General features: G+C 40.1%; 4 protein-coding genes and 1 pseudogene across 6 annotated transcripts; 4 read left to right on the top strand and 1 right to left on the bottom strand.

Annotated features, from left to right (window-relative positions):
- The first annotated feature begins 23793 nt into the window (after positions 1–23793).
- Positions 23794–83912, top strand: DCBLD1 (discoidin, CUB and LCCL domain containing 1). Of its 2 annotated transcripts, none has more exons than XM_032408000.1 (15): positions 23794–23947; positions 47335–47547; positions 62296–62430; positions 64055–64106; positions 67980–68052; positions 69992–70125; positions 74815–74855; positions 76025–76234; positions 77032–77156; positions 77430–77577; positions 77666–77773; positions 79650–79734; positions 79966–80015; positions 80906–81025; positions 83008–83912. In XM_032408000.1, exons 1-15 carry the CDS (start codon positions 23869–23871, stop codon positions 83271–83273), a joined length of 1839 nt encoding a protein of 612 aa, XP_032263891.1. In that variant the 5' UTR covers positions 23794–23868; the 3' UTR covers positions 83274–83912. The 2 variants fall into 2 exon arrangements, with proteins under 2 accessions (XP_032263891.1, XP_032263892.1); XM_032408001.1 differs by lacking the exon at positions 83008–83912 and adding an exon at positions 81180–81764.
- A 13780-nt stretch (positions 83913–97692) lies between these two features.
- GOPC (golgi associated PDZ and coiled-coil motif containing) lies at positions 97693–139096 on the bottom strand. Of its 2 annotated transcripts, XM_032407997.1 has the most exons (9): positions 138583–139096; positions 117023–117187; positions 115461–115484; positions 112148–112323; positions 110926–111091; positions 108293–108388; positions 106675–106839; positions 104026–104206; positions 97693–100761 (listed from the first exon to the last, which is right to left on the bottom strand). In XM_032407997.1, exons 1-9 carry the CDS (start codon positions 138868–138870, stop codon positions 100631–100633), a joined length of 1392 nt encoding a protein of 463 aa, XP_032263888.1. In that variant the 5' UTR covers positions 138871–139096; the 3' UTR covers positions 97693–100630. The 2 variants fall into 2 exon arrangements, with proteins under 2 accessions (XP_032263888.1, XP_032263890.1); XM_032407999.1 differs by lacking the exon at positions 115461–115484.
- A 9248-nt stretch (positions 139097–148344) lies between these two features.
- Positions 148345–166601, top strand: LOC116634309 (nephrocan-like). Its single transcript, XM_032407424.1, has 3 exons — positions 148345–148533; positions 157258–158159; positions 166160–166601. The coding sequence occupies exons 1-3, from the start codon at positions 148345–148347 to the stop codon at positions 166599–166601; spliced, it is 1533 nt and encodes a 510-aa protein (XP_032263315.1).
- Positions 166602–177621: 11020 nt separating this feature from the next.
- On the top strand, positions 177622–205444 carry NUS1 (NUS1 dehydrodolichyl diphosphate synthase subunit). The gene is made up of 5 exons (XM_032407996.1): positions 177622–178384; positions 191067–191192; positions 192110–192259; positions 197903–198002; positions 202068–205444. The coding sequence occupies exons 1-5, from the start codon at positions 177970–177972 to the stop codon at positions 202156–202158; spliced, it is 882 nt and encodes a 293-aa protein (XP_032263887.1). The 5' UTR covers positions 177622–177969; the 3' UTR covers positions 202159–205444.
- A 3452-nt stretch (positions 205445–208896) lies between these two features.
- Positions 208897–209027, top strand: LOC116634840 (annotated as a pseudogene).
- Positions 209028–259989: the final 50962 nt, after the last annotated feature.

Genomic DNA, 259989 nt, shown 5'->3' with positions numbered 1-259989 from the left:
AAGGCATTTTAAAAAATATCCAGTTTTAGTCCTCTCAGAGATTCACCACCTCAGAGACTGTGGATGAGGGGAATATTGAGGGAAGAAATCATTGAGGAGAATGGAAAAAGGCAGTAACGGGACATGACAAATACTGCATAGAAGTCTGCCGCCCACCCCGAAGGTCCATTGTAATAAATTAAATGGTTGGCTCCCCTCTAGTAAGCATTCAGGAGCACATCCTGTGTGCCCCGCACGCACTGGCTTCCTGCCTTACGAAGCCCAAGTCTAGCGAAGTGACGTAGAGAAAGGTGATTTAATGATACTGAGAAAAATAGGAACAGGCGCAAAAAAGGCAACCGAAACACCTTGTTACTAACACTTAAAATTAAACCTTTGTTGGGGCGCCTGGGTGGCTCAGTCGGTGGTTAAGCGTCTGCCTTTGGCTCAGGTCATGATCTCAGGGTCCTGGGATCGAGTCCCGCGTCCGGCTCCCTGCTCAGCGGGGAGCCTGCTTCTCTCTCCGCCTGACGCTCCCCGGGCTCGTGTGTGTTCTCTCTCTGTCAAATAAATGAATCAGATCTTTATAAACAAACGAACAAACCTTTGATAATTGCCCAAGCTTTGGAGTACTGGAGAAACAATCACATTTTAAATATAAGGCAAAAGATAGTGGTATGAATCACAAAATAACACCTTATGACTGGCCGCAAGAAAACAAAGATGAAGGAAGAGCAAATTCATGCAAGCAGAAAGGAGCAGGTCCTTCGGGAGGAAGATTCATGAGAACATCACATCCCTGTCCATCATCAGGCCTCAGGAGCTGCTCCTCCAGGTCCGGGGCACCCTGGAGCCCCCACTCCCCCACAGAGCTTGGGGTGAAGAGCTCTCCCAGGGACAATCTACTCATTTGAATTTCTGATGAATGGCAGCTCTGAGGAGCTCATCAACATACTCAGACTGCAGAGCACCCCCCTCAAAGGACAAAAGCACTGTGTGGCCTGAAAGGGGAGGTTTCCCTACTTCCCTAGGACTCAGCACTTGCTCATACCTGGGCTGACAACAGTAGGAAAGGTAGAATGTACATGAACAACAGCCACAAGAATCCTGCCTCAGGAGCCCAACCACATCACTCGAGACCCACACTTCTTTCCTCCTTACAACTCAACTCAGCAAACATGTGGTCAAACCCATTTTACAGGTGAGGAAAGAGAGGCTTGACCAGTTAGGTGATGGAGCCAGGAGTCAAACCCAGATGAATCTGATGCTAAATCTCCATACAGACAAAAGCTGTATCTGAAGCAGATGGCTTCTTTACTCTTTTAAATCATTTACAAGTTAATTGATTCCATAGTTTATAGGCTTGAAAGGAGTTAATCTTGGACACTTTTACATATAAATTGGTTTTTCATATATTTCCATACCACTCACCTTCCTTTTTGCTGATGGTCCCCTGCAGTAGAAGCCTGCAACAAGGACCTATTTACTTCTTTAAAAAAAAAAACAAAAAAGGGCGCCTGGGTGGCTCAGTCGTTAAGCGTCTGCCTTCGGCTCAGGTCATGATCCCAGGGTCCTGGGATCGAGCCCCACATCAGGCTCCCTGCTCGGCGGGAAGCCTGCTTCTCCCTCTCCCTCTCCCCCTGCTTGTGTTCCTGCTCTCGCTATCTCTCTGTCAAATAAATAAATAAAATCTTTAAAACAAAAAAACAAAAAACACATACACACACAAAAACAGCTTTATTGAGGAACGCCTGGGTGGTTCAGTTGGTTGAGCATCCCACTCTTGATTTTGGCTCAGGTCATGGTCTCGGGGTTGTGGGGTTGAGCCCTGCGTCGGGCTCTGCACCAGCAGGGAGTCTGCTTGGATTCTCTCTCTCCCTCTGCCTCTGCCCCTCCCCCTGCACTCTCTCTCTCTCTAAATTAAATAAATAAATCTTAAAAAAAAAAGCTTTGTTGAAATATGATTCACCTACCATACAATTCACCCATTTAAAGTGTGCTATTGAATGGCTTTTAGTATATTTACAGAGTTGTGCAATCATTACCACTATCCAATCTAAGAACATTTTCATCATCCAACAAAGAAACTCCTATCTTTTATCCCTGCATTCTCCCTCCCTCGAACCCCTTTGGCAACCACTAATCTGCTTTCTGTCTCTGCGGATTTGCCTGTTCTGAATATTTCATATAAATGGAATTATACATGTGGCTTTTTGTGACTGTTTTTTTTCACTTAGAATACTATCTTCAAGGTTCATCCATTTTGTAGCATGTGTCAGCAGTTCATTCCTTTTTATTGCTGAATAATATTCCATTGTATGAATATACCACATTCACTTATCCACTCAATAGTTGACAGAGTTGGGATTGCTTCCACTTTGGGGCGATTGTAAATAATGCTACTCAAGACATTGGTTCCATTGACTTTTAATTCATCAGACTCTCCTTTTACCCTAAAGGGGTTACTGTGAACTCCCATAAGTCTGTGACAGATTACTAGAAACAAAGAAGGCTAAAATCCCAAGGCAAGACAGCAATTTGTGTGTCATACTTAGGGTGATCCATTCTTCCTGGTCTCCCTGGAACTTCCCCAGTTTAAGGCTGAATGTCCTATGTCCTGGGAAAACTATTGGTTCCAGGCAAACCAGGACAGCTCGTCTTCCTAGACTGGGACTTAGTTCACAAGGCAATTCTAGAAAAGTCTGTTTCCTGAGATGAGTTTTATGGTTTCTGGTGAAAGTATAGTTATATTTTTTAAAACCGGCTTATGCAGTAACTATCACTTTACATAGTTTCACTTTAGTGGGAAACAATTATTCTTTTAATTCCTACATAATGAACAATGTCTGAAAATTTCACATACACTAATTTTAAGGGTAAAGCATATATATATAAAATGCAGGAGATATATGTAAGTGGATATATATATGTATATATTTGCATATGACATTTTTTAAGACTATTTTTGGAGCCATTTTAGGTTCAGAGCAAAATTAAGAGGAAGGTACAGATTTTTCCCATATGCCATCTACCCCCACACGTGCATAGCTCCTCTGTTATCACCATCCCCCACTAGAGTGGTACATTTGTTACAACTGATAAGCCCTGCTTATTTTTTAGATGGACTACTAGTTAATTATTAAAAGACCTCCCTAAAAGCCGAAAAGCCTCATGTCCACATGGTGGCAGTGTGACACCCATAAACCCAAATAGGATTGAAGTCGAAACTATGTTAATAAAACCTCATCTTTGCTTTGCACTATGTGGTTTTATAGGAAAATGAATAAGGCCAACCAACGACTTGTGAGATCCATGGCTTTGTTTTATTCTGGCAAATAGCCTCATACAGTTAACCACTGATGTCTCCAAACCATAAGTTTAAGACAAAAAAATACAAATTCAGTCAAACAGTTCAAAAGCATTCAAGTGTTCTTTAGTATTTTTTTATTGCAGCTGATAGAATCATAGAATTAGCAGCCTCAGAAATCCCAAAATTCAATGTTTTCTGCCTTTTTTCCACCCCCTCCCACACACAAAACATTGAATAGGTCACATTTTCAGATACTAGACATACTACACGTGGCATTTCATGGAATGTAACTTTACCCCTTTTCTTCCTCTTAAACAAGGATTTTAAAATTCATGTGAACGACAGGAATATTATAAGGATAATATCAAATCTTTTATTTTTTAAGTTAGTCATTCACAAATTTCAATACTTGATATTTAGAAATAAATTACTTTAAAAAAAAAAGAAAGAAATTACTTTAACATGCTCTACACCCAATCTGGACACAAGTACGTTACCATTCTTGAACTGAGAAAACATGATTTTAGTACAACCTTCCACTGAAGAATGTTCTCAACAGTTACTTATCCGGGAAATAGGCCCCAAAACAATTACCTTTACTTTGCATTGGCTTCAGTAGCATAAACCCAGCGTTTACAGTCCTGATATTTATAACTTATATGTATTTCTGCATTCACATTAAAAAAGGAATATAAAAGGGCACCTGGATGGCTCAGTCAGTCATGCAGCCAACTCTTGATTTGGGCTCAAGTCACAACTTCAGGGTCATGAGATAAAGCGCCACATCCAGCTCAGTGCTCAGCAGAGAGTCTGCTTGAGATTCTCTCTCCCTCTGTCCCTCCTCTCTCCTCAAATAAAGAAATCTTACTTTAAAAAAAAAAAAAAAAAAGGAACATAGGAGAAAATGTATCCTTTTTCCTACAAATAGCAAGAGCCTTGAAATTTGGAAACTGTTCTAAAATTATTTGTTCACATCATTAAAGGTAAGGGTAAAGAGAAGTGTGGGCTAGTTTCTTTTGCATGAAAGAAAAAGACACTTTCTTTTTCATAAAAATACTGAAATTGCTGAGAAAAAGTTTTCCTGTAACAGTTTCTAACTGGCACACCAGGCCAGCATTCACCTTCTGTTAATAAGGAGGCTTTATAGACTTGAAAACTGAGTAAACATAACTTAGCAAAGGAGGAAAAAAGAAAATGCAGTCGAAATATGAATCTAGTGACATATATTCAACTCTCTCTTCCTTTTTGATGTCAGGTCACAATGTCAATGGAATATAAAGCAGGCTGTTCTCTAATTCTCTGATTCATGGCTGGAATCTGTCACTTTCTAGGAGTCTTTGGCCCTAATCTTAGTTGTTTGTCTTCTGTTTGTCCATGTTGACTCAGCCATTTATCACGGTGTTGCTGAAGTTCAGACATGTAGACGGTGAGAATCTAATCGAAGAGAGAATAAGATAGCATATGTTTAAATACTTATCCTGTCGAAGAACTTTTGTTTTGAGATTCCAAATGCCCACTTCTACGACTTTTCTAAACACAACCACCAAATAATTGTAATCAGATTGAACACCGTCACTTTTGTTTGTTTCTAATATGGTTTTAATATTAACAGGTGCCCTCCAGGACTGCAATCCACTTGGTTGCGGAGGATCTTTGAGGCGTAACAGGTATAGCTAGGACTGTGAAAGCTGCTTTGCTGAAAAAAATAAATGTCTTGTCCATGCTAAATGATACATTGTCTACACCATATTGCCTGGCACATGTGAGGTGATGGGTTGCTCTTCAGTTGACTCAATTACTCTCTCTTCTACAAGAGGCCAGGGACTTCCTTCTTACAGAGTTTCTCAATAGATCCTGAAGTTTATAGAATAACTTCCTGTTTGATAGACTAGGCAGGACAAGCACACTTCTGATATGAATGATGCTTTTGAGAGCCGTGTCTTTGAAGTTTCTAACAGGGATGGTGGTTCCCCTTTTTAACAGATTTCAAAGGCCCGTTAAGATCATTTGCCTGCTCTCCGCTGTTCTGGAATGCAAAGCCAGCCTTCTGAACTCAGCAAGGTTTGTCCCCAGGATCTCCCCCTTCCGTCACCTGCTCGGACCTCTAAGAGTCTGTGCTGCATTCAGAGAGACCCTGGAGGTCAAACTAGAATGGCCTGAACGTGTCAGTCATGATAGCTGTCACTTAACTGAATGCTTGACTAACAAGGTTAGCCTCCTAATCCTCCCGATGCAGCAAAGCAGACGTTATCCACCGGGGCAGCGGAAGAAGTTGAGGCTGGGACACTCAGGGACCGACCCAGTGCAGAGCGAGCATTGAACCCAGGCCGAACTCTCCTGCAGCACACGGCCGTCCTGGGGCTCCTCGCACAAGGGATGACGGTGGCTCGTCTGGGCAACACTTGCATCTCTACCCCAAGAGGCAGAGCGGCAGGACGACACAGATCCTGCCTCACAAGGCAGACAGAGGGACACCTGCAGCCCCGGCCCTAGAACTACGGAGACAGAACATTTACTCTCCATGAAAATAAACTCACTGGAGTTTTTGCTGTTGTTGTAAGGTATCTGGGTTTCGCTTACTTACCTTTTTATGGTGGTGAAAAAAAAAGCACATAACATAAAATTTACCATCTTAACTGCTTCTAAGGGAACAGTTCAGTGGTATGATCTGTTGTGCAACAGATCTCTAGAATTTTTTCATCTTGCAGGACTGAAACTCCATACCCATTAAACAACAACTCCCCCTTTCCTCTCTGCGCCGACCCCTGGCAACCACCGTTCCACTTCCTGCTTCTAAGAGTTGGACTACTTTAGACACCTCATACAGTGGAATCATGCCGTATTTGTCTTTTTGTAGCTGGCTTACTTCACTTAGCATAATGTCCTCAGGGTCCATCTATGTTGTAACATATGATAGGATTTCCTTCTTTTTAAAGGCTGAATAATATTCCGTTGTACTCTACCACATTTTCTTTTTTTTTAATTGAGATATAATTGACATATAACATGGTATATAATTGACATATAACAAAGTATACAACATATTGATTTGATACATTTGTACATTGTGGTGTGATTTCATGTTAGCTAGTACCTCTGTCATGTCACATTTTCTTTATTGAGTCATCTGTCCATGGACATTTAGGCTGCTTCCACCTCTTGGCCATTGTGAATAATGCTGCCGCGAACATGGGTGGGCAAATATCTCTTCCAGATCCTGTTTTCAATTCCTTTGGATACAGACTCAGCAGCGGGATTGCTGGATCATATGGTCATTCTCTTTTTTATTTTCTGAAGAAACTCCATACTGCTTTTTATAGTGACTGCATCATTTCGCATTTCTTTTTTTTTTTTTTTTAAAGATTTTATTTTTTTTATTTGACAGAGAGAGAGAGAGAGACAGCGAGAGAGGGAACACAAGCAGGCAGAGTGGGAGAGGGAGAAGCAGGCTCCTGGCCGAGCAGGGAGCCCGATGCGGGGCTCGATCCCAGGACCCTGGGATCAAAACCTGAGCCGAAGGCAGACGCTTAACGACTGAGCCACCCAGGCGCCCCTCATTTCGCATTTCTATCAACAGGACACAGGGCTCTAATTTCTCCCCATGCTCACCCAAACTTGTTATTTTCTGGGTTTTTTTTTTTATAGTAGCCACATTATTCTTTATTATTGCTATCCCTGACTCTTATCCTTCCTTAACCCTGCCCTATTTCAAGGCTCTTTCTACTTTATTCGTTTCTATGTTGCTTGAATTTTTATAAATCTATTGCTTTTATGATTTTTAAGGCAGTAAAGATACTTTTTAAAAAAATCTGTTGCAAAGAGTTTGGCCAAAACCAACACTGAAGAGGAGTTTGATAGTTTTAAGTATAAATATGTTACCAAGTACAGAGAGAAATGATGACGTTGAATTGTGGATTTTTCTGAACAGTCTGGAACTGAGACTAAGAGATGAGATGGTGATCCAGATACCCCTCCCGCCGTTACCTATCTTACCCATAGCCAATCAAGTGAGGCTAACATTGTCAGGAACCTACAGTCATCTGAGGCACGCATTAGAATGCCAAGTGAAAATTAGAATGGTTTCCTTTGTTAAACAAATACATTCATTAATTGAAAGTAAATAAAAATAAATATTATAACAAAAAAGTGAAATTGTAGAACGTGAGAGGTAGCCTCCTGGAGAGATAGAGTTCTCACAGAATGAGAGCCATTCTTGGAGAAGCAAGTGTGGTCAATGGACTAGTGCCAGTCACATGTTCCGGCAGCTTGTACCTGAGCCCCACCCACCTCAGCTCCTCACTGATCCCGACACCAGGGTGATTTGGCCATAGGATGAGCCCCAAGTCTGTTGTATACATTATTTAAAAATAAGACAGGATAAAAGTTGAGTAATTTACTTTTTAGAATTCTAAAATGGCCCCGTGTCAAACCAACTTAGGTCAAATTATCATGTCCCTGCCACCAACAGGCTATGTGAGTTTGACCAAGTCACGTTAACCTCTGGATAGTACCTCCTCTTCCAAAAATGGGAAGACTAGAATAGATAACTGGGCTACCACTCCACCCTCTCTCACTACCCACTCGTGGTTTCTCACCCCACATCCCAGCACCCCCTCTGCCCATCCTTCCCTACTCCCAGACCTCCCCCCACCCTACACTTGAATCAACTAGAAAGAATAGTTAGATACAGATTTATCTTGACTCATGAAAACTGACTGATTACCTTGGAACTGAATGCCGTTAGCACTTAACAGCGTTTGTGAAAACTAAGAAAAGGGCTCCATACCTCTGAAAATGTTTTTACCTCATTGTGTTATATTAAAAGTGACTAATACCTTGGAGCTGTATTACACTTTGGAATTGCAGAGGCTCTCATGTGTAGTATCTCACTAAATATTCCTGATAAGCTTGAGAGGTAAGTTTCATTATATCTCTATTATAGATGAGGAATCCAGCACTGAAAAATAGAGCAATCTGATCAAGAACTCATAATAACTGGCAGATCCAGACCTGCTTAATCAAGACCCTCCAGAGTGGGGTATATACATTTTTACCTCTAATTTTAATTTCTGAGGCAATTCTCTTCAGGCCTATATAAATCCTTTTTTTTTTTTTTTACTTCTCTTTTTTTCTCTTTCTTTTCTGTTCTTTCTTTCTTTCTTTTTTTTTTTGGAAACATTACCCAAAAAAATCCACTCTAAGAATTTTAACTAGAATGTTGGTGTTTAGCATCTTGGAGATGCCATTGATATTTTATGGGTTTTTTTTTTTTTTTTTCTGTTTTTTTAATTCTCTCACAATGTCATCTCCAGAGAAGATGTTCAAAAAAGCATTTTTTGAGAAGATGGTAGATAGAAATATGGATAGATGGATGGATGGTTGGATGCACTAGCCAAAAAACAAATGAGTGAATGAATTAATGAATGAACTTAGAACCATTTGTCTTTTCAGTTGTTGATGAGAAAATATTATAACCTTGTTAGAACCATTTACCCATTTATTTAATGGGCACTTTTAATCCACTTATTTTGTATTTTCTCACTTCAATTAAGCATTGATAATTGGAAATATAAAATTGAAAATTACTGTCCTACTTACACTCGCCCATTCCCACTTGATATGCCAAGAATTTTGGTTACAAAGCAACAGATATCAATTATCTACCTCTTTAATCTACTGGAAAGTATAATATGACAAACTGTTAAGCTTTTGTATCTATCCAGGACCAAAAGAACTAACTGTCCCAAAAGCATTTCTTATTTTGACAATGGCAACTATTGCTTTCATCCAAGTTTAAATAACTAGAACCTATACCAGCTGACTTTTTTCCTACACATTAAAGAAGTCAAAAAATAACTATCCTAGAATTATTAAAAGTAAAAACATATAGGTAGTGCAAAAGTACGTTTTAACTGGGCGTATAACAATTTCTGCACAAAGCTGGACTGAGCCAGTGAAAGATTGTGGGGACTGAGGAAAAGAGGCCTAACCAGCTCTTCTTGTACAAAAGAATGGGATCTAAAATGAGTCAAATCTAACACCATACTGTGATTTCTCAAAGTCTTGATCATAATTTTATATATGTTAAACCTAATTTTATCTACATTTAGAAATTTTTATCTATGTGATGGTCAATATAGCCATGATGTAATAATTATACTTAAATAACATTCCTGTGGCAAAATCAAGGCTTAGTTTTGGAAGTTCTGAAGAAAGACACATGAAAATGTAACAATGGCTATCTGGTGAAGAAAAGAAATTAAGAAGACAAGACATTCTGTGCTATGCTTCTGAAATGTTTTATCTTTTCACAATAATTGCATCTTTCATTTTCAGCAGAAAAAATAATCTAAAATTTTGTTTACGTTTGGCTTCTGGAGTTTATGTGCTAAATCATTCCCAGAAGATTGCTAGTCTATATTATAAAGATGTCTACTCATATTCATATGAATTCCTTCTCATTCAGTGTGCATGAAGGCATAACCATCTTAATGAATACAAGATTACAGAGATCAGAACACAGACACTAGAAGATGTGTATTATCACCATAGTGGAAACATTTTTACCAGCCAAAGTTTTCACAAGGTCACGGTTTCCTCAAACTGGAACTGAAGAAATTAAAAGTCCTTACTATTCTAAGTTGGAAAACAATTCTGCAAACCTAGCTATCTATGTAATACAAATTTATTACAGATTACTATTTAACTGTGTGTCTCTGATCAAAATCTACAATTACATACTACACAACACACATATTTCAAATTCACAACATTCTGTAAGCAACAGAGCATTCAAAATAACGGCTTGAACTGGAGACACTTCTTTGTTTAAAGCACTTACCTGTTTAACTAGTTTCAGAAAAGACCTTGGAACCCATAATAATAACTTGGGTTTATTGCTCAGATAACTGCAGAGGGGAATAAGGTGCACATTTTTAAAGAGTACAAGAACTAGATTTTATAAATCTACTAATTATTTTAAAATAGTAATATCAAATCATAACTCATTTATCAAACACTGGAGAATTAGGTGTGGCACATTACCGATTTTTCAAATAGCTAAGGTTAACCATTTCTAATGTCTTTTTTATTTTTAGCCACAATCTTTGAAAATTGCATCAGATATTTTCTCACCTAACTGAACAGAATATATGGAGCAGAAATCACCTTTGGTCCCGAGGGTCCGGGATATCAGTTATTGCACTGTATGAGACATTTCACGATTACTAAGGTTTTTTTGTTTGTTTGTTTTTTAAGATTTTATTTATTTGATAGAGTGAGAGAGCACAAGCAGGGGGAGTGGCAGAGGGAGAGGGAGAAGTGGGCTCCCAGGAGCCTGATGTGGGGCTCGATCCCAGCACCCTGGGATCATGACCTGAGCCGAAGGCAGACGCCTAACCGGCTGAGCCACCCAGGCGCCCCCTAAAGTTTTTATATGCGGTTTGGCTCCCTTGCTACCTCGTCTGAGGTCTGTTTTTCCCAGCATGCCTGCAGCCCCCCCTTTTCATTTTTTTCTAATATACCACACCCTAGGAACTTAGTAATAAGTCAAAGTAACCAGTGAAACCTGATAAGCAAGCTTGCTTAATCTGTACACTTAATTTTACACACAAACCTGAGTCCGAAGGCTCTGATAGGAAACTCTGATGAGGACTTCATTCCCCTCTGGTGGTATACCTTTACGCCTCAACTCAGTACACTGCTCTTTGCCAAGTCCAGGCTATACCTTGATCTAGGTGGGTGAGATGGTAGGAAAACTGGTTGCCAAATAATAAAAATAACACAGTTCAGGTTATTTGTGTGCCTGTAACAGCTGCAGTCACCGAGAGTGATCTCAATAAATACCCCTCTCCCCCATGCAGCTATAAACAATTTGCGTAATAAAAGAAAAATGGAACCATTGCCAACCGACGTTGGTTGGCAGTGTGAGACCCAACTGGGTCTACTGACTAAACTATGGTATTAGGAAGATTTTCCCACTCCATCTTCGACAGCCCTGAACCTAAGCAGACCTGTGGGATAAGGGCTCCCTCCAAAGAAAAAAAGGAAAGAGCTGAGTTGTGCATTCCTAGTGTGTCTTTCTTTCTTTCTTTCTTTTTTTTTTTAAGATTTTATTTATTTATTTGACAGAGAGAGACACAGTGAGAGAGGGAACACAAGCAGGGGGAGTGCCAGAGGGAGAAGCAGGCTCTCCGCTGAGCAGGGATTCCAACGCCGGGCTCGATCCCAGGACCCTGGGATCATGACCCAAGCCAAAGGCAGCCGCTTAACCAACTGAACCACCCCTAGTGTGTCTTTCTTAATTTGCCATTCTGCTGAGCTGATGTTTACAGCTTCAATGTCATGTACCACCAGCTGTCCATTACTTCATCTTGTCCTCCTTTAGATCACAGGTGTGGAGGACTGAACTAATCCTACTCATCCCGAGGCAGAGTCTCATCAGTGTCAAGAGTCCATAAAAAAAAGCCCCTTATTGCTTATTTATTTATACACTACCCCTGTTTTCTTTCCCACCACAGGCAACAACACTAATATAGTTTATGTTTTCTTGAGTTTGTATGCAACCGTGTGAAAAGTGTTGTTGTTGGAGTATATATTTTGAAAAACTTTATATAAATGTACCTAATCATGATCCCATTCTGTGACTTACTATTCTTACTTACCATGTTTTTAAGGCCTGTCTGTGTTATTATATGTACATCAAGTTCATTGCTTCTAAATGTTACATGGTGCTCCAAGATGTGCAACCATGACATTTCACTCCCTATTCAAAGTGATAGACTTCCTGATTCTTCTACAACTTCATGCTTGTCGCATTATGGTCCTGATCTCATCATTGAGCTGTGGGTACATAATCTGCGCACTGCCAAATTACCTAGAGGGGCTGCATCAATCTACATTCCCTCCGGCCATTCAAGAGAGCTCCTATTACCCAAAATCCCCACCACATTCTATATTATCTTTCTATTTTTGCCATTCTTATGGGTGTAAGCTGGTATCTCATTGATTTAAAATTCACATTTCACTCTGATTACTGACAAGTTTGGACAGCTCTTTATATACGTGTTAGGCACTTAGGTTTCTGTAAGTAGTATGTCATATCCTTTGCCCATTTTCTGTACGTTCCCTGGAATTTCCTGAATGATTTGTAGATACAAATGTATTCCAAATGTTGGTTCTTTGTCTGTTGAGGAGTTGCAAATATCTTCCTTTAGTGTTTCATCTACCTCTAAATTTTGTTCAGTATGTCCTTTGCAAAATAGAAATTCTTCATTTTTTCAATCAATTTCTTAAATTATCTTGCTTTATGGTTGTACTTTTGTTCTCTCTGACATCTAAATGAGCCCATACTTTTTCTTATGACAGTTTAGGGTAAGCCACTCACAGGTACTGTTTCCCACACAACCAGGTTGAGAAGATTCATATGACTTATTTTATCTATATAAAAATAGCACCTTTTTCCTTCCAATTGAAGTTGTTTTGTTTTAGCATTGGGATGGTATGGGCAGACAGATTTATTAATGACAGACTATAAATTGAACAAAAACATTCCTCTAATCCTACAGTGAATATAAACCAAGTTACTCTGGGCAGTAGGTTAACAAATGGGAAGAGAGGAAGTGGGCTGTCTACACCTGTCCAAAAACTCACAAATCAAGCCCCCTCACCCTTAAATCAAGCCTAAGCCCTTGGGCACCTGGGTGGCACAGTCGGTTAAGTGTCTGCCTTCAGCTCAGGTCATGATCCCAGAGTCCTGGGATCGAGTACTCCCATCAGGCTTTCTGCTCAGCAGGGAGTCTGCTTCTCTCTCTCCCCTTGCTCCTCCCCCCTGCTCATGCCCTCTCTCTCTCTCTCTGTCAACTATATAATTAAAAACCTTTTAAAAAAATTAAGCCTAAGCCCAAATCTTGAGGGTGAGGGTCCAAACTGATGTAGTCTATAGATTGACATGGAGTCCCCAAGGTCTTTTACTGTGGCCCTGCCTTATTGTGGGACTTTCGGCACAGGATAAGGTATATCCTTAATAGTTTTTGTTGTTGTTGTTTTATTTAACTTTTTATTTTGAGAGAATTGTGGATTCACATACAGTTATAAGGAATAATACAGAGAGATCTGGTATATTTTTTCCCCAGTATTCCCTAATGGTAACAACTTGCACAAACAACTATAATATACTATCACAAGCAAGATATTGACATTGACTCTATGTATGTATTTCAATGTGTTCTCCACATCTCTAATTTTGTCATTTCAAGAATGTTGTAGTGGGCGCCTGGGTGGCTCAGGTGGTTAAGCGACTGCCTTCGGCTCAGGTCATGGTCCCGGAGTCCTGGGATCGAGTCCCACATCGGGCTCCCGGCTCCGCGGGGAGCCTGCTTCTCCCTCTGACCCTCTCCCCTCTCATGCTGTTTCTCTCTCTCTCTCAAATAAATAAATAAATAAAATCTTAAAAAAAAAAAAGAATGTTATAGTAATGAAATCATACAACATGTGACCTTTTAGGCTTGCATTTTTTTCACCTAGAATAATTTGCAGCGAATCTGGAGATTAATCCAAGTTGGTCCTGTGTTTGTTCCCTTTTTTCGCTGAGCAGTATTTCATGGTATGGAAGCTGCACTGTTTGTTAAACCATTTGCTCACTGCAAGACATCTGGGTTGTTTCTAGTTTTTGACTATTAGGAATAAAGCTAGTATCAACACTTGCATGTGGGTTTTTCTATGGTCGTAAGTCTTCATTTCTGTGGGAAATGTGATCGGTAAGTTGTATAGTGGTATATTTAGTACATTAAGAAACTTGCAAAAAGGGGCCCCTGGGTGGCTCAGTAGATTAAGCATTTGTTCTGCCTTCGGCTCAGGTCATGATCCCAGGGTGCTGGGATCGAGTCCTGAGTTGGGCTCTCTGCTCTGTGGGGAGCGTGCTTCTCCCTCTGCCTGCCATTCCCTCTGCTTGTGCTCTCCCCGCCCCCGCCCCCCAACAAATAAATAAATAATATCTTAAAAAAAAAAAGAAAGAAAGAAACTTGCAGATGATTTTCCAGACTGGCTGTACCATTTCATAATCCCATCAGGAATGTATGAGTGATTCAGCCTTCCATGTCCTCACCAGTATTTGGTGTTGTCACCATTTTTACTGAGCTGTTCTGATAGGTGTGTATGGATAACTCATAGTCTAAACTTGCATTTCCCTCATAGCTAATGATGTTGAGTATCTTCTCATGTGCTTATTGATCATTCAAATATCCTCTTTGGGGAATGTGTCTTCATGTCTTTCCCATTTTCTAACTGGAGTGTTTAGGTTTTATACTGTTAAATATTACGAGTTCTTTATTCATTCTAGATACTAACCTTTGTCAGATATGTGGTTTGCTAGAGTTGCTTCTACTCTGTAACATGCCTCTTCATTCTCTTAGCTAGTTTTTTTTTCCCCCTCCAGGACAAAAGGTTTTAATTTTAAAGTAGTTCGACTTATCAATTTTTCCTTTTCGAGATTGTGCTTTTGGCACCAAGTATAAGAACTTTCTACCTAACCCTGGATTCCAAAGGTTTTCTCTTATATTTTTTCCTAAGATTTCATGGATTTTATGTTTGACACTTAAGACCATGATCCATTCTGAGTTAATTTTTGTATACACTGTAAAACTTGGATTGAAGCTTTTTTTTATTTTTTGGCCTGTGGGTGTTCAGTTGCCCCAGCACGTCATTTGTTGGACTCTCTGCTTATTTAGATCCTCTGATTTTTTTCACCAGTGTTTTGTAGTTTCCAGCGTTCAAGTCTTATACATGATTTAAGAGATTTACCCCATGTATTTCATTTTTGAGGGACTGTAAATGGTATTGTATTTTTAATTTTGACACCCACATTCACTGCTAGAATATAGAAACAATTGATTTTTGTAGGTTTATATTATATTCAGTAATCTTGCTTAGCTTACTTATATGTTCTAAAAGTTTTGGTAGATTCCTTGGGACTTTCTTACATAGACAGTCATGTCATCTGCAAACAAGAATCGTTTTATATCTTCCTTTCTGATCTGTATGCCCTTTATTTTCCTTTTCTTATTTTTTGCCTGATTAAATGGGCTAAAATTCTCAGCATTATGTTGAATAAAGACAGAAGAGCAGGGAGAACAGACATTCTTATTTTGTTCCCAATGTCAGTGGGAAAGCACCAGGGTTTCACATTAACTATGATGTTAGCTGTAGGTTTTTGGGTAGATGTTCTTTATGAAGTTGAGGAACATTCTATTTCTATTTTCCAGAGTTATTTTTATGAATGACTGCTGAATTTTTAAAAATTAATTAATTTATTTATTTTGAGAGAGAGAGCAGAGTGGGAGGGGCAGAGGGAGAGAGAGAATCTTAACCAGACCCCATGCCCATAGTGGAGCCCTATGTGGGGCTCGACCTCATGACCCTGAGATCATGACCTGAGCCGAATCAAGAGTCAGATGCCTAACCGACTGAGCCACCCAGGAGCCTCCTTTTTGAAGCTTTTTTATTTATTTTTTGAGAGAGAGCCGGGGGAGGGGGAGGGGCAGAAGGAGAGAGAGAATCTTTTATTTTTATTTTTTAGAGAGAAAGCGGTGGGGGGGGCGGGTTGTGGCTGGGTGGGGAGAGGCAGAGGGAGAGAGAGAATCTTAAGCAGGCTTCCTGCTGAGCGCGGAGCCCAAAGAGGGGCTCAATCTTATGACCCTGAGATCATGACCTGAGCTGAAACCAAGAGTCAGACACTTAACTAAGCCACCAGATGCCCCGTGACTGCTGAATTTTGTCAAGTGTCTCCCCTTCATCAGTAAATGAATGGTATGTAATTCAAAGTCTTACTATTAAAGAGGAAGAGAGGTGAGTGTGTTCCAGTCTTCAGGCTATACCTCAGAAATAAAGCCAACTGGGTTTACCTTCAAGTAGGGACAGAAAATACTGGCCAGAGAAAGTTCATGTTGTTGTTTTTCAAGAGCCCCTCTGCTATGGACCGACAAATACAGACAGGGTAGAAAGGGTAGAAACAGTTTAGCTAATATTTTAACCAAAGTCTGCCAAACCTGTATCCTTCAAGATTTCCTTTGGCAAGTTTGAGAAGTCAGCAGAGTGGCTAAGGGCAGGGAAGGGGTGAGGAGGGCCAGACGAGGCAGCCTGGTCTCTGACTGCCTGGTTCTCCATGGCACTTCTGCTAACAAAGTGGCAAGTCTTTTAGATTACTTTTAACCTGCCTCTCAATCTCCTTCTATGCTCTCTGTTCAAATAAAAATTCCACTAACTAAGAGAATTGTCTAAATAAAGACTTCAGAATCAAACCCATAAAAGGCTCTCTGTTTACTAAGAAATTTCTGTGCTCAGGAAAGATTACTCAACTTCTTATTTTCAAGATTTTTATCTCTCTTTTTTTCCAACCTATGATTGTCTCCTTGTGGTCTGGAATCATGATTTTTTTTTTTTAAGTCATATGACATAAACATTCAGATTTTTAGGGAAAAGGGAAAACATCCTCTTTGAAAAGGCAAAGCCTGTCTCTTAAGCTGAAATTCAATCCTTCACCTATTTAACTAAATGAAGACCTTTTCTTGAGATGAGGCTTGTGAAGGTAGAGATAAAATGCTTTAGAAAAGAAAAGTGGGTACTAGCTTTTAATAAGAGTAGTCCCATTTCCTACTCATCATCAGGGCTTTTTATTTTAGACTTCGCCGAGTTTCTGCCTTCAAGATGTTTATCGGGATACGAATTGGTAAATTTGTTGGATTTTACAAACCGCTGGGTGGAGACAGGGCTGAAGGGTTCTTAGGGTAGGCTAGCCACCTGGGCCAAGGTCTTTCTGCTGTAAGGCTTATCCTGTGGCCTAAGAGAAACACATCTCCTGCTGAAATGGACTGGTGACTGCAATGGTCTTTGTTTTCTTCCAACTATAAAGTCAGATCACATGGAGGAATGTAGGGGAAGGAAAGAAGATAAAAATCAGGACCTAATCTCTTAGCAGAAGTTGAGATAAATGTCCCAGGCTTTTGAATGGAGAGCCCTCATTTGTCCCAAGCTTCCTGATTTCCCTCCTGGTCCTCACCGTGAGGTGTTTGTGGATGCTCTACTCTCACCCCATCCACGGCAGATGCCTGTTCTTTGAAACCCTCAGCCCTCGGGTCTGAGTACATGAGAGTCACGTGGGCAGGCCAAAGGATGGGGCCAAGTCTCCTTGAAAGTTTTTGTTCTACATTTTCAGCTTCCAAGAATACTTTCCAGAGATCCCAAGGGATCACCGCCACTTCCCCAACAGCTCACATTAGCATCAAGACAGCATCCTGGATGTCCAAGCAGGAAGTATCACAGACTGTCTAGTCTAGCCCACTCCTTGTAGAGATGAGTAAAGTAAAGCCACGGCGGGCAGGCGGGGGGCAACTTGTACCAGGTTACAAAATTTGTGGAGTGAGGACTAGACCCAGTTCTCCTTGATCCTTGGTCAAGGTCTTCCCCCTGTCCCAATATCACAAGAGCATAAACCTTGAGGGCAGGGGCGGGCTGCACTGGGGGCTGCTCAGTTCTCCTTTCCCTTCCTCTCAGCTTCCCCAGCTCTGACCAATTGGTGTTAAGCTCTCATTGGTCATAGCCTAAAGGTCTAAAGGTCAGTTTCAGCCTCAGTATTAGGACACCCTGCAGCCCTGTACCCCAGGGCTCCCTCCACCCATAATGGCACCCTCTGATTCCTGCTGTCCTCTCCCTGTTAATTCCTTGCTCTCCAAGCAATCTCTCCAGCTCTTTCCCCTGGGTTCTAGGCTCAGATGGAGGGTCCAGTGGGGAAAGGGGAAGGCACTGGAGCCTGTTAGCTGAGCCTGAAACTCAGCTGCCAGGTCTGATTTCAACACTCAGCTCAATAGTTTGTGGCTGTTATGAGTGAGCAGAGGGCCCTCCGCGTTTACCTTGGGGGTTCTGAATGACAGCTAATATAGACATACATAACTCCCGGAGGATATTCCCAGAGTACAAGGACACTGGATGGAAGAGAGCCTCCAAGTTCCCCTCCGTCCCCTCCTCACCCAGGCAAATGGCCCAAGGCTCTGGGCTTCTGCTGGGAACTGTGATGACAGCAAAGCCTGGAACTCTCCTCCAGTACCCACACTTGACTGTCCCCTCCACCTCTATCTCACACCAAGTTAGAGAGCGTGGAAATGAGCAACTGGTCAGTGACGGGCTCTTTAAAGCCTGGGAGCTGAAGTTTCCCCACCATACCTCTTCTCTCTCCACTGAATGTGTTTGGTAAAAACAAATAAAAACTATGCAGTTACCCACCTTGTGCCCCACGCCACACACAACACAGAGAACAAAAATGGAATTTCAAGTACATTTGGGAAATGAGGTTCAATAAATACATTTCTTTGCTTCACAGCTTAGTGGGCTTTGTAGATCTCCCAGTGGAATAAACATGTTTCCTGGGGACACAACTAGGAAACAGCTGTCCTAGAGTGGTCTTAAGAACCGATTAAAGTCAAGTATACAAATGTTCTTCAAGAACTATTTTTTAAAACTATGCACATGTATTGCAGGCAACTGGAACTTGAAAATAGGGTTGCCCCTTGAAAGTTGCACTAGATCAATAAATAATGAATTGGAAACAGAATGAGGGAACATGGCGAAGGTCTGATTATAACATTAACATATCTAAAGGAGAAATGGAAATTGGACAAAGGCTAATTTAGGAAGCCAGTGTGACTGTGCTCCACTAACAATCTCTGCCACTGAAAGAGGGTGTCGCCTGCTTAGTCCAGCTGTTTGGAGCTGGTGCTGGAAATACCCACCTGGGGGTGACAAAGTCTCTCTCCTTGACCAAACTCAAGTCAGGCTTCTCTGAGCTCCTTTTCCAACAAGGTCCTTTTCCCAAGGTCATCCTTGGGCTCTTGTCTGCCTACTAAGTCAGTTTAGAGAGAACCCTCCACCATATTGGATCACCGTTGATACCAGCTCAAGTTTCTCATCCTCCATCTTTGATGTACAAGTCTTGACCTGTCTTCAGCAAGAACCCTGTTAAGTGGGTTTAGCAAGAATCCCCTTATCCTCAATGTCTCCTCTTAATAATTTTCCATCTGTTTGTTGGCTGGAAATCCCCGATATCTTTGCTGTATTCAGAATGGAGCCCAGTGTCTCTTTCCTATTGCCATAGTCTTGATCCCTGTTGCAATATTCCCAAATAAAGTCTTCCTTACTGTTTGAATAAGTGTCAAAATATCTTCTTCTTCTTCTTCTTCTCTCTTTTTTTTTTTTTTTTACTTTAATAGAGGTGAGGGATGGGAAGGATCCAGTACTCCTACTTGTTGCCTTCAAACATTAGGAACCACTAAAATAATCAGCCTTGTTTTTCTTTCATGTTTGCCTAACTACCTCTGGTGGTTTCTACCTTCCAAAGTTGTTTTCAGGCTGAAGAAAATGCCCATCACCATTTTATAGTTTTCGGTATTAATAAATGGGCATTGATGCTGGTTTATATATTTCTGTGATTAAGTTAACCATGGAGTGGTACCCCCAAGTTCAAGTACATTGACAAAAATCGAGTTTCTGGGGCTGCAAAAGAGAGGACCAGGAGGTGAGATCTGGCCACAGTGAGCTACGGCATTTAAGAATCCATTCTAGAGCTTAGATGACACAGCTACCTAATGAACACCAGCAACTAGAATTCAATAGGGAGTTAAAGAGAGGAGATAATGTGGGTGATACCAACTATTTGGGCTGTTGCACTCAGAATTTAATCCTCCTTCTCTCTCACTGCCTACACCCTAAGATTCCATTATATCTCGTGTTTCTAACCTCTATCTCTCAGATCTACCAATGGCTTTATCCTGACTTGGAGATTTTATTAAAATGCAGATTCTGTTCAGAGGTCCAAACAGGGGCGGGGACAGGAGTCTGTAGTTCTAGAAAGTTCACAGGTGTTTTGATGCTGCTGGTCCAGTGATCCCCCACCCCTTTGAGCATAGGAGGAAGGTGCCATCATCTCTAGCCTTGGAGTATTGCCACAAACTCCTAATTGGTCTTTCTGCCTCTTTCCAATCCATTCCCCACCCCACAGCCAGTGTGGTCTTCCAAAAATCAAATCTGAACAAGTTCTTCCACTTTTCCTTGCTTCCCATGGCCCTGGGCACGCTCAGATCCTGCTCCTGCCTCCCACTGCATCTTCAAGCTCCCACTTCTATCTCACGCTCACTGTCCCAGCCCTGGTGAATTAGGCTCAATTCCTATGAGCACCCTGTGATCTGTATTTCTGAACTTTCTCGGAAATTCTTCTCATTTTACAAACATTATTTTCCTTCTAATTCCCATCTTCATCCCTCCCAACCCTTCCAGGCTTTTGAAATCCAGTTATATACCCTTCCTTCTGCTGTGATTCTATAATACTCTGGACTTTCATCATTGTTCTTATGAACCTATATAATTGAAGTTTCTATCCTTAGATTATGAATGAAGGAGAGAGAGAAGTACCTGTACTTCTTTTCGCTGTATCTCCATCACATTGTTTTGCATATAGAAATGTTTAAAATAAATTTATTGAGTTGAATTTATTGAATTGAACTGGAAAAGGGAGAGCATTCAGAAAGTAGAAGCCTACCTGTGTTTAAAATTTATATCCCATTGGGTCTCCTTCATAGTCACATCAAGGTTACTATATGTTAAGGATAAAATTGATTAGGTTATCAAACTGAAACCACAGTCTAAAGCTTTCTAACTACTTTAGAATAAAACTAGGCTTGCAGTTCTGTTTAAGTTCTGTCTTACCTGAGCAATACAGAATACATATTATATACATAAAACAAGGCAGCTCTGACCAGCTGTTCTCTACTTTTACAGAAGAGCTAGCAAATATAAACAAAAATTGCAGTAAGATACGCAAAATAAGGAAAGACTGGATGGTAAGTTGGGAGTCAAGTTAAATGTGAAGTTGCTCTGTGAGAGACCCTTCCAGAGAGTTTTCACATGATAAACAGTTCTTTAATCTTTAATCTTAGTATGTGAGATGCTGTAAATGGGTCTTAACAATTATAATTTTTAACAGAATCTCCAAACTTTACATTATGTTCTGAGATCCCATGATGTATCATTTAAAAAATCATAATAGAATCTTCTTGAGAGTAAAACAATGGATCAGTCAGTTAAGCGTCTGCCTTCGGCTCGGGTCATGATCCCAAGGTCCTAGGATGGAGTCCCACATCGGGCTCCCTGCTCAGTGGGGAGTCTGCTTCTCCCTCTCCCCCTGCTCCTGCTCTCTGCCTCTCTCTCTCTCACTATCTCTGTCTCTCTCTCCAATAAATAAATAAAATCTTAAAAAAAAAAAAGTAAAACAGATACACACGCTTAACATAAAAGTCTATCTGGTTGAAGTATATCAATGCAATGAGGTTGATTTGTTTCATTATATACAAAATTATAATTAGCAATTTGTTGTATTTTCATAGTTTTTTTCACTATGCTTTGCTTTTATTTTTTCAAGGAAGGATGGCATAATGAAAGCACTAGGATCTAGCTTGCCTTCTTGTTTTCTCATTGTTACCAGATCCTGAAACTCGCCTCTAATGTGGCTCAGGATTCTGGTGTAGAACGGATTACTTCATTCCCATGAAGGTATTACCTGAGATGGAAAAGGTCACCACTGGGAGCCCACCTGGCTCACCAGGTGAATTCCTCGCTAGTAAACAATACTCCCATTGTCCTTCTCCTTCGTTGCTCACAGAGCCCCACCTGATGGCCAGCAGCAGCTGCCCAAACTCACCTTCTTCGAAGGAATGAAGAGAAAGAAGAAACAGAGAAAGCTGGAGTTAGGGAGTAATTGAATGTATCAAAGTATCTTTCATGTTTTCTGTGTGAGAATATTCAATATTTTCATGGGTGTGAATTTACTTTTAACACAAATATGATAAACCTATTTATCGAGTACCTTGGACAGGCTAGAACTTTAAATACATATTTTATTTTGTCTCTGTGACAACCAGGACGATTAGGTATTATACTCCCCAACAAAACTGAGGCCCTGGAGAGAATCAATCTTAGTCAGTGGCTGATCCGGGATTCAGCCTTGGATCAGCCTCATTTCTAAAGCCCAAGCTCTTTCCTCTAAGCTCTGCTGCCTTTGAGAAAGCAAAACGCCAAAGACAAACTCATAGTTAAAAAGTAAAGACAGAGGAAAAAATGAATGCAGGTATGAACAGTCTATCCGGGTGTCCAAAGAGCACGTGACCGGCGAGTATTGGACCTCTGCCGGACTGGGGTCCTCGCCTCCGAGCTCCCCTCCGCATCTGCTGGTGTAACAGCACGCTCTGTGGCTGCGCGTTACCTAGGAAAACTGCCGAGCGCCCAGTGGAGGAAGCGCGGGAGAACGGCAAGCTGACTGAAGATTATGTTAGAGTCTTTAAAATCTGTCCACGTTCATTTCCACGACCACTTCCCCGCTCAACTACTCGGTAATAACCTTGTAACTCTCTACTCTTCCAGCTTGCCCTCCCCCCAGCCCTTCTCCACACCCCCAGGGAATCAGATCCTACGTCCCAATCTTCCGTGGCTGCTCGCTGGTCCGAGGATCAAGTTCAGCATCCTTTACGTGGCGTTCCAGGCCCTCCACGTTCCGGCCCCTGCTGTGCGCACCGGCCTCCACCTCTTGCCATGTAACAACCTGTGCAGCATGCTCCAGACACTCTGGCCTTATCCTCCCTCAGCTCCTTAGCACACCGGGGCTGTTTTCCTGTCCCCCCACCTTCCGCTTTCCCAAGTCCCACTCACTCTCCCAGTCTCGGCTTAGAAGCCACTTTTTAAGTGAGGCCTTTCCTGGCTGATTCCTCCCCCGCGGTCTCCTCCCCCGCCATCTAATTAGATCTTTCGGAATGTGCTCCACTAATACTCTTCATGTCAGCTATTGCAATATGTATTATATACTTGGCTGATTATTTTTAACGTCTGCAAGTGTCACAAGGGCTTAGCACTGTGCCTGGCTGCCACACTGCTGGACCTTAATAACTTTTGAATGAATGAATGGAGGGACTTGAACTGGATTTTAATTGTCACCATCATCAACCTATCAGACAATATTTCGAGTCCCCCATTGCTGCTATCACTGGCATGCCCGCCCCCGTGGGGTTGGCAAAGCCCTGGTAGAAAGCAGCTTTTCCCACCCACCCACCGCGCGCTCAGGAACGCGGGGGAGGACCTGGGCACAGCGGAGCTCCCGGCAGGTCTCAAGGCCAGGTGTCCTCCTGGCTCCCAGGTTCACGTGCATTGGGGGAGGAGCGGCGGAAGAAAAGGAGAGACTGAAACAGGGAGCGCCGGGTACCCAGAGGGGACCGCGGGCGGCGTCTGGTGCGCCTCCGGCCTCGGGGCCAGCCGCCGCCGGGGATCTCGACTTCCTCCTTTGGGGGCCGGCGCGCGGGGCTGGGCGGGGCGGGCGACGCCCCCGCCGGGCTGGGCTCCCGGCCGCCCCAATGGGATTCGGTGCGGGGCGGCGGCTGCGCCCAGTCCCGGCGGCGCGCTCGGCCGCGGAGGAGGCGGCCCGGCAGGGGCAGCGGAGGCGCTGCGCTCGCCGAGGGGAGGCCGAGCGTGCCAAGCTGGCGCCCGGCGGGGCCATGGTGGCCGGCGCCCGCGGCCTCCTGGCCCTTCTGCTTGTGGTCTCCGCCCCGCTCCGGCTGCAGGCGGGCGAGCTGGGTGAGTGGAGGGCGAGTGGAGGGCGGGCGGCGGGGCGGGCAGGGCTGGGCCTGGAGGGACCCGGCGCGGGAGGAAATGGGGTCGCCGCCTGCACCCCCCGGACTCCTGCTCTTTCTGGCCGACGGCGGCTCGAGTATAAAATAAGTTAGAGAATTCCGATCGGTCCCCCACCCAACTCCTTCCTTCTCCGCTCGACAAGAGAAGCAACTTGACACCTCCCCACGTTCCCTCTGCTTTCCCCGCAGCCGGGCTCACTCTGCTTCCAGACTTCCTGAGTCCGCCGGCCCCGTGAAAAGTGACATGGCCCAGGGGTCGCGCGCTGACGACCCCAGCCGCCTTAGGGGAGAGTCGTGTGTGCGGGGACGCTGCTTTCAAGCCTTCTTAGACAGGGCTGCTCAGCAGTTGGGCGGCTGGGCCCTCCCGGTCCCCTGTCCTCCCTGCGCGGCTGCGACCCTAGCGTGTGCATTTGCCGCTTGCAGGAATGGGCGGGGCGGGGGGGGCGGTGGCGGGGAGGTTCCCCCGAGGTTGGGGAGGAGGGCCGCCCTGCGGCTCCTCACCTGTGTGCTGCTTGCGCCCCAAGTTGGAGTCATGTGGCTCGGCTCTTTCCTGGGTGTTTGAAGGAGTCGACTCCCGACTAGACTGGTCTTTTCTGTGGACCTGGTTTCAGGTTGGACGTGATTAGTCCACAACCGAGTTTACCTCTGCATAGCCACCTGATTAAAGTAATAAACCGTTTTACCAGCCCAGCAAATCCTTGTTAATTAGTTCTTTACTGATAGGGCAGCTTTCTGCGATTTTTCAGTTCTTGTTTTTTTTTTCTTTCCTCAATTCTGCCCCTGTACAACTGAGGATATTTAATGGCACTAACTATCCAGAGTATTTTACAACTCCCCGACCCCGGCCCCGTGTTTTCTAATGAAACAGGAATCACAGAGAAACCAAATGCTGGCATTTTCTTCACTGAACCACGTATCCATTCCCAGTCTGAAACATGGATACTCAAGATGTTAGTAGCGGTTCCTAGGTTTGCTTACATATCACTTTGTTTGTTTGTTTGTTTTTAAAGCTGAAGTTTAGACAAAATATGTCTTGGCACTAACAGAATGCTACCCATATTGTAAAGTTTTAATAAATAATGTATGTTTTTATTAAGTATGTAGGATTTTGATCATCGGTGTTTTAAACATTTAAAAAATGTTTCTGTCACTATTAGATGGAACGTCTATGAATGAATCCGATAATGTGTTCCTGTCCTAATCTGGCCACAACTGTCATCCATTTTTCCAAATGAAGTTTCAGATGTTGGACGATCATCTAGGCTGTTGACTGGGTGATTTGTCGAGCAGTTCTTCCGGAACAAGTGTGATTTCTTAGATTCTTACTGAGCTTCAAATTTGAGACTTGATAGCAGCTGACTGGCAGAAGAAGATGTCATTTGAGTTTCCATGAAACGTCCTATGTGTTTAGGATGGTAAAAGAACCAATGAAGGCATACGTATTCAATCACACAAAGAAGCAAAACTTAGATTTGGGTCATTTTACTGAAAAAAAAATCTTCTAGGATCTCTGGTCTGATACATCTTGAGTGAAACCATAATCAGTGATTTTTTTTTGAGTATTTCTCACATCTGTGATTTTCTACATTAGCCCTTGGTCACTTATTTTGCGAGTTTCCATAAATTTAAACAGGCACCCCCATTTTAGGTCTTGAGATAGGCTACTGGCTACATGGTCGAATGGTGGTCATAAGTGATATGAGCAATCTTGATGCTTAGAAGAGGGCAGCTCTAGCAGAACAAGTCTGTTTTTGGTGAGAAGTTGACACCATTTATTACATTTTACCTTCATCATTCTTGGAGTCAGCTTAGTCTGGTGCTTCTTGGGTCCCAACCTGCCTAGTCACCACTATCTCCAGAAGCTTTATAAAGCCCCAGCCTCATGTTATGAATCAGAATTGCAAATGGGTGGGGCCTGGGAATAGGCACTTAAAAAAAAAATTCCTCCAGGTAATTCTGATTCTAATCAGCTTTGAGATGGTGGAAACATTTTATAATGTTAGGATTATAAAATGCTACCATCTGTGTCATAGACAATTTAATATTACACTTCTATTCACTGGATTATGTTTCAGGAAACAAATGCGATAATTTAAATATTTATAAGCCGAGTCCATGAAATTATTCCAGTTTTTTATGTCAGAGTCTGGGGGAAGCTATACTGGTTCCTTTGTAGTCTTCTGTTTGCCTGAAGGTGCTTTTGCTCAATTTATTTTTTTTAAAAGTGGCCGCCTCTTCTAGTATTTATAGCCTGCTAGGCCCCAGACCCCAGTACTTGATGAGCAGAATTTGGTCTGATTTCTGCTCCTTCTTATATGTCCTGCTCCTCTGGACCAACTTAACTAAATTTAGATATTTACACAGATTGTTTCACATGGTTTTTGATCCTACGTAACATCACATATAAATTGATCTTTAGTATTAGTTCAAATAAATTCATAGGCTTGGATTTAGGTCTTCTTACCTTGATTATAAGTTTTGAGAACAAAATATCCTAATTCGTGTGATGAATTTGTGCTAACTAAAAATCCCTGATTCTCTCCTCACCAAAATATTCAGAGATGTATATTAAGATTTCCTCCTTGTGACTTAAGTATTAGTGAAGAATAAAAATAAGCGATTGGTCTCTAAGGAAATTTAAGCATAGAATTGGATACTTTAAAATTGCTTTGAAAATTCTGCCCAACTCTCATTTGTTACTATCGGAAGGTCTGTTTTTTTTTTTTTTTTTTAATTTTTTTTTTTTTTTTTTTTTTTTTGGGGGGGGGAGAATAAGGAACAGGGAGCATGAGAGGGAGGAGGGTCAGAGGGAGAAGCAGACTCCCCGCTGAGCAGGGAGCCGGATGTGGGACTCGATCCCGGGACTCCAGGATCATGACCTGAGCCGAAGGCAGTCGCTTAACCAACTGAGCCACCCAGGCGCCCTGGAAGGTCTGTTCTTAAGTCATCACTCCTGCATATTTTGGTTAGGCATGGGACAGCGGATGTCCGATGTTCTGGGTGAGTGGCTTCTTAAAAAGTAAACACAAGCTTATTCTGGGACCTTCTGTGTCAGTGTATCAAGCCCAGGACTCCCAGCTCAGCAAGGAGTCTGCTTCTCCCTCTCCCTCTGCCTCCCCCCCCCCGCCCCCGTTTGTGTGCTCTCTGTCTCTCTCTCAAATGAATAAATAAAATCTTGAAAAAAAAACAAAACAAAACAGAAACTAAGAAATAAAGAGTCTACTGAAGTTCTTTATGAAGGTTCATCTGGTGCTTCCATTAGTTAATTGTGTTTAGCAAGCCCAGCTCTCTTGGCATGCTTATTTCTATATGTCTATATATATTTCAAATAAAACAGCAGAAAGAAGGGAACGTGCCAGCAGACCAAAATGTACCATATCTTTTGGCTCTAGTAGATATAACACTCAGAAACATTAAGTTGCACCATATAGTCCAGGAAAGAAAGAAGTTACATTAAAGGATTCATTAAACAAAACCAAAGGATACATTAGGATTTGAACTCTGAATAGTATCCTAAACTGTATCTATTAACTTTTTACTTTATAAGTTGAACTCTTTAACCTTGTGGTACTGAAACAGACTTGAAAAATCACAAAGAAAACATAACTTGGAAATAACTTAGTCATCTGACATTTATAAGGAATTATGGCTTTATTTTTAAGATGCATGGGGAGGTGAAATTAATTGCAGCATTTAACAAAGGTTTTAGTCCTGTTAAGGCAGAAAAATAAAACAAAAAAACTTGTTCAGGGAAATATTTCCTGTGGAGTTTTGGACTTACTGGTATGTGTGTCCTAAAGCATAAAGTCCCTATACATACTAGAGTAACCAGTTGTTTTGTATTTTTTAAGGAGATAATACACACCTATCTGGAATTGCACTTAGCACATAGTAAAAGCTCAATAAACGCCAGCCATCTTCCTTTTCATTACTGTTTATTGCTACTTATTTGACAAGTGTGAGGGCTCCTTTATTCTGCCTTCCACACTGCCTCTAGGACCTCATTTTCTACCATGCTCCCCATACTCCCAGCCATACTGGCTTTCTTACTCTTTCTCAGAGATACCACATACTCTTTTCTACCTCAGACCCTTGTGTGTGCTGTTCCCTCTGCCTGGAATAGGCTTGTTCCAAATATCTACATGACTCCCTCCCCCTTCAATCTTTGTTCAGATGTTACCTTCTCAGGGAGAATGGCCCTAACCACCCGTAACCTTCCTGCTCTCCCCCAGGACTCCATATTCCCCTTCCCTGCTTTCAGTTTTCTCTGGAGCACTACCATCCTCCACCAGAGTGTATCATTCACACTTTTATTAAATTTGTCTGTCTTCCCTCTACAAGAATGTAAGGCCCACGAGGAGCTTTGTGCTTTGAATAGTGGCCAGCACATGATGGGTGCTCAGTAGGGGATGTGTGCTCAGTGAGAATGGGGGGAGAAGGCGGTGGAGACACAGTTCCTGCCCTGTTGTTAAAGACTCAGAGCTGACTCGAGCTGAGAATCAAAACCAGAACAAGACAAAGTAATAAAATAATATGTCTAGTCCGACTGTTATTTATACACAGAAAGTCTGAAAATATGGATTTAAACTAGAGCGATTCATTCTGGTATATTTGAAGTTTGGTTTGGAGGATAAACACAAAAATATTGCCAGACTTTCAGATTTTATTTTTCATTAGACTGTGGTGTAATTTTGCCTTTTTGCAACTGAAGAGTCATGTTGATGTCATTTTCCAGATGTTTGTGCTCTGCTTTGTGTATATATATAAAAAAATAGTTGTTTGCCTTGAGGGTGGGGGAGTGGGAGAGACTTAATTGATGGGGGAAAAAATCCACATGGCGATTTCTAGCCCAATGTAGAAATAAGTTCTCACTGTGAGCCCTAATATGCTGAATGCAGACCAACTGTCAAACTTGCCTTTCAGTGGCAGCGAAGAAGAGAGGTTTTTGTTTTGTTTTGTTTTGATTTGGTTCTTGTTTTTGTTTTTTGCGGGGGAAAGGGAGGAAAATGGTGGAGAGTAGAGATGAAATGAAGCCTTTTATAGTCTCCACAAGCACCTGGTACAGTGCCTGGTAGAGAAAGGGCTCCAGATAACTATTTCCTGGGTCCGCGCATGAATGGTGTGGCTGAGGTTTGAGAGAATGAGGTGAAAGCTGATATTCACCAAGTTGTTTTAAACAGAATTGCATACATGACTATCATGGTGACTTAGGAAACATTCTCCATGTATTCAAGAAAATAGCTAAATTCACTCTGAAAAGTTTGGGAATCTCTGAGACTCCTTTGCAGGCAACACGAGGAAAGCTACCGTGGGGTTAAGTGCTGGCAGCCTGGAGAATACTGCAACGAGTGGTATACTGGTTGGGATCAGGCAAGTCAGTGGTCCCCCAGGATCTCCAGCTGCTTATAGATTGAGGGTGTCAGGGGCCTGTTTTACCCCGAAAATCACTGGGGACAGTGTTTAGACATTGGTGACATGAACACTGTATTAAGCCATATTGTCATCTACGCCCTGACTGTTTACTGCCATTTCAGTTTGATCTATTAGTCCAGTTTTAATGAACTCTCTTTCTGGGGACTTTAATGCTGTATGAAATTATACCCAATACTTACAGAAATGTCTTCTGTCTTCTATGTGGTAATTGTAGCTTAGGTGGTTTTTTTTTTTTTTTTTTTTGTAGGAAAAGCTGCAAAGAATAACATTGAAACAAAGTAATACCTAAGTGATTCTGTTTTACCCATTTCTCCCCTAATTTTTATAAAGCTACACTGGAGCTTTTTTTTTTTTTAACTAAATTTCTCTTAGGATAGGCCTTTCTTTTCTGACTGCTTTTACCAATATATTTCCTGTTGCTTACAAGGCAGAACAGTTGTGGAACAAAGCAGGATATTGATAAATAATGTTGTACCAACATATCATAATCCAGCAAGGAAGATGTTACACAGAGAACCACTAAGGACAAGCTTTTGGTGTGCACACACAGACACACAAATACAAATATATATCCCCACAACTAATGTACATACACACACACTCCTATACACTAATTCACTTTTACTAAATATTAAGTAGACAGAATTACATATATAAAATATGTGTAAGGTGTAAAGAACAAGGATAAAACTAATACCTGGATACTCTACTACCTAGTCTTTACATGCTTTTATATTCTGCTTTTTTTCAACTTAACATTTTATTAAAATATTTCACCATCTAATTGGGAAAAAATTCTAAGTTTATATTTATTTTTAGTATTAGCCTTCAGGTTTTAAGCTGTAAACTCATTTTCAAGTCATTTATTGCTACTGAGAAATATCTAATGGAAAAATAGAATTTTTGCCTTGGCCAATCAGCTATGGGTCTTGTCAAGATTTTTGTCTTTTGTGTGTTTCAAATAACCCTTCCTTGCTTTTGGAGTCAGAAGTAAGTTGCTTGTCCATACCGTGTTTGAAAAAAGTATTACTTTAAATGTACTAAGTGTCAGAAAGGTAAGATATATTTCTTGGTCCTTCTTGGATGAGATTCTTAATTCATACTTAACAGAGGTCGACCTTATCAATGATTAGACTACTTGGAGTTTATCTTTATTGATAACCACATTTGTTTTATATGGTTTTATAGTTATCATTTTCCAACTCAAATCACAACCACTGTTGTAGCCTTTTAATTCAGTGTCCAACATACTTACATTTTACCGGGAGGGAAAAGAATAATCTCTCTTTCATCACAAAATTAAAATCTTTGGAAATTAGAACTAATCTGGCTCTATTTCATGATTAAGTGTGTTGAGTGGATGTGCCTAAAAGTTGTATATGAATATATATATATATATATATATTTTTTTTTTTTTTTTTTAAGAGAGAGAGAGGGAGGAGGGGAGGGGCAGAGGGAGAGAATCTCTAGCAGGCTCCCTGCCCAGCATGGAGTCTGACTCAGAGCTCAATCTCACAATCCTGAAATCATGACCTGAGCTGAAATCAAGAGTTGCACACTCAAATGACTGAGCCACCCAGGTGCCCCTAAATGATTGTTTATAGAGCACTCTATTCTTGAAAAAAGGAGAAAAACCTAAAACTTTATTTCACTATTATTTCTGACAAAGAACAAGACCAATGGATATTCAAAGTTAAGAAGTCCAGTAAATTTGAATTACCAGTGCATAAAACTTCCTACAGGGAATATAGGTAAACATCTCTGTGGGTCTCACTGAATTTTTTTTTTTTTTTAAAGATTTTATTTATTTATTCATGAGAGACAGAGAGAGAGAGACAGAGGCAGAGGGAGAAGCAGGCTCCCCGCGGAGCAGGGAGCCCGATGTGGGACTCGATCCCAGCACCCTGGGATCACGACCTGAGCCGAAGGCAGACGCTTAACCAACTGAGCCACCCAGGCGTCCCGGGTCTCACTGAATTTTTAAAATGGCTCAGGGGATTTAATTCAACCTTTTTATGAGTTTTCACAAAAGCAAGTTTACCTCATATTGAAATGTAGTTTATTAAAGTCTAAAGGAGGAAACTTTTGAGACTTGCTAGTCCATAGGACCACTGAAACATGAAATCTGTTTATTGAATTGCTGCCATTCTGAGGAGGTTAGAACAGAAGCTCCTTATTTTGAGAATTACATGGACCATGATTTGCCTTTTTTCCCCCTCAAGAAGTCCCTGCTTTGCCAACAGACTAAAAGTGAAGAGAGTCTACAGATCGAGAAATGGCCCTGTACCCGCCGTTGCTACTAGCTCTGAAGGGTCTGAAAATCTTTGAGACCCTCTTGCTTTGTGGGTATGAAATTCTTTTTTCTTTCTGTTTTCCATCTTCTTTCTTCTTTTCCCTTTTTCATCCTTTTTGCTACAGTTGCTGTGCTATATGACTGAGATCTTAACAGAAACACTGTTTCCCCCCCTGAGGTATTTAAAATCTATTAAATATTTCATTTGTGTCTCTAAATATTCTCTTACATTACTACCATGCCATGAGCACACCTGAAAATATTAATAGTGCTGTCTTAATATCATCTAATACTCAAGTCATATTCAAATTTCCCCAGTTGAACTAAACATATCTTTCTACTGCCGCTTTGTACAAAGAAAGATCCAAACAAGGTCCACACATTACAGTTTGTTATTCTGTCTCTTAAGTCACCTGTAAGGTAAGCCCTGCCGACATGGGTTTTATTTTCTGGGGAGGAAATCAGTTATAGTGTGACACAGCTCACTCTTAAATTCGACCAACTGGCTTCTGCGTTCCGTATCTTTTTCCTTGGTGCGCTATCCACTCTATTTCTCTATAAACTTGAATTTAGACCTACAGACTTGATTAGAGTCGGGCTAAATGTTTTTTGTAAAAGTATCACAAAGGCGTCATGTGCTGCTAATTGTATCTCAAGATGCATATATTATTGTTGTTATTATTGGCCCACTATTCACCGTGCTAAAAGTGCTCAGTGGCTTCAAGAAGTGACAACTCTATCCCTCCATTTCGAAGTTGCCTTTTCCCCTTATGACCTGAAAATAACCTATGGAGTAGTAGTCGCTTACTCAGTAAAGCTGCTCTTCCCCATCAACATTTCATTTAGTGGTTTAAGCATCCATTGACCGTTGCTTGTCCGCTCAGATTTTTTTATGTAAATAAAAATTGAAAACCCTACCTTCATATGTATTTTGATTTAGCAAGTGTTTTTTTGCATCTAATTTAATCCCAACAGTTCTGAGCGCTCTAGAAAGAACTGAGGTTCAGAAAGACTGAATCATTTACCCCAGGCACACTCATTTTGCATGTCCAGAGTGGGCTACAGGTGCATGCACATCTTAGAATCCTAGATGCTTTAGGATGGTCTCCTGCCCTTCATCTTGGGACGCTTGTGTCCAGGGGAGATCAAGTTAAAGAAAAGAAGCCTTGGAGAAACACAATTTCAGGAGGTTGTTTATGCAATAAATCTTTAAATTAATAGTCTTTGGTTTCTCTTAGAGATGCTCACATTTGCCACAGAAATATTAAAGACGTTTTCAAATCCCAATTAGTAGCTAACCGTGTGCTTTTATTGCATTGTGATACATTCAGTGATGCAGGATGTGCCATGCGCAAAGGCAGTGTAATTTGGGGGACTATGTAATGTGATAGGAGTTTTATAAGGTTTATTTTTTTCCTCCATCAGCTCTTCTGTTTCATCCTTCAGTAGACGCATGATAAGATGCCATCTCTTTCCTAACTGAGATTTGCTGTTTTCTGGTCGGTAAACATTGATTTTGCTTTTTCCTTATATATGGTGCATACATGTATGTTCCCAGAAACTTTCTCATCCTATTTCTTTGTATAATTTCCACCGTATGCTCAAATAATTCCTAAATTGACACTTTTTTCCAAATGTGAGAAATGTCTCCCTATCTTAAAGGTAGGTCCTAAAATTTATTATTGCCTGTCCTAGACTTATAAATGAAATCTAGAGTGAAAATCAGTGTCAAAGAATTGAGAATATAGACTTTATTCTAGTTTTAGGAATAGATATTAAAATAAAACTATATAAAACCGGTATCTCAAGGATTTTTTTTTTTTTTTTTAATTTTTAAAAAATTCTTTATTTAAGGGGCACCTGGGTGGCTCAGTCGGTTAAGCGGCTGCCTTCAGCTCAGGTCATGATCCTAGAGTCCTGGGATCAAGCCCACGTCAGGCTCCCTGCTCAGCAGAGAGCCTGCTTCTCCCTCTGCTCCTCACCTCGCGCACTCTCTCGCTCGCTCTCTTGCTTGCTCACTCTCTTGCACTCTCTCAAATAAATAAATAAAATCTTTAAAAAAAATTCTTCATTAGAGTTCAATTTAGTTAACATGTGGTGCATTGTTAGTCACCAGGGTAGAATTTAGTGATTCATCAGTTGCATCTAACATGCAGTTCTCATTACATCGAGTGCCCTCCTTAATGCCCATCACGCAATTACCCAATTACCCCATCCTCCCACCTACCTCCCCTCCAGCAAACCTGTTTGTTGCCTAGAGTTCAGTGTCTCTTATGGTTTGCCTCCTTCTCTATTTTCATCTTATTTTATTTTCCCCTCCCTTCCCCTATGTTCATCTGTTTTGTTTCTTAAATTCCACATATGAGTGAAATCATATGGTTTTTATCTTTCTCTGACTGACCTTTTGTTCAGCATAATACCCTCTAGGTCCATCCACATTGTTGCAAATGGCAAGATTTCATTCTTTTTGATGGCTGAGTAATATTCCATTACATATATATTTTATGTATATATATATATATTATACACACACACACTACATCTTCTTTATCCATTCATCTGTCAGTGGACATCTGGGCTCTTTCAATATTTTGGCTATTGTGGACATTGCTGCTATAAACATTGGGGTGTATGTGCCCCTTCAAATCACTATGTTTGTATCCTTTGGATAAATACCTACAGTGTAATTGCTGGGTTGTAGAGTAGCTCTATTTTTAACTTTTTGAGGAACCTCCATACCGTTTTCCAGAATGGCTGCACCAGTTTGCATTCCCACCAACAGTGTAGGAGGGTTCCCCTTTCTCCGCATCCTCACCAACATCTGTTGTTTCCTGAATTGTTAATTTCAGCCATTCTGACTGGTATATGGTGGTATACCAACTTTGGTTTTGATTTGAATTTCCCTGGTGGCAAGTGATGTTGAGCATTTTTTTCATGTGTCTGTTGTCCATTTGTATGTCTTCTTTGGAGAAATGTCTGTTCATCTGCCCATTTCTTGACTGGATTATTTGTTCTTCGGGTGTTGAGTTTCATAAGTTCTTTATAGATTTTGGATACTAGCCCTTTATCTGATAAGACATCAGATAAATGCAAATATCTTCTCCCATTCTGTAGGTTGTCTTTTAGTTTTGTTGATTGTTTCCTTTGCTGTGCAAAAGCTTTTTATCTTGATGACGTCCCAATAGTTCATTTTTGCTTCTGTTTCTCTTGCCAAGGATTTTTCATTTTTAAAAAAAGATTCACTGCAAGATCCCAATTAATAGGGATTCACTAATAAGGGCTATTTAAGTGTCTTGCTGCTCAGAGTATACCTTACAGGGATCAGCAGAATAGTCATTACCAAGAACTTTGTTGGACATGCAGAATTTCCAGGCCCTGCATATTACTGAGATCTCCAGATGACTGGTGTGCCCACAGAAGGTTGAGAAGCAGCATTTTGATCCACTGAAGTCTTCATTTACAGAGCACATTCTTGAGCCACATCGGTGCTAAGCATAGTGAGCAAACTTTGTTGGAGGTGAAACAGTCACCTCTCATTAGGCTGCCCCTTAATAGTGCGGTAAAAAGTGCCTGCTTAAATAATTAAAAAGAGAGGATGATGGAATTTCTTGTAAGTTTTACAAGACTCCCTGAATTAAACATGACTATTTTCCTCTTGTTAATTTTGAGACAAAAAAATTAGGGCTATAAAAAAATGAACGTGGGTTTTAGTACTGGTCATGCTGCTCAGCAGTAGCATGAGCTTGGGCAAGTCTTAGTGCTGTCTGCCTCAGTTTACTCACCTCCTCATTGGGTGACGTTAGCAACCACAGCCTTAAAGCGCTATGATTGAGGTCCATGGTCTCTGGAGTTCAGACGAGTTTCAGATGCCATCTCAGCCACCTGGGCTGAGTTACCCGGCTTCTCAGAGCCTCATCTCTTCACACATAGAACAGGGGTAATAACAGGAGGACGTGGGATGAAAAAAGGTTGTGGTGGGCTCCGACTGTGCTGTATCGGAAATGGCCTATCTTATGAGCTATGGGGTATATTCTTGGATGTTTGAGATACTACTCTTTATATATGTCTATCTGGATGTATGTGTATATATGAAATGCTTCAGAATTTTAAAAAGGAAGTTAATATTGCCTGTCAAATATGGTCGTCTTAAGAAAATTAAATAAGATAACAAAGTCCCTTAAAATACTCTGTATCTGTCACCTTTTACAATAAATGCTTAGTAAATGCTAAGTGTTAGCATTTTCACAATTTTATGATTTTTTTCCTATTCCAGTAACATTTAGTTATTGTTGTTTTTTTTAAGATTTTATTTATTCATTTGAGACACAGAGTTACAGAGAGAGAGAGAGAGCATGAGCAGGGGGAGAGGCAGAGGGAGAGGGAGAAGCAGGCTCCCCGCTGAGCCAGGAGCCAGACGTGGGGCTCGATCCCAGGACCCTGGGATCATGACCTGAGCCGAAGGCAGACGCCTAACCATCTGAGCCACCCAGGCGCCCCAGTAACATTTGGTTCTTACTGAGTTTTTGAAAAATATATCTGGAAAAGTGAAAAGGTGTGTATGTGTGTGTGTGTGAGAGAGAGGGAGAGAGAGAGAGAGAGAGAGAAACGTTGATAGTTTTAACTTCTAAAACTCAGGTTAACTTTATCTATACTTGGTAATATTGGATTTTTGTTTTCATTCCGGAGGGAGGAGTCAATGTCCAGTTACACTTTATCTGAATATTGGCGATATGTATATTTAACATGGAGCCAAGGTTAGAAAGTATAGCACGTTGTAGAGACAGGAAAGATTTCTCGCATTTATCTTCACCTCCAGCAACTGCAGCTTGGACATTATATCAACATCCTGACATTATTAATAAAGGTCAGTGGCTGCTTTTCTCTGACTTCCTTATCCTGAGCATCTATTCGACAGAGATAAAATAGTTGTCTTAGAAGTGTTTTGCTGCACAAACAAATTTTTCCCCCTTTTAATCTGTGAAATTAAGAACCTTCTCTGAAACAATGCATCTGATTTGTTACCAATTTTCCCAAAGCACTTGTAACTTACCAACAGTGGGAAGAGATATTTGAATATCAGATTCACATAGTATAATTTCAGTATTGTTCTTAGAACTCTCAAGGCCAATGTCCACTTCTCTGCATCTGAGCCTTAATCCCAGAAGCCCCATCATGGGATCTCTGTGTGTCCCACTTTTGAGAGCCTCGCCCAGGAGTTGGCCCGCCCGTGTGCCCCACAGAACGCTGTACATAGGAGATGCCCACTGAGGAAGGGGTTCCCTGGGAATATGGCCACCTGTGTCTCCTGAGAGAGCACCCATGAAGCAAGGGCTTCAAGATGTCCTATGGTTGAAGAAAAAGGTGAGATTCTGCAAGCTTATTTATCTTGCAAATCTTTTTTGGAGATGGGGGCTTGACTTCCTTTTAAGTCTCCCAAACACTCAAAAGCACACAGTGCCTACTTTGGGAGATGCTGACCTAGCCGGTAGTGGGCCCTAGATACATACTGGGGGCTGGGGGCATTCTAATTAGAGTTTCTGGCAATTTAGACTTTTCAGCACCTGGGCGCCTGGGTGGCTCAGTTGGTTAAGCAACTGCCTTCGGCTCAGGTCATGATCCTGGAGTCCTGGGATCGAGTCCCTCAGCGGGGGGTCTGCTTCTCCCACTGACCCTCTTCCGTCTCTTGCTCTCTGTCTCTCATTCTCTCTCTCACAAATAAATAATAAAATCTTAAAAAAAAAAAAAATAGACTTTTCAGCACCTGACAGAGCCTCATTCGTCTTTACCATGCCCAGCTGTGGTTGGGCTTTTTAAAGATGAGGAAAACTGATACACACAAAATGGGTAATTTCTTATGATCATAGAGCCAATGAGTGAGGGAATTTGGACAAAGTCAGCAAATCCAAAACAATATTCTTGATACTTTAATATGTATAGTAGTTTTAAGTAAAAATAAGGCAGTTAAAATATTTTGAATTCTTACGAGATGCTAGTCTCTATGCTCAATACTTTCCTAGCATTATCTCACTTAATACTAATGATAACCCTGTGAGTTGAGCACTACCATCGTCGCTATGTTACGGATGATGAGCTGTAGCTTGGAGAGGTAAAGGGACTCACCTAAGGCCGCACGGCCAGTACTGGGCAGGAGCCCAGTGTCATAACCATTGTGCTCTATCACCTCCCAAGTATATGGAAATGATTTATGAAATTAGAAAAGCAATAGGTGCGCAAACCCTCTTCCCCACCACCATACCTCTGCCAGTGATCTTTAACTTTTCCTTAGGAATCACAGGACTGGAGAGTGACCAAGAACCAAGAACCGTGGTTTTACTTATAGCACATTAAAGGGTAGCATTAAATTAGGCTTTAAGATTTTTTTTTTCCGTTAGGTGTAAATGATGCTTCTTATGTGAACATTATAATTTTTGATGTCTTTTTTTTTTTTTTAAGATTTTCATTTATTTATTTGAGAGAGAGAGAGCACAAGCGGGGAGGAGGGGGCAGAGGGAGAGGGAGAAGCAGACTCTCCGCTGAGTGGAGAGCCCGACGTGGGATCGATTCCAGGACCCTGGGATCATGACCTGAGCTGAAGGCAGACGCCTAACCGACTGAGCCACCCAGGTGCCCAATTTGTCTTTGCACCCTGATGGAAACAATCTCACATTTGTAAGGAGTCTTAGATAGGACCCCTTGAAATGACTTGTTTCATTTTCATGCATTCAAATGGATTTAAGTGATTCTTTTAGCTTATAGGAAACACTGTGTTGAGAGTTTACATGGAGAGACTTTTGATAATAAGTACCTTGTGTTTCCTTTTATTTTACTGCCAAATATCTTTCATCTGCTGAGGCAAAAGTGTCTTCTTCATTGGATTGTTAGTCATATCGTTAGCATCTATTTTAAACATGGTGACAATAAGGTTTAAAGAGATTCTACAACAGTTTTGCAGAACTTGGTCACGTGCTTCGAGTCTATAGCTGTAATTTCTATCAGCATAATATCTGTTTTCCTTTCGAGAACAGTAAAGATTTTGAATAATTGAAGTTTCATCATCGTAACTTATGTCTTACTAGTTTTATTCCCACATAACCATGTAGACCCTGCTGTCCTGGTTCTTCCATTCCTTTTCAGGCAACACACAGCGTAAAAAAGTTAAGCACAGTGGGAGAAAAGCAAAGTTTATGAGAGAGTATGACTGACAGTGAAATTAGTAATACCTTGGGAAATCAGTTCACATTGCCATCAGACAAAGAACTCTGTAATAATTGCAGGCTCTTCTTTGTGGTTGAAAAGATTGTAGTCATCAAGAGCTCACTTGATCTTAGACATGGGAAGAAATTTTCTCACACCCACACGTGGATGATCGTATATGTGTTGAGACCTGTTGTAACTTGAATATTAGAAGAGGAAGGATCCAACGGTAATGAAATCATGTTTCTAGAAATGGTTTCACTCTTCTGATATTTCAGAGCACTCTTTCTCAAATTGCAGGTTGTGACCCATCAGTAGGCAGTAAAATCAATTGAGTTGACACAACCAGCATGCTTTCAATTAAAAAAATGAGATGGGATAGGAAATCTCACAGTGTGTTACATACAATAGAAAGAATTGTAACATTAGACTTTTTTTCTGTTTCTGCATGTGTATGCATGTGTACTTACTTAGACTGTAATGGAAAACCTATGTTCTAACTATGGGTCATAATTTAAAAAAAAGTTTGAAGTCTGTTGTTTTACTGTATGGATTAGTTCATAACTGAAGGAATTTTTGCACTATTTATTTCATGTCATCCAAACAATTTTCCACAAGTGCAATTCAGTTGAAAGTGTTCTTTTGAAGCCTAAGTCGTGCTTTGTAGTATTACAGAACTCAGTTCATACCGGGTGTATCTTAATTTCACTTTTCTGTTAGTGGAACATGATTTCTTATCAAACGGGAAATAGTCTTTTAAGGAAGTTATTGTTTTCCTTTCGGAGTGGGTGGAATTAGAGTAGACTAAATAAACAGTTGATGTGTGTAGTCAAGCATCTAGGATTTGTTTTAAGCTTCTTTAGAAAATACCTTGTATATCCATACTTCCAGAACAGCTGACATTAAAAGCGTAGAGACGTATGCTTTCAGGCATTTGGAGAACAGATATTGAGCCCATACTCTGTTTTGGACCTGTCACTTTACCCTCAGGGATTCCTTGTTAACATACCCCTCTCCTCTTGCCTGTGAGCTTCTTTAAGTGGGAACTACGTTATACTAACTTCCCAGCTATTTGTTGAGTGAGTTTTTAATGACAAGTTTCTGTGTATTAGTTTAAAGGGACTTCTTCCAGTTTCTACTTTAAGGCTAATGCTGAAAGTAGCCTATGTTACAGAGAATATTAGGTAAATTTGGTATTTTTAATTATATTATTTTTCTGATTTATACATAATGTTTTCATATTGCAGAGACTTTAGAAAATAAATGTATAAAGAAAATGAAAATCACTTGTAATCCTACATCATAGTGCTTCAAACATTTTCCCTTTATATCTATGTGTACACAATATTCTGTTTTTAAATTAAATAGAATTCTAAAACATGATTTTAACTTTTCCTTAATATCACATTGCTTGGAGATACCATAGTTTGATCAGCCTTTTCTAATTTAGATTGTTGCCAGATGTTCAGAGTTAAAATATTTAAATTTTGTGTAGAGATCACTTGGGGAGCTATAAAATACTGAGTACTTACAGCTTTTTCCAAAATCTAACCTTCATCCAGTTTTGTTTTTGTCAGTTGTTTTGAGAAGGGGTTTGGTCAATCTCACAAACCAGCTCTGGCTCCAAGCAAACCCCAGGATTTAGGCCCATCATGGAGTGACCACCCTTCACATATTCTGCAGAGGAGAGGACCTTTCAGCCTAAGGAGAGAGGAAATGACGCATAGTTTAGTCATCATGTGCTTTGGCACTTTGGCAATTAAATTACAGTTCAAAGGAAGAAAAAGATAAACATTGCACCGTAGCCACTTTTGAAGAGTAGACAAGTTCCCGGTAGCAAAGCTTCCTCCCCCCTTATTTCCACAGCCTCCCCTTTGACGTTAGTAGGTGGCAGTTGAATCTAGTGGTCTCGCCGCATGCCCCGGTATCACTGTGGCTCACTGCCCATCAGGGCTCCCAACACCATGTGGACCTTAATCCTCCAAACCAAGGTTGTATTTTTTTGCCCTAAAGACTGACCTTCATTTCTTTTCATTTTAGTTTTTCTTAAAAACCTGTATACCCTCGGGGCATCCTGTGGCTCAGTGGGTTAAGCCTTCGGCTCAGGTCATGATCCCGGGGTCCTGGGATCGAGCCCCACATCGGGCTCCCTGCTCAGTGGGGAGCCTGCTTCTCCCTCTGCCTCTGCTGCTCCCCCTATTTGTGCTCTCTCTCTCCCTCTCTTGCTCTGTCAAATAAATAAATAAAATCTTTTAAAAAATAAATAAATAAAATAAAAATGTAAAAAAATAAAAATGAAAGAACCTGTACACCCTCATCATTGTAGCTACAGCAACCATCAACTTCTCCCTGTCTCTTTTTTCTTATCCTGCTTCCTCCCTTTTTTTACTCTCCTATCTTAAGGCAAATCCCAGACCTCATGTCATCATGTCATTTCAGCTCAGATATGTCAGCAGGCCTCCCTAAAAGAAGACATTTCCTACATAACCTCAATACCATTATCACACCTAATAAAATGAATAATACTTTCCTGACAGCAATACCCCACTTACCTTCTTTAAATGGTTTTGTAAGGTTGGTTTTTCAAATCAGGATCCAAACAAAATTCACTTGGTTGCTGTTTATTTAATTTTCCTTTAATCTGAAATAAATACTTTCTTTTATGCCTCTTTATACAATTCCTTGTTGAAGAAACTCACTCAGTTGCACCTAGAATGTCCCAGCCCGGATGCGGCTAATGGCTTTCTTGTGGTGTCAATAAACTTGTGCGTTTCCTATAACCTGGAAGTTAGACTTAAAGACTTGATGAGATTTGGAGTCAGTTATTGATTCACGTTTTGCTTTTTGGCGAAAAAAGTTCATAGGTGTTGGTGCACAGAGCACATTTTATCCTCCCTGGAGACACATAGTAACTGATTACCTTACTTTTTGTCATGCTAGGATCCATCGTAAGTTCGCTGGTAACACAGCTGGTACTTCCATTTTAAAGTTCTTCTCAACCTTCTACCCAATGGTTTCCCATCTGTTTATGACCATTGCAGGAGTCAGTTACCTCTCATTAGGGAACTGTTCATTTTAATAGGACAATATCATGAAAGCATCCAAAGGGAGGTCTGATAGGGCAGCAGTTCAGATGTTTGTTTTTTTTTTTTAAGATTAAACACAAATATTTGTTACAAAATCAAATAAAGAAGAGAGGCAAAAATGTTTTTAAAATCCTAGAGCCATGCGGCGCCTGGGTGACTCAGTCATGCGTCTGCCTTTGGTTCAGGTCATGATCCCGGCGTCCTGGGATCGAGTCCCACGTTGGGCTGCGTGCTCGGTGGGAAGCCTGCTTCTCCCTCTCCCACTCCCCCTGCTTGTGTTCCCTCTCACTGTGTCTCTCTCTGTCAAATAAATAAATAAAATCTTAAAAAAAATTAAAAAAAAAAATCCTAGAGCCATTGGTAAATATCCCCACCATCAGTGAAGTAGCCTTAAGGAAAGCTGATATACATTGTACTTTCTCGTCTGTAAACTGGAGCATGTATAGGAGCCCCCCTCAGACATAATACCCCATGCTCCTCAGACAAATATGAGAAATGTGGGTAATGAATTTGGTATAGAGAGATTTTTAGAATAAACGTGGCCCCCTTTATTGGTTTTCATTCCATGCACACCTTTTCAATGCAAATGTGGATAATATTTAAGCATAGTTTAACTAGTTTATACAGAATAACAAATCCAAATAGTAAAGTATAAAATAGAAAATGAAAGCCTCCTCATTTTCATCCTCTGTCAGCCAAACTTAACCAGACTGACACATTTTTTTAATTAAACTTTCTCTGAGATAACTGTCCATTATATACAGTTGCAAGAAATAATAGAAATGTTGTGTCCCTTTAACTTGGTTATCCTCAATTATAACATCTTGCCAATCACAACCAGGAAATTGACATTGATACGCAAGAAATGGAACAGGAAATGATAGATTTTTAAATAACTTGTCGTCTTCCTTGTCAGTGATTCTTTACTGGAGTTAGGTGATGAGAGTAAGCTACCTGAGTGTTGGGATGAGGTCATGGGAATATTGCTTCCCTACTGTCGATCATTTGCATGCATCTGCCTTATACAATCCATGGTACGGTGGGCATTTTCTTTCCCTCCCAGTTCTCCATTCTCCCCTTTGACATATTTCTAGGCCTTTTTTTTCTCCAGCTTTATTGAGATATAATTGACATATGATGTATTAGTTTAAGTCTACAATGTGTTGATCTGATACATATTGCAAAATTATTGCCACCGTAATGTTAGCTAACCTCTCCATCACCTCACATAATCCCCATTTCTTTTTTGTGGTGAGAACATTTAAGTTACTCTTAGCAACTTTCAAGTATCTATTACAGTATTATTATTATATCTAGTTTTTGGAGTTCATCAAGACTGTGGAAGGACAATAGGGTGAAAATTCCTGATGTAGTTAATACCATGGAACAAATGTATTCTATTAGCGCTTGCCACAGAAAACTCCATGAAGAGTCTCCTTCCATGGGCAGGGGTGAAATTACAAACTTCTGATGACAGCTTGCTTTTTAATACATTAGGACCCAGCAGTTCCTTTCAGGTTTTTTTTTTGGCAGAACAAAGACTCCTGGAGTATCATTCTGATAACTAATGGAAAAGAGAACTTTTTCCAAGGAGGCAGAGATCCCCCAGGCAAAGTAATGATGGGAGTGTTGAAGACAGACCCGCTCCCCTTCTGCTGGTATCGCCAGGTGGAATTAGTTTCCTCTTGGGCTTTAAAGTAAAAGTGATTGGAAAGAAGTACAATTACAGGGTTGAATGAACATGATACCCTGGGATTTTCCTTTGTCATGACATGTCACTTAAGTAAAATCGAGAATACAATGATCATATGAAAGTTGATTCACATATAATTACCCCTCATTTTATATTTAGCTGCGCTTTCCAGAAAGAGTTCACTTTTTCTTCTCCTATTAAAGCAGAGAATTTCATAGTAATAAGAAAAGAGGTGTTTAAATGTTTGAGCAGGTGGTATCTTGGTGGCTTAGAGAGGGTTATGTGTATATTTATTTGCATGATTGTTTGTATGCTGGTTACCCTAGCGTTGCCCTGTCAGCATGCTCACAATCATTGCCTCCCAAGGTGGGGCACGTCATAGAAATGAGCGGCTTGGATGTGGTGGGGAGCTAGGGCATTTTTCTCCTTTAAAGGGGCAGCCGCTGTCTCACTAGCCCGATGAGAATGCCTGCTGGTATCGTTGCCATGTCTTTCAGTCTTCAAGAGAAACTGTGAATTGGATTTTTTAATGAAAGCCTTTATAAGCAGGCAAATAATCCAAATTTTAAATCAAAGCCCTGTGCACTATGTCCTTCTGCACCATATGCTTCACTCTAGTATATTTTTCATTTAATTTTCAACAATTTTGTACTCACTGCCAGACATGTCACGAAGTACAGCTGTCACCTCAACCTTAACCAAACTCACAGCGTTTGCCCCCAGACCTGCTGCTCTCTGAGCTTCTCATTCTATCTATATTAGCCTTAGTGTTCCAGTCATTTCTGGACTCAGAATCTCAGTGGGTTTTTTGTTTCTTCTCTTCCCCACTAAACCAAAACCCAAGTCTGTTGATTTTGTTTTTTTTAGATTTTATTTAAATTCAAGTTAGTTAACATTAGTTAACTAATTAGCATTAGTTTCAGGGGTACAATTTCGTGATTTATCAGTTGCATCTAACACCCAGTGCTCATTACATCAAGTGCCCTCCTTAATGCTCATCAGCCAATTACCCAATTACCCCATCCTCCCACCCACCTCCCCTCCAGCAACCCTCAGTTTGTTTCCTAGAGTTAAGAATCTCTTATGGTTTGTCTCTCTCTCTGATTTTACCTCATTTTATTTTTCCTTCCCTTGCCCTATGTTCGTCTGTTTTGTTTCTTAAATTACTCATATGAATGAAATTATATGGTATTTGTCTTTCTCTGACTGACTTATTTTGCTTAGCATAATACCCTCTAGTTCCATCCATGTCACTGAAAATGGCAAGATTTCATTCTTTTTGATAACTGAGAAATATTCCATTGTATATACATCTTTATCCATTCGTCCTTCAGTAGACATCTGGGCTCTTTCCATAGTTTGGCTATTGTGGACATTGCTGCTATAAACATTGGGGTGCGTGTACCCCTTTGAATCACTATGTTTGTATCCTTTGGAAAAATACCTAGAAGTGCAATTGCTGGGTTGTAGGGTAGTTCTGGGGTTTTTTGGTTTGTTTTTGTTTTAAGATTTACTTATTTATCCAAGAGAGAGAGGAGGAGAGAGAGAATACAAGTTGGGGGATGGGCAGAGGGAGAGAGAGAATCCCAAGAAGGCTCCATGCCTATTGTGGAGCACAACTCTGGGCTCAATCCCAGGACCCCAAGATCATGACCTGAGCCGAAATGAAGAGTCAGATGCTTAACTGACTGAGCCACCCAGGCACCCCAGGGTAGCTCTATTTTTAACTTTTTGAGGAACCTCCATATGGTTTTCCAGAGTGGCTGCACCAGCTTGCATTCCCACCAACAGTGTAAGGGGGTTCCCCTTCTCCGCATCCTCACCAACACCTGTCGTTTCCCGAGCCGTTGATTTTTTTTTATTGTGAATTTCTGTTTTTCTTTCCCTTCCCTTTCTAGCTGTCCCATTCCTAGCCCTTGTACTGCTCTTCTGACCTGGATTCTCCCCACATTCTAGATCCTATAGCATTGGCCAACCAGGTTGATCATCCTTTTTTAAATACTTCTTTCATTATCTCCCTTCTCAAAAACTTCTATGGGTCTCTGTAGTCTTCCATATAAATTCCACAGCTTCTCCCTAGATGTGCAGGTGTCACAGTAATTTTATCTGAGTGTCCGTCTACGTTTCTGCTGGTATTCTTGGTAAAGTTAACTCTCATCCGCCATCCATCTGTCTGGCTGGAGCTGCTGGGAATCTTGTGGCAGTTTCTGGAATATGGGTGGATTCCTCTCCTTGGACTTACCTGATGAGATGGGGTAGCTTCTGGAGTTCTCTGCCCTGCCCCCTGCCAATTTTTTGTTTTGTTTTGTTTGTTTGTTTGTTTACTACTATCATTTGGGCTGCAAGCCTCAGGGTCAGAAAAGAGTGGGACAAAGGAAAGCCCCAGGCCAATCCTCCTCTAGCTCAGGAAGAGGCTGGAGGAGGAAGGAAGCAGCCTTGGGCTTTAGATTCCCACTATGCCTAAATTGGGGCTTCTCTGTGGGAGACTTTGGGATGCAGAGGCCTTGTTTTATTACTCAGAGAATTCCTTCTTCAACCAATTTCTGCTTTCTCTCCCTCCAGTTAAGGGCAGAAATTCTTGCTTTTATGTGAAGCCTTACCAGCCACAGGAATTTTGTGATTTGAATGCAGCGTATGCTCGTTTACCTTGCAACCCACCCAGTTGTGCACGCCATTAGATATTTGAGTGACTCAGTCACTTTAATCTACTGGAGCAATGTGTTGGTCAATTGATGAACTTCCCTATTCGGAAAAGTCTTAAGGAAATTTCTTACTTTAGTGAAGTAGTGATAATTCACTGGAATAGATTCTCTCCTGCCTTCCTCAGCCCTTTAAGCTCCTGATATGGCACATGGCACCCAGTATTAGAGTTAGATGAACATGTGACTCTCTCCCATTTTGCTCTGAGTTCTGTGAAGCCACCACTGCTGCCTTTTTGTGTCTCCAGCAGTACCAGGTCTGGTATGTGCCAAGCACTCAGTGCACTAGACCCTCAGCATTCTCTAATGACACATCCTGGGTCTATCAGGAACCTTCCAGTCAGTGACTGTCATTAACTGCGACATGAATGTCGAACCGCTGGAAACCTCCAGCTATGACAGGCTGTCACTCTCCTCTCAGCCCACGTCTCAGACTCCACCAGCCGCACGCTCTCCTGTTTAACAATACAGTGACCCTCTTGGAAGTAAGTACGATTATTTTCTCCACCACAAATTATTGCATGGCATCAGCTTGCTAATAGATGAAACAACAAATGGCAAATCTGTGACTGCCAAGGGCCTACTGTGCAAGTTTCCATGGGTAGATAAATAGATGATTAGAAAAAGTGGTATGATTAAATGAAGTATTTGCTGAGGGCTTTCCATTCTAATATATGAAACACTTTGGTCCAAAATATTCAGTAGATTAAACTGGGAAACAAGATGAAATAACCTGAAATAATACAAAATTTAATCTTCTTCTTCTTCTTCTTCTTCCTCCTCCTCCTCCTCCTCCTCCTCCTTCTTCTTCCTCTTCTTAGCTTTTCCCTCTACAAAGAAGGAATAACATACACGACTTGGAGATTGTACTAGATTCTCTCAATCCTCAGTAAGAATTAATGTCACTTTTTTCATTCTCTTTTTCTTTACCAGGTGATGGCTGTGGGCACATAGTGACCTATCAGGACAGTGGCACAATGACATCTAAGAATTATCCAGGGACCTACCCCAATCACACGGTTTGTGAAAAGACCATCAGAGTACCAAAAGGGAAGAAGCTGATTCTGAGGTTAGGCGATCTGGATATTGAATCCCAGACCTGTGCTTCTGACTACCTTCTCTTCACCAGCAATTCCGATCAGTATGGTAAGAAAAGAGGTCTAGGTTTCTGTGAGCATGAAGTAATTTGAAGCTTGGGAGGGAGGGCAAGTGGTGTGTTGGTGAGTATTATAGCCTGGGAAGATTAGAAGAGAAGCTTGCTTTTTGTAAACTCCTAGGGTAGCTCACGTGGATATACTTACTTCCTAAGCTGCAACAAAGACATCTAAGGAGATTTAGCATTAGCCTTGTGTGTGTCCCAGGAGCTTTGTTTGAGTGTGTATCTTGCTGGGAAGAGAACTGGAGATGTATGGCACTTGGCTAAAACATCTACAAGTCATTCATTCATGTGACAGATATTTATTGAACAGCGATCGTGTATTCAGGAACTCTGTGGGATACAGCGTGAAAAAACAAAGTTCCTCCTTCATGGAGCTTGCTTTGGTGGGGAGGGGAGATGGAAAATCAAATGCATCTATCATATGAGGGGTAGTGAGAAAGAAGAATGAGAATAACAAAAACAAGGCAGCCTAAGGTTGTACAGAGCCTGTTTTTGAGTCGGTTTCTCCTACAAATGGGATGGTCAGGAAGACTTCTCCAATACGGGAACATTTGAGCAGAGACCCGAATGACTCGAGGGAATGGACTGTGTACATGTGTCTGAGGTCAGAGTTTTCTGGGTCAGGGAACAGCAGATGCAGAGGACAATTTCCAAAATAATCTTTTGAAATCAAGCTTTTTTTGTGCTTTGGGGTGTGCAGTTAGCACACTGGAGTCTGAAATCACCAGAACAGTGACCCTGTGATCCCAAGTCCAAGGAAACAGCTTAGGTTTAGACAATTCAAAAATAAAGACGAAATCTTATATACAGGTTCTTCTGAGGTTAGAGGTTTACGGAAATTCTCTATGCATACGGCTCCCAAAACGATACGGGTTTTGTCTGCCTACTAGCTCTGCAGGCAATTTCTCAAACACACACAACTTTCAATGTTGTCTTTACCTTTGCATGCAGACGTGTTTCCTCTCTCCTGCTGCCTCCTCCCAGCGTGGAGGCCCCAACTAGCCTGGAGACCATTCAGAGGTCTATGCTTATCTAGCCCGCATAGAAAAAAAAACCTAGGATTTTTTTTATCCCTGGGAATATTATGTCTATTTTAATGATTGCTGAATTACTCTGACAGAATAAAGATAGTTGATTTCATATAATTGGTTGCAACTTTTTACTGCAGTTTGATTCAGATGGGAAAAATGAGGGGCACCTGGGTGGCTCAGTTGGTTAAGCATCTCACTTCGGCTCAGGTCATGATCTCAGGGGTCCTGGGATCAGTCCCGAGTGGGCCTCTGTGCTCAGCGGGGAGCCTGCTTCTCCCTCTCCCTCTGCCCCTCCTCCCACTCATGCTCTCTCTTTCTCAAATAAATAAATAAAATCTTTATAAAAAAACAAACAAATGGGAAAAATGAGAATTCAAGGGATGCTGAAAGCCCCTGGGAATGCTTACTGGTGATCACGTGTGTATTAATTTGTGGAAGCACTCTTCAGGGAATCCCTCATCAGCCAGGAAATGTCATTCACATTCAGAGGGGAGGATTGAGTTCAGAGCCCTCCTGTAAGATGTGAGGCAAACGCTGGGGGGCCAGCCACGGCTTTCCCACACTGGTGTCTCCTGGGGACCGTCTACTTTCCTGGAAGAGGAGCAGTTACTTCCATCTGCTGACAGAGCAGCAGAGAGTAGCCCTCTCTGTTGCTTGCCGCCTCTCTCAAATCAGAGGTGAGGTGAGAAGAACTAGAAAGGGGAGCGGATCAGCGCAAAGCAGGATTGGAGAATGGATGTTGCTTTCCCACACCGTGAGTTTACTTCATCAGCTCCGATGTATATTCACGAATATCTGGGAAAGAGGAAACACATAGGGTTAACGACATATTAGGAGCTAGGTTCTGAGGTGATTGTGGTCAGCTTCTAGATTTCTCGAATTTTCAAGGCTTAGACCCATCAAGTGAATAATGAATTGCAATTCACCAGTAGCAGTAAAGCCAACTCAATTATTTTTCTCTTTATATTTTTTCTATATACCAGTTAGGTTTATCTTTTAAAAACCAGAATTTGTGCTCATTGTAGAAATAAACATATTCAGGGTCTGTTGTAATGCCAGGCACATGCTTGACCCTTACATAGATTTCCTGGAATCCTTATATCCACCTTGGAGGTAAATGTTATTAACTCCTTTCTACAAATAGGGAAACTAAAGCACAGTGAGTTGGGGTTTTTTGTTTTTGTTTTTGAGTAACATGCCAAAGATCACACAGCTAGTTGAGGGGTGAAAGGAGGATTTGTGTCCATGTCTTTGTGGTTCAAATACCTCTGATTCCAGATGTCTGCTCCTCTGTCCCAGTCCCACAACTCAAAGAAAACCACAACACATTCTTAGCCCAATATTATATCATACAGCAATTTTGTCTAAAATGCAGGTAGAGGTAATATTTTTGGCTAGGGATGTTCTTAAGATAAAATATTCAGTGATGCTCAGAATGTTTCTTTTGTGGCTACCTTAAAGATTTCCTGATCAGTCACGCTAAGACAAACCCAGCAGACAGGGGTAAGGGAAATTAGCAATAAAGGAAATATCTGGAAAGAAAATTAGGATATTTTAGTCCTGTAAGAATATTTTTAAAAAATTAAATGCTTAGGGTGAGATAGAGAAAGTGTATACATGCGTATGCTGTGTATGTTGCATATACATGTTTGTGTCTTTTGTAGTTTTGAAGCGCATTCTGAGAGGAGCCACTATTCGTAAGCATGTGCTTATAATATTCAATCCAGTGATTTGAATGTAGTAGATCTACTCAGTGAATAAATGATTTTTTAATAAAGTGAATCAACAAGTTCAATGACGTGGAACCAGTTAACTAAAACATGTTACAATTACTTGGCATATTAAACACATGTTTGTTTAAAAGACTATTAATATGGGAAGCTGCTTATGATATAGTGTTAGGTAAAATATGAATATATGCTAATGTTATAACAATAAGAAAAAAACCTTCCAATAAAATAAGACAACATAACTTTAGCAGAATCTTGAAGTGAGACTTTAGAAGTTTTAACTACTGGTATTGTTATATCTTCTCTCTACTTTCTATTTTTTCTTTCACAAACATAAGTTAATATGTTGTTAATACAGGGACGCCTGGGTGGCTCAGTCAGTTAAGCATCTGCCTTCCACTGGGGTCATGATCCCAGGGTCCTGGGATCCAGCCCCACATCCAGCTCCCCGCTCAGCAGGGAGTCTGCTTCTCCCTCTGCCCTTACCCCTCGCTCGTGCTCGCTCTCTCTCTCTCTCCCCCCTCTCTCACAAAAATAAAGAAATAAAAAAAAATCTAAAAAAAAAATGTTAATACAGAACAAATAGATTTCCTTGGACCCAAAACACGAACTAGACCAATATTTTAACTTAGTTAAAATAGTCCGGTGGTCAGTTTGAACCTCCCTAAGGAGCACAGGCATCTGCAAAGGAGGAGGAAGGAGTGCTTTGTCATCCTGCGCCCCAGCTCAGGGTGGGCGTTCCTGTGGGGCTGTCGCCCAGTTCCCCGGGAGAGTGGGAGGCCACTCGGCGTGCCTCCAGAGGGAGAGCCCTCGTGTTAGTGCAGGGTCCCAGGGAGCCACGGCACTTGGCTGGGCTGCCGGGGGTGGCCGAAAGTGCCCGCTGAAGGGCGGCAGTGGGGACCGTATGTTGTGGAATACCGCTTTGAAATTCCCATATATGATGGCTCTGACCATTACAAGTGTGGCTGAAATAGCCGAATCGTTTTAGTTTATCCAGCTCGATTTTTTTCATTAACCAATTAATTATTAAAACCCGTGCCAAGAGATTTTACGACTCAACACTATCAGAATTTTGAAAAAGGAGTTAATGTTTTGAAAAAGAGTAATGTTTTCTGGCATTAGTGTTTGCAAGCTCTGCCAAGAGTGGAAGTACTTGGAATGTGATTGCATTAACAACTGTGAATGTGCTGGAGCTGTGCACTTTTTAATCATTGTGCAGTTCATGTGTAGTGGTTCGTCCCCCATGCCAATTTTGTTTTAAATGTTTGGTTCGTGTACTTTGGGCGCTGTTATAATCCACACTCATGATAGTAAAATGCACTGTAAACAAGTGTAAGCCACACCAGTTTTCCCAGTAAGCAGGCAAAATATACACTTGATCTCATTGCTTTTAAAAGGCCTGATACAGACAAGGTGGGATTATTATTCTTCTGTTTGTCAGGTATTATAATTATAGTTGATATTTCAGATTCAACATCAGTTAGAAGGATTACATATGTATTTCCTACTGAGTGAGGACTCTTCCTTTCAAAATACCCTTGAAACAGCCAGGAAGCAGCAAAGTTGACAAAGTAAAGAATATCAACCTTACTTTGGAAAATGTGTTTTTTTTTTTAGAACAAAATAAATTTTGGGGCGCCTGGGTGGCTCAGTCCGTTAAGCGTCTGCCTTCCACTTGGGTCATGATCCAGGGTCCTGGGATCGAGTACCACATCAGGCTCCCTGCTCAGCGGGGAGTCTGCTTCTCTCTCTCCCTCTGCCCCTCCACCCTGCTCATGCTCTCACTCTCTCTCAAATAAATAAATAAAATCTTAAAAAAAAAAAGAACAAATAAGTTTTTAAAGATGTTCTTAAACACAAATTTTACTTTTAAACTTACAAAACATTTTGGATCTAAACACATATACCGACTTTCAAGATCGTGTGCTAATATCCTGGCTAAAAAAAAAAGTCTTTAAGAAGTATCATAGTTTGCTTAGTAGAGGTTGTTTTTACTATAACTGAGGGAATTCTGGGTTTTTGTTTGTTTAGGAGACCAAAGAAGCTGATACTACCTTCCAAAGAAACATTAATGTCCCTTTTATCTTCTAGGATTCAGGCTAGGGTCACAAGCATTTCGTTGTCATGACTCCTCTCTCTTACTTTGTCTCTTACATAGTTTTGAAGAGTTCCAACCATTTATTTGTAGAACGTCTGCTGCTTTGGTTCGATGCTTTTGGTTCGATGTTCCCTCGTGATTAAATTCAGATTATGCATTTTTTTGGAAAATAGAACATTATCCCTTTTTAAAGTGATCTTTGAAAGGCTTGTTTGCAAAAATGTCCAGCATTAGAAATTGTGAGGTCCTGTGTCCCCTGAGGAATGTGAACTAAGTCTGCATTGTTTTCTTTGCTTCTCTTTTCACGGCTTTCCTCAGGTGGACTCTTTTTAGCATTCAAAACTGCATTCATTTAAGTCACTTCAAGTGTCTTCCCCAAACAGTTCTGCCTTGTTCAAAGAGGTCAGTGTAATATGAGACTGTGAAAAAATGTAAATTTAAGGTGGCACCTTCTTTACAAAGGAAGTTCACCTTAATATTTGGACGCATAAGGCCATAGAGACTTGACTGAGGTAGCCGATGCTATCCTAGGATTGAACAGGTTCACTTTTAAGCCTGAATTTGAAGATTAAAGCAAAGAATCTATTTAAGTAATGTATCGTAAGATTTAAAATTGTTGTATAGTACAGTTCGGATTGCTGCTTTGGTACTGATTCTTGATTTCTGGCCTTTTATAGTCATGATATAAAGTAATAACAGGTTAATTATATAAACATTAAAATAACATTAAAATAACATTAAAATATCTTGAACTTTGGGAAAAAGTCAATGCTAATTCAGAACTTTGGGAAAAAGTCAATGCTAATTCAGACACTGTGTCATGCCAAAATACCTACATTTAAAATATAAAACATCTAACTTTTATTTATGACACTGAAGAGGGAGGGCTGTGAATTCATACTGAAGGTCATTATTCTCAACTTTAAAACTCTTTATGACTCGTTCTATGGTTAAGTTCCATTTCCAGTCATGCTGACCAGAAAGGGCCTGCTCTCAGGGACTCTAGAGGAATTGTCATTTCTGTTTTCCTGATATTTCAAGAAGATTGACTGGGTCCCAGTTGCCTTTGAAAGTTGGACTTCCTTTGATGTGTGGAGTTCAGGGTTGTTCCTGGACCCCCTGAAGGACTTGCTGGAAAAATCTGGATGGGAACCAGATACTGGCTTCTCAGACTCCCTCCCCCCACCCCACCCCGGGTCACTGTGGATCAATGAAAACAGGCTGGTCTTCAGCATGCATTGAGATTAACACTGTCATTTCTGCCAAGATTTTTCACTTGTGCTTAAGAGTGCAGCAGAGTCTGGAATTAGACTTTTTACCTTCAAATTCCTGCTGTACTGCTCGTTTATTAATTGCTTAACCTTGAGCAAATTGGGTCATGTTTCCATACCTCCGTTCCCCCATCTTTAAAATGGCCAAAATAGGGCACCTGGGTGGCTCAGTGAGTTAAGCGTCTGCCTTCGGCTCAGGTCATGATCCCAGGGTCATGGGATCAAGCCCCACATCGGGCTCCCTGCTCAGCGGGGAGTCTGCTTGTCCCTCTCCCTCTGCCCCTCCCCTCTGCTCATGCTTTCTCTCTCTGTCAAATAAATAAATAAATAATCTTTAAAAAAATAAATAAAATGGGCAAAATACTACTATCTACCATATTTGGGTGATGGAAGCACATATGTATAACTTAAAAGAATGATGCCTGGCACAAAATAAGCACTCAGCAAATGTTAGCCGTCATCCCCCTCACTCCTCTCCCCCTCCCTTTCCTCCCCCCTCCTCAGTGGCCTCGCACACAGTTTATTCTTTGTCTAAGAGGTCTAAGAGCAGAGAACATCTTGGCCCCCTCTCAGTACCCTGAGCACTTGCCTTCCATCAAGCAGAGGCTGAGCTGTGGCAGCCCACCCTGCCCTCCTGGTGAGTGCCCAAATCATTCCAAGCATGTGGCAGGGGTTCCCTGGGCCAGAAATAGCTCCCTATACCGATTTTCTCCATCCAGCCTCACGAGATGAGCAGAAAACACATAGTCTCCAAGCCCACGGGTCATTTTGTTCGGTTTGGCTTTTTTATTTCACTGCCAGCCCATGTCTTTGTATCTATTTCTTATGGAAAGAGCCTCTTGATGTTTCCCTCTCTCCTTTCACCAGTCTCTGTTCATGCCAGGCTGGCCAAGCTTATCTTGTTGAATATAATTATAATTTCTTTCTTTCCTTATTTCAAAAATTATTAATTGTACCCTCTTATCTATAGAAACTTGTCAGCGTGGCACTCAAGGCTCACTCACTCTTCTCCCCATCCCCATTTCCAGCCTCATCCCTGAGTCTCCCCATGTCTGTGCCTTTTCCTGAACACATCGTACATAGAGCTTCATGCAATGGTATTTTTATTGACAGTATTCCTCCCATAGGTCTCTTTTCCTTCCCCTGCATTTCCTGCCCCTTCTAACACAGACACAGACACATACACACACACACACACACACACACACACACACACACACACACCCCAGATCCATTGCTACTTACCCCAGAGCCCCAGAGCCCCTTCTTTGATGTCCAGCAGCTCCGGTTATTCCCTTTCTGGGGCTTATGTTGATTTTCTAAGCCTTCACTACTGGAGCACCAATCTCAGTTTGAGATCATTATGTTAGCTTCTCTACCAGATATAGGGTTCCCTGAGCAAGGAATTGCATTTCATTCATTTTTCAGTATCCCTGGATGCTTAGCATACTGTTGCATTTGCAGATGCTCATTGAATATTTAATGAATCTGATTGCATGTAGCTTGATTTTGGCAAACATATATTTAAAAATCTGTCTTTTGGGGGCATGTGGGTGGCTCAGTTAAGCATCTGACTCTTGATTTCCCTCAGGTCATGATCTCAGGGTCATGAGATGAAGCCTCATGTGGGGCTCCGCGCTGGGCGTGGAGCCTGCTTAAGATTCTCTCTCCCCCTCTCCCTCTGCCCACCCCACCCCCACGTTCACACATGTGCTCTCTCTCTCGTAAAAAAAAAATCTGGATTTTCACAAAAGATAAAGTATCTTTATTCACACTGTGGGAAGATTCATAAGAGTCCTTGATCTATAAATCTCTCCTCTGCATCTAAAAAAAGACTTGATTTACATAAAATTTTAGGACTCTACTTATTCTATAGAAAAGACCATGAAGTGCTGTAGAAGGCTCTTACACTTGAGCATTCAACTATATGCTGTTCACGGGGCTTAGTTCTTTAGGCTAACTAACCCGTTTAACTGTCCTGATAGCCCTGAGGTCAGGGCCTGTTGTTAACATCCATACCTAAGAACACTGAAGCTCAAAGAGGTCAAGTAACTTGCTTATCACTTTCCTAGATCTGGGATGTGAGTGTGGGCATTTGATTCCAGAGACTCCACTCTTAAACCCTGTCACGTCCCAGAAACCATCTGACGCAGTGGCTTGTGTATAAGAAAACCTGAGCTGTAGTTTTGTCTGTAATTTGCTGGAAGAGACTTCTCCAGGCCTCCCCACCAGGGTATCCTGGGAATAAGATGGAGTTCTGAGAAATCACTCACATGAAGAGTACAAGTAAAAATTTAAGGTCTCAAAGAAATGCTTCTTAGTCAAAATGCTTCAGGAGGCATTGTGGTCAGGGATAGAAACCAGCTTGCCACGGGAACCTAATGGTAAATTGGTTGAATTGGTTGTGGTCTGCTACGTGATTTGAGATATAGAAAAACCAGGAAGTTCAAGAATTGTTCTCTTCCATTTCCTCTACTTCCACCCCCACTCCCAGTATTTTTTTAACCATTGTCAGTGATCTAGAAGTACAGCAATGTGAAGCCAGCCGTTAATATTTATATTACACTAGGAACAAGAGAAATGGGAAAACTAGGAAATGATACTAAGCGTTTTGATTGCAACAAGATTTCTGTGATAATTTTTAGAAAGATACATATCTGGCATACTGCATTAACATCTAATCATTATGCCTTGTCTGTTGATTTTTTAAAAAATCCTAAATAGGGAAAAAACACGAGATTGGTAGCGTCTATCTTATAAGTGGTTTATATCTCCCAGACATATTATGAAGAATGCAAAATTCTCACAACTTTTAAAAATAATAATAAAAAACGGCCTTTAAAGAAATTCCTAGCTCGTGCAAAGTTGTTTTGGGCCTCAGAAATACGTTCATTCTCCTCCAATTGGGTCTACTTGGGTGGACACTCTCGAGAAGGACTGCTTTTTGTTTGTTTTTGTTTTATTTTGTTTTGTCTTTTATGCCATGATAGAAGTCAGAAAGCATTTTAAACTCATATCGGCCGGACTCTTCCCACACAAGATACCTCATTGACATAACCATAAGCCTCAAGGAGAAAAAGCTATGGGCCTCCTCCTCCTCCTTTCTCCCAGACTCTTCCCTGGAGACACTGTGATTTAGTTTCAGTAACTGCCATCTTTTGTTGGGAGAGAAGTAATGGCCTAGGTGGGTTGTGAGCTCTAGTGTTAAGACATTTCTTGACCTGAGTCCCGGAGCCCCAAGGAAAGCCACACCTTTGTCTTGGAATCTGCCTGTTCATTTATCATCTGTCACTGATTTTTGTCTGGGAATGAGAGGCCAAAACTCTCCAGGGATACCACTTACATTCTTACGTGACTATGGTTTTAATAGCATCGTCCAGGAATATCCTTTTTTTATGCTAATCCCCCTCCTTTTCAAAGAAAATGGCCCTGGAAATTCTGTATGACCCTATGGCAATTGGCAAGCAAGGACAAACCGTGCCATTTGACTGCATTGAAAAAACAAATGGAAAACGGAGGCGTGTAAAGGCGTTTGCAGCTTCAGCATTTCTAGAGATTGCTTTATCAGCACGCTCGGAGCACAAATCTGGGCCACGCCAACGACCACTTTCCGGGCAGCCGGTTGGGTGCCATGTGGCTGGGACACTTAGGGTCACTTAGGCTCATCAGCAGGTTCTTATCCCTCATGAGAAATTACATGTATGCTGCAGAGGGTGTTCATAAGGTTAATGAAAGTTGTTAGGAGGTTGTCTTGTTGTTTTTAATTTGATTTATGACAGATCTCTCAAGAGTCAGGTCTCTGTTTTTCACCACTGAGAGTATGTGTCGGGTTGGGGAGGGGTCTCTGGGTTTGTGTTGGTTTTCGCTTTTGAATGGCATGCATCCCGTTTTTTAAACACATCCCTCTCACAGACAAAACAATAACTTAGTTTCATCCGTTTCAAGATGAAAAGCGCAGAGCCGCCCGACATGGCTTGGAGCAGTTATTAACCAAACGATTATTTGCCTTGAAATGTGGTGTCTCCGACGGGCCACAGAGAATGTCCTAGTGGCGTAAATCGCAGTACGGAATGGACTGTCAGATTGCCAGAAGAGCAAGAGGATTCTGGGCTTGGCTCGGGGCAGACAGTTTATTCTTCCTTGGAGGACAGTTTTCTTTTATTCACACATGGAAAGATAAAAGGTTTCCCTCACAGCTGCTCATGGAACAGTAGCTCCAAACAAGGGATGTGTTGAGAGGAACGGGCCTAGTGTGCTCCGTGAAGGCAGCTCCTACGGCTCCTGGCCTTTTCTTCCTTTGTCCAGGGAATCAGTGCATTGTCTGCTAGGTCTTGGTCTCACGTGTGGTGCCAAATGCCACAACGCTGTTCCATTTGGTATCGCCGATAGCGCTTCCCACAGTGCAGGGCTACCAATTTTATTTCACAAAAGGTAGAGGTATTTATTTTTCCTGATTTGTCTGCCTGCTTGATGAACTGCCTTTCTGCGGTGCCCCAGCCTGATGGGAACCGGGGACGGCAGAGTAAGATGGAACCCGCCTCCTGACAAGGATCGAGGGGAGTTAGCAAGTCCCAGTGCTGCAGAACACGCAGCACGGCCAGTTGGGAAGCAAATACCCATCCAGAACTGGGAGTCCTATGTTTAGGTCTGCTCCAGTTCTTAAGACCCTGTCCAGAAAGACTGGGGCCCGGGACAGACACCGCAACCGCGATCAAAGTTAGAAGTCGCCAAGCTCTCAATTGGGTTTCCTTTGGAATTGTCTTTGGGGATGTGTAAACATAAGTGTAACCCCTTTTTAAAAGCCGCGATGGAGAATACTAACAGAGAAGTACATTGTATGGCCAGGCGTGGGTGGAGGAAGGCTTTGTCATAAGAAAAGCTATAATCCTCAATAGAATTTGGCTGAAAACTGAAAACGTTGCTTGGGACAGACTGGTCGGTTCCTTCAATGCCTTCCCATTCATTATTTTTCCCTCTCACTGCCAGGCATGTTTTTCCATTTTCATCTCTTTTCCCTTTTAACTCAAGGAATGCAGTTCTGAACTTCCATTCAGTGAGAAGGACTCTATCTATCTGTCAGGCCTTCAGACAGGAAATAATTGGATGTTTTGCCACGGGCGATAGGACAGGCAGCATTGGACTTCAAGCCTCCCTGCTAGCCTAACGCTGTCTCCTGCTATTCTGATGGTCGTGCCGTGATGAACCTAACAGAGGAGCTGCTGATGCTGCGTTGAGATGGAGAGGGTACAGCCTACCCCATCCGGGGCTTCGTTACATTTTTGCAGTACTTCAGGAAGAATGCGAGAGAGATTGGTGCCTGGGGGGGTAAAGGTGATTAAAGGAGTGTGTGTGTTTACATCTTATCTTTGAACTTCTTCCAGGAATATTTACATTCCTATCATGACTTTGGGAGGATACAACCAAATTAGAGTTTTACTCTATTTATGTGTTTTTTGGGGGTAGGAAATTATATGTATTGCATGACAACTTAGCGAGATGACATACACTCTTATCTCTTTGTGTAAGATATATGCAGTGTTGCAACCTTTCCTTTCAACTGTTCCATAAAAATCTAAAAAAAAAAAAATTCCAATTATTCAGCCATGAGAAAGAAGGACATCCTGCCATTTACAACAACAGGAATGGACCTTGAGGGCATTATGCTAAGTGAGATAAGTCAGACAGAGAAAGATAAGTACTGTATGATATCACTTATATGTGGAATCTAAAACAGCCAAGCTCATAAAAACAGAGAGTAAAAGGGCGTGGCTACCAGGGGACGGGGTGGGGTGCAGTGGATGGGTCGATGTTATTTAAGGGTACAAGCTTGCAATGAGTAGTAAATATGCACTAATCTAATTCACAGTATAGTGAATATAGACGACAATATTGAAGTTGACCCTTGAGCAATGCAGGTTTGAATTATGCAGGCTACTTACACATGAATTGTTTTTACAATACAGTACCGTAAATGTGTTTTCTCTACCCTATGATTTTCTTAAATACTTTCTTTTCTCTAGCTTACTTTATTATAAGAATATAGTATATAATACATATAACGTACAAAATATGTGTTAATTGACTGCTTCTGTTACTGGTAAGGCTTCTGGTCAACAGCAGGCTATTAGTTGTTAAGTTTTTGGAGAGTCAAGAGGGGCACCTGGGTGGCTCAGTTGGTTGAGCGTCTGACTCTTGATTTCAGCTCAGGTCATGATCTTGAGGTCCTGGGACCCCCCCTCCGCTGCCCCCCCCTCTGCCCCTCCCCCCACCCCCCTGCATGGGCCTGTGCTCTCTCTGAAATAAATAAAATCTTTAAAAAAAAAAAGATTTTGGAGAGTCAAAAGTTATCTGTGGATTTTCAGCTACACGAGGGTTGGCACCCCTAGCCACCACATTGTTCAAGGGTCAACTATATAATCACCAAACTTACTAAGAGACTAGAACCTAATTATTCCTACCATGAAAAGAAATAATTATGTAACATGATGGAGGTGCTAATTACGATGACAGTCATATTAAAGTATATCGATGTATCAAATGAATATATAGTACACCTTAAATTTACAGTGTTATATATCAAATATATTTGACCTAAAAAAATCCAAACAGATTCTCACTGATCAAAAATTTAGACTTGCTTACCCTACTGTTTTTGTTAGGACTCATTGGAATGCTATAGAAACTGAAGGAGAAATTAGTATCTTTAGCACCGTTTGGAGAGGAGTATATACATTATTATTTCCTCTTGGAAAAGATAAATGTGGTTAGAAAAATATTCTGATTTACCAATAGCAACAAGTTACTAGTTATTTCATTTTTGTTCTTAGATTTGCAAAGCAAGTGTCTTCACTTATCTGTGCAGAGAACAAAGGAATGTCAAACATACGCAAAACAAACTAAGTTGCAAAAGTCAAGTATAGTAGCCTGACTCACTTTAATTTTGAAAAAATGCTTATCATTCTACTTTACTGTGCAAAAATGGGTTTAGTATAAACTGCTTCTCTACCATGCTGTGACCACTGTCAAAGTTCACAAATATCCAGACATTTATTACACTAATGATTTTCTTTCCTTTCTTGTTTTTCCACATTTCTCTTCTTCATGATATTTTAAAATGCCAGGATTAAATCTTTCATGCATCTTTATAATCAGGTTTGGCTTTTCAAAACTGTTGCAAATAGAAGAACATTTAACTTCATTTCAGTTCTAACAATATTTGGAAGGCCACTACATACCAAGTATTGTATGAGCTGCCGGGGATAAAGTGATGGATAGAAAAGTTTCTAACCCCATGGAACATAGTCTAAAAGGAAAACAGACATTATTTATTTGTTTCTTTTAATGTATTCATTCATTTATTTATTTAACTACTTACTACTAACTACTAAGTACTTCTACAGTTCTCATTATATGCTAGGTACTATTCTAAGCAGTTTGCTAGCATTTCATGTAAGTAATTATATATGATGAGTATCTCTAAAGAGGTAAGTCATCGTTTTTAATTTGGATTTCACCATAATTTAATAATAGGGAACAACAGAGATTTGAGGCATGAAGGTAAACACACAACATTTCTCTTTTGTTCAATTACATCTTCCAAATGTGAGACCTGGACAGGACAAAAGAGAAATCCGGTCCCGTATAGCAGGAGAGGAGTGCTTCGTTGGGTTCATGATCCTCTCCCAGAACTTTTTCTTTCCTTCCTCCTTCCTTAACCTGTTGTCGACACTGTTGGCACTGTTGACTGTTGCCTGATGTTGCTGTTGACTCTTTCCATACTGGTGTATTTGGGGAGAAGTTAATGAAGAATACCTGTCTTCGAACTTTGCTTGCTAAGCCCTATTTTCTTAGAATTTTTCAAGATGACAGTTTACAAAGTAAACTTTAACCTGAGTAGTCTGAGGAATGTCTGTTTTTCCTTTTTAGTTCCAAATCTAATTTTGTTCTTTGAAAGTTCATGGATATTGCTTTTCAAGTAACTTATTCTAGAAATGATGTATTATACTCTTAATTGCATAATTTATACTACAGTATTTCAAAAGCCTTTAGAAATTCTGCTTTTTTATAAAGTTCATTTTGCAAATCAAAATAAATTATATGGGTTAACCAGAAGGCACTGTAAGAGAAAGATAAATGTGTAAACTGCATGAGAATAAGATTGTTACCATGCGTTGGACAGTCTTTTAATTCTGGAAACCTCCTTGAAAAAAGAAAATTTGTGAGTTTCTTCTAGGAAATTTAGGAGGCCCCTAGAATATCACCTTTGTGATAACATTTTCTTGACTACCTAATGTATCTGACCTTTGTTAGTCTTCTTTTATAAAAATTGAAACCTGTCTCGGGTTGTTCACAATTAATTAATTCCAGCCTATTGCTTATCTAGACTTAGCCACCCCCCCCCCCTTGGCTTGTCAGTATCATCAAGTCCACATTTAGGCACTAATTATCAGTTCCGGTAATAAGCAAAGTTTCAGTTGGGTAACAATTGCAATCTTGTATATGTGTTGTCTGCTAAATTTGACCGTTAAGGAAAAAAAATACCGTATTAGCAATTCTTTGTGCTGGTCTAAATTTTGAATGTGCCAAAAGTATGCTTTGTTTTTAGGACCATATTGTGGAAGTATGCCTGTTCCCAAGGAACTCCTACTGACCACGAACGAGGTCACTGTGCGCTTTGCGAGTGGATCCCACATTTCGGGGCGGGGATTTTTGCTGACCTATGCGAGCAGTGACCATCCAGGTATAGCAGAAGAATCCACCCAAATCTGTAAACTTGTGTCTGTCTAAGAATTCCTCTTGCTACTTGTATCACCATCTTTGGATAGAATTGTGACCTCAGGTAGAGAATATGTGAAGGAAGAGAGGAATGCAAAGTCTTTGTAAGCAGTTAGATCTGAACTCAGAATACTTTTATCGAGCATGTTAGATTGATCAGCTGACCTATGTGGGAGAGGGTTGATCTCATTTTCCTAGAAATGTTGCATGATGCATCTTTGGGGCTATTTTAAGGTCTGGTTATTCCCTGGAGCCCTCCCCCAACCTTTTTCACCTTAGGGGACAAGTCTTTTAACCAGTGGCACCTCCACCCTCCACCCCCCACGTCCACTCACATACACCAGTGCACCAGCACGAGGGAAGCCTGGGAGTCTGAGTCACATGTGAAGTCACTGTCACCGTGTGCTTAACCCTGGAGCTGACACTTGAGCAGGAGAGAAGGGGAGTATAGAAACCGATGAGGGAGGAAAGCACGGCCTCCTGTCTAGGCCTCTTGGGCTGCAGAGTGATTACTGTACATGCACTCCATGTCTGCCCAGGGTCACAGAAGTGCCCAGAGCTTCTGCTCTCAGTGCCCCCTGGCAGAAATGCTCCAGGAGGGGGAGGGGGGTGCGCCATTCATTTCCCTCTCATCCAATCAAATCTGGCCAATCCCAACAGACCACAGCAGGACCAGTGTTCACCATATGTTGCTCCCTAAGAACTATTGAAAATATTAAGGGAAGAAAGAATTATTGCAGCAAGTGTGGAATATTTTGGAAACTATCCTAGGTTGATCTAAATGCATTAAAATCCACAACATCTTAGCGTCCCCGTTGCTGAGTGTTCATTCAGTTCTGTATTCCAAAGAACATTCTCTTTTTAAAGTCCTTGGTCCTGACTGATCAAAGTGGAAAGGTTGTATTCTCAGTAAGCACATGGTTCCATGGGCACTCAGATGCCGCTAGCTAAATTGCCAAATGAAAATGTTCCCAAACCTTCTCTATGAACCACGTCAGGCTTTTGAAATTGTTTTCCTCTTGCCAAGGGAGGTTATTATACACATGATCTTTGTAGGCATGTAGTGGACAGTAATGAACCAGTGTTGGTTTTTCTGTTTGAAATAGTTCCTGTTAGCGTTCACTGGACAATTGCTGAAAAACCATGGTTGGTGGTAGAAAAGAGAAATGGAGGAAATTGGTTAAATCCTGAAGACAGTGTTCTCAGTTTTGATTTATTTTTAAGGAGAAAAATTCAGATAATAACTAGATAGTGAATAAATGCTTTTTAAAAATCCTTTTTTAGGGGCATTGGGTGGCCTAGTTAGTTAAGCGTATGCCCTCTGCTCAGATCATGATCTCAGGGTCCTGAGATTGAGCCCCGCATCGGGTTCCCTATTCAGCGGGGAGTCTGCCTCTCCCTCTCCCTCCCCCTCTCCCCCCGGCTTGTCGCTCTTGCTCACTGTCTCTCTCTCAAATAAATAAAATCTTTAAAAAAATTTTTAAAAGTCCTTATTTAAAATTATTTAAAATTATTATTGTTATTTTTTTTTTTAGTATGAGTATCCTTCCATTCGGTCTCCTAATTGCAATTATCTTTATTTATGACAGATTTAATAACGTGCTTGGAACGTGCTAACCATTATTTGAAAACAGAATACAGGTAAATACGGTGTCCAAGCTGTGCTGCAGGCATAAGTTGCTGGACATTATGCTTTCTTTCACATTAAACCAGACAAAGTACCTTATTTGTATTTAATTTTTTTAAAAATCATTTATGTTGTAAGTAATGAAGAATACTTGAAATGCTTTCTTATATAGCAGAGATCAGCAAACTTTTTGTCCAGGGCCAGATAGTAAATATTTTCGACTTTGCAGGCAATGCAGTCCCTTTTGCATCTGTTCATAGTTTCTGTTGGCTGCTGTGATGCAAAAGCAGTCATGGACAATATGTAAACAAACATGTGTGGCAGTGTTCCAATAAAACTTTATTTAAAAACCAAACAGCAGCCTGGGTTTGGCCCATGAGCTACAATGTGCTGACCCCTGAGTTCTACTGTCGTACCAGTGAGCTGTCGTGGAGTCTAGACTGTGTTTTTTCACCTGGCCAGCATTTGGAAGTGACTTTTGTAATTCCTTCACTTTCAGAGGGAGTTCATTTTGTCTTTCTCGCAAAAGAGAAACTTACTGAGAATAGGAGATGAAATTTTTGATTCCAGCTTTACTGCAACTGGAAAAATTACTGAATCTCTTTGATGTACATTTCCTCATCTATAAAGTAAGAGCAGTCTGGAGCAGGACTTCTCACCCTTGGCACTGTTGTTATTTTGGGTTAGATGATGCTTTGTTGTGAAGAGCTGTTCTGTGCGTTGTTGGATACTTACCGGTGTCCCTGTCCTCTACCCTCTGGGTGCCAGTTGTGATAACCACAAATATCTCCAGATGTTGCCAGATGTCTTCCAGAGCAGGCAAAATTCACTCCCTGTTGAGAACCACTGGTCTAGAGAGAACTGTCAGTAACACCGCTAACCACAGCTGTAACTCCTTAGAGTGCTTTCTTCTTGCCAGTCATAGCTCCCTGGACTTTGCATATAAATATTCATGTGAATGTTCTAGCAGGCCTGCAAGGTAGGCTCTGTCATACCCTGAAAACAGAGGCACAGAGCAGTTAAGTAGCTTGCCCAGGACTACACACTTCATGAGTATGCCCAGACAGTCGGGCACAAGAGTCCATGGTCCTGACCATCTTGGATATTCTAATAAATGAGATTATTTTACATGCAGAATTGATTTTAGTGCTAACTAATATTAAGTCTAGTAGGGAAACAAAAAAGAAAATGACCAATAATTTAAATAGACAATAAAAATTAAAATGACCAATAATTACATTTGCCCTGTAAAGTTGCCATTCATGCATCATGGACAAATGCCAACCTTCTCTGAGATCTTTCCAGCCATACCTGTAGAGTCCCAGCGGTGATAGGGCCTCTGGGCGTCAGCGGTCATTTCCTGTCCTCCTACAGAAAAGATTATACTCAGGCCTGCAGGGTGATGTTACAGTGCCAGATCATCTAGGCTACAGCCCAGCCGTTAGTGTTTGGGTAAGATGAGGTGTGGTGACTAGTACAGGTCCACATTCCCTCATCTATGATTGTGAAATGTCGAAAGCTTTAAAAGTCAAAGGGTTTTGGGGCGCCTGGGTGGCGCAGTCGGTTAAGCATCCGACTCTTGGTTTCGGCTCAGGTCATCATCTCAGGGCTGTGAGATCAAGCTCGGCCCCAGTTTTATGCTCAGCGTGGAGTCGGCTTGAGATTCTCCCTCTCCTCTGTCCTTCCCGCTCATGTTCTCTCTCTCTCTCTCTCTCTCAAATAAATAAATAAATCTTAAAAAAAAAAAAAAAAAGCCAAAAGGTTTTTATGACTCATTTGCTGGCAATACCTGATTAGTGTAAACTTAAATTCATCTGACGGTAAAATTGAACTAAATTGAGTCTATTTAGTCTTTGTGCATTGGCCTTAATATGACTAGTCATGTATTTGATACAGAGATATTAATGTTTTTGATTAATATATGCAGCCATCAGATGAATAAGGTCTGAGAATCTAATGTGTACCATGACTATAGCAGATAACACTGTATTATATAACTGAAATTTGCTGAGAGTAGAACTTAAATGTTTTTGCCAGAGATATATGTGTTATATATGTGTGTGTGTGTGTGTGTGTGTATATTTAAATATATACATTTATATATTAATATATGTGAGGCGATGGATATGTTAATTTACTAGTTGGGTAACATATACCAAATCATCATGATATACATTTGAAATATCTTACAATTTGTCAATTATACCACAGTAAAGCTGAAAAATATATATACCTTTTTTTTTCTGATTGCAGAATTTATAACTAAAGTAGACCGTCACTAGCCATGTGTGGCTATTAAAGACTTGAACTGTGACTAGTCCAAATTCAGGTGTGCTATGAGTATAAAGTAAACTGCAGATTTTGAAGACTTGGTACAAAAGAAAAAAGACTAGAAATATCTTGTTGACAATTTTTTTTTGTTCATTACACGTAGAAATGATAAAATTTGAATATATTGGGTTAACTAGAATATATTATTGTTAGTTTTGCCTTTTTTTCTTTACCTTTTTTTTTTTTTTTTTTAAAGATTTTATTTATTTATCTGACAGAGAGAGACACAGAAAGAGCAGGAACACAAGCAGGGGGAGTGGGAGAGGGAGAAGCAGGCTTCCCGCCGAGCAGGGAGCCCGATGTGGGACTCGATCCCAGGACTCTGGGATCATGACCTGAGCTGAAGGCAGACGCTTAACGACTGAGCCACCCAGGCGCCCTTTCTTTACCTTTTTAATATGGCTACTAGAATATTTAAATTTACATATGTGGTTTCCATTAAGTTACTATTGGGGAGTGAGTGCTAGTAGGCTGAATCAAGATATTACAGAGTCAAATGGCACAGAAAGTGAAAGTTTCTCAAAATGCTATTCTTGGAGAGAATCCAGAGATAGTCTTCCTTGTCTTCTTTATATTCATGAAAAACATAAGTTGTTATTTTATATATTTTAAGCGTATCTTTTTATAAAAACAAGATCATGCTATGTATAGTGTTTAGAAACTTTCTTTTTAAAAAATATATCTCGGAGGGGCACCTGGCTGCTCAGTTGAAAGGGCATGCAGCTCTTGATCTCCAGGTTGTGAGTTCAAGCCCCACGTTGGGTGTAGAGATTACTAAAAATAAATAAATAAATAAATAAATAAATAAATAAATAAATAAATAAACAAACAAACAAACTTTTAAAAAGTAAGTAAAATAAATAAAAATAAAAAATATATCTTGGACACCTCTGAATCAATAATTAACCACAGCTGTGGTTAGCGGTGTTACTGACAGTTCTCTCTAGACCAGTGGTTCTCAACAGGGAGTGAATTTTGCCTGCTCTGGAAGACATCTGGCAACATCTGGAGATATTTGTGGTTATCACAACTGGCACCCAGAGGGTAGAGGACAGGGACACCGGTAAGTATCCAACAACGCACAGGAACTCAACTTAGGGAAGCTCATTGTTTAATAGAGTTTATAATGAATCCTTATATAAAGCAAATAATTATTGTGTAAAACTTGCCTTCAGGTTTACATTTTAGATTAATCTGTGTTTTCATAAGTCAGGTTTCTGATTTGTCATTAAAACAAATTATGCCTGGGGTGCCTGGGTGGCTCAGTCAGTTAAGCAGCTGACACTTGATTTCGGCTCAGGTCATGATCTCAGGGTCCTGGGATCAAGCCCACATCAGGCTCTGCGCTCAGTGGGGAGTCTGCTTGAGAATTCTCTCTCTCTCTCTCTCTCTCAAATAAATAAATCAATCTTTCTAAGAAATTAAAAAAATAAATAAAACAACATACTCCCTCCTGCATGTTCTATGGAGGAGAGAAAATGCATTTAAGTGTAATTTATACTTTTTAGTTTAAGTGTAATTTAATAAAATATCAATTCTTTATTTTCTTTTTCCAGCAAATTCTGCCCAGCTGGTTGTCGAGACATAGCAGGAGACATTTCTGGGAATCTGGTGGATGGATACAGAGATGTAAGTAATTGAGGGTAATTTTAGGGCAGGGAGGAAATTAAAAAGTGTTTGTTGCTCTGCCTAAACTCATCATAAAGTCAAATAAGATCTAAAACCCCGGAGGTAAATGCACAATTCTCTCTTTTCTGAGAATAAATGAAATAATAAGTATAAAAACCAAGGTTATTCGTGCATGCATTCCTATTTTTAGCATTTCCACTTAAGCATGGTGTAAGTGAAATGGTAAATAAAACCCTTTTCAACACCTACGGATATAATTCCATTTGTTTTTTATAAGAGGTCATCTGTTTTTTGGGTTTTTTTTTTTTTGTAATTTATTTCTGTATTTTAATGCTTCTGTTGGTTCATGTAATAGCCAAGGACATGACCATTCACATCAGAGAGTAACAACACCGTGTCTGGGACCAGGGAAGCCAGCTGCCCTGCACTTACGTGACAGTTCTTCCTGCCTTTCACCCCCAGTTTCTTCTGCAGAATGAGACTCTCTGGTTGTATACATTGTTCCCAGAGAAAAATACATCACAAGAAGTCATTTGTCTAAAATATATGTCCTGTCTCCAGATACACAGTCCTTCATTTCTTACTATTTGCAGATCTCAATCCCAGAAATTTGGTATCTGATCTTTGAATATTAACATTGCTACTTAAAATAGTTGAGTTTCTAGCACATGAGAATTGGCTTGAGTTATTACAAATGTGAAAATCTGTATAGTGATGAAACTTTTCTAAGAGTTATTGACATGTGTCTTTGTGCATCCAAGAAAACAAACATGTTCCAGGAGACTGATAATCTCATCTCCAGCAAGGGGAAAACAAACTTGGCTTTAATTTTTGCTTTTAATACATCCTGATTGTGGAAGCAGCATATTTTGCAATTTTGCTCTTTGTTTCCTTTTTCATGTATTGTCTTTATTTACAAGATTGACGTAGGATATTCATTTGGCCTATAAATTGTTTGAATCTTAAAATGATTTATAATACCTCAATTTGAGATATACTTGGCACAGGCTATTTCTAAATGACTTCAAGAAATTAACTAAGGGAAATAAACAGTTGAAGTATAGTTTTTCCCCCAGCAATAGAAAGTCTCTTTGTTATTTTTCCATCCCACGCAAGGAACTTAAAAATTATATGTAATAGGAGAGAGCATCATTTTTTTTCTTACTTTAGTTGTTTATCTTGCTTCCTCTTGATAGAGCTCTGTGTTTTAGTACAACAGGTAAATAAATGGCTTCCTCCATGGTAGATCTGAGTACGTGATCCGTAGGTGCTAGCAAACAGGTTTCCTATTTACCTTTGGCTGGTTTCATATCATTTGCTTTCAGAATGACTTTATCTGGGAGTCTGCTTCTCCCTCTCTCTCTGCTACTCTCTCTGTCAAATAAATAAATACAAAATCTTAAAAAAAAGATAGCGGCCATGTTATTTGCTGATGAGTTTGTGGGTCAGCACTTTGCGCTGGTCAGTTCTTAATCTCCCTTGCCTAAAAGAGCTCCTGCAGTCATGTGGTGCATCAGGTGGGGCCAGAGGGTTGGAGGTGGCCACGATGACATGTGTGGCCGTTGGTTGGGCCGTGTCATCTGCAGCAGAACCGAGCAAGTTACGTGTTCCAGTGCAGTCATTGGGAGGTACCTACACAGGGGCATGACCGTCGGGAGGCGTTATCACTGGGGGGCCGCCACGACTGTAAATTACCTACTTCCCTCTCTAGCGGATGGGTGCCCAAGTTGGCATAAATGTGGTGACTCTGAAGTCATTTTGAGATAGTTATACAATAATTTTTTCTCCTCTAAAACTTTCTATTTAAATGAATTAGGGCGTAGCAATGTCATGGGTCAAACAGGGATCCTGACCACATGTTATAACAAGATGGAAACCTCCCACCCTATTTTAAATGTGTTCTGGAGTAACCGTGAGTGATGACGTTGCTGTATTTCAGACCTCGTTACTGTGCAAAGCCGCCATCCATGCAGGAATAATTGCAGACGAGTTGGGCGGTCAGATCAGCGTGCTTCAGCACAAAGGGCTAAGCCGCTATGAAGGCATCCTGGCCAATGGTGTGCTCTCAAGAGAGTAAGTACTTTGTCTTTTGTTCTGAGTGGCAGGTAACCCGAAAGGCATAATTCACCAGCTCACAATTTTGAAGGGACAGTGGGCATAGGATCCCAAGGGTTTGTCAGCTGGGAGGAATGTGTGTGAGTGCTCAAAGCAGCATTTACGGTGTCTTTGTGGAAGATCAATGCAGCAATAAAGAAGCTTACTGGTTATGCTGACAAGTGAATTAAAAGGGCACACATCGGAAGTTCTAGGGCAAAGGAATGTTTCTACTCTCAGGTGCTTTAGTAGGAGAAAATAAAGGCTGTCTGTTTTCAGTTTTTCTGGTTTTAGTAAATAATTGGTTATCTGCAATATTACCAAAGGTACTGAAGAAGACAGGGAACCAAAATAAGCCTCCACAGAACTACCAAGCTCCCCGGGAGATCCCTAGAGACAAGCTCTTAGTGATGAGTAATAGTTGGGAAGTGAAAAAAAAAAGAGGGCTTTTGTTAACATATACCTCTCTGTTTGCTGGTATCCTCTGCTCTTTCAGCTTCATGAGAAAAAAGTATGTCAATTGTTCAATTGTTTTAAACATTTCAACCTGAGCTTTTAATGCTTTTAGGTTTCCTCAGCTTCTGGAGTGGAAAATAAGAGCTGTTAGAACTAAATATAATCTCGCCTCATGGTCCAGGTGTCCACCCATAGAAACAGGCAGCTTGGAATGGGCCAGAGGGAGGCTTTCCTTGGGTGGAGGCCTTGTGAGAGAACGGTGATCCTCAAGCCACTGTGTTTATCTCCTGCTCCCTCCCTGCCTACCCCAGAAATGTCTTCCTGCTATCGTGACCCTGTGTTTTTTGGACAGGTTGTCACCATATAGTCTTGGTCCCCAGAATATGGCACAAGACAGAGACTACAGGCATTTCAATTTCAGGATCCAAAAGTAGGAAAAAGGAGGTCAGGGCCTGTATCCTCTGCCACTTCCCTGTCTGTGTGCAGATCACCGACCACCCCCCCTCCAGCCCCCCCACCCCGCCATTTTGCCGTGGTCCCTGCTTATGTGCAGAAAGAACACGGTCATGTTTCCCTGCTCTGTTCTCCCAGGCAGTGTGGACCATCTCATATGGTGAAAAAAAAAAACCACATAAGGGGGTTGATAGGTTCCCTAGTTAGCATAAATGTAGTGACTCTGATGTCATTTTGAGAAAGTTATACAGTAGTTTTTTTCCTTCCCCTTCTGCTTTTTATCTAAATGTATTACAGCTTAGTTTAGCAATACTGTAGTTCAAATGGGGATTCTGACTCCAAGTTGTAATATTGTTTTTTAGGAAAATGTATCTTAAGTTCCAAAGAACCGATTGATGAATTCATAGGTAAACTTAGGGACCAATACCCATTTCTGGATTGAGGTGTGGCTTAAGCTCACAGGAGAGGGGATTTCGAAGCAGTGGCTGAAGTTAGGGGTAGAAACTGGTTAGGTCACCTTCATGAAGAAGGCAAGCCTTGGGTTTGGTGGAAGGCAGGAACCAGGCATATGGGGACATGGGAGCAGAGTCAAGGCTCAGAGAGGGACATGAAAGGAGTCGTGGCAGTCAGCACACCAGGCTCATGTCCAGGGCCCTGGCTGGTGGGTGGCTGAGGGAAAAGGCAGAGCTCCCACCGGCAATTTGAGTCGGGGGCTGCGGGTGGGGTAACTGGAGAGGGTATTCCAGTCCAAGGCTTTCACAAGCCACCCAGTGATGCTGTATGTAATCTGCAGAAGGCAGTCATCCACTAAGGATTGGGTGCCGGCTGCACTCTGATGGACAGGCTCACCGCTCTGTCTTGGTGTTCTCTGCTTGCTATAGAGAGGACTCCCCTCTGCTTTCCCCCTGGAGAGGACTTTTAGCTTGGAGAGGCCCCAAAGTGTTCTTTTCCTATTGTGTGACCAAAGACAAATCAGTCCCAAATTTAAGATCTAAATGCCTAGTAGCAGAGTACCTTTAGAAAGTAAAATCCTTACTCAAATAAATAAAATTTATATATTTGTGTATTATAAATTCATTTTATATACACATGCATGTATTTTATACATACATGTATGCATGTACATATAGGTACTATATATAAAGAAATGTATGCATGCATTATATATGCATATATACACACATATGTATGTACATATATTTTTTCACTTATGTATTTGCCTCAAGGTTTGTGGAACATAAATATTATCTCCTGATTTATAATAAAAGTGATTGCTTATACACAGTAAGCTGTGTCGGCTTGACCTTGACTTTTGAGGATCTGTTTCTGTTTACATTTTTTATGGTCTAATATATCGACACCAGGGCACTACTTCAGAAAGATGCCATCCTGTGGCCTAGATTTGTTGGGAGCCACATCTCCAGATAGGAACAGAGAATTGGCCTCTGGTTTTAAATCTGTTTTTTGGAATCTCTTGCTTATGTTTGTATACATTTCAGTGCTTCTTTTGTAGAAAAAAAGGACCGTAAAAAGTTGAACTTGTACTATGAGGATTTTATTTTACTTTTGAAAAAAAAATTATTTAAACTACTTGAAGAGAAGTAGACACGTTCTCAATTACTTCTGGGCTTGAGACAGATGAAGTCTCTTTATATAAGTCAATATTAAACGTTCATGCAGAGTCCAGAAATCTCAACCACGAATGAATCAGGAAGAGTTTTGCTCCACATTCCATGTAGTTATTTGAACAAACTGTTCGATTTTTGTTTTGGTAAGAAGAGAAAGTCCAGGTTTATATCAAGGTCCCTTCTTCCTTCTAGCTCTGATTTTGCTCTGGCTTTTTGTCCTGAGCAGAGAAGAGTGAACTACATGCGGACACATGTCTTCCACTCCTCCTGACTCCCAAGTCTTCAGGGGGCAGTTGTTTTTCTCTGTGCCCGTGTGCTGCTGGGGAAGCAGTGTGCATGCGGTCATTGAACTTGTGTTCCCACGCATGATTGTTTGGTGTTCAGGAAAAAGCTCTGCCACTGAGGAAGAAGGAGTCCCTAAAGTAAATATCTAGGGTTCTTCTGGGATTCATCCGGGTCGGGTCACTTCCTTGATTTGAGGAGACCAGAATGGAATCAGGAAGAGAGGCTGACCTCAGACCAAGGGTGAAGGCTCACACCACCAGCAGCGAAAGCTTTGCTTTTTCAGTTGACATCAGCCTCTTCTTGATGGCTTCTCGAGCCCCCGGGGAAGGCCGGCAATTCCAGGCATCTGATTGAATGCATTCACCCTGACGTGTGACTGCCTCAGAACCCCAGCCTCCTGGAGGGTTTTCGTTTTTAGGAGAGGAGGCTCATTTACCCATAGAATTCTCCAAGTGGTTGTATTTAGTTTAATAGAGTGCAATGGAAAAATGTATTGCAGCTGATCACGGGTGAAGAGCCAGGCAGAGAGCCGTTGGGAGTAGAGCCTCCCCTGGCGGTGTCTTCCCAGGGATAACGCCACAGTTACCCTTCTTCCCCTAACTTCTCTTTTTCAACAACAACAAAATAAATATTTTAGTGTCTCATGGCAGCGGCAGCGAGTTGAGGCCCTCCGAGTTGCCACAATATCAGGTGCTTTATTTGGGCAAAATTTCAAGTGTAATACTTAGTGCAGGAATGTTAGGAAAAAAATGGAAAAAGCAGTCAAATAGAGGCTCTAAGTAAATTAATAGAACTTGGAATGTGAACCACGTGCACCTTTCTTTAGAAGTTAGGAGAGCTGGATCTTCACCCCGGCTTTGGCACGAACTGTGAATTGAGGCAAGCGGGTCCGCATCTACATGTGAGAAATGATGGCTGCCTGCATTGTATTCAGTGCAGCGGGTATAACAGAACCTTCATGTGGGATGGCAGGGCTGTGGAGTCTCCGCTCGAGAGTGGACAAAGAATATGAACGAAAAGGTCCATTCCGGGGACTTGGACCACCTGGTACTTCTAAACAATGGTCCCAGAGCTTTGCTGGGAAGGTTCTTAGACTCTTGTCCAGACTCTTTCTGGGTTTTCTGTGGATTTCACCATTCAGTACTCTCTCTGTCCATGGTTGCTGGTTGTAATTCAGAGTTAAAACATTTAAATAACAAGCAGTCCTCTCAGATTGTAAAGTAACTGCACACAACAGTGGCATCTACCTCTTGGTGCATTTCTCGAGTATCAGTATACTGAGTACTATGCATGCAGGATTCATCTTGAGAACTTCACATTTTCTACGTAGTTTCACACTGTTGAGTTGGTGAGGGGCTTACAAAAAGGTAAATACAGTCTTGGGCCTTCGGGATCTCTTCTCCACGGAAGGAGACAGCTGCAGAGTGAGGTCGATATGATGTTTGCCTCTGGGTGCACCACAAGCTGTAGAAATCCTAGAGTCCACAGGCCCCGGGGTTAATGCCAGCTCAGCAGTAGGACTGTCCCGCAGCGGCGAGGCCCAGCTCAGGCCGGTCAGTGAGATGCTATGAGTTTTCTCCCGCTGCACCTTGTCATCCAGAGGGAGGGTGGTTCACGGATGTAGGGATGAGTGTGACTGGGTGGCGTTAGTAACGTTGCTTCCCTTCAGTGGTCCTGAGTTTCTCTATAAAAGGCCAGTGATGAAGATGGTAAGAGCCTTGCTGGGGTGCGGTGAGGACCCCGTGAGGTGCGGGAAGGCTCCATGACGCCTGGGCTGTGGTGCTGTGTCCGTCGTTGTGATCCAGGTAAGCAGCTCACCTCCTCCTGTTTGTGTTTATCATTGCAGCGGTTCCCTGTCCGACAAGCGATTTCTCTTTACCTCCAACGGTAAGGATCCAGCTTTCCTTAAGAATTTGATATTTTAGGGGGCGCCTGGGTGGCTCAGTTGTTGGGCATCTGCCTTCGGCTCAGGTCATGATCCCGGGGTCCTGGAATCGAGCCCCGCATCGGGCTCCCTGCTCTGCGGTCCCCCTCTCCCACTCCCCCTGCTTGTGTTCCCTCTCTCGCTGTGTCTCTCTGTCGAATAAATAAAAAACATCTTTAAAAAAAAAGAATTTGATATTTTAACGTCTTCAGTGGTGGTTTATTCTCCCATCCCCCTCCCGCGCTGTAGTTTAAGGGTTTTGTTTTCCTCCCCCGCAGGTCACACAGCACCAAGTGCGCTGTAACTTAAAAATACCGAGACAGGAACTCAATTAGCACGAAGTACAGAATACTTTTCTCTGTAATCGAAGCTCTTTCAAACTTTTGCCAAAAAAACGATGAAAATGCAGAATGCCATTTATGTTAAGATAAAATTCCTTTCTGTTAGATTTTAACAGGAAAAGCTTTTAAATATTAGTTTGATTTGTGGTTATCTTGAATAAAGTGCCCGAACACGAGTGTGTGAAATAAGGGCTTCTTAGCCCCTCCCTCATGGAATATATTCTGTGTAAATATTCTCTCAGCATAAAGTAAAATATTTCCAGACAACAATATGAATATGTCTTCTTTGTCCAGGAGAGGAGTGTGGCCTTTATTTGCCAACCTCCACATTGTCTTGGACATGACAATGATGACGTTGAGTACAATTTACTGATCTTCAGAGCACCCGGATGTCCGTCCTCTTCAAGGACACAGACAATAGAGTCCTCTCTGATCAAGTGAGAAGAACCTTCAGCATTTGAAACACATTTAAGACACGTCGTACTTTGCTGAAATGAGGGTGAATTTAGAAGTCTAGGAAGGAAAATCTACAGTAGGAACAGAGAGACGTCATTTATAGGGGATGCGACTTCAGTGAGGTCCATTAAAAAGAAAAGCAGCAGTTGTAAGGGACCACAGTACAAATGAGTCAGATGAAAAGTCTGGGCCATTAAAAAACTAATAAACAGTTGATTTGATATCAGAATGGAAGTAAATCAACTGAATAATTCTAGTTGAAATGGAGTACTTTTTTTTGCTTTCATTTTCTGTTTATATCTAAAATACTTTCTTGGCCTTTTTTTTTTTTTTAGGTTGCAGCAGATCATTGAGTTTGGAACCTGACACACAGATCAGAGCTTCTTGGCAGTGGGTCAGTGAGATGGGAGAACAAGTTCACTGGTCTCCTGGCCAAGCCCAAGTTCAGGGCCAAGACCTGTCATGGGCTTCGGGGGACAGTGGCAAGAACCGTAAACAGCGCGAGTGGCTGGAGACCGATTTGGGAGAGAAAAAGAAAATAACGGGTACAGTTTCACAAATGCAAACTGACGGGCAGTTGAAATTATGTTTCTGAGCTACATAGGCGCCTCTTTCTCTACCTCAAAGTATTCTGTGTCTTTTCTAAAAGTAACAAGGCTTCGCATTGTCTTGATGGGAAGAACCTGTGTGCAGATTCTAAGTGTGGCTATAAGGAGTAGATGAAACCTTTTTTTTTTTTTTAAAGATTTTATTTATTCATTTGACAGAGAGAGAGAGCACAAGCAGGGGTAACAGCAGAGGGAGAGGGAGAAGCCGACTCCCCGCTGAGCGGGGAGCCCAGTGTGTGGCTTGATCCCAGGACCCTGGGATCATGACCTGGGCCGAAGGCAGATGCTTAATGGACTGAGCCACCTGGGCGCCCCTAGAAGAAACCTTTTTTTTTTTTTTTTTAAGATTTTATTTATTTATTTGACAGAGAGAGACACAGCGAGAGAGGGAATACAAGCAGGGGGAGTGGAAGAGGGAGAAGCAGGCCTCCCGCCGAGCAGGGAGCCCGATGCGGGGCTCGATCCCAGGACCCTGGGATCATGACCTGAGCCGAAGGCAGACGCTTAACGACTGAGCCACCCAGGCGCCCCCTAGAAGAAACCTTTTTATGGCATGTTGTCAGTGTGGAAACACTCAGCTGTGGTCAGGTTTCAAAATGCAAATAAGAAAAATTGGCCTGCAAAATGATTTAAGATTTCAAGTGAGGAAAAAAAAAAAAGAAAGAAAAGAAACCTGGTATTGTAATACATGCTACATTGTAAAATCTAACCTATCAATAATATTTTCTTACAAGGAATTATGACCACAGGATCCACACAGTCGAATTTCAACTTTTATGTTAAGAGTTTCGTGATGAAGTTCAAAAACAGCAACTCCAAGTGGAGGACCTATAAAGGAATTGCGAGTAATAAAGAAAAGGTAAGAGAAACTTGAGAGGAAAGAACTGAGTGGGAGAGTGGGTCTCCAGAAGTTTTATCAGGGTGTTTCCAGAGACCAGATCTGCAGCACCACCCTAGTCAGGGCACGCAGTCTTTGTTGGCAAAGCCTTGCGTCTGCACTACCAAGCGTGCCGCAGAACCAGCTCAGACCTAGGTTCCTGGCTCTGGTGTCCTACAGCCAGGTAGGACTGGGGTGGGAAGACGGATGCGCTAACCACTAGCCTCTTCAGGTCAAAGTTATTTGACTCTACAGGTGTTTCAGGGCAACTCTAATTTTCGGGATCCAGTGAGGAATAATTTCATCCCTCCCATCGTGGCCAGATACGTGCGGGTTGTCCCCCAGACATGGCACCAGAGGATAGCCTTGAAAGTGGAGCTCTTTGGCTGCCAGGTCACACAAGGCAAGTCAGCGAGTTCCTCGGTTCGGATCGTGCCCTTTGACAGGTAGTTGTTACTAATGTGGTTCTTCCAACCTCTTCTCTGCCTCAGGTAATGAGTCGTTGGTGTTGCGTAAAACAAGTCCAAATACTGTCGGTTCCACTGAAAGAGAAGATGAGACGATCACAAAATCCGTCCCCTCTCCGGAAATGCCCACAGGTAGAGCAGTTCCTTTTTTGTGGTTTCCTCAGGAGCATAACTGGACTCCGTGTGATTATTACAGTAGCTTCAACAAAAACTTTTTTCTCTGTCGTATGAATGTCCGGAGTCCGATGGCTCTGTGTGTAAAATGATGTATCTCCACAGCTCTTTGGTGTAATATTGTAAGTAGAGAAAGTAGTATTTGCCCTTCAAACACCAGGTAAAGATTTTATGGAAAAATAATAGCACCTCCATACAATGGAATACTCTGCAGCCATGAAAAATAAATGTGTTTAGTAATAGAGGAAGCTAGAGACAGAGACAAACTTAAGAAAATACACAAAGGACGGGGTAGTCCATATAGCACTCTATCATGTGTGCAAAAAAGGGGATAAAGAGGGGCGCCTGGGTGGCTCAGTCGTTGAGCGTCTGCCTTCAGCTCAGGTCATGATCCCAGGGTCCTGGGATCGAGTCCCGCATCGGGCTCCCTGCTCAGCAGGGAGTCTGTTTCTCCCTCTCCCTCTGACCCTCTGCCCGCTTGTGCTCACTCTCTCTCTCTCTCAAATAAATAAATTTTTTTTTAAAAAAAGGCACTAAAGAATGAATATATAGAGATAATCATTCCAATATCTCTGGAAGAATGTCAAGAAACATAATTTGGCTTCCCATAGAGGAGGAACAGAGGTAGGAGGGAGACTTTTGTATACTTTTTGAAGTTTGAACGTGTAAATATATAATCTATTCAAGTAATAAACATTAAAAGTCATTTATTTTTTCAGAATATAAGATATAAATATGAAAATAAAAATAAGCCATAAATTAGCATCCACAGATAATCACCATACTCCACTGTATCCGATCAACTATATTTATCTATAACTTTGAGAAAAGATGGTAGCATACCACATACTTTGTTCTGTAGCATATATTTTTTCTCTTAACATTGGATCATGAGCATCTTCCCGTGTTATTAAGCAGTTGAAAAACACAGTTGCTAATACCTTTATAGTATTTTTTCATATGGATATACCGTCACTTAGTTAACCATTCCCCTGTTGTTGGATGTTTAAGTTCTTAGATTTTTCCCAAATCTCCACTCTGGTAAATAACACCGCTGTTATTTACGACTTTTGTTCCTTTTGAAGGTGCTTATATGGCCCCTCCCTCTCCCCCCCCCCCCCCCCCCCCCATTTCATGAACTACACATTTCCACTCCTGATCATCCCTTTGTTTTCTTCTCAGGGATCACAGATAAAGGGTGAAGAACAAATATTTCTCTTTTAGTTTCCATAGTGTCTACAAGCTTGGGGCCTCCTTTAGTAGCTGTTAAAGTGACTTCCTTTTTTGAAGTAGGAAGACACGGTATTCCGTGGGCAGAGTGGAAATGCTGTCTGAGGTGATCAGTCTGCATTTCCTCTCAGCCCTCCGCTCCAGAGCCCTAGTAACGGGAAGCCCAGGGCTCTTCTCCCCTTCCCCCCCCACCCCCCAGCTCCTGTTATTGTTCACGTGCAAAGCCTCCCACCACCTGGGGGAACTGGTTCCTTGAGCTGATTACCTCCGGGCCAGCTGGGTGGGCCAGTTTGAAACCTCCCCCGCCCAGTTCTGATTTTGGAGTCTAATGTTGTCCAAACAACAAGCTCAGAGTAGCTGTCAATCCCTGAGGACCATCAAAAATTGCCTTTTTGGAAAATAAAAGAAAAGTTATTTTCCTAAACTTCAGCCAGGATTTTGAATCCTCTCTGTTTGCTTTCTGATATCAGGAAATGCCTAGCACATATTCATTTTCCCCATATATTAAACTGTTGAAGACCCTTCAAGTCAGTGTTGAGTTTTAGATTGTGAACTTGGGCTGCAGCTCATTTCTGTTGTAATGTGGCGGCTTCCCCCTTCCCAGGAATAAACATCACAGCTGTTGCTATTCCGCTGGTGCTCCTTGCCGTGCTGCTTGCTGGAATGGGAATCTTTGCAGCCCTCAGAAAGTATGTGACTTGACATTTTTAAGTTTCTTCTCTATGCAAATAACCACAAAACCAAAATGTTTGCTTTCCAGATGTTCATGTGTAGAAAAGCAGCATTACTTTGGCCAAGATAAAATGTTAATATATGTTTTAAGAACAAGTTGGGTAGGGGTAGAAAGTATAATGTATTCTTCTCTAAACAACATTTATCACTTAGAAACCTTTTCAAGTAGGATTCTTTTGTCTCTGTAGGAGGAAGAAGAAAGGAAATCCATATGGATCAGCTAAGGCCCAGAAAACAGGTTGGTTTACAGAAAACTCTATCTACGGTTTTATTCTGTCTTGCAGAAGGGACAGGTCTGCTGATTAAAAGCATGATTAGGTCTGTGGCCCACACTTACATGGTTAAAAAAATAAGCTCTATAGCCTTTAAGGTTGCAAGCCTAAAAGAAATGGAATATTGTGTCCTATCTCCTTATTTCAATTGGGAGTTTTCATGGCCAGTTACTTTTACTTTTGTTCAGCATTATCCCATCATTTATCAACATTCAGGGTTTTTGGCCATTGGAGTTTAGGCCACCCCAATGCCTGTCACCCAGGAGAAGTTATAAAAGCCCCATTTTCACAAAGTATGTTGTCCAGCACACTCCGCATCTCCAGGCTTCCACAGTATTTCCCATTCTGGGAAAGTGAAGGAAGAACCAGGCAGGGTTCAGGTTCAGGTTGCAGAGAATCCTTAGGACTACACGATGCCCATGCAATGAGTCAGCCACGGTCCAGAGAGAGGGCAGCAGGGCAGGACCCCTCAGAATCTTAGGGGCACTTTGGGACACCCCCTCTGCAGGGTCTCAAGAGCCGGATGTGTTGACTCCTGAGACACGAGTGTCGCGTCTGTGCAGATGACGGGAAACCATGCCCCCCACGTGTGTAACATAGGGATAATCTGGGACGTGAGGGGTACACAGATACATAGCAAAGGCAAGTGGAAAGCGTGGTCGGAATGCTGTCCGTTGTTGTTGTAACGACCACAGCATGCTGTTTCTACCACATATATCTGAGGAGCCGTGGCCATGCACTTACACATAAGGTCAGCCGGCAGGAGGCGGTCTGACCCCCGACTCGTTGAGAAACACATCATGGACAATGTGTGTTACACTTCTGAGATATTAGTTTCCTGTTATCTTTATTCCAGACTGTTGGAAGCAGATCAAATATCCCTTTGCCAGACATCAGTCTGCTGAGTTCACCATCAGCTATGATAATGAAAAGGAAATGACGCAAAAGTTAGATCTCATCACAAGTGATATGGCAGGTAAGGGTTAAGCCTCTGGGACGGTGCTCTGGGGTCAGACGTGCTGCTTCTGGGAGGGGGGAGACCAGGAGGGAAATAAGATGAAAACCCTTGTGTTTAGATGAGGCCCAATAAGTCAGTAATGTGTATAGTCTTCTTTCTTAACTCTGCACAGAGTTGCAAACGGACACTGAGATCTCTCTCAAAAGCCCATTCAGACAAGGCCATTACACCAACAGGAGCTAGAGCAGAACTATAGCAATGGCCCCTGAGGTACCACGAGAATCTGGAAGCCCTGAATTAATCTGTTACTAAGGTTTTGGTGAAGACACTAAGAAAGAGGGCCTGGAAAGCACAGTTCCTGGCCTTGTGGAAGACGAGCTAGGAGATGAACGATGCCGTCCAGTGTTAGAATGGCCTCTGAGGCCGGATTAGCCATTCCTGAGAGTCAAGCTTCTCAAACTGTCCTTGGGGAAGGATCAGTTTTGTTGTTTGCCTTTTAAAAAATTATTTCTAATCCATCAAGAACTAATAAATTTGTAAAATACAATTCACGTGACCCTTGAACAACAAGGGGGTTAGGGATGCCGCCCCCCTGCGCAGTCAAAAATCCATGTATAACTTCTGACTCCCCCAAAACGTAACTGCTCATAGCTTATTGCTGACCAGAACAACCTACTGTTGACTCCATCCTTACAAATAACATAAACAGTTAACACATACTTTGTATGTTATATGCATTATATATTGTATTCTTACAATAAAGTGAGAGAAAATATTATTAAGAAAATCATAGAGGAAAATACATTTCCAGTACTACGCTGTATTGAAAAAAAAAATCCGCCTATAAGTGGACACACACAGTTCAAACCCCTGTTGTTCAGGGTCCACTGTAAAAATGAGGAGCAATAATGACATTTTTAAAAAGATATACAAAATACAAAGCTCTAAGGCTTTTATTAGGCTCAGTGGACATAAAGGTACTCTCAAATTGCCGTGAGTTTCTAAACACTTGCTCTGAATTTGTGTACTTGTCTTTTTGCAGACCTGTCTCGGTTCTCAGATATGTAGGCATCTGCAGACCGCACTCCCTGAGGAGCACTGCTTAGCTTCTCGCTACCCATAGTGCATTCTGAGGGCCAGCAGCATCAGGGAGCTTGCCAGAAATGCGGGCTTTCAGGCCATGCCCCAGGCCTACCGACCCAGAAGTTCCCAGGTGGTGCGTGTGTGTATCAAAGTCGGAAAGCTACCAGTGGAAAGCTTGCTTGAGCCACTTCAGGGCAAAGAGAGCATCTCTCCCCACAAAATCCATCTTCTTATTCCTTCATCCCCGGTCCCCGACAATTCTAGTGCTACCTTGTAGATAGAACAAGGGGAGGAAAGACCCCCTTCTCTGTCCTCTTCCTTTCATTGTTCTTTAGCTTCTGGTGCAGCCTGTTGCCCTCCCCCACTGTGTGGTCCTTCTTGGGCACCTTGACTGTGTGAGCCCCTGAGTCTCGCTCTTCCCCTCACTTAGTCACAGTCTCTCTCTTCAGCAGTCTCACCCCCCCCCACCCCCCCCCCCCCCCCCCGCCGACGCCGGCTTCAGAGCTCCCAATAGAGAGCCCTTCCTTGCATTTTTGTCTCCTCAGTCGCTAAGCCCAGACTTCCCTCGCTTTCCCCAAGAAGTGAGTAATTCTCACCTGCTGGACGCCTCTACCTGCGATGCGGGTGCCACCAGTTCCTCAGTGGGCCCAAAATTGAACCCCTTGTTCCTAACCCTCCCCACGACTGCTCCATACATTCTCTTCCCAGTGGCTTCCCAGCTGTGTATCCCAGGCTTCTGGGCTTAACACCTGGGAAGGGGCCTTGGCTGCCCTCTTTCCTCACGCCCCACACTGCTGATAATACATTTCTCTGAGTCATGTCTCCAAAGGGTGGCCTTTCCAAGGCTGCTGCCAGACCCCTAGTGTGTGACTTACACTTTTCCTTTTTTTCTCATTTTTTGATCTTTCCTTCTTCAGTCGGCTTCCAGGTTACCTCTGCCTGTGCCAGTCTCTTTAGAATCCTCAGTAGTTTCTACAGAAGTAAGCCAAACTTGCCAGCAGGGCACTGGCACTCTATGAAGGAGCCTGCGGTAACAGCATACACCTGCGACCGGAGTTCCACCTCTGGCTCCACTGGCTGCCAGCTGGGTGATCTTGGAGAGGTTACTTCATCTCAACCTGCTTCCGTTTTCCGTTTGTCAAATGGAGTAATAGTCACTACCTCTTCTTTGTACTTTTTTTGAGGATTTCACTGACTGATAATATCTTAGACTAATGCCTGGCACAGAGTAAGGACTCAATAAGTGGGAGCTTTATCGTTACCATCGCCATTATCATTAGTCCCCAACCTACTGTTTTGGTCTTCGTATTCCATTAAACTACGCCATGTCCCTCATACTCTGGCCACATCAAACTCCGACTCTTCCCATGGTTTTTAATAGGTTGTTGAATCACCGTTCCCGTTCCACCTCCAAAATCTGGCATCTCAGGAGCCAGTTTGAGAGCTCCATGCGGTGTTTTCCCCTTACCCCCGCAGGTGTGGGCAAGTGTCATCTCTGCCTTCTCTAGGTTCCCGCGCTGCGCTGAGGCTTCCTAACGCACGGGTTCGGCTGTGTAAGCCCCTGTGTGTGGCACCTCCGCCTTTTACACCTCGGGCTCTCTCACCCTGCCTGCTGCATCGCAGGCACTCAGCCGAGTTGGCTCCGCAGAGCACCCCTCTCCGCAAACAGCCGGCTTGCCCGGGCGTCCGTGTGCCACACACACGGTGCGTCTCCTGCGCTTCTGATTTCAGATTACCAGCCGCCGCTCATGATTGGCACCGGGACCGTGACCAGGAAGGGCTCCACCTTCCGTCCGATGGACACCGAGGCGGACGAGGCCGCGCCGAGCGCCGAGGCCGGCAGCCACTACGACTGCCCCCTGCCGGCCGGCCGCCACGAGTACGCCCTGCCCTTGACCCACCCCGAGCCCGAGTACGCCACGCCCATCGTGGAGCGGCACGCGGCGCGGGCGCACGCCTTCTCGGCGCAGGGCGGCTACCGCGCGCCGGGACCCGGGCCGGCGCACGCGCAAACGCACGCGCACGCGCTCCCGGCCGGCGGCGCGTCGTACCAGACGCCGCCGCGCCCCGCGACCGCAGCCCGGAGTCCGGGCTACGATCAGCCGACAGCCGGCGGCCCGGTCGCGGAGCCCGTCCACCCCGACTACCAGGAGCCGCGGGCGAAGCCGGCCGCCAGCGCCGCCTACGCGGCCCCCCGAGACTGCCTCCAACCCCTCAGCCCCACAGCCATGACTGCTCTCTTGTGAGCACACTGTGAAAGCAACCTGCTGCGGTACCGGCCGGCGGGCTGTGTGCGGCCCTGGAAGACGGGAGATGGGGTCAAGTGTGCGTGTGTGTGCGCGCGTGTGCGTCGGTGTGCGCGTGGGTGTGCCTGAGATTTCATAGGCTCCTGCGGTGGAGTCCTAGGGACCACCTCACCTGTTTACAAAGTAGTGCATCTGGTTTTGTTAGGGCAGGAGTCTGTTGGGTTTTGTTGGGCTAGGAAAATGAAAATTCTCAGAGGGCATTTTCATTTCTCTAACTGTGATATTGAGCTGCTTTGGTATAAAATGTGCAATCTGTACAGAGTTGTATTTAACATGAATTAAAGTAACTTAAGTTCGCTTTATCAGATTTTACTTCTGCACAGAGGCTAAGTGGGAGAATGCAGCTGTTGCAAAAACGTGTATAATAGTATGTTCACCCTTTAAGTCTATTTTATCTGATACTGTGTTCGCAGCAGGTCTGTTTAAACTTAATCTTGTTGTTATTGTGGCTCATTTCCTTTCCTTTGATAACTAGAACTAAAAGCATTGCTAACATTCTTCTGGAAGGAATGAAATTACTTGAAGCATGAGAAACACACCAGGGTGGTTGTTAGCAATTATGATTGTAGATTAAAACAAAACACAGTACCACACAACCACCTCAGCAGCTGCCTGTTCCTGACTCCACTTGGGATGGGATGTGCGGTGGCCCGTCAGGGCGCCCGCCGAGCAGGAAGGAGGTTCCTGCGGGCCGCAGGGGGCCTCCCTGCCTGAGGGACCTTCATCCCACTTTGCTTCCTCCTCACCTCGGGCCCAGCAGATACTGTATGGCTTTCCCAGGCAAATCCACCTTTTCAAACTGTCTGCAAAGCCAAGTGCTGAGACGTAGCAGCAACCAAAACTGCTCTCCCAACAAACTGAATGAAGGTGGCACAGTGATTACAGTCTGAATTACTGTGTCAGATGCTTTTGTACCTAATTAAAAATATTGCTGAGGTCAGATGCCCACACTTTGCATGACTTTCTTCAGAAAATAACACATTGTAACTATGAAACGCAAAGTTATTTGAGGTGTGTTCTTAACAAAAGGGACCGAGGCCAAATCTACATAAAGCTTTTTTCTACTGAGATGGTTGGGAACTGATTTTCTTACAAAATCAGCATTGTCTCTAATTCCAGATTAGCCCAAACCTCAGCTGTACCTCATGTTCAGTGCTTTTAATCTGTTTGCTTTGAGTTCACTGTGGACGATTTGCCCTCTTTTGCCAAAGAGGAAAGTGTGTGTTTAACAAAAAATGTGGACCAAAAAAATCCTTTACCTAAAAAATGTATTACGATTCTGTTTGTAGAACTATGACTTTCTGTGAAACTATAAATATTAAAATAGGGTGTTGGAAGTTGACAGACTTTTTGGGTATTTTAGAGGATAAACCGTTTACTTTGTGGAGTTTACGTGGTTTTATATGCATACTAATTGTAATAATAAACTATGCCAAATCACAGTGCCCCTCCCTCTCACTGGTGTCCTGCTGGCCAGGCTGTTGAAGGCCTCTGAGGCTGAGCCTTCCTAAAAGGGCAAGTGATTACAGTGGAAAGAGCTGGGTTTGTTGTCAGACAGGTCTTGGTTCCAGACCCTGATCAGCCGCACAATAGCTGAGGGATCTTGAGCCAGTTATTTTGGAAATAAATGAAGACCGACCAAGCAAGTGAAGTCTCTTCAAGCTTGCTATAGCAAGGGAGTCTGCCACCATCACTTGCATTTTGGCAGAGAGAGGCCAAAGGGCAGCAGAGGGCTGGAAAGCTTCATGGTGGAAAAGGAGGGAGGGCTGCAGGTGTGCCTTGATTGGAGGCTGTTGGCCTGGGGAAGCTGTAGGATGGATTAACTAGATAACTGGTTAGGGATCCGTATCTGGCTTTCTCTGCTTAGCCCTAGGTTGGAAGTGGAGACAGAAATTAGAGAGGCTATCAGTTAGTAATCAAATCTTAGTGATTTGGAGTTGACTAGCAGACATTCTTTTTTTTTTTTTAAAGATTTTATTTATTTGACAGAGAGAGAGAGACAGTGAGAGAGGGAACACAAGCAGGGGGAGTGGCAGAGGGAGAAGCAGGCTTCCTGCCGAGCAGGGAGCCCGATGCGGGGCTCGATCCCAGGACCCTGGGATCATGACCTGAGCTGAAGGCAGACGCTTAACGACTGAGCCACCCATGCGCCCCGACTAGCAGACATTCTTGCTTCCTGGTCTGACTTCTGCAAGCCTGACTTCTAGCACGGGCTGGCTTTCTGGGCTGGTTCCTGTGGATAATGGGTTGCTTTCCTGCGCTTATTGCTGTGGGTTTGTAAATCAGAGTTCTGTTTTTATATTTGGTCTGTCCGTTATCCATTTGTATATTCAGTCTGTCGTCTCTAACCCTTAGCCCAGTTTCTTCTTGTGTAAAAATGATGTTAAGTGCCTTCCTCCAAGGCTTACAAGTTAAGAATTAGTCGGGACAACATTTATCAAAGTTTTTGTTCTATAATTGGCTGTTTGTCTAATCCAGGCCCTCGGTGGGCTGCATGTAGCCTTCTAACATTAAAATATTAGTCCACAGGAATAGACTTGTTTACAGTGAATTAAAGTTATTTTCATCCATCACATTTCTTCCCTGTACTCATGATCTAATCATGACAGAGAGGAGAACAGGACTTTGTTTTGGACCAGCACTTCCCCAGGGTGGCCTCACTGTGTAGACCGGGTGGTTGAGTGGAAAGGTCTGATAAAACCCTACACTGCCAAGCCCAAATTAGAGGATAAGAACGGAAAATACTATGCCTTTTTCAGTGTTTTGCAACATTAGCACATGTGATAAGGTGAGAATGAGATCATTCTAATTGTCTGGTGTCTTCTATGTTATCAAGTCCTATTGGGAGGCTTTGCATTCTGTCACTTCTCACAGTTGTGGCTGCAACACATCTTCTCTGACAAGCAAGACTACACTGGCCACAGAAGCTGCTGAAACTGCTCTGGGTTTTGTTTCTATTTAAAATTTTATTAATATTTGTAATCAGCCTAGAAAACATCTAGAAAGGATATGATCTGTTTATTACACTTGCTTTCGAATCTTAGCAGAAAATGAAATCAGTTATGTTATAGGCACAACTAGAGTCACCACGAATAGCCTTTCATAACTACATCCCCGCGAGGCCTTTTAGAAATACATCAGTTTGGCAGTCCCAGTGCAGGTACCGGGTTGGTCTCACTTTTCTTAAAATGCCTTTCTCTCATTCATTCGTGCACCAAATAGTTGCTAAGCTTCTGAGAGCAACGTTCACCCTGTACTTCCTTGAAAGAGCATGCCTAAGCTCGCTGGGACCGTGGAACAGTTGAGGCTGCGAATCGAGGCTAGGGCTGAGTAGTCGTGCTAGTGGTCCTTGCCCCAGACAGAGCAGTCCAGCCCCGCCCAGCGCTCTGCCTGCACCGCACCACTGTGCACCACCCGCCCAGGTCGCTCCTCTCCTCCCCCAGGTCTCTCTCCCAGCTCTCCCTCTTCTAGGAATAAATTCACCTGGAGGCTGGTAAAGATGTCTGCTCTGCCTGTGGACTGTGAATTCTGTGAGTTCATTTGTGTTCATGTTACTTGGGACCAACTCCTGCATCTTGAACCCTAGGATTCCTCTTTCTCCACCGTGACAGATTCTCAGCCATCCTGTTTTGCACTACCTACTTGCCTCTGCTGTTTTCTTTATTCACTCCTGGAATTCCTAGTGCATGTTCATTGGACGACCTCCTTCCATTTCCATCCCTGTCTCTTAGTCCCTCTTATTTATCATCTCTTTTCTTCCTGTGCTGAGTTCTGGCTAAACTCCCGAGAGACAATATGGCACAGTGGTTGGGTGCACAGACTTGAGATTGCCCGGAGGAGAAGCCGTCACCTCTCTGCGCCCGTTTCCTTGCTTGTTCTGTGGGGAGGAACAGTACTATCCACCTGCCTATGCCTGGTGTGATTAGTGGAAGCTTCTCAAGCATTGCCGGGCCCATGTGAAACACTGTATAAGATTCCGTATCATACTCCAGTTTACTAATTCCGTCTTCTATCGCATCTGCTTAATTGAACCACTGAGGTTTTCATTTCAATTTCTAAAAAATGTCTAGGTCTGTGGGTTCTTTTTCCAATCTGCCCTTTTTTACACTGTCTCGGTATCTTCTTGGGCTTTGATTCCTTCTTTTAATCATTTTATATTCTCTTTCTGATTGTCCTGTTCTCTTCATCTCATTTGGAGCAGGAGCCGCTGTGCCGTGATTTCTAAGGCTCTGGCCACGCTATTCAGTCGAACTTCTGCCGTGAGAGCGACATCGTCTGAGTTGCTCAGCGCGGCACTCGTTACTTACACGTGGCTGTCAAGCGCTGCAATGTGGCTGGACTGCCTGAGGAACACATTTTTTATTTTACTGAACTTTATTTATTTAAAAGTAAACAGCCACCTGGGGCTGCTGGCTCCTGTACTAGACAAGGGCAAATCTGTGATCTGCCCCCCTCCGTCATGGTGTCACCCCTCAGACCTCTGTTCACCCCACTCAGCCACATAAGCCTCTGGGCTGTCGCTTGAACCTGCCCGGGACACACCCACCCTGAAACCTTTGGGCTGGCTGCTCTCTCTTCCTAGAAAGTTCCTCCCCCAGATCTGTAGGGCTCCTGCTTTCACTTCCTTCAAGTCTACACTCAGAATCTCCAGGAGGTCTTCCTTCCTCTCCCTGTCTGAAAAAGAGCGTTCTTTCCAAAACATTTTCTCTCTCCGTTCCTGCTTTACTTTTCTTCGTAACATTGACCACTGTCCCACATGGCGCCGCTTCTGTTTTCTGGCTCTCCTGCTAGACCCCATCTGTTTGTCTGTTTTGTTCCCTGCAGATCCAGCACCTTGAACAGTGCTCCATAAATATTTGCTCAGTGAATGAATGGGCCGAGTTCTTGAGGCTCTGTCCTGTTTGTTGTTTCTCCCGACTCTTGTTCATGATGGTTTGTGTCTTTATATGGTTTCATATGTTTTATTGTGAGCCCTTCCTTAGCAGGGCTTTTCCCTCCCTGTGAAAAACCTCATGATAATGTCCTTTCTGAGTGGTTTTGCGTTTATATCTGTCAGGTGCCCAGGTAGGGTTGCCAGACAAAATACAGGATATCCAGTTAAATTTGAATTTCAGAGAAAGAACAAATAATTTTTTTAGTTTAAGAATGTTCTGTGTAATATTTGGGACATATGTATACTAAAAACTATTCATGTCCTATATATTTTTATTTGCTGAATCTGGCAATACTAACACCAGGAATCTATCAGCCCTGTACCAGTTTTTAGTTTAACTTTTGGGTTGGTGGTTCCTAGACTGTGCTAAAGACGTAGACCCAGAACTGTGCGTGAGGCACAGGCCCCAGGTTTTCATTTCTCGGGGGAGACTTCGCTGGTCATCCAGGGCCATTCATCCTTTGTTGTCTGTTTTATTGGGCAGATTTTTTTTAGGTTCATCCTTTCACTGTTCCAACTCCCTGTCATGCCAAACTCCAAATCTTGTCTCCTATCTTTTCAAGGTTACATACCCAGCATCTGAGTAACCAATACCCTCCCACCAGCCCCAGGATGCTCAGAGCCTCAGCTCCAGTGCTGGCCACTCAGTTTTAAAGTGTCTTCTTTAATTCTGATGCCTGGGTATTGCCCTGTATTTCTTGAGATTCGCAGGGCCTTTTAAAGAACTCTGATTTTATTGTACCTAACATCCCTAGGAACTTATAGATAGGTTTGCGTCTCATCTTGCTGGAATGATGCCTCCCCAGCAGGCAGGAGATAGATAGCGTATTTATTACAAATAGCAAAGCATTTAGAACCATATAGAACTCAGGTTTAACCTGGGATTTAATCTTTTTAACTACACGATTTCAAGCGCATTATTGGTGCTCAATCAATTAAACAAGTAGGCCACCGGCCTGAGGTGGCTTTAATGCCCTGGCGGCCTGCAGAAGCAAGCCCGAGTCTAAACCTGTAAGGGCCGCAAGGTTTCGAAATCGAATGCTAAGGACAACCAACGACGAATAGCCAACTAGGGTTAAAGCTATAGCCAATCCGATAATTTCCTTTCTTTGCTCCCCCATGTTCTCGAAGTCTTTCCCCAGGCCTCTTTGGTGGAGTGCTCCTAACCACTCCTGGTTTGGCAGCACCGGGTTAGAATCTATAAATACTCAAATAAACTTAACATTTTTAAAATGCCTCAGTTTATCCTTTAACATTGGTGATTTCTAAACCCACTTCTTAATCCCTAAAGTGGAAATGATTATACAAGGGCTGCCGTGAAGATGAATTTATATCCGTCTTTTGCATACAGTAGGTGATCAATAAATACTAACTCCTCTCTTTCCAGCCAATCTGAAGTCTGAAACTGTCCTCCAGGGGCAGCTCAGTCAGTTAAGGGCCTGCCTTCGGCTCTGGTCGTGGTCCTGGGGTCCTGGGGTCCTGGGATCGAGCCCCGTGTCTGGCTCCCTGCTCAGCAGGGGGTCTGCTTCTCCCTCTCGCTCTCTGAAGTAAATTAAAAAAAAAAAATCTAAAACTGTCCTCCAGCACCACTTCCCTTGGAGTCCTTTTCCAGTGGAGGTGGCCTTTTCTCTTCAACAGCTGCACTGGCTGTGGCCAGGGGGCAAGGCAGACCTTCCTCCCGACACCCACTTCCCACCCATTCTCACTCTCTCTCCCACTTGCAAAATCCTCTCCCTCTGTGATACTCCTGCCCCCTAGCTCTGCCACCTTTTCTTCTCGCTGTGGCACCTAATGTCCCCCAAGCCACGTTCTCCATTCACTGAGGACTTTTGCCTGGCTCAAGGTCTTCTCCATTCTTTCCCTGTGATCGCACTGGAGAATTCAGTGTCCAGCATGGTTTTTTGACGTCTCCTCTAGTAACCTCCACTCTACTGAAACTCCCTGCACAGATGTCCACACTCCTGTCCACACTCCTTCGGCAAGAACTCCAGTTCAGAGAGCTTACTAATTCTGTCTGCTCCAAACCTCCTGTTCTTTGGATTCCTCACCTTTCACCCTACCTGTGCGTTGACCTCATGAAGATACTGGATGCCCAGATAATCACCATTTTCCTCTGGTTGTTAAACTTTTTAAGTTGAATTTCCTTTCCATCCAGCATGTGAACTGTTTTGTCTCAGCATTTTCATGCTGCTGTCTTTCCAGGAACCCCAAACCTTGAGGCCCTAACGACAGAAGTCCCCCTCGGCATACCACCTGCACCTGTCCACCACAGCAGCAGGAGAACATTGTGTAACTGTTCACACCGGGGCTCTTACCAACTCCTAGTTTCCCCACTTACCTGGGGCCCATTACTCCTCAACCTTATCAAGCTGATCTTCGATAACTGCCCCTCAGCAACTGTTCCAAAGCAGTGCCACTCCTCCCACCTTCCCGTACTCTGAGGCCTTGCCACACTCCTTCCCCTCGTGGTCCTTAAAATCAGACCGGGTACCTGCCTGTCTAGCCCTCTTCCTACAGAAAACTGCATCCACGCCAGTCCTTTTCGTCTCCTGTCCTGGGTCAACGGGAAAGGGGCTCAAAACCTTCACCGGTGACCTAATCCCCATTGGCTTCTCCCTCATCTCAGATTTTGCCCCAACGATTCCCTTTTCCCATGTCCTCACCTCTCCCTCTCAACTGGTATTTGCCTCTTGGCCTATAAAGTTGTTCAAATCTCTCTCAAGTGTAAAGAATTCTCCCTTAATACCCCAAGGTCATCTCCTTGCCTGTCCCCATTCTTCCAAGAGTGATCTAACCTGGCATGTTCGTGTGCCTCAGCTCCCATTCATTCTTGTCTGATGTAACTTTTGGTCATACGTGGTTATGCATTGGCTATACATACAAAACGTAGTAACCCTTTCCATTTGTTCAAGCCGCCTTTTGCATCCCTTTAGGGATTTTAAATGGTTTTTGTGTAAGTACTGCACATTTTTTGTTTAATTTAGGCTTAGGTGTTTTCTTGTTGTTGCCATCAGAAATGGTACCACCCCCCTCCTTTTATAGATCAAGAGCTGGTATGGCCTTGCTGGAAAAAAGTATACATTCTGGAATTGGACTGCCTGTGTTCAGATTCTGCTATCGTTGTATGATAAAGAAAGTGTTATTTTATCTCTCTCTGACTCCATTTCCTTATTTCTAAGTGGAGACTGTGGTAGGATATACTTCATGGGGTTGTGGTGAAGATTACAAGGGTTAATACATGTAAAACCCTTAGAACAGTGCCTGACCCATGGTAGGCACCATGTTGGTATTAGCTATTACAGACATATTTTTTTCATTAAAAATATTTTTAAATATTAAAACGTATTTTTTCTTCCTCTTTGATTTGTTTATATTCTATTCCTTTACTAAATTTCCTTGTTTCTAGTAGTTTTTTAGTTGATTCTCCTAGTTTTTCTGGGAATGTGGTCATGTAGGCCAATAGTGCTGTTGCAACCTCCTTTACCAAATTTATATGTACACTTAATTCCATTGGCAATACGTCCCTTACCATATTAAATGTTCCTAGTATCTCCCTACTCAGCATGATGCTGGCTTAGGGGTAGCAATAGATTACAGTGAGGTGTATATTAAGAAAGCATCCGTTCATTCCTTTTTTTCCTCACCAAGAATTAGTGTTGGATTTTCACCAATTAGTTTTCAGCATCTATGGAACTAGAAGCAAATGATTTTGGGGGAGCCTGGGTGGCACAGTCGGTTAAGCTTCCGACTCTTGGTTTCGACTCAGGTCGTGATCTCAGGGTCATGGGATCGAGCCCTGCACTGGGCTCCACACTCAGCGGGGAGTCTCTTAAGTTTCTCTCTCCCTCTGCCCCTCCGCGGTGCGCTCTCTCTCAAATAAATGTCTTAAAAAAAAAAAAAACAAAGCAAATGATTTTCTTGCCTAGGATCCCTTTCTAGACCCAGCCATATGATTAATTATATCATTGGATGTCCTAATATTAAACAGTTATGGTGTGTGAGTCCATTAAACTGCTGCTGAATTCACATCAATAACATTTTATTTAGGATTTTTGCATTAATGTTCTTTCACGAGACAGGTCTTGTCATTTTCTTTGTGTCAGTCTTCATCAGGTTTATTAGCCTGACAGAAACAATTTCATTTTCTCCTCCTTTTGGTTCTTTTCTTGCTAGGCATTGAAATAATCTGCTCTTTAAACGTTTGGTAGCATTGCCTATGAAACCATATATTTGTGGTAATTTTGGGAGGAGGCAGCACTGACAGTTTTTTCCATGGAAATCTGTTTAGATTTTAAAACTTCATTCAGTTGGTTTTTTTTTTTTTTTTAGGATTTTATTTATTTGAGAGAGAGAGTGCACAAGCAGGAGGAGTGGCAGAGGAAGAAGGAGAAGTAGGCTCCCCCCGAGCAGGAAGCCTGATGTGGGACTTGATCCCAGGACCCTGGGATCATGACCTGAGCCGAAGGCAGACGCTTAACCAACTGAGCCACACAGGCGCCCCAAAACTTAATTCAGTTTTGGTAAATTACATTATCTTTGAAAAGTTTTCAAATTTATTCATATAAAATTAAAATAGTTTTTTATCACCCGTTCATTCCCTCTGTTTTTATGGTTATTTCTCCCTTATTTTGTACATTTGCCTCTACTCTCTTTTTTCATATTAGTTTAGCCAGCAGTTCATCTGTTGTCTTTTTTCCCTGAAAATTAGTTGATTTTTTTTTTTTTGGTTCAATTTTTCTGCTTTCAGAAGCAGATAACGCATTTGTTACGGTGCTCGGCAGAGATAAAAATGTCCTTACTGATGGTGAGACTGACACTTTCCCAAATGTCACAAGTATCCTGTTGCAACCCAGCTCCCTGAAGACTACGGGAACCCTGTGCACATGAAGGGCGAGGGAGGGAACATTCCCGTCTCAAGAGTCTGCAGCTCTGCCATGGAATGTCAACAGTCACCCAATTGCAGAAAATCTATTCCTAGTGAAATTCAAATCCAGCTCAACTATCATTTTTAAAAATCAAAACTTAATCAATCCTAGGCTCCATAAAACCTTGCACCATTAAAAAAATATGTAAGTGGGGGAGAAAGACTGAAAAGCTGACAGTTTCATCTGTATTTCCCTTTCTCCCTTTGTGGCCTATTAAAGTAGAATCAAGAAAGGGATTTGAGTCCTGGCTGACACCTACTAGCTGTGTAACCCTGGACAAGGAATATAACTTTCTAGTTCTCAGTTTATTCATCCTCCCAATAAAAAGTATTTTGACAATCTTCATAAAACCTTCCAGTTCTAATAGGCAGAAGTAGAATATCATATTTGGAGAATGTGCTGCCCCCTGCTGGCATTTTGACAAATTGCAAATTTTACCAATCCAAAGCAAAGACTCCAAGTTTGTGTATTTTATATTTTGTGGCTCTAATTTTCCTTCTTATACTTCCATTCATCTATCTTCCTATTTATGAGCCAGAGGTCTTTTACAATCTTATTACTTTTGCCATTCAAATCTTCCTTCCTTCCCAAATTCTTTGAAAGTTTTGTTGCAACCTCCCAATCCTGTGATGGCTTTTTAGAATTTTCTTGTGGTTCTGTTAATTTTTGCTTTATATAATTTGAGGCTATTTTAAATTAATATATACAAGGTTAGAATTATTTTAATTTTGTACTGAGTTGATTCTTTAAGAATTGAAGTAGCTTTCTCTATCCCTGGTAATGCTGCTTTTTTTCCCCTCTTGAAGCCTAGTTTCTCTGACAGGAATAATTATCTCGGCTAGCCTTTGGGGAATATATGCCCAGTGTATCTTCTTTATCATTTCACTTTCAGATTTTCTGTGTCCTTATGTTTTCAGTGTGGATTATTTTTTCCAATCTGAATTCTTTGTTTTAACAAGAGAGTTTAGTCCTTGATCAAGCCCTCTCAAATCCAATCCTAGTAGCACTTGGCACCTGGCAGTATATGCTAGCTAATTCTTACACTTGTGAGGTCTCATCTCTTTTCTCCCTTACCAGGCCCAGCACATCCACAGCCAGGCTGTGCTAGGATTTGAGCCTAGTTACTGGCCTGGCAGCCAAGAGAGGAGACGGGGGCAGTAACTGTCTGAGGGGGCGCTAGAGGGACCCACAGGACTAAGCATAGAGCTGTACTCACAACTATGATATTACAGAGAAAGAACACCAGGCAAAATCAGCAAAGGGGAAAGGCACATGAACAAAGTCCAGAGGAAATCTGGCACAAGCTCCAAGAGTCTTCTTCTAATTAAGTCACAGAGGATGAGCTGAATTCCTCCAGCAATGATGTGTAACACATGAAATACTGTCCACCGGGAAGTCGGCCTGAGCCTGGGCAAGCCTGCAGTCCAGCGTTTTTATTGGGCCTCAGTCACGGAGGTACACTCGGCCTGGCATGTATCAGAAGTCCAGATTCCCAGAAGGAAAGCAGGCGTTTAACATAAATCTTATTGTTTGTACAAAGGCTTCAGGCACAGTAAACCACCCTTATCAGTTAGGGAATGGGAGAGGGGGGACACTCCTGAAATCCAAATTGCTGGATACTAGCCAGAGGTGAACTCTGCAGGTAGGCCTTTCTAAGGAGAACAGGTTCAGGTACACCATTTGTGAAATACGTAGTAAAGTGAGCCGTGACCTCATGCCAACCACTTACCGATCAGGAGGTCCTCCTCTTCAGCCTCTGGGTGGGAGATGAGCCGGTTCCTCATCTAAGAACCTGTTTCCTCACGTCTCACTCCTGGTCCACTTGTGTTAGCCTGGGTCCTCCAAGAAGCAGACACCAAGACCAAGAAGGGATCTGCTGTGTAACAGATTTATTAGGAGCAATGCTGGTGAGGCAATAAGAGAGGAAGCTGGGTTTAGTGGGAAGCCGGAAGCAACCAGCCCCCGATGCGGGTAGGAGCTCAGCTGCAGGAGGGAAGGTGGGGAGGAAGCCACTGAGATTAGAATGTAATCCTACGGGAGTCTGGCAAGACCGTCAGGAGTCCTCAGGCCAAGGCAAGGTCCTGTCTGGGGGCAGCAGTTGGAGAAGCCGGGATGGGTTTCAGAGTGCAGCAGCTGCCGAGCCCGGAGTCACTGTGCTGCACCTGCGGGACATCTGCGAGCCGCAGTCTCCTGGCCGCCGCCACGGGGACTACCGCTCTCAAAATACACCTGAAAAAGATTTAGTATCAGACAAATATTTAGCACCAACAGCGCATGGTAACTTGCAATACTTTTAGTTAAAAAAAAAAAAGTTACAAAACCACCTAAAATAGAACACTGATTAAAAATGAAAATGTAAATAATCTTTTAAATTTCATAGATCGAACAACATCCTATGCAGATGAATTCTGGGGTAAAGACTTTTCCAAACTGCTTGCTGAGCTGGGAGCTTAAGCTGACTGTAGCTACAGACACCATATTGTATGAGGACTAAATCAAGGTTAATCAATGACAAAAAATAAGTGTTTCTAAATGTTCATAACTTAAGTAGTCTTCTGAAATATGATTTGTATTCATCAATACTAAGAGTAAAATACCATTTGTAAGTTTATCTTGCTGATTGACCTCAAATACCCTTAGCAAAGCAAAGGCATTCCTACACATTTTACACCTAGTCCTTAGGTTGACTGTAAGTGACCATATGTAAAACTTCTGAAGCAAAGAAACAGAACAATGTTTACAGATGTTGCTAAAAATTATTTTACACCTCTTTTGGAAACTTCTCAACTCTGTGGGCTCAGATGATAAAATGGAAGAATGTCCTCTTACACGGTATCTAATAGGATCGGTTTTTTAATAATTTGTTTCAATATTATCCGCTTAGAGAACATTGACTATCAAAATCTGTAACATAAAACTAACCCAAGGAGACTAGAGTCTTTGCCATCTGCTAAGTTTCAACAAAACGCTGGTCCCACAGTTGCTCTGACAGTTCCTTCAACCACCATGTTTTTAACTAACCCAGAGTAAACATTTCCTATGATCACACGGTTAATTCCTACCAAAAAAAAAAAAAAAAGTTGCACTATAGTAACTAGGTTTCAGCCTTCGCATGGACCTGATGGCTGTTAGTACAAATGATAGAAGCTACTAGGAATAAACCAAAATATTTAATGGGAAAGAAACTTAAAATGTTTGGGGTGCCTGGGTGGCTCAGTCGTTAAGCATCTGCCTTGGGCTCAGGTCATGATCCCAGGGTCCTGGGATCGAGCCCCGCATCGGGCTCCCCGCTCCGCGGGAAGCCTGCTTCTCCCTCACCCACTCCTCCTGCTTGTGTTCCCTCTCTCGCTGTCTCTCTCTCTGTCAAATAAATAAGTAAAACCTTAAAAAAAAACCCAAAAAACTTGAAATGTTTTTTTAAAAATGAGATCAATACCATTTTAATGTAGAAGATGCCATCTTTATTTACAGGCTAATAAAAAAATATTAAACTCAACTAGATATAATACATTTGTCATAAATCCTATAGATCTGAGGCCGACCCTACGTGGAAGACTGAATAAGTGGAATGGTGGAATACATAATAAAGATGTCAAATAATGTGTGACTTACACATGAATCAATGAGTTTTGTTTCTTAACATGAAAACAAAGTAAGTCCACTGTGTGGGGAGTAAAACCAGCACCAAGCACAAGCTGTGTTACCTTTTGACAACTATTCAGTTATAATTACCAAGACTCAGAACCTTTCATTTCTCTTAAACCTGTTTTAACAAGCCTCATAACCCAAATGTTGCTGCTCCATCATATTCCTAACAGATAACGTAGAAGAGAATTTCAGAGGCTAAACTGTAAATACACACGCACACCCCTACACACAACCCTCATACTGTGGAACATTTTTTCTCAGCTCCTCTGTGTGTGCATTTGTAGGTTTTTCTTTTTCCTTTTTAACTGTAATGGCTTCGCAACAGTTCTCTCCTTTTCTATTTGGTTTTGTCCTAGAAACTTAGGTGCTAGGAATTTCTTCCCTATAAATGTGAAAATATAAAAACTGCTTCTCATTCAGTCTCTAATTCTTAGCTCATCCCCCAGAGACCAGTCTAAAATGAACTTTTAACTAGGTACTTTCTAAACTCCTGACAGGAAGCTCACAGTAGCATCTGAGCAACAGGGTTCTCATGCAGACTTCGCAAACCAGGGTGAAGCAGGAATGAAAACAGAACTGACTTAAGCAATCTTAAACTACCTGGGAAATCTTTCCTTCTGCTCTTCAGCCCTTGAAAGGAGTTTATGTCATAACCATCCCATATGATCCATATTACATAGCGTCTCCAGAGAAATGCCAATTCAAGGCTCTTAAAATACTCTTTATGGACTTTTTTAGATTGTTCTCGAAAATCAAAAAGTTTTAGCTAGTATCTCCTAAGGATTCTGTCTAGTAGATAAAGGATATTCTCTGGAAAAAAAAAAAAAAAACCCCGCCATGGTCATCCCATCCCAGGCTGCGTTTTAAAAAAAACAAGAACATGGTTTCAAGTCAAAAACAAAAATGTTTTCAGATACACTGCAATGGAAATTTTTTTGGCTAAATGAATATACTGGCTCAACTCCAGCTTGCAGATTTCATGTCATGCCTGGGGTATGTGTTTGGTGTAGGGGGAATGCATAAGGAAAAAACTTCTTTCTTTTAAGAGGCCTAGCCTGTCAGGAGCAAACAGTAACATGTAGCTTGCTTATTTGGTTGTACAATTAAATACTAGCTTTTGCTGGGAGGCAACGTTACGCTACAAGGTATTTTAATATCAGTAACAATATACACTATGAAGTGCATTTCTATTACAAACTAACATGGTGATATACAAATGAACAAAACCATCCAAAACAAACCATAAATGAGCAATAGTTAAAACATAAAATTTATAAATAGCAAAACCACCAAATAAAGTATATACATTGTATAGATTTACCTATGAACAAATATATAGTGCATCTAGGAAAGACAAAAAAAAATGTGTTCTATATCACGTAACATCTGAATATTATACATGAAGATACTGGTAATATTCTAAAAGCCTCGTAGGCTTGTCCCCCACTTAATAGTCCCTTAAATGTATATCCTTTTAAAAAAAAAATCAGTGATATTGGCAAAACTATCACCTCTTTAAATGCAATGTTTTCACTTTCCCCAAGCAGGGTACCAATGGCCTGCAAAGCAATAAATAAGACAGCAGGCCCTCCATGCTTAATCCTGGGATAAGAGAATTAACAAGTCTGTAGTTTTGCATATGAGAGCACTTTAGTCAAGAAACACTGAGATGAAAAGCCAACCCAAACAATTACCGCATCAAAATGTCTTCACTTTATCTTGCCCACCAGTGCCTCGGCTTTTTAAGTGATTGGCAAATAAGTTACTTTGAGAGAAAACTGCTGTGTAGATGCAATGTAATTTACTGACAAATAAATTTGAGCTATTACTGCCAGAAAAATGTATCGTTACGTACCAAGACTATCACAACAAGACAAACTTTATGAACAACTCAAAATGTATAAAACTGTCTTTTGTGGATCCCAGAAAAAAAACTATTGGAGTCTAAACATTAATAATGTAATGCTCCAATACCATGCACACAGATCAACATAATTGAGGACAGATATTTTATACTCATCTGCATTTCTTTTAAAAACCAAGAAAGTACAATGTACAATAACTTTTGAGAAAGTATCTCTAGTGCAGCATTGATTGATAAAGGATTGCTTAAAGAAAACTATTTTGTACTGCATTGAATAAAGCTGAAAGGCAAACTTATTACAATAAATGATCATTAAGAACTGATTTAGATATCAGGATGCAAAATAAATTAAAAAACTAAAGCCATTCTTTTAGTTAAAAAAAAAATTAAGTCAAGCCTACATTTCTGCAATTCACTGAGTTAGGTTCTGTCTCTGAAATACCACACTTAACGTTCTGGAATATATATAATATGAATTCATTTATTCTCTTGTATTTAAAGGCTATTTCTTATAAAATTCCGGTTAGCACGGTCCTTCTACTAAATGGAAAAGGAGACAAATAAAACAGTCGTGCTTCATTTGGTACTTAAGAGCCTAGTAATATCCCTTGGGGAAACACATGCTTTGGTGCTTTACAGTTTTACGAAAATCAAAGTTGCTTTACATGCAATAGCTAATTATGGTATACCACAGAAAACAGGGAGTTTTATGCATTTAGAATTGTTCACATGAAGCCCTGAGGTACCCGCCTTTCATTTAGGCTACAAGCCTCCCTTGATCTTGTATAGTCTTTGTCACCGTTTCCCTAGTGCCCCAAACTCAGAAGAGTCTGGTCAGCAATCTTGTCCAGAGGTACAGTCAGTTCAGTACGATTTTGTGTGATACAGACCGCGCACATCATCTAGTTTAGAAGCACTGTCGTCTACGGGAGCTTCACTCGAAGTTCCCAGGTCTCCATTTTCATGTCCATCAGCTACTGCCTTCTTATTAAACCCTGAAAGAAAGAGAAAAAAAGGCAGATACTTTCTAATCCAAAAAAAAGTCTTAGAACTTGATTGAGCAAAGACAAGGAATGCCCACTATAATTAATAATAGTAATGAGGCAAATGATGGGGCCCTAAATTAATCAAGTTAGTAATTTCTGACAAAGGGATTCTTCCTTCTTCTGGCAGATATCAAACACTGTACAGATTTTTTCATATTCTCTACTGGACCTATCAAAAAATTATATATAATTTCCTACCAGACTTTCCATGAAACTTAGAATTAATACACACAATCGTAAAATTCAGTTAATTCTACTTACACAAATATATAATGAACAGCCAACTATATGTTTCTTCTACATTTCGCTTTCAGATTATTTAACTGCAGTGAACTGAGGCACATGCTAGCTTCCTGCTAAAAATCTAAGTTGTTGGCAAGACAATGTCCAGATACAATTTAAAACAAATTTTGGTTAATCTAAAAAATAGACACTAGGCTTGCCAATAAAATCAGAGTTGATTATGTCATCTATTTAGTGAGCTATGAAGTATGGACGTGTGCTAAACAATCATCAGTGGATATATTTTTTTGTGATTTGAATCCATTAATCGTGGTAAATCATAAGAGCATACATTTTGGTTTTATGAGTCACATTTTAAGTGGTCTGCAATTTACAGAGGTGGCACAGAAGTCTTTTAGCCTCAGCTGCAAAAAAGGAAAGGAAGAAGCCTTCTACTGCGGACAGAAAATAGTTGAAAGGGTGAAAGACAATGAAATCATAGGGAAAGTAGCCCAACGGTGTAAAGTTATGACGTACTGCCACAATGGTTTTGTTCAAGATGCATGGGGAGAACACTATTGCTACTGCTGTCTACATGTAGATAATTCATAAAATCCAGGCTTACCACAAGAACATTAGTTCATTAGTTCACTATATAACTCTGTGCCAGAAATTTCTCATTTTTGGTTTTCAGGATGCCTTCACACTGCAGATTCCAAAGAGTTTTGTTCATGTGGTTTACTAATGTTATGTAGGTTATTGATGTTTACCATATTAGTAATTAAAACTTCTGAGAAATCTAAAAAAATTATGACTTTGTTAAAAATGAAAATAAGCCTAATAAATGTTAACATAAACAACATATTTGTCTCAGTGGAAATAATTCCATTTTCTAAAAATTTAGTCAGAAGAGGAGCATTATTTTCAATTTTGCAAATATCCTTAAAGTCTGGCTTTAGGGGCGCCTGGGTGGCTCAGCTGGTTAGGCATCTGCCTTCGGCTCAGATCGTGGTCCCGGGATCCTGGGATTGAGCCCCGCATCAGGCTCCCCGCTGAGCAGGGGAGCCTTCTCCTTTTCCTGCTCCCTCTGCTTGTGCTCTCTCTCTCCCTCAGTGTCAAGTAAATAAATAAAATCTTTAAAAAATAAATGAATAATAAATAAATAAAGTCTCGCTTTATAGATAGCTGGATTTTCTTATTTGCCTCTGCTCAATCTATTACAAGTATATAAAAAAGTTCACCCTCACACAGATACATAGTTGGAAGAGGGAAGAGTAGTTTTAATAGGCTTTTCGGATAACTGTCAATATTCTTCTTTGATACTATACCAAAATTGGAAACCACAGAATTTGAAACCATATCCATGAACTGTTCACACTGTTACGTTAAAATCCACTTGTCTATCTTGCTGTTTGAATGGCTCTTTTACCCATGCAGGATTTTGTAACATCATACACTGGTCATTTGAAAAATATTAGATCACTGAGTTATGTAGCAATTCCACGAGTTGACAGGTTTCATTTTTACTATATCAAAAAAAAATCACATTTATTAACATCACCACCAATCTTATTATACAAAAAAGCTGTCAAGCTCATGGTGATTGATACAGGTTTTACAAAATTCTAATTGTCACTTGAAAGCTGAAATTTTATCATTGGCACTAAATACTGTCAGTTGTTTCCCTGAAGTGATGGACTCATTTTGTTCCTTTTAAAGAAAATGGCTGCCAAACTGTCTGAACAACCATAATTTTAGTCAGTCATTCTTCAAGTCAAAATTGTCTTCCATGAAAAAAATGGCCAGTTCAGCTAGCTACTTAATCACTTAGGTGCTTTTCTTTGAGACCAGCATGCAGACTCAGTGCTTTATGCATACTTCCCATCTCATAACACACGGTACGAAAAAGACAAGCATTCAAGGGTCGAGATTTAATAAAATGAAGTTTTACTATTTCATGAAACTGGTATTTTCTTCTTTTTTTTTTTAACTCTGAGTAGATGGCAAGAAAGAAACAATGATTACTTTAGTAGTAGTACCACTGCCTTGATTTGTACTAAGGCAAACAGGTATTTACCCTCACTGCTTTTGCACCATCAGTGCAAATATCAATTCAGGAAAAAACCCACAAATAATGTTTTAGCATTATTATGAACCATTTTGGGGGGGCGTTTTATTTATTTATTTGAGACAGAGAGAGAAAGAGAGCACATGCGCGCGCCTGCACGAGTGGGGGGGAGGGGGAGAGGGAGAAGCAGACACCCTGATAAGCAGGGAACCTGAAGACGCAGGGCTCAATCCCAGGACACAGAGATCGTGACCAGAGCTGAAGGCAGACGCTTAACAGAATGAGCCACCCAGGTGCCCCTATTATGAACGATTTTTATCTCATGAATTCCCTAGGAGGGTCTCAGGGACCCCCAGAGATTCATAGATCACAATTTAAGAACCACTGCTCTATGTAAAAGAAAGGGCCAGAATTTCTCTTTACAATATGTGTAAATAATAGCAAAGGAACTAAACCAAAAATTCTCAAGATCACATATCCTGATTCTAATAATAATTGCAAGACAATGGTCTAATAACATATTCATATTAGTCTACAAATCATTGTATTATGACAGAAGAATGCACTTTAACAGCAAGATGACAGTAAGATGTATCTACTCTAAAAGGCATTTTTATCAGTCTATTTCAGAATCTAGAAAACTTGGATTTTTATTTTTTATTTTTCAAGGATCATTTGTAGTTCAGTAACTGGTAATACACTTGTCTTAAAATCCAAAATGAACCTAAGAGAACTTCTATGTAAATACATTTTGGCATAGTGACCAGTATGCAATGAAACTATAAGCAAAGGAGAGCTATTTGATCTGTTAATGATGATTTCCCCATCATTAAAACAGTGTTACTGAAGAAATCTAAAATTTTGTATTTTAAAAGTTTATTAATAATAAATACATTAACAATAACTTTTAGAGTAATTTTTACCTTGCAACACTTTGATTTCCCCGCTTGTGTCTTTGCACCCAGCACCAGGATTACTCCCTCCCTCTAACTCATCAAGGTACAAACGGTAGCGGTGTCCACTCTCATCTTCATACTCTACATTTTCATCATCAGAATCCACTTCGGGAGCCACATAAACTACTTCAAATTCAATCTCTCCTCTCTAAAATGAAGAAAGAAAATGAGCAAGTCAAGTTACTGTAGTTATACTCAAAAAATGGTTTCCAAATTCCTTGGGGTGAGTGATAGGCATGAGAAGCAGTCAGATCTCAAATGTAGCTCCTCCTTTCAAGACAACCGATAATGAAATTCTAGAATCTCAAAAAATAGAAAAGCACACAGAGGCTATCACGTCCAGATCAACCCCATGAATTCTAAGTAATTTCCTTTTAATATTACAATAGCTCTTTGTACTAGTCACAGTATTTTTGCTAACAGACCTAAACTAAAAATGAATGCTTAACTACTCAACTTAAAAAACTTTAGAACAAATGTTTAGTTTAAAAGTCATTCTGCCATTTTGTACTTGACACAGCAAATCCATCTAAGTAGTCAGATATTAAAGTTGCACTTAAGGGCATCACACAAACTTTTCCTTGACTAATTCAAGAAACCTCTACACACTGATTTCTTTTTTCTTAGTGAATAGGTCTTGAGCCTTTACTTAACTTTCACTGAGTACCACAGTGTTAATAGTAATTATTATAATAGTTATTTTATTTATTGTACAAGACTATATCCTTCAATCCTTGAATAACCCTATTGTAGTACAGTCTCTTTTACATGAATGAGAAACCTGAATGAGTTCTGGAAAGAGCAGATAATTTTTCCAATATGATGAGCAAGTAAAATAGAAAAACCGAAATTTGACTCCAAAGTCCTTGCTCTTTCTACTAGACTAAATGTATAATATTTGGGGGTGCCTGGCTGGCTCAGTCAGAAGAGCACTTGATGCTTGATCTCAGGGTTGTAAGTTCGAGCCCCATGTTGGGGATAGAGATTACTTAAATAAATTTTTAAAAATACTTATTATAAATAAATGTAATACTTGTACTGCTATTTTTTTTAAGATTTATTTATTTTAGAGAGAAAGAAAGTGCAAGCAAGGGGAAGTACAGAGAGAGAGGGAGGGAGAGAATCTCAAGCAGACTCCCCATTGAGTGCGGAGCACGATGTGGGGCTGGATCTCGCAACCCTGTGGATCATGACCTGAACTGAAGCCAGACGCTTAACCGACTGAGCCACCCAGGTGCCCTTGTACTACTATTCTTTAATAAAACTTATGTTCAAGTAAAAAGTTACAGGTTATTTTATGTCTAAAAAACATTCCAAGTCATTTAATAAGAGAATACAATTACTACACATAAGTCTGGTATTTGCAACTCTGAAAATTATGGCCTGCCTTTGCTCCAAAGAAAGCATGCCATTTTTTACTGCCACTCACTAAGTCAGTCTCTTTGGTGCTCTGCTTTCCCAGCAGTTTAAGGTTATGTTTCAGAATTTTAACACATGCTTAGCATTTCCTTAAGTTTGTGACTGCCTGTTTGTATTTCCTTGACCACAGCTGCCATTCATCTCACTCTCGTGCTACTGAATATGGCCAACTTGGACTGAGAAAACACTAACTGAAAGAGGTTAGGGTTGCATTCTGAGATCTCTCTTAGCAGATAATGCTTACAAATACCATCTGGGGGAGACAGACAGATAAGGTGGTAGTCTTCCATAAAGTTCTAGATTAAAGAATTAGGTCTGTGGGTGACAGTCATGGAGACAGATTTTAGACTTAATATGAGGAAGACCTTCCTAAAAATCAGCAATGTACAACAATAGAATGGACTACTTTATCAACAAGTTCCCCCCAATGTAAATAGTTAATTAGTGATATTGTAGAGATTTATACAAAGTAGAGTTGAACCAATAAGCTATAAATTCACTTTCAACTTTGAGATTCAATTCTACACTGAGGACCCAACAAACATCTCAATGTACTATCAACATCTAATTTCTTCAACCTTCTTCTTGAAGGAAAAAAAGAAAACAAAAAAAAACCCATCTTAAGTAAACCTGGTAACAAATAAGACTTGTGGGTATGAATCCCAACTCTATGATTTATTTTCTTTGCAACCTAGAGCAAATCCCTAAGAACCTTAGTTTACTCATTTTAAATAAGAGGGTTGGGCTAAATGATTTCTAAGGACCCTTTCTGTTCTAACATTTATGTCTGTAAAACCAATCTGCTTCTAACATTATGTTTTCTATAATGCCTTCTATTTGTATAGTGTTTTAGTCATTAATGACGTTTTGCTTTCTAAGTACCAGGTCCTGTTCGGAGCACTTTCTATGAATCAACATACTTAATCCTTACAGCTCTCCAATAAGGGCACAGTAGCAGAGCAGAGGATTTAAGTAACTTGCTCAAAGTTATGCAGCTGTGGGAAAAAGCAAGTAAAATCTTCTTCAGTAAATCTGGCTGAATATCTTCTATAAAAGGCCCAAATCAAAGGGAACTAGTATCTATATATAAACACTTTACTACGTAAGAAGCCTCAAATACTGGAAGTATAAAATATTCAGTAGATTCAAGAAGAACCAATTGATAGATCCAATTTTAATTACATAAAGGGAACTTACCTGCTGGGAAAGAATGGTTACAGCTTCTTTATGCTTTGTGTCCCTTAGGTTAACTCCATTAACAGCCAGAATAGCATCTCCAACGTGCAGTCCTCCACATCTATCAGCAGGTTGCCCTGGGTGGATCTCAGAAATGAGGATTGGAACACCATGTTCTTTCCCACCCTAACCAAAAAAAAAAAAAAAAAAAAGGCAGTCAATTAGTTTACTCTTTTATAGTCACAGACTTTCCTAACAATAAAATATCTTCTTAAAAATACATTTCAATAAGCATCTATCCTGTATAAATGCTGAGTAAAATATTATTTGCTACTTAGGTAATGATAAATATATTATTACGAGTATCAAACAGTTATCTCTGAGTAAAACAATAACATACATGTGCTTTCTAAAACACATTCCAAAGCCAAAAAAAAAAAAAAAACCAAATCAAAAAACTACAATCGGCTGAACTCTTTTAAACATAAATAAAAATATTTTAGGTATTAATAGTCCACAGCACTATTAGATTTTATCAAATCTAAATCACTATAATAAGACTTACCATTATTTTATGTACTACAAAAATCACTGAAAGAGTGTAAGAAAAATCTCAATTTCAGAGATATTAAAATGTGAAAAAATATGCAACACAGAATTGATAAAATGCAGTTATTTGGTACCTTTCACTTTTTAGTTTGTGTTATAATTATTTGTGTGTATGTATATATATGTATGTATTATTTGTGTGTGTATGTATATATATATTGTGTGTATGTGTATATATACGTATTATTTGTGTGTGTGTATGTGTATATATACGTATTATTTGTGTATGTATGTGTATATATATGTATTATTTGTGTGTGTGCATGTATATATATATATATATGTATTATTTCTTCTAAAATTTATGCTCTTTGAGGGCAGTGCATTCAAAAAGGTAGGTAGGTATTCAATAAATACCTATCAGGTAAACTTCTTATGATAAAAAAAATTTCTACATTAAACAATACCAAAAAGCAAATGAACTTATGCAGTATCCATATATTACCAAATGAAAGACAGAGTAAAGCCATCTTATTCATTCTTCTGGAAAAAAGTACTGTAAGGACAGCAAAATGACTCCAAATATATGTATTTTATAATATGCTGCTCTCAGAAACGTTGCCCAAGACAACTGTTTGTAAAGGCATCAAATTTAGAAAGGAAGAATATTTGGACTCAACAGCCAGTGAAATTTGACAACAAAGAAACGAGAACACGAGAAAGATAGCACATACTCTAGAGAAAAGAACAATACAATTGGGAGCCATTTAACATAAAGAAAACAGTCATATCCATTCTCAAAGGTCCTAGAGGCAATCACAGCATATTGTACAAAACTATAACCCAAGTCATAATGAAAATGCTAAATTATGCTTAATAAAGTAATAATTTTACTAAAGTAATAGTTAATAGTCATTAGGAAGATTTACATACAAAAAAAAGTTTACACAAAAGTGTTGGTGCCCAGGGGAATAAATTTAGTTATTTAGAGCACATATCCAGAATACTTTGTTTCCCAAGGATGTCCAACAGAGGAGCACGATTATACTAGTTAATTATAGAAGAGGAGCCTGGAAGCACTACTTCTTACTGTAATTGAAATGCCAAGGCCTTCATGATCTTCCTTAAGGAGAAGAACTTTTCTAATTGGACCAACACCTTGGCTTTTCTTTAAAGAGTCTTGATCCTTAATGGGGGGATAAAAAGAAGAAAAATTAGAAGAAAAATTAGTACTACTTAAATGATATATCAAATAATGTAAACCCATGCTATATAACTCACTTTTAGAAATCTTCATTAATTTCCTGGAATGCATACACAGTAAAGTGTTAAGAAAATAATTTAACAGATAAAATGGAAAAATGAAAATAGTTTTCTGTTAATATAGCGAACGGATGGATGATTTTCTCACGCTTTTGTCAGTTTCTTTAATTCATCTCCTTTTAAATTGTAGGACATTACAAAGGAAACTATTGCCAGGAATTAACTGGTAAGCAAATATCTTCAAGAAATAAAAGTAGTAAAATGTTTATTTTCACTAGAAAATATCATAAAGATCTACATCATTTTAACTAATTTGTAGAATTAAAAAAACAAACTGCTAACTGGATCATTAATTACTTTTCATTCTGTTGAGCTCTGGAGTCTACCTCTTAAACAAAGGACTTTGGTCCATAAATTATTCTTTCTCTGGTACCTTTACTCTTTCCTTCTCTGCTAAGCTCCTCCCCGTCCAGCATATAAACAAATTCTAAGCCTCTTCCAGCTTTAAATACTGACCATGTGAAAACATAAAACAAAATAAAAACCCTTCAATTATCTGCTGTCTTCTTTAGCTACCACCCTCCCTCATCTTTCCTTAACCTTTACACAAAGTTAATCCCTACGATACCTAGTTCCTTGCCTCCCACATTCACTATTCCAGTCACCATAATTAGGGTTTTGCCCCCACCTGCTCTATTAAAACTGTCTTCTCTACAGTCCCTGGCAGCCAACATGGCTCTACCTAATGTATACTTTTTAGTCACTATCCTATTTAACCCTTGCAGAAAGCTGATACTGTTCACTACCCCCTTCCTGAAACCCTCTTTCCCTTGGTTTCTACTACACTACCTTACTAGATGGATTGTATCTGACAGCTCCATTTCAGACTCCCTCCTTTGGTGATCCATTTCTTTCCCTCACTCCATAGAAGTTTCTCTCCATCCATGGCCTCCTATTCTTTTTATTTTCTATATACTTCCCTGGGTTATTTAATCAATTCCGTGGTTAGGTTATAATAGATAATTTACCTAATATTTCTTCAACTCAGACTTCTCCTAAATTCCAGAGTCATATATCCAACTGGATATATTTTGTTTGTCCCAATGGCACCTCAAATAGTACATGTCTAAAACAAATCTCATATTTTCCCCTCAATCTTCCTTTTCCTCTATTTGCTTTATCAATGAATGCCATCATCCCACTCAATAGCCCACACCAAAAACCTACACTCTTCCTTCTCATTTACCCACATACCCAAAAGCAGTTAATCACCAAGTCTTCTTGATTCTTCTTTTTTTTTTTTTTAAGTAGGCTCCACGCCCAACGTGGGGCTTGAATTCACGACCCTGAGATTGAGAGTCACATGCTCTACTGACTGAGCCAACCAGGTGCCCCCAACTCTTCTTGATTCTAATTCTCTCAAACCTACCCTTCCTCTCAAATATACTTCCCCTACATTCATCACTTTCTCCCTAAGTTACTACAGTATCTTTCTCATGTATCTTCTTGACTCCAGTTAGGCCCTCTTCCTGGTATATCCTCTTCACTATACCAAATTAATTTGTCAAAGTTATGTTAAATCTTGAGTCCACCATTTTATTAAAAAATCCCATGATTATCAGGTTAAAGTTCACACTCCTTTAGGTAGCATGAAATAACTTTTGCCATCTAGCCACTGCTTGGAATTTAATGGTCCCCAATGGTCCCCAATGTCCTAGAGAAGACAATGGCGTAAGTGCTTATTGCAATCCCCACTCTTCTCCCACCAACTTCATGTACATGTCAATTCTTCTTACAATAATCTTTGCAGAGGGAACAAATACTTGAACTTGTTTAAGGCCATGGTTTATCTGGTACTAAGATATGTAAGCCACCGGGAAGGAGTCAGACAGGCTTTTATTATGGAAAGGCTTATATTATCAGACAGCTGTAGTAATGAAATTTAATAAAGATTTACCCAGATAGAAAAGCTCTTGTACAATGGTGGCTACAGACGCAGACAGATGGACACGGATCTCAAATTCCATCTTAATTCAAGACCAAACAGGTGGAAATGTTCATTCAGAAACTACAGTTGAATCTAGTTACCAAAAATTTCCTTTAAGAACTACCCCCAAAATACTTGCCAATTTATTAATATGACCACATGTTCTCTGCTAAGCTTAAAAAATTTTTTTTAAACATGCCTAATCATGATCCAGGAGAATTCTGAAATATGAGCCAAAGTATGAGCAATATGTATTTGCTAGCAATAGTTCAGTTTTCAGAAATATCACTTTCAGGGCATTTCAGGGTAAGTCAACCAAGAACTTTATGTATCTGTTCTAAATACGTTTAATTCCACTTTCCCTTTTTTAAATAATGGTTTTAAATACAACTAGAATAAAAAACATTGAAAGGACTTCTGACTATAGGAAAAAGGAAGAGGTGGAGTGAGAAACAGTAATGAAGCAGACATACGTGGCCTGGAGGGGCCTGCATTGGTCGCTTCAGGTCATTACGTCCTCTACAGGCTCTGATCACGGTTTTGTGACGATGCAAATGTATTTCAGCTTCCAGCTGGTTCCAGAGCTTATCATGAGCTGGTCCCTTCATATCTCGTCCTAGTAATTGTATTTGTTGGACCCTTTATATTGAGAAAAGAGTAAATTCAGTTAGTTTTTCATTATTATAATTTTTATTACAGAGAGAATTCAAAAAAATTACTGAACACAGTAGCTTCTGCATAAACCTGTTAGTAATAAAACTAATACCTTCAGGAACCTCCTGAGGTCTCTCAGATTTGTAAAATACCAAAGTCTGAAAAAAACAGATGTCTTCGAGAGAGAACTAGTTTTTTTAAAAAAAGAATGAATGAGACCTTTTCTAATCATATCCTTAATTCAAATACATCTAAAAACAATTTTTGAGACTAATGTCAATGAATGTGTTTCATGTCTTGCACACAATCAGGGTAGGTCAACAAACAGATACTACTGAATACTAGGTCTTTACAAGAGTCTAACTGTACAAAAACATTTCTTTTAATGATAATTTCTTTTTATAAAATGATTATTTCAAATATGGCAAAAGTTATTAGAAAATGTGCACTTCAACATGATATAAATTATTTTTATTTGCTCCACATCAGTTCTTAATGTGATGTCAAAACAATGAGTAAAAATTTATTATTTACCAAAAATAATAAATCACCAAAGTCTGTGAATAATTAACTGTAAAAAATTAATGCAAGCAGAACTTTTTATTATTATGATAAAGTCACTGTCATTCCAATGTGTCTGGAAGTCCAAGAAAGATTACGCTTCAATGATCACAGAAAGAATTCCTTACGGAAGTCATGCTGTACATGTGAACATCATCTTTTATGGTTTCAAGGCAGGAAATGGCTGAAAAGTGCAGATCTAGCGTTATTAGCATTTCAAAATAAGTTCCTATCAGTGTGTGTGTGTGTGTGTGTGTATGTGTGTGTGTGTGTGTATAAACCAGAAATACTTATGTAGTATGGCTAAATAAATCTGCAATATATAATGCTATCAATATTAAGTTAACAACAGCAAGCTATAACCAACTGTAAAATATCTCTTAAAGATTAATGTTTCATTTACCACAAGAGGTTAAGAGTCAACCTCATTAAATATCCAATTTGTTACCTAAGAGTACAATGTACTCATTTTTTACACACCTTCCTGCTAGTTCCTTATCCAAGTACTTGGCAGCCAGTCTTGCCCCATAAACTTCTGCCTGGAGAACAGCTATATGTCTACGAAGGGCTTCATTCTCTTTTCTCAACAACTTCACTTCAGCTTCAAGTTGAGCTTCTTTCATTTTTTCTTTTTTGTTTGCTTCAAGTTCTCTCTCCTATTTTAATTAAAAAAAAAACAAAAAAACACAATGTAAGGAAAATACTTTTAAGGCTTTTTGGCAACAGACCATGTTCCTCAAAATACATAAAAGCGCACACAGTCTACAATACCAACAATGAAAGCATATGATAAGAGTTACCACTTCATTTCCATAAAATGGGACACACAAGCAAAGATTTGGATCCAATTCTTTTTAACTAGTACCAGAAGGTGTTGGGACCACTTCCACATACGATAATTCTATGCTTTGGGGTACTCTGACACCGAGGATACTAAGAGAATTAGTCTTCTCTAAGCTCATGTCATCATATACTAATAGGAGTGGTTTCAATGAATGCATCTGCTCTCTATTTACTTTCTAAAAATGACTCAAGAAACTAGACTAAAATAAAAATAATCACTCTGGTGGTTGTACCCGAAGATTTAATTAACTTTAATGCAAAAATTCTTTTTTGCTGTTGTTTTTGTTGTTTTTAATTATTTTATTTTTTAAAGATTTTATTTATTTATTAGAGAGAGAGCAAAAGCAGGGAGAGTGGCAGGCAGATGGAGAAGCACGCTCCCTGCTGAGCAAGGAGCCTGATGCGGGACTCGATCCCAGGACCCTGGGATCATGACATGAGCCGAAGGCAGACGCTTAACCGACTGAGCCACCCAGGTATCCCTAATGCAACAATTCTATAAACAAGTCAAAATCCTTCAGTTACATATATAGATCCTATAGCTAATTTACGTTAGAGGACTATAAGAAACTTACACTGTTTAAATTAGAACAGATACTCCAATTTTTTAAAGAATGTTTGATGGTCATGGAACAATGCTGGTAACAAATGCATTGAAACACTGACACATTAAAAAAAATTCTCTACTTAAGCATATCTATGGTGTAGATTATCACTGAATTTGGGGATCTGATTCATCTATCTGTCCATATGTCAAAGTGAGTGAAGTTAAAATGAATGTTTGCAGAGGAAAACAGGGCCTCATCTGCCTTCTATGAGGTAGAATGGGCATCCATTTTTAGCTCTCATAAAAGGATGCCATCCTATGCTCCACTTGGTAGATAATCCATATTTGTGAATTACAGGTGTTAGCCAGAGTATAAAACCTCAAGATCTTTGCCATCCAATTTTTACCATAAGCTTACACATGAGAAATAATGTTCAATTTACCTTAAAAGTATAAAGTACAGTGTGTCTATTCCTGTAAGTCAGGGGTGACGAATGTAAATGCCTTCAGGACCCAAGGACAGGACAGATAGGCCGATATAAGACAAAGTAGAGTGGAAAATGGAAGGTACAAAATCTTGCCTAAAGGCAGTCAAATTCAAATACACACACAAACTCTGTGGCTAAACAAAACTCTTCTGAGAGTTGAATAAGGGCCCTGATAGATATTTTGAGTGTTATTTTTGGATCAAGAAAACTATCCAAACACTGTAAACTTCCATTTGTCCTGAGCATAAGTGTTTTCACTGCCTTACAGAACTGCTTTTACTGACTCACTGATACACGGAATCTATAAATCTTGTGAAAATGTGGCTGTATTTGTTGACGAGATGTGGAAGACACTGTTCATGTCCACTTTGTGAGACTTAAATAAAGATCTAGCTGAGCACCAGAAAAAAACGTTTCTCTTGAGCAAATTCCAAGTGATACTGTTTCTATTGTATGGGTACTGATTATTGTAATTATTTCCCTTTTTATTCTGGATATTAAAAAGCTGAGAAACAAATTTAAACAAACTTCTAACAGTTCTGGAATATATTTTGGTACTAATTTAACTGTCTGCTTTGGTCTACTCTTTTGACAACAGTATATCAATAAATGATACAGCTAAACACCAATATATGATATATTCAAATACAAGGCAGTGAGTACCACTTAAACACACACACAAAAATACAAGCTAAAATGAGTAATTACCAAGTGGTAGATGTATTTATCACCTCTTTGATTAAAAATATTTGTTATTATAAACAGAGGAAGATTAATTAGCAGGCCTTTTCAACTTCTGTAAAAAAATATAACCATTAGACCATAATTTCTAAATATTGTTTTTCAAGAATTTTAAGAACTAATAATTTAGAATCCTCCTTTTTCAACAACTTCGGAATTACTAAAATCGTAATTTATTTCAGAACCTATTTTCTAAAAGGCAAGTAGCAGTTCCAAAAAACCCCACAGTTTGGATGTGTTTTTCAGATGCTGTTTTTCAGAAAAAGAGTTCCCAGAAGACCAAGTATTCTTTGGTCTATGGACTAAATAAACTTTACGTTGAGAATTATCTACTTACAATTACTTTGATGAGCTATTTATACAATGTTTATGAAATGTGAGAAACACATATTAAGTCACCATTTTGCTTTCATGATTCAAACCCCTAATGAATCTGACAAACACTCCGGCCTGAAAATAACTCTGCAAGCACGAATAGGACTAAGAAAACTGAAATTCATCACTTTCAGTTTTAAAGAAAACATATGTATCTTCAGTTAACCTGCTTAATAGGTAATAAGCAAGGAGCTCATTTTGTATTCAGAGAGCCAAACAGCATTATTTTCCGAAGAAATAAAGCCATAAGACAAACTGGAACCTGATTATTAAGAAATTATATATTGTTATTTTCTAAAATAAGTTCTGGTAAAGAGTTTCAAAATTCAGTTGTTTCAAATGCCACACAATTATTCCAAGACTGCTACTAAAAAGTTATAATACATGCAGTGGATGAATAAGAAACCAACATGCACATTCTTTCTCTCGGGATAAACTCAAATAGGAAAAGAGGAAAAAGCTAGGTCTGCTTAATGTATCTTCCAAATACTCAAGTGGGAAAACCAATTGCTCTTTTGAAGTAGAGGTTTGAGCAAATTACAAGGCTCAGAAGTTGTCAATAATTGATGGATTCTGCAAATAATGGTTACAAATCACAAACAAAAGAAAAATCTTTAACAACATGTAGTGAGAAGAGAGCAATGGGCCACCAACTGAACTTTTCAGGTACTGGCAGATTAAAAAACTATCATCATGAACATCATTTCCAAATACAAAGTAACAACATGTAATACGCAAGTAAGACACTAAGAACACTTCAGCATGACATATTAAAGCAAAACAGAAATAACATACTTACCAACTCCTCCACAGAGGGGACAGACTTAAGATATAAGAAAAAAGTTTGATAATTAGAAAAATATCAAACAAATGAATTTATCTAGTGGTATAATCATTATAAGGAAAATTCCCGTATGCTGAATATCATTTGGGTAAAGTTCATTAGAACAAATATATTTGCAAATCCATAAGCAACAGTAACTACGTAGTGTTAGATTAAAACTTTTTGTTTCACCAAAATTAGTCAACCTACCTGGTTCCGTGCCTTTCCACTACAGCACCCTGTTTCAGATCTAATGTTAAAACTTCAAGTAAATTCTTTTCTAGTGAAAAAGTACATTGTTTCTCAATGTTAACATCAAACATCCCAAAGAAGCCTCGAGAAATCTGACTCATTTCAGTTAAACGTTACTAACTTAGATTCATAGAATTTCTGAAATTAAAAGGTTTAAGGAGAATGTAAATATTCAGTTAAATAAATTCTAACATCAGTATTAGAAACCAGTCAAATGAAATTAACTGAAATCAAGTAAAACTTAAAAATGTATGACTATCATCATCATCATTTCATCTCCTGCCTCTCCCAAGCTGTATCTGTCTTATTGCTGTGTCCCCTATGGTCAGCAAAGTGTCTGGCACTGAGTGCACAATAAATACACAGGAGATTAAGCTGAAATGAAACTTTAAAAAATTTTCTACTTAAACAACCTGTATTAAGAGGGCAAAGGTTAATTATGGAAAATGTATATAATGAGTATTATACAAACATCACAGAATGTTCAGTGACAGGAAAAATGCTTATAAGAGCCACAGAAAAATGTACTCCTGGTTGGCACCTAATTCCATTTTCCCCTTCTTCCTTATTAACAGAACTCCAGTTTGACTGGAAGTGGCCATGTCACCAACTAAAAGGCTGAAATGCGAGCCGGGATTGCCAATGAGATGGCTAACTGGATGGGCAAAAATCGCTGAGGAGGATTTCATGAAAAGTTCTTTAAAGAAGGCTAATGCAGCCTGGAAGCATCCTTTTGCCCTTTTCTTAGATTCTTCCTTCTTCCTGCCTGCAATGAAGAAATCCTAAGGACGGAAACCATGAGCTAAAAATGGCAGAGCACAACAACAAAAAGCACCGATATACCTAGTTATCTATAGGGCTATCATATCAGCTCCAGACTACCTATCTCGGGACTTGGGAGAAAATAATTTGTACTAATCAAGAATAATCCCAGTGTTATTTGGATTTCTGTTATATGCAGCCGAACTTAATCCTAACTGATCCAATAGGAAAAAAAAAAAAAAAAAGTTTACATGTTATAATCACAAATATCTTTTAAATATATTTACACAGATACTTTCAAATAGGAAAATCCTATTCTAAGTATCAACTGCCTATTGGTATTATCACTTCTCACCCCTAGGGGATGAGACTGTGGATGATCATAAAGATCTTTACATTTTCTGCGTTTTCTAAATTTCCCACAATGAGCACATACTATCTTCTATATTCAAAGCCTCATTAAAAACTGTCCTCTTCACCCTCTAAAATACATGTAAGTATATGTTACCTTCTAAACTACTTACCAGTTTTGCCTTAATGGTACCAGAGTCAACACTCTGACCAGTTTTAGCATGGAGCTGAAGCTGGATAGAGTGCAGCTGTAAAAGCTGATCGTGGACTTCTTTCTCCAACACAACTTTCTCTGCCTGGGTCTCTGTCAGTTCAGATTTCAGATCCACCAACTGAGCCTTATAAAACAACAATGAAAAACATCAAGTAAGCTAATTTTCTTTATTTTGACTCTAATAATTATTCAAAGATGACACAGAAAGACTACCTTTAAAATGAACAGATGAACACCAGAATGAATAGATGAACTGAGTTATAAGACATCCAACTAAGCAGTCATAAATTCAATAGCACACGTAAGATATCTGAGTGGCAAGAGAACCAACTCTACCGGAAAGAGTATCTCCTTTTTTTAAAATAAAGTTTGTTTGTTTGTTTATAATCTCTACACCCAATGTGGGGCTCATACTCAAAATCCTGAGATCAAGAGTCCCATGCCCTTCCAACTGAGCCAGCCAGGCACCCCCATAAACAGTATCTCCTAATAACACAGAATGCTATTTCCATTTTACTTCGCTTACTTGAAGAAGGCTTTTCACTGTTTCACCTTTACCTACAAAGTTTATGAAAATATAAACATATGGGATGGCTCATCATCCTTAGAGATAACATGTGTGCCCCAGTAGTCCACTAACATTAATGGTATATCAAAGGAGAGGCAAGTGGCCACCCCAGAGAATACTAGCCCATATCAACCAACCCATTATCAAGTAATTATTTCAGGTGCTAAGGTAGGAGCCACTGAGGTCACAATGGGCCTAAATATCAGAGTTAACTGTAAGCTACAGTTCTGCTATAGCAGAACAACTCCTCGGAACCACTTATCCATTCAAGCTGAAGTTTTAATTTTCACAATTAATGTGTTCTACAATTGTGCACAGGATGTGTTTCTTGTGGGTCTGGTCTTCCTAAGTGGTCAACAGATTAAAGTTCAAGCCTGGTGATGGGTATTAAAGAGGGCATGTATTGAATGGAGCACTGGGTGTTATACGCAAACAATGAATCATGGAACACTACATCAAAAACTAATGGTGTAATGTATGGTGATTAACATAATAAAATTAAATTAAAAAAAAGGCCTGAGTTTTCTATTTAATTCAACATAATTGTACTAAGCATCAAGGGGCTCAGAACTATGCCAACTCAGTGAGAAAAGAATTGTGGAAAATATGTTTAAAATTATAGATGATAACTATTTATGTCTTGGAAAAGCTTTCTTATCAACTGAGGTGATATAAATGCAAGCCAACTAAAGAAAAATGTGGCAAGTTACAGATATATTTAGAATTGGTCATCCCAAGGAATTCAAAGCAAAGGAAGGCTTAAAGAGGGTTAGTGAGGGAAAGCAAGTTCAGAAGTGCTTTGAAGTTAAATGACAAGGACAAAATAGAAGTAATAAAGCAGGGGCGCCTGGGTGGCTCAGTCACTAAGCATCTGCCTTCGGCTCAGGTCATGATCCCAGGGTCCTGGGATCGAGCCCCGCATCAGGCTCCTGCTCCACGAGAAGCCTGCTTCTCCCTCTCCCACTCCCCCTGCTTGTGTTCCCTCTCTCGCTGTGTCTCTCTCTGTCAAATAAATAAATAAAATCTTTAATTAAAAAAAAAAAAAGTAGTAAAGCAGTCCAGAGATGGAAAGAAGACTAGCAGAAGCAGAGAGAAACCTGAAGCAACTTAGGTAAATTCTCTGGGTACAGTGACCAAAGGACTGAAATACATCTCTACCAATTGCACCAATCAGTACCTAGTACATAAAAGATGTTCAATAAATATCTTTAAGTTGAAATGAATTCTAAGACTAGCCCTGTACTTCCAGATAAATCACTGTCTTCGCTGGTTTCCCCAATTTTAAAACAGGGATAATATCCATGGCTTTGACTATTCTCCTAAGATTATTAATCTTATACATGAAAGCACTTACTAGAGTATGAAGATGTTATTATCAAGGAGTTTAGACTACTCAGAGAAGTTCTCTATTGACAGAATGCCCAAGACTGGATAGGAAAGTGAAACTGGATAAATGACTAGCTCTGGATGAAAGACCAAAACTGAGATCTAATCCCACTGGAAATCACTGCATGCTCTCAATGATGTTTTTGGTTTTGTTTTAATGACGCTTTATTGAGATATAATTCCTGTACCATAAAATGCACTCTTTTAAGGTGTATGATTGAGCAGTTTTTAGCATATTCATAGAGTTATGCAACCATCATCACTGTATAACTTTGAAACATTTTCTTCAATTGACATTTTAGCGACATGTTATTTGCAGGAAAGGTGAAGATAGGGACATTAGCAACACCCTATTGTAGCTTTCCAAATGATGTTATAATGGTAACTTTGTAAATGGAAATAAAGCATTTCACAATGCTGAAAGGAAATTGTTGGCAACACAGATTGGATGTCCAGTGGAAAATTAGATCAACAATGACAAATATTTCAAGCTTAGAGAATAGTGAAGCCATTGAAGGAAATAGTAAGATCAGGATGGTAGCTTATGTAGACAAGAGGGAGGAAGACAGATGAATTAAGTTTTAGACATGTTTGATTTTTGTGTCAGCCATGATATAATCAACAGGAACTATCCCACGGAATGTTGAAAATAAAAAAAAAAACAAGTGATAAATTGGGACTAGGGTTGGCACAAGGAACACAGAGATAGGAATTTATATCCTAAGACTGAATTAGAGGGAAAACAGATGGCCAAGGACTGGGGCTTGGGTAACAACCAGAGGTAGAAGAAAAGAGGTGGCATGCTATAAATATAAACCAAAATGTTTCATAATATAAACACTGTTGCATCTTGTGTTACTTCTTAGAGATCACTCCATATCAGAAGAACTTCCTCATCCCTTTTTATAATATTTTTATTCATGTATAACTTACATCAGAGAAGTACACACATAATGAATTCCAGAAAATAAACTTATCTATTTAACTACCACCTAGATAAAGAAATAGGACAGTACTAACACTCGAGGACTCTCCTTGTGGCTCTTTCCCAATCATTACCTCCCCTTTATCCACAGACATAACCGTTAGAGTAATACCCTGAATTCTAACATCACAGCTAGTTTTGCCTGTTTTTGAATATAACATAAATAGAATCATATGGTATGCATTCACTCATGCCTGGCCTTTGCCTTAAGATTATGTTTATGAGATTCATTCATGTTTTGTACAGCTACAGCTCATTCATTTTCACTACTACATAGTATTCACTAAATGAATATACCAAAATTTATCATTTTCATTCTTTTTGATGGATATTTATGCTGTTTTCCAGTTTTTGACTATTAAATTGATATTGGTATGAACCTGTCTTTTGGTACATATGGAAAACAGTTCTGTTGAGTATATATCTAGGAGGGAAACTGCTGGTTTACAGTGTATGAATACGTTAAACCTTGGTAAATAAGGCCAGTTTTCCAAGTGATTGTGTAACTGACATGCCCACCATTTATGAAAACTCAGCTTCACATCCTTGCCTTCACTTGGCATTGTCAATCTTTTTACTTTTAGCTATTCTGGTAGGAATACAGTGGAATTCCATCATGATTTTAATTAAACCTTCTTGATTACTAATCTTAGTAATTAATTAGTAATTACTAATTATTTAGTAATCTTATTTACTAATTCTTCATTACTAATAAGGTTAATCACCCTTTTCATGTTTATTGGCCATGTGGATATTCTGTTTTGTGAAGTGCCTATCAAGTCTCTTGCCTATTTTTCTACAGGATTATCTATTTTTTTCTTATTCTTGTAAGCACTCTCTCTCCCCCTTCCTCCAAACACACACACACACACACACATTATGAATAGGGGAATGGGCAAAAAAGGGTGAAGGAGAATGAAAGGTACAGGCCTTCACTTATAGAATGAGTAAGTCACAGGATGAAAGGTACAGCATAGGGAATATAATCAATGGTATTATAGTAGCACTGTATGGTGAAAGAGGATTGCTACACTTATGCTGAGCAGAGCAGAGCATAGAGAGTTGTTGAATCATTATGCTGTACACCTGAAACTAATGTAACATTGTGTCAACTATACTTCAGTTTTTTAAAAAAAAAGATTTAGATGCTAAAAGAAATAATTATGCTAGTAGTCGACTCTGTTCTTTAAATATAATAAACATATGCAAGATATTAAAGTAGGACTTCATTTCCGTTGCCTTCTAAAACGGTATGTAACAGTTTTCACACAGTATCTTTCACAAATACTCCTAACTGAAAAACTTAGAAAAGAAAAAAAAAACTTACATGTATGATAAATGTGTTATAGATTTTCTTCCATTTAACAAAAAATATGCCTACCAAAAAAACTATAAACATTTAAAATCACCTTTTACTAGACAATGTTCAATACAACTTGAAGATTGCTCCTTTAAAGTACAAATAAGTCTTGGGGTGCCTGGGCGGCTTAGTCGGTTAAACGTCTGCCTTCGGCTCAGGTCATGATCTCAGGGTCCTGGGATCAAGCCCCACATTGGGCTCCCTGCTCAGCGGGGAGTCTGCTTCTCCTTTTCCCTCTTCCCCCCACCTCGTGCTCTCTCTCTCACACTCTATCTCAAATAAATAAATAAAATCTTTAAAAATAAGCTTTGTCTGGAAAGTCCTTCTTAGTCAAAAAAAACAAAAAACAAAACCCAAAAACTCAAAACCCTATAGGTTTCTATAGTCTTTGAAACAAAGTAATCACAAAAGGAAAACAAATATTTGAATACTATACATTCTTTTTGAGCAGTATGAAACTTATACTAAAGTGAACCTACACCCAGAAATAGTTTAAAATAAGCCATTTAATCTATCACAACTCTTACCTCTTTTTTCATTACTGTGACTTTCATTCTGCATTTGTCTTACTATTTCTTTATAGTGTTGTCTAATACATTCCTCTCCGCAGATCTGGAATATATTCCTCTATGTAGATCTATAACTGGTAATTAGATCTAAAGGTTTAATTAGGGGTGCCTGGCTGGCTCACTCAGTAGAGCACGTGACTCTTGATCCTGTGGTTGTGTGAGTTTGAGCCCCATGCTAGTGTAGAGAGAACTTAAAAATTTAAAAAAAAAAAAATTTTTTTAAGGTTTAATTAGATTTACTTAATTAAATCTTTGTGACAAGGGGTATACTATGTGTTTCAATAGGCATATAGTGTCTGGTGGTCCCAAACCAAAAATTTCATGAGTTACTAATAACTGAGTAAAACTCCTAGAGTTAAGAAAGAAGAGGCATAAGTGGTGTTCATTAATTAATTTGGCAGACGAATATTTAAGTCAGAAATGATTATAATTTTAAAAGGGCAAGGAAAACAGGGTAGTACACAGGTGTTTTCAATGTGGCCTATTACAAACACGGATTCTTAAGTCGAATTTCTCAAGAAGTTGACCAACTTAAAAAATAAGTAAAAGTCCTTTACAAAGAGAAGATGCAGATATTAAAATTCGAAGCCCAGTCTCTCTGCTCCTCCTTGTTCAACAGACAGCTGCATCTTCTTGTGCAGTGCCGGCGTGATTTGGATTTGGCCAACTTGGGCACCTAGTTACCAGGACTGCTCTTAACTCTGGCAAAGCTGACATCGTTGCCATCAACAACCCCTTCACTAACCTCAACTATATGGTCTATATGTTCCAGTATGACTTCAACCATGGCAAATTCAATGGCATGGTCAAGGCTGAGAACAGAAAACTTGTCATCAATGGAAAGCCCATCTCCATCTTCCAGGTGGGAAATCCCTCCAGCATCAAATAGGGTGATGCTGATGCTGAGTATGTTGTGGAATCCACTGGCGTCTTTACTACCATGGAGAAGGTTGGGGCTCACTTGAAGGGTGGGGCCAAGAGGGTCATTACCTCTGCCCCCTCTGATGATGGCCCATGTTTGTGATGGGCATGAACCACGAGAAGTATGACAACTCCCTCAAGACTGTCAGCAATGCCTCCTGTACCACCAACTGCTTGGCCCCCGTCCAAGATCATTCATGACAACTTGGGCAACAGGAAAAGACTAATGACACAGTCCATGCCATCAATACCACCAAGAAGACCGTGGATGGCCCCTCTGAGAAGCTGCGGCGTGATGGCTGAGGGGCTGCCCAGAACATCATCCCTGCTTCTACAGCCAAGGATGGAGGCAAGGTTATCCAGGAGCTGAATGGGAAACTCACTGGTTTGGCTTTCCATGTCCTCACCCCTAACGTGTCAGTCATCGATCTGACCTGCTGCCTAAAGAAAGCTGCCCAATATGATGATATCAAGAAGATGGTGAAGCAGGCATTGGAGGACCCCCTCAAGGGAATCCTGGGCTCCACTGAGGACCAGGTTGTCTCCTGCAACTTTAACAATGGCACCCACTCTTCCACCTTCAGTGCTGGGACTGGCATTGCCCTCAATGACCACTGCGTTCAAGCTCATTTCCTGGTATGACAATGAATTTGGCTATAGCAGCCAGGTGGTAATCTTATGGTCCACATGGCCTCTAAGAAGTAAGAGCCCCCAGGACCACCAGCCCCAGTGAGAGCACAAGAGGAAGACACAGAAGCCCTCAGCTGCTGGAAGAGTCCTTGCCCCAAATCATCCCCTAGTACAATGAGAATCTCTTGACTTTAACAAGTTTCATCCTAGACCTTCTGAAGAAGGAGGGGGGCTTAGGGAGCCCCACTTTGTCATGTATATCAATAAAGTACACTATATCTACCCAGAAAAATAAAGTAAAATAAAATTCAAAGCCCAATTTTATTTTTCAAACAAGTATTTCAAATTTATTCTAAATTTAGTAATATTAAATAACTCGTTTCTTGTCCATGATGTAAGCATTTTAGCTGCTAAGAAAACAGTCATTGATAAATTTTATGTCAAGATTAGAAATTCCCATATTTTATTTAATGGTTACCTTCCTAATATCACCAAATTTTAGAATTTAAAGAGATCTTAGAGAACATAAAGACAATAATGATGACAATTACTATTTACATAATGAAACCAAGGCCAATCAAAATTGTTTTTATATCCAGGGCTACCCAACTGCTCAGCAGCAAAACAGCACTTTCAACCCAATTACTCACAGGGCAAGGCAGTGGAAGTGTTATCAAGCAGCTGGCCATAAGGAGAAAAAAATGTGTTTCTATAGTTACAATACATATGTTTAACTTACTAACAATATTCACAGCTACCACAAAGCAAGCATCTATATACCATATGGCAGGCATATACACACCATACATTATCTGTAATTCCTACTCTCCAACTTCTTTCTTAATACTTAAGGAAACGGGAAGTCAGAGTTTAAATGATTTGCCCCAAATCACATAGCTAATAAGTAACAGACTCAAAATCAGCCTGACCATAAAAAAGCCTGAGTATTTTTCACCTGACTGTCTTACTTTGGGAACACTAGAACTAGTAAAGAGTGAAAGTTTAAAGGAAACAGCTGATTTCAACCTTCAACTCTTACTTAAATTTTCAAGCGATATCCCAAAAATGCTTTAAAAAGCAAAATTGAGGGCGCCTGGGTGGCTCAGATGGTTGGGCGTCTGCCTTCGGCTCAGGTCATGATCCCAGGGTCCTGGGATTGAGTCCCGCATCGGGCTCCCTGCTCGGCGGGGGGCCTGCTTCTCCCTCTGCCTCTCTCTCTCTGTCTCTTATGAATAAATAAATAAAATCTTTAAAAAAAAAAAAAAGCAAAATCGAAAACAGTTAAAAACTATGTTAAATACAGTCTTAATTTGGGAAACAATCTTTTCACTTTCCTACATTTGATCTTGAAGATTCAATTATAGAAAAAATAAAATATTGGTTAGCTCGGTGATGGGTATTAAGGAGGGCACGTACTGCATGGAGCACTGGGTGTTATACGAAAACAATGGATCGTGGATCACCACATCAAAAACCAATGATGTATTGTATGGTGACTAACATAACATAATAAAATTTAAAAAAAGAAAAAAGATTTAGATTAACATACTTAAAAAAAAAGAAAAAAGAAAATAAAGCTAACCATCAAGAAAGACATTCTTTCCCTAGACAGTAAGGATAAAATGATCTTATTCCAGGAGGTCTCTGGGCCTTACTTAGGACCATGGCCTTCACTACACCCAAGCCATTAAATCAATGGTGAGATTTTCTAAAGTAGTAATTCTCAGCAAGTGGTCCAGCTGGAATGGGGTGTGGAGACAGATGAAAATCGAGGCGTATTTCGCAAAGTAGGAATGAAGTATTCCCCCCAAAAAAAAGACAGAGAAGCAGTCTATCTAAATAACATTAGAACGTTATCATCACCACTTATTTGTATTTAATGGAGCTGTTACTTTTCTATTTTTCATCTCACACTCTTTCAAACATCCAAACTTTTCCAACAAGATAATTCCTTTCTCAAATAATCCGTCACTACTGGATACCACTGTGTGACACCAAAATCAAAGGAATTTTTTATTTTGAGTTTCCTATTTTTCCACTTTGTCTAGACCTTAATCGTCTGTCCATGTTACCTTCTAAAAATACACAACAGTTGTATTTTTTTCTTTCTAAACAGAAGCTAGTTTTTATTTAACAGTCTTGTGGATAAAAATGCCAATTAGCTTACCTCAAGCACCCCTCAAAAACCTCTAGTTCAGGAGAGGATCAAACTAAGACAAGAAACTAGCAAACATCATATTGTATGCCAGGGAACTTGGATCTAGATCAGTCATTAGTTTCAGCGTGTCATTCAGCTCTTTTGGTAACACATTTTAGAGGGCCCAACCTAAGAACCTAAACAAATCTGGTAAAATATCTTTATTTTGCACATGAAGAAACTGAGGCCCAAAAAGATTAGGTGAGTTGTCCCAAATTACAAATGGCATTAGAACACAGACCTTCTGACATTCTGTGTAATCCTGGCAGTAAGAGAAATGGTGCTGAAGCAGCCCATGAGCTCCAGATGAGATCACATCCCCAAATCTCAGAAAAACAGGGCTTTAAGCAAGAAACTCAGAACATTCCTCATCTAGCCAGCAGTGTATGCATACAAAAGCAGGCACAGACATGCACGCACACAAAAGCACACGTTCCCCAAGCTGTTTAAGAATTACAAAGAAAATAGCTGACTCCAAATAGCAGTTTAACTGTAATGAACAACAGCACAGAAAGCTGCTGATAAAGAAGTAAATATAATCTCACATTTACCTATAAATGTTTCTGCACCTTCTGTTTTTAAGTATGTGTACACAGGGGAAGGGAGGGAAAAATGAAACAAGATGAAACCGCAGAGTGAGACAAACCATAAGAGACTCAATCTCAGGAAACAAACTGAGGGTTGCTGGAGCGGTGGGGGGTGGGAGGAATGGGGTGGCTGGGTGATAGACATTGGGGAGGGTATGTGCTATGGTGAGCGCTGTGAATTGTGTAAGACTGATGAATCACTGACCTGTACCCTTGAAACAAATAATACATTATATGTTAATAAAAAATAAATAAATAAATAAAGTGTACAAAAGGTAATCACTAAAAGGAAACAAGTATGCTTTTTAAATGTCTGTATTTTTTTTTTTTATGTTTGAAAATGCAGTTTAGGATGGAAATAGATTAGAATTTAAATCTCTAGCAATTATATCATTTAATACCAATATCTAAAATTAATCATCTACACCAACCTACTTCCCAAAAGGCTTTAAAGTTCGTAAGATATAAACGTAAAAAATAAACATATAGAGATGGCAAGATATCACTATAAAAATATCATCCTAATACTGTGTATTGTGTATTAAATTTAATACTAGTTTCCTATAACTAGGAGAACTTTATATTATATAATTCTCCTTGTCTCATTAAAATAAGCAATGCCATTTTATCTGGTGAGACTCTTTCTTTCCTGGAACTAAACTTTTAAAAGAAAGCATCACAGAAATTGTTGTATAAAGGATCCTGAACGACAGCAGAAGCAGAACAGAACCATATTCTTCACGTGACCTTTTCTCCTGTGACAAAAGTCAAGGGGATAATGTAACTAACAAAAGTATTTTGATCCATTCCCTGGTTTTTCTTCTACTCTTTCCACATAGCAGAACAAACTCTTAGAGCTAATTTGAGTTAACACACACCTCTATCTTCTCTTTTCCCATAGGCCTGAAGTGGTCAGCATTGCTCCGACTACCCAAGTTTACAGAAAGCCAAGAAGTCCTATTTGAAAACAAAGACTCTGACCAAACAGAAAATATATCCACAGGTCAAATATAAAAACCTCTGCCGCCTCTTGAGATAGGAAATAATATTCCTCTTTACTACAAGTTGGCTGCTGAAACAGTCCGTTCATTTGGCTTACAAAAGTTATGTGAGAAAACACCTATTCACTCCAATTTCCTCTCGATCCAAGCATAAGGACCACTAACTTCATCTGTCATCATTTCTCCCCAAACTGCTCTGCAGCTTAAGACAAGCAAACTTATTTTTATTTTTAAAATACATTCATTCAAAAAGTATTTATCAACCCCCAACCATATGCCAAGCACTTGGCTGGATTCTGGGGATACACTGGTAGATGACACATATGTGGGTCCTGCCCTGCAAAGCTTATGGTGGCCTTGTGCGGGAGGCAGCACGTAAAGAAAATGAATGGCACATGTGCCAGGCACTGTTTTGAATAATTGTCTTAATCCTCATGCTAAGCCTCGAGAGACGCAATTTTTTGTACAGAGAAGGAAACTGGAATGCGGAGAGGTTAGGTAACTTGTCCAAGGTCATTACAAGCTAGTAATATAATATATAATTACAAAGCATACGCTGTACGAAAGAAACAAGGGAATCAGTGAGGTGGGAGAGTATGGTTCTTCTTCCCATTACTATCAGAGCAGCAGTTCTCACAGGTCTGTGGGACCTTTCCAGGGCATCCACAAGGTCAAAACTATTTTAGTAATAATAAAACAGTTGCTTTTTTCACCATGCTGACATTTGTACTACAGGTGCAAAAGCAATGATGAGTAAATGATAATAGCATTTTAGTACAAGTCAATGCAGTGTACTCTTCACCACTATGTGCTTGCGGTTTGAAGAAAATAAAAGTTCATTTAAGAATGCCCATGATGCAGCAGTAAAAATTATTAATTCTTAAAATCTCAAGCCTCGAGTACAACTTTTTAATATTATGTGTGATGAAATGGGAAGTGTGCATAAAGCGTATATGCTGCATATCAAACCATATTGTCCCAAGAAAAAGCACTTATGCAATTGCTTGAGTTGCAAAACCAAACATTTCTTTTCATGGAACATCATTTTTACTTGAACGAAGAGCAAATACAGTTATTAAGGTTAATGTATTTGGTAGACATAATCTTGAGAATAATTAAGTCAATCTGTTGCTTCAAGGCAAACAACTGGCAGCATTTATTGCCAATGATAAAAATTTGTGTTTTCAAATGAAAATTAGAATTTTGGAAAAATTGAATCCATCACCATGATCTTAACAGCTTCTAAACATTTAAAGATTCTTCTAATGAGACTGGTAATAGTAACAAATGTGATCTTTATTTTAATTTTTTAAAAAGATTTTATTTATTTATTTGACAGAGAGAGAGAGTACAAGCAGGGGGAGCAGCAGGGAGAGGGAGAAGCAGGCTCCCTGCTAAGCAGAGAGCCCAATGTGGGGCTCGACCCCACAACCCTGGGTTCATGACGTGAGCCAAAGGCAGACGCCTAACTGACTGAGCCACCCAGGCGCCCCCAAATGGGATTTTTAAAATATTGTATAATGAGATGTGCCCGCATTTAGAAAATCTGCATAACTCAGCAAACCAGTATTTTCAAAATGACCAATCCATAATGTCAACATCATGACTCAGTAAAGGATTCTTTCAATGACTACACATTACTTTATTGTAACAGTGGATGAAAACTTCACTGATAAGAGCTTTAGACTCCATACTGTAAATAACCTTTAAGAAATTACCTTTTAAAAAAAAAAAAAAGATTTTATTTATTTTGTGAGACAGTATGCATGAGCAGGAGGTGCAGAGGGAGAGAATCTCAGACTCCCCACTGAGCGCAGAGCCCAACTCATCGCTGGATCTCAGGACCCTAAGATCAAGACCTGAGCCAAAATCAAAGAGTTAACCAACTCTTAACCAACTGAGCCAGCCAGGAACCCCAAGAAATTACCTTTTAATATCAAAGAAAAATATCCCCAACTATCTGAAAAGGTTATTAAATACTTCTCCCTTATCCAACTACTTATTTCTGTGAGGTCAAACTTTCTTCCTAGGCTATAACCCAAACCTTGAATCACAACTGTTTGAATGCAGAAGCAGATACAAGAATCCAGCTATCTTCTAGTAAGCCGGATATTTAACAATCATTTTTAAATGTAAAACAATGCTACTTTTTTAAAAAAGTTATTTTCTCATTCAAAATGATACTTATATTAACATCTAATAGGCTTACTGTTGCTATTTTTAACTGATGCAATAAATAAGGTTTTCTCAGTTTTAATTTCTAATACCGTAAACGCAAATAGATATAACTCACATAAAAAAAAACAAAAAACAAAAAACAAAAAACCTCTTTGGGGACCTCTTAATTTATACAGTGTAAACAGGTCCTGAGACCAAAATGTTTGAGAACTATTGTCTTAGAGTCTGAAGAGAGGCCTATGTGGCTGGACCATACAAAATAAAAGAGTAGTAAGATATGTCATTGAAGACATATCCACAGGTCAGATCATACAGAGCTTGTCAGCCATAATAAGAAGTTTGAATTTTATTCATAATATTATTGAGGAATTTTAAGCAGAAAGACATGATTAAATTTATGTTTTAAAGGCAGCAGCTGTGTGTAATATAGGAGACAAAGTGAATGAACTAAGATGGGGGGGAGAGATTTGAAATAGAAGCAAGTAGATAAATCCGTGATGTATTTTTGACAGTTAAATTACTGATGTTAACCACAAAATGAAGTCCCAAATAACATGTTTCTTGTTTCCACTGTAATGTTAAAGAACTCAGTTGCTCTATGATCAAACTGGAGGTAGGGTGAGGAGAATCAACTCACCCAATATTTTAGAAATGTCACAAGCACACTAAATCCATACACAATACTCTCATATAGTGATGTTTAATGTTATTTTAGTCACAGTTCCAAATTTTTCTTAAAGTGGAATACCATGAAATCCTAACTCACCAACCATATCCTTGTGAATTACATACCAGGGGAATAATGAACCTGCAGATTCAGTCATTCAACAGTGTGGTGGACACTGTGTTAGACACCATGGATATAATCAGACAGACACCAGCCCAGCTCTCACGAAACCTGTATTACAGAATGATTATTGGTAATCTTGGGAGGATTCACGGCAGAACACTAAAGTGTTTCAAATAATTTCTTCACTCAGATAAACAGCTATTGAGTACATGCTGTATGCCAGGATCTGGAGACAAAAAGATGAATGAGACACGGATTCTGCCCTTCAGAATTTCACTGTCTAGTAAAGAGATAAAATGACATTTCTAATTATGATGTAGAGTGTCATAAACACTATTATAGAGGCATGTGTGATGTACCAATTCAAAAAGAAGTGGATTTGAATTTCCCTGATGGCTAATGATGATGAACATTTCTTCATGTGTCTGTTAGCCATTTGTATGTCTTCTTCAGAGAAGTGTCTGTTCATGTCTTCTGCCCATTTTCTGACTTGATTTTTTGTTTTTTGGGTGTTGAGTTTGAGAAGTTCTTTATAGATCTTGGATACCAGCCCTTTATCTGTAGTGTCATTTGCAAATATCTTCTCCCATTCTGTGGGTTGCCTCTTTGTTTTGTTGACTGTTTCCTTTGCTGTGCAGAAGCTTTTTATCTTGATGAAGTCCCAAAAGTTCATTTTTGCTTTTGTTTCACTAGCCTTTGGAAATATATCTTGAAAGAAGTTGCTGTGGCTGATGTCAAAGAGGTTACTGCCTATGTTCTCCTGTAGGACTTTGATGGATTCCTGTCTCACATTGAGGTCTTCATCCATTTTGAGTTTATCTTTGTGTATGGTGTTAAAGAATTGAGATACCACCTTACACCAGTTAGAATAGCAAAAATTGACAAGGCAAGAAACAACAAATGTTGGAGAGGTTGTGGAGAAAGGGGAACTCTTACACTGTTGGTGGGAATGCAAGTTGGTATAGCCACTTTGGAAAACAGTGTGGAGGTGCCTCAAAAAATTAAAAATAGAGCTACCCTATGACCCAGCAATTGCACTACTGGGTATTTACCCCAAAGACACTGATGTAGTGAAAAGAAGGGCCAATAGCAGCAATGTCCACAATAGCCAAACTGTGGAAAGAGCTGAGATGCCCTTCAACAGATAAATGGATAAAGAAGATGTGGTCCATATATACAATGGAATATTACTCAGCCATCAGAAAGGATGAATACCCAACTTTTACATCAAATGGATGGGACTGGAGGAGATTATGCTAAATGAAATAAGTCAATCAGAGAAAGTCAATTATCATATGGTTTCACTTATTTATGGAACATAAGGAATAGCATGGAGGACATTAGGAGAAGGAAGGGAAAAATGAAAGGCAGGTAATAGGAGGAAGAGATGAACCATGACAGGCTATGGACTCTGAGAAACAAACTGAAGGTTCTAGATGGGAGGGGGGTGGAGGGGATGGATTAGCCCAGTGATGGGTATTAAGGAGGGCACGTACTGCATGGAGCACTGAGTGTTATATGAAAACAATGAATCGTGGATCACTACATCAAAAACTAATGATGTATTGTATGGTGACTAACATAACACAATAAAATAAAATTTTTTTAAAAAAGTGGGAAAAAAAAGGAAGTGAAAGTCTGGGTGATGTATGCAAGTGTTGAATCACTATATTGTACACCTGAAACGAATATTACATTGTATGTTGACTAACTGGAATTTAAATTAAAAAAAAAAAAAAAAGACGTAAAACGGGTCAGTCGGAGAGGAGAAATTCACCCGAGTACTGAATGGAGATCAGCTAATATACTGTGTACGGAAAGGTCTGAGAAACGAAAACCCCTCTCAAGTGCGATAGGGATGTTTATAGGTCAGAAAGGTTGGTATTTAATGTGTGAGTTTCAAATTTCCAATTTTAAAAAAGGGCCAACGAAACACCAATTCTGAAATCCACATGTAAATTAACCGGATGTTAATCTGGAAGGAATTACTCACTACTCATTAAGGTTTTGAAAGCACTACAGGGAAAAAACCACCAACCAATTCTTAGAAACCAAAATGGGGGGCGCCTGGGTGGCTCAGTCATTAAGCGTCTGCCTTTGGCTCAGGTCATGATCCCAGGGTCCTGGGATCCAGCCCCGCATCAGGCTCCCTGCTCCGCGGGAAGCCTGCTTCTCCCTCTCCCCCTGCTTGTGTTCCCTCTCTCGCTGTGTCTCTCTCTGTCAAATAAATAAATAAAATCTTTAAAAAAAAAAAAAAAAAAGAAAGAAACCAAAGTGGGTTCACGAAGAGAAAATGTTCCCACCCAAAGTCAGCTTTCGCGAAGCATTTGATATTAAGATTATTTCATATAAGCCATCGTCCTGACCCTCAAAGATCTTACCTTCTAGAGGTAAAGAGCTGTGGCAACCATTAATGGTAGTACAACATAACCAATTTAACAGTCCAAGTGAGTTAAAGGTGTTGACAGCCTCTGCCTATAGAGAGCAGAGATAAATGGGGTGAGGACAGCCTTCAGAGATGGTGATGTAAGTGGTATCTTGAAAGACAAGTGGGTGTGTGATACTGTAGACAATGGGGCAGAGAAGGCATTATACACAAAAGCCTATGTTAAAGTAGCAACGCCATGCAAGAGCAAGGCCTATTTAGACAACTGCACACAAACCAGTTTTATTGAGAGGCAAAAGCAGCCACGAAGGGGTGACAAGGGGGTGAGGACAGACGCACTGGGTGGGCACTGATCACCATGCTAGAGTCTGAATGTTAGCCAATGAGTAAAAGGGAAGTATAAAAAGAAGAGCGACCAGAATCAGAGTTGCGCCTTTTTTAAATATGAACTGTTCAAATGAAACATTTTAGAATGACGTTGACAATGAAAGGATGGTTTGGAGCGGGTAAGAATCAACTAGGAGACTATGTTAGGAATATGCAAGAAAGGATAAGGACCTTAACTATGCACAGTCTTCTAAACTCAACTCATTATCTTTCCTGTCAGACCTGTTCCTTCTCCTGGATTCCTTACTTCTGTAAATGGTCTAAGTCTCCTAGGGCCATCATACCAAATCACCACAAAGTTGGTGGCTTAAAAGAACAAAAATTTATTCTCTCACAATTCAGGATGCCAGGAGCTCAAAATCAAGGATCGGTTCCTTCTGGATACCCTGAAGGAGAAACTGTTCCATGCCTGTCTCCCAGTGTTTGGTGGTCGACCTCAATCCTTGGCATTTCTCAGCTTGCCGACATGTCATCCCAATCTCAGATTCTTTCTGCAGACAGCATTCTTCTCAGTGTCTCTGTGTGTCCTCAGTGTCTCTTATCAGGACAATCTCATTGGATTTAGGGTCCAGTCTAAGCTGCTATGATCTTATCTCTACCCTTACACTAAATACATCTGCAAAGACTATTTCCAAATAAGGTCACATTCTGAGGTTCTGGGTAGACATGAATTTTGGGGGAGACTATTAAACAGCTATCAACTAATCCATTTGTCAAACAGAATTGTGGTGGCATCCAACCTCTTCTCCTCACCCTCCGCACGTACATAATTATCAAATCCTGTTTCTCCTTCTTTAATGGAAGATTATCTCCTTTTCTTCATCCCCATTACCATTTTCATTTCAGTAACACTCTTGCCTACATAGCAAACCCCCTGCTACAGCACTGGATTATCACTGTCATCACTGTGCCTGTTACTAGCCATGTAAGCATTGCCGGAGAAAGCCACACAACAGGGCAGACTCGTTGTACCATGAATTTATGATAACTAGCTCCAAGTAAGTCCCCAACGGTGCCTGGCAGTCCTTCTATTTCTCTGGCCAGCTGGCTCTCCCACTCTTCCCTATTTCAAAACTTTTTACTCTCTCCAAGCTCTTATTACTCTCACCCACTTTCAGCAGTTGTCCCAGGCTCCAATTTTACAGAGAATAAAGAAACCATCAGACAAAAACTCTCTCAACCTCCCACCTTCTGCTCTCACTGTTTTCCCCTCCCTCAACACTGTCTCCCTCTGCCTCAAAGTACAAAAGCTATCCTTTCAACATAAGGCCATTCTCTCTACATGTATCTTGGATCTCCTCTTCGTTCAGAAACCTTACGCATACTAATTATCCCTCTCTTTCGCTAGAATATTCAGCTTTCCTCTCCACTAGATGCATCTCATTGGCTTATAAACATGTTTAATTTTTATAACAATACTTCCCTGGAACCCCATACTCTTCCTTCCTGCTACCTATCCACCCACATTTACTCTTTCTGCCTGCTTTTCTTTCCACCTCCTGCTACCTCCCACCAGGCATAAATGTGTGTTTTGGAGAAACCGGTTTCTCTAGCTCTGGAGCCTTGGGCCCCTTACTTAATCCTGAGTAAAATGGAAATAATAATAATACTAAACCTATCACACAGAACTATCATGAGAATTAGATGAATCAATATACGCAAAACACATAGAGTCTGGCCATTAGTAACTGATCAATAAGGTTAGCAATACAGTTATTGTTAATAATAACTCACATCTATCTATTTATCCAGCCAACTGACATTTGGAGTCATCCTAAATTCCCTCATCCCTCCATTCCAATCCATTTCTACACTGTTCATTTTCACCTCTCAAGTCTCTCCTGTTCTGAACACTTACCTCCATCTCACTATCCTACCCTGCACTATCCTTCCTATCCTGCACTATCCTACCCTCACTATCCTCTCAAATGGATCAGAATAAGAACCTCCTAAATGATTTCCTGCATTCATTCTGTTCACTATCCCAAACTCTCTCCTTAATCTAGCTTGAGTGAGCTAATCTAATCTCATACCTGAGGTTACCATCTAGTTTAAAACATTTCCCACTGCTAGGATACAGCCCCCCAAATCTACTGCATGGCCAATAAAATCAAGTAGATATGGTCCCTACCCACCTGTTCAAACTTATGTTGCATCTCATTTCTTTGGCCTTTTGCTCTTGTAACACATACCAACTTTCTTTCAGTTCTTCGAGTGCATTATGCACTTGCCCGTCACAGGTGCGTTCCACTTTCTGTTCTCTCTACTGGAATATTGAATGACATTCCTATTTCTTGTGGCCTAATTAATTCCTACTTATCCTTTATGTCTTAACTCAATAGTCACTTCCAAAAGGAGCCTTCCTGATCCCCCAGAACAGGCTCTCCTTATTCTAGGTACCTTTCATAATACTCATCAAAGTTGGAATTTCACACTTACGTGATAATTATTCCAATTAACTATCCAATAGAATCCAAGCTTTGTAACAGAAATGACTGTGTCCATTTTTGCTCTCCATTGTATCCCAAATATCCAATACAGCATCTGGCACCATAATTAGTGCTCAATAAATACATACTGAATCAATATTAACCTTCAAGTTCAATGCTACAAAATGGCCTCACTGCTTGTTTAAAAACAGGACAGCTTTAAAGCAGTGAAAGAACAGTACGTCATTAGTTCATTATAAACATGTCTCTAGACCAAAGTTAAAAGTTTCTCCACTGATGGCTGTGAACAGTAAATTGCTTTAAAAAGATATACTGATTCAGCAATTGCTGACAGAAAGTAGGATGTGACAGACGTATTGTTTTGCTGTTATTTTAAAGAAGGGGTATAGAGGTAGAAAACTGCATTTCCAGGTAGAGAGGTGGGTTTTTCTAAAGCACTGGTTCTCAATCTTTGTTCTACTCCAACACACTAATGCTACTATTACTACTACTACTCTTACTACTGTCCCAATCAGTACCTGTGACTCCAGCGCAGCTGTCACCAAGTAGCATACCATAGCAGGGATTCTCAAGCAGGTGGGTAAGGTAAGTAAGAGAGATGTGAGTAATCTGAAATGGCACTCCCTTAATATATTCTGATATTCTTTGCCCTCCCCTTCCCCTTATAAATAGCCCTCTCCCCAAATATAACTTATGGCAAGCAGGAGTCACATAGATGTCATTTATATTTTATTTTAAAATGTAACCTATGATTTTTTTGCAGCTAAAATTGTTCTCCTAACTGCCATGTTAATATTAAACATGGTGTTACCTAAAGACACAATAACTGGGCAGAAGAAGGAGCAATCTGCAAAGATACTCAAGGCCAATTTAAATATGAGTTAGCCATACTGGAGATATCTGTGTTTTGATTATAAAAATATTTTATTATGGTAATATGGTTTAAGGTATTAATCTCTAAAACCACTGAAATTCAGTGCACACCTGTTATATCAAACCACAAATGCACTTGCCCGTCACAGGTGCGAATAGAACTAATTCAATCCACTTATTAAGAAATAAAACAGGGCTAGAAAGTATGGAAATCTTTTCTAAGATTTCAAGATCTCAGGGACTGATAACAGTATATGAAGCAACCTTGGAAATTCTGCAAATAATCCAACAGCAGATCTACCTTGAAAGGCACTACTGACAAGGACCCTCTCTCCTCAGCAGTACATAACCAATTCCACGAAGACCGTAACACCTGCTAAATGCAGAAAGATTAACCCCACAAACAGGTAAGTCAAATGTAAGTGAAAAAACACAAAAACAAAATGTCCCCTCCCCATTTTCTAAGATCTTTTAAGTCAAGGGTTTCGAGCATGTTGAAGAAACATGCTCACATCATGACAGGCTAGCATTTCTCATTTTGAGAAATAACTCCACCTCCTAAGCCAGGATGTGGAGTCAGAATGTGTAATTACAATTTCTGAGAAAAAGAATATACATAATTTATTACAGCTCTGAATATTCATCTAAAATAAAGATGAAAAAGACAGAGCACTACCTCCTACTCACAGAATAATCCTTTCTCCAAAATTAGATATTATATCTGACATCAAAATATCACTGTTGAAAGTATCCTTTGGTCACTTAAAAAAATCAGGTAGATAGTGTTTCATTTTTAAAAAGCTGTTTATCCTCAGTAGATACTTGCAGTTGTAAATGATATGAAAGTTCTCATGTGGCAAAAGCTACTTTTGCTCTGTTATTTAAAGCTAAAGTACTATTTCTAAAAACCATTAAATGCATTTTCACATAAATGCATTATGTGAAAAATAAACTATCTTCTAGAAATAACTACTAATCAAGAAATCAAGAAACATTTTCATACACCTAGAACAAGAAGTGATTAGCTTCCTATCAGCACTTCCATTCCAACCTTTTCAAAAAGGATGGAAGAAATGAACAGTTCTTTCAACAAAATCTCTGATTTGCATCTATGCTAATCACAGATGAATTACACCACCTTTTTCATGGCTAACTGACAGGGAAGAGAAAGAATGCTAACCACTAATCACAGAGAGGATATATATCTGATATTATTACTGATTTCAATCCACTGGGTACTCTCAATCATTATAACCGATAGCAATGATGATTTCTTAGGAAACCTAATGTTCAAAGAGCTTTGCACATTACTGATTATCCTATTTTTATCTACTTTAAGATGAAAGATTCATCTCTTAAATTATCTAGTTAGCAAATGCTCTTTATGTAGTAATATTAATCTCCCATGTTTCTAAATACTGTAATAATGCATTAATTTAACTTCCTGCACAATGTGGTAGGTGGTTTTTTTTTTTCTTTTTTGGAACCACCACCACCACTCCACCCACACCCACAACCAAGATTAGAGACTAAAGCAAATGACCATTCTTCACACACTCTCACAAATAAATCCAGACTTTGGGAAATAGGGTGAAGAACAAACAAAACCTCAATGTTACAAGTCATGTGAAAAATTATATAGAGTATTCTGGTGGTATCTGCCTGTAATTTAAAGACCAACTGTAAACTGAGAAGAACACTGATACTATGCTGTTTTATTCCACTAAATTTTCCTAAGAGCTCTGATAGAATTCCCCTAAATTGTTCATGCATGAAAGGAAAAGTATGTCTGTGTGAGAGACGTTGATCTGAAATAGTTAAAAACAATCAACACTCTATCAGTCTGGTGATACACAAACCTAGTTTATCAATGTGAAAATCCATATACGAACTCGAATGTTGCAAGGTTGGCCAAGATATTCTTAGGATAGAGAATCCTTGAGCTCAAGTCTTTGGTTTGTTAATGTTAAATGTACAGTAGGCTGCTGTAATCAGTTCCTGTTTCTTCCTCATAGAGATACTAGGAAGGTGGGTGACAGGACCCCAGGACACCCACAGGTCGATCTACACCCCTTTTTCTACAACCTCACCTCACTCCTTTCCTTTACACATATATACACACGCACTCCCCTGTCACATTTGAAGCCCTAGTGCCCCGGTGGGTAGTTTTCTAGGGTCTTTTCACCGGTGCGTTAAATGGGCTCTGATGACTGCGGTTGAATGCCACCTCCTCCAAGGGCCCACAGCTCACCTCTAGCTTGTGGTTGATTTGGGACACAGTCTGGGCTTTATGGCAAAGCTGCGCAAAGCAGGAACTCAAGCTGGTCATCTTCTGTCTCCCCTCATAAGTGATGTCCGCCTGGTCCGGATCGATCTCACCCAGGAGCAGATCCACATCCACGAAGGCCTTGTCGAACTCCTTCTCTAGCACCTCCAACCATCGGAACATGGATACCCCGCCGGGGGAGACCCCTACGGCGCAGGAGGCGCCCCCTGGGCCCCCTCCGGCTCCTGCCGGGCACGGGCCGCCCGCCGACATGGCGCCGTCTAGGACCTCCCCCGACTGCTACTGCCCCCCGCCGCCCACCCCGCGCGAGAGGAACTGCTGGGACTGCGGGGACCCCCGCGCACGCACGCTCCGTCGGTCCCCTCCCTTCCCCTCGCGCGGCTAACGCCGGCAATGCAGCCCCGCAGTGGCAAGAGCAGTGAAGCCAAGGCGGCGACGGTGGCACACGGAAGAATCGGGCCGTCCCACCTCCCGGCCCGCCCCCGCTGCGCATGCGTAGCGAAGACTTAGGCGGACGCAGCCTGGCGGGATGAAATGGGCGGGGCTAGGATGAGACCTTGGCCTATGAAAAGCCTCTGCTTGGGACCGGCCCGTCAGTGGCCATATTGACAACTGGCAAACTCCGGCTTGAATCCCCGAGAAACGGGAATGCGTCGTGTTTGCTTCCAAGTTGGAAAGGGTGGGGAAGAGAAGGGTGTCCACGTCGCAGACATGAACGGCTTCCGCCCATTTGACTTCACAGTGGGCGGGAGCCTATCTAAAGTCCTCCAGGACAGTTGCTGCGGAGACTTCCAGGGGCAGGGAAGGGAATGCGAGGCAGGGCGGTGTGAGCATGCGCAATGGCCACGTTTTACCTTTCCATTACAGTGCCTGTGGAGGGTGAGGTGGGTGGACATACGGGCTCTTCCTGCTAAACCAGGCCCTAAATTCCGGGTGGAAACTGCCTGGAGCTGTGCGTTGAAGGACAGCGGCCGACCAGGTTTTGCTGAATTCATGCGAGACCTTTTGTCTTGTGATTAAGAGGCAGACCTGGGTTCAAGTTTTACACCCTGTCACATATTAGCTGTCCCATTTAGTTGTATTCTTTAACCTCAAAGCCTTAGTTGGTAAAATTTACTTCACTCAGTAGTAAGGTAAAATGCTTAACTTCAGTGCTTGGCACTTGGTATTCCTTAATATTACACCACAGGTCATACGTTTCCCAAGGAAGTGTTTTTAAAAGTGTACTTATTTCAACAACTGAAGTGTTCCCACAGTGACATTTCATAAAAAAAAAACTCTGAAGATTCATATATTGGACACACACAAGTGAGACATGAGCCTCACTCAAGCAGAACTCGTAGGCTAGTGAGTCTAACCCTCATAGCTACAATTTTTATTTGGAATTTTGTAGTACTTTGGAGTGTTCACAAACTGCTCTTTACCATTAGCCTATTCACTGTCAAGCCCCTTCCACTTCTAGAGTAGTCCAGTCTTAGAAAGGGAAGGAGAAATCAGACCTTAGAGTAGGCTGGTGAGAACTGTCTCTCTTGCATTGCCTAAGGAAATATTGTACTAGCCCACTATAGACTCCTGTGATCTGGAACAGACTCTTCCAGTTGATCACCACCAAAGCCTGCATTGTGTACCCCTCGCCAACGCAATGACCCCTTGCACACTAGTTAGCATTGGTCAATAAAGTCCTTTGGTTTCAGCAAACTTAGCTAAGCAAAACTGTGAGATTTTGCCTTGAGCTTAATTAAATAGGCACCTTCACATAGGTTTTAATACACAATAAATAATATAAAACTAAAATATGTATCTGTTCTCATTCCATTTGAAATTAACTTTATTTCCATCTGCAATATTTGCAAGAACATCATTACTACAGCTACCAAGGTTCCAGCCACTTTCTCTGTACATATTATGGTTAGCAATGCATTTTCAGGAATTTGAAGTAAATAATTGAAAATTGGAGGGGAGCACATACATGGAATCACATTAAGAACAGCTTCCAGGGGGCACCTGGGTGGCTCAGTCGGTTAAGGGTCTGCCTTCGGCTCAGGTCATGATCTGGGAGTCCCAGGATCCAGTCCCTCATCAGGACTTCCTGCTCAGCAGGGAGTCTACTTCTCCCTCTGACCCTCCCCCCACTCGTGCTTTCTCTCTCTCACATTTTCTCTCTCAAATAAATGAATAAAATCTTAAAAAAGAACAGCTTTCAGTTGTTGAAAACACTATGTGTAAAGCATTATGCTATTTGCTTTAATTCTTTGACACTAAATCATATGAGGTAGCTATTATTCACTTTTTTTTTTTTAAAGATTTTATTTATTTATTTAATTGACAGAGAGAGAGAGACAGCGAGAGAGGGAACACAAGCAGGGGGAGTGGGAGAGGGAGAAGCAGGCCTCCCGCGGAGCAGGGAGCCCGATGCGGGGCTCGATCCCAGGACCCTGAGATCATGACCTGAGCCGAAGGCAGTCGCTTAACCGACTGAGCCACCCAGGCGCCCCTATTATTCACTTTTTAATAGATGATTTAACGGATGAGAGCTTAAGTATCTTGGTAAAGTCATACAGCTAATAATCAAGTGAGGTGAGATTTCAATCTAGTTGTCTTTTTCTCCAAAGTCTTAGCTATTAACCATGGAATATAGAGGGATGAGGGTTCTTTTTGTATAAGTTACCAGCATAATAAATTGGCAAATCAGTCCAAAACTTTTTCTTTTCTTTCTTTCTTTCCTTTTTTTTTTTTTTTTGAGAGTGGGGAGGGGCAGAAAGAGAATCCTAAGCAGGCTCACCCCAGCACAGAACCCTAGTGGGGCTTAATCCCAGGACCCTGAGATCATGACCTGAGCCAAAATCAGGAATCAGTGCTTAACTGACTGAGCCACCCAGGTATCCCTGTCCAAAAGTTTTTCTAAAAAAAAAAAAATATATATATATATATTCCCACTTATAAGCCATATACAAATCTATTAATATGTAAGAAATAGTACCCAAAAAGTAATTATAATACTCACTTTCTATTATCACTCTCTAGTTGGTATGGACTATACTTGGAAATAAATTTAATTTCTTTAAAAAAAAATATCATTCAACTTCCTATCATACTGTGTGGGTATGGCTGAAAAGCATTTTAAGTGTTTATGCTTCCAGTGCTCTGATCCTCGGTGAATACCCCATTTTCAGGATTGTAGAACCCAGTTCCAATTCTGTTTACAACCTTTACAACTTCAACAAATCACACTCTCTGTGTCTCAGAATGCTTTTATCTCGTGTTGTCCCTTCTCATGATCCCACTATGTAGCAGCGGCCACATCTCTGTGTGCTTGCTATCTCGGTACTATGTGACTATTTCAAATGTTCATGAGGTGCCCTCTATGTAGACATTATCTTTCGCCCACCTCTACCAGCGATTTGCATTTCTGCAAGTCACAACCTAATATGGAAGGGAAAAGCAGTTTGATAGTCCAGTGCTGCCATCTGTTGTCAGAGTGCTTTGCCTACATTTATTGCCTTCCCCCCACCCCTGCTTGATAAATTTATCTATCTATCTATCTATCTATCTATCTATTTATTTATTTATTTTTGATTGCCTTATCTTGACCTACTCTAGAATTTGGTATTGTATGTAATCTCAATTCCTGTGGAATTTGTTTTCTTAGCAATAATAAAATGTTGATACTTCTATTTGCAATTGCATTGGCAGAAACTTCCAATAACTGTTCTATGAATCATGCTTATGTGATTAAAAATTTCTAATAGAACTTAAATGTGACAGTTTTGTTTTAGGAACTTATCCCTCCGGAGTTTTGCCACAAGGTGTTTCTAAGAATAAATGGGGTGGGAACTGAGGAGACTGGGAAAAAGAGAAAGGGCTAAGGATTTCTTGGTTGAGTACTGGTACTTAAGCTGTGAGGTTAGTGTAGAGTTCAAACATGTATCAGAGCGTCTTCGATTGCAAAGGCACTGTATTGAATGGCCATAGAAGACCCACTCTGGACTGGAGAGGGAGACTGCCATTCATTAAACTCTACTGTGTGCCAGGCCCTGTACTAAGCTTTGCAGATTTCATTTAGCCTCTAGTAACCCCACCAGGAAAAATGAAAAGGTAAAGTAAATGATGTTGGTCGCTGTAAACAGTTGTATGATGAATCAAGACAAGGAAAATCTACTACATTTTACTTGAGCAATGTGGATAAAGTCTTGGAATATCCTGTTCATACGTATTATTTAAATTATATTTATTCACATTTACTAACAATATGAAATTTCGAGATAGGCATAGTGAAGAAGTAAGTCTGGGCATCCCAAAGTGATTTCCGAGCCTTATTCTCCTTCTGATAATTTCTTTTATATATACATATAGAAAAACTGTTTGCCCTCTTCTTAAAACTTGAGAATTTTGGTGCAGTGATTTAGGATTAGACAGATCAGACATCTCTTTCAGGAAACCTTCCTTTTTTCTTCTCATGTGGAGCTGTAGATACCATCACCATTTAGTTTCCTGCATACACTTGCTACAACACTCATCATAGTTTTTTGGAGCCCCTTAGACTGTGAGCTCCTTGCAGCGGTAACTGTATCTTACTTATCTTCGAATTCCAGGTCCTAAAGCAGAACATAGAATATGGTCGGAATGATGTAAGTATTTGTGGAATCAGTTTAATAATTAAGATATTACAACAGTCTACTTAGGAATCTAAAAACTGTCACTTTTCAAGACATACCTTTGATACCTGCCAGAGAGCATACTTAAATGTATTTTTATATTGGCACAGGAGCTAGGAATATCTACAAAATACATGTTTGTCTTTAAAATCCAAGAAGTATTTTTTCTCAACCGAAAGAGAAAGGTTTATTTAACAATGGTCTGCTTGATTTGACTAATAATGCACCCAGTATAATTTAAACTTTGAGAATTATTTTACCTCTTCCATAGTTAAAATTTATGAGCCACTACATTTTTGTGTGGTGTACCCAAACCTAAAGACAAAACATAACAAAAAACAATTTTCAAAATCTCTATTACTACATTTTTTTCCTTACTCAAGACCAACTACAACGGCTTTTCCACCTGCTACCTGATTTACATCCTTTATTTACCCTTTCCCACAGCTCTAGGTTTGTTGCAGCATTATCTAAAACCACCATTTATCAACAATGGTATCAGAGTTTACTAATCATTGATTCTTCCTCTTTCATCCACTGTCAAGTCACTGTTTATTTCTCAGATTGTCAGACTTTACAGATCAAACATAGACTCCCCCCTCATCAGCCCCTGTCATTTATGCTTCTTATAGATTAATTCTACAAGGGGCCCCAAACAAATGCATTCTGAACACCGTTTAACATTAGTTATCTTTTTTTTTTTTTTGCACTTAGATTAAAAAGTGTAAGAATACCTTAAATCATCTCCTTAGAATTTTTATAGTCTTCCAAACAATCAGTCAGGGAACTGTAGGGAAACAATTATATAAAAGCCACGTCACAAGAGTTGTTGGAAATGGAATCTGTTTGGCCCCAGTTGATTGTAACTCACTCAAAACTCATTTGGCTTTTGTGGCCATGGTAAGCAGAGGGGGTGAAGATGAAATGACTTTTATAGTGGATATTCATCACTATAAATGGGGGGGTTGCCCATATTTGAGCCCCCTCTGTCTAGGGAATTCCCTACCTTTTGTAACTTGAATATGGTAAACAGAGTCTTCCTCCCATAATGAACTGAAGTTGTCTGACAAGCATACTGTCCCGACTCTGTGACTGCTGGAGCACAGGCATATAATCTGGGGTCAGCTAACCAAAATAATCCACCTGGGATTTTTACCTTGGAGACAGTGAGGCAAGGACTGGGACAGTTCCTCTTGGTAGGGAGGAGAGATGGGGCTGGGAGTAGCGACATCTTTTTTCAGTAGCAGTGGGGGCCAGCAGTGGTACACAATTTCTGGTTCAGCGGTGGAGGCCAGGGCATCCGTGTTCCTCGGTGACACTAGATGGAAGTGTGATTTTTGCCTGTGATTCTGGCTATAGAGGCTTCCTTTTATTCTTGCCATTTCCAAATCTGGTTCCCTAGGTTTTCACAATTCTGTGTGCTACCCAATTATCCATAATTCCTTTTTCTGCTTAAATTAGCCAGAATTGTTTTTCATTGCTTGTAAGTAATAACCCAAACCAATACAACTATCATATATTGAGACTTCCTTTTCACCCGTAGACTTGACATGCCTTAGTTCATTTCATCTATTCCTTTCTGTAGGATGGAAATTATTTCCCTTCATTTTATCTTCAGTTACAAAAGAAAAAATTGAGATTTAGAGAGGTTAAGTAGTAGAAAAATTATTTTTTGTATTACTTTAAACAGACTTTTTCTGCAACATTCCCAAGAAGGAAACAAGTTTGTTTGTTTGTTTGTTTTAAGATTTATTTATTTATTTGAGACAGAGAGAGCAAGGGTAGGGGACAGAGGGGGAGAGAGAGAATCCCAAGCAGACTCCCCGCTGAGGGCAGAGCCAATGTGGGACTCGATCTCACGGCCCTGAGATCATGATCTGAGATGAAATCAAGAGCCTGACACTCAACTAACTGAGCCACCCAGGCACCCCAAGAAGGAAACAAGTTTAAAAAGAATCATACTCATAATTTTTGATTCTTTAAAACTTCTTTTATCTCAGAAGGAGATTTTCATAAATTAAAGCCTTCTGTTTAGCTCTTGGCTGATCAGTTTTATAATAGGAATCACAAGCCAATGCTTACAAACCTATATCAGAGAAAACTTGGGTTAGTCAGTTTCATCTCTAGAATTTAGTTTCCTGTCTATAATGGGAACTAGCCCTTGGCTTTTAATAAACCAAGGAAGGCCAATATCCATTGCATTGAGATACACATCTGTATTTATTGTGGGGTTTCTTAACAAAGGCACTGTTGACATTTTGGACTTCTTAGTTCTTTGTTGTGGGGCTGTCCTGTACATTGTAGAGTTAGTTTAGTAGCATCCCTGGCCATTACTCTCTAGATGCCCGTGATACTGTCTATCCTCTCCCAATCACAACGACCTTTTATTGTCATAGAAAATGTCTCCAGACATTGCCAAATTGACCCTAGTTGAGAATCCTTGGGTTCTAGAAAGGAACAAATGAAGGGAGGCCATTAGGGGGAATAAAGATAAAAAAACATGAGAAAGCAAGTCAGGGAGGATCCTGGCTTGAGAATCTAAACAAAAGACACGAATCTAATTCAACCCAAATTCAAATGCGAAGCATATTCTTTGAGGTGGCAATCTTTCTGGTGCTGAAAGATTAAACCTAGATTCTGGGCTATATTTTGAACAGTTGCTAGGTGAATCATTTGCGTTTCCATTCTTGAGAAAGACACCATGTTTCTTTACTAGGTTTCTCCTTGCCCAAAGAAGCCAAGCAATAATGATCAGATAAGGTGTTGTTAAATCTTTTTAGAGAAAAAAACAGTATGTCTCACACTTAGCCTTAGGGATCCATAAACTCAAGACCTAAAAACACAAGCTAAATGTAGGGAATTTTAAAACTGTAGCCCTTCGTTAATATGGGAAGACTCCGAAAGTGCAGAAAGCGCGCCAGGAGCTGAGTGTTTGTGGCTTCTTAGCACAACGTAACTGCAGAGGGGCCTGTCGCCTCCAGAGCAGGTGCAACAAAATATGCGTGTCCTGCAAACACCAAGGCTGTACATTGGTACTCTACTTTCTCTGCAGTTTATGCTATCAATAAGACTTTGCCTTCTACTCGAAAAAAAATAAAAGACTTTTCAGCTTCACTCTAAATAAATAGGCATGGTCTGGGGGAACCAATAGAGCTTTTGTTCTTCAAATCATTTTCAAATTTTTTGATGATCCAAATTATTTATATTTTTCATGTTCAAATTAGGAAACAACCTACACTTAGTAGTTAATCAAACTGGGACAATACTCTTGATGGACTCTTACACGTTTAAATTTATATTTATGGAAACTATACAATCACATGAAAAATATAATAGTAAAAGGGGCAGAATATACAGTTGTATATGAGTATGTTTACAACCTGATGAAATAATACTGTTCACAGCATAAAATAGTAACAGAGATAATGCCAAAATTGCAGGAAAGCTATGGAAATACCATGGAAGAAAAAAATGTAATACAGTGTAATTTCAGGGCTCAGTCAAAGCAAAGGGTATCCTGCAGTGACCAACAGAGGATAGGAAATGGAACTCATCTCTGTGCTACAAAACAGAAAAATTAGGTGTCAGCTGACGGCAGATGACAGCATAGGGTTTGGTAGGTATTTCCTTTTAAGTAACCATGCATTTACCCTTTTAGCAACACAGAAGGAAAAAAGTGTTCCATGAGTTGTTCTCTTTGTTTTTTCAAAGTCTAGGCAGAGAAAAGAAACTGGAAAACTGTTTGATTGGGGCACAAGACTAACATTGATTTTTTTTTTCCCCTCCTTGCTCTTTTTTCCAAATTTTCTTTTATTGAGCATGACTTTCCGATTTGAAAATTCTAAAATTTAAAAACAATAGTTCTGTCACCAGACAAGAGAAATAAATGGTCAAGTTTGTTGAAAATCAGACTATTGATAGAAAAGAAATCTCTTATCATTTCTTATCTCAGATAGTAAAAGAAAACAGAGGTAAAAAAAATCAGAAAAGAGGAGCAGACAAGTCTTTTGAGAAAAGCACACAGAAATCCTTACTCTAGAAATAGAATGAACTGATTATTAGAGCAAAGAAACTTTTGGCTTCACAATGAAAACTGTAGCAAAGAGAGGTGGGTTGAAGAGCACATCAGAAAAGCTTTTCAATATTAGAAAGGGTTTCTTTGGAGCAATCCACTCAGGCCAACCAGCGTGGGGAAATTCAGGTCTTCCACCGGGCACGAGAAAGCTTTTCTGTATAATCTTTTGCTTGAAATGCTTTTAAATTCCTCAGCAGGGATGAGCCTAGCAAGTCAAAGAGCCTCAACAAAGGCATGCCCGGAACAAATGAAGGCTTCCCTCTGCAGTGGGGCTTCAGAACACACAAGTTCCTCTGAAGAAACTAGAGGCCTTTTCTTCCATTACGACAAATAGTTAAAGGTAAGGGACCCATTTTGATGTTCCATTCTCATCTGAGTCAACAGTATTTTTGAATGGCAGAAATATTGTTCAAATATGATAGTTGGGTGGATCGGGTGATAGATGAACCGAACAAGTTATCTGTGGCTATAAACCTCTCTCCTTGGTAGCGCATTGTTTCACCTAGCAATAAAATGTTACTGGAACAACAATAATAAAGAGAAAAGCTGCCCATTTCCCCGTACTGGTTAATAGGAGAAGAAAACACCTGCCTGTTGCAGGCCTACAAAAATGGTTTTAATACAGGGTCACAGCAAATTCAAAGGTTTATAGCCCACTATAAAACAGCTCTTTGTCTTTTCCCACTAATTCCCTAGTGTCACATTTAACAAAACAAGGAAACTACAGATAGTAGAGGTGTTTGCTGATTAGCCTCCCAAGCCATAAATAACCGAGGGTTTTGCTCACCTACAAATATTAAGGTAGCTTATCAATGTTTAAGCCCTTTGTAATTGTTGCTAACATTTTAACCCAGGCAAATTGAGAATTTTTTCTTTCCTGTCTTCTTACATTGACAGAGTACACATTCATAAGATTCTATTATCAGATTTCATGGTATAAAGAGTGAGACATCCCCCAAACACTCGTCCGCTGCCTGGGAGGCCCCATTTTGGAAGATGCATCTGCTTTATGCTTTCCTCGTTTTGCTTTCTCTTAGCTACGGTTTCCATCCTACCTGTCCCGGCCGATGTAGCTGTGATTCCGTGTACTCGGTGCAATGCTATAGGCTAACGGAGCTGCCATCCACTCTTCCTTCCACCACCAAGAAGCTCTACATTAGCCACAGCAAAATTCCACGCCTTCAGGTAACCGTTCTACGGTCTAGTTGCCACAATCTTATTTTCTGAGGCAGGGTGAGGGGCGACCGTGTAGCTGTAAATGATCAACACTCAAAAGTGGTGCTTATCAAGTTTGGGTTGTTGCGCTAACTATCCGCTTGCCCTTTACTGCTGAGATGGGTGTATGCCTCTGGATATTTCTTTTTAGAGACACAGTCAAGAACCATCAGAATCTATCATTAATGATGTTTTATTTCAGTTTTTATTTTTAAAAAATGTAATTATGTTGTTGCAAAGTAGAAGTAAAGAAGTGGCTCTTTCTTAACAAAGAGAGTTTGAGAGCAAATGGCTATTTGCTGTCCCCACGATTAAGGATGAGTGCTTTCGGGGGATAAAAAGGAGTTTTGTTTGTGCCGTAGAAAGCAGGTGATCCTTAGAGCATTGTAAGACTATCAAGATGAAGCCCAGCATATGAGAATTATTTATAATGAACCCTACATACCTGCCAGGCATCAGGGGCTTTGTGGAAACATCTACGGAGGAAATATGTGTTTTTGTTTTGGCGTGTTATTGCAGTACTTGTTCTATGAACTTTTAATTTTGACTTTTTTATTTATGCCTACCTATTCAGAGTGCTGCAAAGAGTGCTATAGATTTGTCTGAATTTTATAATACAAAGGAATTTTGTTTTTGGCCTTTGATATTTTGGAAGTTATGGAGAGACAAGCGTTCTTATCCTAATTTTCCCCCTATCCAGAGATATAATCATCTTAAGCAAACAGTTAAAAAATCTCTGGGCCTTACTTTTTACCTTTGTGAAGTAAGAAGGGTGGGTTAGATTGGTGATCCCGGGCTCCTTTTACCTGTAAAATTGAATGGCTCTCTGATTTTGTCTTTACCAGTCACTGCTCTTCCCTCCTAGATCCAAACCCCAAGATAAGGAAATACATCTCTGATGCAGGTGCAGAGAGTCAGCAGGTGGATGTACTTTCCCTCCAAATAGAGACACCTTCCCCTTTCATTTGGTTAAGAAATTGGAATGTAGGTGCGCCTAAACACGGAGAGTTTAAAGTATGTGGCGTGGTATTGATTTCAAGGCTCAGTAAGCAAAATTGCCTAGTGGATATGTTTATTGTCCTCTTGTAATCCACTAGTGCCTAATGCCAGAGAGCAAGTCTGACCCCGTCAGGTCTCAATATTCAAGCAGGACAGCTGGTTAAAGGGCAAGGTGCTTAAATATTTGTCCTGAGGGCCTGAGATGCCAAGAGCTGAAGTATCAGCTAAGCCCGGTAATGATTCATCACTGTTGCTTGCAGCCAGTAGGATGAAATTATACCTCTCATCAAATTCAGTGATCGAATGAGCACGTTTGTCATTGGTTTACGTTCTCTGAATGGTAATACTGCCACTTCTCTGACTTTAATCCAGTTAATTGTCTCTTGGAAGGGTAGTTTCAGCAGAGAGGTTGATGAAAGACAGGATTGTTTTGTGAAGGAAATAAAAAGCTCTAAGCAATAATACATCTCTTTTAAAAACCCTTAGGTTTTAAATGACCGTATTTTAGCTGTCTTTGGTGAATAGGATGTATGTTCTACAGAATCAGGTGCCTGTATACCTTAGAATATCTTCAGATTAATAGCAATAGAAATTATATACATATGTATACACACATATATGTACACATATATACGAACACATACATATATGCACACATACCGCGTACGAACCATGTGTACGCCCATGGATACATACATATATCTCACAATTAAAAATGTTTCTATTACTTATTTGTATAATTTGTGTTTGTGACTGTGAATGCTGTGTTTGAGACTAGGGATAAAAGATGAAAAATTCACAGTTCCTGCCCTCAGGACATGAGGGCCTTTATTATCCATTCATCTGTAAAACTGCCTACTTGTTGGAGGTGCATGACACTGGGCTGTAACGCTCCTTGTTTCTTCCTCCTTTGTCTCATACTGTGCCTCAGCCCCTTCCTCTCCTGGCTTCTGGTCTTGCTCTCCATCCCGAGTCCTGCATCTTCTTGGTGCCATCAGCGTGCAATGTCCTAGCTCATAAGAATTCCCTGAGCTCATGAGAAAGTATCCATCTACGCTTCCACTTCACCACAGCCATCTACTTGGTGATATCATAACCATTATACCTGAAACCCCTCCACTCAGAAATCTCGAATTCTCCCGCTCTCTGGTCATTATCTTCTTTGCTTTCAGCTGCCATACTCTACTTCTTTTGCCACCTCATGGAGACTTCTAACCCTACATCTACCCGGATAGCCTCTACCCGGTAGAGGATCACACAACATCTCTACACATATGTGTGTATAAATGTGTGGTTTGGAACAACCACAAATTTGTAGAAACACTGCAAATTTAAGGTCTCTGACCTCATCTGGGTCTTCACTGTCACCCATCTGTCCTTTCAATTCTTCTTGGCCAGGCTTTCCTACATTCCATCAACATCTTCCAAAACTTCAGTACAGTTTGGGTTGTCTTCTCAATCCCTACTATCCTCATTCTCACCCATGGTTAGCCTCCCATTTTATTGACTAATCCTGACAAAACCGAGGCCATTAGTCTTGATCTCCCTCAACTCCTGCTTACTGTGGACTAACTTGTCTCCATTCAATTCTGCAAACTCTTTCCTCCAGACAGAGAGGATGAGACCTCCCTTGTTCTGCTCAAGGCCGCGTCCCACCCATGCCCTGGAGTCCATCTTCCTCACCTCTACCTGGAGCTTGCTCCATCATTCTCCCTACACCCATATTTTCAGTTGTTCTTTCCTTACTAGTGTCCTGTTCTAGCCTATAAATAGGCTTCTTTCATTAAAATAAAAATAAAATTATTTGGGGGCACCTGGGTGGCTCAGCTGGTTGCGTGTCTGATTCTTGATTTCATTTCAGGTCATGATCTCAGGATCGTGGGATAGAGCCTTGCATTGGGCTCTGCACTCAGCAGGGAGTCTGCTTGAGATTTTCTCTCTCCCTCTCCCTCTCCCCACCACTTGCATTCTCTTTCTCTCTCTCTAAAAATAAGTAAATAAATCTTCAAAATAAAATAATTTTAACTCTGTGTCTCTTCCTGCTACTGCCTCTCTTTATTGGCAAAACTCCGTAAAAGGATAATCTATACTTACTGTCTCTACTTCACCTCCTATTTATTCTCTAATTCACCACTGTTTGGTTTCTACCTACTCCACACAGTTAAAAAACTGTTCTCTCTAGTACATTGGCTCACTCCTATTTCTTTAAATTCTCACTCTTTTGCCTTCCATGGCACCACACTTTTATGTCCTCATGATTCCTCTCTGATAGTTCTTTTCTACCATTTTTGTAGGTTTCTTTTCTTCCATTGCCCCTTATTTTTTTGGGCTTCTCCAGGGAGTTGCAGTCCTCAGCCTTTCCATTTCTTACTATGTACAGTCTCCTTAAGTGACTTCACTTTATATAAGGAATGATGGCTCCCATAACTGAGTTTCTAATTCATGCCTTTCCCCCATGTTTCAGACTTATCCAGCTGCCTACTGGACCTCTTCATATATGTATATCATCTCAAAATAACATGCCCCAAACTGAAGTCAATCTTTTTCCCTAAACCTGTGGTCTCTTGTCACTGGCTTCTTTCACTTAAAATAATGCCCTCAAGGTTCATCCATCTTATAGCATATTTCAGAATTTACTTCCTTTTAAAGACTAAATAATATTCCATTGTATGTATATAGCACATTTTGTTTATCCATTCATTAGTTGATGGACACTTGAGTTGTTTCCTTTTTTTGGCTATTATGCTCCAAAGAACATTCATGTACCAGTTTTTGTGTGGACATATATTTTCATCTGCCTTGGGTATATACCTAAGAGTGGAATCTCTGGGTAATATGGTAATTATGTTTCACATTTTGAGGAACTGCCAGACTGTTTTCCAAAGTGGCTCCATTGTTTTGTATCCCTCAAGTAATATGTGATGGCTCCAGTTTCTCCACATTCCTGCTAACATTTCTTATCCTTTTTTGGATTATAACCATCCTAGTGAGTGTCTGTTAGTATCTCACTATTGTTTGACTTTCATATCACTAGTGGTTAATGATGTTGAGCCTCTTTTTGTGTGCTAATTGACCATTTGCATATCTTTTTTGGGGAAAATGTCTATATGACCATCCTTTGCCCATTTTTTTAAATTGGGTTCTTTGTCTTTTCACTATTGGGTTGTAAGAGTCCTTTTTATATTCTAAATACAAATCTCCTATCAGATCTATTATTTGAGAAAATTTTCTCCCATTCTATGGTTGTTGTTGCTGTTGTTCATTCTCTTAATGGTGTCCTTTGAAGCACAGATGTTTTTAATTTCCAGTAAGTCCCATTTACTATTCTACATGTGTGTCACTTTTGCTTTTGGTGTCGTATCCAAGATAGCTTTTACCAAACCCAAGGTCATGAAAATTTATGTCCGTATTTTCTTCTAAGAGTTTTACAGTCTGGGCTCTTACATTTAGAGGACAAATAGGAGTGTCTCAATGACAGCAGTCAATTAAAAGGATTGTGCTTTACATCTTTTGTGGAAGGAGAGAACCTACTTCAAATTCCTCCTGGGTAAGAAATACATGAACAGAGTTGATCACCAAGCGGGGGGATTATGGATTATTTTTATATTCTCTCCATACTTGCCAGGACTTTAAAAGTGTTTACAGAGAACAAGTATTGATGATCAGGAAGAAAAGTTCCAACATTGTTTTACAGACTCCTTACTGGCTTGATGCATACAGGTCTGAGGCTGTAACTATGAGCGTATTTCAGTTATCCTGTGGACATTGAACCTATAAGGAGCCCAAGAAAGGTCTGTGGCCCTCTAATGCTTGCAGCAGAGGCTACCCAGAAGAAACCAGAAACAAAGCCTTTCATGAGGAAGTCAGCAGGCCTTGCTTCTCTGCTCTACCTCATTTTACTTGCCTTGCTTCTTTTTCACTTTTCGTATTTTAGTGTAACTTTTATCTACATATATATTAGGTTCACTAAACTGTAAAAATGTATGGCAGGAATTATACTTAGGGAAACTTCCTACACCTAATCATTAACACCAAGCCCTACTTGCCTTGCTTTTTAAGCAACATTGAAAAAACTCACAGTAGCCTCAAGGTTAGCTCGAGGGCAAAAGCATCTCTTTTTTTACATCTTTTGAGTACAGTTCAGCTTAGTCCAGGGAAATGGAAAAACTGGTCTAGCAGAATTATTTTCCTTTGTCAGCTCTGTAAATTCAACTGAAAATTTGAAAATCAGTATCTTCCCCACTGTTTGTGGTGCCAGAATTTTATATTCTCCTGCTAAATGTAAGTCATGGTAGTGAGGTTAAAATAAAAATATGTGTGCTGGGGTAAGATAAATCTGGGTTGGGGGCTCAACTTTTCCACTTGCTAGCAAGACATACTTGGACCAGATATTTTACCTTCTCAGGCCTTAGTTTCCCTTTCCAAAAAGGGAATAATCTTGCTTAAACACAAGATTTTATAAAGATAACCATAGTGAATACTTAGAAAATGACGGCCATTTTTCTTAAGATTTTAGTTTTACGTAATCTCTACAGCCTACGTGGGGCTCCAACTCACAACCCCAAGATCAAGAGTCCCATGCTTCTCCCACTGAGCCAGCCTGGAGCCCCAAGAAGATGGTAACCATTTTAATTAATAATAACCAAAAGTAATCTGCATTGACTGACAAAAAGAAAAAAAGAAGTGTCTCTATACTTAATAAAAGAAAACAACTGTCCATTGGATTCAGTTAAGAACATGAATTATGTTGACTGTTTAGGCCAGTCTGTACACTTGACGAATAGAAATGAAGACAAATTGAAGCTCTGATACTACACCTTATTTGTCTAGTCCCCAAATAAATTGCCCATTCAGGTCCATGTCACCCCTGAGACTTGTTGCATACTCAGCAATCTTTTAGGGTTTGTGGTCACTCAGATAAAAGTGGAACTATTAATAGCCCCAAGTTCTTATGGAAGATCAGCAATCTAAGAAGTGAAGATCTATGTCTAGAGTCATTTCTGACTTTATATGCAAGAAAGCCTAGAAAGGGCACATAGAAATGAAAAGTCTATTAAAGAAGAGTCTTGGGCAGGTCTTTTTAATTTTGGGTGGGGGGGCTGAAATTCTTCATCCCTTAAATGGGAGATTTGAACTAGATAATCTCTAAAATTTCTGCTTTTCTAAATCTCTATGATTTGTGTCTAGATTTTGTCTTTTTTGAAAAACATTAATTGTAGACCAGATGCAATAGAAAATGGTAAGTTGAGGAAGAAAGAGTTTAGAGTTTAGAGTTCAATCTGTTTAGAGTCCAACAGACCTTGTTAAAATTCTCAAGTCTCTCAAGTTTGATAATAGCAAACTTGAAGGGTTATTAGAAGAATTAGTGATAATGTATTGTTAATAAACAAAATTCAACTGAGTACATTTGAAGATCTAATAAATAAGCAATTCATGAATCAGGCAGCATCTCATCTAGCAGGCAGAGAGATGTTCCCAGAAGCTGTACCCAATGGGAGGATTTATAGGCAGGAGGGTGGAGCAAGGGAGTTATAGACAAATCAGTAAGTAAGGATGGTTTCAGGTCCCGTCAAGTTCCTTGTGGGAAGAAGAGATGGGCAGGGTTTTTAATCATGATTATATGTCACTAATGCTGATCAGGAAATTTCAGGTTGACTGTTAAAAGGTCACATTCTTAGGAGAGGTTATAACTGTAATTAAGTCTTGGTTTGCTGTCACGGGTGGGGGGCAAATGACTCCATTTGGGGCTTGTGTTTTTTTCTTTTTTAACAATATAAAAAAAGCACTTGGCACTTGTAGATATTCAAGTGCAAGAAAAAATTACTATTATAATTGGGACTAGGACTAATTAATACATCTGATTAATAATTAAGAAAATATCACATATTAGCAGCCATATACAAACCAAGGTAACTGCCAAAACTATTACGATTAAAAACATCTGTTTATGGAAATTTTAACATAAGATTCTTCTAACAAGTATCATATTAGGAGAAGCTTTAAAATATACCACAATTCACATCACATGTCCTCCTAGAATATAAGTACCTATAATAAATATGTGATGCAAAATTAACCCACCTTGAGGGTGTTAACCACGCATTGGTATTACAAAAGGGCTCAACTGCATAATTAAATCAAACATTTAAAAACTGTAGATAGTAAGACATTAAATTGTGCGTTGAAAAACATTTTTTTAAAGATTTTATTTATTTATTTGAGAGAGAGAGAGCACAAGCAGGGGGAGCATCAGGCAGAGGGAGAGGGAGAAGCAGGCTCCCCGTGGAGCAGGGAGCCCGACGCGGGCTCAGTCCTAGGACCCCGGGATCATGACCTGAGCTGAAGGCAGATGCTTAACAAGCTGAGTCATCCAGGTGCCCCGTGCTTTGAAAATTTTAACTCAGTTGAATTCTAAAGCAGGTTGAAAATTCTGTGAATCTTTATCAAGCTGAAGAAAACCTGGAACAATTCCTCTTTCTGCCTAGAGATGATCTTACTCTGAAAACAAAATACCAAGGATTACATCAACCTGAGAAGACATAGATGGCAAGGTAGGAGGTTGACAGATAGGTGGAAAGATAGGAGTACTTGAACTTGCAAACCACGGAGAAAGTATATCAGATTTGATCATTTCTAAAATCTAGGAGAGGAGTAGCACGAATGGAATCTTTGCTTTACAGACATGGAAACACATGTATCCTGTTTGTTTCTTCATGGATCTTTTTCATCAGTGAATGCAAATTGAGGGGTAGGGAATAGGGAGGCTAGGCTAGTTTTTCAAACTATAATATAGTTGAAAAATGTTTCTCTGATAGGCCCATCCTAGTGATAGCAGTGTCTATGACATTTAAAATTTTTACTTTTGATGCTTAAAAATTTTTAAATGTAATTTGTAACTTAAAAAAATCTAAACAATGCAAAAGGAAGATAATGAAAATCTCTTATAACTTTACATTGTAGAGTTAACAACTGCTAATAGTTTGGTGAAAGATTTCCAGATTGTTCCCATTCTGGACTATTATAAGATGATGCCAACAAAGAACATCCTATTGTATAAATCATTGTGCAACTTGTAAGTACTTCTGGCTAGAAATAAACTTGCTGGGTCAGAGAATATGCATCAAAAGTTAGCTAATATTATGTCCACCAATAGTGTGTGAAAGAGCTCAACGTATTTTTGATATCTTACACTGTCAGCAATCATAAATAAAAAATAGTCAGGACCTGGGGCGCCAGGCTGGCTCAGTCAGTGGAGCATGCAACTCTTGATCTCAGTGTTGTGAGTTTGAGCCCAATGTTGGGTGTGGAGATTACTTAAAAATAAAATCTTTTAAAAAAATAGTCATGGGGGCGCCTGGGTGGCTCAGTCAGTTAAGTGTCTGCCTTCGGCTTAGGTAGGTCATGATCTCAGGGTCCTGAAATTGAGCCCCGTGTCAGGCTTCCTGCTCAGTGGAGAATCGGCTTCTCCCTCTCCTTCTCCCACTGCCTCTCCCCCCCACTCATGCTCACTCTGTCTCTCATTGTCTCTCAAAAAAAAAAAATCAAGACCTGATTTTCCAAGAGATAATTTTAAATAGATCTTGAAGAGAAATCTGAAGTATCATTAGTATTGAATGATAATGTGTATTTTTTTTCCATAATAATCTTAATTTACTGCTTTTCTCTCTTTGTGACCCATCCCTGCCTTTTTTATAGATGTCTAGCTTCACCCAAATGTTGGCTTTAGAAGATTTTATTCTGCTGGCCAGTGGAACAGAGTCAGTGGAAAATGACACTTTCAAAACTCTGAGTACCTTGAAGACCTTGGAACTCTGCAAAAATAAGTTAAGACAAGTCCCCAGGATTCTCCCAGCCAGTCTTGAAGTGTTAAAACTAAACGACAATTCAATATATGTCCTACACGGATCCGATTTTGAAGGACTGAAGAAATTAAAAATCCTTGAGCTTAAAAACAATCTGATCTCTTCTCTGTTTCCCAGCATACTCTCCTCTCTTGTCAGTTTGCAGAGTTTGATGTTAGATGACAACAATATTGAATCTGTAGCTGGACCACTGGCCCTTCCCCACCTGAAACGCCTGAGCATGGAGAATAACAGACTCCATCTTGTACCAGCTAGTTTCTTCACTTCTTTACAATCTTTGCAATTTCTCAGCTTCAGTGGTAACTTTCTGACTAAAATTCCTATTAATCTGCCCAAATCTCTGCTCTCTTTAAAAATGGAGAGAAACCAGCTCAAAGTGGTAAGGTTTCGAGATCTGAAACACTTGGAGCATCTCTCCCATCTTTATTTGTCAGAAAACTCACTCTCCTCCATCGATGGGGCGCAGATACTTGCCAATTTAACTACTCTTGAGTTGTCCCAAAACCAGGTTCAAATGTTGCCCCTCAGGCTCCCAGCAAGGCTACAAAAACTCGACATTAGCAATAACCTGATTCAGAGAGTAACGGCGCAAGACTTCCACGACCTCCGAGACTTGAAACACTTGTTCCTGGACAACAACACTGTTAGCTTGTTCGAAGCTGGAGCCCTGCAGATGTGCTCCCAGCTCTCCAACCTGGCTTTGGAGCAGAACCTGCTGTTGTCTATACCGCTAAGGTGAGGGGGAGTTATTATTTATGGTGACCACTTTAAACGTTTTCTGAAGATCGGGGCAATGAAGCCCATTAGACAAGCAAGAAAAAATAGAGCAAACATAAATGATCTGATCAAGGCTGTCCTAGGACTCAAGTGTAGAGATTGTAGACAAGGTTTTGGAATCTCCAGTCCTCTAACTAAATTCTGCACTAACTTAATTTATCTTGCCTGTCAGATAAGACACCAACAGGTGAGATCTATGCTTGAAAATAGGCAATGCCGCTTTGGTGAAGTATGCTAACACACATAATGTGGGGATCTTTCTTGTAAAAGAGTGTTTTGGTTTTTAAGCATGTAGCCTGGGACCCAGCAACAGGCAGACTGGGTACATGCTTAGCCACTAGCCAAACAAGGATGCGGAAGAGAAATGAAGGGGAAATGTAGTAAGATGTTTATATTTTTAAAAGCATTGAAATAGTAGTTATGACAAAAATCATAAGTGTATAATCTGATCTTGTATTTATTTTGAATCATGTATTTGGAGGCCTCGTATGCTTCTCAGCACTGCAATCTTTAAAGGACTTTAACACAGCTCTGCTTATTTCTCTGTGTGTCTACCTGTGGGTATGTGAGTCCATTTGGGTTGGTCTCACCTTGTGTTTTTGGTTGTCTCTCTCATAAACACATGCATATGCACACACACGCACACGTACACAGACACACACCCTCACACTCTGACATTTAATTTCTCTTTCCAAATATCCCTCTCTCTGTGCCCAACCCACAGTCCTGTTTCCTCACCCAGTCATCATTGATAACTAATGTACATGTTGACATTAACTGATCCTTTTTTAGGTAAACCTTATTCCATGTTCTACATGTATGAAGTAGATAAATTAAAAAACGGTAGAAGAGGGCGCCTGGGTGGCTCAGTTGGTTAAGCGACTGCCTTCGGCTCAGGTCATGATCCTGGAGTCCCGGGATCGAGTCCCGCATCGGGCTCCCTGCTCGGCAGGGAGTCTGCTTCTCCCTCTGACCCTCCCCCCTCTCATGTGCTCTCTCTCTCTCCAATAAATAAATAAAATCTTTAAAAAAAAAAAAAAAAAAAAAAAACGGTAGAAGAATAAAGCCCTATTATTCTCTTAGAAAACGTTAATTATACATGCCTATCAGTGGATTCATTTTCCTTTTGGTGCTTTATGGGAAAAAGATGGCACTTTGCTCTGTTGACTATCATTATCAAATTGCTCGTAATTAGCATATCAACTTCTGGCTTCTGTAGAATCCTATGACACTTGATTTACTTATTTTCATTTTGTTATCAATGAGAAAGGGAAAAATTATCTTTGATATGTACAAATGTTCATTTTTTCTAGTTGAAAAAAACGATATTTTATTATACAGTATGGTAAGTGTACCCAGTGCAAAACACCAGAAGTGATTTTTATAATGGAAATCAGTATTTTAAAAGATATATTGAGGGTTATTTGAAATTAATCAATTTTTTAATGCATAAGCATGTGCATACAATTAATGTACTTTACCAGGCACTTGGGATACATCAGTGCAATAAAAAAATAAAACTTCTTGTTCTATACAGCTTAAATTCCAGCAGGGAAATGGTAATAATAAACAGAATGTGTAAGTATTTAACTCCGAGATGGTGTTAGGTGTTATAGTTAGCAACAACAAAAAAGGGCAGGATTACCAGGTTCAGGAGAGTCGGGGTGGCTGGTTGCAATTTTAAATAGGGTAAACATGGTAACTCTCATGAAAATGTAAGCTTTGAGCAAAAACTGGAAGGAGGTGAGAGATTTAGCTGTGAAGCTGTTTGGCGGTGTGCGGAGTGTTCTAGACAGAACAGCCAATACAAAGGCCTTAAGGCAAAAAACATGCCTTCAGTGTTTCAAGACTCTAATACTTGTTATTTCAGTAATTTCTCTACTATGTTTCAAGTCTTATTTTCTATCACTGTATACCCATACTCCAAGAAAAATAATAGTGTATAGAATAAAAACTCATAAAACAGGTTGGGGAGTGACTGTTACCATCAAGGATTCTCAATGGGCTGCGAGAACCTTGGCAAAATTGGGAACGCAGTGGACTTCTCTATTCCGGTGGCTTTTAGAAAGCATTCGGTTGAGTAATCCTGCTAAGTTTAATGAGTGAAAAGTAGCTTAATTATTTACTCCTGCCAGGGCATTTGTGTGCTTTAATAAGTGACTACAGAAAGCAAATGCTTTTGCCAAATGGAGTGTATAATAGAATTGCAAGCCTGAGCTAGCCATAATTCTCAAATCTGACTCCACATTGCAATTATCTGGAGAAATTTGAAAAAAGCATACTTATGCCCAGACCTCTCTTCAAAGCAGTTAAAACAGACACTCCAGGATTTGTGCCCAGGCATCAGTATTTGTAAAAAGCTCCCCAGATGAATTTAATGTGCAGCCAAGGTGGAGAAGTAATGGGCAAGAACAACGAGCAAGGGACATGAGATGAGAGTGGGCTTTTCCTATGAGGCTTAAATTAAGCAGCGCAACTGTCTGTTCTGTCAAAGAACTTGGCCAGCTATGAGAGCAATGTGTTCCTTGTAGAAAGTGATTTTTAAATTCCTCATCAAATCCCCCTCCCACTTTCCAGCTTTTCTCTGAATTGGAAACTGGGAATGGTCCAGAAAAGTTTTTCTGTGATTTTCCTCCCATAAAGCATTAAAACGCAATACTGTTTTTTATTTTTAATTGTTAAGACTTTTATTTATGAGCTCAAAACAGTACACTTTTATTTGCATGAGTCTTATTCATACACAAAATTGTACTTTAAAATTCAGTTTCCTACTAATAAACTATAAACACGGCAACCTATCCCTTGCCAGTTGCTAACCTAACCTAACTTGTTGCTAGTTGCTGTGTATCCTACCACAAATCACAAATCCCTTCGTTTGCCTACCATTCTCCGTTCTACATTTCACCAAGGAAATAATAGTAGATGGTTTTAGGTACACATATATTCAAATATCTCCTACATTTGCCTCAATGTACTAATGGAGATAGAAAATAATACCTAGTATCAAGTACTGACTTAATTAAGTACTGACTTCACCCAGCAGTGAATTTATATTCATGTGTTATTCCTCATTACTTCTTACAACAATCCTATGAATGTAGGCACATTTTTAAACTATTATTTTATGGATTAGAACATTAAAGTATCAAGGAGATATCAAGAAACTTCTTAAAATCAGATCATCAGTAAGTGGGGGAGTCAGAATTAAGCACAGTAGTCTAACTGCAGAGCCAGGGAATTTTAGCCACCACGTGATCACCTGCCCCTGAGATGTACTCTGCTATAAACACTAGACTACTTAAAAACTTAGAACACCCAAGACCGGGCTCTCACTTTTGCTGTTTCGTTCTTATTTCACCAATCTGCAGTTCAGTGAACAACTATAAGTTACATCATCTTTTCTTTATCCACAATTTGGATAATTCAAATCCAGAATAGCTTTCTACAACCTAACGCCGGCAGAGCACTTTATCCTACTTATACTCAGGTGCTGCCATCTACTGGTAACATGGGCTGTACCCCTTTTTACTCTAAAAAGCCACAGACCCAAAGAACAAGTAGCGTTTTTAGAAGCAGGTTTGTCTTAAAATCAGGGATACCTTTCTCTATAAATCAGACTTATAAAGACAAATTATATCAAAGCCATAAATGACTGCCCTAAGTTCACAAAACCAGGATATTGGTGATTTCCCTTACAATGTCATTTTGGTTATAACGCTCATCGAAACACGAAAGGAAAAAAAGGAAGAAATTTGTACCTACAAATTTTGGCTCTGCAGCCTAGAACTGATCATCATATTTGCTTTAAAGGAAACTTGGCTTTCTCATTTTCATTAGCTAACATTTATTATGTGATTTCTGTGTACTGGGCACTTTCAACTATAGGGTGGAAAATCAGAGCTTTAAGCTAAATAACTTTAAGCTTTAAGCTAAATAACTTACCTGAAGCCACGAACTGGAAAATAGAATGGCCAAAGTAAGAACTCAAGTCTTAAGTAGTAGACTTAACTCTCTGATTTACTTTATCATATCTTTCCTCAGTTGTTCTCCCTTGTACTTGCAAGGGTAATAGAATCTTGCTTCCTGCCATACCATCTGTAAATAGTCCATCTTTCCTTGCAAAACAAAACAACAAAAAACAAAACAACAACAAAAAAACAAATGCTATACATAAGATTTTTCTGTATAACTTTTAGGGATGTACCTTATATCAATTGGTATGTGCACAAAATTACATTGTCTTGGGGACAATTTAACTATCAAATTGTTAAAATGTATGAAGTGATTTGCCCTGGTAAATTAATCTACATTTTAAGGTAAATTTTATTGCAACTAAGGAGAAGTCACTTTAAATAAATAAGACTATAAAATACTCAAAAGCACAAATACTTCTATATGTATATGCACTGTATAGCTTAGGATACAAATATAAAGTGTATAATCATCAGATGATTGGGACCACAACAATAAATTTCACTGACTACTAAAAGGCATGAATGTACATTCAGTGCATTCACACTCTATGAAAATAGCATCCGAATGGTTCTTTCAAGGGCCCTTTTTTCCCCTATAAAACTTTCCCCCTTCTTATACTTCACAAACAGAATAGCACTTAATATGGAGCTGTTGAGTAGCAGAAAAATTTTCAGGTTCACAATTGTGATTCTTTTTTACTTTTTATCAATGGGCATTAGCATGACATTTTCCAAATTGGTATCCACAATTAAAAAAAGTTTTTTTCCTGATTATAAAGCAATACCCATTCAAGGTTGAAAACTTAGTGTGCTGAAAAATGAAAATTCATCCATAATTGCTCAACTAGAGCCCATGTCTAGACATAATTTTTTTAATGTACTTGTGATCATTCAATTTTGTTTTTTATGTTTTCTATTTAACATTATAGAGGATTTTTCTTTCCTTTTTCCACTTTTTCCAAGTATTACAATGGACCCTAGGGATCTTAATTTATTTGGTGTGTTACAATCATTTAAAGTTGCTAGTCTCTTTTGATTCCCAAATTGTTCCAGATTCGTCTAGTGAGAGCCTCTCCAAGCTGGTCCCTGTGTTCACGAGACATGATTCCATTAGTTCTCTTTTTTAAAAATTGCGGTAAAATACACATAAAATTTACTTAACCATTTTTAACTGTACAATGCAATATTGTTAAGTACCTTCATAGCATTGTGCAATTGCTCCCTGGGACTTTTCATTTTGCAAAACTGAAACTCCACACTCATTAAACAACTTCCCATTTCCTCCTCCCCCAGCCCCTGACAACCACTATTATACTTTCTGTTTCTATGAATTTGACTATTCTAGATATGTCATATAAATGGAATTATAGTAGTTGTCTTTTTTGTGACAGGCTTTTTTCACTTAGCATAATGTCCTCAAGGTTTATCCATGTTGTAGCATGTACCAGAATTTCCTTCCTTTTTAAGGCTAAGTATTCCATTGTATGTACCTATTGTATCTTGCTTATCCATTCATCCGTCAGTGGACACTTGGATTGCTTCCACATTTTAGCTATTGTGAATTCAATATGGGTGTACAACATGTAAATAATGTATAATATTATTTAATATGTAAATACCTCTTTGAGACCAATCATGCTTTCAATTCTTCTGTGTATATACCCAGAAATGGAATTGCTGGATCATGTGGTAATTCTATTTTTAATTTTTTGAGGAAGCACCTCATACCGTTTTCCATAGCGCCTGTACCATTTTACATTCCCACCGACAGCACACAAGGCTCCTAATTTCTCCACATCCTCATCAACACTTATTATTTTCTGGATTTTTGATAACAGCTATCCTGATGGATGTCCCATTAATCTTTGAACATGCTATTGCATTCTGACTCAGATGTTCTAGCTTACCTTGCCCCAGACATGGAATCAGTCATTTCTCTAAGAAGCCTTGCTTCTTTAAGTGGAAACTGGAATTCTGAAATTAAGATCTGGGTGCTCAGTGAGGTTAGGCTATTGGAGAAGCATTGCTATTAGGGTGTAATATTACTTCTAGATTCTTCCAGTATGCACAACTAGAAAAAATATTTTTTTAAGTGATGAATTCACATTATCTCCAGTTCATATTTAACATTAGAGGGTTTTTCTTATTTTATATTTGTATCTTTTCTTTTACAATGAAATCTTGGTTCTTAATATAGGAATATATTTACTTATTTGTTTTGTCTTAGAGTATTCATTAAAAAGGTTTCAAATTTCATTTCTAACAGCAGTATGAATAATAAACATGGTGAGAGAAATTTCCTTGCAGATCCTTTTGTCCTTAGTCTCTAAGGCTTAGACATATCCATTAAGGATATTCAGTCAGAGTACTTTTTCTTTTCTTTATTTGGTTATATACCAACATTACCATTTGATTAATTAATTAGATATGTTTGTTTCTGTTTGTGTTCGATTTTTGGGCTTGATTCTGTTTTATCTTATTTGTTTTGTGAACATGTAAACCATTAACATGATTCAAAAGTTAAAACCATATGCATACACTTCCTATAAGTAACCATTTTTATTCACTTCTGGGTTATCATTCTTTTTTTTACCCAATATAAGCAAATATATGCACATGTATTCTCATTTCCCTCTTACACAAAAACTGACATACTATACATATTATTCCACTTCTTGCTTTTTTCCCTTTAACAATACCTTCTGGAAATCATTTTATGATAATTCCTAGGGACAAACCCCTTTCTTCTTTAAGACTGCATAGTAGTTTTTTACTGTTGTACTAGGTTGTTTCCAATCTTTTGCTATTATAAATAATACCATAATAAATGCACATATGCTGTTTTATATTTGTTGAGTCATATCTTCAGAGTATATTCCTAGAAGTGAGATGGCTGAGTGGAAGGGTAAATGCACAAGTTATTTCATTAGACTTTGCTAAATTCTCCTCCATAGGGGCTATGCCATTTTAGCGTCCCACCAAGTGACGTGTGAGAATGTCTGTTTCTTCACAGCTTTGCCCACAGAATGTAATCCTTAATGCTAAGGATTAAGATCTTTTTTTTTTTTTTTACCAATCTGGTAGGTGAGAAATGGCATCTCTGTGTGGTTTTATTTTTCATTTCTCTTATTCTGAGTATGCTTGAAGACTTAAGGGTTTTGCTTTCCTGTTTATGTGGACTTCCATTCATGCCTTTTGCCCATTTTTCAGTCTCATTTTAAAACCTTTTCTTCTTACCTTTTAAAAGTCCTTTACATATTAGGGAGATTAGCTCTTTGGGTTATAAGGTGCAGATATTTTCCCCAGTTTATCATTTATCTTTTGACTTTGCATATGTCTTTTGCCATACACCATTTCTTTTTTTATTATTATTTTTAATGTAGTTGATTCACTGATCTTTTATAACTTCTGCATTTTCTTTTTTTTTTAAGATTTTATTATTTATTTGACAGAGAGAGACAGAGAGAGAGGGAACACAAGCAGGGGGAGTGGGAGAGGGAGAAGCAGGCTTCCCGCTGAGCAGGGAGCCTGATGCGGGGCTCGATCTCAGGACCATGGGATCATGACCTGAGTGGAAGGCAGACACTTAAGGACTGAGCTACCCAGGCGCCCCAAGAACCACACTTTTTCATGTTTTTATTCCATACTCTTACCTCTCCTATAAATTATGGACTCATGGCCTTTTCCAAGTAAAAATTGGCAACTTTTTTCTTATTGATTTGTTTACATGATCCTGTTTGACAAGACAAGAAATGAGTCTTATGGCTAGGAACCAGAAGACTCAGAGGGTTAGAAGACAAGACCTATGAGAAAGGTTAAAGACCCATACATAAGACTTAATTTTTCAAAACAGAGCTTGTTTTCTAGCTTCCACCGGGACATGATGGTACAGAAAAGGCTGGTGTTGCTCATTCTGAGTTGCGTTGGTAGATATGGAATGGTGGTCATGGCTTCCTCTCCCATCCTGTTTCCATGCTTTTGCAGGCTTCCAGGGACCTTAGCCAGGCTGGACCTAAAAGGCAATGCCATCCAGAATATTGCTGAGATGGAACTCAAGGATCTAAAGCAGCTTCAGGTTCTAAACCTTAGGAACAACAAGATTTCTGCTTTAGACCTCAAAGTCTTGGAGGGGTTGCCTCGCCTCAGACACCTGTATCTGGATGGAAATCCGTGGAATTGCACCTGTAGTCTCGTAAGAGCGAGGGAGATCCTGAAGGCCAAGGGCACGGATGTGAGGGGAGGACAATGTGCTGCACCAGCTGAACAACAAGGGGAGAGCTGGATGTCCTCCAAGAAGATCATGAGACAATGTGAGCATCACTTACATCTGACTGAGAAAAACAAAGAGACCAAAAAGAAATCAAAACTGGAAGAACACTCCAGAATCAACATGGATGATGATTATTATGATTATGAAATAGATTAAGTATGGGCTTTGTTTACAGTTTAGAAAAGTTTTTTTTTTTAATAGACTTCATTTTAGAGCAGATTTAGGTTCATAGCAAAATTGAGAGCAAGATACAGAGATTTCCCATTACCTCCTACTTCCACACATGCATGACCTCCCCGATTGCTACATCCCCCTTCAGAGTGGGACATTTATTACAATTGAAGAACCTGCATTGACACGTCATCATCACCTAAAGTCCATGGTTTACACTAGGGTTCTCTCTTGGTGCTGTACATTCTGGGGATTTGGACAAATGTTTGATGACATGTATCTACCATTATAGTATCACACAGAGTAGTTTCACTGCTTTAAAAATGCTTTGTGCTCCAGAAAAAGTTTTATAGTGTTCAATCTCTTAAACAGAAATATTCAATAAATTTAGATATGCAAGACTCTTTTTTGTAAGTTGTTTTATTTTTTTTAAGAATGAAATGAGAGTTAAGATAAGTTGAGGTGGGGGAGGAAAGGGGAAAGGGACAGTGGTAAAAAGTGGTAAAAAGATATGAGATTCCTTCCACTTAATTTGTGTTTTATACTGAAATCTACACAAATAAAGATGCCAAATAAAATTGCCATCTGGTTAACTTCCTGCAAATAAAGTAGTTCATTTTATCACATAAGGTGATGACTTTTGAGTATGAAGCTGGTGACTGCAGACCTACACTACAGGCTTTTGACTAAGCAATAGAAACAGATTCCAGCTTAAGCAAGAAAGAAAGTATTGGAAAGATTGGGAATAGCTCACAGAATCAAAGGAAAAGCTGAAGAATCTGGAAAGAACAGGGATCAGAACTGCTCCAGGGCCCTAGGCAGAAGGACATAATGGAGAGGCCCTCAGCTTCTTCAAGGTTCTCTGTGCAGAATAAAGAGCCCCTGCTATTATCAGTGTTATTTTCTCCACATTCATATCCTCAGAAGGAGAGGCCAGTTGGCCTAAGTCAGGTCATATGTTCATCCTTGGCTAAGGGACAGTAGGTCTTGTTTGACAGTGTGACCAAGACCAAGGGGAAACCAAAAAGGAAGTGTAAACTGGCACCTTATATACTGTGGATGTCCTTACAACGGACTTCCTGAAAAGAGTTGTATTCTGACTTCCATTTGGGGTTCCTTGAGCGGACGACAATCCCCACACTCCCTTCCTTTTGATGAACTGCGTGCTTTTGAGAGTTGCCTGTCTGGGGATAGAGGTGTGACTGTAAAATAATTTTTTTTCTATCAATCTACTTATAAATATCATCTACTAGCATATAAATCTGAAACCCCATCTAAATTGGCTCCCTTTCTAATTAGTAAGACTTATCTGCTGCAGTATTTATTTTAGAAAGTTTTCCATCAAAATGCTCCTAAAGGCAAAGAAAGTAAATAATAGAGATTGAGCAGATGAGTTAATATGCCCACCAGAAGCTTGAACTTTCTCTCCAGGGTTGTGTTTTCAAATTTTATGCAGAATTTGTATTACTTGTTTTATATCCACATTTTCTTCTCCCAAAATCTTTATGAAATGGACATCCCTTGGAAAAGAGCCCGATTTTTACTGTGGCTGCTAGCACTCCTTGGCACACTGACAGGTATCTCAACTACAGAAAGCATGGAAGTACAGAAATAAGGGAACTCGTACATGATTTTTCTTGTTATTGTGTGGGTTTCAACTCTTGTAATGTGTCAGACCTACCATCCTAAGAAAAACCAATGATTGGTGATATGTAATAATTTACACCCACTGCCATTTTCTGGGTATTAATAGTCATAATTCCCAAGCTATGAGGGCCTTGAGGAAGAATCGTTTTATAGATGTGAGAACACCATCTCAGAGGGGTGAAGTCACGGTCAGGTTCATACACATAGAAAGTGGCAGAAGTAGTACTTGACTGCATCTGGATTTTTTAACTTCCGTCCAGTACTCCTACTACAGCATTTGCTGTAAGATTCACTTAGGACACTCTACTCACAAACAATGTCCAGAATGATAAAATGTTCCATAAAATATGTGAATTCATCTGCTTTGGCAGCCATAACAAAATGCCACAGGCTGGTATTTTCTCACAGTTCTAGAGGCTAGAAAGCAGAAGTGAAAGAGATCTATGGTGAGAGAGATCTATGGTGTCTCTTCTTCTTATGAGGATACTGGTCCTATTGGATTAGGGCCCCACACTTATGACCTCATTTAATGTTAATTACCTCCCTAAAAGTCTTATCTCCAAATACAATCACATTGGGGGTTAGGGCTTAATGTAAGAAATTTGGGGAACACAATTTAGTCCATAACAGTATGTGTGCGTGTGTGTATGTATGTATGTATGCATGTATCTACATACATACTTATACTATCTATCTTAGTTTTGGGCTCTTGCTTAAGTTTATTGATAAACTTACCAAAAAAAGAGAAAAAGAAATAAGAAAAAGGTAAAGGCTGGGGAGGACAAGGTAGAAAAGGATAAAGAAACTTTAAGGCCCGTTATCACACATTTATACTTACGTAGAGATTTTTAAAAAATCAGGTATTTAGCTACTAATCTGAGAAGGCGCTAGAGGGCAACGTTGAGCTATAGGGCAGGTGAAACTTAGAAGGTAAGCGTGAAATATAGACTATGAGGTCATGCTTCGTGATCCCAGAAGGCAGGTGTAGGTTGAGTGTCATTGGAGTTGGAGAAGGGGCCGTCATCTTGGGCACAAGAGTCCATTTAATGCCTGCAAAAAGGGATTACTTGGTGGTAAATAAGGAAAAGGGGAGATAAACTTCTCGAGACTAGTTTTTCCTATGTTACCTTTTAGTGCCAATATTCCCTCATCTGTAAAGTGGGGACTGTAGTACTAGCTCCTTACATTAATTCTTTTGAATTAAACTCATATGGAAGAAAAACATTTTCTTAATTGCCCCCATAATTTGCAAATCTTCCTCTCTTCAAATGGAGACATTCATTGTTCTATACCCCAGATGCCAATCACAGAGTGGCATATGTAAATGACGCCTCCTGGGATTACACAGTGGATAGCATGTGTCCCTTCTGAAAGCATTTTTATTCTCTCGCTGCTTTCCCTCTCCCATTTCAAAGCATGCCTGCTTAGACCTGCCAAAAGTCAGAACTGAACCACTACCTGGTCATAACCCTCCCCATGGCTGCTCCCTTGGTAATACAAATCCTGGTTGAAGCCTTTAAATTGCTCCCTGTAAGAGATTGATCGGTCTTAGATAAAAGACTAGTCTTGCACTCAGCCTTGGGAAGGGGAGTGAGAATAACCAAAATGAATGAATAACTGCAGTGAATGATCTGAATAGAAGGCACAGATGCTCCTTTTTGGCACACACACAGGGTCACACACGAAAGTACTACTTTTATCAGAGCTGATAGTCTCATTCAGGAGCATTCTTAGTTTCTACTTGGAAATGCTCAGAATGTATAAACTTTAAAGAGTTTTTCCTCACAGACTTTATAACTTTCTGTTATGCAATATATGCAATAGCAGCTACTCTGGACTTGCCTTCTTTAGATGTGTAGGTTTTCTGCTAATGCCTTTGCAAAGGGGCTCACAAGTCTTCTCAAATTCTCTGCTTTGTCACATTTCTGAATCTCCTCCCTGACTTCATGTTTCATGAACGTCCTGGTTTTAGATGAAAAAGGTGTCTCTAAGGCCAATGCTCAGAGAATTCTCCTCTCTCTAAAGAAGTCCTTTAAAAAAAAAAAAAAAAGGCTTTTTTTTTTTTTCTCTAGTTGTTCATGTCCCCTCATCAAATAATGCGCTGGTATTGAGGCTGTAACCAAAAATTCTGGTCTCCTCAATGTAAAAAACCGTGTGTGTGTGTGTGACGGGGTGTCAGTCAGTTGACATTTAATGCTTTCATGCCTTTTAAATACACGCTATATGGATTTCACCAGCCCTGAAAAACAGAATAATCATTATCCTTTTAAAGCTCTACTGTGCCAGAGGTCATGACTCAGTTACATCACTCATCATTTAGTCAATTATATACTTTGCTCTTAGCCAAATTTGCTTAAACAAATGTGCGCATAAATGAAAAACTATCTTTACAAGTCAACCAGAAATTCAATGGTTTTCCATCATATAATGGTGTAGTGAATGTTAAAAATTGGATTCTTGCTAGCTTATTAGTCGGAAACCTTAGGAAATGGTAAAAGTGTCCTAAAACACAGTTTTGTAAGAATGAACTTTGTGGAACTGGTATCATCCCAGTAATAATAATGGATTATTTTAGCAGTTTGATTTAGTAACATTACTAGCACTGTCTCTGCAGTCTAGGATTGCCTTTATTCTAGATGGTATCTGTTTTTGACAGGGAAGAGCTAGTATGATGGATTTCTGTATCCTTTTTCTAAGGTAGAATATTGTTCTAATATTCTCTATAGGCTTTCACAAAACACTGTTTTTAGAAATCCAATACAGAGGATTTTACTTAATAACCACTATTCAACTTTTAAAACAGTCACTGACAATTGCCTCTAGAGTGTTCTTATCCCAATCTATCTTGGTTTCAGGAAAATATCTAATATGTAGTTATTCCTTCCCACCTATTCTCTCCCCACAACACAAACCCCCCACAAGCTGTTACCCAGTGTTGGATCATCGTTATTCAGGCTTACAGTACTCATTTCTGCTTTAGGATTAATTTACCAACCACTTTTTTTTTTTAAGATTTCACAAATGCCACTGAAAATAATACTGTCTGATAGACAATAAATGTCCATTATTATATGAAAAGTAGCTCATGATTAATTGTTCACTTGGAAATGTAATGAAATTTCAAAATGGGATCCCTGTGTTATAGGCTATGTGTATTGTTAATTTTTAAAAATTTTTTAAGGATTTTATTTATTTACTTGAGACAGAAAGATACAGAGAGAGAGAGAGCATGAACAGGGGGAGAGGCAGAGGGAGAGAAAGAAGCAGACTCCCCGCTGAGCCAGGAGCCCCATGTGGGGCTCGATCCCAGGACGCTGGGATCATGAGCTGAGACGAAGGCAGATGCCTAACGACTGAGCTACCCAGGCGCCCTGTATTGTTAATTATCATCTATTCTACCAGATCATTTTACAAAAATTACCTCCTCCAAATGTATCAAGTCAGCAGCAATGTTTGTAGATACCTGTTTCTACATGGTCATCAGCATTTACCCTCGGTCTTTACTTTTTGCCAGTCTGATGAGTGAAAAAACAGTATCTCATTGTTTTGATTTTCACTTTACTGACTGATTGTGAGGTCGAGCGTGTTTTTATATGTTTGTTCGCCTTTCTGTTTCCTCTTCTGTTAATGACCTATTCATCCACTTTGCCCATTTTAAAAAATTCAGGTCTTTGTCTTTTCTAAAAACAATTTGTAGATTTCTTCAAGTAGTAGGGATATCACCTCTATTTTGTCAGATATATTACTAACATTTTCTCCAAGATCATTTTTCTTTTGACTTGGTTTATGATGTCTTTTGTCTTATAAAAAAAATTTAACCTTTAGATAATCGAATTGGTCAATCTTTTTTTTTTTTTTAAAGATTTTATTTATTTTTTTGAAAGAGAGAGAGAGAGCATGACTGGGAGGAGGGGCAGAGGGAGAAGCAGACTCCCTGCCGAGCAGGGATTCCTACCTGGGGCTTGATCCCAAGACCCTGAGATCATGACCTGAGCTGAAGGCAGACGCTTAACCGACTGAGCCACCTAGGCACCCTGGTCAATCTTTTATATATGAAGTACAAGTTATGCACATTTATGTATATACACTAAGATATATTTTAGTGTATATATGTGTGTGTGTATACAATATGTGTATATGTGCATATATATAGTGTACGCATAAGATATATATCTACTCTGTGGATAGATATATAACCTGGTGACATATGTTTCAATATTCTGTGCTACTTAGAAGTTTTCTATGTAACTCAAACCAATTAATCAATGAACCTGATCGAATATTATTTCCAACTGTTAAAGTCAACTAAGGATCTTGGAAATTCTCCTTAAAATGACATACTACATATCATAATTAATGTTGACATACAAAGCTCATCAGAATTTATATAGTGCTAAATTGTTGAACATGTGATTTTACATTTTTCCCAATTGTAAACATTATGTAGGAGTAAATGTATCTGATCAATAACACAGTGCAAGAACTCAGGAAGTTCAGATTAACTAGTCTCTTCATGAGAAGACAAGTCTAGGGAATAATCTTACAGACTTTTCAAAAACCCAAACTATCAGACAAGTGTGATTGATCTCTTACAAAGATTTTGGATGCTTTTTTTGGATTTTGGACCTCGCAGTTTCTGTGAGAAAGGGGCTTTTTTTTTCTTTAAAAAGCTAGTACATAATTTTTTGTTTTTGTTTTTCCTGGGAATTTAGGAAGATTTGATTCATGTAAGTACTTTATAGCCTCTAGAAACCAATCAGAATAAGGTTCCTTTTGCTTAAGTAATTTGTAATCTAAACCAGATTGGCTAACTTCTTTTTTTTTTTTTTAAGATTTTTTTTTTTTAATTTATTTATTTGACAGAGAGATAGCACAAGTAGGCAGAGCGGCAGGCAGAGGGAAAGGGAGAAGCAGGCTCTCTGCTAAGCAGGGAGCCCGATGCGGGCCTCGATCCCAGAACCCTGGGATCATGACCTGAGCCAAAGGCAGACGCTTAACGACTGAGCCACCCAGGCGCCCCTGGATTGGCTAACTTCTAATGTAAATGACCTGAGAGTACATATTTGTGACTCTGTGGGCCTTGCAATCTCTGCGGCAACTACAACTCTGCCATAGAAAATTCATAAATAAATGGGGGTGGCTGTGTTCTAATAAAACTTTTAAAAAACTGGCAGTAGATGAATGGTTTATGGTCCATCATGTAAGGAGTTTGGAAGTTGTCGATCTGTTGTAACAGCAAATAAAAAAGCTGAACAAATTCAAAAATCAACAACTCTTTTTTGATCCATAAGAGAAGTGGGGTCACAAGGCAGACTGCTGCTCCCCAAATCAGAGAGATGGGTGAATGCAGAGAATCACAGTTTATTGGAGCAGAAAGCCCTGAGCAGACACCTCGGCAGGAACCAGTGCTATGGCAGAAAAACCTGAACTGTAATTGATGAATTGCTGGAGGCTCAGAGTGGACAAGTCTGAGAATTAAAAACGCTGCGTGGGTTCGGGAGGACAGGCACGGGAAGTCTCCCATACTTATGTGCATTTTACCTTCAGGAGATCAACCAGGTTCTCAAGTGAATATTACAGATAAAAATCACCCCATGCTTCTGGCAGCAGAAGGAGGAAAGGAACCTTTGAAATAGACCAGAGCATTCTATTCTTAACAAGGTGTGCTCTCAAGAGAAACTATTTCACCACAGTCTAAATTACTGGGGTTTTATCTGGTCTAGGGGGGAGAGAAACACCCGACCCCAGCCCTGTCTAGCCATCCTGGCCCACATAAGAGGGGGTGGGTTAGGGAACTGAAAACACTTGTGAGTTCACAGACCAGAGGCACAGGCTCACTAAAAGACTGAGACCTGACCATAGGATTACAGAAGCCTTCCCATCCTCTGCATCTCACCACCACATTGCTAAGGGACTCTTCACAGCAGTTCCTCCCCCAGTACATCATGTCCAAGTCTCAGGTAAAAATTACAATGCATTCTAAAAGGCAAAAACAAAGAACAAAACAAAACCAGTTTGAAGAGAGAAAGCAAGCATCAGAACCAGACTGGGATATAGCAGGGATGTTGATATATGACATATCAAGAATGTCATACACTTGGAATCCACAGTATGTGTGTTCCCATAACATTGGAGACTTACTTTCTGAGGCTGTGGAATTCTTTCTGCATTTTTCTCTCCCTGGTAGAACTTGGGTGTTGGGAATTATGCTTAAGAAGTCCAAAATTTATGTTATATTTATATGAACCCCTAACGTTCCTAGAAGTGTCACATTAGCTACATTTTTTTTTAAATGACAAAATAAGAAATCCTTTAGAAAAGAGAGAAGTGCATAAACTTTGGATTGAATGGATATACATAACAGGATATTATTATGTTTTCCTGTTATCCCAGAATTATAGCAGAAAACAAAATGCATCAAACCTACCTCCTCTTTTTTTAAATTTTATTTTATTTAAGTTCAATTAAATAACATATAGTGTATTATTAGTTTCAGAGGTAGAGTTCAGGGATTCATCAGTTGCATATAATACCCAGTGCTCATTACATTACATACCCTCCTTAAGGCTTATCACCTAGCTATCCCATCTCCCCACCCACCTCTCCTCCAGCAAGCCTCAGTTTGTTTCCTATAGTTAAGAGTCTCTTATTTCATTTTTTGAGGGCTGAGTAATATTCCATTGTATATTATATATACCACATCTTCTTTATCCATTCATCTGTCGATGGGCATGGGCTCTTTCTATAGTTTGGCTATTGTGGACATTGCTGCTACAAACATTGGGGTGCAGGAAACCTACCTCCTTCTAAGCACAGAGAAGTAGCCAGAATTTGAAAGCAACCACCAGACACTCCCATCTCTAGCCCACTGAAAGATGCCAAAGCAGAAAAGTAGGGGCCCCTACTTCCTTGTAGAGGTTGAATATTTATTTATTTTTTTGAGAGAGAGTACAGGGCTCGATGCAGGGCTCGATGCAGGGCTTGATCCTATAACCCTGAGATCATGACCTGAGCTGAAATCAAGAGTCAGATGCTTAACCGACTGAGCCACCTAGGCGCCCAGGAGGCTGGACGTTTTTAAGCCAGGAGACCTGTTAACCTACCTCTGGTTACTCTTGGAGGAAAAAAACCAAACATTTGAGGAGGAGCCAGGATCTGCATGTTGGGGGCAGTGGTGGGTACTGTCAGATAGAGATGGGGCCAGAACCCCTTTGCTTAAGTTTGCAACTCAAGGAAGTACAAACATTGTAGACCACATGTGCCTGCAGACCTGGGAGTTGGCCACGGGGAGATGAGATTGATGGCTTTAATCTTGTCAGAAGTGGCAAACACTGGGGCATAGAGTACATCAGAGAAATGTAGCAGCATGTGTGTGTGTGTGTGTGTGTGTGTGTGTGTGTGTGTGAGGGGATGTCCTTCGGAATACATAGCCGCATTTCAGAAGGACGCTCGTGCCTGGGAGCTTCCTTAACAGAGCATCTGGAATCACATAAACAACAGCAATGGCTAGGGAGGAAGAAGACTGCAGCTTTTCCTGCTCACTGCCTTTCCCATCTCCCTCTTCTTTGTCCATCACCAGAGATGCAAGTGCAGAGGACACGGAGAGAGGCAGAAGTGTGTGAAGGGTGTGCTGCTGTTTAGCCTTCAGTTCCTCAGGCTGAACTGCCAAAGGGAGGACAACTTTGAGATGGACGTGAGATTCCAGTTTTAAAATAAAGTAAAGTGAGTCTTAGAAAATGAGACTGGTCCAAAAAGTGACAATGATCGAACATGAAGGTATGTAGCCAAGGTGTTCACAGATGTTTCCCAGGGGAAAGGGAGCTTGAGAGAACAAAGAGTAGGTAGGCATTACACAAATGTAATTGTTTTATATATATTATATATAACATGCAATAATATATATATATATACACCCACATGTACATTTTATAAAGATTTTATTTATTTATTTGAGAGAGAGAGAGACAGAGAGCATGAGCAGGGGGGAGGGGCAGAGGGAGAAGGAGGAGCACACTCCCTGCTGAGCAGGGAGCCTGACATGGGGCTCCATCCAAGGACCCTGGGATCATGAACTGAGCTGAAGGCAGATGCTTAACTGACTGAGCCACCCAGGTGCCCCAACCCCCCACATGTACATTTAATCCTTGAACAACCCCAGTGTTTGAACTGTGCAGTTCCACTCTTACATAGATTTTTTTTTTTGGATACAGTACAGTACTGTAAATGTACTTCTCTTCCTTATGGTTTTCTTAATAACATTTTCTTTTTCTAGCTTACCTTACTTTTTGGAGAATACAAATTATAATACATATAAAATACAAAATATGTGTTAATCAGGTGTTTATGTTACTGGTAAGGCTTCTGGTCAACAGTAGGATGTTAGTAGTTAAGTTTTTGGGGAGTTAGAAGTTATACTAGGATTTTTGGGGGAATGGGAGTTTTGGCACCCCTAAACCCCTACATTCTTCAAGAGTAAACTGTATATGAAAATGGAAAGTGCTATAAATAAGAGCTGTGAAATTTACAAGGAGTGGTGCGATTTACAAGGAGGAAGAAATAACTTCTGGCTAGGGGATCAAGGGAATTTTCCTTGAGGATCTGGCAAGTGAGATGATGCTTGGGAAATGGGTTGGGGCTTGGGGAATACTTACTTGGGAAATAGAAATTGAGAAGGGAAGAGAACAAAAGGCAGAAATGGGACAGGACTGCTGCAGGGAAATCCAGAACTGGCCTGGAGGAACACTTTGTAGCCCAGACTGGCTGGAACATTAGGATGTGTGAAGGGGATGATGTGGCTACATGGGCAATTTCCATCAAATGATGGTTACTCGGGTCCGACATACTGGTAGTTAGTGATCTCTTGCTGAATGAAGAAAAGAATAAACTGACTGGATTGCCAGGCCGTGGAACCCCCTTTTATGTATTAAGCAATGGACAGCAGTAAGGATTCCATTTAGAGGGGAATGACACAAGCAAAATTGTGTCTCAAGAACATTACTAGAGATCCTCATTCACACTTTGGGAAGAATTGACCTCAGGTACAAGGCTTGACCAAAGAAGCTTTCTAAGGGGCACGCTCCTGTCTCTGCACACTTCCTTTTGGGGACCCTAGTTGATCCTCAGCATCAACACTTGCTGCGGGCTACCTTCTATTCCTAGGTTCTTTCCGGCATTTGTAATTTCCAATCCAGCTGGGCCACTTCTACTCCTTAGAAACCGTTTCTGGCGGGGCCATGAAAGGAGACAGTATAAGACGCCTAAGGCCCCGAGAGACGCGGAGTCCCTGAAATCGCCCATTCCAACCTCCAAGACGTGTACCTTTCTGAGGTCCTGCTGGCAAGGACTGGCGGCGTCTGCTCCTCGCCCTCCACACTACTAGGGGGCGCGCTCGGTCTCCGGCCCCCTTAGTTCTCAGGCGCTCGCCCTCCCTCGCCGCGCCGGGTTAGGCCACATCCTCGGACCCAGAGGCCGCGTCAGAGTTCCGCACCGGCCAATCCGAACTGTCCATGTACTAGCGGGGGCGGGGCTGCCGAGGCAGGAGGAAGATGGCGGCGGGGGCGAGGTGAGGTGTTGGCAGTAGAAAGGGGTTCGGGCGTGGGGGGCGGGGGAACGTGGAGCGATGATGGCCCGCGCCGGCCGCAGGGCTGGATAAAAAGCCGTCGCGCCGCGGGTGTGGGAGGGAGGGAGGAGAGGGCGCCACGAGAGTATGACGGGGCTGTACGAGTTGGTGTGGCGGGTGCTGCACGCTCTGCTCTGTCTGCACCGCACGCTCACCTCCTGGCTCCGCGTTCGGTTCGGCACCTGGAACTGGATCTGGCGGCGCTGCTGTCGCGCCGCCTCCGCCGCGGTCCTAGCGCCGCTCGGCTTCACGCTCCGCAAGCCCCCGGCTGTCGGCGGCAACCGCCGTCACTACCGGCACCCACGCGGGAGGCCGGGCCCGGCCGCCGCCCACCCCCGGCTGCGCTGGCGCGCGGACTGCCGTTCCCTGGAGAAGCTGCCAGTGCATATGGGCTTGGTGGTCACCGAAGAGGAGCAGGAGCCCAGCTTCTCGGACATCGCGAGTCTCGTGGTGTGGTGTATGGCTGTGGGCATCTCCTACATTAGCGTCTACGACCACCAAGGTGAGGTCCGGCGCGGGTAGGGGGACCGGGGCGTCTTCGACCGCGGGGACCGCACATCCGGCAGATGTATCCCGGACGTGCGGCTCACCGCGGCGCTCCCGGCTCTTCCAGTTGCCGGGTCCCGAGGCCCGTAAGTGCAGATTGCGGTGCCAGCGCTTTCAAGGAAGGGAGATAACATTTAGTGAATACCTGGGCGCCTGGGTGGCTCAGTCGTTGGGCGTCTGCCTTCGGTTCAGGTCGTGATCCCGGGGTCCTGGGATCGAGCCCCGCATCGGGCTTCCTGCTCCGCGGGAAGCCTGCTTCTCCCTCTCCCTCTCTCTCTCCCTCTCCCCCTGCTTGTGTTCCCTCTCTCGCTGTGTGTCGCTCTGTCAAATAAATAAATAAAATCTTAAAAAAAAAAAAAAGATTTAGTGGAAACCTACTAAGTTCCTGCTTTCTCTGCATCTAAAAAATATGTCTTTATTTATAATGCCTCAGTAAGGTAGATGGTATTTGTATACCCTTGTTTCACAGAAGAGGGACCTGAGGATCGCCAACATCTGTGCTTTTCCACGTATTTGCCCTTTTGTTACACCACAGTGTTTCTTCAGAGATTCAAGGAACTGCTCTTAAGTCCCTGTCAGACTGTGAAGGATTTAGGCATAAGCTGAGGGGTCGGGCCAACTAGCATTTGAACTGGGCCTACGAAGAGTATGTGAGAGACTGGATAGGCAAAAATGAAACTAGTCACCTAGTTTTCAGAGGTCTGGGGTGGTGTGCAGTCGTGGATCCTTAGTGGCTAACGGAGTACTTGATAGAGTAATTCCCTCCTTTAAGTGCTGATTGAGGGAATGAATTGCACCGTGGGGAATTTTGTTAAGTACAAGAATTCAGCGCTTATTGGGTGGCTACAAACCTTAAGCACTGTGCTAAGCACATTCCTTGTAATTTTGCATTTAACTCCATGGACTCTGAGGCTTATGGGGAGTAGACACATACCTAAGTGACATGGTTAATAACAAGAGGTGTTGAGAGTAAGTAACCACTATGAGAATGGGGGAAAGAAATCCCGAATGGAGGAACCTGAGATGTTCAGGCAGAGGGAGTGGGCTTTCAGCTGGACATCGAATTATAAGTTGGCGGTAAGGTTGAGGAAGGCTCTAAATGTCAGGCTTGGGTTCAGTCAGATCTTGAAAGCAGTGGAATTTTCTTAGAGACAAAGATGTGGTAACAATGATTTAGATGTACTGGTATGAAGGAAAGGAAACTAATGTTTTATTCTCTGTTCAGTAATGTAAATTACTGGTATACTCCACAGAAGCTACAGTTTGATTTTTTTCCTTAAAAATCTTTGTCAAATAGGTGGGTGTTAAGTGTGGGGATTTGTCAGAAAGAGTAGGTCAAGGTCAGACAATAACTCTTAGAGGGTATTAATCTTTGACCCGTCACCTTCCTTGCGGTCAGCAAGGAATATGGTGACTCAGTAGCCTGTCATCATCAAATGATATTTAACCTGTAGGGTAAAGTTTAATAGGGGCTGACATTTTCTCGAACTTCCCAAAGAAGTCAGCAGACCAATAGAAATCATGAGACTGTTAGGAAGGGACACAATCTTTGCTTAAACCAGTGCAACAGAAATACTGCCTGGGGAAAGAAAGAAGTGAAGCAGAAATGGAAATTAGTTGAAGCCATTAAGCGATGTGGTGAATTGACTTATAAGTGAATCCCTTATGCACAGGTGATTCTTTTCAAGCAAATACCTTTACATTCCAGAAGGGAAGGCAGATGTATAGCCAAACAGTTTAACTTGGTGACTATGCCTACTTACAGAGATTGTAATATTGCCATACTTCCTTGTTCCAGCAATTCCTGTTAATGAATTGCTGATGTGGTTCAGAAATATCTTGTGTCACATTTGCTACAAGAAAAATGGTTGTTAATGAAAAGGAAGAAGTCAAGCTAACCACGTATTGACAGAAAACAGAATGGAGGTTTGGTTTGGTTTTTAGATTTTATTTATTTGAGGGAGAGAGTGAATGAGAGAGAGAGCGCGCACGCATTGGCAGGGGGGAGGAGCAGAGGGAGAGGGAGAAGCAGATTCCCCGATGAGTATAAGTCTGACGCCTGGTTTGTGATGGCTGGAGTGGATGAAGTCAGGTTGGTCATGTCTTCACATAGTCTTTCTATATGGCTGGCTTGGACTTCCTTATTTAATAGTGACCTCAGGGTAGTCAGATGGTAGCTGACTTCCCTCCAAGAGTGTTCCGGAAGTTCCAAAGTCCAAAACTTACAAGGCTTCTTTGACTGAGCTTAGGAAATCTTGCAGTGTTACTTACTTTTTGGGTACAGATTTCTCACACTGACATTAAAAATGCCTGCCCAGTGTATTCCCAGCCTCCTCAACCTACTTCTCACTATTTTATATACCTTTTGCTGTATCCACGTTTAGGTTGCTTGATGTTCCCTCCCACCGGAATGTCTCTTCTCCTTTTCCTGACAAATGGCTGTCTACTAGTCAGAAGGCTGTCATTGATCCTTGTAAGTCCATCCTCACTCACTATCACCTCTTAGGTAGCCTGTCTTGACTCTTCCATTCTTATCTTGCTCTATCCTGGGATCGCCTCAGAACTTTGTACATCTGTAAAGGTATTTCTCTTTTCTAAAGTAGTAGTCATGTATATGGGCCTGAATCATCATACTAGGTTGTAAGCTCCACAGATGCTATCTATCCTTTTCATTTTTGCTTCTCCTACAGTGTGTAGTTTGGTGTCATACATGGAATTTGTTTCCCAACATGAATACCCAGGAACCTTAAAATAATGGAGGGAAATGAAGGAAATGAACATAGTTTGCCTGAGTTATGTGTTTGGCACAGTGACACAGATGCTGTTGGGAAGTATGGTTTTACTAAGTACTTACTGTTTTCCTCATACTGAAATACAGAGTTAGAAGAAGTGTTAAAGTCCAGTTGTACTGTGATTGCATCTTGATATAATGAGCAATACAAATGGGTGCTTGTCTTCCTTCATGTGGAAACTCCTGTAAGGGAGCATCTGTTCCTAATCTTCACCTTTGTGTACTTCATGTCTTGTACAGAATTCCGCATGTACCTTAGCATCCTGGAATGTCCTCTTGATTTTGTGCCACAGAGTTAGCTATCTGGCGAAAGGCTACCATCAATCCTTATAACGTCCACTCTGTAACCCCTAGGTAGCCTCTTGACTATTCCATCCCCAGCTGTGCTGACTTTGAAAAGCTGTATTCTGCTTTTGTTGACTTTTGAAATGACCTCATTTTCTTGAGTACCCTTCTGTTTAACTATAGTACTGGACCTGTGTATGAAAATAAACCTTTACTTAATAGGAATAGTTAGCCTTTGTTGAATTCTTACTATGTTCCAGATACTATGCAAAGAAGTGCATTAAATCCTTGCAGTTTTACACATCAAGAAACTGAAAGCCAAGCACCCATATCTAGTAAGGAGCAGATCTAGAATTTGAACTAGATACTATTGCAAAGGTTTTCTACTTAACCGTTTTGCTATACTGACTTCCACTGGTAAGAGAATGTGACTATAATGTCACTTATAGTACTATTCCTAATTATGTTGGGTCATCTTAAAGCCTTGATTAAAGTGGTACTTATCTACAGGTAATGGAAATGATTTGTAACATATTTGAAGGCAAGTAGAATTTTCTTCATACCACTATTACAAAGGTTAATCCTGTGAATCATAGGACATACTTTTTTAATCAAGTAGATTTAATTTTATGGAACTCCTGCTCTGTGTTGAACTATTTCTTTGTCAGGTAAGCAGAGTCTGTGAAGACACTCTTCTCATTTTTAAAATGTGCACCCAGAGGCTGCGAAAGCCCACGGGATTTGTTCATTTCACACCTCTCTCCTGGGGAAGAGCTGGGACTGGGCGCGCCCCGCTTGTTGCATTATGCTGTGCCACCCTCACACGTGTGTCTTCCCTTGCTACCGCGCGCTCGGCCCAGTGTAATTGGTGTTCTGTGAAGTATCCTGGGGCTCTCCCTTAAAATAAAATTGTTCAGTGGCGTATAAGATTTGTTTTGTTATGACTGTTTTAGTCATGTAAAATTTTAATGGTAGTTTTTTAAAATTTTAAATAATTGCTTCATAAGTATATGTTATCTTCTCTGAAGATTGCCTCTGATAGTGTAATTGGATTGTTAGAGAAGTTAAATGAGGGTAACCACTAGGTAATGTGTCTAGTTTAAAAGGATAAAAGGTAGGCCATTTTGAAGGATGGGCATTTATAAAGAAGTTACTACATTAATTCTATAGCTGGTTAGATGTTTTATAATTAGGAGAGATTGTTTTAGTGTTTATCCCACTTTTTTCTCTTCCCTTATCTTTTTTTTAAAGATTTTATTTATTTATTTGACAGAGCACAAGCAGGGGGAGCAGCAGAGGGAGCTGAGCAGGGAGCCCGATGCGGGACTCGATCCCAGGACCCTGGGATCCTCACCTGAGCTGAAGGCAGATGCTTAGCCAACTGAGCCCCCATGTGCCCCATTCCTTGTCCTTATAAATACTTGTTGTTAGGTGTTTCTTGAAGTCTGTTTCTATAGAAGGGAGGGGATAACCATGGTAAAAATTCTAATTTCAGATTTAAAAGAAGATATATTAAATATGTGCTTTAAAAGTCTCATTTTATGGAATTCATTATTCATTTCACATAAATTTTAAAAGAAGCAGTGTTTAAGGAATACAGATAAGATTTGCTGACTGAATACTTGTCTAATTAAACTCCTCCTTACTTGGTTCCTTTAATTTGAAAAAAGTATGTATGTCATGGTTGTATTACCCAGTTAATGTATGCATGCTTGAAAGGGTAGACTAAATATCGAACCTATAATTCTAAAATGTCATTTTAATAAATATAGTAGAGATTTCAAAAAGACTACAGTAAGGGTCCTGAATACAGTATATAATCTAATAGGTGGATAGAGCATACTTAATTCCACTCTCTTTGAAATACCTCTCCTGGCTTCCATGACATCATGTATGCTTGGATTTCTTCCTGTCTTGCTCTCTGTTCCTTCTGAGCCTTCTGGCTTCTCTTCATTTGTTCCATTTCTAGATATTGGGGTGTCCTAGAGTTTTGTGCCGCTTATATGTATATATGCCCTTGTCATTCTCTTGTTCATTCTATCTCCTAGGTCAAGGGTCATCAAACGTTTTCTTAAAGGGCCAGCTAGTAAATATTTTAGGCCTAGTGGGTTAGAAGTCCTTGTTACAACTACTCAATTCTGCCAATGAGGCAAAAAAGCAGTCATAAATGAGTGGGTGTGGCTGCATTCCCATAGCAGTAGTTTGCTGACCCCTGTCCCAGATCCCTTTCTCCAATCTGATCACTTTAGATATCCTTTAAATGCTTGTACCCAGATTTGTATCTCCAATCCTGATCTCTCCCCTAATTCCAGACTTCTTTATCCAACTCACTGCCTAACAGGGTTCACTCTCATTCGACATCTCAGATACTTAACATGTCCAAAACAGTACTCTTGAATTTCCCCCCACCCCAGAGCTGTCTCTCTCTTTTTCTTATCTTAAAAAATACTAGTACCTTCCAACCAGTTGCTCGACTAAAAACTTGGGTGTCCTCTTTGAGTCTCTTACATCATATTCCACCCGTAATGTGTCAACAGGCATCCTTGGCCTTTCCTCTGGAATATGTTTCAAATTCGACACTTGTTTTGGTTGTCCATTGCAGCCACCCCAGTTTGAGTTATTATGTTTCACCTGGATTATTGCTGTAACCACCTGATTGGTCTTGATTTATATTCTGGCCCCTGTATAATCCATTCTTTACTCACCAGTAAGGTGATCTTTTTTGTTAACATCATTCGAACTCTGAATAAAACCTTCCAACAGCTTCCTATCGTACTTGGAATGTTTTCTCAGCTCATTACTAAGGCCCACAGACCCCTTTGTATTACCCTTTTGCCTCCATCTCTGTCTGACCTCATATAATGCTCTTCATTCCACTTACTTTTTATGTTCACCAGTTATACTGCATTTTTGTTTTCTTTGAATGTGATGAAAACCTAAATGGTGAGAGAATATGCAATAGCTATAGTAGTAATAATCTCGGTTCTGAAAGTATTGATTTTTGTATTTTGAGAGCTAAACAAAATCAGCAAAGACTTTTTTGTTAAATAATGCAATTGTTATAATAATCAGGAGATTAGCACTAAGGAAGGATACATGTTACAAAAGTGAAAAAAACAGGATACAAAATTGCATGATCATTTAAGCCAGGATTACACATGCAGGAGAACAAAGACTAGGAAATACTAAAAACTGGAAGTGTTATGATAGGAGGTTGGGGACATTCGGTTTAGGATGAATGGTTAGGGGACGTTACCTTACCTTGTTGATTAAACATTGAGCATTGTATGTAGATTTGAATACTAAAATTTAAAATAGTTCTTTCTTAAGACTATAAAAAGTTTACATTTGGCCCCCAAAGTGCACAGCTAATGTTTATCAAGAAATACCAAAAACAGTGACCTTTCTGAAGTCCAGTTTTCCTGGCATAATATTTTATTTTTTTATGGAAGTTATAGCTGTTCCTGGGTGTGTGTGCATGTGCATGTGTGTGTTTTTAAAAATAGTTCTTTCATATATCTTTTCTCTATATATTTACATGTAGTTTATACTTAGGAAATTGAGAGTACATGAGCTATACTTGTAGAGCAACAAAACATAATACAAAATTCTTTAAATTATTATTGCAAAAACTTATTTTAGATTCCTAAATCATTCTTAAAGAATTTAAATAACTGTTAGCCCTGTGAAACCTTCTTAAAAGTCTTTTAAAAAAGAGCTCTAGTCCTAGTTTTTTCAAAAGATGCTGCTTATTTGTAAAAAGGGTAGTTGTATATATTTAATAGAGTTCAACTTTGGGGGAGGGGAATTCAAAATGTAACGGGTATTTTAGTAAAGTGGGTTTAGCATTGTGTATTTATCAATGTTAGAAATAGTTACTGAACTGAGTAAGTAGAATCCAAGAGACCTGGATTTCAGGCTAAAGTCTTAAAAACTCTTGACCAAGGACAGTAGCTTGACCTTTTTGGGTCTATTTCCTCATCTGTAAAAAGATGAGATAAAATAATTATTTCAGCTTATTACTGTATGATTCTGTAAAGTATGATTTTCTCAAAAATGTATTTGCAATTGTTTTTCCCTTAGGTCAGTTATTTCTGAATGAATGTGGTCCCAGCTTCCTTTTCTATAAAATGACTTTTGTGATAGTTTCTTTTATTACAACATTTTGGCTTTTGTTGGGATTCTGTGAAGGCAAACAAGATGAATTATGATATGAAAAAAAGAACTCCATAAGTATAAATACTTGCATAATATCATGCTATGATATTACTAGAGGAATTGCCTATCTTAGTCAAAGGCACTCTTACATCTTGTTGCATTTCTCGTGTATATTGTGAAATATGTGTGAGTACACTTTGAATCCTGAAGAAAATTTTAAGTTGATAGTATTGCTTATAGGTAAGTAGGATAGATATGGTGTATAATCAGGATTTCTGGATGGGGCAAGCTATGAGGTTACCAGGAATCATTTTGCTGATACTGTGCTTTGTCTGTGTATTTAGCACTTCTCAGAAGCTATGCTTGTATATTTAATTTCTGCATCCAAATCAGCCAAGATAAAGGTTGTGTTTAAAATAACTTTATGAACATCTTTATAAAAAATACTTTGTAACTATGCCTCTGTATTCTTCTGTTTTAACAGAATTTATGCCTGTGTGCATTAAGGAGTGCCTGCTTTTATTGTGAGGGGTTCCTGGAAACTTCTTAGAAATTCCATTCAGTGACATGTCCCTTTAGGTTTTGTTGTTAGGTGGCACTTTGTGCACTGATAATTCAGTTTATTAAATAAACATTGAACTTCTGCTATGTGGAAGGTGCCTTAGGGGAAAAGAGATGAGTAAGACACAAGTTCATAAGTAAGCCTACAGTTCGGTAGGGGGATTAAGCTATAATTATAATAAAAAGTAGAATATTGTTTATTATGGAGTTTGGAGGGAGTGAGGGTGAGTCTGAGGAGGAATGGGGCATATCTGGCTGGGGGGATTTTGGAAGGGCTTCTTGAGGGTAAGTGACATTTTAGCTGGCCTCTGAAGAGTTTTACTAGGCATGGGGCTGGGAAGGTAATATAAAGGATGGAGGTTGGACTCACATCATATGTTTTGGGGGGCAACATAAGGCAATTCTGATTTGCTGGGAATAGAGTACTACAGTGAAATAGATTCATTTTTTTCATAAATATAAATTATTTCCACCCACCAAATGTGGAAACAATTGGCTGCAATCTTTTTTTTTTTTAAGATTTTATTTATTTGTCAGAGAGAGATCAAGCAAACAAGCAGGGCGAGTGACAGGCAGAGGGAGAAGCAGGCTCCCCGCTGAGCAAGGAGCATGATGCGGGACTCAATCCCAGGACCCTGGCGTCATGACCTGAGCTGAAGGCAGACGCTTAACCGACTGAGCCACCCAGGCATCCCTAGGCACAATCTTAATGCTGATCTGAGCAGTATGTTCTTAATACATTAAGTATTTCGGGGGCCATTTGAGATACTAAAATTGGAATATGTCAGGATTGAAGATGAACCCAAAGATTAATCTGGTTGTCAATCTAGTAATACATGCTAGAAGGGGCAAGAAAACCCATTGGAAGGTGATTGTAATATTTTAAAGAAGAGTATTGCTTGAAACCAGTTGGGGACAAGGAACAAATGGAAATGGATATGGGAAATATTGCTGTAGGCGAGTATATGGGTTTAGCGTATTAATAGGGCATTGGAGGTGGTAGTGAAAATACTGGAGAGTAGAGAAGATGCCTGGGTGACTGGGCAGATAGTGATGTCTTTATTAGAAATAGAACAACAGAAAGGGCTATGCCTTTTTTTTTTCTTTTAATTATATAGTTTAATAGCAGTTATGATTTCAAATCACCTATTGTCCCATCATCCTTATACATTCACTGTTCTCATATTACCTATTCCCTTTCAGGCCTTGTCACTAAGTGCATGTAAGTTTTACACTTATAGTACTGCTCCATTAAAAAAAAAAAACCAAACTTGATATAAGTGTTTGAGAACTAGCTTTAAAAGATAAGCTGCCAAGTTTTAGGTTGGTTCATTTTCAGATGCTTACAGAACTAGGTCAAATTAGATATTTGAATGAACTAGAATTGTTCATCAAATGCTGGTCCTGTTTTTACTTAAAATTTTAATGTTTTGTTCATCTTGGATGTTTTTGCATTAAGTTTTTAAAGATATTGCATTAAGTTATTATTTTAATTACTGAGTTTTTTTGGTGCCCCATTAAGTTTTGCCTCACTCATCTTACCCTTTTCTTGGCCCGCCCCGAGTGGTTATAAAGTCCTATGGGTGACTAGACTTAGAGAAAGGAGCACGTGGACAGAAAGAGAGGGCAGAGATAGGAACTCTAGGAGTAATCTCCAGTTACAGGTGGGAAGAGGGAAAGGGTTCAGTGCAGAGCGAGAAGGGGCCATTTAAGGAGCATGTTGGGAGTGGAACCAAGAAAGGGCATTCAGACAAGCTGGGGTAAGGATAGATTTTTGAGAAGGAAGCAGGGTAGTCATTAATGGTAACACTTCAGAAAGACTGAGAAGGAAAGGATATAGATTGAGAAGAGGTGGTAACTGTTTTGGTGATAAAGAATATCACTCATTGATTTGGAGAGAGCAAGAGTTCCTGTAAAGTGTTACCACTTAATCTGGAAGCTAAGGCAAAGATGAGTGCATTGGTGAGAACTGAAGCATAGGTCTTTAGAGTATCAAAGGAAGGATCAGTGTGGTGTAAATAGGCAAAAGCAAGGGTTCCTACTGGTAGGTTACTATTGAAATGAATAACCTTAGCTCATATGAGAAATTGATTTGTTTAACATTTTAATAAGTTCCATATGTCCTGGCAGTAGTGTCGTAGAGATTTTGCATTATTTTAAAATTCATATGCCTTCCATAATTTACACCTATGATATAGACCAAAGTGTGGTCTAAATTATCTTTTATTTGTATAAGTAATTGGAAATCTTGTAACATTACTAAGTCTGTATTATACAGTTGTTTTGTAGTATATGCTTTTGTCATACATGTGAATTTTATGATTGACTTGAAGATGTTTATATCCTACATATCTGTATTATTGCACAAGTATTACTATACTAAACATTGTTTTTCAAATAGCATCTGATATTAATCACCTTTCTTTAAAAATTTTGTTTGTATTTGGGACTATTTTTTTGTTTAATTTCGCTCTGGATATGGGTACTATACAATGTTCGCTTTTATTATATTTCCTGGCTTTTGATCTTATGATTGTGGGCTTTCATAAAGGAGCCACAGCCTTAGCCCCTGCTCTCCCCCATGTATGCTTCCTTACCTTTGGAGATCTTATTTCTCACTTCTTGTGTGTATGTTTGGCTTTCACCTCCAGGAGGATGACTCCCAAATGTATGTCTACGTCTCCATCCTCCATCTTGTGTTATGTTACCTTCCCAGCCCCGCCCCTGTAGAATTCTCCTAATTCTTCATTGGCCAGCTGAAATGTCATTTACCCTAAAGAGGTCTTTTTTGAAGTCCCCCAGCCAGTGTCTGACCTGTCTTTTTCCAGCAGACATTTATCTGTTGAGTGTCTGTTCTAGGCCGGGCACTGTGCTGGCCCCTGGTAAGCAAAAGAGTTAAGATCTCTACCCACGTGCTATTTACATGACCTCTTTTGAATGTCATTCCCTCATGTGTCTTAATCACTTTTTCAGTACCCCCTGCCTAAATATTCTGTCATCAGCTGTCTAAAACTAAGCTTATTTTCCTTCAAACCAGTTCTCTTCTAGAATTTCCCCACTTTAAAAAAAAGTCATTATTTTCTGTTAGCTGAGATTAAAGCCATGGAATTTTCTGTGTTCACCTCTAATTAAGTCATGCTCTTCATTCTCTCAGTTTTTCTTTTATAATGAACTCCTTCCATTGCTTCATCAAGTTATGAGTGGACTATTACAGTACTCTCCTGCCTGATTTTCTCTGTAGTGTTGTAAGGTTAATTTTCCTAAAGTTATAAATTTCCACCATTCCCACATTGCTTAGAAATTGTTGGTTACCTGTTTGGTAGACTACATGAAATGAAAATTAGGTCTATCCCCTTTTCTCAAATCCTTTGCACCAGCAACATTTGTCTGTCTTTTGAGTATTCAGTGTTTTTTCTTAAAAACAGTATCCTCTCCATTTTAAGTTTCTCAAGTCAGCTCAGCTCAAGTCTTGCTTATTTTACAAAGCCTTTCCCTACAAAGCAAAGGAGACTGCTTTTTTATCTTTGAACTGCTGTTACACATATACCACCAAGTTGACATGTGTATACAGCAGATTCTGTGTTATTTTGTATATATATTTACTGTGTTCTCTCTCCCAGTTAATCCTTGAAGTGCTTTAAAGTCAAATCTGACAGAGTATAGAGTAGGAACACTTGATAGAAGTTAAAAAGCCGCCACTAGAAAGCTGCCCCTCTGAAAACAGCTAAAAACTTGTCACTTATTTTTAAAGCTCTCTTTATTAGTTTTGTATTAAACTAGTTTCTTCATCTTTCTCAATGACCTAATAGCAATTAAAAGTTTTAACTTTTCTGTGCAGTGTTAAAGGATAGACACAGTTTTATGTAGGATATTTTCCATGCTTTGAATTTACTAAATTTTGGTTTTGTTACTTTTGTATATTCTCTCTACTTTTTACATAATTCATACTAGTTCCTCTTATTAAAAAGAATCAAGGGGCTCCTGGGTGGCTCAGTTGGTTAAGCAGATGCCTTCAGCTCAGGTCATGATCTCAGGGTCCTGGGATCGAACCCCACATCTGGCTCCCTGCTCAGCGGGGAGCCTGCTTCTCCCTCTGCCTCTGCTGCTCCGCCTGCTGTGCTCTCTCTCTCTCTCTCTCTCTCTCAAATAAATAAAATCTTAAAAAAAAATCAAGGGGCACTTGGGTGGTGCAGTTGGTTGGGTGTCCAACTCTTGGTTTCAGGTTGTGATCTCGGGGTTGTGGGGTCAAGCCCCCATTGGGCTCCATGCTAGGCCCAGAGTCTGCTTGAGACTCTCCCTCTCCCTTAGCCCCTCCCCCTACGGCACTCAGGCTCTCTCTCTCAAATAAATAAATAAAAATCTTTAAAAAAAAACTAGTCAAATTAAGGTAATAGTATTGAATGCACGAAGTGAATCTGCAAGGAAAATTCATTGGACTGGGAGTCAGGAAGATAAGGGCTCTAGACCACTGCTGCAGTTTTTAAATTCTTGGACAAGTCTCTTCAGGACTTAGGGTCTCAGTTTCTTAATCTGTAAATAAAGGTTTCAAGTAAATGATCTCTTAAAATGTCTTTCTCTGTCTAATTTTATCATATACTGACTCTAAGTAGTCACTCCGTCCTTTTTTTTTTTTTTTTTAACATTAGCTTGACTCCAGACTCTTGTGTTAACAAAGTTCTGTTGTGTTTTTCTTTTATAGTCTAGTTTAGGTTCAGTCAGTCCCTACTTTATTTGGAATTTGTTCAGTTCTGGGAGCAGTGTTGTTTTCACAACAAACATCCATTAATTGTTGAAGAGGATAAATTAACCTAGTCGGGATTTACTTGCTTTTTTTCTTTTTAAGGTATTTTCAAAAGAAATAATTCCAGATTGATGGATGAAATTTTAAAACAACAGCAGGAACTTTTGGGCTTAGATTGTTCAAAATACTCACCAGAGTTTGCAAATAGTAATGACAAAGATGATCAAGGTAAGCATGAGTGTAAAATTCAGTATCTAACTTATGCAGATGTGTTTTGTGTTTCAGGGCAAATTCTGTCACTCATTCATTCATTTTGCCCTCTAGGTCTTTACTGTCACCATCTTTAATTATCAGATTTAGACTTTTCTTTCTTCATCTTGTTCAAAGATAATTTTCAGAAAAAGATAAAATTATGAATTTCATAGATATTAAAAAATAAACACATGTTAAAGATTTTATTTAACTCATAAACAACCAGGAACCAGGCAGATTTTGTAACCAGTTCAAAAGAGAGTCCAGAGAATGGACACACAGATCAGGAATATTGAAATGAATATGTAAATGGAGGCAAAACTGGTTTTTCTGTGGGGTTACAGAGAAGATAATTGAACCTCTACCAGACAAGAAAGAATTTGCATGTAGATAGATAAGAATTTGGCATTGCTGTCAGTTACCTAGAATCCTGTCAATTATAAGATAGGTCCCCTAGAAGCAGAATCTGATCAGGTGGACAATACCTATTCTGTTGAAACACATTTTTTTTTTCCTACAGTCTTTGTTTTGATCTTCTCTCATGTTATTGCTAACTGTACTATGATTGTAGATGACATTTTAGATGAGTGAAAATTGTAAACTAGCCTATAATTCCTATATTCTAGCGGTTTCATTCAGAGATACAAGGTCTCTGAGCTCTCTAAGAGGAAGGCAGTATATAAATATATATACACAAATGTGATGTGTGAGTCCTTTTAGAGGAGTGTAGATAGGTATGTTTTGATATTGAATTTGAAGGACTTAAATGATTCTTCTTTACTATAAGAACTATACTTTTATTTTAGTCTGAACTTAATATTTCCTGAAATGGATTTTGAAATATGTCTGGAACAGGATGTTTTACTTAATAACTTGTTTGTTTTTTCCTCCAGTTTTAAATTGCCAATCGGCAGTGAAGGTGCTCTCCCCAGAAGATGGAAAAGCAGATATTGTAAGAGCTGCTCAGGACTTTTGCCAATTAGTAGCCCAGCAGCAAAAGAGATCCACAGATTTGGATATAGACATGTTCGACAGTTTACTTAGTAAGTTATATATATATATATATGCTTTTCGTTTTGTCCCACAAGGGTACAGTATTAAGGAGAACATCTAGGTTCCGTTTGCACGATAAAGCCTGATTTTGTTGTTGTTACACTTGTGATGTTTCTGAAATCTTAAAGACCCACATGTGAAAATGGTTTTGAGATAATGAAATTTGTAGTCAACTCACTTGCATGAGAACTTACTGGTAAAGGAGAGGATATGAAAGGATTTTGGGAGGCAGTGATGAATATTCTTGAATATATTGCTGTCAGCCTTCTTCTGGGATGTTTTCCTATACCAACAGTGAGTTCTCCAGTTATCCAGACACCATATGGGTGTCCAGCAATTCAATTCACTTCTGATGCTAACCACCTGGAGTCCGGGTTTGATTCTCCGGGTTTAAAGGCTCAGTCACACAAGACTGCCCCCACTTCAGGTACCAGTTGCAGTTCTCAGCCACCTGGACTGGCCACCTGTGAAGGCCACCTGATCAACTGCCTATAAATAGGGGGTTCCCATGACTCTCTCCTAAGGTTTGCTAGTTTGCTAGAATGGCTCAAAGAACTCAGGAGGGAACTTCACTTCTGTTTACCAGTTGATTATAAAGGCCACAAAGCAGGAGCAATCCAGTGTAAGAGAGTCTAGGGCAAGGTCTTGGCGGGGGTGGGGGGGGCGGTGCAGTCATCATTCGTGCCTTCTCTGGGCGAGTCACCCTCTCAGCACCTCATTATGTTCACCAACCTGGAAGCTTTTAGAACCCTGTCTTTTAGGGGTTTTTATGGAGGCCCCTTTATGTTCGCATGATTGATTAAATCAGTGCCTGTTAGGGTTTGAGCTCCATCTCCTGCTTCTCTTTCCCTCCCTACCTGGAGTTTGGAAGGGAGGGCCGAAAGTTTCAGCCTTCTAATCACAGGACTGGTTTCTCTGGCAACTAGCTCCCATCCTAAAGCTATCTCTAGGTCTAGAGGCCCACCAAGAGTCATCATTAACATAAACTCAGGTATGGTGTAAGGGGGCTTATTATGAATAACAAAAAATACTTCTCTCACTCCTATCATTCAGGAAATTGCAAGGATTTTAGGAGCTCCGTGCCAGGAACCTGGACAGAGACCAAACATATATTCTTTTTATATTATAATATCACACTCCTCTGTGTCTTTTTAGTTTGACCTATCTGTTAAGTTTGAATTTAACAGCTATTTAAGAGGCATTCCCAAGAATATAATCTTATCATTCATTGCTCTATTTTTAGTATTCTTTCTATTATGTGATACCAAATATACTCACTATATTTGTCATGTTGTACCAAGTATACCGTTACACTTTTTTTTCCTTTAACTATTTATAAAAAAGTCTTCAATTTGCTTATTCTCTCTAGAGCACCCCTAGGAACTTTTTGCCTTAACTTTATGGTCCTTCTGCTTACTGGCATTATCCTTGATCCATTTGAAGAAAGGCAGTGCTTCTAACAATTTCATGTCCATTGGTAGTTTCTGTAGCCATACAATTTCAGATGTACATTTTTTGTTCATTCACATAGAGTTTTCATTTACCTTACTCATTAATCGTGCATTTTCTGTGTAACTCAGTCATTTAGTTGACTCTCCATTCTTGTTTCTTCCACTTGACACATGTCCGTCCCAGAGCACAATCGTTCTCTGGCCACGTGGTCTCAACTAACTCCTGACTTTCACTGAGTACTCACTTCTTCCCCTACTCTCCTGTCCTCTCTTATTCCCTGTTGTAGTCAGTATTCAAGCTGAATGAATAGACTTAAAGTAGACCATTGTAGGGGCTCATTGTAGGTTACTGGAGTGTTGACTGTTTACTGGATTCTGTAAGGCCTCAACCAGAGGGTAATTTATGAGGGTGTCCTGAAAGTGATGCAGGGACCGAAGGTGGCCCTTCAGGTAGCCTGTGGAGACCTGCTAAAGCGTTGAGCCCAGGTGTTGTCTTCAGGGGTAGTAAACCCACGATAAGTGAAAATCTACACGGTCCATAAGTTAACTTACTAATCCAACAGAAGCAAACCTCAATACTGTCACCCCCAAAAGTTCTCTTCTGACTGCGGTTAATCACCATTCCTACTCCTACCCAAGGCAACTACATGCCTGCCTTTTGACTATACTTTTGTCTTTTCCAGAAGTTATATATAAATGGAATTATATATAGTCTTTAATGTCTTGCTTTGTTTCCTTGGCATATTATTAAGGTTCATCCACGTTCCATGTATTAGTAGTTCATTACTTTTTGTTGGTGGATAGTATTCAGTTTTATGGATGTACATTTTGTTGATCCATTCATCAGTTGATGTACATTAGGTTTGTTTGAATAATGCTGCGGTGACCATTCACATACAAGTCTTTGTGCAGGCATGTTGTCCTGTCTTTGGTACATAGCTAATAGTGGAATTGCTAGATCGTGTGGTGAGTGAATGTTTAACTTTTAAGAAACTGCCAGATTATTTTCCAAAGAGGCTATATACTATTTTTGCATTCCACTAGCAACGTAGAGGAGTCTAGATTCTTCACATCCTTACCAAGGCTTAATATTGTCAGTTTGTGTGTGTGTGTGTGTGTGTGTGTGTGTGTGTTTAATTTTAGCCATTCTAGTGGGTGTGTAATAGTATCTCATTGTGGTTTTAATTTACATTTTCCTAATGACTAATGACATTGAGCTTTTTTCATGTGCTAATTTGTCATCTGTATCTTCTTTGGTGAAGAATCTGTTCAAAACATTCTATTTTTAATGGGTAGTGTGTCTTGTTATTGAGTTTTAAGAGGTCTTTATATATTTTGGTACACATCTTTTTTCAGTAATAAGGTATGATATGAATGAATACTTTCTCATAATCCATGGCTTTTTTTCTTACTTTTTTTTCTTAATAGTTTCTTTTAAAGTATTTAATCTTTAAGAAATCCAATTTATCATTTTTTTTTTCCTTTTTAGATCACACATTTGGTGTCATATTTAAGAAATCTTTACCTAACCCAGAGTCACAGTTCTTTTCTTCTAGATTTTTATCACTTTGGCTGTTATGTTTAAATCTGTAATCTATTTCGACTTAATTTTTGTGAATGGTGTGAGGTAAACAAAACCAGTTGTTCTTCTACCACCATTTTTTTTTTCCCTTGAATTACTGTAACTCTTTTGAAACTCAGTTTACCATAAATCCTTGAGTTTATTTCTGTACTTCTTATTCTATTCCATTGGTCTGTATTGTCTGTCCTTCAGATGCCACACTGTCTTGATTACTGTAGTGCCTACTATGGTAAATTTCAAAATCATGTAGGGTAAGTCTTTCAACTTTGATTTTCTTTTTCAGAGTTAAACAACTTTGGCTACACTCAGGGCCCTTTCATGTTCATGTAAATTTTAGAATCAGCTTGTCAGTTTCACAAACAAACCCCAAAATGCCCTGTTTTGATAGGGATTGGGTTGAATCTAGCTCAATTAAGGTAGACTTGCCACCTTAACAATATTGAGTGTTCCAGTCCATGAACATGGCATATCTCTCCACTTATTTGGGTCCTAATTTTTCTTTTAACAATGTTTTGTAATTTCAGAATTTGGGTTTCTGCTTCTTTAGTTAAATTTATTCCCAAGTATTTTATTCTTTTGGATGCTATTATTAATGGGATTGTTTTCTCAATTTTGTTTTTGGATTGCTTGTTGATAATATATGGAAATATAGTTGTTTTTTTAATATTGATTTTTGTATCTTGCCACCTTGCTAAAATTCATTTACTAGTTCTGGTAGTTCATTTTGCAGAGTCTTCAGATTTTTTAAATACAGAATCATGTTGTCTATGAATAAAGATAACAACTGCTATCTCTGCTCAAATTTTCTATTTTTAATTTTATTTTTTAGTCTGACTGCCTGTGTCTGTCTAGATTTATGTGTCAGACAATGATATGTGCATGGGTTGTGCTCAAACCTTAAGTTTGTAAGGCTTCCCTGATCTCTGTGTGATGTGAGAGTGCATTGAGTTGCCGCCAGTTCTCAAGTCTTCTTGGCTGTTGCTTTTCACTGGGCTTTCTTGCTGCCCTCTTCCCCTGCCCGCTTTCCTTCTTCGCATGTGTGCAGTTCCCTGGTCACCCAGGAATGTGTGGAGAGTTTGTATGAGCCCTTGTTCCCGGGATCTTCGTGGTAAATTCCTGACCATTATATTGCTTGCCCTCCCTGGGGCTACAGCATCAGGCTAACAGGCTGTGGGTTTTCCTCATTTGTTCACTTTTGAGTTTGCCACTTTTAGCTGGCAAAACCCTAGCTTTTCATCATTGCCCCCCTCTCTCTGGCCCACAGTCTCCAGTTCCAAATTGAGTCCGTATCTTTTGGCGACAAGCAGCAAACCTGCTAGTTTTGCTCTCAGCGCCATGCTGGTAAAACTCTAGTTCTCCCCATTTGATTGTTGGGGGTGGGGGGGGTGGGGGGGCGGGGGCCATGGGGAGTTAGGACCATTCCCAGGCAGGAGAGACAAAGGCCCCTTACCGCTGCTCTTACCTGAAGCTCTGGCTGGTGTTTCATTATTTTTCTTGTTATTAAAAGAATAATTGTCTGCTTCTGGCCTGTATCCAGTCCCTTTATATGTTTGGTTTTGTCCAGTTTAATATGTGGTTTTTGGGGGGAGGATTCATCACCTTCACACCACCATTAGCAGGAAGTTCCTTCTTGCCATTTTTGATTTAATTTTTTTTTTTTTTTTAACTAAAGAGAATTTGCTCTTTACCAGGTTGAGGAATATATATTCTTCTTAGTCCACTTACTTTACCAATATGGGCTTTAAAGAGACTTTGTTATGGAAATAATTCTTTATTACTGCTGGCTGGGCCTGTCTAATCTAGTCTCCTATTTAACAAATGAAACAACTAAGCCCTGGGGAGGTTGTGTGACCAAAAGTTAGTGGCAAAACTGAAGTTATTAGAAACTGTTAGAGCCTGGGTCTCTTGGATTATAGCATCTTTTCTGTTCTACCAATGACTATTTTAACTTTTATTTTATTTTACTTTATTTTTTAAGTAGTTGCACTATCCTTATCCCCTCTTTTTCTCAAACCAGGTCTTGTATGGAAACCAGTAATGAGACCAAATGGCCATGCCTTTACTGAGGCAGGTGTATGGTGTTTTCCCTCCCTAGGCAGGGGCTCTGGAGAAAACTTTTATACTGGATAGCTAGGAGTTGATCTTGCTGGGTCCTTAGCTATAAAATGAGGGGTATTGGGGAAGGGGAGGATAGTAGTTACTTTTATAGTTCCTTTTCATCTCTGAAGTTACATGATTCTATGAACTTATATGATTCTATAAGCATTTGTGCCCCCAAAGCAGTGGTTCCCAGAATGCCAGGAGAACTCTTATGTTGAAAGGTGGATGGGATTTGGGGACTGCCTGTAGGGTTTAGAATGGGAGTAGGGTTACCCCTTCTTATCAAGTAATCACTTCAGTTAAATGGTCTTTAGACAAAACTTTGACATATGGAAATAACATAGGTATTAAAGTATATGTTAGGCAGTGGGGTGGGGGTTGGAAACGTTCTGAAGGAAACATACTCAGAGCATAAAAAGCCAATTTGATTAACAGATTTTGCCCTTGGTTATTTTATTTGTAAGCAATGTATGTTAAATTCCTGTGTATTTCTTTTTAAGGGTCAACTGGTTTTCCTGATCCTGATTTAGTATTGAAGTTTGGTCCTGTGGACAGCACATTAGGCTTTCTTCCCTGGCACATCAGATTGACTGAGATTATGTAAGTAATTAAAGTGTCCTGATTTTGGTTCAGTTCAGCAAGTGTTTCTCGAGCCCAGCACTATAGTAGGTATGGTGAGAATTCCCAAAGACTTAGAGTACTGGTCCTCTCCCTCAGGTACTTCACAGTATCAGTGGTAAGATAAAGACATACGTAAATGACTCAGACACAAGAGAGTGTGGTTGTGCAAGTATTTGGTATTGATTCAGATTGTCATAGGAGACCAGGAGCGAGAGATACCTCTGTGGGCCAGAGTTGTTGGTTTTACAAAAAAGATATGACTTGCTCCGGGGCATGTAAGATGGATAGAATTTTTATAACTAGAGAAAAAGGTGAGAAGTGTAGGGAATGATGGACAGGGAAAGAAAGAAAAGCTGGGAGGTGAGGAATGAACATCTCGTTTTCAAGAAATAGTGAGGGAACTGGCCATACCAGAGCGGAGACTTAGCATTATAGCATTAGATGGTAGAATAATTGACCCTTGAACAATGTGGGTGTTATGGGGGGACCCCCGTGTGCAGTCAAAAATCTGCATATAACTTGACTCCCCAAAAACTTAACTACTAATAGCCTACTTTTGACTGGAAGCCTGACTGAATAACAGTCAATTAATACAACTTTGTGTGTTGTATGTGTTGTATACTGTATTCTTACAATAAAGTTAGCTAGAGAAAAGAAAATGTTATTAAGAAAATTATAAGGAAGGGGCGCCTGGGTGGCTCAGTCATTAAGCGTCTGCCTTCGGCTCAGGTCATGATCCTGGGGTCCTGGGATCAAGCCCCACATCGGGCTCCCTGCTCGGCAGGAAGCCTGCTTCTCCCATCCCACTCCCCCTGCTTGTGTTCCCTCTCTCACTGTGTGTCTGTCAAATGAATAAATAAAATCTTAAAAAAAAAAAAAAATTATAGGAAAGAGAAAATACATTTATAGTACCATGCTGCATTTATCAGAAAATATCTGTGTGTAAGTGGACCCATGCAGTTCAAACCCATGTTGGTCAAGGGTCACCTCTGTAGGGTGAAAACAGATAATTTGGGGGTATCGATGCTGGGAAGGCTTTAAATACCAGCACAAAGAATATGTATAACAGTTTCAACAGGAAGTAGGAAACCACTAGCCTTTGGATAGCATGGAAGTGGTGATTTTAGAAGATTTGTTTGGCACCTGTGTACTAGAGTAGATTGGATTTGGGAAAGGATTAGGTAGAGAGACAAGTGAAGAGGCCATAGCTATGATTTAGGGGGTCATACAGTGATGAGAATGAAATTGCTTATTTAGAACAGAGTTGGCCAAACTTTTTGTGTAAAGGACTAGGTGGTAAGTATTTCAGGTAAATACGTGGGCCATCCAGTCTCGCAGCTCCTCACTGTTGCAGCTACTCAGCATTGGTGGTGTAGCCAAGCGGCCAGAGACAGCACATGAACAAACGTGTGTGACCATTGCAGTAAAACGGTGTTCACAGAGACCCGTGGCGGGCTCATGGGCTGTATTTGCTGACCCCTGATTTGATTTGATTTAAATATTTTACTTATTTATTTGAGAGAGAGCATGAGCGCACAAGCAGGGGGAGCGGCAGAGAGAAGCAGGCTCCCCGCTGAGCAGACTAGAAAGTCAAGGGAACATTGATTTTTGAAGAGAAAATGTTGAATTCAAGGATAAGATGATTTTGAGGCCATAGTCTTATTTAGTGGAAACACTTAGGAGAGCAGATGAAGATGTAGAATTGGTCCATGGATGTGAAGTTAAGGCAAAAAAATGGATATTTGGAGATTGACAGTACCTAAGAAGTAGTAGTAGTTGAACCTGTGAGAATAGAGGAACTTTCTCAAGTGTATGTAGAAGAGCACAGTACCAAGGGATCTTTTGGTATTTATGTATGTACGTATGTATGTTATGTTATGTCATGTCATGTTACCATACAGTACATCATTAGTTCTTGATGTAGTGTTCCATGATTCATTGTTTGCGTGCAACACCCAGTGCTCCATGCAGAATGTGCCCTCCTTAATACCCATCACCAGGCTAACCCATTCCCCCCACTCCCCTCCCCTCTGAAACCTTCAGTTTGTTTTCCCAGAGTCCATAGTCTCCCATGGTCTTTTAAAGAAGTGCTTCAAATTCAGGGGCAGGACAGGGAAAAGGTTTGTCAAATCAAAAGGCAGAAAAGAACACATAGCTTGGCAGAATCAGAAAGAGCTGTAGATCATATGGTCCTGCCTCCTCATTTTATAGGTGAGGAGAAGGGGGAAGAGACATTGCTCTTACTATTGCTTGTAATAAAGTGGAATCCACATCTCCAGACTTTGGGTTTCCTTATGATGGGTGTGTGTTTCTCTTGTTTCTTTCTCTCCAGGGATTTTCTGAGTTTGATTTTAGGTGCCTTTTGGGTTGGGCTCCAAGAAAGGTAGCAGTGATCTCTTGTGAGGTTGAGCGTGGTTTGGAGGGAAGCGTGTGTTGTAGAACAGATGGATCTCCGTTTGAGTCTTGGCTATGCAGTCAGTAAGGTGACTTTGGATAGTTATTTAAGCTTCTCTGTATTTGTAAAATGGGTATTTTAATAAGTTGAGGATTTAAGTCTGATAACCGACATCAGATACCTAACTCGTAACAAACTTTCCCGTGGATCTTTGTACATATGTCTGTCCTAGCCCTATCACATTATATTGAGGTCTGCTCTCTGTTTCTCTGCCGCCCACCAGACTGTAAGCACTGTGATGTTTTAATCATAATAGGAGAAGGGCAAGACCACTTTGGAGGCACTGAGGGGTCGTGGCGCTAAGAGCTTCTTGAGGAGAGATAGGAGATGAAGCCGTTGATAAAGAGGATAAAATGAGAAAGACTTAGGAAAGTGGGTTGTTTGAGGAGGACATCTGAAGCAAGCTTCAGCAAGAAGAGGGTCGTTAACTTTGTCCTTTGAGGATCCCTTATGAGCTTATCACTGCAGTAGAGGGAATAAGATAAAAGATTGAGGGCAGAGATTATTAAGAGATAAGGAAATAGGAGGGAAAGGAGACTTCTTTCAGAATTTTGGGCAGTGAAAGGAAGGGAAAAGATTATAAGGCAATTGTATTTCAGTGAAGCTAGGGAGGGGAAAAGGAAGGATAAAGAAGGCATAGCTATGAGCACCACAGGGTCAAGCCAGGAGGTCATTCATGGTAGGTTTGCTCAGTCTTTTTTCTTTTGTGGTGCACGTGACTGGAACTCCGAACGTGGCTTGTACGCTGACCAGGTGTTTGGCCCTGGTACAGTTTGGAATTTCCAAAGCCTCACAATAAAGCTGTGTAAGTTAGAGAATTGTTTATGTTAATTATTGAAAATTATATTAAGGATTTCAGATACTTAAAGGGGAACCCTCTGGCTGTACATTCATCTGCCTTTACGGAGTTTGTCTTCACATCACACTGTAATTGCCTCCTTGAGCAATTAGAAATGGTGGAGATAAATATTCACTTATTGGTTGCTCACCACATGGCTTTAGCATACAGTCATAGAAGGATGCTGTGCTGTTCTGCGAGTGTTAAGCCTGGCTTTCATAAACCGTTCCAGTCGTACTGGCTTTACTGTGACAGAAAGGAGTTCTTTTTTTTTAAGATTTTATTTATTTGAGAGAGAGCATGAGCGGGGGGAGGGGCAGAGGGAGAAGCAGACTCCCTGCTGAGCAGGCTTAATGTGGGGTTCAACACAGGGCTTGATCCCAGAACCCCAGGATCATGACCTGAGCCACCCTGGTGCCCCTAGAGTTCTTAAAGTGAATTTGAGGGAGATTCTTATAAATAGATCTCCAGTTTTGCATTAATTTAGACTTAGGCTTTGATATAGGTTGTGAATCTCTATCTCACTACAAGTTGCTCTTCTCTTATGGAAAGAAGGAGAGATTATTTTTTACTTGGACTGTTTCACAGTGAGTTTAGCAGTCATTTAGAAAAGGTTTGACATACTCTACGCTTATAATTTACTTTCTTCTCTTCTTAGCCTCTTTTGGGTCATTATCCTTCTGGTTCCCCCTCCAAATCAAATTACAGTATATCATTTAATTGCTTTTTTCCCCCTGTGCTTTCTTTTCAGCTCTTTGCCTTCCCACCTGAACATCAGTTATGAGGACTTTTTCTCTGCCCTTCGTCAATATGCAGCCTGTGAACAGCGTCTGGGAAAGTAGTGAACCCTGGTTGTGTAATTTGATTTCAGGCTTTTGGAGAAAAGGACTCAAGTGACTCTGATGTTTACAAAGCACCTATGAAACCCTGTACACACCTAGTTCATAATCCTCATAATTTATCAACAAACACAAAAAAGTGTCTTACTTGAGAGTAAGAGTATGTGTGAGTATGAGTGCGCGTGCGTGTGTGTGTGTGTGTGTATGTGTGTAAATAAATTTATAAATGGGGGAAGTATTGGAGAAGGAAAGACGTAGACCTGCAGTTTGAGCAAATAGCAGCAGTGTTTTAGGAGCTGAAATTTCAGATTTAAAGGTTTCAGCCTCCACTACTTCCCTGTTTTTGTGGGGAGCAGAGGGGGTGACTAGAGCTACTTGGTTGTTGTTTTGGGGGGAGGGGAATAATTTTTGTTCAGTCTTTCCTAGTGACCAAACTTAATTTTTAAGAATAATATATTGACTTATTAAATGGAACCGTTTTGAGTTTGAGGGATCTCCAGAGGAATGGAGCTCTGTGTTGGTCACGTGTTAAAAGCTTGCTCAGCTTTGGAGCGGAGGGCATACCTATTTTCGGATATCCGTCCATCTTCATCTCATTGTAGTGGAACAATGTGACTTGCAAGTGTTGCTCTGGTGTCTGTTCTGGGTTGTGAAGATCATCTGAAAAAGAACTCTCACTACATTCAAATGCAGAATTTAAAAAATTTAAATACTGTATTAGACAGTCAAGAAAGGGTGAAAAAGTTATAATCTTAAAAGTAAAGTTGGAAGATTTCCTAAAATAGGAAAGAAAGTGATTTCCTTTTTTATTCGATGAGCAGTGTGTACTGAAAGTTGGTTTAAAAAATATTTCCATTAACTATTTTTATTTAAAATAAGCATTTGAGGGAAGTTACCAAGGCAGCTCTTTTCTTCAAAAGTAGTAACCTGTTCCTCTTTGGAATAGCACATTTTGGGCCATGTTAGTACCCAGGATTCTTACTCATTTTACTCAGTAAATCCTGATGGTGACTTTGCCTAAAAGATCTTTAAGTAAGATTGAGGCCTGTGTAGGTAATAAAATATTACCAAAGTCTACAAAAGTAATTTAAATTAATTTTACATGTTCTCTTTCATGACAGAGAATTGCTCTGGTTCTGTTATTTTTTAAATGAATAAGTGATTTTTTGATAGGTGTTTAATATTTCTTCCCTCACTGCTGATCCTTGGACAGAAACCATTCTTTATATTTGATGGACTGTTTTCAGAAAAATCTTAAGTGTACAATAGTTGTCTAAAACTGGAGTAGCTTAAATACTAGGTCTCAGAAGTCTGAAAAATAGCAAAGAAGACTGGGTTTGGAAAGCAAGGTCTGAAGTTGCTTGTCATATTCTGAAGCTATGAAGAATAAAATGTTTCCACTTTGGATTACAAAACCCCATTTATGATTTTAAAAATTACACTTGAAATAAAATGATTAAACTAAATTTTGGTCCAGTGACATTACTTTGCACTTCATAGTCCTTTGTACATTATAAGACTTTTTTTTTTTAAGTCTTAATTTATTGCTGAAAGTTTTGTGTGAAACTGTAGCATATCTCTGAACTTGACTAGACAGCTTCTGATTTCTGTCCCCCTGTACTATGATCCATGTTCTATTGAGGCTTTTTTGCCTTAGTTTGAGACTGAATTTATGTCTTTTATAAACATGATATGTGTCTTTTATAAACATTCTGGAATATGTATGGCTTTAATGAATTAAATTTAATGGGCCTGATTGAAGTGAAGGGATTTAATATTTTTTAAAATGAAGTTAGTCAAACAAATTACCTACTGGGATATAGCCAGAGCTGCTAGAAGTTTAATGGTTGAGTCTTTGTATTTCTCTCCTTCCATTCATAGCAGTGTAGTATTTAGTATTATTACACATCAAAGTATATCTATAACCTGTGACCTGAGTCTATTATAGTCCTAGGAAGAGATCCTTAAAACAAGTTGCTAAAGATTCTGAATTCAGATACAGGCATTCCAGATCCTTCTCCTCATGAGTTTAACTGCTAGTATCAATCTCCACAACCTGAATGGCATTGGTCATTCTGTAATTCCTGCCAAAATCATCACAGTGCATCATCAGGGCTCCCTTTGCACTCCCAAGAAGAACTGATAACGTTAAAGAAAACTGTTGTTTGTCTTTATGTGTACTCAAGGTTTTTGTCTTTACATTGTTTCTTCTTGACATTCCCCACAATGGAAAAATCAAATTAAACCGACTTTAAGGATGGCAGCTTGGAGCATAGCAAAAACTTGGAGTGTTTGAATTCCATTCCCAATTCTGGTTGTGTTTTGTTTCTCAAAACTGATTACTGTTACAACAAAGTTCAAAAGCTGCTTTTGATGTGAATAGCAACATTCTGGTATATTGGGGCTAAGGCTTAAGAATACCTGTCTCTGAGAGGAAGGTGTTACAATGTTAATGAGCAGTGCCAAATACACTGTGCGCATCTACAATTTAATCTTTGAATGTATGTTACTTGATTAGCTCCCTCCTCCCGTGTGATGGTACCATGCATAGAGTCAAATCCTTGTGCTGTTTTGTATGGCTGTAGACTTTGGCAACATGTAAATAATGTGTAAAGCAAGTTTTTATGATTAAGGAATCAAATTTATTGAATTTTATTATTGAAAGTTGAAACTTAACATGTATGAACAAAAACAATAAAAGAATATACTCTTTTCATGGACTATAGTATTATGTGAATGCTACATTTATTCTAAACATTTAGGGCCTGCAGAAATATACTGAGAAACTTATGACTGGATAGCAATACTATTTTTTTTTTTTTTTGGATGGTATGTTCTTGATTTAAATATATTCTCATTTTTACCGGGTTAAACATTTGCAATCTTAATGGTATTTGCTTCTTGCTAGATAACAGCAAGATAAAATTCAGCTTTGCCATTGCTAGAGTTGTCAGAATTCCACAATAATTAAAATCTAAATTGATTTTTATTGAATATGGAATGCCAAATTAAAAACGTATATGTGTACTCTTTTAAGAAATTTAACAGTCCTTGTTAAGCTAGAAAATAGAAAGGTAAGAACCCTGATTTGTCTTACATTGCATAGAATATTAGCTTTCTATGTATCTAATTACAAGACAGTTTTCTATGCATAATTTTTATCTGAAATCAGGATTTTCAAAGGGTACATTTTAACTTTGGTTAATAGGAAATGCATTTAACAAAAATTAGGAAGAGTTCAGTATAGTTTGAAATAAAACCCAGGAGGGCGCCTGAGTGGCTCAGTTGTTAAGCGGCTGCCTTCGGCTCAGGTCATGATCCCAGGGTCCTGGGATCCAGCCCCACGTCAGGCTCCCTGTTTGGCGGGAAGCCTGCTTCTCCCTCTCCCGCTCCCCCTGCTTGTGTTCCCTCTCTCGCTGTGTCTCTCTCTGTCAAATAAATAAATAAAATCTTAAAAAAAAAACAAAAACCCAGGAAAAAAGATTAATGTCAGTATTTGTCCAAGAATCCTACTTGATAGGCCATAAACCATGATTTGGTGGGAAAAGTACGAAAAGAATTTTCTTATGGTTTAGGAAAAATACACATTAATTGTAGAAAAATAGAAATTTCAGAGAAGCAAAAGTAAAATAATCTCTAGTACCATCACTCATTGGTTACATTTTTGGTGGCAATCCTAGAATTTTTTTTGTACTTCTATTTGAAAAAAATGAATTCTACTGTAACAGGCTTAATAAAGAGATTCTTTTTAAGCCACAAACTATAAATTGAGAGTCTTGCCTTCTGTTTTGTATTTAGTTATTGTGTCTGGAAATAAACAATCACAGGAGCACATGAAAATAAAATGTTTGGAAGAAATTAAAGGCCACATTCAGTTACTGTTAATGAGTATTTAACCTTGGTCCAAGTTCTTGTTTATACTTCTCTTTTTTCCCTCCATCTGTCTTATAGGGATTCAGGACCTAAAAATAAATTTTAGCATCTGGATTCATACATCCAGATGAATGCAAAAAAATAAAAATTGGATATACTCCCAGATCAGACTATTTGGGTTACCTGCTATTGACCATGTATATACTTTTCCATCAGTAATAGTAATAATTTAAGTTGCTTTAGTGAGGACAAGGGAAAAATATGTTGTTCAGCTCAAAGAAGGAAAGCCTGAGCTAAATGAAAAGATCTGAATGTAGGTTAGTCATTAACAGCATAGTTATACTTGTATTGAGTAATATTTCCATTCTGATGAAGATTGACTTCAACTGCCTACGTCTTACGGATTTGGATCGATGAACGCTTCCTTTTTTTTTTTTTTTTTTAAATAATTGTGTATTTTATCGTGTTATTCCTCGGTAACTGTTACGCATAACTGCCTTAAATTTCTTACTTTTACAAAATGGAGAAGTAAATAGTAGTAATAGTAATCAACTGTTTTCACCAGAGAGGAACCAGTATTTTAATTAGATTTCAGATAATTAGAAAATGGGACATCAAGAAAAACATGGAAGTTAACTGGAGATGTTGATAGCATTTGTCTAGTGCTAGGGTTCTCAACCGGAGTGATTACACCCCCCAGTGGACATTTGACAACATCTGGAGACATTTTTGTCACAAGTGGGGGAATACTACTGGTATCAAGTGGAAAGAAGCCAAGCTAGGGGTGGTGATGTTGTCCAAAAGATGCTATAGCACAATTTTAAACAACAATTCGAGTTTGTTTCAATTTGAATCTATAGATGGTAGTTTGGGGGGATGAAATAAACATTCACTTTTATGTGCATATTTTAATTATGTGAAATATATATATTAACTTTTTTCTACTTGTGAGTTCTAGTCATTATTTTCACATATTCCCTCGACGTTTTGAGACCCCAGTTTTCCAAAGCATGTCAGCTTGTTGTCTAAGCTTATTTGAAAGAAAGCAGTGTTTTTTGAAAATGGTAAATGTTAATAAGAAATCCCATGCTTCAAATTACCCATTGTATAAACATCAAGTTAGCAATTTCTTTCCTTCATCCTGCAGGTAGTTGATTTCCACATTATACCCATTTACATTGTTCTAAAAAATGCTTGTTGTAATATATCCTGTGCTTGTTTTTGAGGTCATATTTCCAAGTATAATGACTAAACATTGTTAAATTTCTTTTTTTTAATTTTTTAAATAACGTATCTGGTAGCCCTTTTTTAGTATTCTGAAAGTAATATTGAAGTGGCTTCAATCAATGTGATTTTCCTAAATGTTACCTGTGATTCAAATATTTAATTAGAGTGCTTCTCATGAAGAGATTTTGGTTGGCCTGGAGAAAGATGTCTTTTCTGAGGGATAATTACAGAGAAAGAAACCTGCTTACGTGGGATATATATGTGTATGTGAAAAATAGTCCTGACAAGTCTGTGACTGACTTTGGAGTTTGAGATGCAACACTAAATATAAAGCATTCAGGAGATTAACAGGAATGCACAAAACATCTCCAGGCAAATGATTTCATTAAATATTAATTTATGAGTTCCTTGGACGCAGAAGCTCATCTATACATAAATATGCAGAATATCAAATTACTTGCAAAATCAGACCCTATCAGCTGTACTCTGAGGTCCTCAGCTTATCAGATGGGTAAGGCCAGCTACAATGCTCACAGCATATCAATTGGTGATGCTTTTAATTAATTTAAAAGAAAATCCTGGCTTCCCTGCTGCCTACTCTTGTGGGCCCAGGAAAGGGAAAGCGAAGTTAACTAAAGGAGTGCATGTGCTTTGGCATGTGAGTTTTTGTCACTGTAAGAGAAGAAAGAGCAAACATGAACTAGTACTACTACTTGATTTCTGAACTGGTGATTATATCCAAGAATTCTCCGTATTTTTTTGATCTAGCATGTCCAAAAAGATGGACATAAAATTTCATAGTTAGCCCTGGCATGGGGAGGGCTTCGCCAATCTAGGGGTCAACGTCATTTTTTGCGCCTCAAAATCTCTGTCTTCACCCCGTGTGAGGAAAAGACATTTCTTCTCCACATCACCACTAACGCCCATGCCCTACCTCGATACTGTCTCTTCCTCCCTTCCGGACTTTTACTTTTTCCTTCCCATTTCCAGCCTCTGCTAAATACGGGGGATTCTCGCCCTCTCGCCCTGAGTTACAAATGCGCTCAGCTTTTCCAGTCTCTCAAGTTATGGCCTCTCTCTTCCCTCCACTGCTCACCCTCTTGAAAGCCTGTAACTGCCCATCTCCTTATTTCCTTGGAATTCCTCATCCCTTTACCCCGCTCCCATTCCACTTCTCAGCGTCTAACTATGTGATTTACTTACGTCTATTTTTTGTAGCCTGCCTCCCTGTAGAGTGTAAGCTCAATCGGGGCAGGAATTTTTGTTAGATTTTTATTCACATCCCAAGTGCTCAATAAATATTTGTTGAATGAATGAATGAATATCTACTTTAAATTTGTTTTGTTTTGTTTTAAGTAGTCTCCCCGCCCAACGTGGGGCTTGAATGCACGACCCTGAGATCAAGAGTCACATGCTCTACTGACTGAGCCAGCCGGGCACCTCTCTACTTATTTTTTTAAATCTAACTTTTGCCAACCTGCTCTGTTAAAACAATCATCCTGAAAGTGAACTAATGTCAAATCTCATAACTTACTGTTGTATTTTACAGTTCTTACAGTTGCGCTTTTTTTTTTTTAACATTTCTAGTTTCTGTAAGTCTATACTCTCCCACTTACTTGGGGTTTATGGTTCATTTGTTTAAGTTTTGTGCAGTGTCAGTGTCGTAGCCAATGAGGTTTATCCGAGGCGCGATTATTAATTGAAAACTTTTCATTTGTTTTCCTAAAAAAATGAATCCTAGAAAGACATAGTATTACTTCCTCAACCTGTGTTTGCCATCTCTTCTATTCCAGGCACTATGCTCGATAACGGGACGTGAGGACGAATGACAAAAGGCCCCACCTTAACACATACGGTGTGAGGTGAGTCTTGACAGGGGGGAGCACTTTTGCCCCAGACACAGGTCAAGATATGCTGAGGTCGTGGGAACTGGATACCTAGACGGGTCATCAGGCTGCAGTGTGATGAGCAAAAGCATGGTCACTGTACCATTTTGGAGTAAGACTACCTACTCCAGTGCAGTGGTTGCAAGGACAGGAAAGAATTCCAAGAGGTGGCGTCTGGGCTGCTATTGCTGGTGAAGGCAGCCGGGGCACGTACAACATCTCAGGAAGAACAAAAAGAAGAAGCGAGCATAGGAGCCAACAGTTGATACTAGAATATAAAGTGTGAGGCAGAAAGTAATAATAGGGAGGCTCCAGAGGGCCTCAGTCTTAAATGCTGAGTGTCAAAGCTTGAACCTCACCTTTCATGGGTGGTAGGCTAGGGAGTGAAATGGTCAGAATTGCACCTTGGATCACTGAGGCAGCTGCGGGAAGAAGAGACCTGGGAGGGACGATATGGAGAGACAGAGCACTCTGGGGCTAGCGAACCAGTCTTCAAGCCTCTCTTGTGTCTATGTGTGTTCTTTGGACAATCTCACCCGTTCTCATGGCTTCCACTACCACTTTAAATAAATGACTCAGTCTGTATTTTTACCCACAGTCTCTACTGAGTCCCTGGTGCCTAATTCTACCACATGTTGAACATCTTCACTTGAGGTTTTCTGGGCAGCTTACCCGTCTCACCCAGTCTTCACTTATACCCCTTGCCCCCGCACACTTTCTGATGGCTGTCTCCCCTAGTTCATCTTAAATCCACCCAGTCATCCTCTCTTCAACATCTCAGATTCACATTTGTAATAACTGTGTCCTTTTTTTAAGATTTTTATTTATTTATCTGGGAAAGAGAAAGAGAGAATGAGTGAGAGAATCAGACTCGCTGCTGAGCAGGGAGCCCGATGTGGTGCTCGATCCCAGGACCCTGAGATCATGACCTGAGCTGAAGGCAGACGCTTAACCGACTGAGCCACCCAGGAGCCCCTGTAATAGCTATTTCTTTGCTCCCAAATTCACTTAATTTTGATCGATTCTTCATTCCCCAAACTTCTGGCTTTTCAGTTTCCATGCTCAAGACTTGCTAAATCATATGTCTTCTTACTAAACCATTACGCTAAACTCCCAATAATTATCCAGCCTGACATTTTCCTTCCCATGTGTTCTACAGACTAGTATCAGAAGAATTTTCTAAATCATTGTTTTGCTTTCTTTGTTCCCTAACTTAAGGCCTCCTATTTTCTACTCAGTAAGTTCAGCTACTATACTGACGTTCGAGACTCCTCTATAGGAGTCCTATAGGAGTCCAGGCATTGTGTCTAGCTGTATTTCCTCTTACTTTCTTTAAAAACACCCAATAGTCCAGCCATGAGGTACCACTTTCTATCTCGTTATGACCCTTAATGACCTCTTATTTCCTTGCATTTGCTCAAATTGTTCCTTTTAATTGGAATACCCCCCTTCTTTTTCTGCCTGTCACAGTGTTTTTCGTCTTTCAAAACCCATCTCACCGGTGCTACTTCCTCCATGATGTCTCGTCCATTTCTTCAAACTAGATACAATCTTGTCCTCATCTGACTGCCCCCCCCCCCCCGCAGAGCATTTCCCCCCTTTTTGCTGGACTTAACTTTACAAGGATATAGTAATCTGTGTTTTCTTTTTGTCCTGTACAAATGTAAGCTCCACGAGAGCTGGGACATTATCGATCTTGCTTAACCCCATACGTGGCACATACTAGGTTCTCAGTAAATATTTTTAATGAATTATAAGTATTTTGTGAACAGAGATTTAACATCATTTTTCTACTTCCCGCCATATATAATATGGTGCTTGGCATACGGTAAGAGATCAATAAACTGTTTAAAATGACTTGATGCCTTGGGATCTCCTGTGGATACACTACCATATTCATCTTTCTAAAACGTTCTTTTCCTGTCACTTTCCTACCCAAAGGCCTTCCTCTAATCTACAACATATATATCCCAAATCCTGGATACCTAAGTCCAAGTTCTCTAACTCTTCTGAAAAGTTAATCTGTTCATTGATGGCACCATCACTGTCTATCGGTGGGCTGGTCTCTTTCTTGCTCCCTAGGTAAGTCATGGCCGACTTCGTGACTGGGATGTCACAACTCCTTCTATGCCTGTGCCCTTCCAAATTCTATTCATCTCCAAAGTTGCATCCAACTCAAGTTTTATCTCAGTTACGTTGTCTTGCCTGAGCATTTCAGGCCACTTTTTCTCCTCTTCAGTTTGGTTTAGTAGAAATAGCAGGGACTCTGGATCCAGTTAAACCAAAGTTTAAAAACCAACTTTACTGTACGATTGTGGGCAAGTTACCCAATCCCTATGGGACTCTCTTTTCTTATCTATACAGTAACAATGTAGTGGTCACAAAATGTGGCTATGGGTCTAAGGGAAACAGTATACCTATGCATCTAGGCACTTAATACCTGCTAGTTTATCCCCCTTCTTTTTCCAGTCTTTCTTGAGAATGGACATTATTGCATTATTGGTCATCTTTTTTTTTTTTTTTTTTTGAGAGCAAAAACTTTTTCCCAAATACTTTCAATAAGTTTTCAAACTTTAAAAATGTTGAAAGAATGGTACAACAAACACTCATATACTCTCCATTTAGATCCAACAATTGTTAAATGTTTTCCAGGATATGATTTATCTATGAACCCATCTTGGGTGTAGATGGATGTATGTGTACATACCTACACTATATGTGAGTGTGTGTGTGCATGTGCCCGTGGGTGTGTATACAAGTGTATACACTAGGAGCTCCCCCTTATCTGTGGAGGATACACTCCGAAACCCCCAGCAGATTCTTGACACTGGGGATAGAACTGACCCCTATATATACTATGTGCTTTCCCATACATACAAACCTGTGATACAGTTTAATTATAAATTGGGCACAGTAAGAGATTAACAATAATAACTCATAATAAAATACAACAATTATAACAATAATCTGTAACAAAAGTTACATGAATGTGGTCTCTCAAAATACCAGTAGACTGACCTTCTTCTTGTGATGATGTAAGGTGATAAAATGCCTATGTGATGTGATGAAGTGAGGTGAGTGACATAGACATTGTAATGTCGTGTGAGGCTACTACTAAGTAGTACTACTACTAAGTACTATTAAGTACTTTGTGACCGTATGTCAAAACGACGACCTGCTGTCAGATCATGGTTTACTGCCAGGAACTGAAACTGATAAAATATCACCATGGATAAACAGGGACTACTATACTTTCTTTTGCTGAATAATTGGAGAGGAACCTACAAACATAAGACACTATACACATAAATAGTTTGGCAAGTATCTCCTAAGAATAGAAACATTCTCCCACAGAACCATGGTATTATTCTTACGATTCCCTGACCCATATCTGGAATGCCCTAACTTTTAGTGGGCCTGGTATTTAAAGACCAAGAAATGGACAAGAGATGTGCTTATTTTTGCTGTCATTACTTCTAGGTCCTTTCAGTAAACAGAGCAAATAAAGAAGTTCGCTTTTTTTTAATCATGAGGTAAAATTGATATTTTCAGTATCAGTGGGTTTGTTCTGCATCTTGCTCTTTTGACTTCTCCTGGAAATATTTCTTTGCTATTACATAGAAATCTTCCTACTTATGGCTAAATGGTAGTGTGTGGTTTGGGTGTTCCAGAGTTAATTCCAGTAGCCCCTAGTGATGGATATTTGGGTTGTCTAGTTCTTTGCTTTTACAAATAATACCACCTATATTCTTGGGTGCATCTTCTACTCATGGAGATAGAAGTAGGGTTATGATTGCTGTGTTGAAGTGTAATGATTGTCAAATTCCCCTTCTTGGGACCTTTCACTTGCAATATATGAGTGCCTATTTCTTCAGAGTCAGTTGCCAACTTGTAGATTTTTGCCAATTTGATGGATGAGAAATTTTTTTGTCGTTTTAATTTACATTTTATGGTAGATTGTGTTTCCAAAGATGGCTGTAATAATGGTTCCCGCCCCACATTTTTTTTTTTTTTTTTTTTTACAATGTTCCCTTGCCAATTTTCCCTAAGGAAGTAGAGTCTGTTTCCCCTTTCCTTGAAACTGGGCTGACCTTGTGAGTGACTGTGATGAATCACCAGTATGTGCCAGAAGTGACGGCCTGCAACTTGCAAGTCTGCACCTTAAAGATCTCGCTTCCTCTTCCTTGGTCTCGGAGTCCTGGGATATCACACAGTGAGGTCTATCTTACTGGAAAGGGCACGGGGAGGGGGAGGGAGGAGAATAGAGAATAACAACAAAATAAGTCTTAATACCAATTAAAAATAAAAACTTGCAGCAAACAAGGAATAGAAGGTCTATTTCCTAATTTGATAAACAGCCAACATCTTACTCAATGGTGATATATTGCAGTATTTCCATTAAGACTGGAGAAAAGATAAGGATGTGTACTCTAGCATTGTACTGGAAGCCCTAGCTGGTTTGATAAAGCAAGCAAAAGAAATGAAAAGAAGCACAAATATGGGAGAGAAAGAAGTAAAACTATCCTTAATCACAAGTGGCATAATTGTATATAAAGAAAACATGACAGCACCTACAAAACAACTAGTAAACTAATAAGTGAAATTAGCAGTATCACAGGATATCATAAAACCCCAATTATCTAGAAATAAACCTATTAGATGTGCAAACCTCTACACTTAAAAAAAAACACAGAACGTTGCAGACAGAAATTAATGAAAATCTACATAAATAGACAGATATGCCATGTACATAGATTGGAGGTCTCCCAAATTTTAAGATTTGAATTCTTCCCAAATTGATCTGTAGATTCAATGCAATTCCAATCACAATTCCAGGAAACTTTTTGTCAGAAATTGAAGAGCTGATTCTAAACTGTATATGAAAAAGCAAAAGGTCTAGAATGGCCAGAACAAACTTGAAGAAGAACAAAGTTGGGGGAATTACACTCTGTGATTTTAAACTTAATATAAAGTACATTTATCAGGACAGTGTGACATTGGTAAGAGCTGAAATAGATCAATGAAGCAGAACAATGAAATTGGAAAACAATCCACCTACATATAGCCAATTATTCTGATCAAAGTGCCACGGTAATCCAACAGGGGAAGAATAGTCTTTTTAAAAAAACATGCCTGGGGGCGCCTGGGTGGCTCAGTCGTTAAGCGTCTGCCTTCAGCTCAGGTCATGATCCCAGGGTTCCCGGAATCGAGGTCCGCATGGGGCTCCCTGATCGGCAGGAAGCCTGCTTCTCCCTCTCCTACTCCCCCTGCTTGTGTTCCTGCTCTCGCTGTCTCTCTCTGTGTCAAATAAATAAAATCTTTAAAAAATAAAAATTAAAAAAAAATGAAAAAACATGCCTGGGGCAACTGGATATTCATATGTAAAAAAATGGACCTCAGTCCTTATCTCACACAATATTAGTTCAAAATGGAAGTTCAAAAATTAGTTCAAATGGAAATTGACCTAAATATAAAAGGTAAAAGCATAGAGTATCTACCAAAAAACTTGGAAAAATACCTTTTGTGACCTTAGATATAAAATATTTTTAGACAAGACAGAAAAGCACTAACCATAAAATTTAAAAATTTATAACTTGGATTTAACCAAAATAACCATAAAGTTAAAAATGTGTAACTTGGATTTAACCAAATTAAACATTTTTGCTCATCAAAAGATATCATTAAGAAAAAGAACAGGTGGGGCGCCTGGGTGGCTCAGTTGGTTAAGCGACTGCCTTCGGCTCAGGTCATGATCCTGGAGTCCTGGGATCGAGTCCTGCATCGGGCTCCCTGCTCGGCGGGGAGTCTGCTTCTCCCTCTGACCCTCCTCCCTCTCATGCTCTCTGTCTCTCATTCTCTCTCTCAAATAAATAAATAAAATCTTTAAAAAAAAAAAGAAAAAAAAGAAAAAGAACAGGCATGCCATCATTAAGAAAAAGAACAGACTGGGGATAAAAATAATTTTAACACATAGGGCCTATATCAGAATATACAAAGAGCTATAAAAATGGGAAAACGCCTTAAAGATGCTTGACAGAAGAAAGCATACAAATGACCGATAATTACATAAAAAGGTGTCTGACATAGTTAGTCATAAGAGAAATGCAAAAATAAAACTACAATGAGACATCATTTCATATCCATGAGAATGCTAAAAAGACTGGCGACACCAAATGTTGGTGATAATATAAAGTAACCAAAAACACTTCTCATCATTACTGTTGGGATTATACCATCACTTTCCAGAACTCTGGCAATTTATTGTAAATTAAATATACATTTACTCTTTGACTCAGCAAGTATGGGTATGTGTGTAAGAGAAAGGGAGCGGAGGGGGAGAATTACAAGAATGTGTATAGCATCCTTATTTATAGTAGCCAAAAACTGGAAACAGCCAAAGTGTCCATGAGTTCAATAGGAACATGGATAAACAAAATGTGGTATATCCATAAAGGGAAAATTACTCATTAATAAAGGAACAAATAATAAAGGAACTAATTGCTAATACACCAACTAAACAGATGCATGTCAAAACCGGTAAGTAAACAAACCTAATCACAAAAGGTTGCAAAATCTATGCCATTTACATGAAATTCAAGAACCAGCAAAACTAACTTCTGGTAATAAAACTGAGAACAAGGGCGCCTGGGTGGCTCAGTCATTAAGCGTTTATTTATTTGACAGAGAGAGATACAGCGAGAGAGGGAACACAAGCAGGGGGAGTGGGATAGGGAGAAGCAGGCTTCCTGCGGAGCAGGGAGCCCGATGCGGGGCTCGATCCCAGGATCCTGGGACCATGACCTGAGCCGAAGGCAGACACTTAACGACTGAGCCACCCAGGCTCCCCAATAAATAAAATCTTAAAAAAAAAAAAAATTGCTACTTTTAGAGGTGAGAGGGAACTCACTGGAAAGGGGCATGAGAGCACATTCTGTGGTGACAGAAATGATTTATGTCTTGTTTTGGGTAGTGTTTACATATGTGGATGAAATTGTCAAAACTCAGGATCTATGTATTTTGTTTATGTTAATTACACCTTAAATTATATTACATAAAGTATACTTTAAGAACATTGGTTTAATAAAGTCAACCCGTAGGATTTACCTATTGCTTTTCTTAGAAATTTATTCTCACTTTGTTCTGATCTTTTATTTTGAAGATAAAGCACAACTCATTGTCCTAAATTCTGCATTGACCTCTGACCAAAGTTATGACAAATCTGACCTTTATTTATATAATAATGGCATGAATTACAAGAAACAACAATGGCATGAGACAAATGGTATATAAAGTAATTATTTTTGCATCTGTGCAGAGATAATTAAATAAGGGTAAGAAGCTTTTGTCAAACGTTCAGAGCTACATGCACATCATGGTCGGACACAAAGGCAGCTGAAATGCTCCGATTGCACCACTCTTATACGTTGGTGTGTCTTCTCTGGTGACTCCCAAAGGAGTCCTTGTATAATCTCCTTCCCTTGAATCTGAGCCAACCCAGTGACCTACATTAACCAAAAGGAAGGCAGAAACCCCGGTAGCTGTTGCTTTCCTACTTTTGGGAGCCCTGAGCTGCCATGTAAGAAGTCTGGCTACCCTGCTGGAGAAACCACGTCGAGAGATGACATGGAGACACCGTTTGGAGAGGAAAGGTCTTGAGATTACATGGAGAAGGATTGGGGAGCCCAGCCAACCAAAAGAACAAGGCACTAAACATGACCCCAAGAGAGTCATTCAAGCCCTCACCATTAATGCCTTCCAGGAGGAGGTGTGAGACACGCAAGTCAGGAAACCACCTGGACACTGTAGCTCCAGGAGACAGGATATGGAGCAGAGACAAGTCATCTCTGCTCATCCCTGTCTGAACTCCTGCCCCACAGAATGGTGAGAAATAATGAAACATTTCCTGTTTTCCACCAATAAATTTCGGGGTGCTTCATTATGCGGCAGTAAACAACTGCAACACACCTCATGGGATAAGCTCCAGAGGGAAAGTTGGGGCCAGGAGGAGAAGGAGGCAGGAGACAATTTGAGAATGAACAAATAGTGAAAGATCAGAGGAAATTGAGGCAGTTGGATGATCCTGAGGAAGCAGGAGGATGCCTTGTGTTTCAGACAATCCACTCCACCGATGTGATAGGCCTTTAGCCCCCCACACTAAAGAGGTAAACTGTCATTGGGTCAAAGTATGGGCCGAGGACAGAACAGCCTTAAAAGCCAGGTATGTCTACCAGTTTGACCATGAAACCTAAGCCACAGTGACTTCTTTAAAAATTATTTTTAGTCTGCACCTCTATATCAAGATTCTCCATATGGTTTTCAGCTGAGCTACAAAATGCAGATTGCCTTAAGCAATCGCAAATGATTTCCTAGATGAAGAAGGTGTTTCTTTAAAAAATGATACATTAAGATAGCACACTACTATTACTTCTAAATAATCGTTATATCTGTAGCGAGTTAAACCACAGATTCATTTTTGAAGTTCTGCAGATGGCTTCAGTCTACACGTGCCAGGCTGGTGGCACTGTCTCCGTGTGGTGCGGTTTTGAGAGCACTTCAGAAGTAGATAAAGGACACAGAAAGTCTTGCAGTGACTGAATTGTCTAGACCTGATTGCACCTGAGGAGTCAGAAGGTCTTACAGAACTGACTTACTAAACTGACTGGTTAAAGTGAGCACTGGGAATAACAGAACTGTTGACTGCCCTCCTCACTGCCCCCGCTGCCCCATTTTATCTTTTCCCAGTGTCACCATATCCTTGGAGAATAGGAATTTTAATGGTACCTGCCTCATAAGATTACTATGAGGATTAAATAAGATAATATGTTTATAATACTTCAGACAACAACTGGTATGAAGTATGGATTATTCGATAATAAATTTAATCTATTATATTGTTTTGTTAATCAACAAAAGTACCTTATCACCTTTATCTTATACAGATTAAGTATCAAGTAGAATTCTAATTATCCTGAGGGATAGTAAGGATGCTAAAACACTTGGTAGCTTGTCACAAAGAGCTGTGTAGATGTGTCAATTACCTTATTCATTTTGGTATGTCTTGAAAAGCTAATCAACATTAATAATTTTAAGGCTGTGCTTTCACTATCTCTGAGTGAGAAATCCTACTGGATGAATGAAGCCTGAACTCCTAAGAAAATACTGAGATATGAAGACAGATACGAAAAAACTAAGACCATTGTATCTGTTAGAAACCTCCAAACTGGAAATAACAGAACTGACGCCAGTTCTCTCGAGTAAAAAGGGAATTTATCAGAGGAGTTCACGTCATTAGGGGGATTCTGGAAGACGCAACTTGGAATATGGGCGAACACCAATGCAGTGATGAAGGGCAGAAACAGGAAGCTTTGGGCAGAGATAGCTGCCCCTGCTGCCCCGAATCGTGCCTCAGTGTCCCTGTGTATATGTCAGTCACTAAAGAATCAGAGTCCTGGGTGGGACTGTTTGATTAACTAAGCCCGGGTAATATGACCGCATCCTGGCTCCTGGGAAAAGAGAAGAATCGTGCCATTTTGTTTACTATAATGTGAGGGAGGACCCTGTGTTCCATCGAGACCAATGGTGGGTTATCCCAAACAGGAGCAGAAGTTTGGAAGGTGCACAGCCATAGAGATGCTGACTATCCACTACACCTTTGAACTGCTAGACATAGCAACATGAGACAGGTGTCACTTTGTAATTAATTGTTCAAAAAGTAATTTTCTCCAGCTTCTTGTAGGTTCAATGGCCTTTGAGGGCAAGCCATGCGTACGTTACGAGAAAGCCAAATTCACATTCCCCTCAGCCTTAAATGAACTCTGCCTTTGAAGCAATTTGTCTTAAAAACTTTAAGTCTATGTTAGCACAATAGTTTGAATCAATTCAGAGATGGTATAAATAGTTACAGGTTATATAAATTTTTAATGTTAATTACACAGTAAGACAAATGGGTTATTTGTAAATTTATTTGACACACCCACATCGGTTGACACACCTCACTGACTAAGTGAGGCTATTTCCTCCCACTATGATCATTGTAATGATTACTTAAGTAACTGTCCCACGTTTTCCATCTGTACTAGTTTCCTGTGGCTGTTACAATAAATTACAGATTTGGTGGCTTAAAGCAACAGAAATTTATTCTTTTGTAGTCAATAAAAATACCAAACACATTTGATTTTTTTAACTGCCAATCAAAGAAAACCACAAAATCATATAGAACATTTTAATATAAAAAATATATAAACTCTATATAAGTAAAATAAAATACATGCCATACATAGAAAATATCAAACCCTGGCTCTTTTAATATAAAATATATTTACTATATAGGTATTCCTTTATAAAAAAATAATACACATTATTAAAAACTTAGGAAGCATGAAACAAAGAGGATTACCAATATTTCATTTTTTCAGTTATATTTTACTTTCAAATATATGAAGAAATTAATTAAAAGACCATTCTCACCAAATCCCCAAAGTGTCTTCCTTTCTGACTTCCTATCCTGAATCAGTTTATAGATTACTCATTTGTCAAAATTGTTTTACCTACTACTCTTTGTTAGATCAATTGAATTACAACAAAAACTAGATTGAGCAACTTCACAGAAGCATACTGTGTGCAGAAAATTAGTTGCAGTAAGCAAACTATGTTTTGCCCACAGGGAAGCAGTTTTGATATCCAAAGCACTTATTTCCTTTTAAAGATAGCTTGTATTTTTCTCTTTTTCCATACTAAAAACATCCAAATTTAAGTGTTACAATCAAAAATAATTTTCTCACATTGACTGGATTCAAATCACAAGATGGGGACTTATCATTGGGAACCATTTCAAATATCTAAGAATTTTATATAGACATATAGTGAGTCATTATATTAAATGATAACGTAATGGTCATTGTTAGTTTTTCTAGTATTTATTTCCTAGAGACCTGCTCCCAGAGAGGGAATTGGAACCTGAAAAATTCCACAGACACTGGCTATGCCTTGTACTTGAGGCAATCATTCCCAGTCAACCCCAAATCTTGGACCCCTGTGTCCTGGTTATATCAGGAGAGAGACAGGTAAATCTTGCTATTAGCTTACCACATAGGACTTGGACCCCGCCCATGAATACAAAAGAGGAGAAATACTTCAATCCATACCCTCATATACACACCTGGAGTGTATTCTATAGTTTCTGTAGTTTCTCACCCTCCCTCCTCGCCTCTTTTTCCAAATGGCTAACCAATTGTTACATTTTTAACAGGTCCATTTTTTGTCCAGTGATTTAAGATACTATCTTTATGGGGATGAACACTGGAAACTCCTATCTTACCATTTTGCTGATGTCACTCCAAACTATTTTAAAACAAGACAAGACAAGGGCCATTTTTTTGATGCGGTAATCTTATTGCTATCCATGGCTTATTGTTGGAAATCCCATTTCTCAAAAAGAGTTGCCACATCAGCAAATTTTGACAAATTAGTTATTAAGTATATTGGCTCTGATGAAGGCAGATTTATTTCCTGATGGTCTTTATCAGACTGAAACCAGCAAATCTTGAGTGTGTTAGTCTTTGTGCAGTGAGTATTAATGTTTCCTTTATTTTCCCAGTGTTACAGGATCAAATAGCTCTTGACAAAATCAGTCAATTGAAACAGAATTCTGAGGTCACCTTAATGTCCATTCATTTCATTAGGGGTATAGTCATATCCATTGTGTTTATTTTCTTCTTTTGTTTCCACGGCAAGACAGATGATTTAAGGGAAATTTACTTGGAGAAATCACATTTCTATTATGTATGCTACATGAAATAGGAAGGAATGAATTCTTCCATTAGAGTATTGGAATTAGTTTTATATTTATTATATATATATATATATATTTCATTGGAGAGAAAAGATTCTTTCAGTGTCTCCTGAGAACATTCAGTTACGGGGCTTCTGGAAAGAATTTGTTGTACTTCTGAGCTACTAGTTAATATTTCTCTTATCAACACTGTACATCTTCATGCAATAGATCCTGTTTCTTCCTATGCATTAGCTACTAGGATGCTCAGCATCAAAATGGGTGTTCCACTTTTATTGAGTATTATTACTAATTCTGCCTTCATATTATACTTTTTGGCTTTATTTTTCACACAGCCCAATTTTCTCATTTGCTTATTTTAGTTTTTGAAAAGTTTAACCTGCCACATATAGGTTGTGCTAAAAAAGTGGGTCTAACTCTGCCTACATTAAATCAAAGAGTATTGGAGATGGGGTGAGAGTGTTACCCAGGCTTCAGGAACTTGAGGAACTATTCCAAGTGCAGGGATAGCCCAAGTCTCGCTGGCTCTTGCCCTTGACTTCTCTCCACTGGGCTCTGACACCTGTGCACAGGCGTCGTGCCCTCTCCCTCCCGCTCTCCTCTCCTGTGCACCTGAGCACAAGCTTCTCTAAGCACCAGTTCTCCACCCCCTCTCTCTCCCATTCAAAGCAACTCATGCAAATAGATATCACAGGCTTGCAAATGCACTACTTCATTAAAATTCCTGAAATCCTTTAGCTCATCCCAGATCCACAAGTTTATCCAACCTGGAAAACCAAGAAATGTACACCGAGCACAGGAGAATGACCCGACTTGCTCTGTTTTCTTCCCCTCTGGTTTGTGTCTCTTCAGCCCCCCAGCTGTATCCCATTCCAGGTAGTCCAGACCCCCACTGCTCTCTGTCTTCTACCATTACCAGGTCACAGTGTCTCTGCCAGGATGCACCCATGCTGGTGATGACCTCTCACAGAGTCTTCCCCTCTGTGATTTTTTTTTTTTTTAACCTCTGACTTACCTACTATTGGATATCGTTGGAAATAGCTCAATTAATTTCTGGACACTTGGATGAATATGTGCTTCTTGAGAAAATAGTGTGTGCTGATAATTCATTGGGACAAGTACGAGGGTCCTATATCCTTTATGGATTCAAAGAAAAGAGCATTAATAAAGGAAATTATTCCCCTTTTTAAATTTGAGTCCTTCCAAGTTATATTTCTTCCCATTCATGAATTATTCCCTCTAGCTATTTGATTCAAGTTAGTTCAATTAAATATTGAACTATATGTAAGGCAGAGTTATAAGCTATAAAATAAATAAGACACTACTCCTACTAATGTGAGATTTTAGAGTAATACATTTTTTTTCTCTCTGCAGAGAAGATTCCCTTGGGGAGGACTTCAAAACACTGATGTCAGCAGTCTGTTTGCAGGAACTCTGTCAATAAACAACTCCTTTGCAGGAACAAATGGTTTGGTGTGGCATCTAGGACATTTTTTAAAGACTTCATGAAATTAATTAATTTATTTTAGAGACAGAGAAAGAGAGGCTAAGTGGAGGAAGGGGCAGGGGGGCAGGGAGAGGGACAAGCAGACTCTGAGCGGAGACTCACAGGGACCCTGAGATCATAACTTGAGCCAAAACCAAGAGTCAGATGCCATCTGAGCCCCCCGGGCGCCCCAAGGACATTTTGGTAAGGTGATCCGCAGGTGCAGCCAGAGCTGAGGACCACTAAGGCAGGCTCGTGGGCTCTGCGCAAAATAGCTGTGCTACAAAGCAGAATATAATTGAACACTTACAAGACGGACACCATGGCTAAGATGAGGTCCCCATTCCTCAGGGCTTCCTCATAAGCACCTGGCCCTCTCCCCCACTGTGTTCTGGGTTAGTTGCCCCACGAATCTTGTTTCATAAATCCCTACAGTTACTGCAGACATAACATTTATCACTAGCCTTTTTTTTTTCTTTCATTCGTCTATAACCAGTGTTTTTGCTGCTGGACTATGTTCCCTCAGGTCAGGGACCAAGGTTTGCAGTCAGATCAAAGCGATGTCACATCTCAGCAGCTCATGATACAGGCAAGTGACTTAACTTCTATGCATCCTACTTATTTATCTGTAAAATGTCAATAATAATAGTGCCTGAGAGGGCTGACATGAAGATGTAATAAAATATTGCCTGTGAAGCATTTCGTTCAGTGCCTGTAACATAATGAGCGAGCCAGGAACGTGAGCTACTGTTATTTCTAGTCCCTCTCGCGCCCCAGGATCTGGCATACTGATTCGTACCTGGTAAGGACTTAATAAATAAAAATACCACTAGACTTGACTTCCCAGGCCAGATTTATTGAACTCCGATGAGCGTGTAAGCACTTCTTTAACAAAAGGCAGACTGCCCTTAGTCCAAACTGTGCCTCTGTGCTGGTTTAGCTCTGTTTTGTTTTCTGGGACCAATCTGCCCTGGTCGGTGCCTCGGGAGGCTGACTGCTCCTATCACGTGGGCTCCCTTGCCAACCGACTTGGCTTCTGCCGCTGGGAGACCCGAGGAGGAGAGTGAATGGGCAGAGGGAGAGATGGGACATGTATTCCTGCTCCCTCCCTGCTCGGGGCTGCACCTCTGGCCGGGGCTGCCGCAGTCCACACCGTTGGGAGGGAGGCTGGGCTCCCGCGGTCACAGGATTCGGTGAGCACCGTTTCCTTCTGTGCTCTCGGGTCTAGGAATGGTGATGGCTTCCTGCTCTTGCCAGTCTCCAGGTGCAATGTCCCTCACTGGTCTCCTTAGCCTTGTCCACACGCGGGAAGGGTGGGGAGGTAGTCTCTTGATTCAAGTCTTTTGAACTGAGTTAGACTCAGTTTCCTATTAGGTGCCTGCCTAACACCTGCGTTTCCCTCAGTGACACTTTACTGCCCTCTGCTGGAAACTTGTGGTAAGCAAAATACATTCATTAGGTCTCCACAGAAAAGAACCCCAAAGCCTCTTCACTTAGTTATTCGGGGTGTCACCTGTGAGCACTTCTTTATTCTGTTTTTCTCTTCAGCCTCTTTCAAGTCCCCTCATTGAGTAGTCTGCCCTCCCTTGGGGAACTCCACTCTTCCCCACCAAGTAGATCATCATAGGTTGGGGGGGGGGGGGACGTACTCATATGACAAATTGTTCATTGTTTATCTGAAGTTTAAAATGCAGTTGTCATCCTGTATTTTTATATGCTTTATCTCGCCACTACTCCTCGAACCATTAGCTGTATTAGCAGCCCAAACATTGTAGAACAATGGGGTCAAAAACATGAGAGCGATGTGGTTGATTCAGGATCACATTTCTACAGGGCAGGTCTGATTTGGCCTAAAACCCATATTCCTTCCCATGCTTGTTTGTCACTTGAGGAAACTTCTCTTTGCTGGTGCTGGTATGTTTGTTTCAAGTGCAGCTACACCCTTCCCGGAATGCGAAAAGAACAAATATTACCATTTGTAGTTGTTTTTTTTAAAATTATTAATTAATTAATTTAAGAGAGAGAGAGTGAGAGAGAGTGCATGTGTGCAAGTTGAGGGAGAGGGAGAAGCGGACTCCCCACTGAGCAAGGAGCCCAATGCGATGCAGGGCTCCATCCCAGGACCCTGGGATCATCACCTGAGCTAACAGCAGATCCTTAACCGACTGAGCCACCCAGGCACCCACCATTCACAGTTGGAATGTAATTTTATTTTTTTTTATAATATCCAGATTATGAGCAATAATAGAAAGTAAAGAGGTGGGGCACCTTGGGTGTCCAACTCTCGGTTTCAGCTCAGGTCATGATCTCATGCTTCAGGCTCCGTGCCCAGTGAGGAGTCTGCTTGAAGATTCTCTCCCTCTGCCCCTCCCCTTTCTCTCTCAAATAAATAAATGGATCTTCAAAAAATAAAAAAGAAAGTAAAGGGGAAATTTTTGTTATGATTTGCATAATTTTCAGTCTCAACTTTACTGTCAATATTATTTATTGATGATTAATAATAAATGATTATTTAAGCACATAATTTTTAATTAATTTGACATATTGCTTATACCCTGGTGTAAATTTTCATCTATCATCATTTACCTCAAAGACCTTATTAAAGCACTACTAGTTATTTAGTTTTTGACCGGATCAAAAAAATTATAAAAGTACTCCAAATATCCTTACTCAAAGTCTTTGTCTATGGTGTATCTGTCTCTTTGTTATGTTTCCATTTACTCTTCATTCACTAACAAATATTTTTAATACATACAATGAAAGTGCCATTTGATAGGCACAGTGTGCAAACAGGCTAAGACCCCCTCACTGGCTCTCAACTGCATACTTTGACAAGGGCACCACAAATGCATGGTGGCTTCTATTAGTTACTTCTGTATAGCAAATTAATCCAAGTCTTAGTGGTTTGAAACAACGGCATTCATATCTCACAGTTTCTGTAAAAATGATTCAAATATTTCGTATTACCTTTTTTTCCCCTTCTGCCCTGAACCTCATAACTATCCCTCCCTTCCTGCTGCCATCCCGGTTGGAGCCACCTGTTTCTGCTGGATTCCCACCAGAGTCTCCCAACAGCTCCCCCCATGGCCACTCCTGCCCCTCAAACACATCTCTACCCAGCAGGAGAGTGATCTTAAAACCAAGCCAGATCACACCACCCCCTCCTCAGCACCCACCTGAAGTTTCGTGCATGTATAGCTCACGAGTTGGGGCCCCATGCTGCAGAGTCTCAGAGATTGCAGTCCACACTGGCCAGGGCTCTAGTCACACCTCAGGGCTTGAGTGGGGAAGGAGCCTCTCTCAGCCCCCTCATGTGCTTGCTGGCCTGATTCAGTTCCTCAAGGGCTGTTGGGCTGAGGGCCTTAGTTCCTCACTGGCTGTTGGCTGGAGGTCGCTCTCAGTTTCTTTTCACATAGGCCTGTCCATACTGCAGCTCAGAACATGGCAGCCAGTTTCTATCAGAGCAAGCAAGCAAGAGGGCCAGGGAGTGCCAGCAATAAGCTGCAATCTCCTGTAACTTAATCATAAAATTTACACCCTAATACTTTTGCTATATTCTATTTGTTAAAAGGAAGGCTTTAAGTCCAGCCCTTAGGAAAAATTAATTTTAGGAGCAAAAACTGAAGTCACGCTTACTGTAATTTCTGGCTTTGTTCTCTAGAAAGTCTGACATCACTGAAATGATTACCTTGACAGAAGAGGATAGCGACGGATGCTTTTTAAGTGAAGGGGGGAGTGGGGCAGGAGAGATTTCCCAAGTAAAGAAGTTGGCAGCCAAGGAAACTGGTGAGCACACCTGCCCCCCGGTTGAGTGGGGTGAGGGCTCGGACGTGGTTTTAGCTAGATTTAAAGACAGTGCGTGGATATTTCTTACACACCCATGTAAATTTGTGGACTGAGAGTCATAGTTAGTTCTGATGTTTGTTAATGTTTCTTCACTGTGAGAGCAGACACATGATGGAGAGAGAGGGCTGACGCCAATGCTTTAAACAAACCACATGGTTAGTTTATGGATTTAAATCTTGGTGTGTCTAATTTAAATTGGTTGTTCGCAGAATTCTGTAAAACCTATTAAATCATGTTAGGTAGAATTAGTTCCAGAACAATTATTGATGCTTGCACCAGACTTAATACTCCTTTTCATAATTATTTTCCAATACATGAAACGCTGAAAAAAAAAAAGACCAGAACAAATGAGTTTTTGCTAATTTCACTTTCTATTTTTAGTTATCAGATTATAGTGTTCATTGGACTTGGGAGATAAAAATGTTCCAAACATTTTTGAGTTTGAGATAAAATCTTAGTAAAATGAACAAAAATAATGATACATTCCATGCCTCATTCTTAATTCTATTGCTTCTTCCATTTGGGGGAGGAAAAAAAAAAAGAAGAGGCATTGGCAAAAGCATACACTTTGGTGAAAAATCAAGAATTCATATAATGACTGCTACCATTGTATCACTGGAGTTTCAATGTAAAAATGTCCCCCTACCCCGCGAAACAGAAAGCTGTTTCAAACAAATGTATAGTAAAAAAAAAAAAAAAAAGGATCGTATTGGTCTCTTTTGGACAAGAAAGCTACAAGAATAAATGATATACTGTGCTTCAGTATAATTCCTTAGTTAATTGCAATACCATGTAAAAATTATGGTAATAAACATTGTTGCTCAAGAAAAAAAAGAAGAAAAAAATTCTTCTACCTGGAACTTCAACAGTCAGATCACAGGACTCCTTTCTCAAGACCCACCCAAAGCTTCTCATCCAGCTTTGAACAAAGCACAGATGGTTCAGATCTCCCCAGCCAGCCTCTCCAACATTAACCCCTCTCTCCTCTCACTCTCCTGCATCCTTTGTTCTGGTCCTCACACTTACTAACTTCTAGAGCCTAATTCAGACGAGTCAAGCACACTGAAAAACAAACACAGGAATAAACAAAAAGCAAATCTGCTGGAGGTAGTCAAAGTATGCACTGATTATTTTCAATAGACAAGTTTCCCATTAGCTTTTGCCTGGATCCATTCAGGCTCTGTCTCGTGTTATAGCCTCTGGTTCATTCTGTCAAATGACTGAATATAATTGAGGACTTAGTGTGGGAAACAGATTAACACAGCCTTCTCTGCCAGTACTCTCCAAGGTGAGTGAAAATGACCTGTTTGGCTGTTCAGCTAATCCTTTGAGGAGAATTAAAAGGTTCATAATGTATCTGTGTGATGAAGTTTAGCAGTAGTATCTGTGGGCCAGATATTTCATGGTATTTAGAGAGTAGGCAGTAGATTGTGAGCTTGGGGCAAATTTATTTGTTATTGAATTCTCTCTCTTTCAGCTCATCAATCCTCATGAGCAGACATGTAGTTTTCAAAAATAGCCTGTCAACAACTTTGGAATCCCCCAGCTGGGGAGGTCCTTAGAGAGGAGATACATTTTCTTGATTAAACAATACACTGTCACACTGGGCAGACTTGAAAGGGATGGGAAAAAATGGAGTTATTAATCATTCTCAATGCTCTTTGGAAAATGCTATTTCTATTTCAGCAAAGCAAATCATCTCTCTTTGGTTAAATAACAAAAGTGGCCTGCAAACTCTCCTTGCCTTTGGGTCATGCCTGAGAACTCAGGTCTGTGAAGATTCCATAGGGCCCACTTCCTTCTCCCAGTTGTCTGTGACGTGGGCAGAGTTGAGGCCAAGCTTGGGTCACTTTTCCTGGACACTTTATGTTATGACTTCCTAGAGCTCTCCCAGAGCACATCCTGCGTCCTGGGCTTCAAGTTCACAAAAGAAAATATAAGACAATGTGTAAACCACAGAAATATATATTAATGAGATGATGAAAACAAACACAAGATGGTATGTTAAAAGCTTTCATCGTTTCTTCCAGAGATTCAAAGAAATGCCTATCAGGCACCTACAGGGTGCTTAGCACTTGGTTAGGATGAACAAGCCATTTATTGGGCATTCAGTAATGACATATATACAACAACGAATAATATGAGTCAAATATAGCATGATAGAAGACAAAATCAGAGATTGCAGGAACCAAGAGGATGGCAATTAAGAGAACTGGGATAATCAGCAAAACCTGTAAGAGTCTTCAATGATGAGAATGATTTGCCTAACAGCCAAAGCCTTCATTGTTTTCCTTATGGAGCCAACATGATCGCTTCCCTGACTGTTTGTTGTCAGCCGACCTTCCGTGCCCTCGGAAACGTGATCATTTCGGCCACAGCAGGCTCCTTCTACAGATGCCTAAGTCCTCCTGAGTTCTTCTACTTACCTGGAGACTCCAGAAATTTGCAGTGTATGGTCAGGCTTATGAACCATCCAGTCTCATTTTTGCCTTCAAATCTGGACTCAGGTTTCTTTGGAGGAAACACGATCATTTCTTACCAACACCTTGCTTAGAATCTGGAAAGGACTGACTGCCACAGGACTCATCAGTGTGCTGTGTCCAAGCATCTCAGGATGGGGGCAGAAGGGCATTCTCCCAATCCCCAGCACTCCTAGTAAACCACTACTCCTGCGTGCGCCTGCAAAAGCCTTTCTCTGAGGGCTCGGCTCTTTCCACTCTCCTTCACAGTTGTCATAGCTGATTGCTCTTTCACACTCAGTCATGGCTGTGCCTCACTGCTCCTCTCTTTCCCTCTTTTTCTCTCTTTTCTCTCTCTTCTTCCTTCCTTCCTTCCTTTCTTTCTTTCGTTTTTTTTTCTTTCTTTTCTTTCTCTGCTTTCTTTTCTTTCTTTCTTCAAAAAGCTTTATTGTTTCCATTGGGTTCAAGGCTTGGGAGAGGGTTTCCAGGTGGTTAAAGAGCTGCCTGGTGGCTGCAGGGAAGGCTCACCCAAAGGCCTTGCACCAAGGGGATGCCAGGGGGCCCCTCAAAGGCTGCTGGGCTTCAGAGGTTCCCAGTCATGCTCAGGTGAGCTTTTGGAAGAGAGATACTTGTCCAAGCCAGCCTGGGGGCCAGCCAGCCTGTGGAGGTTAGTCAGGTGGTCGCTCATCTCCTTAATGAGTTTCACCTCCTCACCCAGGAAGTGGTTCTCCAGGAAGTCACAGAGCTGGAGGTCTGTCTGTGCAGGCGGAACCCAGGGCATGCAGATCCAGAAGGGCCCGGTTCAGGTTCTCCTCCAGAACCAGTAGGGTTTCCATGGCATCTAGGGTCTTACCCACTCATCTTGGGACAGCTTCTGCACATCCTGGAAGGGGGCACGGCTGCCGTGCTGGTTTTGCATCTTCAAGAGAAGCTCAGCACCCTCAAGCTTCTCAGCCAACTGGTGGAAGAAGTGGCCCACATCCTCCAGAGCCACATCCTTGCAGTGGAAGTAGAAGCGCAGAGAGAGGTAGGTGTAGGAGGCCTGCAGATGCATGCTAACCAGGCAGCTGACCGCAGCCTCCACCTGGGTGGAATAATACTAACAAATCTGGGAGCTCATGGTTGATGGATAATTAGGAGCTAAGCTCAGAGTTGGGTGTTGGCTGGTCTCGGAGGCAGAGGGTGGCAGACACGATGGCTCTGAAGGTTGTGACTAGAAAAAGGTTGGAGGGTGGTCAGAGGCTGGAAGAAGGGGCATCCCTGGGTCTGTTCCATCCACACGCTGTTGAAACAAGAGACAGATCCGTGGGACTTCTGGGTGCACTGGCTCACTGTCCCCCTCTTCAACTCAAGCCCCACCATTATTGAAGGAGCATAGGCTTTGCAATCAAAGAGAGTTGGGTTTGAAACACAGCTCGACCTACTACCAATTGTGTGACCAGAGGCAAGTGGCCTAACTTCTCTGACCCCTAGTTTGTCACATGTAAAGCACAATAACAGTGCTTACATGAAGAAGGCTGTGAGACTGTGCATGTAGATTGCACACCACAATGGAAAACTCACGGAAAGGGATAAATAAATGTTGCTTAGGAGGACCGCTATGATGTGGACAGCATACCCAACACCCTCTCTTCGCAGTTCCTCCATCTCTGCAGCTCTATGCAGCTCCACAGCATGCAGTCACTTTCAGCTTTGGACTACCTCATAGCATTCAGAATGGCTCCTCTAGCAAAATCCTAAAGATCTACTTTTTTTCCGTTACCTTTTCCTATTATTCTAGCCCTCTTTTTTTTTTTATACTCATGTTGTAACTGATCCCTAATTTTTCTTGATCCTCCGTTCCTCCTTGTTTTCCTTCATCTTTTTTCCTGTGTCTCAAAGCATAGATGTCATGCTGTCATTAATAACTAATGTTCTTTGACAACTTTCTTGCTTCCTCGTCTTTCCAGCAAAACTCCACTGCTAAATCAAACCAGGTGATTGCCTCTCCTGTTTTTATTCCCAGGCTCCAGAGAGCTATTAGAAAAACAAGATTAAACTTTGGTGAGGATCTGTAAGTGTGCATTCTCCAGCTTAGCTCTTGTGAGTTTCCTCTGCGTCCTTCACTTTTTGACCTAGGACATTCTTTTTGAGTTCCTACACATCACCTCTCTGGAAGCTCCCAGCTGAAACTCTAGCCATCTACATCATAAGAGGAACTTCTCTAACTTTCTGCTACATCGCCTCTCTCAATCCTTTCCCAGTTCCTCCCCTTATAATTACAAAGATCCACATGGTAGAAGGTTCTGTACCTCATTTTTCCTATTTCCTTAATGATGTCATTCTATTGTTCATCTCTGCTCTCTTCTGTTGCATTACCCTTCCTCTACCTACTTACTTTCTCTCTCAAAATATAAATGTGTTCAGGGTCTTCTCTCCTTCATATGCTCCCCTTACCCAGACACTACTGACTCTCAGTTTGAAACATAAATTTCCAACCTCTCCTTCTTCCTCCTCACTCCACCCACCCTTCCCCTTCATCTTTGGTCCTCTAGTAAACACGTGAACATTTTGTAGGGTTCCATCCTCAAGCCTTTTCTATTGTCATTCTGGATCCTCTCATATGGAGGTGATAGTCACAATATTTAGCACCTGGCATGGGTGGGCACTGACAAATCGGAACAGATTCTGTCCATAAGCATCTGACAGAGCCATGCCAGAACATAGCAGCCGAGCATTAGCCCTGACTCCATGGCATCCACAGTCACCTGTGTCCCAAAGCTGTACTACTAGCAGACCCTCTTTCATAAATCAAAGTGGGCACATTCCCTGGGACGTAGCACAGGCACCATAAATTCAACATTTGCTAAACTGAGCTCTTCTTTTCCTCTTTTCTCCAAGTGTTTCTTCTCCTGCACTGCTTGTACTTCTAGGGGTACAGAGAGGGGAACCGTATCCTACTCTATCTCGAGTAAAACTGTTTCACCCCTGTGATCTTGGCATTTTCTACCTTGCCTGCAGTGAGAAGGCTATAAATCTTAAACTGAACTTCCTTGCTAACATGCTACAATGACTTTGTACTGCTTTTAGGATAAAATTCACACTCCTTAGGGCATACAGCGCTCTTCAGGATGTGGCTTCTGCCTACCTCTTTAACCTGACTGACTTCTTAGCCTTCTCTCGCCATCCTTAACCCTTCGTGCCCTCCACTCCATGCTAGATGGAACCCCAAATATCAGCCCCCAAAGGTTGTGCTAGTTTTTGCCTTGTGCCTTTCCACAGCATCTCTTGGCTACCTGGGCCATCATTATCACCACTAACTTGCCCTGACCTGTTTCCACAAAAAACAAAACAAAACAAAACAAAACAAACAAAAAAACCCTAGTCAGAGATGTTATTTCTTTTAGGAAGACTTCTTGAGCTCCCCACTGTCCAGCTGGGGTTAAATACACTCCCCCTGCTCTCATTATGCCTCATGGTTATCTCTTCCATTTCACTTCTCAGAAACTATTGCATCTCTCTATTTACCTGTCTATCTCTTCCCTGCAATGTGAAGTCTTTAAAGGCAGGCAGATCAGTGGTTGGTGCACAGTAGGAGCTCGAGAGTTTATGGACTGAAGGGCTGATTGCACCAAGCAGGAAGATCATAAATGATGAACACTAACACATCGCGTCTGTTCATTGTTGGTATATAGGTTTGTTTATCATTTGAAAAGTCTTGAAATTAGTGAAGCAGATAATACCGCCTGGTCTTTGTTCAGTGTTTGGAGAAACTATCGAGACACACGAAGTGTCCCTCAGGAGTTTCTGAGAATCTAAAACTGTTGAGAGGGCTCTGTGAGCACCTGCTGCCTCCCTGTGGGCGCTGTGAGTGCCTAATGAATCTTGACTAACTCTACCTCTCTGGGTGCTTTGCCAAAACAAACCCATAATGCTTTAGGTTAGTTTCGTTTGCCACCATCCTCCTTTCTAGATTTTTCTTTCATAGAGTAGAAATGGACATGCCAAATGGACATATGTAACATTCTCAAATCACCTTGTTTTATATTTTGGGTGCTCTCTCAAATCCTGCCTCTATTTTAACCATTTCAGTAAAACTACATAATTTATCTTTTTTCTCCATTGCCCTGTAATTTTATTACATCAAAGTGTGTTCCAGACACAAATTGTGATTTAGCTTGTGTGGTTCTGGATCATATATAGCCTGCAGCCATTTGATTTAAAATTTGAGAGAGAAATGTTGCACTTACTAGGGGCTAAGTGACTGTGTCTGGGGTGGGGTGGTAAACGTGGGGAAAATGCAAATCTGTGAGCGGTGAAGGAAGAGGTCACCTTTAGTCATTGGAGCAAAGTAGTTGGGAGCAGATTAACTGCACAGTAGTAAAGGACTCTTTCTTTAGAATCAACTTTTAAATTATTGTCCAAATTGTGGTTAAAACATTCCCTCACTTGCCCTTCCCATTCACATCTCTTACTGCCCCCCAAGGGAGATTAGCAAAAAGTGGACAAAATTAATTTCTCAAATTCTTAAGAAGAGAGAAGTTCAAGCCTATTATAATAGAGCATTTTATCCTTGTGCTAATGCTGTTGATGATAATTTGAATTTTGCTTATGATTGAAATGCAAAGTAACTCCTTCCATCATGTGATCCTTGCTGGGGCTTCCTCATCTTATTGTCTATCTCAGACCATTTCTAGTGTCTTTCTTTCCAAGGCTAACCACCGCTGGGCCTTGTGCTGTGCTGTGAATGTCCAGATGGAGAGGCTGGTGTTTATTAATTCCAAATTAGCATTAAGGAATGTAAGGGAATTAGCATTTATTGATCACACATGATGTGCTAGAACAGTGCTGGGTGTTTACAGATGCTATCTCATTTAATTCTCACCATATTTCTAGTGATGAAGAGATTATTTTCATCCTGTTAGATAAGTACATTGGGGTTCAGAGAGCTTAAGCAATTTGATTTGTCCAACAGAGCACAGAATGTGGGGGAGCCTGGACTTGAATCCAATTATGGTTGATTCTGAAAGCTCATTAACATTTATTATACAGGCTACATCCTGCTATGACTAGGGAGTATCACAGATTTAGCATTTAATTTTTTTTTTTTTAGAGGGGGGGGGTGGGGAGGAACAGAAGCAGAGGGAGAGAATCTCTAGCAGACTCCCCACTGAGCGTGGAGCCCAATGAGGAGCTGAATCTCAACCCTGAGATCATGACCTGAGCTGAAATCAAGAGTCAGATGCTTAACTGAGTCACCCACGTGCCCCCAAAATGGCGTATTTTAACTGTTGTTGGTTTCCATGTCACACACTTTGAAAGTGACCAACCCAGTGAATGGGGTGAGGCCTACCATCTGCCAGGTACATCTAGAGTAAAAGTCTTCAGTGAGGAAAGGCTCCTTAATAAAAGGAATACTTTGGCATTATTTAAGTGCCAAGTTAATTAGAAGATGTGGTATAAATCATCAGTAGGGGGCTCATTACCTCATCTTTCCAGCCTTGTTGTTCTTCTGTCCTAAACAAACCCAATGCTTTGGCCTCCTAACACCTGCTTTATGCCATCAGCCCCAATCATGGTCTTTTCTCCATGTCCACTTGCTGAATTACCTTAAGGTCTATGTGTCCTCCCAGAGCATCCCATACTTCTTCTGGCAAAGCACTTAACAACAGTTTAAATGATGTGTGTGGCTGGGTAATATATCATACCCTCCCTGTGAGGCTATTATATGCTCATTGCTTCAGAGGAACAATGTGGAGAGCAGAAAGCAAAAGGCTCTTTCAACATTTTGGAGGGAGAAGGGCTTCCCCCTGTGGGAGAATTTGCTATTGTGCTCACCAAAACCTGTCTCTTTTTCCTCTTGGACACACAGCTAGCTGACATTTTTCAGACACTCTTGTAGTCAGATGAGACAATAACGAAGTGTGACCCATGGGCTGTTGACAAAAGTGATCTCTGCTCTTCCAAACCTGGACCCAGAGACCCCCAGTCAGTCCTCCACTATCCATCTTGTCCACTGCTGGCTGCAAGGAGAGGACGCTAAGGACATAGAGGACAGTGGAGCCACAAAATGGAAGGAAAGTAGGTCTCTGCATCACCATATGGAAGGTTTGGGGCTAAACACTTTCAACAAACTGTTTAGTGACAGAATAGGGGTGGGTGGCAGAAAGACCTGATATAGACAGGTTTGTGGAACCTGAGAACAGATGTGGAGACCCAGGTTGGTAGCAGAACTCTAGCAGATGAACAGGTATGGAGTGAGTCTAGGGTCCCAGAACACCACGTGGCAGAATAATTCCTATGCCCACAAGCACAGCTTAGGCACAGAATACAGAAATGCTGGACATAAACGTCCTCACAGATGGGTCAGGGGTCACTTCTCAGTGGTGACTGTGTAGGCTGGTATCAAGCATCAGATGGAATGCCAGATGTCTCAGCAGATGCACATGCTCAGGTAGCCTCAAGTGGCCTCAAGAGACAGTGTTGCCCTTCCCAGTCCCTCCTCAGGAACTCCTCAACACTTTGTAAGACCTATCTCCAAAATTATATGGAACCCATGGAAAGAGGAGGTCTCTAATGGGCCAAGATGAAGTTTCTGTTACTCTGGGGGAATGGGAGCTTGAAATGGAAAGTAGGTTAGGTTATAAAAAAATTAAGAAATATATATATTATATATATTATATATATATTTTATATATAATATATATATATATATTAAATATATATATAATATATATATTTCACCACTGAGTATGAGGAGCAAGATTCATCCCCACTCCCTCCTTTGCTTGTTTGTCTTTCCTGCTGTACTGTGAGCTCTATGAGGCAGGGCCTGTCCAGTTCACCAGGTTGTCACCGATGCCCTGCCCATGGTAGGCAGTCAATGACTATTTATGAACGTGTGAACAAATGAATAGTCTGTGAGCAAAAGAGTGGTTCCATTTCTGTCTATCAGTGGTGGCTGTAGGAAATAACTTCCCATCAGCAAGAGCAGGGTACCAGTTGGGGATTTTGTCTTTTTCTTCTAAAGGTGAAAAAACTAAATGTCACTGAACCTATTTCCTGAGAGACAACATTAGCTACTGGGTCTTAAAATAATAATTACCAATGGCAGAACACTATTACCTTTGTGAAGACTTACTCTCATCCATGTTATGGTGTGAAGCTCAGAAGAAAATAAGCAGATGTTCAATGGCAGGCTTCTACTGTGACATTTGTTTCTATAAAACACAGGCTTATACATCTCATATACTGTGTCTCCGTAACTTTGATTTCAAACATAATGAGCACAAGCAGGTATCAATAGTGTTTTTATATAAGCTGGAAACACTACATTTGTTCGTAACTTGAGAGTGGTTGATTTTGATATACAATGATGTAAGGTGATTTCAATACTGGGTTTCATTTTACATGATAATTATAATCACAACAATAATTATCAACATTGTCACAATGTGGACCATTTGTTGAGTGTTGACTTGGAATATCGGTTGTTTTAAAATTAATTTTGAACCTATGGTTTAATTGGTTTTCAACCTATGCCTAGAGAAGAAGAAGGTGTCCTTCTCCCATCCCTCTTGAGATCACATCTTGAGAGGCATATGGGAGCAGCAGAAACTCTCAGAGTGACTTAGAGGCATCAGAGTATTGGAGGCTGGAGTCTCACCTTCCTGAACATAGCCTGGGAGGGTGCCAAGTTGAAGAGAAGCTTTGAGTTCAACATGGTAGAGGGTTGAATTATGGGCCCCAAAGGACATGTCCACCCAGAACCTCAGAATGTGACCTTATTTGGAATAAAATTCTTTCTGATGTAATTAAGGTAAGGATCTTGAGATGATATCATCCAGGATTAGGTTGGACCTTAAATCCAATTATGAGCATCCTTATTAGAGACAGAAAGAGAGAGATACAGGGAGAAGAAGGCCTGTGAGGAGGGGGGCAGAAATTGGAGTTATGCAGCCATAAGCCAAAGAATACCAAGGGTTGCCAGTGGCCACCGGAACCCTTGAGAGAGTCCCAGAACAGATTCTTCCTTAGATCCCCCAGAAGGAGCCACCTTGATTTCAGATTTCTGGTCTCCAGGACTGTGAAAGGATAAATTTTTGTTGTTATGAGCTACCCAGTTTGTGATAATTTGTCATGGCAGCTCTGGGAAACTAATACAAGAGCAGCAATAGCTAGGCATGGGGTTGCGGGCAGTCTTCCAGTCACATCCTGCAAATCAGTGCACAGCCGGCTCCCTGAGTGTCCCAGCCCAACGGGGTGGTTCTCCAGCAGAGAGCTGGAGCAGCCCAGAAGAGGCCTGAGGCCAGGATAAGGGAGGATAAGAGTAGGGAAGCCCAGGGGCAATGGTTTGGACTCCCCCATTTTTAGGGAGAGAAGCCTGGTGCAGAAGCAGCTTGGCTACTCCAGAGAGCAACTGGTAAGAACCCCATATAGCAGGTGGCTGCCCAGCTGCCAGGAAGAATGAAGGCTATCATGGAGGAAATCCTCAGGACTTTGGAGGAAGTACGTAGCCCAGGAACTTCTCTGTCTACTGCCAAGGTGTGGTGTGAGCTGCCTTGGGTGTTTTGTTATCCTGGAAGAAGAGAAGAGATGACAGAGGAAGAAAGCCTGAAAACTGAATACAGTTGACTCTTGAACAACAACACAGGTTTGAACCGTGTGGGTCCAATTACGTACAGATTTTTTTTCGTAAATACTGTACAGTCCTGTCGATGTATTTTCTCTTCTTTATGATTTTCTTAATATTTTCTTTCCTCTGGCTTACTTCATAGTAAGAATAGAGTTTTTGGTACATATAACATACAAAATATGTATTAATTGACTGTTTACATTATTAGCAAGACTTCCAGTCAACAGAAGGCTATTATTGGTAGTTAAGTTTTGGGGGAGTCAAAAGTTAGGTATAGATTTTCAACTGCTTGGGTGTTAGTGCCCCTAACACCTGTGTAGTTGTGTTCAAGGGTCTATATTTATCCAAAAGAGACCAAGTGTTTCCCTGAAAGACACTATTTTATACCGGAAAGGAAAATTACCTTTGACTGACATGTTTAACTTTTCCCCCTGGTATTTGTCACATAGGAAGCTCAAGGAATAGGTGAGTTACAGAAAACAATTTACTTTTTTTGTACATCTGAGTTGTTTGTGCAAATTCAAGAGCGGTACACTTCGTCTCCCTCTTATTTTGGATGAGGTCTTCCTCACCAGAACCCTGTGCTTCTCTTGCAAGAATGTGATGGTTCCAACCCCACCCCCAGAAGGCTTCCAGATGACTCAGCATGGGATCCTAGCAGGAACCCAGCGTAAACTCCAGATGAGACCTTGCCTAATGTGTAGTGTGCTCAACAGGTGTGAGTTCTTTTCTTTTTTTTTTCCCTCCCCAACTTTTAATCATGAAATACGCAAAATAGTTGAGACTAGTTCAATGAACAGTCTCACACTCACCACTCTCTTAGATTCAACAACTGCTAAGATCTCCTCACTCTCTTCTTATATATGTATGTGTGTACATGTATACATGCATATTCATACATAGGCTTTTTTGAAGTATAATCAGCAAATAATAAACACATATTTATTTTTTTATTTTTAAAGATTTATTTGTTTGAGAGAGCATGAGTGGGGGGAGGGGTGGAGAGAGAGGGAGAGAGAGAGAATCCCAAGCAGACTCCATGCTGAGTGCTGAGCTGATGCTGGGCCCGATCCACAACCCTGAGATCATGACCTGAGCTGAAACCAAGTGTCAGACACTTAACCAACTGAGCCATCTAGGTGCCCTTTGCATATATTTAAAGTACACAATTTGATTAAGTTTTGCAGTATGTATACCTATGAAACCATCATCGTAATTGAAATAACAAACACGACCATAACCTTCACCTAAGTTTCTTTCTGCCTCTTTCTGATACCTCCCCCCACCACCCTCACTTCTCACCATTCATCGCCAGGCAGACTCTGATCTATTTCTGTCACTATAGATTAATTTACATTTTCTAGAATTTCATATAAATGGACTCATACAATATATACTCTTTACTGGAGGGGCTTCTTTCACTTTGCATAACTATTTTGAGGTTCATCCAGGTTGCTGCATGTATTAATAGCTTATTTCTTTTATTCCTAATGTTCTATTGTATGTAAACCAAAATCTGTTTATCCATTCTCCTGTTGAAAATTTTCATTGTTTCCATCAAATAAAGCTACTGTGAGCATTCGTATAGGAATCTTTGTGTGGACATATGCTTTCATTTCTTTTGGGTGCATATCTGGGAGTGGAATACTAGGTCATATTACTATATGTGTATGTTTAACATTTTAAAAAACTACCAAGTTGTTTTCCAAAGTGGTAATACCAAGTTACATACCCACCAGTAGCGTATGAGAGTTCCAGTTGCTTCTAATCCTTGCCAACATTTGTTATGTTTAAGCTTTATAATATTAGCCATGCTAGTAGGGGTGTAGAACATTCTCCTTATGATTTTAATTTGGATTTCTCTAGTGTCTAATGATGTTGAACATCTTTTCATGTTCTTCTTTACCTCTTTCATATATTTTCTTTGGTGAAGTGTCTGTTCGAATCTTATGTGCCCTTTAAAAATTGGGTTGATTGTCTAATTATTAAGTTGTAAAAGTTCTTTATATTTCTAGAAAAAAAACCCCTCTATTAGATATATGTTTTGGAAATGTTTTTTCCAAGTGTGTGGCTTGCCTTCTCATTTTTCATAACTGTGTCTTCAGAAGAACAGAGTATATAATTTTGGTGATGGTGAGACATGGAACTTTTGCCTGTATTGATCTAGGAGGTGCACTCTGACTCTGGACCCAACAGTTGCAGAAGCGGTGGTTTCTTGATCCCTGCATCAGACCTAAGGAAGGAGATTCCTGGAGCTAAGGGCTATAGCAGCAGTTCTCTGATTCCATAATGGGCTGGTCATTTATTTGCCTCTTTGCTTCCACTCCCCCCCCCGACTTTCTGTGCTCTGTGTGTAGGGGCAAGCTCCCTTTGCAGATTCCCTCCCCAACGGGTACCTGGTTATGTTTGGCCAATGGGTGGCAACGTCAGGAGACTGACAAGGTGGGAATAGAGAAGTGAATTCTATCCTTCTTTCAGCATTTGGAAGAAGAGCAGTGGGGACCGCAGTGGCTGAGGCTGCAGTATCAGGAGCAGTAGCCGGAGTACTCATTCTGGTTTCTGCCCAGGCAGCTCAGACCTGACGGGCATCTTGGCAGCACATTGATCCTGGGCTACGGGAATGCTCTTTTCCCTTTTGGCTCCTCCAGCTATGGCCGGTTATGGCTTCCCACAATTATATTTCTCCAGGGAACATTATTTTTCTTCTTTTGTCCTTCCAGTTGTTCCAACACCCTTGCAACCAATGCCTATATTAAATTTCCTCTGTTTGAGGGGCATCTGGGTGGTTCAGTTGGTTAAGCATCTGCCCTCCACTCAGGTCATGATCCTGGAGTCCTAGGATCAAGCCTTTCCTCCTAGGGCTCCCTGCTCAGAGTCTACTTCTCCCTTTCCCTTCCCCCCCACCCCGCTCATGCTCACTCTCTCTCTCTCTCTCTCAAATAAATAAATACAATATTTAAAAAAAAATTTCCTCTGTTTGAAATTAAGAATTTTTTTTTCTTGATTGAACCTGACTGATGCATCTTACTTCCAAGCATGGCTGTCCATCAGCAAGCTAGCTCTGCAGAATTGTTCTAGGAAGTATTCCTTTTATTATTTTTTTAAGATTTTATTTATTTATTTGACACACACGACCAGAGAGAGAGCAAGCACAAGCAGGGGAGCTACAGAGGGAGAGGGAGAAGCAGGCTTCCCACTGAGTGGAGAGCCCTGTGCCAGGCTCTATCCCAGGACCCTGGGATCATGACCTGAGCCAAAGGCAGACGCTTAACCAACTTAGCCACCCAGGCACCCCAGTAGGAAATATTCCTGAAGGCTCCACCTAAAGACCCTCCCCCTGCCCTTCTCAATTATTCAGGAAGGACCAAATTTCCTACCTTAAAACTCTTTCTGATTAAAATAGCCAAAGTGATTTCCATTCCCTGCAACTGAAGCAAGATTCTGGAGTTCAAAGACTTAGTCATCTTTTGAAAACTATGTCTTTAAAACATCTGTACATCCATCTCTCTGGCCTAGCTTTGGACTATGGCCAATGAGCCACACGTACATTCTGGTGACCAGAGATCCAGAATCTCTGAGTGTCCTCAGTGACTACTGATTCCTGGTGAGGACACAGGGCAGACAGGTCGGGAGTGTTTATGGATTTCATTTTGTTGGGTGTTTGTGACCACAATGATCAGTTACATGATGTTATTTGTAGGTGTTTTGTTTTCGTCACTGTTGTTGTTTTGGGTTTTTTGCATACGTTGACAGTAAAAGAAAGTGCAACAGATGTGCACAGAAGCTTTAGACAGATCTGAGTGAATCCAACTCTTCCCCTTATGGCTTGCCAGTTAATCTCACAGAGTCACAGTTTTCCCACTGGAATGAGGGTAAAATGTCGGCAACAACCTTGTAAGATTTTTGTACAGGATTAAGTGAGATAACCTGCATATATATATGTATATATATGTATATACATATACATATGTAAAGCACTTAGCTTAGTGATTGGCAAGCATATAATAAGTATTCAATAAAAAAATAGCTATTACATTCCTGAATTTGTAACATGACTTTGCCTGTAGGTATACCTCTTAAGGACATGAAGGTCTAAATTACCAATTTAAGCAAATCCACCAACTTGAGAGACTGCCTAGGCCAGGGCCAGTGTGTGTCCCTGGATGCTGTGCCTTCTTCTCCTGAGACACAAACCCAGAGGTCTGATTTGAGGACTGGATGAGAAAGTGGTCACTTACTCCCGCCAGCCACAGTGATGGTTGGTTGTTCAGGAAAGAGCATGCGAGGAGCACTTTAGAAGGAGCCCAGGGAAACTCCACAGACCTTTCCCAATAGGCAAATGTAGTCCCACCATTTCATAGCAGACTGCAAAAGACTGCTGATAAATGTGTCCCACTTTCTCAGTAGAGTGCAAGTTTTGAGTATGGGGACAATTTCTGGGGGAAAGTCTTAACTCATCAACAATTTTTTTAGAAAGTCTCCCTGAAATGAGGGCTATTTCTGGGTCTATGCCTACAGATACCCAGGAATGATTCTTGAGAGGGAACCTGTGGAGAAAATTTTGAACATCAGAGTGGTCAAAGGGCTGCCATGTCCATACTGTGAGACTTTATTTTCTATGTTACATACTGAGGATAGCCAATTCAGTGGTTTCAGTGGTTTTTTTCCCCCTCTTCCTTGCTAAAAGAATCCAATTTTATTTGGACTGCCACTTGCCTAGCCTCAGGGGACCAGTCATGACTGAAGTAAGTCAATCATAGCAATCCTGTTCCCTTTTGCAAATGACTGGTTTAGAGGTCTAGCCAATGACATAAGAAGTCAGCTGGGGGTTTCTAGAAAAGATCTTCCTTCCTGCTAGAGGAGGGTCACCCCATCCTTCCTGCTTTAGAATTTGTCAACATTGTGAGAAATTGTGATGCTTGGTGCTGTTGCAACCATCTTGCAACCATAAGGTCAAGAGAACCACAGAGATGCACAGGCAGCATTCTTACGTTATGACTCTCCCACCCCCCAAAAGTGACTACCTCCAGTCTTGTCATTAAGTGAGATCATACTCAGAGGGTTAGTCTGTTTTATTGCTTTGGCCCTGATTCAGTCTGGGTGCAGTATGATGTCCTGGTCAGAGTTTGAGAAGTAATTTAGTACAAAGTCCAGTTGGTAATATCTACTTGAGTGTCCCTCCCCAATTTTTCTCCTTATACTTTCTGTACTAGACTGTGCTTTAAAATATATGGCAAAGGGGGCGCCTGGGTGGCTCAGTCGTTAAGCGTCTGCCTTCGGCTCAGGTCATGATCCCAGGCTCCTGGGATCGAGCCCCGCGTCGGGCTCTCTGCTCCACAGGAAGCCTGCTTCTCCCTCTCCCACTCCCCCTGCTTGTGTTCCCTCTCTAGCTGTGTCTCTCTCTGTCAAATAAATAAATAAAATCTTTAAAAAAAATAAAAAATAAATAAATAAATAAAATAAAATATATGGCAAAGGAGTCTGCCTCCATTGATAGATATTTCCTGTCTCTGAGTCAGTCTGGTACAAAGGAAGATTATGTAGAGTGTGGCTGTTCCTCACCCTGGTGTGTTTCTGGTAAATAAGCTTATTCACACAACTGTGTTGGGACAACAGAAATTTCCATAATGAGAGGACTTCAGTTATATTATTGCTAGTTGGTGTAGACAGGGTCATGCTTGCTGTCATAGCCTCAATAATTGATTCTATAAATAACGCCTCCCAACCTCCCCCCACCCAAACCTAAGGAACATAGTCCTGCTAGTTGTATTTCTTTACTCTTTGTATTGGCTCTTTTTTCTTTCTTTCTTTTTTTTCATTATTATGTTATGTTAATCACCATACATTACACCATTAGTTTTTGATAGAGTGTTCCATGATTCATTGTTTGCATATAACACCCAGTGCTCCATGCAGAACGTGCCCTCCTTAATACCCATCACCAGGTTAACCCATCACCCCACCCCTTCCCCTCTAGAACCCTCAGTTTGTCTTTCAGAATCCAGTCTCTCATGGTTCATCTCCCCCTCCGATTTCCCCCCCTTCATTCTTCCCCTCCTGCTATCTTCTTCCTTTTTTTTTTTTTTTTTTAACATATAATGTACTATTTGTTTCAGAGGTACAGGTCTGTGATTCAACAGTCTTACACAATTCACAGCACTCACCATAGCACACACCCTCCCTAATGTCTATCACCCAGCCACCGCATCCCTCCCACCCCCCTCCACTCCAGCAACCCTCAGTCTGTTTCCTGAGATTAAGAATTCCTCATGTCAGTGAGATCATATGATACATGTCTTTCTCTGATTGACTTATTTCTCTCAGCATAACACCCTCCAGTTCCATCCACGTCGTTGCAAATGGCAAGATTTCATTCCTTTTGATGGCTGCGTAATATTCCATTGTATATATATACCACCTCTTCTTTATCCATTCATCTGTCGATGGACATCTTGGCTCTTTCCACAGTTTGGCTATTGTGGACAGTGCTGCTGTAAACATCGGGGTGCATGTACCCCTTCGGATCCCTACATTTGTATCTTTGGGGTAAATACCCAGTAGTGCAATTGCTAGATCGTAGGGTAGCTCTATTTTCAACTTTTTGAGGAACCTCCATACTGTTTTCCAGAGTGGCTGCACCAGCTTGCATTCCTACCAACAGTGTAGGAGGGTTCCCCTTTCTCCGCATCCCCGCCAACATCTGTCGTTTCCTGACTTGTTAATTTTAGCCATTCTGAATGGTGTGAGGTGATATCTCACTGAGGTTTTGATTTGGATTTCCCTGATGCCAAGTGATGCTGAACACTTTCTCATGTGTCTGTTGGCCATTTGGATGTCTTCTTTGGAAAAATGTCTGTTCATGTCCTCTGCCCATTTCTTGATTGGATCATTTGTTCTTTGGGTGTTGAGTTTAAGAAGTTCTTTATAGATTTTGGATACTAGCCCTTTATCTGATATGTCATTTGCAAATATCTTCTCCCATTCTGTCAGCTGTCTTTTGGTTTTGTTCACTGTTTCTTTCACTGTGCAAAAGCTTTTTATCTTGATGAAGTCTCAATAGTTCATTTTTGCCCTTGCTTCCCTTGCCTTTGGTGATGTTTCTAGGAAGAAGTTGCTGCGGCTGAGGTCAAAGAGGTTGCTGCCTGTGTTCTCCTTTAGGATTTTGATGGACTCCTGTCTCCCATTGAGGTCTTTCAACCATTTTGAGTCTATTTTTGTGTGTGGTGTAAGGAAATGGTCCAGTTTCATTTTTCTGCATGTGGCTGTCCAATTTTCCCAACACCATTTGTTGAAGAGACTGTCTTTTTTCCATTGGACATTCTTTCCTGCTTTGTCAAAGATTAGTTGACCATAGAGTTGAGGGTCCATTTCTGGGCTCTCTATTCTGTTCCATTGATCTATGTGTCTGTTTTTGTGCCAGTACCATACTGTCTTGATGATAACAGCTTTGAAATAGAGCTTGAAGTCCGGAATTGTGATGCCACCAGCTTTGCTTTTCTTTTTCAACATTCCTCTGGCTATTCGGGGTCTTTTCTGGTTCCATACAAATTTTAGGATTATTTGTTCCATTTCTTTGAAAAAAGTGGATGGTATTTTGATGGGGATTGCATTGAATGTGTAGATTGCTCTAGGTAGCATTGACATCTTCACAATATTTGTTCTTCCAATCCATGAGCATGGAACGTTTTTCCATTTCTTTGTGTCTTCCTCAATTTCTTTCATGAGTATTTTATAGTTTTCTGAGTACAGATTCTTTGCCTCTTTGGTTAGATTTATTCCTAGGTATCTTATGGTTTTGGTTGCAATTGTAAATGGGATCGATTCCTTAATTTCTCTTTCTTCTGTCTTGTTGTTGGTGTATAGGAATGCCACTGATTTCTGTGCATTGATTTTATATCCTGCCACTTTACTGAATTCCAGTATGAGTTCTAGCAGTTCTGGGGTGGAGTCTTTTGGGTTTTCCACATAAAGTATCATATCATCTCTTTATAACATTTTTCTTTGTCATCCTTTTTTTTAAATTCTCAAAATCTGCTGCATGTTTGGCACAAAGACTGTGTTTTGCTTGCCCTAATGGGTAATTACTTGAAGTGGGAAAAAATCTCAACTACAGACTGATTAACAACATAAGCTTGGAAGTTACCACCCCCATGTGGAACCACACTTCTTCAATGAAAATATTTCATAGGATTACATGAATCCACAAAGAAGCTTACACCATATATTCTGGGAGAAAAGGAAGTGGGTTTCCTGTAGAAAGACACTGTGACCTCTGTTTAACCACAGTCTAAAGACCTTGTTGTATGTTTATAGATCTGGTATATTTTAGAGTCAAGAACGGGCAATGAAACTGCTGGAAATGTTGCTCAGATAACCAGTCTGGATGTACACATTTAATAAGAAGTTTTAGGAAAAGTTATTATTCCAACAATTTCCAGAAGATATAATATTTATACATAATACCCTCTCAATAACATCCTGTAAACTTGAAAAGGAGCATCCCTTCTTTTAAGAGAGATAGCTTGGTTTTGTTTTGATTATAAAAGTAACATATGCTCTGTGACAAAAATGCAAACTCTATATTCAAATGTTCAAATGTATATTGTGGAGGTTCTCTGTAAGCTCATCTCCCAGAGAGAACCACAACTATTTAGTGCACAGACTTCCAGTTTTGCATGCATACATAATATATTTATATAAATGGGATCTTACTCAACATACAGTTTTATAAACTGCTTTTGTCACTTAAAATATATATCTTGAACATCTTTTCAATTTAAAAGTTACATACTTCATCTTTTAAAACAGGCATAATAGTTCAATGCGTGGATATACTTAAACAAACACACATTAAAATTTTTTTTTTTTTACTGTTTTAAACAAATCTCCAGGTAACATCTATATACTTGCATCCCCATATACTTTATTTTTCTGAGGATATATTTCAAGAAATGGAACGACTTTATTAAAGGATAGTGGTCTAAAATTTTAATACCCTTTGGCAAATTTCTCTAGAAAATTTATTTCAATTTGCACTCTTGTGCACAATGAATGACATGACCCCCTTCCCAATATCTTTACCATTGCAAGTGGTAATAATTGTTTGAATGTTTGTCAGCTGAAAGCTAATATCACTGATGTTTTGCTCTCTATTTAATTAATGATTAGTAAGGTTGAACGTCTTTTCACTGGTTTATTGGCCACTTGTATTTCATACTTTGTTAATCGCTTGAGCACATCCTTTGCCTATTGTCAGTAGGAGGGTTAATCTTTTACACGTGAGAGTTTTCATGTATTAAAGGCCTCAGTTGTTTTTGTTTGTAGAAGTTACTTGCTTATTGAACCTTATTTACCCAGTGTCTGGAAGGTCAGTCACTCACAGAGCCCCAGTCTTCCTGGGGAAGCAAGTTGAGTTAGATGGTGCCTTCTCTTTCTGGCACTTCAGATGTGCATTTACTAGAGTACTTGTCACTCAGTACTCAGTGCTTGGGGGGCTGACTTTTTCATTAGACATGTAGCTCATGGAAGGCGGGGAAAATCCTTGTTTATCTTTGTACCATAGTAAAACATGACACTCTGGGACAGTCATTGAAAGTGGTAACAAAACAAGGCCATTTTTTCTCTGTCTTCCGCGAAGCAGCCCAGGCGGAATGTGAAGAGTGGTAAAGCATGCAGCTTCTCTCTACCCAGCCCAGTTTTGGGCACTTTCGGTGTGTCAACATTATAGGAGAAGCAGGGGATGTTCAGAAAAGAAGGACTAGACTTTGTAGATAATTTGCCTATTTTTCAATTCAAGGGAAATCTCCCCCAAATTTGGAAATTAAGGGCCAAAACGAAAAGCCTACCATCTGTATATGTGGTGCTGTATATGAACGGAGAAAAGTAAAACACAATGAGGCTGGGAAGATTTAGCCTCACAACCGCCTCAAAAATGATAGATATAAAAAGGACAATGACTATTTTTTAAACCACAATTAGATATTTACTCATTTATTTCTAGATGCAAATGCATCTAGCTTGTGTAAATTCATTTTGCAGCTTATTCTCTTTTTAGTGATCACGCTGATAACTGAAATTTCTGAAGAGCTGTTGCTAAGCAATATAGCTTGAAGCATGTAAAGCTTTCTTGTGACTACTTAAATGTAAGAAATTACTATCTTAAGTTTACTACTTCATTATCGATCTACTTTTAATGTTTGTGTGATTGCATCCTTCTTCCTTTCTTAATTAAAAATTTTTTTTACAGTCATTTAAGACTGATCTAATAATCTAACCAAAGATGAAGGAGGAAATATCTTTCAGAGAAAAATGTCTATATAGTGACAAAGAGATAAGACTTTGGTAGTTAGCATTGGGTTATCTGTCATTATCTAACTGGGAGGCTTGGAGCATGTCCCTCCCTCTTTCTGACGCAAGACTTTACTGGAAGTCCCAGCCAATGTGAGAAGACAAAAGACATGGAGCAAAAGCAAGGGGAAAAGACAACATTTTCTAATTGTACTCTATTGTATATGTTGAAAATCCAAATGACTTTACAGATAAATTATTAGATATAATAAAATAGTTCAGCAAGTTTGCTGTATAAAAGATTGACATACAAAAATAATTTGTATTGCCATATCAGCCATAAACAAGTAAGAATAGAAACTGAAGAAAAGATGCCATTCCTAGAGCAACAAAAAACTGAAGGTAACCTAGAAATAAATATGTGTGAGTTATCCATGGAGAATATTAAGATACATTACTGAAGAACCTAAGGAAAAAATCTGAACAAGTAGAGGTATATACTATGTTAACAGATGAAAACAATTCATATTGTCATTAAGACACTTGAAGTCATTTCTTCCCCCCAAAACTTACAAACTCAAAAACATTCCAATAAAATCTCGACAGAGTTTTTCATGGAACTTGAAAAATTGATTCTGAAATTCATATGGAAAAAGGCCAAGAGGCCTCTAATATAAAGGCCAGGAGGAACTAAAGCAATTTTGAGGAAGGCAGGAGGGGAGGCTCAGCCTTCAGATATGAAGATAAATTATAACGCTATGGTAACACAAGGTGGTGCTTTTTTTCCAGAGATAAACAGGAAGATTAATGAACAGATTGGTACAAAATAGAGCTCAGCAAAAGCCCATACTCATATGAACAGTTGATACATGACAGGGACACCACCACAAATCAGTAGAAAAAAGCATGGGCCTTATTAAATAGTGACAGTACAATTTAATAGTGTTAGATAAATTTAAAGATAAATTCCAGGCAGATTAGAGAATTAAATATAAGGACAGAATTTGAAAACCCTTCGAAGAGAATACAGATGACTATCTTCATAATCTCTGTTAGGGAAGTATTTCTTAAATATAAAGTCATGAAAAGCATAAACAAAAAGTTTGATGAATTTGATTATATTAATGTTGAAAAGCTCTTTCATGATAATAGATATTTAGGAAGGAGTCCAAGATGGCGGAGGAGTAGGAGACCTTAGTTTTGTCTGGTTCCAAGAATCCAGCTAGATAGCTATTAAATCATTCTGAACACCTGTGAACTCAACCGGAGATCTAAGAAAAGAATAGCAGCAACTCTACAAATAGAAAAGCGACCGCTTTCTGCAAGAATGACAATATGGAAAAACTCACCTCAAAAGAGAACAAGATGCAGTACTGACTGCCAGGGACCTAATCAGTATGGATATAAGTAAGATGTTGGCACTAGAGTTCAGAATAATAATTATAAAGATACCAGCTGGGCTTGAAAAAAGCATAGAGGACACTAGAGAATCCCTTTCTGGAGAATAAAAGGACTAAAATCGAATCAAGTCGAAATCAAAAAAGTTATTAGTGAGATGCAATAAAAATGGAGGCTCTAACTGCTAGGGTAATGAGGCAGAAGAATTAGTGATATATAAGACAAAATGGTGGAGAATAAAGAAACTGAGAAAAAGAGAGATAAACAACTACTGGATCACGAGGGGAGAATTCGAGAGATAAGTGATAACATAGAGCAAAACAATTAGAATAATTGGGACCCCAAAAGAAGAGGAAAAGGGGGGCGGGGGGAAGGCAGAAGGTATATTGGAGCAAATTATAGCAGAGAACTTCCCTAATCTGGGGAAGGAAACAGGCATTCAAGTCCAGGAGGTACAGAGAACCCCCTTCAAAATCAATAAAAATAGGTCAACACCTCAACATGTAATAGTGAAACTTGCAAATCTCAGAGACAGAGTAAAAATCCTGAAAGCAGCTTGGGACAAGAGGTCCATAACTACATGGGTAGAAACAGACTGGCAGCAGACCTATCCACAGAGATCTGGCAAGCCAGAAAGGATGGGTATGATATATTCAGGGTACTAAATGAGAAAAACATGCAGCCAAGAATACTTTATCCAGCAAGGCTGTCATTCAAAATAGAAGGAGAGATAAAAAACTTCCAGGACAAACAGAAACTAAAATAATTTATGATCACTAAACCACCCTGTAGGAAATATTAAAGGGGAGATCCTATGAGTGATGAGAGAGCCCCAAAGTAACATAGACCAGAAAGGAACAGAGACAATATACAGTAACAGTCACTTTACAGGTAATAAAATCACACTAAATTTATATCATCCGATAGTTTCTCTGAATGTAAGTGGGCTAAATGCCCCAATCAAAAGACACGGGGTATCAGATTGGATTAAAAAAGCAAGACCCATTGATATGCTGTCTGTAAGAGACTCATTTTAGACCCTAAGACACCTCCAGTTTGAAAGTGAGGGGGTGGAAAACAATTTATCATGCTAATGGACATCAAAAGAAAGCTGGGGTAGCAATCCTGATATCAGACAAATTAGATTTTAAACCAAAGACTAATAAAAGATGAGGAAGGACACTATATCATAATTAAGGGGTCTATCCAACAAGAAGATCTAACAATTATAAATATTTATGCCCCTAACATAGGAGCAGCCAATTACATAAAGCAATTAATAAAAAAATTAAAGAAACACATTGATAATAATACAATAATACTAGGGGACTTTAACACCCCACTCACTGCAATGGACAGATGATCTAAGCAGAAGATCAACAAGGAAACAAGGGCTTTGAATGACACAGTGGACCAAATGGACTTCACAGGTATAGTCAGAGCATTCCATCCTAAAACAACAGAATGCACATTCTTCTCGAGTGCACATGGAACATTCTCCAGAATAGATCACATACTGGGTCACAAATCAGGTCTCAACTGACACCAAAAGATTGGGATCATTCCCTGCATATTTTCAGACCATACTGCTTTGAAACTGGAACTCATGTGGCGGCAGAAGCAGACAAGCAAGTCAGGAGCATGTTCCCACCCACCTGTAAAGGAACTGGGGGGAAGGGCATTCTTTTGATGAGCACTAGTGTTGTTCCCCCACACTTGGCTGTAAACTAAATGTAGACAGACCACATTTAGATCCAGAATAAATAACCTTATAATGATCTGAAACTCCTCAATAATTCAGTCTCTCTGGATCCCTTGATCATTGGATCTTCAAGGACTGATCTGTCATCAAATGCCTTGAATGCCTTTCTAGATACCAACTGTTCATTTCACAGAATCACCAGATGGGAGCAGAGGTTACCAGGATTTTCTGTGACAATAACTCAAAAAGAAAGTCTGGAGTGGTTCCACATCTTTTGAAGGTTTTGTACAAGTGTCGAATATTTTGGGTTAAAAAAAGTAAATGTTAAATAGTAGTTGTTTGTAATTATTCTTTTAAAAGAGTTTAGGATTACCCCTTAGTGACTTAATAAAGCCCTTTGATTAGAGTCTTTGAATGAGGTGCATGCTGACTGGTAGATCATCCATGAGCTTGGGAGGCTTTGAAAGCCTCATTCATCAAAGCCAGCAGTTTTGGCAAACTTTGAGCTACAGCTTTAATTAGCATTATGCTGCTTTCTTCAGTTTGGATTTTGCATAAGTTAAAGCAGCCAGGGAAATATTTTACTCAAATCCACCTGCTCACTCAGCATCACCTACCCCTTTGGTTTTCCATAAATATCTCAGGATGAAGAGTGACAGTCTACTTGTTTCTGTACTCACAGCTTGGGTGCCTCAGTTGAACATATGGAAAGGTAGAGTTTGGGGGCTTTGTGACTCTTCTTGAGCCAGGGAAGTGAGTACCTGAGGCGGTTTTCTTAGTGCCTTCCTTGATCCCCATATGGCTCTTAGGTTTGGAGCTGGCCTTATAATTAATTCAGAGCTCTAGCTGGCTTTGATGTTGCCCTGGCGTAATCTTCTACTTTTTCTGCCTATCTTTAGAAACCAGCACTCCCATAAGTCACTCTTAGAACTGCCTAGATCCTTTATGTAGGCACCTGTGTCAATCTGACTTTTAATTAAGTAAAGTGATAAATAACTTGGGGCTATCTTTAAGCCAATTTCTACAAACATAAAAATGAAAGAGAACAAAAAGTACTCTGCAGGATACACTGTATTTTGCAGTTAGTTCTCCCTAATATTGGTATATTCTTCACTCACTTCCATTTGAATAGTGTATGAGATTTCAGCATTTCTCTCCAGTACTGGAGGGGAGAAGAAGAGGAACATGGCTGAAGGTGTGCCAGCTGTAATGGGGCTGGCCATTCACCATAAGAAATAGTTTAATGCATCATGGCAGTTTGGGTGGATTCTCTTTGTCCTCCTTTGTTTTTGGAAATGGATACTTGACTATAAAGAGACCCCATATCTTACAGAACTTACTGATGCCCTTGAGCCCGTTGAGCACTTTCAGTGCCTTCAGGGATAAAAGAGGAAGTGGATCTTTTCTTTCCACCTTCCATATTCTCTCTATGAGCAGATGAGTACAACTGTGTTCACTTTAAGTAAGCAAGAGTGTGTTGAACACTCCCAGATTCTTTACAGTGGAGTATTTATTGCCAGATGTCTATAGAAAACCTTTCACTCCTCCTTCAGCCTCAGCTGCCTCACACAAAGGCTCAACTGGTCAAGACAGGGATATAAAGTCCTTGACATTTGGGCCTGAAGTGAGCTAACTTTGATGGGCAATATTTGCTCCTGAGGTCCTCATGGGATAGGCTGAAGCTTTATCATGCTTGCGTCACAGACTTTTCCCTCCACCCAATACAGCTTCTCTCCTCTCCCTTTCATAGGCGCTGATCCTTCATAATTTCCTCTATGCCAACTCTGTCTCAGCATCTGCTTTTGGATAACCCAAGCTGCAACACAAAGCAAGGCTCTTTCCTTTCCATCAACCACATATGCCAAGCTAAGCTGTGTCTTCTCTAAATCCAAGAGCAGTGGCCTGTGGTGGTGGTGGTGGGGGGGGCGGTACAGAACCCGGTGGGACCATAAAATTATGGATTCCAAAGATATCAAGAACCAAGGATGTGGGTCCTTTGAGTTCATCAAGTCCAGATTTTAAAAAATTGTATTCTGGGGCGCCTGGGTGGCTCAGTTGTTAAGCGGCTGCCTTCAGCTCAGGTCATGATCCAAGAGTCCTGGGATCGAGTCCCACATCAGGCTCCCTGCTCAGCGGGAAGCCTGCTTCTCCCTCTCCCACTCCCCCTTCTTGTGTTCCTGCTCTCTCTGTCTCTGTCTCTGTCAAATAAATAAATAAAATCTTTTTTTTTTTTTTTTTTTTTAAATTGTATTCTGAGGAAGATGTTAAGGAGTACTCCCTGCAACAAAGTTCCCAGGGCAGAAACATTTAGTAACTACAGCACACATTTCTCTTTGGAGATTTGTCATGCATATTCATGAGAAATTCTGTTGTAAAGAACATAATTTATCTTTAGCTTCATGATCATTATCCAAATTTATTTGATTTTGGAATCCTTCTATTCCCATGAAACAACCATTAGTAGCTCACAGTGCTAGAGCTCTTTTGATAGCCCTTTGGGAAGCTACAATGGAGACATATGTAGAAATTGAGTCTCAAATAGACAAAGTAACCCCCAAAGCCAGCAGAATTAACTCTTGGTAGAATCAGGACTAGAACGTGGGGCCCTTGATTTTTTTTCCCCAGTACTTCCTGTGAGGTCTAGCTGCCTCTCTCATGTAATCCTAAGGGGATGTTAAAATAAAATTTTTTGGTCTCATTTTCAGCTGAGGCTCTAAGACATTTAAAGCAAACTACTCCCATGTTCCAAAAAGTGGTGCTAGACCTCCAAGCAAGATTCCCAAATGATGAGGCCGACCACCAGGAAGCAGCTCTCACCAAGAGGCTGAAGTTGGAAACTGGACAGCTGTCTTGAGAGAGTGGCTGTTGTGCTGATATAATAAGGGGGTTTGGCTCTCCCTTCAGACAAAGTGACAGTGGCTTCCAGGGACTACCCCAAACACTGGTTCACATTTCCTGCCAAAGGGAGGCTGGAAATCAGCCTGCAGCTGCAGATCAGAAAGCCGTGCTTTAGGAACACCCACAGTCCCACCTGTGATGGGACAAAAGTGACTTTTTTCCACAGTGGGCTTGAGAGAGAGCTCACCTGCAGTCCTCAAAAAGGGCTTGGCACGAGACAGCTGTCTAGAGTGGAGATCAAAACCAAAAAATGATTGTCTGTGAAGGTGGATTATTGAGATTCAGAGCCAAAGAAGGGTTTTAAAAAGCCAGTCAGAGGGCATGGCCCACACCAAAGACACGACAGGTGTGTCATCCAGTGATTGGGGGTTCTCCAAAGAGCTCACAGAGGTCTGGCCCAGAGACCGGGTCTGCTTTAAATGTCAGCATGGCTAGGGCGAGCTAATGCTGGCCCAGGGTAGGGCGAGCTAATGCTGGCCCAGGGTAGGAGGGAAGGCCCCCCCACCCGCCGCTCTCCCTTACCTGATTTCTTTTTCCTTCCAAATCACCGTAACTTGCTGGTGGGGAAGCTGGAGGACCTGGCAGGTTGAGCAAAGCTGCAGCCGAGCAGGGCCCCCCTCCCGATGCAATGCCTGCAACAGCCCTGGCTGAGAAGCGCTGGGTGCCAGGAGATTCTTGTTTGGAGCTCTACAAGTTAATATTACATTGTACTTCATCCATTATTTACTTACTAATGGCTGTTCTTATGCCTCCAAGTTACTGGAAGCCTTTTATTCTCTAGGAGAAAGGCTGTGAGACCTGCCCAGGATTTCATTCAAGGAGGGAGTGGGGTACGGGTTATGCATAGAAAGGAGCGTACAACAGATTGGCAGAGGCAGTGCTGAGAAAGAAAGGTCACGATGCGACTCCATGAGAACAGCGTAGTAGGGACTGTGGAGCCAGATCAGCGCCGTTCACATCCCACGTGTCGCTGTTTCCAAGTTACTTAAATTCTCTGTTCTTCTGTTTCCTCATCTGTAAAATGGGAATAATAGAACCTACCTCATCAAGTTATTTTGAGAATTAAATTGGTTAACATATAACAAACACATAAAATAGTGCCAGACACCCTAATAAATGCTTTATAAATAGTGGCTATTATGGGACTAGCACTTTTGTCACATAAGCATGTATGAGGATCCCAAGAATGACTGTTCCAAAGTTGATGGGAAACCAAAATACACGTTATTAAGTGAATTCGCTTCCCTCTTGAACTAGGCCATCCTAGTGTCCCATGATAATGAGGTAAGCCCACTATCATTCTATCCGATTTCCTTTCTCTCTAGGAAAAAGTACGATGTATGCACAGCTGGCTGTGTAGACCCTGGCATAACTCCCCAGCAGGCGCCGATAAACGCTGTTTCCTTTGTGAAGGGGAAAACTTCCGGTCTTCCCAGAGGCCCCAGCGCCAGGCCTTGCTGTTGAAGGCCGATTTCATCGGCAGGTCGGCAGGAGGTGCCGTCCTGTGGCAAACCTAGTACTGAAAGCAGAATTTAAAACAGGAAATTTAAGAAAATTTGACGTTTAATTTCTATATTAATGAGTCATTTACATGACTCATTAATATAGAAATTATATTACTGCAGTACAGTAGTGACTATGAGCTACACACTTATTATTTAAAACCAGCAATCCATTTTGTACCGTATGCAGTTGAGTTAAATAGTAGCCACATATGAACAAGAAGGTCAAAGATGTATTTTTTTACTTTCGTGTCCCCAGTTTGCTTGTCTCTGTTTGGTATTTACTTCTTCTCTTGTCGCGTAGATGATCTGAAAGATGATTTTCCAGCACTAGGAAAATGAGACTATATCAATACGATGAATTTATGAATATAATTAAATTATTATGAAGACAGAACAGATATCACCTTGTCAACGCGGAACATACAGACACATAAATTAACTGGCAGTGCATTGTTTAGATTTCTTATGTATCTTTATCTGTGTGACAAATCTTTGAATTCTTAAAAATATAACTGAAGCTGATGACTGTTAATTTTGCCCCCCATATGGGTCTTTGAAATGAAGAGCCATTTAGTTAGTTCTGTCTCTGTAGGATTCTTGTCACTTCACTGGAAACCTGTCAAGGAAGTTTTGCGGGGGAGGGGTTTGTTGGAAACTGTTTCAGCCAACTGTCATCTAGAACAACTGTACCACTCTGCAAGGTTAATTTTCTGGCAGTTTCTTTCATATTTTGCCATGTACTTGTTGGAAGGAGCGACTTGTCTGAAGTTTTATTTGTGGCAGGAGAGTGTTTGCAGTACAGTAGTGACTGCACACTGAATGGCTCTATGATGTGGGTTTCCTAAGATGCAATTGACTCCTACACACAAAGGGAAACCGTGAGAATGCGTCTCCTTTAATGTGAATTCAAGGAAATATGTTTTCTAAAACTCCACATCTCTTATACACATTAAATATTAAAACTCAGATAACTCTTACCGATCATACATATTCTAGGTAAGAGAGAGACGCCAAGCAATCTACTGGTTCCAGAAGAAACAATCATTAATCTTATGTGATTTAACATAGCATAATTGTACCTGAACCTAGCGGCAGACCTATCCTGGCATCAAATATAATACATTTAGCATGTTCTTGGTAATAGGTTTTTGTTTTTGTCTTTGTTTTTTTAATAAGCTCTCTGGACACATCTCAAGCAGAAATGGAGCTAATTGGTGAGTCAGTTGCTGTGGATTCTAACACACTTTTCAAGGTAGAGTGAAGTCAGATAGAAATGTTGCTAGCCCAAGGGTTGAATCCTCAGCCAAATGAGGACTGGAGGAAATTTGCTCTGTGGGGCTTGGCAGGGTTTAAGTCAGTCCAGTTAAATGTGTGAATTAGATTGTGCATCCACAAGAAGCCAGAGCTCCCAGAAGAAATGTGCGGCTCTGTGGAGTAGGGATATGCTGCTTTTCCATTACTGTCTAGTAAACTTTTCATAAAAGCCAGGGAGGGTGACCAAATCAAGATCTTTATAACCAGTAAGGACAATAGGGTAGAAAGAGGTTGTGAAACTAAGGAAGATTCTTTTTAGTTTGGAGGACAACTGAAAACTCACTTGTGTTGCTTCTGTTTCATCTTTTCTTTCCTCCATTCTCTTGATTATTCTCTGGCTTCTGTGGATAGATACAATGCAATGAACACTTGTGGTAATAGACTCCATGTAAATAAATACTAGGGTTGCTATAGATTTTGATTTAAGATATTGTTTGAAATAGAGGCCCAGGTTGTTGCTGAGGATTTACGTGGCATTTTTAGAGGATTCTCTAGCATTTTGATTTAATTACTAACAGGCAATGAAACAGCCACAATTCTGAATGGTGGCCTATGCATAGAGGTTATAAAGTCATTATAAAGTGAGAAAGGTTTATTCCTGAACCCTTCAGTGACGTTTGCCTTAATCTTTGTTATAGAAACTCCTAAAGAATTCACTAGGGAATAGTTATTAGCAACTCATTAACAACCCACTGAAGACATTAAAAAGTGTGAGTGATCAAAATATGCCCACCTCATTCTACTTGTGAATTAAGTGAAAAATAATTCATCCAGTTTTGGTGTATTTTCCATTATTACCTGACTCTATTATTACCTGATGTTTCCAGATTTGTCCTGAATGCAGTAAAGGTAAAATGTATCCAGGTCATAAGTGGTAAAAAGAACTAAATAAATGGTGAAAAGAGGACTATATTTGTGCATATCAGAAGTGCTGCCCTGGGTCAGGCTACATGTGTGACTACCTCAGTCGAGTCTAGGACTGTGCCGTCGCATGGGAGATAGTGTGACATGGTGGAAAGCATGGTGATCTTGATTTCTGCAGACCCCTTGGGGAGAACTTCAAAACCATTGGAATTTTAGAAATTAAAGCCTGAGTTAGGGTTGGAGAGATGGTACAAGGTCATGCTGTTTGGCCCAGGCCTAACTTTCTTCATACTAAGGGCTTTTTCAGATTTTGATGTCATTTCCAATCAACCTGCTGAATATCACAGAGATACAGTTACAGCACTGGAAGATGACATTTATCACCAAATTTCACTTGTGTCCCATTCCCATTTAGTGGACTCTGAATTAATATTCTATTGTACATATTTTATATTAAAGAACTTCTTTATTAAATGTAAACATTCAAAACGTACAGAAAATTTGCAACATTTTATTTTTAATATGATGGTAGCCTTGTAAAAAATGGAAGTAGCTTGGTCTCTGTTATATTATATGTAATTTACAGTCTACTTAAAAGTGATTGGGCGCTTGAGTGGTTCAGTGGGTTAAGCATCTGTCTTCGGCTCAGGTCATAATCCCAGAGTCCTGGGATCAAGCCTTGCATTGGGCTCCCTGCTCAGCAAGGAGTCTGCTTCTCCCTCTCCCCTTGTTCCTCTCCCCTGCTCATGCGCTCTCTCTCTCTGTCAAATAAATAAATAAAATCTTCAAAAAAAGTGATTAGTTAGCATTTGAAAAATACTAATCAGGAGTCCAAATTCCAGAGGTAGCTAGTTAAATATTATTCTCCAGATCTGCACCAGAGGATTTTGTTATTTAGCCAAAGGGATGTTACAAATAATTCTTCATTAGAGAAATGAGTGGTGTTCAAGGTATATAGTTGGCTGGAAAGATTGCACAGGCATTTTTATCCTTTTATATATATAAAAAAGAGATCCAGCAAACAGCCAGTAAGTGCAGTGGCATAAAATGTATGGAGTGACACCTTAGCTCTAGAACTCCTTTTAGTCATTTGTGTCTCCTGTAATGGAAACGGAAAGGCTTATTACTTCTATCTTCAAGATTTTGTTAGATCTGTTTTGGAAACTCCTACAGGATATTGTTAGAGCCAAGAGTTGTCTTAGTTAGCTCAGGCTGCTATAACAGACACTGATTTCTCATGGTTCTAGAGGCTGGGAAGTCTGAGATCAGGTTGCCATCATGGCTGAGTTCTGGTGAGAACCCTCTTCTTGATTTGTAGATAGTTGTCTTCTTGCTGTATCCTCACATGATGGAAAGACAGAGAGAGAATGGGAGGGAGAGAGAGAGAGAGAGAGAGCACACACTCTGGTGTCTCTTCTTAGGAGGGCACTCATTCCATCATGCGGGGTTCACTCTTGTGACTTCAGTTAAGCCTGATCACCTCTCAAAGGCACCACCTTCAAATACCATCACAATGGGGGTTAGGGCTTCAACTATGAATATTGGGAGGGCACAAACGTTCAGTCCATAACAGGGGTACTTTGAGGAAAGACTTTATTAAGCTTACAAGAGCTGGTTGTCTGTTTCTGTACCTCCTTGTAAAGACAGGTTTGCATGTGTAGCACAATTCAGTCCCATTTATTTCCATGTAACATACAATCTGGCAGCCAGGTGGTGGGGAGGAGACCCATAGTCCTCAGTTCTCTAATTGTTGTTGCTGTCAACTTCAGGAGGCCCTGCTCTGAATGTAACAACTTCATGCTGTATCTTTCATTAACCTTTCAAGCTGGAGGAGCAGTTCTCAACTGGATTATAGGTTTTCATCAGCAAACCCAAACATGTAAATAGTGTGAAAGCATATTAATGAACTATGTATGCAAAGAACTTCAGACATGATTTTGAGATTTCGTCATGCAAAGAAATCATTCTTTATTACTCTGAGTCCTGAACCAGAGGGATTCTGGTTCAAGCATGATCACAACAGAAGGTGTGAGGCTCTGGAAACTGTTCTTAGTGATATGCAGAAGGAATGGGGACAATCAATTGATTATTTAATTCTCAGTTACTCAGATTCTTCCAGATGCTTCCATAAACTGGAATTCTATTTAATTTTTCACATTTCTAGCCTACAAGTCAGAAAGGCATTCTTTTCATTTTCAATTTGAAAAAAATTTTTATAATTGAAGTATAGTTGACATACAATCTTACATTAGTTTCAGGTGTAGAAAGGCATTTTTTTTTTTTAGTGAAAATATTGCAATGCCCATAGAAAACTATATATTTGGAACTTACTTTTGACTTTTATTTCAATTATTAATTAAGCTAGTCCATAAGTGTTATTTATAGGCTTATGGTTTTTAAAAGGGTGACCATTTTGAATCTCTGCATGGATGCCAATGTGGCTTTTTTTTTTTTTTTTTGAACTATTGCAGACACTTTATTGACACTATTGGCTCAGGGATGAGGTATTTGGAGTGTGGAGTTTGAAGTAGAAATTCAAAAAGTGAAAGAAAGTACGAACGGATAAAAGGTACAAGGCACAGACTGGTGACAAATTAGTGTAATATGTCTTAAGGATTTGCTTATGCTAGATTAAGAGCCTTGTCCATTAAAATCACTGTATATATGGAGCTTAGTAAAGTAAT

This window comes from Phoca vitulina, unplaced genomic scaffold (assembly GCF_004348235.1).
Source record: "Phoca vitulina isolate PV1807 unplaced genomic scaffold, GSC_HSeal_1.0 scaffold9, whole genome shotgun sequence".
Classification (NCBI taxonomy): Eukaryota; Metazoa; Chordata; class Mammalia; order Carnivora; family Phocidae; genus Phoca; species Phoca vitulina.
This window is presented reverse-complemented; position numbering and strand designations above follow the sequence as displayed.

Excerpts from the sequence above, each read along its gene's own strand:
- DCBLD1 (XM_032408000.1), top strand. The coding sequence starts at position 23,869 with ATGGTGGCCGGCGCCCGCGGCCTCCTGGCCCTTCTGCTTGTGGTCTCC. Across the intron at positions 23,948-47,334 it reads GCTGCAGGCGGGCGAGCTGG|GTGATGGCTGTGGGCACATA; the intron begins GTGAGTGGAGGG and ends TTTCTTTACCAG. Across the intron at positions 79,735-79,965 it reads ATCTTTGCAGCCCTCAGAAA|GAGGAAGAAGAAAGGAAATC; the intron begins GTATGTGACTTG and ends TTGTCTCTGTAG.
- GOPC (XM_032407997.1), bottom strand. The coding sequence starts at position 138,870 with ATGTCGGCGGGCGGCCCGTGCCCGGCAGGAGCCGGAGGGGGCCCAGGG. Across the intron at positions 112,324-115,460 it reads TCCCCTCTGTGGAGGAGTTG|GAGAGAGAACTTGAAGCAAA; the intron begins GTAAGTATGTTA and ends TAATTAAAATAG. Across the intron at positions 104,207-106,674 it reads TAACCATTCTTTCCCAGCAG|AGAGGAGAGATTGAATTTGA; the intron begins GTAAGTTCCCTT and ends TCTTCATTTTAG.
- LOC116634309 (XM_032407424.1), top strand. The coding sequence starts at position 148,345 with ATGCATCTGCTTTATGCTTTCCTCGTTTTGCTTTCTCTTAGCTACGGT. Across the intron at positions 148,534-157,257 it reads GCAAAATTCCACGCCTTCAG|ATGTCTAGCTTCACCCAAAT; the intron begins GTAACCGTTCTA and ends CCTTTTTTATAG. Across the intron at positions 158,160-166,159 it reads CTGTTGTCTATACCGCTAAG|GCTTCCAGGGACCTTAGCCA; the intron begins GTGAGGGGGAGT and ends ATGCTTTTGCAG.
- NUS1 (XM_032407996.1), top strand. The coding sequence starts at position 177,970 with ATGACGGGGCTGTACGAGTTGGTGTGGCGGGTGCTGCACGCTCTGCTC. Across the intron at positions 191,193-192,109 it reads TAATGACAAAGATGATCAAG|TTTTAAATTGCCAATCGGCA; the intron begins GTAAGCATGAGT and ends TTTTTCCTCCAG. Across the intron at positions 198,003-202,067 it reads ATCAGATTGACTGAGATTAT|CTCTTTGCCTTCCCACCTGA; the intron begins GTAAGTAATTAA and ends CTTTCTTTTCAG.